Source organism: Lithobates pipiens, unplaced genomic scaffold, assembly GCF_037356315.1.
Source record: "Lithobates pipiens isolate NorthernLeopardFrog02 unplaced genomic scaffold, aLitPip1_a1.2 Scaffold_8, whole genome shotgun sequence".
Taxonomy (NCBI): domain Eukaryota; kingdom Metazoa; phylum Chordata; class Amphibia; order Anura; family Ranidae; genus Lithobates; species Lithobates pipiens.
In genome coordinates this window covers 91,731,384-91,995,257 of record NW_027507903.1, presented here as the reverse complement: position 1 = coordinate 91,995,257, position 263,874 = coordinate 91,731,384, and the positions used below count along the sequence as shown (strand labels likewise).

General features: G+C 42.7%; 1 protein-coding gene and 3 long non-coding RNA genes across 8 annotated transcripts; 3 read left to right on the top strand and 1 right to left on the bottom strand.

The window, feature by feature from the left end:
* Positions 1–26,803: 26,803 nt before the first annotated feature.
* On the top strand, positions 26,804–212,909 carry LRRC49 (leucine rich repeat containing 49). 2 transcript variants are annotated; one of them, XM_077472670.1, is made up of 17 exons: positions 26,804–26,993; positions 41,216–41,278; positions 47,750–47,837; positions 58,495–58,719; positions 58,821–58,929; positions 73,000–73,203; positions 78,070–78,136; positions 92,612–92,755; positions 105,388–105,449; positions 146,637–146,784; positions 156,613–156,696; positions 173,840–174,009; positions 191,549–191,786; positions 193,105–193,290; positions 196,012–196,121; positions 203,459–203,606; positions 212,369–212,909. In XM_077472670.1, exons 1-17 carry the CDS (start codon positions 26,955–26,957, stop codon positions 212,570–212,572), a joined length of 2,289 nt encoding a protein of 762 aa, XP_077328796.1. In that variant the 5' UTR covers positions 26,804–26,954; the 3' UTR covers positions 212,573–212,909. The 2 variants fall into 2 exon arrangements, with proteins under 2 accessions (XP_077328796.1, XP_077328797.1); XM_077472671.1 differs by lacking the exons at positions 26,804–26,993; positions 41,216–41,278; positions 58,495–58,719; positions 58,821–58,929 and having other exon boundaries at positions 47,751–47,837.
* LOC143960187 (uncharacterized) lies at positions 120,766–122,520 on the bottom strand. Of its 2 annotated transcripts, XR_013270277.1 has the most exons (4): positions 122,025–122,520; positions 121,776–121,922; positions 121,099–121,350; positions 120,766–120,946 (listed from the first exon to the last, which is right to left on the bottom strand). It is a non-coding gene; the product is annotated as an uncharacterized LOC143960187 (long non-coding RNA). The 2 variants fall into 2 exon arrangements; XR_013270276.1 differs by having other exon boundaries at positions 120,766–121,350.
* LOC143964541 (uncharacterized) lies at positions 122,923–124,913 on the top strand. 2 transcript variants are annotated; one of them, XR_013271161.1, is made up of 3 exons: positions 122,923–123,903; positions 124,329–124,580; positions 124,733–124,913. It is a non-coding gene; the product is annotated as an uncharacterized LOC143964541 (long non-coding RNA). The 2 variants fall into 2 exon arrangements; XR_013271160.1 differs by having other exon boundaries at positions 122,925–123,654; positions 123,757–123,903; positions 124,329–124,913.
* Positions 125,842–127,832, top strand: LOC143964405 (uncharacterized). 2 transcript variants are annotated; one of them, XR_013271132.1, is made up of 3 exons: positions 125,842–126,822; positions 127,248–127,499; positions 127,652–127,832. It is a non-coding gene; the product is annotated as an uncharacterized LOC143964405 (long non-coding RNA). The 2 variants fall into 2 exon arrangements; XR_013271131.1 differs by having other exon boundaries at positions 125,844–126,573; positions 126,676–126,822; positions 127,248–127,832.
* Positions 212,910–263,874: the final 50,965 nt, after the last annotated feature.

Below are 263,874 nucleotides of genomic sequence, written 5' to 3'. Positions count from 1 at the left end.
GGGGTCTGCGGGCAGGGGGCTTATCGGAATTCGGGTGCCCCCTTTAATAAGGGGGCCCCCGGATACCAGCCCCCCACCCCCACCCTATGTGAATGAGTATGGGGTACAATGTACCCCTACCCATTCACCTGTAAAAAAAAAGTAAAAAAAAAACACAACACACAAGGGTTAAAATAGTTTATTGCACAGCTCCAGGGGTCTTCCGTCTTCGGGGGTCTTCTCGCCGGACTCCTCCGCTATCTTCTGCTAGCTCTTTTACTAGCGGAGGAGTCCGGCTTTCTTCTTCGCTGCCGCCATCTTCTTCCGACTTCGGGGGTCTTGTTCCCCTCTTCGGGGTCCTGTCCCCCTCTTCAGTTCTTCTTGCCGGGCCACCGCGCCTTTTCTAGCTGTTTTACAGGCGGTGGCCTGGTCTTCTGTCGCCGCTGTCGCCGGGCGGATTGTCCGGCGGACTTGAGTTTGCCGTTCTTTTCCACCGGATTGTTTGATCATGTTTATGCGGCATCACTTTTCTCATGTTCTTACGTGTCCCGTGCTTCTTGCGTGTCCCATGTTTCTTGAGTGTTCCCTCACGTATACCGTGTTTCTCACGTGTCTCATGTTGCTTGCGTTTCTCATGTTTGCTCGCGGTTTTTCTCAGGTTGCTCGCGGTTCCCATGTTTGCGCACGGTTCCCATGTTGCTCATGTTTCGTGTCACATGCCTTTAGTTCGCTGCTTTTCCATTAGCTAGTGCTCATGTCCGGGATCTGTCACGTCTACAGTTCCATAGGGCTGAGGTGTCATTTTATATTGATAGTTGGCCCACTATCTTCTCGCTTGTGGTCCATACGTCATACATGCAATTTATGGCTTCTCGTGCAAGGTATGGTTTGTTTCTTAAGTTTTTCGATGTTTCTTACGTATTCTCCTGGTTTCTTACATATTCCCATGTTTCCTTACGTATTCTCATGTTTTCTGACGTATTCCCATGTTTTCTTACGTTTTTCCATGTTTCTTACGTATTCCCATGTTTCTTACGTATTCCCATGTTTTTTTTTTTACATATTCCCATGTTTTCTTACGTATTCCCATGTTTTCTTACGTATTCCCATGTTTTCTTACGTATTCCCATGTTGTCTTACGTATTTCCATGTTTTCTTTCGTATTTCCCATGTTTCCTTACGTATTCCCATGTTTCCTTACGTATTCCCATGTTTTCTTACGTTTTCCCATGTTTTCTTACGTTTTCAAAAGGTTTACTTACGTATTCCCATGTTTTCTTACGTTTTCCCATGTTTCTTTAGTTTTTTCCCATGTTTCTTATGTTTTCCCATGTCTAACACGTTGTTTATGTCATATGCCTTTCACGTGCTTGCCCTTCATTCGCTGCATTTTCATTAGTTGGTGCTTACATCCAGGATTTCGCGGTTTGGCTATTTGCGGTTCACTTTGATTTGCAGTTCTCATGCAGCTTGTGGTTTCATGTGGGTTGTGGTTTCTCATGCAGTTTTGTTTTTATTTTTTCTCGCTTCTCACGCCAATTCTTGTTTCTTACTTTTCTCATGTTCTTGCGTGTCCCGTGGTTCTTGCGTGTCCCGTGTTTCTTGAGTGTCCCCTCACGTATCCCGTGTTTTTCATGTGTCCCGTGTTTCTCACGTGTCTCATATTGCTTGCGTTTCTCATGTTTGCTCACGTTTTTTTCACATTGCTTGCAGTTCCCATGTTTGCTCACGGTTCCCATGTTGCTCATGTTTCGTGTCACATGCCTTTAGTTTGCTGCTTTTCCATTACCTAGTGCTCGTGTCTGCGATCTGTCACGTCTACAGTTCCATAGGGCTGAGGTTTTATATTGATAGTTGGCCCACTAGGGATGAGCTTCGAGTTCGAGTCGAACTCATGTTCTACTCGAACATTGCCTGTTCGCCTGTTCAGCGAACAGTGAACAATTTGGGCTGTTCGCAGCAAATTCGAAAAGCCGGAACACCCTATACAAGTCTATGGGAGAAATCTAAAGTGCTCATTTTAAAGAGTAATATGCAGGTTACTGTCCTAAAAAGTGTTTGGGGACCCGGGTCCTGCCCCAGGGGACATGGATCAATGCAAAAAAAAGTTTTAAAAACGGCCGTTTTTTCAGGAGCAGTGATTTTAATAATGATTAAAGTGAAACAATAAAAGTGTAATATTCCTTTAAATTTCGTAGCTGGGGGGTATCTATAGTATGCCTGTGAAGGGGCGCATGTTTCTGGTGCTTAGAACTGTCGCTGCACAAAGTGTCATTTGTGCAGGAAAAAAAGTCTTTTAAAATCACTTGCGGCTAAATTGTCGGGCCTCCGTAATACAGAGAACACTCAATGAGTGTTCTCTGTATTAGCCGACAATTCATTCATTCATTGATAAAAAAAAAAAAAAAAGCGTGGGGGTTCCCCTAAATTCAATCAAAAGGCCCTTCAGGTCTGACATGGATATTAAGGGGAACCCCGTGTCAAATTTAAAAAAAAAATTGACGTGGGGGTCCCCCCAAATATCCATACCAGACCCTTCAGGTCTGACATGGATATTAAGGGGAACCCCGCATCAAATTTAAAAAAAAAATTGACGTGGGGGTCCCCCTAAATATCCATACCAGACCCTTTATCCGAGCACGCAACCTGGCAGGCCGCAGGAAAAGAGGGGGGGACGAGAGAGCGGCCCCCCCTCCCTCCTGAACCGTACCAGGCCACATACCCTCAACATTGGGAGGATGCTTTGGGGGTCTGTGACCCCTCAAAGCACCTTGTCCCCATGTTGATAAGGACAAGGGCCTCATCCTCACAACCCTGGCCGTTGGTTGTGAGGGTCTGCGGGCGGGGGGCTTATCAGAATCTGGAAGCCCCCTTTAACAAGGGGACCCCCAGATCCCGGCCCCCCCCTGTTTGAAATGGTAAGGGGGTACAAAAGTACCCCTACCATTTCACAAAGAAAGTGTCAAAATGGTTAAATAAGACAAACACACTTTTGAAAAATTCCTTTATTAAAAATAAAAAAAATAAAAAAAAAATTCCAGCGGTGCTAATCCACTCTTGCTATCCAGCGACGGGTCTCCGGGGTCCAGCGATGGATGATCATATCCAGCGACGGGGGATCTCTCAGTCCAGCGCTGTCCATACCTCCTTCTTCTGTCTCCACTGCGGAGACACTGCAGAGAGCCGAGCGCTGACATTTCTTATATTGGGAGGGCGGGGCCACCCGTCACCTGACCCCGCCCCTCTGACGCAGGAGAGGGAAGCCAGGGGTTCCCCAGTGACGTGTGGGTGACCCCGCCCCCTCTGATGTAACGTTTCCGTTACATCAGAGGGGGCGGGGTCACCCACACGTCACTGGGGAACCCCTGGCTTCCCTCTCCTGCGTCAGAGGGGCGGGGTCAGGTGACGGGTGGCCCCGCCCTCCCAATATAAGAAATGTCAGCGCTCGGCTCTCTGCAGTGTCTCCGCAGTGGAGACAGAAGAAGGAGGTATGGACAGCGCTGGACTGAGAGATCCCCCGTCGCTGGATATGATCATCCATCGCTGGACCCCGGAGACCCGTTGCTGGATAGCAAGAGTGGATTAGCACCGCTGGAATTTTTTTTTTATTTTTTTTATTTTTAATAAAGGAATTTTTCAAAAGTGTGTTTGTCTTATTTAACCATTTTGACACTTTCTTTGTGAAATGGTAGGGGTACTTTTGTACCCCCTTACCATTTCAAACAGGGGGGGGGCCGGGATCTGGGGGTCCCCTTGTTAAAGGGGGCTTCCAGATTCTGATAAGCCCCCCGCCCGCAGACCCTCACAACCAACGGCCAGGGTTGTGAGGATGAGGCCCTTGTCCTTATCAACATGGGGACAAGGTGCTTTGAGGGGTCACAGACCCCCAAAGCATCCTCCCAATGTTGAGGGTATGTGGCCTGGTACGGTTCAGGAGGGAGGGGGGGCCGCTCTCTCGTCCCCCCCTCTTTTCCTGCGGCCTGCCAGGTTGCGTGCTCGGATAAAGGGTCTGGTATGGATATTTAGGGGGACCCCCACGTCAATTTTTTTTTAAATTTGATGCGGGGTTCCCCTTAATATCCATGTCAGACCTGAAGGGCCTTTTGATTGAATTTAGGGGAACCCCCACGCTTTTTTTTTTTTTTTTTTTTAATCAATGAATGAATGAATTGTCGGCTAATACAGAGAACACTCATTGAGTGTTCTCTGTATTACGGAGACCCGACAATTTAGCCGCAAGTGATTTTAAAAGACTTTTTTTCCTGCACAAATGACACTTTGTGCAGCGACAGTTCTAAGCACCAGAAACATGCGCCCCTTCACAGGCATACTATAGATACCCCCCAGCTACGAAATTTAAAGGAATATTACACTTTTATTGTTTCACTTTAATCATTATTAAAATCACTGCTCCTGAAAAAACGGCCGTTTTTGAAAACTTTTTTTTGCATTGATCCATGTCCCCTGGGGCAGGACCCAGGTCCCCAAACACTTTTTAGGACAGTAACTTTCATATTACCCTTTAAAATGAGCACTTTAGATTGTGAACGTTCGAGTCCCATAGACTTTAATAGGGTTCTAAAGTTCACACGAAGTTTAGGTCTGTTCGCAGGTTCTGGTGCGAACCGAACAGGGGGGTGTTCGGCTCATCCCTATGGCCCACTATCTTCTCACTTGTGGTCCATACGTCATACATGCAATTTATGGTTTCTCGCGCAAGGTATGGTTTGTTTCTTAAGTTTTTCCATGTTTCTTACGTATTCTCATGGTTTCTTACATATTCCCATGTTTTCTTACGTATTTTCGTGTTTTCTGACGTATTCCCATGTTTTCTTACGTTTTCCTATGTTTATTACGTTTTCCCGTTTCTTACGTATTTCCTTTTTTTTTTTACGTTTTCCCATGTTTTCTTACGTATACCCATGTTTTCTTATGTTTTCCCATGTTTTCTTACATTTTCCCATGTTTTCTAACATTTTCCCATGTTTCTTTAGTTTTTTCCCATGTTTCTTACGTTTTCCCATGTCTCACACGTTGTTTATGTCATATGCCTTTCACGTCCTTGCATTTCATTCGCTGCATTTTCATTAGTTGGTGCTTACATCCAGGATCTGTCACGTCTACAGGTCCATACGGGCTGAGGTTTTAGTTGGTAATTGATTGTCGTCCCACAATCTTCTCGCCTGTAGTCCATACTTCATACGTTCACAATCACCATTACAGCTTTACTACTGCCCACCATGGTCTGTGGGTTCCTTAGCGTTAGTTTTTAATTTCCTGTCTGGGCGCTGCAGGTTGCTCAGGCTCACTTCTGCGTACACTAGGGTGGTGTTGTCATTTGGTTCGCATTCATGCGCTATGTTGGTCTATCACATAAAATCCCAATAAAATTAATTTACGTTTTTGGTTGTAACATGACAAAACATGGAAAATTTTAAGGGTGATGAATACCTTTTCAAGGCACTGTACATAAAGATTTGTGAAAAAAGTATATATTCTCACAAATCCCTATGTATAGGCAAACTTCACATTGGTTATAAAGAATGTGCACATTGATGTACTCAGGGCTTTTTTTTTAGCAGGAACATGAGGGAATGCAGTTCTGGCACCTCTGGCACTGAATGCATGTAATGGAAAGGGGTGCTGGGGTGTGTTGGAGGGTCCATTTCTGGCTACTGGGGATATGTTATCTCTGGAGGGGATCTACTGTTGCAGGGGGATCTACTATTGAGGGAGGAGTCTATTGATGCTGGCTGGTGGGAGATCTATTTCTGATGGGGTGGATCTATTTTGCTGGGGGGAGGTATTGTTTTTGGAGGGGGGGTCTAATGTTGCTGGCTGCAGGCATCTATCTTACTGCTTTCCTTGTTGTCATTATCAAATTCCATACAAATTACGTATCACCATAAAATTATGCTTGGGTGATACCGGGAGGCGGGTAGGGGTGGAAACAAGGGACGGTTCTCAGAGGTGGGTAGGGGGTGGAGAAAAAGTCGAGATTTAGAAGGGAGGACTACCTGCTCCTATTCTCTGCAAAAAAAAGCCCTGGGTGTACTTAATAAATGTTGTCTTGTATGTAGGATTTTTTTGAATTTTAGTACATGAGCAAAGAGTTTTATGAATATGAATATATACCTTCATACTGTTTATGATTTTTTGGTATATTTCAAATGTAATTTTGTACATATTGAGTAGTGCTGCACTTTGTGAATTTTATTTTACTTATATCTGGTATCAAGATATGGTGTAGCTGCTACAGGCATTTAAATGTAGGCCTAAGCACAGATTTCTCCCTTATAACATTGAATACTATCAATTTCACTTACATCACATAATCCCTGGGCCACGCAGGAGGCGTTCAGATCCTTTGAATATGACCAGGCAGTTCAGGTGCCTGGTGTCTGTAGTTTGCTGCCCATTTGTCTGCCATGTAGCTGGTGATGCTTGTGTAGTTGCTCTGTAGACATGTAAGAATTACAGTACGTAGTAAAAACATTCTGAGATTTCCCAGTTTTGCAGTCTGACAGTTTTTTTTTAAGACTTCCGTTGAATCCCTCTATTTGCATTGGTGTAAAGTTCACCTAGTCTTTGCTTTGCTCTTACAACAAGGAAACAGCCGCTGTTGATCAGTGCAAAAGGCAGGAGAGGTCACCTGACTACTGTTCCCTGAAATACATTGTGGGATGCTTCATCATCATTGTAACAAATTGCATTAGGTAACAAATGTGATACAAAGTTATAGACCACAGGAGAGGAAACACTGTTTGAGGTTGAAGAGATGCTGTAATTATGCTTCCTAGCTCGTATGGAAACAGAGATGTATGCTCTTGAGTACTAGAAAACATAAGAAGAAAAAGAGAACATTGGCATAGGGCAGTAAATCCTGTTTATTAAAGGTAAAGGCTTTAAGGTAATGTGCTAGGTTATTATGCCCTCCTTTTTCTTTATGGTATTAGTTTCACAGTATATTAACCACTTCAGCCCCGGAAGGATTTACCCCCTTCCTGACCAGTGCACTTTTTGCGATTCAACGCGAACAGATGCACCCTCTGGATGTGCTGTATAAACTATAGGTAGGATCAGCTTTATATTATGAAGTGTGGTGTTCCAGCAATGGGATGAGAACTTCTCTTCCAACACCCACAACATAACTGAGTTTAGATGCGCAGCAATCAGCCATTCATAGGTAGCTTTGTATTCTCTGAATGCATAAAAAGCTTCCTCTGATAAGCTGAGGCAGAGAGGTGGGTGGATGACATCATAAGCTCTGATTTAGCTAATCAGAGGAATCTTTGTATGCATTCAGAGAAAATACAAAGGTGCCTATGAATGGCTGAGTGCTGCACATCCGGACTGTTTTGTTGTAGGTGTTGGAAGGGAAGTTCTCATCCTATTGGTGGAACACAGTGCTGTATACTCTATGTAGCTGATGATACAGACCAGCCTTTCTCAGTCTTTCTCAACCTTTTCAACCCAGAGGAACCCTGAAAATAATTTTCTGGTCTCAGGGAATCCATGCTAAAACATACTATATCTGCAACTCATGATACATGAATTATGGTTGGTGGGAAGATTGCTCCTTACACTTGCAGTCATTAACCACTTCAGCCCTGGAAGAATTTCCCCCCTTCCTGACCAGAGCACTTTTTGTGATTCGGATCTGTGTCACTTTTACTGACAATTGCGCAGACGTCTGACATTGTACCCAAACAAAATTGACATCCTTTTTTTCCCACAAATAGAGCTTTCTTTTGGTGCTATTTGATCACCTCTGCGGTTTTTATTTTTTGCGCTATAAACAAACAAAAGAGCGTCAATTTTGAAAAAAAAACGCACTATGTTTTACTTTTTGCTATAATAAATATCACCCAAAAATATATTAAAAAAATGGTTTTCCTCAGTTTAGGCTAATACGTATTCTTCTACATATTTTTAGTAAAACAAAAATCGCAATAAGCGTGTATTGATTGGTGTGCACAAATGTTATAGCGTCTACAAAATAGGGGATAGTTTTATGGCATTAATAATTTTTTTTAAACTAGTAATGGCGGTGGTCAGCAATTTTTATCATGACTGCGACATTATGGCGGACACATCAGACAATTTTGACACATTTTTAGGACCATTGGCATTAATACAGCGATCAATGCTGTAAAATTGCATTGATTACAGTAAAAATGTCACTGTCAGTGAAGGGGGATAACCACTAGGGGGCAGGGAGGGGTTAAATGTGTCCGATGACAGGGAGCAGACAATCAGTGTCCTGTCATTAGGCAGAACGGAGAGATGCTGTTTACATCTGCATTTCCCCATTCTTCAGCTCTGTGACACGATCGCGGGTATAAGAAATACACAGGAGAAAATGCATGTTGACAAGGGGAGTATAGAGGTGGGCGGGGACTCTACTGACATCTCGACTCCACCCACCGAGCTCCGGACAACAGATCCACCAACAGAATCTGCAATTTTTTGGGTCTCATAACAGACAGATGTATTTGGGGAGATATTTGATATTTGACAGGTAAGGATAAATGCAGGAGGCATGCTTATAGATAACCACTATGGCAGTAGTTTAGAAAGGATGAGAGTGGGTTTACATCCATGTTAACCCTCTGCTAGCTCTAAAAATCCAGGAACATGTGTCAGAGAAACGTATCCCCTTCATCAGCCTGCAACATGTTTGTCTCTGTGGCTTAATAAAGTGATATTGCAGGAAATTAATTAATGGAATGCAACACAATTAGAGGTAAATGCCAGCTAATGGCAGTTGCATCACTTTCTGTGACCTCAACAGATACATAGCTAAACAATGATATTATTCTTACAGTAGATACCTAATAAATTTACATTATTACTAATTTTACACATAACAACATTAAATAATCCAATACCAAAGGTGTAATTATGTGTTAATCCCATAATTTAAAAGCTGTTGACAGTTTTTTATGATCAAAGCATAAAAAAGAACATCATAGCAAGAACGAGAAATGTGTTTAAAATCAATAAGTTATATATAAAGAAAATAAATCTAATAAAAAATATTAGATATAAAATACCTTATGTTTAAAGGACAAAATCATTGGACCGCAGAAAGGAAAAAACTGTGACCCATTGATTGGAATCTCTGCTCTTGGGCCCTGTTATTACCACTTGTGCGAATAAATCCCTAAACAGAGGCAAGTATAAAACTGAAGATATTTGACAGGAATACAAATATGCTGTAAAGGTTTATAAATTTACTTAAATCCTCAGGGAATGACTTGAAATGAGTATCCTAGATTAAATTTATTGTATAAAAAATAAATAAAACAAGATTCCTAAAATGGCAGTAAGAAAGACATAAAGTTACTGATATAAAAAGATTGGATTGTAAGCCCTTAGTAAACCTACCCCAAATAACTATTTATCTCACTTTCCTCATTTACAGTTGAAATAAAAAGTATATGAACCCTTTTGAAATTATATGGATTTCTGCACAAATTGGTCATAAAATGTGATCTGATCTTCATCTAAGTCCCAACAATAGACAATCACAGTCTGCTTAAACTAATAACACACAAATATTTAAATGTTACCATGTTTTTATTGAACACACCATGTAAACATTCACAGTGCAGGTGGAAAAAGTATGTGGACCCCTAGACTAATGAGATCCCCAATAGCTAATTGGAGTGAGGTGTCAGCCAACTAGAGTCCAATCAATGAGATGAGATTGGAGGTGTTGGTTACAGCTGCCCTGCCTTATAAAAAAACACACACCAGTTCTGGGTTTGCTTTTCACAAAAAAAGCATTAAGAATGTTGACTTGCATAAAGCTGGAAAGGGTTATAAAAGTATCTCCAAAAGCCTTGCTGTTCATCGGTCCATGATAAGACAAATTGTCTCTAAATGGAGAAAGTTTAGCACTGCTGCTACTCTCCCTAGGAGTGGGTGTCCTGAAAAGATGACTGCAAGAGCACAGCGCAGACTGCTCAATGAGGTGAAGAAGAATCCCAGTGTCAGCTAAAGACTTACAAAAGTCTCTGGCATATGCTAACATCCCTGTTAGCGAATCTAAGATACGTAAAACACTAAACAAGAATGGATTTCATGGGAGGATACTACAGAGGAAGCCACTGCTGTCCAAAAAAAACATTGCTGCACGTTTACAGTTTGCACAAGAGCACCTGGATGTTCCACAGAAGTACTGGCAAAATATTCTGTGGACAGATGAAACCAAAGTTGAGTTGTTTGGAAGAAACACACAACACTATGGGGGTTATTTACTAAAGGAATATCCACTTTGCTCTGCAAGTGCACTGGGAATTGCAGTTGCTGTAGATCTGAGGGGGACATGCAAGGAAAATAAAAAACAGCATTTTAGCTTGCACATGATTTTATGATAAAATCAGCAGAGCTTCCACTCATTTCAGATCTACCACTTAGATTTAGAGCATCTGCACTTCCAAGTGCACTTTCAGTGCAAAGTAAATTTGCCTTTCGTAAATAACCCCCACGTGTGGAGAAAAAGAGGCACAGCACACCAACATCAAAACCTCATCCCAACTGTGAAGTATGGTGGTGGGGGCATCATAGTTTGGGCTGCGTTGCTGTGTCAGGCCCTGGACAGATTGCTATCATTGAAAGAAAAATGAATTCCCAAGTTTATCAAGACATTTTGCAGGAGAACTTAAGGCCATCTGTCCACCAGCTGAAGCTCAACAGAAGATGGGTGTTGCAATAGGACAGTGATGGCGAACCTTGGCACCCCAGATGTTTTGGAACTACATTTCCCATGATGCTCAACTACACTGCAGAGTGCATGAGCATCATGGGAAATGTAGTTCCAAAACACCTGGGGTGCCAAGGTTTGCCATCACTGCAATAGGACAACAACCCAAAGCAACAACAGAAGAAAATACGCCTTCTGGAGTGGCCCAGTCAGAGTCCTGACCTCAACCGATTGAGATGCTGTGGCATGACCTCAAGAAAGCAATTCACACCAGACATCCCAAGAACATTGCTGAACGGAAACAATTCTGTAAAGAGGAATGGTCAAGAATTACTCCTGACCGTTGTGCACGTCTGATCTGCAAATACAGGAAACGTTTGGTTGAAGTTATTGCTGCCAAAGGAGGTTCAACCAGTTATTAAATCAGGGGGTTCACATACTTTTTCCACCTGCACTGTGAAGATCAGATATCATTTTATGACCAATTTAAGCAGAAATCCATATCATTCCAAAAGGGTTCACATACTTTTTATTGCAACTGTATATTATCGAGTGCCAACGTACCTAGATTAAAAATCGAAAATGTTTCTTGGTGACAAAGCATTTCAAAACTTTTATTTTCAGGTAGTGCGAGTCGCATAGTTTCAGTTACATAGAAGAACTTCAGTCGTCCCCATTTCATTTGGCCCCACACCCCTCCAGTGCCTCAATTTTCATTATTATAGTGCGTGTGCAAATGTGCCCAATGGCTCTGCCAGCACCCAAAGGCCAGCCAGAACCCAGAACATCAGATGTGCCAAGGGCTTCTGCCTGGTTTCTGGGTGCTGGTAGGGCCAGTAGGCACATCTGTGCATTACAGGAATATTTAGAACTTCCATAACAGCAATCTTTGCACATGTGTAGGAAAAGCCTAGCTTGTATAGATGTGCAGGAAACAACCTGTGCATGGGCAGATGTACTGCAGGGCTCAGTTGGGACATGACGCCCTGTGGCACATCTGCACATGTGCGGGATCCGTGAAGGGGGGGTGGGGGTATGCAATTGTCATTTTCGCCTAGGCAAGAAATGCGGAAGTGCTACTTTGTAGCACAAAAAAATCTTTTAGATAAAAAATGTATAGAATCTATATCAAATATGTGACAGCGAAGGGGGGAGGGAAGGGCAAAATTAAAGCAAGTTTAGGGTAAAGGTGCGCTTTATGATCACTATGCTACCACCATGAGAAATCAATGATCACAATGTCTAGGGACAATATGATCTTTTTCTTTAATAAGTCATCTACACTCTCCTCTGTGGGCCCTTAATTTTCTTTTAGTTAAACCACATAGATTAGACCGCAGGGGCAACTCAGTGTAAGCATGTGGAGCATACATTTGAATGTTTTTAGCCATGGGTATTGAATTTGCAGGTGAGGCAACTCTTCTTTCTACATTGAAAGACACCCAAAAGGGGTTTAAATCCTGTTAGCCCTAAGTGGTCTTACACACAATTTTTAATCTACTAGAGCTATCAGGTTCTGGACACATTTATGCCGCGTACACATGACAGGACTTAAGTCCGGCAGACTTTCGACGGAGTTCTGAGGGAGTTCTGACAGAGTTCTGACGGACTTTCCGAAGGAACGGACTTGGCCACACACAATCACACCAAAGTCCGACGGATTCAAACGTGATGACGTATGACTGGACTAGAATAAGGAAGTTCATAGCCAGTAGCCAATAGCTGCCCTAGCGTCGGTTTTAGTCCGTCAGACTAGCACACACACGAGCGGATTTCTGGGTCCGGCTGAGTTCTGTCGGAAAAATTTGAAACATGTTCCATCTCTAAAGTCTGTCAGACTTTTGCAAATCAAAAGTCCGCTGCAGCCCACACACGTTCGAATAGTCTGCCGGAATCATTCCATCAGACTTTTGATGTTGAAAAGTCTGGTCGTGTGTACGGGGCATTAGACTTTCTAAATACAAGAGAAGGTTATGAAGGAAGGGAAGACCCTCACCATGCCAACATCCAAAATATATATATAAGGATTGAACACGTCAAAAAATTGGTGGACTTTGTGCGCACATGATGAGAGGGAAAATCAGTAAAAAGGTATACATTTTATTACAGCATAATTAAAAAACATATAAACAACATACAAACACCCTGTATGGACACAGTTACTAGTTACCCAATAATGCAGTTACAGAGGGCTGGATCTAAGGTACAAGGATTGCTTTGGTAATATATCAAAGTGAAAGACATTTTTAATCCAGCAATGCCTCCAAGAACTTGCTTGTTGAAGCGTTTCAGTAAAATATTAGCTTCCTCAGGACAGATACTGGGTAAGTGCTGATATATTTAAAAACAAAGAACTACGTGTATAAGTATTTAATGTAATATATATCTATATAGATATACCGAAAGTTATTGCAATATTTATCCAGGAAGAGTACATATCAACAAAAACCATACAAACACAGACATAACAACATATATGCTTGCCTGGTGAACTTGTGGCTCAGAGTATGGGGACACCTCACAAAACTAAACAGACACCCAGAAAGACAAAGTTTCAAATTTTATATAGCTTATATAGCTATAAGCTATAGGTGGTTATAGCTTGTTAGATTCTCAAGGATAAATAAGAAATTTCTTATGTAAGCATGAAGTGCTATATCAAGTAAATATAGTAAGCGATCCATGTAGAAGTGATCCACATAGTCAGGGAGATCAAAAGTGAGACTCTCTGTAAACACACAGGCCCATGTCCTGTCAGGGGAGAGGAGACCGATCGTGTGTTCCCAGCACAGAGGAACACCGATCGGTCTCCTCCCCTTGTGAGTCCCCTACCCCTACAGTTAGAATCCCTCCCTAGGTAACACAGTTAACCCCTTGATCGCCTCCTAGTGTTAACCCCTTCCCTGCAGTGACATTTAAATGTGAATGGTCTCAAAATAGTGTCAAAAATGTCTGATATGTCCACCACAATGTCACAGTCACGATAAAATCGCAGATCGCCGACCATTACTAGTAAAAAAAAAAAAAAAATGCCACAAATCTATCCCCTATTTTGTAGACGCTATAACTTTTGCACAAACCAATCAATAACAATTTTTTTTTTACCAAAAATATGTAGAAGAATGTGTATTGGCCTAAACTGAGGAAAAAATATATATATATTTTTTTTAAATTGGGATATTTATTATAGTAAAAAGTAAAAAATATTGTGTTTTTTTTTTTCAAACTTGTCACTCCTCTTTTGTTTACAGCGCAAGAAATAAAAACCGCAGAGGTGATCAAATACCAAATGAAAGTTCTATTTGTGGAGAAAAAAAGTGATAAAAATGATATGGATACAGTACTGCTTGACTGCGCAATTGTCATTCAAATTGCGACAGCGCTGAAAACTGAAAATTGGCCTGGGCAGGAAGGGGGTGAAAATGCCCTGTATTGAAATGGTTAATAATATATTAAAAAACAAAACAAACAAAAAAAGAGATATCCATAACTATTTACTTTCAAATGAAAGTGCAATTTGTCATGAAGAAAAAAAGGTATAAGCTACCTGGGTGCACAAAGTAGTTGTGATGATATGTACGGTTTTACTAATGTCAAAATGTCAAAATTGTGCTTAAAGCGGAATTTTACACAAAAATTGAACCTCCGCTTTTTGGAACCCTCCCCCCCTCCGATGTCACAGTTGGCACCTTTCAGGGGGGAGGGGGGTGCAGATCTTAGACAGGTATTTGTACCCACTTTTGGGCATAGACTCCCATGGTAGTCTATGCCTCTTCCTGTCCTGCCGCGCTGTCTGCTGGGACACACACGGGTCCCAGAGACAGGGCGGACCATTCTCATTGCGCTGTGCGACACGCGCAGTAGGGAACCGGGAAGTGAAGCCGTAAGGCTTAATTTCCTGATTCCCATACCGAAGATGGAGGCAGCTTTAGGAGCGGTGTATTCACCGCTCTAAAAGAGCTGCAAAGAAGCTGCTTGCAGGACTTTTTTTGACGCCCTGCCAGCGCAGCGCCTCAGTGTGAAAGCACTCTGGCTTTTACATTGGGATTGCAGTTGCGGCTTCTTTCAGGCGCTTTACATGCGCTTTTTTTTAAACTAAAACCCCTTAAAAAAACGCCCCAGTGTGAAAGGGATCTCAGTGTGAATGCAATCTGGCTTTCACATTGGGATTGCAGATGAGGCTTCTTTCAAGCGCTTTACAGGCACTTTTTTTAACGCTAAAGAGCCTGAAAAACGCCCCAGTGTGAAAGGGGTCTTAGGTATAAAGGGGTTAAACTTTGCCCATATTGCAAAAATGACATCAAAGGCATGTTTACAAAGGCTTAGTTATAACAATCTAAAAACAGATATTTATAGCAAATTGCAGTCTTTTTATTCTTTGTATACCATACTTGGAGGATGGAGGGGGATTGAGGGTCCAGCAATTTCTGTGCAGGGGTCTGCCATGGTTGCATTAGTAAGAGAAAGCAGGAACAACATTTTAAAATGAGGACTGCTGGTTTGTGTTACAGTGAGGGGAAAAAAGTATTTGATCCCCTGCTGATTTTGTACATTTGCCCACTGACAAGGAAATAATCAGTCTATAATTTGGTAGATTTATTTTAACAGTGAGAGACAGAACAACAAAAGAATACAGAAAAACTCAAAAAAGTTATAAATTGATTTGTATTTTAATGAGTGAAATAAGTATTTGACCCCTTTGCAAAACATGACTTGGTACTTGGTGGAAAAACCCTTGTTGGCAATCCCAGAGGTCAGATGTTTCTTGTAGTTGGCCACCAGGTTTGCACACATCTCAGGAGGGACTTTCTCCCACTCCTCTTTACAGATCCTCTCTAATGCCGCATACACACGAGCGGAATTCTCGTCGGAAAAAGCTCTGATGGTTTTCCCGTCAGAATAATTCCACTCAAACTGTCATGCCTACACACGGTCACACCAAATTCCGACCACCAAGAACGCGTTGACGTACAACACATATGACGGGACTAGAAAAAGGGAATTCAATACCTGGTAGCCATAGCTTCCATCTCGTAGTTGAATCTGAGCATGCGTGAGTTTTTGCACATTAGAATTGCATACACATGATCGGAATTTCCGATAAAAAATGTTTGCATCGGAAAAATTGAGAACATGCTATCAAATTTTTGCTGGCGAGGATTCAGCCAGCTAAATTCCGATGGAGCATACACACGGTCGCATTTTCCGATGAAAAGCTCTCATCGGTCTTTTGCTGGATGAAATTCCGATCGTGTGTACGCGGCATCAGTCATTAAGATTTTCAGGCTGATGTTTGGTAACTCGAATCTTCAGCTCCCTCCACATATTTCCTATGGGATTAAGGTCTGGAGGCTGGATAGGCCACTCCTTAATGTGTTTCTTCTTGAGACACTCCTTTGATGCCTTGGCCGTGTGTTTTCCGTCATTATAATGAATACCCATCCATGACCCATTTTCAATGCCCTGGCTGAGGGAAGGAGGTTCTCACCCCAAGATTTGAAGGTACATGGCCCTGTTCCATCGTTCCTTTGACGCAGTGAAGTTGTCCTGTCCCCTTGGGGTCATAGGCAGCATTTCTCCTCCTTCAAACACGGCGATTTGAGTTGATGCCAAAGAGCTTGATTTTGGTCTCATCTGACCACAACACTTTCACCCAGTTTTCCTCTGAATCATTCAGATGTTCATTAGCAAACTTCAGATGGGCCTGTACGTGTGCTTTCTTGAGCAGGGGGACCTTGCGGGCGCTGCAGGATTTCAGTCCTTCACGGCGTAGCGTGTTGCCAATTGTTTGCTTGGTGACTATGGTCCCAACTGCTTTGAGATCATTAACAAAATTCTCTAGTTCTGGGGTTATTCCTCACTGTTCTCATGATCATTGAAACTCCACAAGGTGAGATCTTGCATGGAGCCCCAGACCGAGAGTTTGACAGTTATTTTGTGTTTCTTCCATTTGTGAATAATTGCACCAACTGTTGTTACCCTCTCACCAAGCTGCTTGGCGATGGTCTTGTAGCCCATTCCATCCTTGTGTAGGTCTGCAATCTTGTCCCTGACATACTTGGACAGCTCTTTGGCCTTGGCCATGGTAGAGACATTGGACTTTGGTTGATTGCTTCTGTGGACAGGTGTCTTTTATACAGCTAACAAGCTGAGATTAGGAGCACTCCCTTTTAGGAGAGAGTGCTCCTAACTTTCAGCTCGTTACCTGTATAGAAGACACCAGGGAGCCAAAAATCTTGCTGATTGATAAGGGATCAAATACTTATTTCACTCATTGAAATGCATTTCAATTTATAACTTTTTGAAATGCGTTTTTCTGGATATTTTTGTTGTTGTTCTGTCTCTCATTGTTAAAATAAAACTACCATTAATATTATAGAGTGAATGATCATTTCTTTGTCAGTGGGCAAATATACAAAATCAGCAGGGGATCACATACATTTTTCCTCACTGTATTTAAGGGTCCTGGAATTGCATGGGGAGATTTACGTGATTTGAACTTACACTTTAAGACTACATATTTTTATATATATATATATATATATATATATATATATATATATATATATATATATATATATATATATGTATATATATATATTATATACAGTATATATATATATGTATTAAACTGGCATATGCATGCTCAGGAGAGACAGAGCTCAAAATAATAATCCTGAAAAAATTATATATATATATATATATATATATATATATATATATATATATATATATATATATATATATATCAGGATTACTATTTTGAGCTCTGTCTCTCTTGTGCACGCATATGCCAGTTTAATACAGAAGGAGATGTGAATGTATTAAAATCTGTGATATCTACAAAAGATTCATCATCTTTGAGCAAATCATATTTTAGTGCTGTTTCATCTCGCTCATTATGAAATGTTCTACAGAAAGTCTGCAAGGTCTAGACAACCTTTCACAGCTCAGGCTGACTATAACATGCTAAACTGAGACACAAAGTCCTGGGAGATTTTATTTGCTGGAAAGTGAGTGTTTTATGTTCAAAGGGGACGTTTTTTGACTGAGAAAACACAACATCATCTTGCTGCTTCTGAACTCCAGACTGCGATTTACAACGTTGTATGCCAACAGCTCCTTTTTATTATTGCTTTTTAAGCTCCAAAGACACAAACAATATTATACAAGTAATCATTGCAAAACGTTAAAGGGACACGAACAATGGATATTCTAGTAAAGCTGGCTATGCACTGATCGAAATTCAGGTGGTCCAGCATGGACTTGCCAAATATAGATTGGTGTGGCGGCCCCCCGGTCAACAAAAGTCATTTAGTTAACCACTTTCTTACTGGGCACTTAAACCCCCTCCTGTCCAGACCAATTTACAGTTTTCAGCGCTGATGCACTTTGAATGACAATTGTGCGCTTTTTATTTTTTGTTAAAATTGAAAAAGACCGAATTAAAAAAAAAAAAATTATATTTTTTTATATTTTGTTATAACATTTTGCAAACAGGTCATTTTTCTCCTTCATTGATGTATGCTGATGAGGCTGCACTGATGGGCACTGATGGGTGGCAGTGATGGGCACTGATCGGCACTGGTAGGTTACATTGATAGGCAGGACTGCTAGGTGGCACTGATTGGCACCACTGGTTGGCATTGATAAGTGGCACTCATGGGCATTGATAGGTGGCACTGTGGGCATGGACACTGGCAGGTGGCAATGGCAGGGGGCACTGGCAGGGGGTAATGGTGCGCACAGATTGGGGAGAATTGCCTTGACTTTTGGCAAAGAAACGTGTTGTAAAATGTTCCATGGATCAGCAGCTGCAGCCACTGATCAGTGTATTTTGATAGTGACGAGGACTGCTGTCAGAATAAAATGTGTTAGTGGAGGCTATTCCTCCATCTACCTCATTTGTATGGATCTGTTTTTTTTTTTTTTTTGTTAATCTTCAATCCCCTGGCTGAGAAAAATAAACGAACCGTATTAGGCCATCATAACAAGCATGGCTGGGTTTTACATCTCCTGCACCTATTATAACAAGCAGCTTCACTATGAAAAAAATAATGATTGGTGAGAGGTTCTCATTTCAAATGACCTTTACTATGTTTATTATTTAAATAAGTACTGAATTGGCCTTTTTCAACCAATTAAACGTGGAGGAACCCTTGAACTGTATACGATTTGGGTGCTGCTTCTGTATTTGAGCCAAGGGAATTGTAAAAGTAAAAATAATCAATGATGCATTCAAAATTTGTGATGCCAGAAAATGGTGGTGTTGATGCTGTCCATGAAAATAATGTACTATTCTGTAACACCATGTGCCGCAGAATGGTATCTTCAAGCATATCATTTAAAGGACTAGTGGTTTTTATCATGTCACCCTTGAAGCTCATTTAAAAGGACCCCACATCTCTGCTGTACAATATTTAAAAGGCTTGCTTTGTTACATGTCCCTGTGGCAGTGCCTATTTTAGACATGTGCGGTTTGTTTTGTACGAATCGAAAATTCGTACGAATTTCCAAAAATTCGTACATTCGGAAGCATTTGAAATATGAATTTCTATGCTTCCAATTTGTATACGAAATTTTGTTGACGAATTTCGGATCCAAATTCCATTACGGAAACGTAACTGGTGTTTTGTTGACCAATCAGAGGTTTTCTTCTGCCGCTGAGTGAAAGTTGGGAAAATAAAAAATTTTAATATGGGAGTGGGAGACTGGTAATGGGAGTCGATGGGAGATTCAGAATTGGACAAAATAAGAATGTTCGTTAATATCGTTTTATTATTGTCATAATAATTACGATTATTCGTTATGATGAAGTTAAAAACCCAGGAAGCCAGCACAGCGCAGGGATGGTGGGAGCCCCTCATAATGAGCACAGCACAGGGATGGTGGGAGCCCCTCATAATGAGTACCGCACAGGGATGGTGGGAGCCCCTCATTATGAGCACAGCACAGGGATGGTGGGAGCCCCTCATAATGAGCATAGCACAGGGATGGTGGGAGCCCCTCATAATGAGCACAGCACAGGGATGGTGGGAGCCTCTCATAATGAGCACAGCACAGGGATGGTGGGAGCCCCTCATAATGAGCACAGCAAGGGTACAGCCCCAGGAGGAAGTCAGCACAGCACAGGGATGGTGGGAGCCCCTCATTATGAGCACAGCACAGGGATGGTGGGAGCCCCTCATAATGAGCATAATGAGTCGATGACTGCCATATTGAGAAAGGTATCTTTTGCTTTTTAAATTCATCATAACGAACGTTCGTAATTGTTACAAAAAGAACCCAGCGAAAATTCGTATTCCGTACGGATCTAAATTGAATTTTGGACACGAATTACGAAATACGAATTAACAGCTAATACGAAAGGGAATGTAACGAAACCAAACTAATTTATTGACAGCACACACGTCTAGCCTATTTACCTGAGCCTTTTTGCCAAAAGTTTGCTTATTAGCCCAAGCTTATTGCTTCCTTCCTCCTGCACAAACATGGTTCACATGTGCAGCTCCTGTTGATCACTCCAGGGGAACTAACAGTCTTTAATGTTAATTCATACCAATAGCCAATAAAAAAATCCATAAAATTTTTTAAATTTCTCCAAAAATGTCGGCCAAAATGTATTCTGCTATGTGTCCAAATTCCAATGAGTGTATATTGATTGGTTTGCATGAAAGTTATAGCGTCTACAAACTATGGGATTTATACTGGAATTTTTATTTACGTGATTTTTTTTTATTCTAGTAATGGCAGCAAATGGCGACTTATAGCGGGACTGTGATAGTGCGGAGAGCAATCTGACACTAACTGACACTTTGTGGGAACTGACTAACTGCCACTGTCATCACCAGTGACACTAATACAGTTATAATATTACACACGATCACGGTACTAATGAGACTGGCTGGGAAGGGGTTAACATATTCTGATCAAAGAGTTAACTGTGTGCCTAACAGGTGTTAATATATATAATGTGTGTTTTTTTTTTACTAAGCAATGTGCCAGTTTTTGCTCTCTGCTTTGCACATCGCTGCTGCCTGTAGAGAGCCCTGTGTTGTTTACCAACACTGAGCTCTCTTCCGTCATTCGCTCAGCCGATTAGAGGGTGCCAGCCATAAATCATTGTCTGAGACCTGCTGATCGGCTGGTGCTGCAGCCAATGCCAGCTCAAACTTCCGGGTGCGTGCGGATCCGGAAGAAAGTTGCTACGTACGGGTACATTATTGTGCTTGTATGAAGTGACTTGCTGCAGTAAATATACTGCCGGCGGATCGGCAAGTGGTTAAAGGTAAAAGGGAGGCACCTATGAGCTGCACTGATTGGGCTGAAGATACAGACATCTGTATGATGATGATGTCACACTCTCCTTGGCATCACATGAGGGAAGGGGGTTCCTATTTCACATCAGTGTTCTCTCCTAACATCAGAGTCCCCCAATTACATTAGGGCCCCTCCTTAGCATAAGAGTCCACCCATCACACCATAGTCCCTCATTACATCACAGTATTTCCCCCTTCACATTGGAGTCAGAACATCACACCAGAGTAACCCATTCATATTAGAGTTCCCCCATCACACCAAAATCTCCCATTCACACCAGAATCCCTCCTTCACACAAAAGTCCTCCCTTCACATCAGAATCCCCCTTATAATAGAGTCCCCCCATTAATTCAGAATCCCCCTTTTTAATAAAATCCCCCATTACATCAGCATCCCTCTTCATATTAGAGCTCCCCCATTAAATCAGACTCCCCCATTTATAATAAAGCCTCCCCCCCGTTGCATCAAAACCTCCCTTCATATTAGAGTCCCCCCCATTAAATTAGAATCTCCCTTCATATTAGAGTCCCCCATTAAATCAGAATCCCCCCTTCATAATAAAGTCCCCCAATTACATCAGAATCCGCCCTTTATAATAAAGCCCCCCAATTACATCAGAATCCCCCTTCATATTAGAGTCCCCTATTACATCAGATTCCCCCTTCATATTAGAGTCCCCCATTACATCAGAATCCTCATTCATATTAGAGTCTAGAGGTCGACCGATATGGGTTTTTCTCTGACCGATATTTAGAAATCGCCGGGGCCGATAGCCGATATATGATGCCAATTTTTTTTGGGCCGATATGTTAGGCCGATTTTTATTTTTATTTATTTTTTCCCCTTCATTTCATAAAATCTAACAGTTAGACCCCTTTCACACTGGGGCGTTTTTCAGGTGCTTTTGTGCTAAAAATAGCACCTGTAAAGTGCCTGCAAAACGGCTCCCCTGCAGTCTGTGTGAAAGACAGAGTGCTTTCACACTGAGGGGATGCGCTGGCAGGACGTTAAAAAAAAGTCCTGCAAGCAGCATCTTTGGAGTGGTGTATACCGCTCCTTCACTACTCCTGCCCATTGAAATGAATGGGCACTGCTGCCAAAGCAACTGCAATGCAATTTAGCAGCGGCGCTTCACGGGCACATTTAACCCCTTCCTCGGCTGCTAGCTGGATTATAAGTGCCCCGCTAGCAGCCGAATAGTGCCGCTAAAATGATGGTAAAGCGTGGCTAAAACTGGCAGCGTTTTACTGTCAACGCCTGCCCGCTCCAGTGTGAAAGCAACCTTAAGTAATACAAAACATTTCTTACATTTAAACATGTATTAAACAAAACAAACATCCAATCAGTTCACTGGTATGTATAATTTAGATTAAAAAAAAAATATATATATATATATATGTATGTATATGTGTGTGTGTGTGTGTGTGTGTATATATATATATATATATATATATATATATATATATATATATATATATATATATATATATATATATATATATATATATTACACAAAAACAGGTAATTAAAACTTTTGGATGAAAAAAAAATGGGCTAATTTTACTGTTTTAGTTTTTTTTTTTTTAAATCATTAGTGTATTTTTTCCAAAAAAATTGTGTATCAAAGACCGCTGTGCAAATACCGTGTGACATAAAATATTGCAACAACCGCTATTTTATTTCCTAGGGTCTCTGCTAAAAAAATATATATATAATTTTTGGGGGTTCTAAGTTATTTTCTAGCAGAAAATACAGGATTTTTATTTGTAAGCATCAAGTGTCAGAAAAGATTTGGTCTTTAAATGGTTAAACTGAGAACTCTGCACACAGAGTTGAATTCATTCATCAGTGGAAACATTGTATCTCTTTGATCTTTTCTTGGCAGACTGTCCAGAGAGGAGGAAAGTCGCTTCAGAGCCAGTTCACACAGGGGCAACACGACTTTCAACACAACTTTTGGAGGCAACTTGAACACAACTTATCAACACTACTTGGGGCGACTTGCAACACGACTTTTAGTCGCCCTAGGCCAGGCGACTTTTGCCGTCGCCAATCAGAGAATGAGCTCTCCATGCCAAAAACAAAACAAAAAAAAAAAACGGTGTGGGTTCCACCTCCAGGAGCATACCAGGCCCTTAGGTCTGGTATGGATTTTAAGGGGAACCCCCTACGGCGAAAAAACGGCGTGGGGGTCCCCCCAGATCCATACCAGACCCTTATCCGAGCACGCTACCTGGCTGGCCAGGAAAGGGGTGGGGACGAGCAAGCGCCCCCCCCCCCTCCTGGGCCATACCAGGCCATGTGCCCTCAACATATGGGGTGCCTTGGGGAAGGGGGGCCGCGCGGCCCCCAACCCAAAGCACCTTGTCCCCATGTTGATGAGGACAAGGGCCTCTTCCCGACAACCCTGGCCGTTGGTTGTTGGGGTCTGCGGGCGAAGGGCTTATCGGAATCCGTGAGCCCCCTTTAATAAGGGGGCCCCCGGATCACGGTCCCCCAACCTATGTGAATGAGTATGGGGTACAATGTACCCCTACCCATTCACCTGTGAAAAAAATGTAAAAAAAAAAATCACAACACACAAGGGTTAAAATAGTTTATTGCACATCTCCGGGGGTCTTCTTCCATCTTCGGGGGTCTTCTTGCCGAACTCCTCCACTATCTTCTGCTAGCTCTTTTACTAGCGGAGGAGCCCGGCTTTCTTCTTCGCCGCCGCCCTCTTCTTCCGACTTCAGGACGTCACTTCCGGTGTCCTCACTCTCCAAACGCTATTGGAGAATGAGGACACCGGAAGTGACGTCCGGAGTACGAGCGCAGAGCTCGTTCGTTTTTTAAACTGTACATTTTATGGCTTTTAAATGTGAGTACCCAGGACTTTGCTTACTGAATAAATAGAAACTATAATTACTTCACTATTGGAGTGTTCCCCTTTATGATAACTGCATATGCATGGTGACTGAGTGTCCAGAGAAAACTACTTATTGAGCCTATACCAGCGGATAGCAAGAGTATGTTTATTGGAATGCTGTTTACCTTACAGCAGTAAGGTAATGTAGTTATTGCACCTAGTGTGTGAACACAAGATTCACAGGAGCACCGGTGGAACCAGTCCCTTTTTGTTTGGTCACGCAGCTTATTGATTTATTTGGCACTGGTTGCTTGATGTGATACTTTAGAGCACATTCTGGATGTGCGTTTGGATTTTGATCATCATTTTTTGCACCGTATGCACTTTGATTAAGATACACCGGATGTTACTGCACTGTACCATATTGTATTATTAAGTTTTTACAAGTCCTATCCTTTTGTATATTCTGTGTGTATTTCTTTATTTTTATTTTTTATTTTTATTCTAATATTTTATTATATTATATTATTTTTTATTTTATTTTTATTATTTTTTCCTACCTCTATCCATTCATTGATTTTGGATTACACTTTAGTCTGTTATTTTTATTTTTATTTTATTTAATTTAATTTTTATTTATGCCACACGCTGTTTTACTTCAATTGAATCTTTTTTGATTATTGATTCTGCACATAGCACTTGATTGAATACCGTTAGCACTGGGTTAGGTGCACAGCTTGATTTATTTCACCTGAGTTGATATACACACTGTCTGAGTCTATTAAGGCACGTAGTTTATTTATACACCATTTATTGACACCTAGGCACTGCAGCTAGTTTCTTTAGCTATATTGTTATTTTTTGTTCATTTGGAGCGCAACACCAACTAATAACCTATTATCACTTATTTTTGGGGAGGGTTATCACCCCTACCAGTGTTTTGCTGCAACCATAGCTTTTATTTTAATTTTATCTTTATTTTATTTTAGGGCACGTAGTTTGGCGCGAGAATACCTTATACCTTTACCCCCATAGATACGGCCCTGATGATCCAAGTGGTACTTTTGTTCAACAGGGATATATATATATATATATATATATATATATATATATATATATATATGCTGGTCCAATAAAGGCTGTCTGTGGGTGTATAAAAGAAAACAAGTCACCTCCAAGATTTTGGGGTGGTGACAGAGCAAACCAGGGCCATCTTTAAGGCAGGGCAAAAGGGGCAGCTGCCGTGGGCCCCATGATTGTTCTGGAGCCCAAAGCAGCTGCCTCATACTTGGCAACTATCCCAGTTTAAATTCCCTTGTCCCTTGAAGTTTTAGTCCCGTGCTGTGTCCCATTATCTCAGCGTGAGCTTCTGTTACTAATAGTGCCCAGCTCTGCCCTAATGCAGTGTAGAGATGACTCACCTGCAGACCCCGTGTTTACGTGAAAAAAATAACCTGCATTGACATGTAAATAGTGGCAGCATTAATATGTAAATAGCCACTGACCGGCTGCATTGATATGTAAATAGAGGCCACATTGATATGTATATCATACCCCCTGAGGTCATATCCACCATCACTTCTGCTGAATGTGCCCACTGCTCCCTCTACCCTTTTTAGAATTTAATGGTATCACAGAACCCTGCATTTTGGTGCATGTGAATACGCACTTCTCAGTAGATGCATGACGGTGTCATTAACAATTGATGGCATTGTTGTGTATCTGCTAAAGTGCAGTGTGTTTCTGTGGTGTCAGGAAAGTGATTTTGCATGCATTCCTGACACTCACAAATGTGAACGCAGGCTAAATGTCTCAGTTATATTGATGGTCAGTGTAAATCTTCTAATTACATTGGGGCTTGGTGGACAATTCTCTTATTCACACTAGTGGCCAGTGTGAAGGTCCTCCTTACATTGGTGGTCAGTGTAAATCCCCATTACATTGTTGGCCAGTGTAGACATTCCTCTTTATATTGGTAATTGGTAAAAGAAAATCCAAACTTGCATTTATGATCACTTTTGAATTCTCCCTTACATTGGTGGTCCGTGTAGAAGCCCCCTTTAAATTGGTGGTGAGTGTAAATCCCCCCTTACATTGGTGACCAGTGTAGAAATCCCCCTTTATTGGTTGTTGATGTAAATTCTTTATTAATTTGGGGATCAGTGTACATTTCCCTTTACATTGGTGGTAGGTGCAGAATTGCCCTCACACTGGTGGTTAGTGTAAATCTCCCTTTACATTGGTGGTCAGTGTAAATCCCCCCTAACATTGGTGGTTGGTATAGAAGTTCGTATAGAAATTCGACGTCCAATACACTGCAATGCAACCTTCGCCGTGTAAATCCTTTCTGAGCATGCGCGAAACTTAGTTTGTCGAACAAGCCTACACACGAGCGGACTGTCCGCTCAAACCAAGTTTCAGCGGACTGTCTTACGGGAATTCCGAAAAACTTTGTTCGTCAGACTGTCCGCTGAAACTGTCCGCTGAAGCCCACACACGAGCGGACTGTCCGCTGAAACACTGTTCAGCGGACAAAGTTGGGCGAACAGTCCGCCCGTGTGTACGCGGCCTTAGAGCATGTGGAGATCGAAACTGGAGGGGGGCCCCCCAAGAAAATGTTTGCCCAGGGTCCAATAAATATTAAAGATGGCTCTGCAGCAAAAAAATGATTGAACTTTGTCACTCTTCAACATAATTGTCATGTCTCCAATGTATTATACAATGATCGCCACCTGCAGATCAGACTGCCAATCACAGAGCTCTCCCAGGCAGCTAGTTACAGCAATCCCCTCTGCTCTGGAACACATGAGCAGCACAATCTCCATCTCTCCGTCAGAAAACATAACCGGAAGTAGCGAACATCTTTCCTCGCTGCAGCTGGGGAGTGTGACAGCTACCCGTCACCATGGAGACCGGCACGCGACATGATGGGGCGTGGCCCGAGGATTGGAAAGGGAGGCGGGCGGCTTCTATGGTGACAGCGATGTTGAGGACACCATCTTCTCATTGTGTGGGAGGCAGAGAGTGAGTGCCAGCGGGAGGGGGCGCCACCGCCGGAATATCCTCCTCTGACCCCATCACACCCCACTATGAGACATGCTGCCCGGGAAATACCGAGGGAGGGTCGTCTCCAATGTGAGTATCCGTGTGTGTGTCCCGATCAGATCGTCCATAACCGGGATCATTGTCATTTCCTATATATCATCTATACCCAGGACGCCTTCCACTATACTAGAATACATTGTATCACATTGTGTCATTCACCTACATGGATCATTTCCTGAGGAGCCCACATTGTTACATGACTGTGTATTATTACACGAATGTGCATTATTACATGACTGTGTATTATTACACGAATGTGCATTATTACATGACTGTGTATTATTACACGAATGTGCATTATTACATGACTGTGTATTATTACACGAATGTGCATTATTACATGACTGTGTATTATTACACGAATGTGCATTATTACATGACTGTGTATTATTACACGAATGTGCATTATTACATGACTGTGTATTATTACATGCCTGTGTATTATTACACAAATGTGCATTATTACATGACTATGTATTACATGCCTGTGTATTATTACACGACTGTGCATTATTACATGCCTGTGTATTATTACATGACTATGTATTATTACATGGCTGTGTATTGTTACAGATATCAGGATTTGCTGTCTATACACTGCAGTAGAGAATCTCCTCTTTATTATCATCACATGTCAGATGTCTGGGAATCTGGACTGATGTGCTGCTCACAGTACAGGATGATCACAACATGAGATGTGACGATAATATAAACACAAAGGAAGACAATTTGGTGTCTCTAGCAGGTGTGACACCTGGAGAGAATACAATACATGTTTGGACTCCCCTTACTTATGATAGGTTTTATTTTTTTCAGTAATAATCATGAAAGGAAAAATAATGATGACCAAAATAAGAAACACAGAGAGTGACACTATGATGTCATTGCTGGTCAGTGTATCGCCCCCCTTACATTGCTGGCAAGTGTAGTTCCTCCTCACACTGCTGGTCAGTATAGCACCCCTTTACATTGCTGGTCAGTGTAGCACCCTGCTCCCCCTCACACTGATGGCCAGTGTAGCTTCCCCTCACATTGCTGGTCAGTATAGCGCCCCTTTACATTGCTGGTCAGTATAGCGCCCCTTTACATTGCTGGTCAGTATAGCGCCCCTTTACATTGCTGGTCAGTATAGCGCCCCTTTACATTGCTGGTCAGTGTAGCTCCTCCTTACATTGCTGGTCAGTGTAGCTCCTCCTTACATTGCTGGTCAGTGTAGCTCCTAATTACATTGCTGGCCAGTGTATCGCCCCCCCCCCCCCCTACATTGCTAGACATCTCAAGTCTCCCGTGACTCGCGGGATACTCCTCCATTTGATGGCGGGCTCACAGGCACCCACGAATGCGGCACGTTCTCCCAGCTGAGCCTGCACTGCCACTCAGCCTGAAGCAGGGCCGGACTGGCCTACCAGGATACTGAGAAATTTCCCGGTTGGCCGCCTGCCCAGGGCTGATCCAAATACCGAATCCTCCTTCCCCCCCCCCCCTCCGTTTGCGTAATCACAAACAGTGGGTGTCTCCCGCTGTGTCATGCAGCTGCAGTGTTAACTGTTCGGCGGTCGTCCGCCTCCTCGTCCATGATAGACGGAACACTGATTCAATTTCCCAGCATTGTATCAGTGTTCAGTTGACGATGTATCACGGACGAGGAGGCGGGGCTTTGTTACAATGGACGTCCGTTGAACAGTTAAGACTGCAGCTGCATGACACAGCGGGAGAAACCATTGTTGGCACAGTGAGGCTGCATTGTTGGCACAGTGAGGCTGCATTGTTGGCACAGTGAGGCTACAGATGAGTACAGTGAGGCTGAATTGTTGGCACAGTAAGGCTGCATTGTTGACACTAATGAGGCTGCAGATGGGCTCAGTGAGGCTGCATTGATGGCTCAGTGAGGCTGCATTGATGGCTCAGTGAGGCTGCATTGATGGGCACTAACAAGGCTGCATTGTTGGCACAGTGAGACTGTAGTGTTGACACTGGTGAGGCTGCAGATTGGAACATTAAGGCTGCATTGTTGGCACTGATGAGGTTGCGTTGATGGGCACTGACAAGGCTGCATTGTTGGCACTGATGAGGCTGAAAATGGGCACAGTAAGGCTGCATTGTTTGCACTGATGAGGCTGCATTGATGGGCACAGTGAGACTGCAGATGGGTACAGCGAGGCTGCATTGATCTCTTGTACCATGTCCGCAGTCTCTGACCATCTCTTGTATCATGTCTGTAGTCTCTGACCATCTCCTGTATCATGTCTGCAGTCTCTGACCATCTTTTGTATCATGTCTGCAGTCTCTGACCATCTCCTGTATCATGTCTGCAGTCTCTGACCATCTCCTGTATCATGTCCGCAGTCTCTGACCATCTCCTGTATCATGTCCGCAGTCTCTGACCATCTCCTGTATCATGTCCGCAGTCTCTGACCATCTCCTGTATCATGTCCGCAGTCTCTGACCATCTCCTGTATCATGTCCGCAGTCTCTGACCATCTCCTGTATCATGTCTGCAGTCTCTGACCATCTCCTGTATCATGTCCGCAGTCTCTGATCATCTCCTGTATCATGTCCGCAGTCTCCGACAATCTCTTGTATCATGTCTGCAGTCTCTGAGAGAGTCTGGAGAAAAGTGAGAGTACCGCCGGGATGGGGGTCATGGGAGGAGTCAGATGTGTGTGTGTGTGTGTGTGTGGACTGTGGAGAGGAGACTATAGGATAAAACCAGAGCCACCAAGCTGAAGCCGTCTGACTGATCCCTGCACAGTGCACCTGAGAGGTTGTAAATAGGAAGTAGTGGTGCGCTATACTGTGACAGGGATGGTCTAGTCTCAAGGGGTGGTATACTATATAGGCACTTGAATTATAGATACCTTGACTGGGCAATTATTCAGATACTAATTTGACATAACATAAAAATACTGCTTATAAAGTATGTGAAACGTATATGTAAATATGTAAATCAGTGTAGTGTATGCTCTATAGGGGAAACAACGTAATTCCTCAAAAGGTTGTGCCATTCATTACAAATAAATAGCAAGAACTAATATATATATAAAATAAAATAAGAATAAAAATCAAAGTGTCCTTAAATCGTGCAAAATGAAACAGATGATTCCAAATGCAATTGTTAAAACTGCTGAAAATCGCATAAAGTCAGTGCTAAAACTTGTAATACAAGTGAATAAACTCTCTAAACCGTAATACAATATTGAAAATGAAAACGGAACCAAAATTAAAATGACAAATGTCCGTTGCACTGAAATCCACAAAATCCCATAAAGTGCCAGTGCTTAAATATAACAGGTGCAAATAATGGTGAACAAAATGCAGTAAACGGTGATACTGGTGATGGTGGGTATATCTCTCGTGATCCTGTGTGATCTGGTTATGGGTGTCCCCTTACCTTACAGCTGTGAGGTAGCAGCATGTGACAAGTATATCCTTAGGGTCCTTGATGCTCTTTCCCTTTAACCACTTGAGATCTGCGCTATAGCCGAATGACGGCTACAGCGCGGACCTCCTTTGCCGGGACTACGTCTATTGACGTCGTCCCGTGCACGAGCGGCCTGAGCGCCCCCTGAGGGGCGCGCACGGCGCACACTGTGATTGGCGAGTCTATGTGACTCGCCTGATCACTGATCCGAGCAAGGGGTTGATCCCGACCCCTTATCACGTGATCAGCTGTCAGCCAATGACAGCTGATCATGTGATGCAACGGAGCCGGTAATCGGCTATTATTCCTCCTCGCGCTGACAGCACGAGGAGAAAAAAAAAGAGCCGATCACCGGCGGCCGTGATCGGGACATCAGTCCCGATCACGGCCAGCCCTGCCAGTGCCCACCTGCCCCCTGCCAGTGCCACCTTAATAAAACATAAGTGCCCCCCGTCAGTGCCACCCAGCAGTGCCCACAGTGCCACCCAGCAGTGCCCACAGTGCAACCCAGCAGTGCCACCCACAGTGCCCACAATCTGCCTCAACAACGGTGCTGCACCCCAGTGCCACATATCCGTGCCCATCAGTGTCATCTACCAGTGCCCATCAGTGCCCATCAGTGCCGCCCATCAGTGCCCAGCAGTGCCACCTATCAGAGCTACCTATCAGTGCCCATCAGTCCCATCTATCAGTGGTACCTATCAGTGCCCCTTAGTGCCACCCATCCGTGCCACCCATCCGTGCCCATCACTGCCGCCTTATCTGTGCCCATCAGTACTGCCTTATCTGTGCCTATCGGTGCCACCTTATCTGTGCCTATTAGTGCCGCCTTAACTATGCCTATCAGTGCCCACCAGTGCAGCCTATCAGTGCCCACCAATGCAGCCTATCAGTGCCGCCTCATCAGCGCACTTCAATGAAGGAGAAAAATGACCTGTTTGCAAAATTTTATAACAAACTATTAAACAAGATTTTTTTTTTTTGCATCTTTTTTTGTTTGTTTAGCAAAAAATAAAACTCCGAGCTGTAATTAAATACCACCAAAAGAAAGCTCTATTTGTGGGAAAAAAATGATAACAATTTCATTTGGGTGCAGTGTTGTATGCCCGCGCAATTGTCATTCAAAGTGCATCAGCACTGAAAGCTGAAAATTGGTCTGGGACTGAGGGGGGTTTAAGTGCCCAATAAGCAAGTGGTTAAGGTCCCGCTGTGGTGTCCCCAAATCCTGGTGTTTGTGTCCTGCCTATTGCGCTGTATGGCCCCTTTAAATGGTAGCTCTGAGGTATTCAGCGTGGGGGTCCCTCAGCGGTTGGCATATGTGTAGGATTAGAGCGAAATAGAGGAAGGATGCCCCATAGTGTAGTAATTTTAAACAATTGACGTTTATTAAAAATAAGCAAAATAAAGTACTCACAAACATATATTTAAAAAGAGCACTGTACAAACGAGCAGCGAGCTCGGTATGCGTCACTTCCGGTAGCTCTCGTCCCCACGAGCATCACTGTGTGTCACTCTACCACCACACCTCACAGCTCACTAAGACCCCTTTCACACTGAGCCATCAGCGGTAAAGCATGCGCTGTTTTTAGCGCCGCTTTACCGTAGTTTTAGACACCTTTCACACTGTGCCGCCCATAGCGTCGGCGGTAATGCGCCGCTATTTTTAGTGGCGTTTTACCGTCGGATCTGCGGCGCATTTTGGCCGCTAGCCAGGCGTTTTAACCCCCGCTAGTAGGCGAAAAAGAGTTAAAACCGCCCGCAATGTGCCGCATTAGCTGTGCTGTCCCATTGATTTCAATGGGCAGGAGCGGCGGAGGAGCGGTAAACACACCGTTCCTTCACCGCTCCAAAGAAGCTGCTGGCATGACTTTTCCTGACGCCCTGCCAGCGCAACGTTCCAGTATGAAAGCCCTCAGGCTTTCACGCTGGAGACAATGGAGCAGCTATTTGAGGGTGGATATTTTTAACGCTATAGCGCCTGCAAAACACTCCAGTGTGAAAGGGGTCTTATCACGTGTCCGTCAGGATGATCCCACAGCAGTGAGTTACAGCACAAGTCTGAACAGGGGCCAGATTCTCTCCACAGGGGCCACTTTTATTCAGTAGGTGACGTCCACTGGGACCATACTTAGCAGGTGTCCACAGGGGCCATCAGCAATTTTTATTTTTTTATATATACTGTATTATCGGTGTATAGCAAGCACCTTGATTTTAAGAGGGAAGTTTCAGGAAAAAAACTTTCCACGGACCCCTCCTTTTGCCAGCACAGCACACTGACCCCTCATTTTGCCAGCACAGCACACGGACCCCTCCTTTGCGAGCACAGCACACGGACCCCTCATTTTGCCAGCACAGCACACGGACCCCTCCTTTGCCAGCACAGCACACGGACCCCTCCTTTGCCAGCACAGCACACGGACCCCTCCTTTGCCAGCACAGCACACGGACCCCTCCTTTGCCAGCACAGCACACGGACCCCTCCTTTGCCAGCACAGCACACGGACCCCTCCTTTGCCAGCACAGCACACGGACCCCTCCTTTGCCAGCACAGCACACGGACCCCTCCTTTGTCAGCACAGCACACGGACCCCTCATTTTGCCAGCACAGCACACGGACCCCTCCTTTGCCTGCACAGCACACGGACCCCTCCTTTGCCTGCACAGCACACGGACCCCTCCTTTGCCTGCACAGCACACGGACCCCTCCTTTGCTTGCACAGCACACGGACTCCTGTCATTATAAAGCCTCCTGGTACCAGAGACTTGTTGGAGATGTCAAGAGGATCGAGGCACATTGTTCCACATTTGGTGGACATGCCCACATATCCAAACCTTTTGGAAGGAAGTACACTGCATTACCTCACACGTTACATCCTTTGACCTGCAGCTGTCCCTGGCCCAGTTCCTCCTACAATACACACACCTACCTCACCCCATTTACCACAAATCTCTAGCGATGCACATGATCAATGCAGCAAAACAATGCATCCCCGTCCACTGGATGACCCAAACCATTCCATCACTCAAGGAATGGTTTGGAAGAATAAAAAAAACAGCTGAAATGGAGGAACTCATTCAAATTGCACGAGACATTCCTCAAAAATTTGGATCCAAGTGGGCCTGCTGGGCACATTTTCAAACGACGGAATTCTCACGGCTAAACTCACTGTCAATTTAAATACTAGGACAATAATGATTCTGAACAAATGGCCCAGAATAGACATAACCCCATCACCAAGAGAACCGACCCCCACCCACAAGTCCAACTTGCCGGACTAAATATTACAAATAGAACCAACTCCCTGGGGAGGGAAGCAAGAGCCGGGCACTAATGCCACCCACATAGGCTTTCACCCCCATCCTTCCCCACCCCTCTTCCCCCTTCTGTCTCCCCCTTCTTCAATACCCAGACACCCCCTCCATCTACTCATGTTCCCTTGCCGAACCCCCCCACCCCCCCAAATAATGTCCCTTTCTCCCTTGACTGACACTCCCTATATCATCAAACAAATGATGACATACGCACCCCGCATGCCTCACCTAAAAACTTCTCACGACGTATCACACTGATACCTAAAAGGCCACTAACTCGCTACCAAATTACCATGAGCATTCACATACAGATAATCCTTGACGAATGTCAAAATTCATAACTCTCCCCGAAGTACAACACTTCGCTGCACCCAAGGCAATGAAGTTGCTTTACTATGCATACCACCCACAGTCCCACATACTGCACATCGGTCTTTAAATGTTAGATCTGATCTCGTACAAGGAGGCCTATGCTAGGTTCTTCACACTAGATGTTGATGATTCCTTTCCTTTTCTTGAATGTTTTTAACCAGTGTTATTGTTCAGTTTATACAAGTAATCTGTACAATGTGTTTTACACCATGTTATTTTGTTTGAATTTATTAATAAAGAAACATAAAAAAAAAAAAAAAAAAAAAAGCCTCCTGGGACATAACTTTAGCGGTTGAGAAGGTGTTGCTGAGAGCCCTTTTTTGTTCACCGCTCCTCATGTGTCACGCTCATTGTGGATGGGGGGCTTCTCTATGCCTCAATCGATGCCGCTCTCTTGTGAACCCAGTCATGTGATTCTCCTTTGCTTTTTCATTGATAGTCACATGACCGCTCTTCTCCTCCAATCAAAAGCTACAATAGAGGGGGAGGCGGAGCAGGAGGAGAGTGGTCATGTGACCATCAATGAAACAGCCGGGTCCACAAGAGAGCAGTATCAATTGAGCCACACAGAAGCCTCCTCCTCCAATCAAAAGCTACAATCGAGGAGGAGGCGGAGTGGGAGGAGGAGAGCGGCATTGCTTGAGGTATAGGTTTGCATTGGGGGTGACGGGGGGCGGCGTGTGGGAGGGGGCTGGCAGTGTTATTTTCTTAACTTCTTGAAGTATGACAGTGCTGTCCCAGGGCCAGGAAGGGTGGGGCGACACCCTCCCAATGAGGCAGACCGCCCGATCCCCATCCCGCTCCCCCCACTGGTAAAAAAAAAAATAAATAAATATCGCGTATAACACGCAGGCAAGGTTTACCCCCTGTTTTCAGGGGAAAAAAGTGCGTGTTATACGACGATAAATACGGTATATAAACTATTTTATCACAATATTTTATTATGAATGGGGGGGTTGTCGACACGGAGCGGGACCTCCCTTAAATGAGCGGGACCTCCCTGAAATGAGCTTGCCACCTTCCCTGAAATGAGTTTTTGCAGATTGGGATGTCTGTATTGCTGGTCAGCATAGCTCCTTCTTACATTGCTGGTCAGAGGATTGTCTCTTTAAAAATGGGGGTCAGTGCGTAGTCCTGAGGCACATAGTGCTGTATAGTGCCGGGTCAATATCCCAGGGTCATATTTATAAGGGGGCAAACTTAGTTTGTTTTATTACCATTTATTTGGGGAAGCAATATTTTACCTGCAATCATTTGTAAAAGTTTTTACTCCGTACTTGCATATTGTATCAGTTTTAAATGTATTTTGATCACTCAAGTGAGCCACTTATAGTGCAATTACACCCTTAAAGAGGAAGTAAAGGCAAGGGGAAAAAAACACACCCTGTAAGGCAAAGGAGTAATGAGCTTTTATTATGAATAACTTATCTGAGATGGAAGCCCCCAAAGTGACCCTTGTTCTTCTCCTCCATCACCGCCATCTATCCCGGAGTGACTCCTGGGCATCGCAGCTCTGGCGCTGTGACTGGCGGGAGCTGCAATGACGTCACTCCCGCGCATGATCGCCGTTTGCGGTGGCATGCTCAGTGCGCCTGCACGCTGCTGTCTACGGTGCATGCGCCATAGACATTGGTGCCAGTCTTTTGCAAATATCTCCTAAACCATGTAGGTTTAGGAGATATTTGTTGCACCTACAGGTAAGCCTTAATCTAGGCTTACCTGTAGGTAAAAGTGGTCCCAGAGGGTTTACAACCACTTTAAGCATGGTGGCTCACAACTGCATTATGACTGTATGACTTCATAATCATGTCGTGTCACTTATCTTTTAAATGTGTCACTGTTATTGAGAAAGTAAACCAAATTCATAGTTATCTATACATTAGTTAAGAAGAACAGTCAGTTCTGAACAAATTTCATGTACAGGTAGATCTAGCCAGCACTGCCAGGGTAGACCAACCTCTATATTCTGTTATGTAAAATATCAGCAAATTGTTATCAGCCATTGTTATCTATGGAAACTAAAGTGTAAAAAGCAGCATAGCTGTGTTCTTTCTAATATGTTCTAACTACACGTATACATTATTATTATTATTATTCAGGATTTATATAGCGCTATCAGTTGCTTTACAATATAAAAGGGAGACAATGCAGTTACAATACAAGAGGATTAACGGGGCCCTGCTCAGAAGAGCCTACAATAAATAGGGAGGGGCAGGTGGTACAAAAGGTCGTAACTGTGGGAAATGAGCTGATGGAAGTGGTAAAAGATTAGCTGGAGGCATGATTGGCTGCCTTCAGGCAATCCCTGAAAACAAATCTCTTCAGGAAAGCCTGAGTAGGAGATAGCTGAACAGGTTGAGGTAGAGATTTCCAAAGGATGGGAGAGTCTCTGGAGAAGTCCTGGAGAGAAGGGAGCTTGAGAGTAGGAGGTCTTGAGAGGAGTGTAGAGGATGGTTCAGGTGATATTTGGAGACAAGTTTGGTGATGTAGCTTGGCACAGAGTTGTGAATGGCTTCGTATGTTGTGGTTAGTATTTTGAATTGAATTAGCAGGGAAATTAGGAACAAGTGTAGGGATTGGCCGAGAGGGGTGACAGACATTGAGCGGTTGGTAAGCGGGTAAGTCTGGCAGCAGCATTCATGATAGACTGAAGAGAGGATAGCCTATGGAGAGGTAGGCCAATGAGAAGGGAGTTGCAATGATCAAGGCAAGAGATAACAAGGGAGTGAATAGCTTGTAGCTTGATGGTTTCATTTGTTAAAAAGGGGCGTATTTTAGAGATGTTATGGAGGTGAATTATAAAAAACTTTTGACAATGATTGGATTTGGGGCTGAAAGGACAGGTCAGAGTCTAGGATTACACCCAGTATCCTGGCATAAGGTGAGGGATTGATGGTTTCATTATTTATTTTGATGAAAAAGTAATGGAAGGGTGCTTGGGCGGGTAATGCGAAAGGAGACTGAATGAGAAAGGCGAGGAGTAGACAGCTAGATTTGGGTGTCATTGGCTTTTAGATGGTATTGGAAGCTGTGGGCAGTTACCAAGTGACCAAGGGAGGAGGTGTAGATAGAGAAGAGAAGGGCCTAAGAAAAGAGCCTTGGGCGACCCCAGAAAGGGGCAATGGAGAGGAGGAGACAGTTCTAGGTAACACAGAAGGAGTGCTGTGATGGGTAGAAGGAGAACCAGGATATTGCAAATCTTGCAAGCTAATGGAACAGAGTTTATTAAGAAGGAGCGGGTGGTCAACAGTATCAAAGGGTGCAGAGAGGACAAGTGGTAGGAGTATGGAGTAGTGGCCATTGGATTTAGCAGTTAGTAAATCATTAGTGAGTTTTAGTAAGGCATTTTCTGTGGAGTGGTGCGAGCGAAAGCTTCACTGTAAGGGATCAAGGTTATTTTCACTGAGGTAGGAGCTAAGATGGTTGTAGACTAATGCCATGTACACACGGTTGGATTTTCCGACGGAAAATGTTCGATGGGATCTTTTTGTCAGAAATTCTGACCTTGTGTAGGCTCCATCGGACATTTTCCTTTTAGAATTTCAATTTCAATCTCAAATTTTCCGACAACAAAATCCGTTGTTGGAAATTCCGATCGTGTGTACACAATTCCGGCGCACAAAATTCTACTCATGCTCGGAATCGAGCAGAAGAGCAGCACTGGCTGTTGAACATCAATTTTCTTGGCTCTTTGTATGTTGTATTCAGAATTTATGACAACATTGTGTGACCGTGTTTATGCAAGACAAGTTTGAGCCAACATCCGTCGGAAAAAATTCCATGGATTTTGTTGTCGGAATGTCCGATCGTATGTACGCGGCATTAGTGTTCTATAAGTTTAGAGGTGAATGGGAGCAATGAGATGGGTCTTAAGTCGTTCAGGTTGGTGGGGTCCAGTGAGGGCTTTTTAAGTATTGGAGTGATCTACACATGTGTTAAAGGGGAGGGGAAGGTGCCACTATAGAGGAAGAGATTAAAGATGAAGAGCGAATAGGATAGAATAAGAGGGTGAATGTAGTAGTTGTGAGGGAACGGGATCCAGGGGACAATTGGTTAGATGGGCATCTGAGAAGTTTTGTAACCTCTTCAGTAGTGGCCAGTTTAAAAGAGGAGAGTGTTGACTGTGCTGATAGGTAAGGTATGTTGAGTGGGGAAGGTTTACGCACAGTGAAGGTGTCCTCACATATTGCATCAGTCTTGTCTTTGAAGTGATTGACAATTTCTTGGTGCAGTGAGTGAGTTAGTGGGTAAGGGGGTGGGGGAGGAAGTAGTAGTTAAAGGTTGCGAAGAGCTGACGGGGACTGGATGGCAAGGTATTAATAAGAGAGACAAAGTAGGCTTGTTTGGAAGCATGGAGGCAGGAATCGTATTTAAGAGGGCAGATTTATATAGGTGAAGTCCTGCAGGCATTTGGTTTTACGCCACAGTCGTTCAAGAGCATGGCAATGTCTCTTGATATTTTTAGTGTTCTCAGTTTGCCAGGATTGTAATGGTCGGGGCCTGATTCTGCGTGTAGTTAGAGGAGCAAGTACGTCCAGTGATGATGAGAGTGAACTGTTGTAGACAGAGGTGGCCAGGTCAGGACAGAACAGGGGAGAGGTTGTCATATAGGTGGTCAGTAGCAGAATAGAGAGGAGAAGGGTTACAGTGGCGAAGGTTCCTACAAGTAATCGTTTGCTGCTTGGAGGGTTGGGTGGTTGGAGGCAAGGATACAGTGAAAGCGAAAAGGTTGTGATCAGAGAGAGGAAAGGGGGTGTTGGTGAGGTTGCCAGGAGTGCAAGACGGGAGAATACAAGGTTGAGGGTATTACCATTGGAGTGAGTAGAAGTGCAGAGGCGGCTCTATATAATTAGGCAAATTAGGCGGTCGCCTAAGGCCTCTCACTCACGGGGGTCTCGCAGCCTCCTAATTTGCCTATTGCAGTGTTTAACAGTGGTTTCCCAGATGTTATGCCGTGAAGTCACCAGGAGCTCTGCAACAATCTACCTGTCAATCACAGAAAGCCGATGGGTAGATCAAGTATCAACCGACATGTAGAGTAGCATGGGAAGCGGCTGTAATAAGTCCTCACTGTCCTCTCTCATGTTGCTCTGCTCCCAAGCTGTGTGCCCCATGATGTGATCCATGTTCTGCTGTGTGCCCCATGATGTGCCCCATATTCTGATGTACCTAAGGTTCTGCTGTGTGCCCCATAATGTGCACTGGCGCCCCCCCCCCCCCCTTCATATTGTGTCCTGACCTCCTGAGCTCCGCCCTGCTGTCGCCTGTATACTGCTTATCTCAAGTTAAACCCAGAACTGAGCATCTGTGCACAAAAAAACACATAAAATATGTAAGTTGGTCAGTGGGAGAAGTGCCCCCTAGTTATAAGTGAAAACAAACCTGGTACATTGCTGTTCAGTGAGCATAGTGTTTCTTGCATTGGTAAAGAGGATAATGTCTCCAAATACTGCATTACATTGGAGTCCATTGGTTAGAATGCCTTATTCGTGGTCAGTAAAAAAAAAAAAAAAATACCACCCTTACTGACAGCTAAAAGGATACATGAAGGCTGATATACTAAGGCCTAATGTACATGGGACGCTCAGGCAACCTCTTCTGAACATTTTTCTTGACGGATTGAAACCAGCATTTAAAAATGTCAGTTTAGCAGAATTTTGCCGCGTTCCGGTCTAGGAGCGTTTGTTTAAGAAAACATCATTATGCCCTGTACACACAGTCGGAAATTCAGACAGAAAAGGTTTTCCAACAACATAATCCGATCGTGTGTGGGCTCTATCGGACTTTTTCCATCAGAAATTCCTATGGAAAAAGTTTGAGAGCTGGATCTAAACTTTTCCAACAACAAAATACGATCTGACTTTTTCTGATCGTTTGTAGAGAATTCCACCAAACAAAGTGCCATGCATGCTCAGATTGAATTACGAGACCAAAGCTATTGGCTACTAGCCTCTACGTAGTCCTGTCTTACGCAACGAACGTCACCTCGTTCCGAACGATCAGATTTTCCGACAACCTTGTCCAACACAAATTTCGGGCCAAAAACCGTCTGAAAAAATCAGACGGATTTTGTGCTTGGAATGTCCGACTGTGTGTACAGGGCACTAGACCCCCCAAATAAAATAGGGCACCTTGTAAAACACTTTTTAACGGAAACTCGCCTAAATGCCGGTACCGCGTTTATTCGTGTCTGAATCATCAGAAAAATTGGCGCCTGAACCCATTTTTTTTGCCTTCAAAGAAAACCTCTAAACGCAACGGCCTAAAAACAACATTCAATGACCCTGTGTACATGTACACATAAGCTAACATTGGATGAGTTCAGGGACAAGAGACAAGAGAAGAGACTTTGCAGGCTACTGCTGGTGTTGGAACTATGCAAGAACTGTCAGGTGGGAAATCAATCTGCCAATGGTCATTACACAAGGAACCCCTAGCAACCTCTGGACTGGTATTACTCAACTCTTTTACCCTACAGAAACCCTTAAAAGAAAATTTCAGGACCCGGGAACCCGTGCTAAAAAAGTAGAAAAAAAATCCCCCTTGGTGAGAATGCCAAAGTTATAGAGAGCTAACAAGTTAATTGGTGCCTTGCCGTTGGCTCTGCTAATTGGCATTGGCCCTAAAACCATGCAGGTACTATCAATGGGTCAATCAGCAGTGCCCGCTGCTATAAATTTATCCAATGAGTACCTGAGACAGCGGCTGGAGCTGCTGTGCTCATCCCATTGCTGGAACGATCAGGTTCAGGTATGCATTAAAGTGAAATACCGTGAGGGTTTATAACCCCTTTTTAAGATAAAAAAGTTCTGACTTTACAACTCCTTTAACCACTATCGTTATAACATAAGGAGTGCTAAATAACCTCTTTGAGAGACGCTGGAAGTGTGCAGAGGACACAGGACAGCTGTTGTGATTTCTTATTTTTTTGCAGATATGACAGAATTCTTCAAATTGTATATTGATCAGTCCATAGAAGGCGCAAATAATAGAAGTTCATTGTGAGGATTTACTGTACACTTTCAACAAAAAGTTAATTTGGGCTTTAAATGCATATTGTATAGAAACTAACCATCATCTATTAAATTGTCTAATATGAAGCTCTAATGGTCTAACATCTAACTAATATCAACTTTTCTTTCTTCAGGTTAACAACTGTGGCCTTCATCTGGTATTGCAGGCTACTCCTGTAACAGATAAAAGTAAACAGGTAATATTATCACCACAATGTGAATAGAATGTCTATATTATAGAATGATCATTGATTGCAGTTGTAGCACCTTAGTGTACTAGAGTAAAGCTTTATGTAGTAGGAAAATTGTTCAGGCTTGGCTGGCAGCCAAGCATGTGTTTTATCTGGGTCAGGGTTAGTAACTCGGGGAGGCAGTATGACTCACAGGCAGTGTCTCTAATACCTCCTCCCTACTTCTAGAAACATGCAGAAGATTCTAGAAGAATGGGAGTAGAGGTGAGGAGGAGCTACTTGGAATATTCATGAGAGTCCTGAGCAATCCCCAGCAGATGGGTTGGCAGGGGGCTGCCCCCTCAAATACTCAGGGTCAGCCCAGCTGGGGTGTGGCGTTTGGGTGGAAGCTGGAGATGGAGTGTTTGGCTGTCGGTGGCCCTTGAAGGTATCCCCCTAGTCTGGGGTGAGGGTGGGGGGTGACCTCAGGCCTGGGCTCAGGTGCAGAAGGGACCCTCTTGACAACACACAGAGGTGTCCTGACTGGAGGCACAGGAGCAGGAGGAGGACGGCAGGAGAACACTGCTGGGCAAATCTCCAGAGAAGACGACAGCCAGGTGGGCTGGTGAGTGTTACAGTTAGGGAGGACTGGGAGGCATGCCTGAGAGGACTGGGAGAGAGCAGTCTAGGATGGATGCAGAGTCAGTCTGGGAGGACTGTGGAAGTTTATCCAAGAGGGCTGGAGAAAGGGGCAGCTGTAGTCAGGTAGGCTGCCAGTGCCTGAAGAGGTGGTGCTGGGATCAGTAGCCACAGAAGGACATCTGGGCACTAAGATTTTGTTACACAAATAAGGGGCTTGTGGTTTCAAAAGCTTTTGCTGTCTATCCAACTGAGCCTTTTGTCAGATCATCCATCAGTGCCAGCTGGTCCTGGAAGTTGTAGTTCTGCAACCAAGCTTTGTGCAGGAGGCAGAGGAGAAGTGTATGTACGGACTGTATATAGTTTTGTCCCTGAAGAGTTCTACTGCTGAAGTCAAGTGGGCATCCCATAATATTCCTATCCAAGTTTATTCCCCTCAATAAAAAACAAAAACAAAGCTTTAAACCGTTTTTCTGACTTAAGTGTGCTGTGAAGATGCATTGTGCCTGGCTGTGCAGGGTGGGGGATCCCTTTCTACTTGTGGCTTCTAAGGGGGTGCTCTACACACTTATTTGGATAATATAGGCTCAGGTTGCTATATAATATTCTATAGTTACTAAAGCAAGCCCTTACTTTGTGCTGCATCAGGATAAGCATGGGCTGTAGTTAAAGCGGAACGAAATTCTCTAATCCACATGAACTATTTTTAATCCTTATGTTGCTAGCCTTAATAAATATATAGGAAGATATATTCTACTTTTATTTTTTTATTTTTTATTTTTTAATGATTTCAAATGTTTTTTTTATTAAAGGTGTAAAATACCATACATAGCAGGTAAAGGTTGTTGTACAGATTCAGCCATTAAAGTATTTAAAGCGGGAGTCCACCGGGACTCAGCGTTTTTTTTTTTTTTTTTTTAAAAGCCAGCAGCTACAAATACTGCAGCTGCTGACTTTTAAAATAGTGACACTTACCTGTCCAGCGCACCCGCGATGTCGGCACCCGAAGCCGATCTATAGATCGTATGTCGGGTGCTGCCGCCGCCATCTTCGGTATGGGAATCAGGAAATGGAGCCTTTCGGCTTCATTTCCCGGTTCCCTACTGCGCATGCGCGAGCCGCGCTGCGCAATGAGGACGGTCCCCGCTGCCTCTGGGATCTGTGTGTTTCCCAGCAGGCAGCGGGGTAATCTACGCCCCTTTCCGCAGAGAGCTAGCCCGGAAGTGGGTGCAGTTACCTGGATTATTCAGGTAACTGCACCCCCCTCCCCCCTGAAAGGTGCCAATTGTGGCGCCGGAGGGGGGGAGGATTCCGATGAGCGGAAGGTCCATTTTGGGGTGGACCTCCGCTTTAACAAATAAGTTTTGCTTTTTTTTTTATTGAGAGAGGAATTAGAACACCTATTGACTTTTTATTGTTGTCTGCGTCCCGTTAGAGCTGCACGATTCTGGCTAAAATGAGAATCCCAATTTTTTTGCTTAGAAGATAGATCACGATTCTCTCACAATTCTCAAGGCGTATCATCTTTCACATTAAAACAAAATGAAATTTTTCTAACTTTACTGTTTCTTTTTTATTTTATTTATTGAAGTGTATTTTTTCCCAAAAAATTGCATTTGAAAGACTGCTGGGCAAATACAGTGTGACATAAAATATTGCAGCAATTGCCATTTTATTCCCTAGGGTCTCTGATAATAAATCTCCCAAGTGATTCCCTTAATTTGCAGGAATTTCCTCACTTAAAAGGATTAGCCAGGTATTTCAGGTGATACAGGGGGCCAAATTACACAGCACAAGCACTGTGCTGTATAACATGCTTTAAAGCAGGGGTAGGCAACCTGGGGCTCGGATATAGTTTCGACAGATGGGTAGGAAGGAAGTACCACCTGGTTAGTACTGATACATTCAAAATGCCCTTGTAGGTCTGCTGGTGTTTTTAAATGATAAGTTCCCCTTTCGAAACAAAAATAAATGCATATTTTTGCAGGTATAAACGTGCATGTTTTACTTTTTTTTTTTTTCCAAGGAGACTGCAAAGTATTGCACATGTGAGCAGCAGATTGCAGGTGCAGTGTAAGGCTCCTGCAGAACGTAGCCACCCTGTCTTGCTCACTCCCAAGGACTATGAGCTGGTGAGATGTGGAGTGTGCATAGAGTAGTGCACATGACCGCAGGTCATGTGCACTGCTCATTCCAAATAAGTGGACGTGAGGGTGAAAAGGAGAAACCATTTAATGAAAAGTCGATTACAGGGCCAATAAATAGTGTATGTGAACAGATTATTTTTGGATATGTTTTAATGTCACTTTAATAAATGAAGTAATTAAGTATTGTGGATAGGAACAGCGAGACATCTGAGTGGTGCCATCATCCCTTATTGGTCAAAGTACTGGTAGAAGAATTTAAGGATGGGATTTTGTAGGTGCAAAACTTTTACTAGACATATTACTATTAAGATAGCAAGTTTTTATTTACAAAATGAAATAAAAACAGTGACACATTATTTTAATCACTTGTTAATGTATAAGAAGTAAAAATAGGATTGACACTTATTCTTCTACATGTTTCGCCGTCCTGGCTTCTTCAGGAAGTACATGTAAGTACTGCTAAACAAAGAAGAAAAAATGCACAAAAATTAAAAAAACTGAACTATACAAGAACGTTGTCGAACATAATCAAACATTGTTATGTACAATCAAACCCACCAGGTGAGCGCAGGTCCCATGTGTGCCATGGAAAGTGGAAAAAGGGGAAAAATACATTTATTCACTAAAGCCTCAAGGGGCCCCCAACAGGAAAGGTCAAGACCAACACTATACCATCTGTAGATAGGGGTGTGCAGACCATGGAGTACTATAGATAGAAACATAAACCATGAAATTACTTTCCATTAGAAACTTCTCATCAGCAAATTATCTATATATTAAAGAGTATCTTAGTTTACACCTTTACTTACTAAAACAGAAAAGTGTACTACCACCAGGGGGAGCCTGCTTAGTACACTTTTCTGTTTTATTAAAGAGGAACTGCAGTCTGCTCACATAATTTTGTCATAAAAACATCTTTGCCGTTCTGAAGCTTCCCTCCAACCACTTTGCATATTATTTTATATATACTGTGATTCTGTACTTGCCAAATATGCTGCAGAAATCTCTCTCCACTGAGTCTGGCTGCAACCATTTTAACTGTGGGCAGCTGAAGGTGCTGCCTGTTCACTTGCTGGATTTACACAGACACACAGATGCACACCTCCAGCTCTGCAGCTCTCATTGGCCCTCTTATGACTTATCCCCCCCTCCCTTCCTGGCAAACTCTCATGAGAGTGAGCGAGAGCTCTGTGCATGATGTCATAAGCCTAGGCTTTTTATCAGACAAGAAACACAGACAAGTAGGCTGTATAAGGTATTTACTGGCGGAAAAAAAAATGCTTTACTATCCAAAGTTAAAACAACAAGTGTAGAGGATTTATTAGATGGAAAATGAAAAAATTACCGAAGTTTCCGCTTTTAATAAAGATGTAAATTAAGATACTCTTTAATATTAAGATAATTTGTTGATGAGTAGTTTCTTATTGGGAGTAATTCCATGGTTTATGTTTCTATCCATAGTACTCTGTGGTCTGCACACCCTCCTCTATAGATGGTATAGTGTTGGTCTCGTCCAATCCTGTTTGGGACCCCCTGATGTGTTAGTGGGTGAACCTTTTTTCTTCTTTCCACACTTTGGCGCTCCTGACACACAGTTGGGGGTCAAGAACCCATGGGACCTGTGCTCATCTGGTGGGTTTGATTGTACATTTACAATGTGCATTGTACAATATGGTTCTTGTATATTTTTGTTCTTTTAAATTTTTGTGTATTTTTTTTTTCTTCTTTAGCATCCCTTACATATACTTCCTGAAGAAGCCAGGACAGTGAAACATGTAGAAGAATAAGTGTAAAGGGATCCTATTTTTACTTGTGCATTAACATATGGCTAAAATATTGTGTCACTGTTTTTAATGAATCATGTTAATAAAAAATCTGAAATTTTAACAGTACTATGTGTTGTAATCGTTTTGCACCTACAAAATCCCACCCTTAAATTCTTCTACCAGTACTTTAATAAATTAAGTCTCTTATTTCAATATTTTTGTCCGGACCCCAAGGGTTGCAAGTTAATTTATTAATCAATTAACGACCGTGCCATAGCCAAATGACAGCTGCAGCACCACTCGATAACCCTGGGAGGGAGTACATTGACGTTCTCCCAGAATCCTGTGCCCCCTGGGGTGTGCACCTGGTAATATCTGTGACTGCCAGGCCCGGAAGAGCTAGAGCATCATGGATCACGGTAAATGGACGCCAACAGTGGCCATTTACCAGGTGATTGCTCCATCAAATGACAGAGCAATCACTTGTAAACAAACCCGCCGGTCTTTCTCTCCCCTCTTTGTACCAATACTCCTCCATCCATACTCAGCAATACTCATCTATCCATGCTCAGCCATCCATCCATACTCAGCAATACTCATCCATCCATGCTCAGCCATCCCATCCAACCCCAGCCATGCTCGGCAATACCCAGCCATGCTTGGCAATACCCAGCCATACTCTGCAATACTCGGCAATGCCCAGCCATGCTCGGCAATACCCAGCCATGCTCGGCAATACCCAGCCATGCTCGGCAATACCCAGCCATGCTCGGCAATACCCAGCCATGCTTGGCAATACCCAGCCATGCTTGGCAATACCCAGCCATACTCGGCAATACTCAGCCATACTCGGCAATACCCAGCCATACCCGGCCATGCTCGGCAATAACCGGCCATGCTCGGCAATACCCAGCCATACTCTGCAATACCCAGCCATACTCGGCAATACCCAGCCATAGACAGCCGTACCAAGCTGAAAAAATTACAACTTCAAAAAACACACCATGCTTCTTACTAAATACCTTGGAATGTCTGCTTTCCAAAAAGGGGTAATTTGGGGGGTATTTGTACTTTCCTGGCTTGTTAGGGCTCAAGAAATGAGATAGGCTACCGGTACATCAGGTATGATCAATTTTCAGATATTGGCACCATAGCGTGTAGACTCTATAACTTCCACGAAGACCAAATAATATACACCGATTTGGCTTATTTTTACCAAAGATATGTAACAGTATAAATTTTGGCCATAATGTCTAAAAAAAAAAAAATTACTAATTTGCAAAATGTTATAACAGAAATAAAGAAAAATGCATTTTCTTACAGAATTTTCTGTCTTTTTCTTTTATTGTGCAGAAAAAAAAACAGTGGTGATTAAATACCACCAAAAGAAAGCTCTATTTGTGTGAAAAAAAGGACAAAAATTTCATATGGGTACAGTGTTGCATGACTGAGTAATTGTCATTCAAAATGTAAGAGCACCGAAAGCTGAAAATTGGTTAGGAAGGGAATTTAAGTGCCCAGTGGTCAAGTTGGTAAAGTCTGCAGCGCATACACATTTCATGAAGTTGAATAGGGACTACTGATTATTGTCCTTTTGTTTTTGTGTTTTTTTTTTTTTTTGTTTGTTTTTTTTTTTTCTATGACTACATACAAGTTACCTTGAATAGCTCCCAGTCAGCCATCATGCATTATGTATAAATGTTACTGTTGAAGGGAAAAATGTAAAAGAGTAATCCAGGGATCTGATATTGTCAAGGTGTGCAGTAAAGTCTCTAATGAGCATTTATGTCATTTTTACCTTTACAAAATGTCAGTTATAATAAGCAGCGTTATCTGACAAGCCCCAGAAATATTTCTAGAACGTAAGAAAGTGTTCTTTTGTAGAATAGAACACTAGGTAGAGTTTTGTGTCTGTTGTTTATTGAATGTGTTTTTCTATCTTTTAGTTTGATTTCAGGTTAAGTAAGGATACAGCATCTCTCAACAACAAGCTTTCCCAGCATGACCATGAAAGGAGCATTACTGGGAGGCCAGGTATGCGTTGGTTGCTGGTAATCGGAATGAACATTCTTTAGCATATTATTTATTTTCAGCAAGGCCTTGTTCACATTTGGTTTACTTAAAGAGGAACTGCAGTCTGCTCACATAATTTGCAATAAAAATATATTTGCCATTGTGAAGCTTCCCTCCAACCACTTTATATATTATTTTATATATACTGTGATTCGGTACTTTCCAAATATGCTGCAGAAATCTCCCTTCACTGAGTCTGGCTGCATCCATTTTAACTGTGGGCAGCTGAAGCTGCTGCCTGTTCACTTCCTGGATAGACACACACACACACACACACACACACACACACACACACACCTCCATCCCTGCAGCTCTCATTGGCCCTCTTATAACTCTTATGAAGTTAAAACAACAAGGGCAGAAGATTTAATAGATGGAAAGATGAAAAAATTACTGAAGGTCTGTTTTAAGCATAAACCCATGCAAAGGCCATATTTTGCCTACACGAGATCTACAGGGGTTCATATCATTCTATTCATGTCAAATTGTCAGCCAAGGCATCCCAGTTGATATCTGTGTGGGTGCGGTTGTCCATGCAGCATCTGCATCCCAATTGACATGCCTAGGTCTTCCTGCACTTTCATTTACAGTAGGGAGCGTTAACACTCCTGCCAAGTTATCTTTTTTGCTGTATGTGTTCCATTGAGGTAATTTCCATTTTTCCTTTCCTGGAGACACGACAGGAAGTTAAAAGAAATCTCCAAAAGTTCGAAAAATCCCCCTCTTAGGCCTGGAAAAAGTCTTCCCATTGGAAGATTTCCCCTTAAATCTTGTTCTGGGTACAACGCTAGCATTTTTGATTCCTGCTTGCTTCCTTGCTTTCTTACTGGTAATGGTCATTGATACAAACAGAGGAGTGAATCACACCAATGGATACACGGACAGCAGTAAAAACTTGGCAGAGGGTCTGACACTTTCCTACTCTAACCCAAACTAAAAACAAAAAAGTTTTGCTTAGAGATACTTTAAATAGGCTATAAAACTTTTTACGTAACTTCCATTTAATGTTGACGTAATTTTATTCTGAAGATTAATAACAATTAAAAGATACCTACTTCCATCTACGGCGTAATTTAATGTGTTGCTGTCTTCTGGTTCTGCATTGGTGGTATTTATTCTACATAGCAAGAGCAGAAATGAAATATTGATTCTTGGCAAAAAAATTCAGCTATGATAAGTGTGTGTTTCCACACGCTCGTATATTAAATTGAGTATGGCTTTCTTGTGGTTAAATTTATAGCTGAGCAAAAAAAGTACCCTTTTAAGGGATCAAGCTGACCTCTATAAATCAGAGCTTGTTGTTAACAGACCTGTTTAATATGAACCACTATTGCCAAGCTTGTATTTTAATAAAATCATGAAACTAAGATCTTTAATAGCATGGTACAGATAGCACTGAAATTCACTAACCATAGCAGTCAATCAGATTTTTATAGTTTGTAGGCTTTGTTGTTACAGGCAAATAAGATCCACTGCTCTTTCAATTATATCTTATAAAAACGTATTTTGTGAACAACAAATTTGTAAGAAAAACTTTTGCTACCCATGAAAGCCAGTAAGATGCACTATATTGGCAAGTATTGGGACACTGGCCTTTACACACACATGAACATTTCATGGCATCCCAGTCTTAGTCTGTAGGGTTCAATATTGAGTTGGCTCACCCTTTGCAGCTATTACAGCTTCAACTCTTCTGGGAAGGCTGTACACAAGGTTTAGGATTGTGTCTATGGGAATGTTTGACCATTCTTCCAGAAGCGCATTTGTGCAAGTTCATGTGTGTGTGTGTGTGTATAGGCAGGCGTCCCAATACTCTTGCCAATATAGTGTATGTTCATAGGCGTACGCACAGGGTGTTCCAGGTGTCCCTGGACACACCCTAATCACCCCACATGGCACACACTTGCATATGTAGGTGGAAAGGCAGCATGGCCAAGACAAGTAGCAGTACAGCCGGTTGGTCAGCTGTCCCTCCTACCTACTTGACTCTCGTCCTGGTCCAGATCTGTTTCATACACTGTCCAATCAAGCCCTCCAGCTTCCACAGAACCTACCAGCTACTGCACTCAAATCTGAAATAAGGGAGACAAAGTTCCTGGCGCTGTGTGTTTATGGGCAGGACAAGGGGCATTACATGCTGAGTTGCAGGTATGGAGATCCTTGCGCCTAATCCCTTGGCTGTCACTGGCAAGTGGAAAAACAAGTGACGGTACACGGCGTGTTTATAGGCAGCCATATTTTTTGTAAAAAGGTAAGCAAGGCAGTGGGGGGTGGTTATGCAAAGCTAAGGAGTTACAGAGGTCAGAAAGGTACAGAATTAAAGAGCTATGTAAGAGGGCTGCAGTGCAAAGCTTAGCTGTTTGGGGGGTTGCAGAGATAAGCTGTAGAAAGAGGTGCAGAGGGGAGTTGTGGACATTTGTTGGCTATGGCCAGGGGTGCAGAGTTGAGTTGTAAAATGTGGGATGAGGTGAGCTGTGGTCTGAAAGGGTGGGAAGTGCAGAGCTGAATTGCAAACATGAGGTGCAGATATAGGTTGTGGAATGGTGGGGGATGCAGAGGTGAATTGCAGGCAGGGTGCAGATGTAATTTGCGGAAGGTTGAGGGGTGCACAGGTGAGTTATGGACAGGGGGTGCAAAGGTGTGTTGTGGATGGGTGCCGGAGCAGAGGTGAGTTGCGAACAGGGGGTGCAGGGGTGATTTGCAGATGGGGTGTTGTGAGTTGCGGAAAGGGGGTGCAGAGGTGGGATGTAGATGGGTGGGGGTGTGTCAGGGCTGGGTTCAGCCCTTCCTTCTCAGAGCAGGCCGCTCAGCTGTTGGTTAATTGGCAGCTCTAATCTTTCCACAGTGACTCACCTGGTGATGATATCCTGCTCGTCAGTCCTGCTGGTTACTTAAGCTTTTCAGTCCAGTTTCTCTCTGCCTTCACCTTGGTCAACATATCAAGAGACTCACTCCTGTGTTCCTGTTAAGACTTGTTTGGCTGATGTCCCTTCTGATTCCTGATCCTGCTTGCTGTTCCACTACGCTTATTCTTGCTTTTCCTGATTTCCTGGCCTGTTCTGAAGTATGCCGATCTCTGGCTCCCCAGCGTCCTGGCTTGCCTGACTATCCATTGCGGTTACTGAACTCTGGCTAAGTTTTGACCACGTTTTCGCTGTTTACCTTTTACCATTATTATTATTAAACTGTTATTTTTACTGCACTTTTGTCTCAGCCCTTGTACACACGGTCGGAGTTTCCGACAACCAAATCAATCGGATTTTGTCCGTCAGATTTTGTCCGACGTACAAGGTCGGACAAAGTTGTCGGAAAATCCGATTTTCAGAACGTAATGAGGTAATTTCGTTACGATGGGACTACGTTCAGGCTAGTAGCCAATAGCTTTGATGTAGGAATTTGATCTGAACATGCGTGGCACTTTGTCCGATCGGAATTCTCTACACATGATCGGAGCATTTTGTCGGAAAATATTTCCGGCAAGTTGGAAAATTTGGTCAGATGGATATTCCAACGGAAACAGTCCGATGCAGACCACACACAGTTGGAATATCCGACAAAGCGCTCCGATCGGACACATTCCGTCGGAATCTCCGACCGTGTGTACAAGGGCTCAGTCTGATTCATGGTTCCTGACAGTAGGCGAAGGCCATGAATTCAGAAGATGCAGTCAATCCACTTGTTGGTAATATTTTTTCCAGATTGGATGAGCAGGATCACTGCATGGATCAGTTTTCCATAACTTTACAGAATCTCTTGAGTCGCATGGCTCACCTGGAATCTCCTCCTGTGTTGCAGGCCATCCCTGCTGCTGCTCCAGTCTCTGTACAGGCACCCGCCTCGAGTATTGCCTCTTTAAGAGGTATATCTGGTTCTGCTCTGCTTCCCCAGCTATTTGTGGGAGGTCCAGTTCAATGCAGAGGGTTTCTCAACCAGGTTGAGATGCTGCCCCAGGCATTTCCCATGGACAGAAGCAAAGTAGGTTTTTGTGATATTTTTGCTTTCTGATAGAGCCTTGGCCTGGGCAAACCCTCTATGGGAGTTGCAAAAATCCGTTGTCCTGGGTTACCCAGAATTTGTGGCTTCCTTCAAAAGGTTATTTGATGTTCCCGCATGCTCCGATTCTGCTGCCAAGAGCCTCATGTCTATCAGAGTACGAGAACTGTTGCCGATTACGCCATTAAATTTCATACTCTGGCAGCAGAGTTTGCTTCGAACAATGAGGCCCTCATGGCTGCTTTTTCTCATGGTCTCTCGGATACCATCAAAGATGAGATCACAGCCAGAGATATACTTACAGAACTGCAGAGGTTGATCACGCTTGCCATCCTTATTGACTCCAGACTCAGAGAAAGACTCTTTTAAGGAGCTATTGCGTAAGCCTCCTGTACATTTGTTTCTGAGCTTTGCAGTCCCACCCTTTACTCCCTCACCTCCCATGCCTCCTGGTACAGAGTCGGACAGTGAAGTGGAACCATTGCAGTTGGGCTTCACACGTCTCTCTGCGGATGAGAGAATCCTTAAGAGGAGGGAGAGAGTGTGCATTTAATGTGGCCAGGCAGGTCACTTTTTGAAGTCTTGTCCTACCCGTGTAGGGAATGCCCGAACCTTGAGGTCCTGTAGGGGACAGACCTTAGGTGGTGTTGTTTTGTCCCCAGCTATACAGAAGGATAAGCCCCTGGTTCCGGTTGCCCTTTTGTGGTCTGAGTCATCCATTAAGATACAGGCTCTAATCGACTCTGGGGAAGCAGGCCTGTTCATTGATGCTGCCTTTGTATTCAAGCACTTGAATCCACTGCAGCTTTGTGCCACTCCACTTGCCATTGAGGCTCTTGATGGTAGACCTCTACAGCCTGCCCATGTGACTCATGAGACTGCTCCGTTGTCCATGGCCATAGGGGCTCTTCACCATGAGATAATCCAATTCCAAGTTATTTCCTCACCTAAGTTTCCAGTGGTTATTGGTTATCCTTGGTTACAGAGGTACAACCCCTCTTTTGATTGGCTTTGTGCTGAGGTTCTTTCCTGGTTGCCACAATGCAGCAAGACATGTTTTCAGAATGTGGCTAAGGTCCTGTGCACCTCTTCATTTCCCTCCATGCCAGTGTCAGTCTCAGAGGACAAGGCCATGGAGGAGTATGTTGCAGACTCACTTTCTCAAGGTTTCATCCGCAAATCCTCATCACCTGCTGGTGCCGATTTCTTCTTTTTGAAGAAGAGTGGTGAACTGAGGCCTTGTATTGATCATAGGGGTCTCAATCGTTTCACGATTAAGAATGCTTATCCAATTCCGTTGATTACAGAGTTATTTGACCACCTCAAGGGATCAACGGTTTTCATAAAGCTTGATTTGAGAGGGGCATACAATCTCGTGAGGATCAAGGAGGGGGTGAAGAATGTAAAACTGCATTTTAATACCAGACCATTATGAGTACCTCGTAATGCCATTTGGCCTTTGCAAAGCTCCGGGCGTTTTCCAGCATTTATCAATGATATCCTTCGAGATTTGTTGCAGCTATGTGTGGTGGTTTATCTCGACGATATCCTCATATTTTACAAGTCCCTAGAGAGCCACCACACAGATGTCTGTCGTGTGCTTCAGAGGCTGAGAGAAAACAATCTGTATTGTAAATTGGAGAAGTGCAGGTTCCATCGTGAACAGGTTAAATTCCTGGGTTATGTCATGTCTACTTCTTTTTTTTCGATGGACCCAGAGAAAACTTTCTGCAGTCCTACAGTGGTCCCAACCCGTGGGTTTACTCCCTCTGCAACGCTTTCTTGGCTTTGCCAATTATTATCGGAAGTTTATTCATAACTTCTCATCTCTGGTCAAGCCCCTGACTGATATGACCAGAAGGGATGGTGGTGACAAATGCGGGTGTCAGATCCCTGCCCTCCTCACTAACTTGCGCCGAAGGATCGGCCAACCTCACACCACGCTGTCACTTACGTAACACTGCCACTCTCAGCTGCGCCCAGCACAAAGATTTTACAGCTTTCAGGACCACAATCTAGGTGCCAGCAGCCTGAGAGCAATTGTCACTGGGCTAATTTCACAATTAACCCTTTCACTGCCACCACCCCCCATTTTAAAAGACAGAGCCAGGGGAGACTTGTAATTTTAGCAATACCAATTATGATTTTATAATAAGCGTCTGCAACACACACTGCCACCACAGACAGGTCTGCTCAGAGGCCTTACTCTACAACAGTAGCGCTCTTCAAGAGGCAGGTTCGTTTATAGCTTGCATCAAGAGCTTTAGAGACAAGATTAACACTTTTCAACATAAGTGTTTTGATATGAAAAGGTAAAAGTTGGTGCACATAAAGTATTTACAGAAAGATGTTTCAAAAAGATAAAGACAATATACAATCACAAAGAAATAAGGTAGAATCGGGGAAGAAGAATAATTGCAATTAATGTCTGAGGATTGATCAGAGTTTGATCAATGAGCTGGGTAATCTGTTCTCTAACTTGGCAGATGTTCCTGCTTGGATGGTAAAAGGAGAACTGACCATTGTCTTGGCATCTCCTCTTTTCTGTCAGATCAAAGGGGAATTGACAGTGACCAATCGTCTGGTCATCTTGTTTAGGGGTTGGTTGCTGGGAGGTGTCTAAATTCAGGACCATGTCCCATGTACACTTTGTGATACATATTCATATCTCTGCATCGCTACTGTTTACAGACTGCAAATATCCACATTATTGTTCAACATGCAATTTCCTTCAAAACAGATATAAACATGCCATGTCTCCTATGTCTAGTTTACCTAGAAGGAATATGGGGAACCAGTGGTTTCCCATATGACCTGACATAGGGGTGTCTGGACTTGAAATGTTAAAAATCATCTGAGGAAACTAAATATGTCAATATTATGGCTGTGCTATTAATACTTTGGAAGTTATAAAACATGCTGAAATGTCATGCTTATTCCACTGTTTAAGCTTCATGTGCACTAAGGTATTTACGACTGGTATCTGCTGGTTCTCTGAATTGAGAGGGTGGCAGTTTTATGATAGGCTTGGACATCCTGCCAGGCCAACATTAGCTGTTTTTACAGACCTAGCCTGGTTCTGCTTTCTATGTTGAGATAACAGCTCTTTTGAAGTATAAAGCCCATGGATTCCTGAACATAAAGGAGGAGGGAGGGAGTTCAGATTTTTACTGTAATGTTAAACTGTTAACCAAGCTGTCATGGCTGCCCTAAGGTTCTCAAACAACATGGCCACTAGCTACAGCTTTTTGTGTGTCCAGTACATGATCTCATTACAACATGAAACCACGGAGTTGGTCTCCAGGATCCATTAAAGCCGTTGAGAGTCTCAAGGCTGCTCCTGTGTTGGCAAATCCTGATCCTATGTTGACCTTTATCCTTGAGGTTGATACTTCTGAGACTGGAGTCGGCACCCTTCTGTCTCAACGTCCTACCTCTGAGAGTGCTATGCATCCTTGTGGCTACTTTTCCAAGGAATTGTCACCTGCAGAATGCAATTACAAGATTGGTGACAGAGAGTTGGTAGCCATCATTTTAGCCCTTAAAGAAATGGAGCCATCTCCTCGAAGGTACCACCTGTTCCGGTTCTCATTCTGACTGACCATATGAATCTCACATTCTTGTCTGAGGCTAAACACCTATCTTCCAGAAGGGGCGCGATGGGCTCTCTTGTCAAGATTCAATTACATAGTCTCATTTTTACCTGGTACTAAGAATGTAAGGGCTGATGCTTTTGCTGCGGCAGTTTTCCTCCACTTCCAAGATGGAATCGGTTCCTGTTTCTGCGATTCCTCCTGATCTATTCTGGCTACAGTTCACACCAGTCTCACTTCTCCTTTAGGTGACAAAATTCTTGCAGCTCAGATCCATGCTCCTCCCAAGAAACATGGGGACCACTGCTTTGTCCCAGAGAGTCCCTGTACTGCTGTGCTCTAAACTTACCATTCTCCCAAGGCTGCTGGCCACCCAGGAAAGAATCAATTCTTTTGGGCCATTTCCCAACAATTCTGGTGGTATGTGCTGATGTAGCCGCCTTCATAACTGCTTGTTCGTGTGTGCTCAGAGTAAGACACCACGACACCTTCCAGTGGGCCCCCTACAACCCATACCCAATGGAGAAACCCCTTAGGACCCACTTGTATATGGATTTCATTGTGGAGTTACCCAACTCCTCAGGGCAACACAGTTCTTATGGTGGTTGACCGGTTCTCGAAAATGTCTCAATGTATTCCACTTAAGGAGTTGCCCACATCTAAGGAACTGGCTTCCATTTTTTTTCTCGGGAGATCTTTCACTTACATGGGCTACCCAAGGTGATCATCTCGGACAGGGGTAGTCCGGTTGTGTCCCGGTTCTGGAGAGCCTTTTGTGTACAGTTGGGAATTCAGCTTTCTTTATGCTCTGCATATCACCCATAGTCTAATGGGGCCGCAGAATGAGCTAACCAGTCCTTGGAGCAGTTTCTACATTGCTATATTTCTGACTATCATAACAACTGGTCAGACCTCTTACCTTGGGCAGAGTTTGCTCACAATAGGGCCATGAATTCTGCTACCAGATTGTCCCTGTTAATGACGAACTATGGTTTCCAACCATCCATGTTGCCTGACACATTTGCTCCTCAGAGCATTCCTGTGTTAGAAGAGCATCTCCGTGGTCTTCATTCCACTTAGATACAAGTCCAGGAGTCCTTGCGACATGTCAATGGTAGGTACAGACTCCATGCTGACCGCAGATGCCTGCCTGCACCTTCCTACCAGGTTGGGAACTGGGTCTGGCTGTCATCTCGCAACCTCCGACTCCGTGTTCCCTCACTGAAGTTGGCATATTTTGTTTATTGGGCCTTTCCGTATTCTCCGAAGGATTAACCCAGTGGCTTACGCTTTAGACCTTCCTTCGAATATGCGTATCTCAAATGTATTTCATACCTCTTTATTAAAGGAGCCACACCCTCACCCAGTACAGGTTGAGAACCATGAGGAGTATGAAGTATAGTGCATTATTGTCTCCCGTACGTTTTGTGGGCGCATACAGTACCTGGTTCATTGGAAAGGGCTGCGGTCCGGAAGAACGCTCTAGGGGTCTCATCCTTGGATGTACATGCCCCTGTCCTCCATGCTTTCCGTAGACATCTTCCCCTCAAACCTGGTGGTCCTCTGAGGGGGAGGGGTCATGGGGGGGTACCGAACTCGGCTATGTTTTGACCACGTTTGCTGTGTTTACCTTTTGACCATCATCATTATTATTATTATTATTATTATTATTATTATTATACTGTGTGTTTTTTTTTTTTTTTTTTTTTTTACTGCACTTCTGTCTGCCTGATTCATGGTTCCTGACAGGGTGCAAAGATGAACTGCGAACAGGGGGTGCAGAGGGGAATTGCAGACTGGATGATGTGAGTTGCCGAAGAGTGTAGGGGTAAAGAAGGGAAGTGCAGACGGGGTGCAGATGGGTGAGGGGGGGTGCAGAAGTGAGCTGTGGAAAGGAGGTGCAAAGATAGGTTGTGGATGGGTGGGGTTGCAGAGGTGAGTTGTGGGCAGGGGGTGCAGAGGTGAGTTGCGGGCAGGGGGTGCAGAGATATATTGAGGACAGAGGTGCAAAAACGAGTTGTGGATGAGGGTGCAGAGGTGAGTTGTGAGCAGGGGGGGCAGAGGTGAGTTGCGTGCAGGGGGTGCAGAGGTGAGTTGCGTGCAGGGGGTGCAGAGGTGAGTTGCGGGCAGGGGGTGCAGAGGTGATTTGCGAGCAGGGGGTGCAGAGGTGAGTTGCGGGCAGGGGGTGCAGAGGTGAGTTGCGGGCAGGGGGTGCAGAGGTGAGTTGCGGGCAGGGGGTGCAGAGGTGAGTTGCGGGCAGGGGGTGCAGAGGTGAGTTGCAGACAGGGGGTGCAGAGGTGAGTTGCAGGCAGGGGGTGCAGAGGAGAGTTGCGGACAGGGGGTGCAGAGGAGAGTTGCGGACAGGGGGTGCAGAGGTGAGTTGCGGACAGGGGGTGCAGAGGTGAGTTGCGGACAGTTTTGGACGAGGGTGCCGAATCGAGTAGTGGTTGGGGGTGCAGCGGTGAGTTGTGATTGGTGGGTGCAGAGATGAGTTGTGGTGGGGTTGCAGAGATGAGTTGTGGTGGGGTTGCAGAGATGAGTTGTGGTGGGGTTGCAGAGATGAGTTGTGGACAGGGGTGCAGAAGCCAGTTGTTGATCAGGGTGCAGACAGTTGTGGACGGGTTTTCAGAGGTGAGTTGTAGATGGTGAGGTACAGACGTGAGCTTAGTAATGGGGCAGAGGGTATAAAATGCCCCTTTAAAACCCACCCACTGTACAATTTGGCCACACCCACCCAATGATATGGTGCACCACATCAGGGCGGAGAGGGCATTAAGGGGTTCCTGCACCTATTCTCTGAAAAAAGAAAATTACACACACACACACACACACACACACACACACACACACACACACACACACACACACACTCTTGAGCTTTGCACACCCTAATGCAATAGGCTGTGCACACCTATGTGTATGTTCTTATATGCATCCACTTGTATATATGAATCCTTATGTGTTTTATTGTTATTTTAGTGTGTCGTGTATTTTCCCTTGTTTGATTGTTGTATATTTTACCTTACCTTCAGATGGAAGAGTCTCAAGTCCTATGGGCCGCAATAAGCAGCCATACATTCCGCTGACAGCAAATGTGACAGAGGTATTTGGCCCTGCTCCAAGATATGGAAGGGAGTCCATGTCACTGGGAGCCTTTGCAGATATTCCAGGTCATGGTCAAACAAAAAACAGGTCCAGGTCTGTCTCCCTCTGTGCCAGCCCAAACAACAATAATGAGGATGCACATCATTCAAAAGGTAGGCTAGGTATATTAGGAAAGGGAAGATTGCAAATAAATCTTTTATATTTTTTTCCAATATCCAACTGTTTTTCTTTTTCTTTTTCTTTTTATAAATAGACCATTTCAGTTTCATTAGAGGCCTGTCAAAATCAGATCCTGGATGTCCTATTGTGCGACGTACTGCTGAGGAGAAGGCAGCTAGTCCTGATAAGCTCAATTTAGAAAGGTAACCAACATTTTACTATCGGGTTTGTCGTGTTACATTATAAAGAGCAGAATAACCTCATCATTTTTTGGGACTTTCGGTGCTGAGAGTAATAGATGCAAAGATCAGTCCACTAAGCTACAGTGGATATAAAAAGTCTACACACCCCTGTTTAAAATGTCAGGTTTCTGTGATGTAAAAACATTTAGACAAATATAAATAATTTCAGAACTTTTTCCACTTTTAATGTAACCTATAAACTGTACAACTTAAATCTTTTAGGTAGAGGGAAGTAAAAATAAAATAATACGGTTGCAAAAGTGTGCACGCCCTTAAAGGAGTTGTAAAGGCAGAAGGTTTTTTTTATCTTAATGCATTCTTTGCATTAAGATAAAAAAAACCTTCTTTGTGTAGCAGCACCCCTCAAATTACCTATCTGAGCCCCTTCTCTCTCCAGTGATGTCCATGATCCCCTCATACATCCAGGATACTCCTGATTGGCTGAGACAGCAGCAGCACCATTGGCTCCTGTGGCTGTCAAAGTCAGCATGGCACATCTTCATTTGGCAATATTTTCCCACTCTTATTTTTGGAACTGTTCATAATTCCCTCTACCTTGACCAAGGCCCATGTTCCAGCTAAAGAAAAACAACCCCAAAGCATGATGCTGCCACCACCATGCTTCACTGTGGGTATGATGTTCCTTTGGTGATGTGCAGTGTTGTTTTTGCACCAAACATATCTTTTGGAATTACGGCCAAAAAGTTCAACCTTGGTTTCATCCGACCAGAACACACTTTCCCACATACTTTTGGGAGACTTCAAATGTGTTTGTGCAAAATTTAGCCAGGCTTGGATGTTCTTCTTCATAAGAAAATGCTTCCATCTTGCCACTCTACCCCATAGCCCAGACATATGAAGAATTCGGGAGACTGTTGTCACATGTCATTTCGTGACACCACACTTTTATAAATGTTGCATCGGCGTGATGCTTCGTCACTTAAAGCCAGGTGCAGTACACCATTTTGACCACATTTCTCTGGTGGCGCTATGGACACATCCAGCTTTGCACACTTAGCTTTTGCAGGCTGAATTAACCCCTTGCCCACTGGGTTACGCTTAGGGTTTTGGGGCTGCGCCCACACACTCTCGCTGTGTGACTCAGTCATGACAATACAGGAAACACATTTTTCAACGTCATCAACACCAATAACACATTGGCCAACACTATTGTCGACATGACCATTAATATTCTCATTACATGGAGACGTAGCTACTGCTTTTGTGGGTTGTCTATGAGCCACCACAACCTCTGAGTGACTCGTCACAGCACCCGCTCCCTGTAAAGGGGCACTCTTACCTACTTGGGCAGCTCCATAGCTGACCTGGGAAACTCTCGGCTCAGTCACTGCGGGCTTCTTGCATATTTCCCTGGTCAACTCTACATCACCTGTCACTAGGAAACATGGCACAAGGATAGTTTTGGTCACCCCTAGTTTAACTTGTCCACCACTCTGCTGGATTATAGCAGGCACATGCATAGTCCCCATGTCCTTTCCAGTCTTTTGCCCTGCGGCTAGTTGGGCTTTGCGCTGTGCCTCCCCACTGCTCTGGGTAGCACACTGCAGCAAGTCTATGTCCATTGGTACTGCAGATCTCCCCACTGGACATACTCCCACTTCACTGGGTTCAGTACCATAAACTGAAGTAGTCTTACCAGTTCCTGCAGTTGGTGTAATAACCTTCACTTGAGTGCGTTCTTTCACAGGTGTGGTGTCTCCACAGGCTGACTCCCCTATGTGGCCATGGAGAACCACTTCAGTCTTTCTGGACCCACTGACACCTGTAGGTAACTCAAGATCCCTGTTGCTAGGGGTAACAGCAGACTTGCAATCCAAATCTGGTTGGCTATACCTCATGCAGGATTCAGGGTGATGTACAGAAAGCCTTGCGTTTCTCTGGATTTTCAAAACCTAGGTCTTCCAGTGACACTTCTCCCATCCTGGAGCATTGCTGGCAGCCCATGATATGATGGAACTCTACTCTAAAGCCCCATACACACTATCAGGTTTTTCTGCTAAGTTTTTCCTTCAGGTTTACCAAAACCATGTAGTGCAAGGGCCTGCCTGATGCATACAAATTTAAACTCCTAAGGTTTGACCTCATATTATATGGTTTTGGGAAATCTCAAGGAAAAACTCAGCAGAAAAACTGATAGTGTGTATGAGGCTTAAGAAGGATTTCCTGTTTAAACTTGCGGTAGTCATCCTGGACCCCATCCATCAAATGGTAAACCGTCCGGAACTCTATCCGTAATAAAGTTTGCAACAATTTTGGCCACCGGTCCCTAGGCCATTTTCTCTTTACAGCAACTGTTTCAAATCTTACCAGGAAGTCCCCAACCTCCTCTGTAGGCAACATGGATTGCATATAGTTGGAGGCCAAGATCTCTGCCCCTTGCACTGCGCCCCACTCTTTGCGGTTCTGCTTGAACCATTCGTTCACTGTCTCACACATCACTAGGCCTTCCGGAGTGGCCCTCCTAGGTGGAGACATCGACTCGGGCCATGCTGAGCTCACTTCTTGGCATCTCCTCCATGACTGGCCCTCACTTTTTGCCATGGGATACCACTTCTGAAGACATCGCTGGTCACAATCATTAGGTGAATTCCAGAATTCATCAACTTCCCCTCCAGCTTGGATATTTCACGAAAATTACCGTGACAAGGGGCACTGGGCAACATCATGTCCCCACTCACTACAACGCATGCAGCGCAGAGGCCTCCTTGCCTCATGCTGTGGCACCTTTGGGCTCAGGCTGGCAGGGACAACGTCCTCTTTCACTTTCCCTTTAACTGGGGGTGACATGATCAATTTACCCCAGGTCACAGCGATGCCCCACTCAGACAAATTCTCTGGTGTGGCTGGGACATGTGGTGAAATACCCTCTAGCCACAATAGCTGTTCCCTGGCTTTAGCAAGGATTGCTTCTTTTTTCTGCTTTGACTGCCCCATCCTTGCAGTCTTGCACACAGAAACTTGTAACCGTTCTCAGCAGAGGAAAAAAAAAAAGTTTGATTCTTCTTTCACAGGTACACAGCCTGCATGCAACACAGTCCATCAAATAAACTTCTGCACAATGCTGTTCGCCTGGCTGCCACACAGAGCTAGCAGTAGTTCCTGATGCGACTCACCATGGAGCAAGGACCCTGATTCCACTGCCTACATGCCTGCATTCTCCACCACTTGTGGCATGGGGGATTGTTCAGCTCAGTGGTAGATGCATTTTCATATAGTGAGTCCACATCAGACAGGCGTTTTATAGTTAAGGGCTTGGTAGCCCAGGTTTATTAAATGATAAAATAAAACAAAAGTCCACTCAGGAATCCCACACAGGGGTTTAAATGTCATTCAGACACAACTGAAAATACAAGCCCACCTGGCTACTCTGTAACAGCACTGCTACTACAGGTACTGATCCTGCAAACCACCAGCTCTTCCAGTCCCACAGTCTTGGATGCACACAGCTTCGGGCTTCTTAAACGCACACAGGCTCAATGTACACAGCTTCTGTCTTCACACAGAGACACTCACTAGGAGTCACTGCTCTAACTCCACCTTCCTTTGACCTTCTGCTCTCACCAGCCCCTCGTTATAAGGGCTGTGTGCAGCTGGGCACACACCCTGCTTGCTAACCTCACTACCAGGACACGGGTTGGAGATCCCGTCCCACCCATGACTCTCAGGGATCTCTAAACTACAGAATTCCCATATGGAACTAGCAAAAACCTGAAGAAAACTGAAAAAGCAGTTTTCTCCATTTAAACTCGACACTCTGTAGTCTTGAAGTCCGCAGATATGCAAACTCTGTGTCTCTTTTACCTCCCAATTTCATAGGGACAGAGCCTCGCTCTGCCACGCTATTGTTAACCTTTAAAATCTATATTTCTGATTTATTAATCAGAAGATATGATATGGGTTTAAAAGAGAATTCTATTGACAAGGGAAAGAAAGGTTTAACATAACACCATTTATTAAAAGTAGTTGAAAGTCTAGCTAACACACAAATCTCTATCTATGGTCTTACATCAAGGAAGAAAATACTAGGTTGAACTATAATATTTACATGCAGGAATACAAAGTATATTCTCTAAGACAGTATATTTAGTCACAAGCATACAAGCATATTTAGTTACAAGCAACACCTTAACCATAATTACCCATCCTTACAGTGTTCCACTCTTGACCACTGGTTCCCAAGAAAGAGACTGTTCCCTCCCCTTGGCTTTGGGTAAATGCCTTCATGCTGATTCCCCATTGGCTGCCTTAGCTTGGATCATGATTGGAGGGCTCACTACATAAGTCGGCCCCCTTTCATGCAAATCCTTGTGACTAGGAAGAAGATTTAATTGGATTTCCCCAGGAACTTAGCAATTGATTATGGTTGCCTCCCTTCATTGCATACCCCAGCATGGGGTCCTTTGAAGTGAGTAGGTGTAGAACAATGGGAGTGGCTCTCCATATGGTGTATACAAGTCTCGGCCCCGCATTGTCTGCTCTTACCAAGCCCCTGGAGGGAGGCATTTTACCTGGCTTTCATAGATGAAAGCCAAATGAGATCTATTTCTAATTACAATATTTTACAGATATTAATGAAGATTTCACATAAACTCATAAGGCAACACTATCCACTTTTAGGCAATCCCTGAAAACGTTTCTCTTCAGAGAATCCCATGCTGCCCATGCTGCCTCCTTCATTAGATCATCCCCCACAGTTTTTTACTCTTTTGTTTTCTTTGACCCTCCCTCCTAGATTGTAAGCTCTAACAAGCAGGGCCCTCTGATTCCTCCTGTATTAAATTGTATTGTAATTGTACTGTCTGCCCTAACATTGTAAAGCGCTGTGCAAACTGTTGGCGCTATATAAATCCTGTATAATAATATTATCATGGTTCTGTATAAACACAGAGAATACAGTAATAAAAGAGGAACCCACAGACCTAATGACCAGAAGATCTTTTTAGTTTTTTAAACAGATTTTGGAACAGTTGGGAATCAACATTTATGATTGTGTCTACTGAATGCACACATTTACAGTATCTCGCAAAAGTGAGTACACCTCTCACATTTTTATAAATATTTTGTTATATCTTTTCATGTGACAACACTGAAGAAATTACACTTTGCTACAAAGTAAAGTAGTGAGTGTACAGCTTGTATAACAGTAAATTTGCTGCCCCCTCAAAATAACTCAACACACAGCCATTAATGTCTAAATCTGTGGCAACAAAAGTGAGTACACCCCTAATTGAAAATATCCAAATTGGGCCCAATTAGCCATTTTCCCCACCCCTGTCTCATGTGACTCGTTAGTGTTACAAGGTCTCAGGTGTGAATGGGGAGCAGGTGTGTTAAATTTGGTGTCATTGCTCTCACTCTCTCATACTGGTCACTAGAAGTTCAACATGGTACCTCATTGCAAAGAAGGATCTGAACAAAATAATTGTTGCTCTACATAAAGATGGCCTAGGCTATAAGAAGATTACCAAGACCCTGGAACTGAGCTGTAGCATGGTGAACAAAACCATACAGCAGTTTAACAGGACAGGTTCCACTCTGAACATTCCTTGCCAAGGTCAACCAAGGAAGTTGAGTGCATGTGCTCAGTGTCCTATCCAGAGGTTGTCTTTGGCAAATAGACATATGTCTGCCTGTCAGTGCTCAGACCATACGCAGCACACTGCATCAAATTGGTCTGCATGGCTGTCGTTCCAGAAGGAAGCCTCTTCTAAAGATGATGCACAAGAAAGCCTGAAAACAGTTTGCTGAAGACAAGCAGACTAAGGACATGGAGAGCTTGAGACTCACCATGACCAATAATTTATTTTGGTATGGGGGACAATTATTATAATCAAACAAAAGGTATCTCCATGGGGGCGCTAAATATGCCCCAAGTGTTGTGAACATTTTTCTCAATAAATGGAAAGAAGAGGTAATTTATGGCAATCTTTGGCCAGAAAAAACTGCACTCTATAGTAAATAATAAAGACCCAGCTGGTCTTTCATTTTATGCAATTGACACCATCAATAGACCCTGGAGGGGTACCAATATGACCCAGAAGATAGCCCAGAATGAAACTAAATGGATTTTTGAATTACAAACTTTGACACCATTAGGGTTAAATGTAGAATTAGACTTAATGTGTTTCATTACAGATTATTAATGGTGGAGGTCACTTCCATTTATTTTATCAGTATTAATTTCCCTCAGCATAATTTTTAATCTATTTTAGTAATTTTTTTACCTCAAACCATCATTGTTTTATTTTTTTTAAATTGGGATATTTATTATAGTAAAAATTAAAAAATATTGTTTTTTTTTTCAAACTTGTCGCTCTTCCTTTTGTTTATAGCGCAAAAAATAAAAACCACAGAGACAATCAAATATCATTTGTGGGGGAAAAAAATGATAAAAATTTCATTTGGGTACAGCGGTGTATGACCGCGCAATTGTCATTCAAAGTGTGACAGTGCTGAAAACTGAAAATTGGCCTGAGCAGAAAGGGGGTGAAAATGCCCAGTATTGAAGTGGTTAAATGTGCGAGTGTTCATATGGGTCACCTTATTCACTTTAGCTTATCCATCGAACACTATATAATATATTACGTTCTAATATTTAATTTTATACCACTGATTTTCACTTAGCAATTTGTCCCACAACATCTACCTCTTATTTCTTCACTTTATGTCCAATGTAATATCACATCACTCCACTAGATGGCCTCTTTAATGGGGCTGAGCAAGAGCTCATTTAATGTGGTTGAGCAAGAGCTCATTTACTGCCTATGACCAGCAGAGGGCCTTGTATTTTTTACCACTTCACTTGTCCTATTTTCATTTTCACCTTTTTTTTTTTTCATTTTCACTTGTTTCTCCATATGGACGTACATTTTTTTTAAAAAAATCTTCATTTGGTAGATATCAATGTCAGCCCATTCCTTATAGATATTGTTTAAACCAAGATTGTACGCTCCCGTATGCTGTAGATATTTGTATTGATTCCACCAATCAGACCTGTAATAAGGGTATAAATGCCCACAATAAATATGGCGGATTGACCACTTTCTGATGATGGCTTTGTGACAGGCCGAAACGTTGAAGGTTTCACTGTGTCATTGCGTTACTTCCGCCCATATGAAACTACCTGGGAATCGAGCTGAACGCCGCAAATGGCAGCTTTTCCTATCATGGTCGATTACCCTTAGTAATCACCTACTACACACGCCGGGTGCCAGGACTATAAGGCACTTTTAAATGTGAGTGTTCATATGGGTCACCTTATTCACTTTAGCTTATCCATCGAACACTATATAATATATCACATTCTATTATTAAATTTTATACCACTGATTTTCACTTAGCAATTTGTCCCACAACATCTACCTCTTATTTCTTCACTTTATGTCCAATGTAATATCACATCACTCCACTAGATGGCCTCTTTAATGGGGCTGAGCAAGAGCTCATTTAATGTGGTTGAGCAAGAGCTCATTTACTGCCTATGACCAGCAGAGGGCCTTGTATTTTTTACCACTTCACTTGTCCTATTTTCATTTTCACCTTTTTTTTTTTTTTTCATTTTCACTTGTTTCTCCATATGGACGTACATTTTAAAAAAAAATCTTTGGTAGATATCAATGTCAGCCCATTCCTTATATATATTGTTTAAACCAAGATTGTACGCTCCCGTATGCAGTAGATATTTGTATTGGTTCCACCAATCAGACCTGTAGTAAGGGTATAAATGCCCACAATAAATATGGCGGATTGACCACTTTCTGATGTTGGCTTTGTGACAGGCCGAAACGTTGAAGGTTTCACTGTGTCATCGCGTTACTTCCACTCCATATGAAACTACCTGGGAATCGAGCTGAACGCCGCAAATGGCAGCTTTTCCTATCATGGTCGATTACCCTTAGTAATCACCTACTACACACGCCGGGTGCCAGGACTATAAGGCACTTTTAAATGTGAGTGAATTATTTTAATTTGTGTATTTAACCACTTGACCACTGGGCACTTAAACACCCTTAATAACCAGACCAATTTTCAGCTTTCGGTGCTCTCACATTTTGAATGACAATTACTCAGGCATGCAACACTGGACCTATATGAAATTGTTGTCCTTTTTTCACACAAATAGAGCTTTCTTTTGGTGTTTAATCACCGCTGGGTTTTTTATTTTTTGTGCTATAAAGGAAAAAAGACCGAAAATTCTGTAAAAAAAATGAATTTTTCTTTGTTTCTGTTATAAAATTTAGCAGATTAGTAATTTTTCTTCATAAATTTTGCCCAAAATCTATACCACTACATATCTTTGGTAAAAAGAAGTACAAATTTGTGGATATTATTTGGTTTTTGTGAACGTTATAGAGTCTACAAGCTATGGTGCCAATATCTGAAAATTGATCACACCTCATTTCTTGAGACCCTAACATGCCAGAAAAGTACAAATACCCCCTAAATGACCCCTTTTTGGAAAGAAGACATTCCAAGGTATTTAGTAAAAGGCATGATGAGTTTTTTGAAGTTGTATTTTTTCCTACAATTCTTTGCAAAATCAAGATTTTTTTTTTTTTCACAAAATTGTCATATTATCAGGTTATTTATTACACACAGCATATGCATACCACAAATTACACCCCAAAACACATTCTGCTATTACTCCCGAGTATGGCGATATGACATGTGTGAGACTTTTACACAGCGTGGCCACATACAGAGGCATAACATGTAGGGAGCACCACCAGGCATTCTGGAGTACCCAGGACAATTCTGACATTTCTCTCCTACATGTAAAAATCATAATTTATATGCTAGAAAATTACACAGAACCACAAAACATTATATATTTTTTTTAACAAAGACCCTAGAGAATACAATGGTGTTCGTTGCAACTTTTTATCACACACAGTATTTGCGCAGCAATTTTTCGAATGCGTTTTTTTGGAAAAAAAAAAAACAGTTTTGTGTTTAAAAAAACAAAACAGTAAAGTTAGCCCAATGTTTTTGGATAATGTGAAAGATGAAGTTACGCCGAGTAAATAGATACCTAACATGCCACTCTTCAAAACTGCACTCACTCGTGGAATGGCGCCAAACGACGCTACTTAAAAATCCCCATAGGCGACGCTTTAAATTTTTTTTACTGGTTACATGTTTTAAGTTACAGAGGAGGTCTAGGGCCAAAATTATTGATCTCGCTCTAACATTCGCAGCGATACCTCACATGTGTGGTTTGAACACCATTTTCATATGTGGGCGGGACTTACGTATGTGTTCGCTTCTGCATGCGAGCACATGGGGACAGGGGCGCTTTAAATTTTAATTTTTTTTGTTAATTTTACTTTATTTTAGTTTGACATTTTTTTCCCCAAAAATTAATTTTTTGACCACTTTTCTTCCTATTACAAGGAATGTAAACATCCCTTGTAATAGGAATATGGCATGACAGGTCCTCTTTACAGTGAGATATGGGGTCAATAAGACCCCGCATCTCACTTCTATGCTGGGAAGCCTGAAATAAAAATAAAAAAATGGCAGGGTATTGGCAGGGCATTGCGGAGTATTGGCAGGGCATTGCAGAGTATTGGCAGGGCATTGCAGAGTATTGGCAGGGTATTGGCAGGGTATTGGTGGAGTATTGGCGAGTATTGGCGAGTATTGACAGGGTATTGCAGGGTATTGGCGGAGTATTGGCGAGTATTGGCAGGGTATTGCAGAGTATTGGCAGGGTATTGGGTATTGCAGATTATTGGCAGGGTATTGGGTATTGGCAGGGTATTGCAGAGTATTGGCAAGGTATTGGGTATTGCAGAGTATTTGCAGGGTATTGGGTATTGCAGAGTATTGGCAGGGTATTGCAGAGTATTGACAGGGTATTGGGTATTGCAGAGTATTGGCAGGGTATTGGGTATTGCAGAGTATTGGCAGGGTATTGGGTATTGCAGAGTATTGGCAGAGTATAGGGTATTGCAGGGTATTGACAGGGTATTGGCAGAGTATTGACAGGGTATTGGCAGGGTATTGGGTATGGCAGAGTATTGGCAGAGTATTGGCAGGGTATTGGGTATTGGCAGAGTATTGGCAGGGTACTGGCAGGGTATTGCAGAGTATTGGGTATTGGCAGGGTATTGGCAGAGTATTGGCAGGGTATTGCAGAGATTGGCAGGGTATTGCAGGGTATTGCAGAGTATTGGCAGGGTATTGCAGAGTATTGGGTATTGCAGAGTATTGGGTATTGCAGAGTATTGGGTATTGCAGAGTATTGGCAGGGTATTGCAGAGTATTGGCAGGGTATTGCAGAGTATTGGCAGGGTATTGGGTATTGCAGAGTATTGACAGGGTATTGGGTATTGCAATGTATTGGCAGGGTATTGGCAGGGTATTGCAGAGTATTGGCAGGGTATTGGGTATGGCAGGGTATTGTCAGGGTATTGCAGAGTAATTGGCAGGGTATTGCAGAGTAATTGGCAGGGTATTGCAGAATATTGGCAGGGTATTACAGAATATTGGCAGGGTATTGCATAGTATTGGCAGGGTATTGGGTATTGCAGAGTATTGGCAGGGTATTGCAGAGTATTGGCAGGGTATTGGGTATAGCAGAGTATTGGCAGGGTATTGCAGAGTATTGGCAGGGTATTGCAGAGTATCGGCAGGGTATTGCAGAGTATTGGCAGGGTATTGGGTATTGCAGAGTATTGGCAGGGTATTGGGTATTGCAATGTATTGGCAGGGTATTGGCAGGGTATTGCAGAGTATTGGCAGGGTATTGGGTATGGAAGGGTATTGGCAGGATATTGCAGAGTATTGGCAGGGTATTGCAGAATATTGGCAGGGTATTGCAGAGTATTGGCAGGGTATTACAGAATATTGGCAGGGTATTGCAGAGTATTGGCAGGGTATTGGGTATTGCAGAGTATTGGCAGGGTATTGGGTATTGGCAGGGTATTGGGTATTGGCAGGGATTTACAGAATATTGGCAGGGTATTGGGTATTGGCAGAGTGTTGGCAGGGTATTGCAGAGTATTGGCTGGGTATTGGGTATTGGCAGGGTATTGGGTATTGCAGAGTATTGGCAGGGTATTGGGTATTGCAGGGTATTGGGTATTGCAGAGTATTGGCAGGGTATTGGGTATTGCAGAGCATTGCTGGGTATGGGGTATTGCAGAGTATTGGCAGGGTATTGGGTATTGCAGAGCATTGCTGGGTATGGGGTATTGCAGAGTATTGGCAGGGTATTGGGTATTGCAGAGTATTGGCAGGGTATTGCAGGGAATGTTGTTATGACGCCGGTTTGTTTACAAGTGATCGCTCCATCATTTGACGGAGCGATCACGTGGTAAAGGGCCGCGGTCACGGATGCTTTCGAGTGCGCACCCCAGGGGGTGTGCGAGAGCGGAATTCTGGGAGTTAAACAACCACCCTGTAGCCATCATTCAGCTATGGGCCGGTTGTTAAGTGGTTAATAAACCTGGTCTTACGGCATTGCGCAATGAAGGTTCTCCCTAGGGGTATCCCCACATGCCAAAATGATCATACTAGCGATAGTTAATCAACATCCAGGGTTAGCGTACATTTATGTGGGGCACCCAGTCTGAACACCATTGCACATGAGATGTCAATTTAAGCATGAGCACTTTGTTTCATCACCTAATGGGATTAATTTTTTTGTGTGTTCTGCATGTTTACATGAATGTGATCAACCCTAAGCGTAGCAAACTGTTTTTATAAGGACATAGATTACTGAAACCATGTCCTGTGGTCTGATGAGATCAAGATAAACTTATTTGGTTCAGATGGTGTCAAGCGTGTGTGGTGGCAACCAGGTGAGGAGTACAAAGATAAGTGTGCCTTGCCTAAAGTCAAGCATAGTGGTGGGAGTATCATGGTCTGGGGCTGCATCAGTGTTGCCAGCACTGGGGAGCTACAGTTCATTTAGGGAACCATGAATGCCAACATGTCCTGTGACATACTGAACCAGAGCATGATCCCCTCCCTTCGGAGACTGGGCCGCAGGGAAATATTCCAACATGATAACGACTCCAAACACACCTCCAAGATGACCACTGCCTTGCTAAAGAAGCTGAGGGTGAAGGTGATGGACTGGCCAAGCATGTCTCCAGACCTAAACCCTATTGAGCAGCTGTGGGGCATCCTCAAACGGAAGGTGGAGGAACGCAAGGTCTCTAACATCCACCAGCTCTGCGATGTCCAATGGTAACCTGTGAAGCTTTGGTGAACTCCATGCCCAAGAGGGTTAATGCAGTGCTGGAAAATAATGGTGGCCACACAAAATATTGACACTTTGGGCCCAATTTGGACTTTTTCACTTGAGGTGTACTCACTTTTGTCAGCGATTTAGACGCTAATGGCTGTGTGCCATTTCTTCAGTGTTGTCACATGAAAATATATAATAAAAATTTACAAAAATGTGAGGGGTGTACTCACTTTTGTGAGAAAACTATGCATTGAAAAGAAACCTTTGTTTTTGGTCATATTCAAGGTAACAAAGTGAGGAACCACAGTAGACATTAATTGCCTTTCACATGGTAAAAATGTTGCGTTTTCATACTTGCCCTAAAGTTAAAGTGATACTGACCACACACTGTTTAATTTATATTGTCTCCTCTATTTCTGTATGTGGACGATGGCACTGTAATTACTGTAATAAAGAAAAAATCAAAATACCCTTTTTCTAATTGATATACAGCTGTCACATGACTGAGCTTTTTCTAAGCCTGTCTGCAGGGAAACCTAAGCAGGAGGAGCTTCTAGTCCTCTGCTGTTGGTTGAAAACAGAAAAAAAACTGCCTTTTTAATACAGAGAAAAAAAATAATGTATCAATAAACTGTTTTAAATTGTCATAAATATATATTTGAATTTAAATCTTTTATTATTTTTGTGGGAAAAAACATGGTGTGGGCGGATTTCTGTCAGTCACAGACTGTCACGCCCCTCCAGCCTGTGTCTTGGAATAAGGGGGAGATGAAGCCTCCATCAATCTACATGTAATATCCTACCCCCATAGTGTTTAACTGGTTATTGGGCATGGAGGAGAAGGGAGGGAGTGGGCTGCCATTTACCACTGTGTATACGCTTACGTGTGTGGCCCTATAGTTACATGGGCTGCTCAGATGTGATAGGGAGGAAATGTTCCTCATACAAACTCACTGAAAACTGAGCATGTGCAGAGCTGCCAACAATGAATCTCATAATGACTGAATATGAACAGCATTTAATACACCATTTATTGATATATTTTTTTTTTTATGATGTGGGTTTAATGATACTTTAATAGGAATAAGATCTAGAACTTCACTCTCTGTAGTTTTTATTTTGAGTTTTTTGTAGATTTGACACTACCTCATTTTTTCCTAACTAGATGGGAACAACTGTTAGCAAGTGAACCAAAAATAAAATTGAAAAACATAATTTTCAGTAAAATAAAAAAGGCAGAAATTTAAATAAAATAGAATATCAATAAAAGCTGCTAAAACTCAACAAGGAACATATCGGTGCATACTGTACATGTACATGCAAGTGTGACAGAATGAACAAGGGGCATCTACATCGTGCTTATGCGAAGATAAATTGCTATTTTTGGAAAATTTGAATATTTTTATTCCATAACAATAATAATTGTATGTGATATCGCCATGAGCTTTTAACCATTTGCAGCATCCAGTCTTTCTTTTCTGAAAACACCATTAATACAGAGAAATTAGGCTAGGTGCAAGTAAGTCTTCTGCTAAGCTATGATAAATATATTGAGAGGCTTGATTGACTCTCCTCAACCAAAAAAACTGGGGGTTTTACCCATAAGCAGACCCCCCCCCCCCAAGTCTAGATTAGAGCCCTAGTAATGATAAATGCTAATTGTATTGGCCAGGCTGTCTCCAAATATATAGAAATCTCTTCTGTTATTGTGGAAGATGCTGATTCAGGTTTACTTTGATTGTATTTGCTTTAGAAGTTTAATTGTACTCTACATGAAGTTTAACATCAATTACCTTTCTGTTTTCTTTCAGGTTACGACTGTCGGCTTTCCCTATAATTGAAGGCGAGGAGCAGTTACGGCTATTATATTTGCAACACAACTTTATAACAAGAGTCCAAAACCTTTCAAGTCTGCAGCGTCTCATAATTCTAGATCTGTATGATAACCTAATAGAAGAAATAAGCGGACTTTCCTCTATAAAATCTTTGCGTGTTCTTATGCTTGGAAAGAACAGGTATTGGTGTATTTTAATATACAATTTGCTGCACTGGAGACCAATATTTAGTTGCAGAGTTGGTACCTGGATTATTTTGTACACTTGAATAATCATTAAGTCACTTTAACTCACTTTTATTTTAACGGGGAAGAGTAATATTTTTTTCCGGGACTGGCGTGGTGTATTACCTGTGGGCATTTACCTCATGCTGACCATGAACAACTGATCCACTTGTAAGCAAGTCTTGAAAGTGCTTGGACGGCCCATGCACTTTCACTTTAAGCCCTGGCCTGGAGATGTCTGGGTATGCCTCGTGCAACAGATAGCTTCATAGGTAACTGGCACTAGGGCACCAGGGCATTTAATACCAGGACTATTTACTGTAGACTGCAGTTGTCAATTTTTTAAAGATATCTAGGAACATGTGCTTCAGCTGACAATGCAAGAGTAAACTCTGTAAGGCACCATGTACAATTTTGGAGTTCATTAGGTCTTTTGGACTGAACCATGACCATCTATTTAAGCTGAATACATAAGTGATGTTGATGCAAGGATCTCTCCCATGCTCTGCACTATTGTATTCTGACAGCGGGGACTCTTTCCACTGTCACAATACACTGATCAGCTGGCTGCAGCGGCTGATCAAATGCTGGTTTTCCAGCAGGCCCTTTTGACAGAAGCCAGTCTAACAATCGGCTTCTGTTGAACAGAGGGGTCTACACAGAGACCCACATTTGTACAGTTTCTGCTGAATTGGCCGAATTTTAATCAGTGCGTACTCAGCTTTAGGGGTGTTTCCTGGCATCTGAAACAAAGTGAAAAATAACTGGAGTCAAAGAGGCACCTACTCTTAAAAACATGATGTTATGAGGCTTCCAGTGCATACCAGGGACGTGTGGTGAGGTTAGTGGAAGCATATTACATGGGACAGGAGACATGACAGAGGACCTTACATAGGACAGGGCACATTACATGGGGCAGAGCACATTACATGGGACAGGGCACATGACAGGGGACATTACATGGGGCAAGGCACATGACAGGTGACATTACTTGTGGGAGGGCACATGACAGAGCACATTACATGGGGCAGAGCACATTACATGTGACAGGGCACATTACATGGGACAGAGCACATTACATGGGACAGGGCACATTACATGGGACAGAGCACATTACATGGGACAGAGCACATTACATGGGGCAGGGCACATTACATGGGGCAGGGCACACATTACACGGGGCAGAGCACATTACATGGGGCAGGGCACATGACAGGGCACATTACATGGGGCAGGGCACATGACGGGACATTACATGGGGCAGGACACATTACATGGGACAGGAGACATGAAAGAGGACCTTACATGGGACAGGGCACATTACATGGGGCAAGGCATATGGCGGGGGACATTACATGGGGCAAAGCACATGACATGGGACAGGGCACATGACAGGGGACATTACATGGGGCAGGGCACATGATAGGGCACATTACATGGGGCAAGGCACATGACAGGGGACATTACATGGGCCAGAGCACATTACATGGAACATGAGAAATGACAGAGGACCTTACATAGGACAGGGCACATTACATGGGGCAGAGCACATGACAAAGCACATTACATGGGACATGGCACATGACAGGGGACATTACATGGGGCAGGGCACATGACATGGGACATTACATGGGCCAGGGCACATGACAGGGGACATTACATGGGGCAGGGCATATGACAGAGCATATTACATGAGGCAGGGCACATTACATGGGACAGAGCACATTACACGGGGCAGGGCACATTACACGGGGCAGGGCACATTACACGGGGCAGGGCACATTACACGGGGCAGGGCACATTACACGGGGCAGGGCACATTACATGAGGCAGGGCACATGACGGGGGAAATTACATGGGGCAGGGCACATTACATGGGACAGGGCACATGACAGGGGACATTACATGGGACAGGGCACATGACAGGGGACATTACATGGGGCAGGGCACATGACGGGACATTACATGGGGCAGGGCACATGACAGGGGACATTACATGGGGCAGGGCACATTACATGGGACAGGGCACATTACATGCGGCAGAGCACATTACATGGGACAGGGAACATGACACGGGGCAGGGCACATGACACGGGGCAGGGCACATCACACGGGACATGACAGGGGACAAGCCACATTACATGGGGTGGGGGACATGACAGGGGACATTACATGTGGCAGACTGTTGGGCACATTGTGGGGGGGGGGGGCAGCTGGGCACAGTACCGGCTTTCTTCTACTGGCTTCACAGCACATTTCATATCTCCTCCAGTGGCGTGCTGTTCCCCCTCGGCCCTCCTCCTCCTATCCTGTCCTCCCCAGATGATGTCACGTACTCGGGAAGGACAAGAGGGGAGGAGGGGCCTGCCGGGAACAGTGCGCTACAGCCAATAGGATGCCAGCCGCTTCCCTGCCCATCTCTGCCTGTGTCTGTGCGATCCTCCTTTCAGCTGCCTGACTGACAGTCAGATCGCAGCGGAACCTTGGTTGAGAACCACTGTTTTTGACCATACACTGTCACACATAATTTTTTGTTTTTGTTTTTTTTCCTATCAGAGTAGGAAAAAACTAGAGCCAGCTTTTAATTGCTGCCTCTCTGTGTCCGTCTCTGCAGTTGATTTTCTCTTACTTCCTGTGTGGTGAAAAAATTGTCACTGACCTCCAAATGAGGGAAATATCGGGAGTCCCCTAAAGCAGTAAATTTTTAAAAAATTTTTTTTAATTCTTAAAAGGTTTACAGAGCTAATGTGCATGGCTGGTGCACCCTCTGTTCTTTTTGTAGTGCAATAAAAACCTGATGGGTATAAAACCTTCTCCGATCTATCCAACATAACGACATAAATATTTTGTGTGAATATATACTTTAGGGACACTAAACAGATGGGTGTGCCCAAACCCAGAAGGTAAAGTGGATGTAAACCACAGACATGAACAAAGCATACCCCTCTATAATGTGTACTTGTTTCAATCCAGAGTACTAAGGGGAAGAATTACTAACATTGGAGCACACAAAATCTGGTGCAGCTGTGCAAATTAACCAATCAGCTTCTAACTTAGTTACATAGTTGGTAAGGTTGAATAAAGACGCCAGACCATCCAGTTCAACCTGAGTGAGTGTGTAAAATTGTCTCTATCCCTGTACATTGTGCCTCATTATGATGCTCAACTATTATTATTATTATTTTATCTAAGGTACCCATATAGCACCGTCAATTTACGCAGTGCTCCACACATACATCACACACTCACATTGGTGCCTACCCTCAAGGAGCCCACAATCCAACTCACACCCATATATCAGGGCCAATTTTGGACAGAAGCCAATTAACCTACCAGCATGTCTTTGGAGTGTGGGAGGAAACCAGAGTACCCGGAGCAAACCCACACAGTCACAGGGGGAATATGCAAACTCCAGGCCAGGTAGTGTCGTGGTTGGGATTTGAACCAGCGACTTTTCTTTTTACTGCTAGGTGAGAGTGCTAACCACTACACCGCTGCGCCGCTTCATTGTTCAATGCAGCTTTTACAATAAAACCTAGAAGCTGGTTACTATGCACAGCTGTACGAGATTCTGGGTGCATCAGTCTTAGTAAATCTCCCCCTAAGTGTAATTTCCGTCTGCTGCCTCATTCCTCTGCTATCTAAATTAATCAGATTCTGACAGGTTTTGCTGACACCAGGAGGTAAAAAGGGGACAGGGGAAGGAGTACCAGCACACAGCCGGAGGGTGACAACCTAAGCTCTGTTCCTGTGGGCTGTGTGAAAGGGGGGAGTGTCCCTCCCCTCCAATCAGCTCTCACTGAGCTCTGCAGAGTGTAATGCCCACCCCCTGCTTTTTGAAAGCTCGGGCAAGCTGTATAAATTATGAACTTTGAATGGATGTAGAGAAGCCCGCAGATAAAGAGGTACAATTTATGTGGGAGGATTTCATCTCTATGTTTTACCTGAGGCTCATCGCCTCATTGGGTTTATGGAACAATTTACAAAAACTTTAAGGCCTTTTTTAGCAAAGTGAAATTAAACTAAAGCACAATCAATGGTTTTCTGATGAGTAAAGGTAATAACAGAAACATAGAGGTTACGGTTATCAGGCAGAACTTTTATATGTTTAAAATGACAGGTTCCATTTCATAATTGATTGCTCACAATTACGTTTTCTACAGTTATTTATGCACACAATTTTATGCTTCTTGAAAATAATCCTAGCATCAATTCTTAAGATGAAATTGTCATGCTGAAAGTGCTTCATAAATCTGTGTTTCTACAGGTTTTATATGCTGTGTAATTACTAATATTTGATAGCGTGTTTATGAGAATCGGGCGCCTTTTTGATCATTTAGCTGCTCTTAGCATATAAATTCCTTCGTCTTGGTTGCTGTCCAAAGGTATGTGTGATGAAGTTGAAAAGGAACAGCACATGCATGCAATTATCAGCATTAACAAAGCCAAGTAAAATAAATGTCTCAATGTAAGAAAATAATTTCAATGTAAATGTATATTTTAAAAGCTGCTTTTATGGACCGAAAACTGCAGTACATGCTTAGGAGCAGCTCACACTCTTGGCTGTCACATTATGGTAACTTGATGAACTTAAGCACTTGTTAAAGGTTTGGCTACTGAAAACTGTGTAGTGTCCTTCAGACATCCCCTGTCAATGTGAATTTAACAGTCCTGAATCTGATGTGTGATGTAAAGTAATGAGTATGCTGTACAGCTTACAGAGAAAGGAGACAATGAAAGCTTCTATATACAGTATCTGACAATGTTCAGGTTCTTTAATTTGATATCTTTACAATTCATTTGATAACTTTTTGTTTTTCAGAATTCAGAAAATAACAAATTTGGAATGCCTTAAAAATCTTGATGTCTTGGACTTACATGGAAATCAGGTATTGTTTCAACTGTCAGGACGTCTGCCAAATGCTAATACATCATACCGACCTACAAATGAATACAGTGTCTTCTCTGTGTACCACCAAAGAAATATGAAATTCTAGAGCCTGTAAACTGTTAATGAGTTTTAAGTCCCCATGCTTGGGGCAAGTTGAAGGTAAAGTAACCCAATAGAATACAATACCCAGGATTCACTCCGAATTGATCACTGCAGAAAGTTACTTGGGTTACAGATGAACGGAGCTTGTAGTACGACTCTACTTTGGCTGAGGAGAACAGTCCTATCCTGGTCATTTAGACATGCCAAACAGTACAACACATCCAAACCTAACCCCGGAGATTAATGAGCATTTAGTAAACCCAAATCGAAATGACTCGCTTTCAGGGTTGGCTGAGGCACACAAAATGTGTTTTGCAATGAAGCTTCTCCTCCATTAACTTGGTGATAGTATTGGAGAGTATTTACCCCATTTGCCTATATTGCTAAATTTGGGGATGCAGTTGAGTAAATTGCTAAGGCAACAACTCAATACTGTCAAAATATACTAAGCTTGCATGCCGTAGTACACTATATAATTTGACCCAGCCAACCTTAAAAGGTGAGCTATTTTCAGTTTGGGTTTACTGAGCATACATTGATGGAAGGTGATACAATTTAGATGTGTTTTCCTACTGTTATTATTATGTTTACCCATTGATGAATTAGGGAATGGACAAGCTGCTCCACCACCCATTCTTAAAAGGGAAATGTAGGAATCAAAAATAACAATCAATCATACTCCCCTACAGTAAATGTATGCAGCACTGATCCCAGCTGCATCTGTCCCTGCCGTCTCTACACTAAGAACTGGGCAATCAAAGTCTGCTGATCACTCAGCTCTCAATCTTCAGCGAGAAGAGAGCCGCTGAAAGGTTGAGCCAGTTACTGGTTGAGATCCTTGCAGAGCCTGGACCTACTCTGTGATGCCAGCTCACAGTGGGCTTTACCCTGCTGTTGCTGGAAACGGGCACAGGAGGTCAGAACTAAATACACTCCCGTGACCCACAGGAAAAGTGGGGTCAAAAGAGCTTTGGCTCTATTTCTCCTTTTTAAGGATCATTTGTGAAGAACCAATTCACTTGTAAAGAAACTTCCCTGCATAGAGATGGGATATGTTTGATAAATATAGGAGTACTATAGATATAGGAGTGCTGAGCTAGATGATAGTTCTTCTATAGTCACAAGTTTAGTGTTATAAGAGGAAATCTTCTGGGAAAAGCTGTCTACCAATAACAGAAGCAGAACATTACATTTTTGGGGGAGTTCTGTGCAAAGAATCCTCTGGTTACAGGGACCCAAATAAAGGGAACAAAACCTTGCAACAATAAACATTGCAAACTGTGCAGTCACATCGATCCATTAAAAAGTGACAGACACACATACCCTTTGTTTTTACAGGATCACACAGCTGCACCTCCAGTAATGTAATGTACCTTCAATGCAACAAGTATAACCAGGAATAGTGCAATAGTAAACGGAACATAAATTATAACAATGAATCTACACCAGTACACTATAAAACAGCCTTTATCAACCAGGATTCTGTGGAACACGTGTTTTTCCAGATGTTAAGGCTTTCTGGAACAATTTCTGATTCTCAGATAAGCAACCACGGACAACAATGATCTTTTTAGCTATGAGTAACAAGTGACTCTTCCCATTGACGACACATGCAAGGAGAATTCTTTTCAGTGGCCATCACATTAAAGGATAAGTTCACCTTTGAAACATGTTACATGTGACACCTGTATTTAGGATATTGTGATCTTCCTTTTTTCCATCTTTAGGGTAGCTACACTGCTTTGTAGTGTCCCCTGGAGCCCTGCTGTAGCCCCCTTTTACGTGTGTGCTTCAGCCTGTGAGCGTTTACTTTGTTATCGTGATACTTGAGATAAGGAACCATGTAATTCTGATATTGGCGGTCATGTCACCATTATGTGACCTCTACAGTGCACACTCTAGCCTGGGATGGGGCATGGCATTGGAGATGAGGATCCAAGTACTCCAAATGCGGGCGATCATGTGACCATTGTGTTACATCTACAGTGTGCAACCCCTAAAAAGAAGTCCAAGGAAGTGACGTTGAGCCATAGCGACTAGCTGTTGTGCCAACAAACTGAAAGACATTTAAAAAAAAAATACTTGATACTGTAGGTTTCCTTTTGTGGAAGTGAGCACTATAAATTAAAAAAAGAGTTTATTGCTACTTTAAAGCAGACATTCCCTACCCCCCTTTCTCCTTTTATATACAGTATCCCACAAAAGTGAGTACACCCCTCACATTTTTTGTAAATATTTTATTATATCTTTTCATGTGACAACACTGAAGAAACTGGCTATTATCAGAGCCAGATACACACAGGTTACATACGCCGCGATTGTTAGAGCGAGAGCAATAAATCTAGTACAAGACCTCCTCTGTAACTCTAAACATGTAACCTGTAAAAATGTTTAAAGCGTCTCCTATAGAGAACTGAAGTTTGGTACCATTCCACTAGTGTGCGCAATTTTAACCACTTGCCGACCGCCGCACGCCGATGTACGTCGGCAGAATGGCACGGGCAGGCATAAGCACATACATGTACGTCCTTTGCCTCCCGCGGGTCGGGGGCCCGATCGGGCCCCCGCCCGGTGCCTGCGGCGGTCGGTTTTCGTTCGGGAGCGATCCCGGACGAGGGGACGGCCATTCATTCATGGCCACCCCCTCGCGATCGCTCCCGACGAATGGAAATCCCCGGTGACATCACTTCCTCTCCTGTAATGTAAACACAGGAGAGGAAGTGATGTATTCTCTCCTCCGTGTCGGTATTTTTCGTTCCGACACGGAGGAGAGCGGATCAGTGAGTTGCACCAACACATCCCACACACAGTAGAACATGCCAGGCACACTCACACCCCCCCTTTACCCCCCGATCACCCCCCCAATTACCCCTGCCCCCCAGTCACAGTGACACCAATGTCATTTTTTTTTTTTTTTTTTTTTTTTTTGCATTGGTGTCATTTGTGACTGTAATAACTGTTAGGGCAGTTAGGGTTAGCCCCCTTTAGTTCTAATGTACCCCCCTAACCCCCCAATAAAGGTTTAACCCCGTGATCACCCCCCGTCGCCAGTGTCACTAAGGCTGGGTTCACATTGCAGCGGTTTATGAGAACGAATGTGATTCGCACCGCACTGCAGTGCAAATCACATCCGATCTCTGTGCGATTCGAGTTCAGCCATTCGCCGCACCCGCCGCACCCGCCACACCCGCCGCACCCGCCGCAAATTCGCACGGGACCCTTTTTTTGGCCCGCAGCAGAATCGGATCGCATGGGTGTTCACACCATGCGATCCGAGTTTGCAGATCGCACTGCGATATGCGAACTGATCTGGGGGTGTCAGTAACATTTCACTGACACTCCCAGCAGTTCGCATAGGGCAGTGTGAACTGCCGCCGGGAGGCATGCGATGCGGGAACCCGCCGCGGATTCGCGGCGTTTCCGCATCGCTCCAGTGTGAACCCAGCCTAATAAGCGATCATTTTTCTGATCGCCGTATTAGTGTCACAGGTGACGCTAGTTAGGCAGGTAGGTATTTAGGTTCGCCGCAGCTTTTTATAGCGCTAGGGACCCCCATATACTACCGCATAAAGCCCCCTGATTGCCCCCTAGTTAACCCTTTCACCAGTGATCACCATATAACTGTTACAGGTGACGCTGGTTGGTTAGTTATTTTTTTATAGTTTCAGGGCACCCGCCATTTATTACCTAATAAAGGTTTAACCCCCTGATCACCCGGCAGGTGTCATTTGTGACTAATAACTGTTAGGGCAGTTAGGGTTAGCCCCCTTTAGTTCTAAGGTACCCCCCTAACCCCCCCAATAAAGGTTTAACCCCGTGATCACCCCCCGTCGCCAGTGTCACTAAGGCTGGGTTCACATTGCAGCGGTTTATGAGAACGGATGTGATTCGCACCGCACTGCAGTGCAAATCACATCCGATCTCTGTGCGATTCGAGTTCAGCTATACAGATAGTATGGCTGAATTCGTGTCGCACCCGCCGCACCCGCCGCAAACTCGCACGGGACCCTTTTTTTGGTCCGCAGCAGAATCGGATCGCATGGGTGTTCACACCATGCGATCCAAGTTTGCAGATCGCACTGCGATATGCGAACTGATCTGGGGGTGTCATTAACATTTCACTGACACTCCCAGCAGTTCGCATAGGGCAGTGTGAACTGCCGCCGGGAGGCATGCGATGCGGGAACCCGCCGCGCATTCGTGGCGTTCCCGCATCGCTCCAGTGTGAACCCAGCCTAATAAGCGATCGTTTTTCTGATCGCTGTATTAGTGTCACAGGTGACGCTAGTTAGGCAGGTAGGTATTTAGGTTCGCCGCAGCTTTTTATAGCGCCAGGGACCCCCATATACTACCGCATAAAGCCCCCTGATTGCCCCCTAGTTAACCCTTTCACCAGTGATCACCATATAACTGTTACAGGTGACGCTGGTTGGTTAGTTATTTTTTTATAGTTTCAGGGCACCCGCCATTTATTACCTAGTCTCACTAGTGTACCCCTAAATTTAGGGGTGTCTACTTTCTAAAATGGGGTCATTTGGGGGGGGGGGGGTTTGTGCCATCTTGGCATTTTATGGCCTTCAAAACTGTAACGCCCTTAGAAAGCCTGAAGGCGGTGCTTGGTTTTTGGGGCCCCGTACGCGGCTAGGCTCCCAAAAAGTCCCACATATGTGGTATCCCCGTACTCAGGAGAAGCAGCAGAATTTATTTTGGGGTGTCATTTCACATATGCCCATGGCATGCGTGAGCAATATATCATTTAGTGACAACTTTGTGAAAAAAAAAAAAAGTTTGTAATTTTCCCGCAACTTGTGGCAAAATATAAAATATTCCATGGACTCAACATGCCTCTCAGCAAATAGCTTGGGGTGTCTACTTTCTAAAATGGGGTCATTTGTGGGGGTTTTGTGCCATCTTGGCATTTTATGGCCTTCAAAACTGTAATAGGTAGTGAGAAGTGAACTCAAAAAATTACGCCCTTAGAAAGCCTGAAGGCGGTGCTTGGTTTTCGGGGCCCCGTACGCGGCTAGGCTCCCAAAAAGTCCCACATATGTGGTATCCCCGTACTCAGGAGAAGCAGCAGAATTTATTTTGGGGTGTCATTTCACATATGCCCATGGCATGCATGAGCAATATATCATTTAGTGACAACTTTGTGAAAAAAAAAAAAAAAAAAAAAAGTTTGTAATTTTCCCGCAACTTGTGGCAAAATATAAAATATTCCATGGACTCAACATGCCTCTCAGCAAATAGCTTGGGGTGTCTACTTTCTAAAATGGGGTCATTTGTGGGGGTTTTGTGCCATCTTGGCATTTTATGGCCTTCAAAACTGTAATAGGTAGTGAGGCGTGAAATCAAAAATTTACGCCCTTAGAAAGCCTGAAGGCGGTGCTTGGTTTTCGGGGCCCTGTACGCGGCTAGGCTCCCAAAAAGTCCCACATATGTGGTATCCCCGTACTCAGGAGAAGCAGCAGAATTTATTTTGGGGTGTCATTTCACATACGCCCATAGCATGTGTGAGCAATATATCATTTAGTGACAACTTTGTGTAAAAAAAAAAAAAAATTTTTTTTTTGTCATTATTCAATCGCTTGAGGCAAAAAAATAAAATATTCAATGGGCTCAACATGCCTCTTATCAATTTCCTTAGGGGGTCTACTTTCCAAAATGGGGTCATTTGGGGGGGTTTTGTACTGCCCTGTCATTTTAGCACCTCAAGAAATGAGATAGGCAGTCGTAAACTAAAAGCTGCGTAAATTCCAGAAAACGTACCTTAGTTTGTAGATGTGACAACTTTTGCGCAAACCAATAAATATACAATTATTGACTTTTTTTTTACCAAAGACATGTGGCTGAATACATTTTGGCCTAAATGTATGACTAAAATTGAGTTTATTGGATTTTTCTAATAACAAAAAGTAGAAAATATCATTTTTTTTCAAAATTTGCGGTCTTTTTACGTTTATATCGCAAAAAATAAAAATCGCAGAGGCAATCAAATACCATCAAAAGAAAGCTCTATTTGTGGGAAGAAAAGGACGCAAATTTTGTTTGGGTACAACATTGCATGACCGCGCAATTACCAGTTAAAGCAGCGCAGTGCCAAAGTGTAAAAAGACCTCTGGTCATTTACCAGCAAAATGGTCCGGTCTGAAAGTGGTTAAAGTGTGACATGTTGGGTATATATTTACTCAGCTTAACCTCATCTTTCACATTATACATAAAAATCAGTTAACTAGTGTGTTTTTTTTTTTTTTATTCATAAAATCCCCCCCCCCCCCCAAAAAGCGATTAAAATAATTGCTGCGAATACCGTTTAACATACAAAGTTGCAACAACCACCATTTTATTCCATAGGGTGTCTGCTAAAACAATAGTGTTAGAATTGACCTGGGTGTCAGGAGGTTTATTACCATAAGTAATATACAAATAATTATTATATATTGTTTTTAAGGTAATTTACTATATTTGAAAAATCAAGCAGGTGGCTTAACGGACAAATTACTCAAGTTTGAAGTTATAACTTCCAAACAGTAATTTCACAGTAAATAGATAAAAAATAAATTATTATGTTATAACATATATAGCATATAAATATATGATTTAGCTTAAATATAACAGTACCTTTTCAGCAGGCAGAAGATTCTCATTCTCCCTCTTAACTGTGTGAGAAAAACATGGGATTGTGGGTAAATCTTTTACCCATAAACCCATGTTTTTTTTCTTGTAGTTAAGAGGGCTGGGCTGGAAGGGAGCATTTGTCTTTTAGACACATCCCCCTTTCTATGACACTTCAGTGAGAGGCATGCCTCCCCTGCAGCATTTTTATTGGACAGCTGGGACCAATGGTACTTTACCATTGGTCCAAGACTCCAAGCTGTTTATTGAGCTCAGAGCCTCTGACAAGAAGTGAGCAAAGTATATTGGCTTGTATTTAATCGCTTCAGACCCGGAAGATTCTACCCCCTTCCTAACCAGAGCACTTTTTGCGATTCAGCACTGCGTCACTTTAACTGACAATTGCACGGTCATGTAACGTTGCACCTAAACAAAATTGACGTCCTTTTTTTCCCACAAATGGTGCTTTCTTTTGGTGGTATTTGATCACCTCCTGTGGTTTTTATTTTTTGTGCTATAAACAAAAAGCAACAATTTAGAAAAAAACACATTTCTTACTTTTTTCTATAATAAATATCCCCCAAAAATATATAACATTTTTTTCCCTCACTTTAGGCCAATATGTATTCTTCTACATTAGTTTTGGTGAAAAAAATTGCAATAAGTGTATATTGATTGGTTTGCACAAAAGTTATAGTGTCTACAAAATAGGAGATATAGTTATAGCATTTTTAGCATGATTTTTTTTTTTTTTTACTAGTAATGGCAGCGATCTGCATTTTTTTTTTTATTGAGACTGCGACATTATAGCCGACACGTCGGACAATTTTGACACATTTTTGGGAGCATTGGCATTAATACAGTGATCAGTGCAATTAAAAATGCATTGGTTACTGTAAAGTGGCCACAGGGCGAAGCGATGTTGCATAACATTGTTTCGCCCAGCCGTACCATTCTGCCGCAGTACAACTGCGGTAGCTGGTCGGCATGTGGTTAAAGTGGCCGCTCTGTATTTAGTTTCTGACAGGCTGTGCAAGGAGCCACATATCTCTGGAACCATAGGTCGTAGGAGCCCCAAATGTTTACCAGTGGCGAGGTAGCACTTGGGCTACATTCCCCCTTATGACCCCAGGTCATCGAGCTACAACCCTTGAAGCACAATTTTATTTTTTATGGGGCGCTACAGTTCATTGAGGGAACCATGAATACCAACATGTACTGTGACCTACTGAAGCAATGCATGATCCCCTCCTTTCGAAGACTGGGTCGCAGGGTAGTATTCCAACATAACGACCCCAAGCACACCTCCAAGTCGACCACTGCCTTGCTAAAGAAGCTGAGGGTAAAGGTGATGGACTGCCTGAGCATGTCTCCAGATCTAAACCCTATTGAACATCTGTGGGACAGCCTCAAATGGAAGATAGAGGAGCGCAAGGTCTCTAACATCCACCAGCTCCGTGATGTCGTCATGGAGGAGTGGAAGAGGACACTGGTGAACTCCATGCCCAAAAGGGTTAAGACAGTCATGGAAAATAATGGTGGCCACACAAAATATTGGGACTTTGGGCCCAGTTTGGACATTTTCACTTAGGGGTGTACTCACTTTTGTTGCCAGCGGTTTATGCATTAATGGCTGTGTGTTGAGTTATTTTGAGGGGGACAGCAAATTGACACTGTTATACAAGCTGTACACTCACTACTTTACATTATAGTAAAGTGTAATTTCTTCAGTGTTGTCACATGAAAAGATATAATAAAATATTTACACAAATATGAGGGGTGTAGAAAACAATTGTCTGATCTAAATACATTTGAACTGTTATTGTTTGCCTCAGTCAATGCGCTCTTCTAACCTCCTGATGTTGCCTAGGGGCCCAATCTGGGAAAACTGCACTACCATATTCAAAGCTGCATTTTATGTTGTGCCGACCCATAGATGAAGTCACCGCCAGGTCTGGTACATGTCCAGTCATCAGAGGGGAAAAAATTTCCTTTCTTAGATCTCACAACGTATAGCCAATATCTCCCTGGAAGGCACTGGGGATGTAGCCCTCTAAGCAGGCTTCTGTCAACAGAGCCTGCCTTCTAAACCACAGAGGTGCTTAGAGGAGGAGTTTCAGGAGGCGGAGTCAGTAGAGAGTCACTGTTTGAAGGCAGCAAGGTACCATGGGATACATAGTCCTTAGAAATTAAAAGTACAGGCAGGGAATCCAGGTAGTTGAGGAAAGAGATTGCCAGCAAATAGGCAGAACCCTCATTTAAGTCCTCTGCATTTATATATAGTGTCTTTCTTTTGGTACAAATTCTCAGTTTTTGTATGGATGGGTTTCTACCATGATGATGATGGTTTTTAAAAAAAGCAACCTGAAAACTAAAATTACATTAACTCTAGGCCCAATAGGATGGTCTATGAATTAATAAAACACACATTTAAGGTGTCACTGCTAAATATAAAAAGTAGCTCTAAAAGTACTTGGTGCTTTTTCTTCAGTGGCACCTTTTTTGTTTCTAAAAGAATAATCCCTAATTTGGCACCATAGTAAATTTTATAGGTTCTGTTTCTGACTACATAGATGTTTCATGTGGTTTCACATAATAAAACAACAGGCAGTTGTGGCCATGTTATGCTCACTATGCATACATCGTGAAAACCCCAATCTTTGCATTTCCTTTAAGACAAGAGTATGTCTGCTACATATCCAACAAGAAAAGGGAAGTGGGGTGGGAAATGTGAAGCTCAGCAGACGCAGATACATGTGGATGAGAGGTGCTGACTGCCAAGGGGTGAATGAGCTCACCATCCATTCCTGTCTGTGACTGAAGTCTCCCCCCTTCTCTCTCCTGCCTCTGAGTGAGTACACTAATGTAGATTAGGGTTCTCAGAGCACCCCTTACATCAGAATTCTCCTTTACAGCAGATGTCACAGTATTCCCCCTTATATCAGAGTCCTCTCTGTACATCAGAGATCTCAGTGTTCCCCCTTAAATCAGGGTTCCCAAAGCATCCCTTATGTCAAAGTCACCAGAGTTTTCCCTTACATCAGTCTGCAGAGTCCCCCTTACAGTGTAAGGCCGCGTACACACGGGCGGACTGTTGGCTCAACTTTGTCCGCTGAACAGTGTTTCAGCGGACAGTCCGCTCGTGTGTGGGGCTTCAGCGGACAGTTTCAGCGGACAGTTTGACGAACAAAGTTTTTCGGAAATTCCGAAAAACTGTCCGCTGAAACTTGGTTTGAGCGAACAGTCCGCCCGTGTGTAGGCCACTTTCGAAATGAGCAAACTGTTCCCGCTCGGAGGGAAGTCTGCTCATTTAGAGCGCGTGTGCAGGTAGGCGGGGCCCGCGACGGAGACGTCGCGGGCTCCGCCGCCTGGAATGGACTTAAAGGGGAACCCCAACGCCGAAAAAAATCGGCGTGCGGGTCCCCCCAAAGTCCACAACAGACCCTTGTCCGAGCACGCTACCCGGCCGGCCAGGAAAGGGGGGCGAGCAAGTGCGCCCCCCCTCCTGAGCCGTACCAGGCCGCGTGCCCTCAACATGGGGGGTGCCTTGGGGAAGGGGGGGGCCGCGCGGCCCCCCCACCCCAAAGCACCTTGTCCCCATGTTGATGAGGACAAGGGCCTCTTCCCGACAACCCTGGCCGTTGGTTGTCGGGGTCTGCGGGCGGGGGGCTTATCGGAATCCGGGAGCCCCCTTTAATAAGGGGGCCCCCGGATACCGGCCCCCCACCCTATGTGAATGAGTATGGGGTACAATGTACCCCTACCCATTCACCTGTAAAATAAAAGTACCCAAAAAAAAAACACAACACACGAGATAAAATATTTTATTGCACAGCTCCGGGGGTCTTCCGTCTTCGGGGGTCTTCTCGCCGGACTCCTCCGCTATCTTCTTGTAGCTCTTTTGCTAGCGGAGGAGTCCGGCTTTCTTCCTCCCCGCCGCCGGCCTCTTCTCCCGACTTCGGGGGTCTTGTCCCCCTCTTCGGTTCTTCTGCCGGGCCACCGCGCCTTCTTATAGCTCTTTTGCAGGCGGTGGCCCGGTCTTCTGTCGCCGTTGTCGCCGCCGCCTTCCGTTATTGTTCTTCTTCTTGTTCTTCTTGTTCTTCTCCAGGAGATGTTGACACGTCGCTCTCTCCGGCCGGAATGCCAGAGCCGCGCTGTGCGGCCACTTATATAGTGACAATGGGGCGGTGTCACATGGTATATGTCACATGGGTTGGTCACATGGGTTGATGTCACATGGGGACTATGACATCGTAAGGGGGCGGGGTAACCATGTGACCAACCCATGTGACATATACCATGTGACACCGCCCCATTGTCACTATATAAGTGGCCGCTCAGCACGGCTCTGGCATTCCGGCCGGAGAGAGCGACGTGTCAACATCTCCTGGAGAAGAACAAGAAGAACAAGAAGAAGAACACGAACGGAAGGCGGCGGCGACAGCGGCGACAGAAGACCGGGCCACCGCCTCTAAAAGAGCTATAAGAAGGCGCGGTGGCCCGGCAGAAGAACGGAAGGCGGCGACAGAAGAACGGAAGGCGGCGACAGAAGACCGGGCCACCGCCTGCAAAAGAGCTATAAGAAGGCGCGGTGGCCCGGCAGAAGAACCGAAGAGGGGGACAAGACCCCCGAAGACGGAAGACCCCCGGAGCTGTGCAATAAAATATTTTATCTCGTGTGTTGTGTTTTTTTTTTTGGGTACTTTTATTTTACAGGTGAATGGGTAGGGGTACATTGTACCCCATACTCATTCACATAGGGTGGGGGGCCGGTATCCGGGGGCCCCCTTATTAAAGGGGGCTCCCGGATTCCGATAAGCCCCCCGCCCGCAGACCCCGACAACCAACGGCCAGGGTTGTCGGGAAGAGGCCCTTGTCCTCATCAACATGGGGACAAGGTGCTTTGGGGTGGGGGGGCCGCGCGGCCCCCCCCTTCCCCAAGGCACCCCCCATGTTGAGGGCACGCGGCCTGGTACGGCTCAGGAGGGGGGGCGCGCTCGCTCGCCCCCCTTTCCTGGCCGGCCGGGTAGCGTGCTCGGACAAGGGTCTGTTGTGGACTTTGGGCGGACCCCCACGCCGATTTTTTTCGGCGTTGGGGTTCCCCTTTAAGTCCATTCCAGGCGGCGGAGCCCGCGACGTCTCCGTCGCGGGCCCCGCCTACCTGCACACGCGCTCGAAATGAGCGGACTGTTGCCTCGTGTGTGGGCGAGTCCGCTCATTTCAATAGTTGCGCGGACTTAGTACGACGAACAAAGTTTGCCGTATTTGTCCGCTCAAAAAGTGCCGTGTGTGGGCGTGTTCGTTCATTCAAAAGTTTGAGCGGACTGTTTGACGAACTTAGTTTCGGCAGACAGTCCCCGCGTGTGTACGCCACCTTAGGGAACTCTGGAAGTTCAGATGTAAATGGAGAACTGCGGATTCAGGTTTAAAATGGGAACTCTGTGGACTCTGATGTAAGAGGGGACTCTTGTGATTAACTTCATATGATTACATATGTTTTGTGATTAAATAACAATAAAAAATTGCTGTGCGCCAGTAAAGTGTTCAGGTTTGACATGAAGAAAAGGTGACAACACTAGCTACATAGCATAACATTGTCAAACTGCCTCCTGTCTCATTATGTGAAACCATACTTGATGAAAACCCTGATCTTTAATTTTCTTAAAGACATGCCTAAAGTTTAAAAAAATAAATAATAAATAATGTGTAAAGAAACAAAAACATTTTTTTTTATTTTCTGCTGTTAACTGCTGTAAATGGTGTAGACTTGCCATCAGGGCAGGAGCAGATACAGGGATGTAGCAAATAAAATGAATGGCAAGTTTTAGATTGAACGTTTATTAGGTATTCGGACCTTTTGGTCAATAGGCTGGCTAGGCTCACACAGGCAGCAGATCAGAGGTAATAACAGGCAATTAAAGTGGTTGTAAACCCTTACAAACCACTTGACCTACAGGTAAGCCTAGATTAAGGCTTACCTGTAGGTCCAAGCAATATCTCCTAAACCTATATGGTTTAGGAGATATTTGCCCGAAAACGGGCACCGCTGTCTACGGCGCATGCGCCGTAGACAGCGGCGCGCAGGCGCACTGAGCGCGGCAGTTCCAAAAATGGAGCTGCCGCATTTGTCGACTCCCGTGCGCATGCGCGGGAGTGACGTAATCGCGGCTTCGTCGAATGACAGCGGCGGGGCTGCGAGACGCCACCAGCAAGATGGATGCGGTGGACTACAGGGGACAGCGGCGACTTCGCTGGCTCCTGTGTCAGGTAAGTGACACATAATGGGCTACTATGCGATGCATAGTAGTCCATTATGCTTTACCTTTGCAGGGAAAAAAAGAGGAAGTAAACTCATCAGGGTTTACTTCCTCTTTAATTTGCGTTTTTTGGCTCTACAAATGCTCACCTCCAAACGAACATGGCAGCTGCTTGGGTAAGTATATATGCCCCAGCCATGAGTCTTAGCTTTGCAGTGTGGCAGTTTGGATTGATTTACTAAAACTTGAAAAATTTGGTCCAGCTCAACATAGACCATGGGACCATGTTGCAACCACAAGCTAAATGCTTGGTTTGTGTTTGTGGTGTAGTATTTAAATGCAAATTCCCCCTTTTGGCTGGGTAAAAAAAGCCAGTGACCTATGGTCACTGATTGGTTAAAGTGATTGTAAATGATCACCTTATAAAACAACCCATTCAGTTTAAAATGGATATGAAAGGAAAACATATTTGTATAGATATAAAAGTACATTATAAATACATTTTTTCCTCTTTTTTTTTTTTTTTAATAAGTCATCACATTCCCTCTGTTCTCAGCTGCATAAGAGCTGAGGGAGGAGAATCAGCAGTACAAGGAGCTTCCCAGTGAATGGCTGTGCAGCGGGGGTGTCAGGACAAGTAGTTTGATCATTGGAGGAGAGCACACCCAGCATAGCTGGAGAACTGACCACAGTGTGTTCTCCTGTTAAGGCCTCATGCACACTGGAGCTTATAAGAACGCCAGCAGCGACAGCTGTAGAAAGCTGTAGCTGTAGAATGAGTTTTGCAGCGTTTCTGCAGTGGCATTTTTGTAGTAGCATTTTTCAGCATTTTTTAGCTTTAGTTTTGCAAAAAAAAAAAAAATACTCCCACAAATCCCTTTTGGCTCAAACACGCTGATAAATTTTTATTTTTTTTGTTTTTGTTTAGCTGTACTAAATTTAGATGCAACAGTCCAGTGCAAGCACTGTGGTGAAAAATTATGTCAATCTACAGCCACACCTTGGTGCATTAATTTACACACTGCCATTATTCTATATGGCAGTTCTTTTCCACACACTGGCACGTGCATTGGGTATAGCCTTTTAATTTAGATGGCTTTTCGGTTACTCTCTATAGGCTGTGCTGTTATGAGAAAATATTTCAAACCCTTTGGGATGTGTACTTGCAATACGTTAATTGTTGCAGAGGCCATGGGTAGGGTTTGGTATCTAAATAAGTAAACCTGTCCTTTGGATTTTCAAGCGATGGTTAAAGTGTAGTTTTAGTTAGTATTTATCCCTAACTAAAATACCATTTTCAGATGCATGGACCCTTTTAAAAGTTTGATTTGGCCAACCTAGCTGACTTTGATCTGTGACTGGCTATTTCTAACTTATTGCATGCTATTACTTCTACCATGTCCTAAATCAATCCACAGAGTTGAGAACAGATGGTAATATTGATGTGCTATGTCTCTTTAAATTGATCTAATTTGTATGATATTCTTATTTCTATACAGATATCTAAAATTGAGAATATTGGCCACCTGGGAGAGTTACGAGTATTAAACCTTGCCCGGAATCAGATAACAGAAGTGGAAAACTTGAACGGTCTAGACTCACTGACAGAGCTCAACCTGAGACATAATAACATCAGTCTTCTGGTAAGAGGTAGATGTATTTATAAACTGTACACCACATTTTCCACATTAGTGTTTTATGTTCTTATTACAGAAGGGCAAGCATTGATGTTATTACTGTTTTTCTGTCAGAAATCATGAAATCAGACCGAGACAGAAGTACAGTTAAATCACACTTGTTTAATAATAAAAGTAAATAGAACAAACTTAGTCAAAACATAGCCAGAGTTCAGGAAGCAGAATGAATAGTCAGACAAGCGAAACATCAGGGAGCCGGAGATGAGTGTAGTAAAACGGCAAGCAGGATCTGGAGCCAGAAGGGATGTCAACCAAGCAAGTCTTTTAACAGGGCCGCAGGAGATAGTCTCTGTGATATTGACCAGGCGAAGGCAGAGTCCAGTCCTCTGGGCTGGACAGCTTAAGTAGGGAGGACTGATGAGAAGGATATCAACAGCTGAGTAACTGTGGAGAGATTGGAGCTGGCAATTAGCCGACAGCTGAGGGGCCAGCTCAGAGAAGGAAGGGCTGAGCCCAGCCCTGACAGTTTCATAATGCTGTCCTTTATATGGCCAGTGCCTTCCTACATTGGGGTCTTAAAAAAAAACTCTATTGGAATCAGCTTAAAGTGCTTCTAAAATTAAAAATGGTATTCACTGCATTGAGGTGAAAAAATATTTCAACACTTGCCGTGTCACTCCATGTGTGTCTGTGGATGCATCGGAGTGGACAGGGTCAGCGGGGGACTCCAGAATAGGGAGGTATTGCGTTGTGCAATGGTATAAGTATATTCTTTTTTTATTTTATTTTTTTATTTTAACAAATTTGGCATTACAACCACTTTAAAAATGAAATAACAATGAGGAAGGATTTTGGGATTCTCTTAGCCCTTGTACACACGGTCGGAGATTCCGACGGAATGTGTCCTATCAGACCGTTTTGTCGGATATTTCGACTGTGTGTGGTCTCCATTGGACTGTTTCCGTCTGAATATCCGATGGACCAACTTTTCCAACTTGCCGGTAAAATTTTCCGACAAAATGCTCTGATTGGACATACTCCGATCATGTGTAGCCTACTCCGACGGACAAAGTTCCACGCATGCTCAGATCAAATTCCTAGACCAAAGCTATTGGCTACTAGCCTGAACGTAGTCCCGTCCTAACAAAATAATGTCATCACGTTATGTACAATCGGATTTTCCGACAACTTTGTCCGACTGTGTGTATGCAACAGTTTCGGACAAAATCCGTCGGACAAACTCCGTCGGATTTGGTTGCCTGGAATGTCCGACCGTGTGTACAAGGGCTAACAGGGTAACTCATCTCTATAACTTTAAAAAAAAAATGGTGTATATTGAATATGAAGTAATACCGTATTTGCCGGCGTATAAGACGACTGGGCGTATAAGACGACCCCCAACTTTTCCAGTTAAAATTTAGTGTTTGGGATATACTCTCCGTATAAGACTACCCCTCTGGTACTGTACTGTAGATACTGCTGTACTGTAGATACTGGTGCACTGTATGTACAGGTATACCGGTAGATATTTTACTGGTACTGTATGTGGTATAACAACCACCTTACCAGCGATTTGCTGGTTGCTTTAAACAAATGATAGTCTGGTAAGCTCTCCCTGCCTGCCCAGCCCTCCTTGTCTCCAAGACTAATGCAAAACACGCCCCTTTCACTTGTCTGGCCCGCCCTTGTATCCTATTACCGTACATCTGCCTCTCAGAACTAGCACATGCGCGCCTGCTCCTCTTCGCTACAGTCCTCAGGAGCGAAAGCTCGTCAGAGAAGAGGTATGGTAATAGGATAGAAGGGCGGGCCAGACGGGTGAAAGAGGCGTGTTTTGCCGCTGTATGTCTTTTTTTTTTTTTCGGCATCCCAGACGCCTGCAGCTTGTAGCTTGCATACAGGGCGGATGTCACGGCGGCCGCGGTATTTTGGAGCTCCCTCCACGGCGATCGCAGAAGTTTCCTATAAGACGACCCCCCGGCGTATAAGACGACCCCCGACTTTTGAGAAGATTTTAATGGGTTAAAAAGTCGTCTTATACGCCGGAAAATACGGTAGTTTTTTTCTTTACTGTATTTCTCAATCCTTTTTCCATCCTGGTGACCAGAGTTTTTAACAGTTTCAAATTGTTAATAAAGTGCTGTTGGCAGTACTACATTCAGTCTTTGAGCACTTTATTTGATTATTTACATTTGTTAACCAAGGATTGCCTGTTATTCATTTTTTTGCAAACTAATGACTTGACATGTCCAATTTCTACTTCTGTTTCTTCACAAACTTTAAAGGGAAACTCCACTGTTGTGAAAAAAGTAGACAAGAAAAAATATAGCATATACAATTGATACACAATCCATATTGTAAGGAAATGTTACAATTGTTAAAATTACCTTTACTTTTCAATCTGCAGTGCTGTAATGTTCTGTAAAATTCCATGCAATATAGCAAGCTTGAGGTCTTGTGTACACATTTGGTGTACAGCACTTCACAGAAATGTAATTTCTTCTTGTATGAGTGGCTCACTGATTTTCCCAGAAATCTTCTCTAACATAAAAGTCAAATTTTAGGCATCATCTGTGATAGGAATTGTATTTTTAGTAAGACCTAAAGGTCAATTACTTCTAAAGGGAAGCAAAAACTGCAGGTTTTCTCATTAGAACTTCGCAAGTGCACCAGCAGATTAGAATCAACACAGACACTCCCGTGTAGAAAGCCTTCCAAGGACATAGTTGAACATGCAGCTTTTGCTTAAGAAGAGAAACAAAATGCTACAAAATGTGTTACAATTCTTGCAATACACATAGATCACTTGACACATCTAAACATTAGTAGCAGAAATGCATTTCCGTGGGAAAATGGAATACATTAACGTTCAACCGCTTGAGGCGTCTAAAAACGTGTTCAATACACAGCTTTGGGCATGTTTTTTAGGCAGTTTTTCTGACTTTTAGAGGAGAAATGCCCTTTGTGCATGAGCCTTTAGACAGAGTGGAGAATGGATACAATCACTGCCAGGTTTTTTGTTTTACAGACGGTGTCCCCATTTAGGCTATTTACTCTCCCTATTAATTGTCTTTTTTTTATTTTTTATTTTTTTTAATCGGGTAGCATTTTTTTGAGATGTCACATTAATTCACAAACAAGCAGTACAGTCAAAGTAATAAATGTTCCATCAACCAAAAAACATTCCAGAGTAACATTTTACAGTACTGAAGCACATGGATCGCCATCCCACCATATAGAGACCCCCACTAATGTTTCACATAGACTTAATTAACAGAACCCTGAATGTACGAAAAGGAGAACCATTAAACAATGGGAAGAGTCCCCTCATTGTCCTTCTAAGTGCAAACCAAAGGAATACTGTGTTTAGGAGGCAGAGGGGGTTATTTACGAAAAACAAATCCACTTTGCACTGCAAGTGCACTTGAAAGTGCAGTCGCTCTAAATCTAAGGGGTAGATCTGAAATGAGTGGAAGCTCTGCTGATTTTATCATCCAATCATGTGCAAGCTAAAATGTTGTTTTTTATTTTCCTTGCATGTACCCCTCGGATCTACAGCGACTGCACTTTCAAATGCACTTGCAATGCAAAGTGGATTTTACTTTCGTAAATAACCCCCAATGTGTCAAAGCATTATGCTATCCATTATTAAATCAGTTGGGGATAACCCAGGGGTAGCTAACCACCCACCCCATTCCTTCTCAAATTTAGAGGAGCTACCTCTGTGCTGATATATTAGCTTTTCAAGTTGCAGCATTGTGCCTATTTGTGGCGTAGGGGGAGCTAGTGAGATCCAGTGAAGTAGTATAAGCCTCAGGGCCTGAAACAAAGCCCTAGCTGCTGCTTCTTTTACAAATGTATCCTGAATGACTGCATCAAGTATACCAAAGATACAGTGTTTGGGTTTCCCTGGAATAGAGACTTGCAATGCACTAGTCACCTTTGCAACTACCGTACTCCAGTAACTGTGAAGCTCTGGGCACTTCCAGAGTAGGTGTATTAGATCTCCTACATCCCTGCGACACCTATTATACACAGGGTATGGGCCTAATGCCATAGAGTGAAGCTTAGGCAGGGTACGTTGAGTTCTAAGTAATATACTGTATATAGCTGGGACAGTCGCTGTGAGACATTTACTGATTATAAATGGACAGTTTCTAGGGCCTCTTCCCATTGATCACCTGGTATGCCACCAATGTCCTCCTCCCACTTGTCAAGTGGGAGGAGGACATTGGTGGCATACCAGCTGAGCTAGGAAACTTTTCCAAGTATACTCCCAGAAGCTTAGCATAGTTAGAGATAAAGCCCTTGGTGGAGCCGGATTGCTGCATAAGATAAAAGACTAGAGTCGATGAAAATTCTAAGGCCTCCATAGACCTCTGAGCTTTGACAGCATGTATCAATTATACATAGTAAAATGGTATATTCGGAAGAGAAACCGAATCTAGACTGTAGTTAAGCAAATGATACCAGGGCACAATTTTCAATCCTTATTAATTTTCAAAGTTTAAAACAACGAATGGTTTGGATGAGGTTTAATAATAATATTATTATTATTATTATTATACAGGATTTATATAGCGGCAACAGTTTGCGCGGCCCTTTACAACACGAGGTTAGACAGTACAGTTACAACACAATTAAATATAGGATTACTGAAATCCTCTATTGTGCTGCATGTTGCAAGTGTATTTAGGAAGCTGACTGGCTACTGTGCACAAGGCAGCATTGTTTTTATATTTATAGATATTTACATATACAGTCAAGTGATTTGTGTTGTAAGAAATGTTTGGTCTGAATACAGTTCACGTAGTCTTGTAGACTGGTGTTTCCCACCCTTATTACTTAAGTAAACCCAACAGCCTTGCTTTGGGAATGTCTCTTAAGCCTCGTACACACGATCGGATTTTCAGACGGGAATTGTGTGGAGTCAGGCTGTTGGCGGAAAATCCGAATGTTTGTAGGCTCCATCGGACAATTGTTGTCGGATTTTCCGCGGACAAATGTTGGGTGGCAGGCTTTAAAATTTTCCGCAGAGAAATGTCTGTTGTCAAATTTTCCGAGTTTGTGTACACAAGTCTGTCAGACAAAAGTCCAAAGTACAAACACGCATGCTCGGAAGCAAGGACGAACCAGAATCAGTTGGTCTTGTAAACTAGCGTTCGTAATGAAGAATTAACATTCATGATTCGGCAAATTATTAAATCTTGAAATGCAGCGCACAGTCTCTTCTTCTTTAATGGGATAATAATGAAGCTGTTTTGCTGGTGATTTTTCAACGGCTTTTTTTTCTAGTGATATCAAGAATAATATTATTATGCTTGTTATTTTTTTCTTTTTTGGTGCAAGTTACCACAACACCATTATCCCGTAGTTTTTAAGATCAAAGATACAACTATGTTGGTGTCCCTTGTTAATTTTACATTGTATTTTTTAAAATGTAACTACCTACTCCCAAACCATCATTTTCTTCCTCCTGTTCCTGGACTGGACTTAGGTCAAAGCAATAACTCCAAGGCCAATAATAAATAACACGTTATCTCCTCCGTTGACCAACGGCCATTCAGAAACAAACTGAAAAGCGTGAAATGAAAAGCATGGATCAACACTCTCCAAACTTCTACTAACACGAAATTAGCAGAAGGAGCCCAAAGGGTGGCGCTAAAGAGCTGAAAAAAACACATAATACGTCACTACATTCATGTTTGTTGGCTGACAATTCCTTACCATTTGTATGCAAGACAAGTTCCTGGCCAACACCCTTTGGACAAAAGTCAGAGGTTTTGTCTGCGGAAAATCCAATCGTGTGTATGAGGCTTTAGATAAAATAGCTCTCATAAATACCAATCCATTGACATTGTTTTTAAAGAATTTGTGAAATGTAAATGAAATCCTGAAAACCTGATCTGTTGCTGTTGATGCTCGAGGTAATCGATCTTAACCAGAAGAAAATTTTCAGCTTGAAATCATTTTCTTCTTTAAAAAAAATAAAAATAAAATGCTCTTGTATGGTTAGTGTAGGAGCTATGATTGGATGGATAGATATGAATTGCCCGTTGGTTTACCACATCATAGGTTATGGTGCTGCATAGACAGTGCATAATATAGATTTAACCCAGCAAATCTATCGGGCCTCCTTGTGTTATCAAAAATGACTTTACTGTCCCGTCAAAAATGGGCAACCCCAGATTAATGCAACATTATAAATTGCAGAATACAGTTAATGTGGAAAACTTTTTAATTTTGGATAAGGTGGGGAAAGGGGGAACTTTGGCTTTTATTTCTACCTAGTGGAAAACTACCCCCTCACCTTCGTTTTTAGGGTTTTGCTAGAAATAAATTTAACATTTCACAAACGTTTTATATATCCAGTGCATAGGGATATGTGGTAGACTTTAACGTCAAGCATATTGCTTAAAGATGTCTGAGTCCTTTTTGAGAATTCTGTTTACCAATCACCATGGTTTTCCTGTTTTTTACTTCTTTAAAACCACGTGTAAAATCTTTACTTGCTTAAAGAGCAAACCATTGCTACTGACACTGTCCAGTGTGTCAGATACCTGGTCCCCTGCTGAGCTCTGTGGTTTCTCCTGAGGGCCACTATTTCATTACAGAACAAAGTAATGATGTAGCATCTGGAGGAAGGAACCATGGTGCCCATGGGGTTGGGGGCCCGGTCAAGTGCCTGTCATTCTCGCCTAGACAAGGATTGAAGAAGTGGGAGTGTGTGCCTGTAAAAAAACACAAAAAAAAACGAAACGACCCATTCCCTGAAAATGAGAACTTGAAATATGCTAGATGGTGGGAGGGTAGAAAGCGGATGATCTTCAAGTGCCCATAACTTTGTACATCCAGTAAATGTAACAATTTTCCTTGTTACTCCCAAACTTGAGGTAATACTAATACCTCTGAAATTGCTTCTGACCTGTTTAATTCCCCTCTGGTTTCTGGCAGGCCAGTGGTACGCAGTAGTCTGGTAGTCACAATGGCAGAATAAGCAAGGGGATAAGGAGTCCTTACATGGGGTGAATGTCGGCCAATTTCCTCCAGGCAGCCACACACTCAAGACCGTTCAATTGTAAAATTTAAGTCATTGAGAAAGAAAATTCTTGCCCTGAACAGATCCTGTATCCTACCAGGTGCCGGATGTCAGAAAACAATAGCCTGCAGGGGAGATTTTATTTTCCATGCTGTTTAGCGTGGATGAGGAAATTGATAGATTAGTCTCATTCAGCCCAGCGGAATCTTACAGTGTATGGCCAGTTTTCATGAGGCAAAAAGAACGGATTGGTTGCCTGTAACTGAGCATGCTTCAAAGAGCACTGCCCCCCTGGTGCCCAGAGGCAATATGAACCTGCTAAAACTAAAATCAAACTATATCAATGGCTACATAGCTAGTTATGTTGAGAAAAAACACATCATGTTCAGCCAAGTCCTTATTAATTTCCATTAGGGAGCAGCAAGGAGTTTGGGGGTGCTAAATATAACAGTAGAGCTCATTTTAGTACCTGGTAGTGAATTATTAAAAATCATAAATGCATGGCATCCAGGAAGCACAGTAGACTTTTATTGTCAGTGGGAGGTTCCTACTTGCACTTTTTGTCTAAGATGCTTCTTTACGTACTGTTTCAACATGTACTGTGGATCTGATCTTTATTCAGAATTACATTGAATTGCAAACATCAAGCACAGATCTGTCTTCAGAGTGTAACATTGCATGTTATTTGGCAGAGCATTCACATTTTTTACGCATTGATCTGATCCAGCACCTCCAGATTGCTTGGTCCTCTAATTCAACACATTTTAAAAGTTTTCAGCACAAATGACAGAAGAAATCAATCATACACTATATGCCTGGAGGTACAGAACATATTTTATTGTATGTGTTAAAAGAAAGGAATAAAACTATGTTTGCTCATAGATGTAACCCATTTGTTGTAAATTTGTGTGATTATTTTAATGGATTTATGTAGACCTGCTACAGTGTGTGATTATGGAAGAAAAGAAGTTAGTCATCCATTTTATATTTAAATTCAAAAGAAAATTTGCTTTATATAAGGTATACAAATATAATTTACAAATCTTTAAGAATAATGCGCCATTCACAATCCTATTAACACACTGGCTGCCCCAAAAGAGCTTACCATTAATGTCTGTAACATGGTCTTACAAACACTCATACACTGGGGCCTTTTTGGGTGAAACTTATGTTGCATTTCCACTGAGCGGTTTGGTTCGGTACGGTACGCTATTTTGAGTGTTTCCATTATGAAAGCAGCTCATGCAACCGAACCATACCGCGCCATTCAGGGTCCTGCTTCAGATGTGGGGGCCAAAGAAAATGGTACGGGTCAGTTAGGATGGAGCTACGAAACATTCCACCGATTGGCAGACAGAAAAACGTCTGCCAATCAGTGTGACGCCACACTAGGCTTTTTTTTTCGAAATACCATATGGCCGCTGGTGGTTCGACTTGCAGTGGAAACGCTCACCTGAATAGGCTGGACCATTCTAACCCTTCCAAACTGACCAACCCGAACCGATCCGCTTAGTAGAAACGAGGCGATAGTCTTTGCTGGGTATTCAAGGTGGATCTATAGCCACAACTTTTTTTTATATATATATAGAGCAGGGAAGGGGTAGAACCTCTTTAATGTTTTTACCGCTGTCTATGCCACTGCTGTTAAGATTCGGCTTCTAGATTGGTCCTGGTTACTGTTTTTACTGTGGTATAAGTAATGGAAAACCAAAAATGGTATAGTTGTCACTGGAACAAGAAGTGGGATAGCTGTCATAGTGGTAATTGTCTAACAGGGGAACTCTCCTCATTTCAAAGAGATTTTTACTCACTTCTGTTGTGTCTCCAGAAAATGAAAGAATATCTTCCCAATGAGACGGGGATAAAAAAAAAAAGGAATATTCTCACCCTATGCAGAACAATAAAAAGTGTTGGCTATAGATATACTATAATTAAAGCGTAAGTAAAAACTAATGTAACCCATATACTACTTCATGTGAATACTAAGCTCCAGCTGCTCTGTGCCAATGAGTAGCTCAACGTTTAGGCTGAATTCACAGACCTGTGGCATCACCCGCCAGCTTCCATTACTCCCTCAGTGTCGGCATGCCTCCCATCAACTGCAGCAGCCGCCCACTGACACAGCGGAGCCTGAGCTTAGCGATCACATGACTGTACCAAGGGAGATTTAAAGAGGTTTCCACATGAGAGCTTTTAAAAAACGGTATACAGTATGGGTATGAGCAGGAGAGAGGCAGTGTTTTAAACTTGGGTTATATTAGCCTTCCCTTCTTCTTTAAGAGTTATTGAACATGATGCAGAGGGGCGTTTGTATTTATTTTTTATTAACTTTTCAAATTCAAGAAATTGTTGGACGTGTCTCTTACCAACCATTGGTAAATATATACAGAAAAATTAAGGACTGATGAATACACAAGAATTATTCGAATTTTAACAATTTTTTTTATTTCATATCAATTAAAATCTCTTATTAAAGCCATGAATCTAATTATACTATAAATCAACATAGTTCACATAATTCAAATTTGCAATAGATGTGTCAACCTTGACATGTTTCATCAAAATATTTTGGCTTCTTCAGAAGTATTGGGCATTAATTAAAGTTGTATCCAAACTTGTCTGTTGAATCAAGGATAGAAGTGATCATTATTAATATCAATATCAACTGGAGCCCAAATTTTGGATATCAGGGAAGCTGAATAGATGGTCATAGGAAAGACAAAAAGTCCTGGCTACATAAAGAGTACATTCAACTAATTAGATGTTACATGCTGATTAGTATTGATACTAATTATTATTATTTTTCTTATTATGTTACTTACAGAGTGGCCACTATTATGTTTGTATCATTTACAGGCGACTTCCAATTCTGCTTAACTGATAATGTAACCACGTTGAATGGATTTATATGCAGATAAGGTTATGTTTAGTGTTCACCATAGTAGCTCCCTTATGGCTTCACCAGCACCTTAATAGTCCCTTATTTTTCTGTATATAGTGCATATATATATATTTTTTTCTAATTTAAAAGCTAAGCTAAAGCGGTTCTGCACCTTTAAAAAAAAAAATTAAAAGCCAGCAGCTACAAATATTGCAGCTGCTGACTTTTAATAAATGGACACTCACCTGTCCCAGGGTCCAGCGATGTCGGCGGCAGATGACGAGCGATCACTCGTCTCTCTGCTGCCCCTGCCGCCATCCTCTGTCAGGGAATCGGGAAGTCAAGCGTTGCGGTTTCACTGCCCGGTTCCCTACTGCGCATTCATGAGTCGCGCTGCGCGTCTCTGCTGGTCCCCGCTGTGTCCTGGGAACTGTGTGTTTCCGAGAACACAACGGGGGGGGGGGGGGGCACCTTTAAAAAGAAGAGGCAGATTTTTGCCACATAGTCTGGTCCTGCCCCAATCTGCAATGGTACTGGTAACCTAGTTTATAACCTCCCTGACAATGATCCCAATCCCCCTGACCATACCAATCTGTTTGTTGGGTTTTAGTAAATACCTTAGCACATCACCGAGCAACCAAAACCCTATTGGTTTATTATTATTCTAGGCTCGGAAAGTACTATTAAAATGGAATCAACCAGAGATGCCCTCCTTAAATCTCTGGAAGATGTTGGTCAACGCCGCTAGTCTACTTTACAAACTTGCATATCATTCTCGAGGTTGCCCAACTAAATTTGACAAAATATGGAATATTTTGCTAGAATCTCCTACGACTAATGCCATCCAATAAGTAATATAATTCGATTATCTTCGCTCTAATTATGCTATTATCTCGCCTGGTTCCTATTATTGTCTTTCCATTACCACATCTGAAATACTAGGTCTGGTACACATACCCACCCTTTCTTCAATATCCTATGTATAACTGGTATTATTGCACAGGACATGCTATCTAGAAGTATTATGCTTTAGGAGAGCACAAGTAGTGTTGTGTTTCTAGGTTTAGATTTTTTAATCAGTTTTTTTTAACCTTATGTTCTATGTTTTTGTACCTTTTTATGCTTCTGTACCTTTGTATTCTCTGACCCGGGAATGCCCAGAGGCTCTGTCATGTAACCTTTTTCTACTTAAAAAAATTCCCCCCAAAAAATGCATATTTTGGGAGGTAAATTATTTTTTAGGAGCCTGCAGAGCATAGCACCTGTGATCGGGGGATCACATGCGCAATGTCAGGCTCCTGCACAGTCTTCCTACAGCCCTGTGCCCATACCTCTTTTCAGGCTGTAAGTTTCAAGCAGCAGGAAGACTCAATGGTCTAAAAGCATGCACATCAGTGCCCTCGCAGTTGTTTGAAACTACAAGTCTGCTGCGGTGGCAGATGGAGCTTGTCGTTTTCTCATTCATAGACTTTTGTGAATGAATGATGCAATTGTGCGGGACTGCATCGTAACATGTTGTACCCTAAATACAGGTGAACTTATTCTTTAATGGTTAAAAAAAATAAATTTTTTCAATCTGCAGCCGCTGTAATTTTCTGTAAAATTCAATGTATCATGGCAACCCACAGACCTTCTATTTGCAAATGGTGTACACAACTTCTCAAATGTCATTTCCTGTCATGTGATTGGCTCACTGATTTTCCCAGAAGTGTGCACTAAGATGCAAGTCAGATTTTAGACATCCTCTGGCAACAAAATTCTATTTTTTTTATTAAATGCACCCAAATGGTTAATTGCTTCTAAAGGGATTCAGTCACTGCAGCTTTCCTCATTTAAAAAACACTGCTAGTGCGTCAGCTGATAATGAAAAAGTCACTCCCATTCAGATTCACTCTGCACAAGAGCTATTCCTTCAGAGCAGAAATGGGTAGGAATCTGCAACAAGGTTTGTTAAAATTGTTGCAATGTACTTAGATCACCCAGTGATGTTTTTTTTTTCTGAACAAAAGTGGAGTTACTCTTTAAAGTGTGATTAGTGCAGAATTTTCTATACTGGGAATTTACAGGATTGGCCATTGCTGAAAATCTTTTAATTATGTATATGTTTTTATATTATAAAATGTTATTTGATTTCTTCATGTGCACCTGATGACCAGCATTACACTGTCAGTTGCAAAAAGTGAGTTGTGAGTCTGTGTATTAAATTATTTACATGATAGTGACTCACCGCATGAAATATTGAATGCTTCAGCATACTGCAAATGTTCAAACTAAATTTAGAAACTGCAATCTGTAAGCCATGGCTGTAACTACAATTATCAAGCTAGATGCTATTATCCATGAACTCCCATTGAAATTGGCAGAGGCTTTGTTTTGTTGGCATCTCAGAGCACTGTCTTGTTTCTGCTCTGCAGATGATCAGCAGCCTCGCCACTATGCGGTTAAAATGCTGATTGTGCATGTTGGCTACTGAAAGCAAGGACTTCTCTCTCTCCATCTCTCTGACCCCTCCCATTGCCGATCACCTTGTATGTGCAGCTGCTTCTGCAGAACGGCTTCCTGCACAGAAACACTCCCAGCTATCCCCATCCGCTCCACAATAATCAATGCTGCATCAGGACCACAGCAATTACAAGAGTGTACTGTATCAGCTGAGTAGATGTTTCTGTGCTACGTCACATAATCTCGCTGATGTAGTGAATCTCTGCTTCCTTCTAGAGAGATGTGGATACTTTGCCCAGCCTCCAGCTCCTTTATCTCAGCTTTAATAATATAGCAAGGTAAGCACGTTCTGCATTTTCTATTTTAAGGTATACTACTTTGTATATTCATTTGAATACTGCTAGTCCTGTGTTATGTGCTGTATAATGTGATGCATTTGTAAGAGGGGCACAATGTCCTTGCAGCAATGTAGGAGATACCCTCAGTAAATTGTGATTGATAGGTCTCCTTAACATATCAAGCAGCTGCCACACCCTCCTGTCTACAGAGCAACTGCAGCTCGGAGTTGGAGAACATAAGAGCGAGGAAACTGCTGCTGTAGTTTCTTGGGTCTGATATTCTTGATCCACTGTCGTAAGTGTTAGATGGTCACATGGTTGTCTTTGTGTTCTAAGGAATGTAGGATGTCAGTCAGTTATCTGCAGTATATTCTATGATAAAACGACATTCTGTTTTCTTCCTGTAGGCCCTAGAGGTCTTTGCAAGTCACTTAAGCAGCTGGGCTGCAGCAAGCACATTGCACTGCACATTTAGAAAAAAGCATACTTGTAAATTTTATATAGACTGAGCTTTGCAATATGTTCTTTTTAAAAGAAGGATTCTTAACCAGGTGTTTTAGCTTTGTGAATTGCACCTATATTATCTATATATATATATAGGCGCAATTCACAGAGCTAAAACACCTGGTTAAGAATCCTTCTTTTTTTTTAAAGTGACAGTTCTTTTCAGTTGAGCCCAATGCGATTTCAAAATGTACAGTCAGGCGGTTGAAAATAAAAAATCCTTATTGTAAAGCTTCTTGAATTGAATCCATAAATCCAAAATGCAAAGTTAGGTCAGGCATCGGCAGTAAAGCGGTGCTATCTCTAGCGCCGCTATACTGTCTTTATTCGGCCGCTAGTGGGGCGGTCTTAAAACCACCCACAAAGCACCGCTGCAGTGGCTGTTTAGTGGCGCTGCCCCATTGTTTTCAATGGACAGGGGAGCTTTAGGAGCGGTGTATACAACGCTCCTATGGTGCTGCAAAGATGTGGCTTACAGGACTTCTTTTAGTGTCCTGCCAGTGCACCGCTACAGTGTGAAAGCGCTCGGTCTTTCACACTGGAGAGACAGGAGAGGCTGTTTACAGGCGCTATGCAGGCGCTATTTTTAGCGCTGTAGCGCCTTTAAAGCGCCTCAGCGTGAAAGCAGCCTTACTGACCGTAGCTAATACAATTTAAGCTTTAAAAAGTTAAGAATAATAGAACAAGGGTTTTTTTCTGAGCTGAGTAATTTCTCTGCTTACTTTGCTATACAGTATTAAATAATAGCTTTGGTGCAACATGTGGTATTTAAAATCTGTTAATATAAATTAGTCCATTGATCTCTTTCTTTTTTCCTTTGCTTTGCCTTTCTTTTTTTTACTTTCCTCTTCCTTTTCTTTTGCTCTTCTTTTCCTCCCCTTTCCCATGCTCTCCTCTGCTTTTTCCTCTCCTCTCCTTTTTTTCTTCTCCTTTTTCCCTCTGCTCTCCTCTCCTTCTTTTTCTTCCCTTTCCTTTTTTCCTCCCACCTCCTTTTTTCCCTCTCCCCTTCTATTTGGTTTTTATCCACACCCTTCCTTTTTCCTCTTTTCCTTTTTCCGTCCTCCCCTCTCCTTTTTCCCTATCCTCTCCTCTTCTTTTTGTCTCCTCTCCCCTTCTTTTTTTCTCTCCTCTGCTTTCCTATCCTTTTTCCTTTGCTCTCCTTTTTCCCTCTCCTATTTCCCTATTTTTTTCTCTTCTTCTTTTTCTTTCCACTTCTCTCCTCTTCTTCTTTGTCTCCTTTCTTTTTTCCTATACCTTTTCCCTTTTTTCCTCTCCCCTCCCTTTTTTCCTCTCCTCTTCTTTTTCATCTCTTCTTTTTTCTCTCCACTCCCCTCATTTTTCTTCTCTTCTTTTTTTCTTTCCACTCCTCTCCTCTTCTTCCTTTTTTTTTTGTCGCCTCTCTCCTTTTCTCCTCTCCCTTTTCCTCTCCTGTCCTATTTCCTCTCCTCTCCTATTCCCCTCTCATTTTCCTTTTTTCTCTCTCCTCTTCTTTTTCCCTCTCCTCTATCTATATATAACGCTATAAAAAGGAACTGTATATTATACGTTTTTTTTGTATTATCTGTATTATTCATGGAGGGGTTGATATACTTTATACTATGTATGAAAGTGTCTGCCCTGCCCTGTTCTTGCAGATGATGCATACAAGCTCTCTCCCCAGTTATGACAGTGACATAATCCTGCAGCAGCTAACCACTTTCCTTCCTATCAGCCACCTGCCAAATTACCACTTGCTGGTCTCTAGAGCATGCTGTACAATTGCATTGCATGGTAGATGAGAAGCACGCCTTGTATTCTTTTTTTTTTTTTTTGCTAATGCAGAACTGCTGGTTTTATAGGTCTTTAGCACTGTACTGTTTACACATTATTTCCTTAGGATTCTATGTAATGGAGTTTAGCACATTTGTGAGTCCAAAAAAAAGTTTTACATACACATTAAGATTTATTGCCTAGTTAGTTAAGGTGCCATTCTAGGGTGTTTCCTGTTTGTGAGCCCCATTCCTCTCTTATGGAAGGATTAATATAAAAGACCTTCAGTAAACTGTGGTAAAGCAAGCCTACGAGACTAGAAAGATATTAGCTCCATTACTAACTTGTTTTCAAAAACAAAAAGTATAGGCTCCAGGGCTTGCTTTACCAAGTGAGCAACAGATCAAAATTGACCAGGCAGTCAAGTCTTAAGTCCTGCATACTTCTTTCTGGTCAGTGGTTTATTAGGTAGTAAAGCAAGGATGAATATGATGGCTCTAGTGGCTGCACCTTTTAAAAGAATGAATCGAAGAAAAGACTGGACAGCCGCACTCTGTTGACACCTTTATTGAAGACGGTTAAAAAATTCTTCTGGTACAAAGACATCAGAGGCACAGGATCAGTAAAAAGCTGACATGTTTCACACCACTATGGGTTGCTTATTCATAGCTGACTAAGCACCCCATAGTGGTGTGAAACATGTCAGCTTTTCATTGATCCTGTGCCTCTGATGTCTTTGTACCAGAAGAATTTTTAAACCATCTTCAATAAAGATCTCTACAGAGTGCGGCTGTCCAGTCTTTTCTTCGATTCATTCCTACATGCAGAGCCAACACCTGTTTCATTAGCAGGTGGGATGCATCATGAGATGTCTGGCTAGAACGGTATTCTTTTGTTGTTTTTACATTTTTAAAAGAAGTTGTTAGTGGCAGCTCCCATATTTTTCCCTCACAGGTCCTCTTTTTGCCAACCTGGATTCTTGGTTCACATACAGAATATCTCCTAGTTATAAACATCCGACTTACAAACGACTCCTACTTACAAATGGAGGAAGACAACAGGAAGTGAGAGAAAATCTACCCCTAGGAAGGGTAATTCACTCCTGTGCAGCGGGCGAGCACCTATTATCTTGACCCCACGAGCCAACGTATAGCTACGACGGCTCATGCAGGAGAGCCAACCTACTGCAGTATAACTGCGGCGGTTGGTCGGGAAGTGGTTAAATGAGCTAAATACACTCACCAGCCACTTTATTAGAAACAACTGTACAATTGCTTGGTTTAGAAACAGCTGATCTACTGGGATTTTAACGCACAACCATCTCTAGGGTTTACAGAGAATGGTCCAAAAAAGAGAAAATATCCAGTTAGTGGCAGTTGTGTGGAGGAAAATGCTTTGTTGATATCAGAGGTAAGAGGAGAATGGGCAGACTAGTTTGAGATGAAAGAAAGGCAACAGTAACTCAAATAACCACTCGTTACAACAAGGTATGCAATATACCATCTCTGAACACACAACACAGCGAACGCTAAACAGATGGGCTACAGCAGCAGAAGACCACACTGTGGGCCACTCCTGTCAGCTAAGAACAGGAAACTGAGGCTGCAATTCGCACAAGCTCACCAAAATTGGATGATTGACGATTGAAAAAATTTTGTTTACTCTGATGAATTTCGATTCCAGCTGCGACATTCAGATGGTAGGGTCAGAATTTGGTGTAAACAACATGAAAGCATGGATCTATCCTGCCTTGTATCAACAGTTCAGGCTGCTGGTGGTGGTGTAATGGTGTGGGGAATATTTTCTTGGCTTACTTTGGATCCCTTAGTACCAATTGAGCATTGTTTAAACGCCACGGCCTACCTGAGAATTGTTGCTGACCATGTCCATCCCTTTATGACTACAGTGTACCCATCTTCAGATAGCTACTTCCAACAGGATAATGCACCATGTCATAAAGCTCAAATCATCTCACCACTAGTTTCTTGAACATGACAATGAGTTCACTGTATTCCAACGGCCTCCTCAGTCACCAGATCTCAATGCAATAGAGCACATTTGGGATGTGGTGGAATGGCGAGATTCACATCATGGATGTGCAGCTGACAAATCTGCAGCAACTGCGTGATGCTATTATGCCAACATGGACCAAATTCTCTGAGGAATTTTTCCAACACCTTATTGAATCTATGAATATAAAGGGGTGGGTCCTGCGCAAATCGTGCCACTCAAATAAAATACACAAATTCAAAATAATATAAATATGTGCATACATACAATGCCGTGAAAAAAAATATAGTCCAAAAAACAGCACGCATAAAAATATATAAAAAATATATAAAAAAATGGAAAAAAGGTTTAATGATAGAACAATAATAAAATGTCCGCTACTGAAGGCTCCCAGAACTCTCACCTTTAAACGAAGTGAATAAGCAAATCAAACAAACTCCAGGATTCTCTTATTTCATTCATAAATAATAAATAATAGCCATCAGGAAATCCAAAGGAGGGATGCAATGATACAATTCCGCCACTAGAGGGCCAGTCCCAGCTTCCAGAACAGGTGAAATGGATCTTCACTTCTATTTCACAGTGTATGGCTCAAAATAAGAGAGAGGAGGGGGAGAGAGAGAAACAGGAGACTTCCATAGTGTAGTAGTTTAAAAAACGGCAGGTAGATTTATTAAAAAGCAGTAAAGACTCTCACATTTTAATTGCAAAAACAAGCACAATCAGGAAGAGGGTATAATGACAACTTCCTCCTGCCTTACTCTACTTCCCGTTCGTCCTCTGGCCAATCCCAAATCTATATTGAATCTATGCCATAAAAATTAAGGCAGTTCTGAAGGCAAAAAAGGGTTCAAGCAAGTACTAGTAACAACCCTAATAAAGTGTCCGGTGATTGTTCATTTCAGTTGAATCAAAACGAAAGATCTTTAAAGCCTAGTACACATGCCTAGTTTTTTTTCATTCAACCAAATGAGCTGAACCAAAAAAAAGAAGAGGTTGCAGTTTACCCTTACCCGCAATTGCAGGTAAGGTTATTCAGCAGTGTAGCCTCACGGCTTCACGCCGGGAACTCAACTGCACATGTGCGAGGCCCCGCTCCTCTCTCCTACTGGCTCGGCGACAGGTAGAGGAGGAGGAGGGAGCTCCGCAGTGATGTCACAGGCCGTGGCCCGGCCTCCCAGAAGTGGGAACAGGATACCTGTCAAAGACGTTGAAAGGTGCCAATTGTGGCACCGAAGGGGGAGAGGAGACAAATGAGCATAAGTTCCACTTTTGGGTGGAACTCCGCTTTAATTGAACAAGTTAGAAGCTGTACAGCTACCATACAGAACTCTACCAGATTTTGCACTCTCTAGTTTTAGTAAATCAACCCATTGGGGGGTTATTTATGAAAGGAAAATCCACTTTGCACTGCAGGTGCATTTGAAAGTCCAGTCACTCTAAATCTAAGGGGTAGATCTGAAATGAGGGGAAGCTCTGGTGATTTTATCATCCAATCATGTGCAAGCTAAAATGCTGTTTTTTATTTTCCTTGCATGTCCCCCTCGGATCTACAGCAACTTTACTTCCAAGTGCACTTGCATTGCAAAGTGGATTTTCCTTTAGTAAATAACCCCCATTGTGTTTCTTCTCTCTAAGGCTGGGTTCACACTGGCGCGGCTAGGAGAACTGGATGTGATTCGCACCGCACTGCAGTGCAAATCACATCCGATCTCTGTGCGATGCGAGTTCAGCCATACAGATAGTATGGCTGAATTCGTATCGCACCCGCTCCAAACTCGCACAGGACCCTTTTTTTGGTCCGCAGCAGAATCGGATCGCATGGGTGTTCACACCATGCGATCCGATTCCTGTCCGAGTTTGCAGATCGCACTGCGATATGCGAACTGATCTGGGGGTGTCATTAAGGTTTCACTGACACTCCCAGCAGTCCGCATAGGGCAGTGTGAACTGCCGGCGGGAGGCATGCGATGCGGGAACCCGCCGCGGATTCGTGGCGTTCCCGCATCGCTTCAGTGGGAACCCAGCCTAAATACAAATTGTCTGCTAACAAAAAAAAGTTTTCTTCATTTTGTATTCCTAACATTCAATGAACAGGCACTATTTTGCTAGTTGTTATTTCAACGGCTTGTATGTTTCGTTTTTCATGTCTTTTGGTCTGCTTTCATCAGTAATTAGAAATGTCTAATTTGGGACAGTGAGAATAATGGTGAAGTGTAGCAGAGATCAACTTCCTCCTGAGGCCATTAATGTACAAACTACTTTCAGAAATCTTTAAAGTCCAGCTATCTGTACTAGATTCAAAGTGGCAGATAATTGGGTTAGTTGTTAGCTGTGATTTATCACACTGTGTGGGCCTACAGATTAACAACGGCCTTTGCGTTGATGACTATAAAGTCATTTTGGGGAAGCTTTTAAAGATGGACGGTTGTAATTTCTTCAATTTTAGTGATCAGACCCAACAGTGACATAGGGCCAAATGTATAATGAAATAAACGAGGAGCATTAGACTTATTTAATAAGGTGATATAAAGAGCCCTGGTAATGAACAAGGTTATAGCGGCTTGACTTTACAAAAGAGATCTACTTTCGCTTTTACGTTAAATAGTGTAGTTTTGTTAATCATTGTGGAAAAAATAATTATAACCACTTTCAATTAAATGTCTCCAAAGTAAACATGAAAATATATTAGGGGAAAATATTTTTTATAGGGACTAAATATTTTGTTGTCTGCTATAGTTTAATTAAAATTACCCCAAAATTGATTAAAAGAAAACGAATTTTTAGCGAACGTCACTGGAGACTCTTTTTTTTTTTTTCCTGCCTCTCTTCTGTCGATACTGAGATAGACCACAGTAGTGAACTTCTTAAGAGTAAGTGAAAGGGTCTACCTACTATATTCACCTGAGTGTTGTAATAAGTATTGCAGTACCTGGCTTTCTTCCTTTTGTCATGTACATCTATCTCGCCAAAAAATTCACTGCAATTAACATGAGAATATTGTTAGATGTGCATCAAAGTTTGCCTCAAAACTGATTTTTTGAAAAGCAGTGAGCAGGTTAAATGAACAGTAGGGAACAGAATTCTGAGAAGTTTGGTCAACAAAGTTCTGTTGTCATAGTTGCATGGAATGGGCATGGGAATTTATCATCAGTCTTGGAAAGACATGGCAGGCTGCAGATTAACATGGAAAGGTCACTTTAATAAAGCCTTGTGTAACACCCTGTAAACTTTTTTTTTTTTTTTTTAAGCTGTTGACCTAAGCCACCCAATGATTTCTTACATTTCTCAGGGACTCCTTTAGGGAGATCTCTGTATTTAAGTTCCTGGGTCTAGTCGGTCTACCAGTCTAAAAAGTGAACAAATGAGTGCAAAAAACATGTGAATAACCCAACATACGTGAGTTGATGTTATTACATCAATATAAAAAGTGTCAGAACAGTCCAGGACATTATATATATATATATATATATATATACACACACACACACACACACACACACACACACACACACATATATATATATATATATATACATAAACTAATATGGTGATTAGAATCTTCTATACAATATTTCTCCATCACCGTGCATTTGAAAGTGCTTAACCACTTGCTTACTGGGCACTTAACCTCCCTGGCGGTACGATTATTTCGGATTTTAGGTGCTAAAAGCGGTACCATTATTTTGCATGAAAATTTGGCGTTTTATATTGTAGTCCTGCAATTCTTAGGAATAACTCACTTAAATCTGTCCAAACCAGAGTCTAGCAGACATCCCGGGTATAATAAAGTTTGAAAAATGAAATCATAAATTATAATATAATAAATAATTATAAATAATTGTACCAAATAATAATATAACAATAATAAAAATTATTCAATAATGTAATCAAATCAAAAACACTGAAATTTGCTCAGTTGCAGAAATGTCACTGTCATTACTTTTCAGTATTTGAGGACGGATCTCCCCACAAATCGATATCGCTCAATTCTGCGAGTGATTCTAATTTATTATCGCTGTTTTCTAGCTGGTCTAAAACCATTTTTGATGTAAAATGACAGTTTGGTTGCTATGGACAATCTCCAGTTTCCAGGCATAAAGAACAGTTTTTATTACATAAAACTGCATGCAGGACACTGGGCAGACCACTAGGGACAACGGGGAGGTGAAATATTTACATACAGCAATGTAATCTGTAAGATTACATTATACTGTATGTTTACTGTTTGTTTCACTTTTTGAATTTGGCGCCGATCTCCGCCCCCGTGCGTCGCAATGCTCGCAGGGCACGGAGATCGGCGATGTGATGCATCGAGCGAGACACGGCTCGCTCGTACAGCGGGGAGACAACGCTGGATCCGAGGGAGAAGGTAAGTAAACCTCCTCCTGGATCCAGCGATGCAGTCCCGAGTCTGGCTCGGGGATACCGCTTTTGGTATGAAAATTCCACCCCGAGCCAGACTCGGGAATACCGCCAGGGGGGTTAAACCCCCCTCAGTCCCAGACCAATTTTCAGCTTTCAGCGCTGATGCACTTTGAATGACAATTGCGCGGGCATACAACACTGTACCCAAATGAAATTTTTATCATTTTTTTCCCACAAATAGAGCTTTCTTTTGGTGGTATTTAGTTACAGCTGGGAGTTTTATTTTTTGCTAAACAAACAAAAAAAGATGCAAAAAAAAAAAAAAAAATCATGTTTAATAGTTTGTTATAAAATTTTGCAAACAGGTCATTTTTCTCCTTCATTGAAGTGCGCTGATGAGGCGGCACTGATAGGCTGCACTGGTGGGCACTGATGGGCTGCATTGGTGGGCACTGATAGGCTGCATTGGTGGGCACTGATAGGCATAGTTAAGGCGGCACTAATAGGCACAGATAAGGCGGCACCGATGGGCACAGATAATGCGGCACTTATGGGCAAAGATGGGCACAGATAAGGTGGCATGGATGGGTGGCACAGATGGGTGGCACGGATGGGTGGCACGGATGGGCACTGATAGGTACCACTGATAGATGGGACTGATGGGCACTGATAGGTGGCACTGATAGGTGGCTCTGATAGGTGGCACTGCTGGGCACTGATGGGCGGCACTGCTGGGCACTGGTAGATGACACTGATGGGCACGGATATGTGGCACTGGGGTGTAGCTCCTTTGTTGAGGCAGATTGTGGGCACTGCTGGGTGGCACTGTGGGCACTGCTGGGTGGCACTGCTGGGTGGCACTGTGGGCACTGCTGGGTGGCACTGTGGGCACTGCTGGGTGGCACTTACTTTTTTTAATGTGGCACTGGCAGGGGGCAGGTGGGCACTAGCAGGGCTGGCCATGATCGGGACTGATGTCCCGATCACGGCCGCCGGTGATCGGCTTTTTTTTCTTCTCCTCGCGCTGACAGCGCGAGGAGGAATAATAGCCAATTACCGGCTCCGTTATATCACATGATCAGCTGTCATTGGCTGACAGCTGATCACGTGATAAGGGGTCGGGATCGGCCCTCAGGGGGCGCGCAGGGCGCTCGTGCACGGGACTACGTCTATTGACGTCGTCCTGGAAAAGGAGATCCGCGCTGTAGCCGTCATTTGGCTATAGCGCGGATCTCAAGTGGTTAAATCTTGAAGGGACAAGACAGGTGCTTCACCCAAAGTAACAAAGAAATGTGCTCACCAGATATCTCTGCCCAACAAAGTGACCACCAGGCATATAATGGGGAGAATCCTTTCTCATTTATCTCAAACCTTCCAAGCCAAGCAATTCCAATTGTCTGTTTCCAAAAATCAATCGGATCCTATCTTTCAGTCAAGCCAGGCACCATAGCTGTTCTCTTCAGGCTGAAGTTCCAGGCTGTGGGTAGTCCCTCTGTGTTTTCATGTACAGTGCAAGGCTAATAACCCTGGATTGTACCTGGAGGGCACAAGCATGTAACCAAAGCTCTTAGCTGGTAGCGCTGAATCGGTTGCATGGATACCAGTCTACCTAGGGCAGTGATAGCGAACCTTGGCACCGCAGATGTTTTAGAACTCCATTTCCCATGATGCTCAACTACATTGCAAAGTGCATGAGCATCATTGGAAATGTAGGTCCAGAACATCTGGAGTGCCAAGGTTCGCCATCACTGACCTAGGGTCTAACCAGTCTACCCGCCTTTTTTTCTATTTTTTTCATTAGGTGTAATTACAGATCATGGCACCCCATAGCATAAATGTTGTTGGGGCCCCTTGGCAAGCTCTTTATGTGAAGATCAATAACAATAAAGTAGGTCTATCTTGGGGAGATAGAGCAGAGGAGCTGTCAGTACAGTAAGTACATTACTAGGACACAAGTTGCACTTTAGAAACGGTCATTGAAAAGTATTAAAATGTATCTCCATCTTTGCAGCCAGATTTGAGAACACCACTATACGTTTATGTGTTTCTAGTCACACAGTATACCTAAAAGTAATTGAAAAAATATTTGTCACCTTTTCTAGTTTTTTTTCTTTAGCACTATACATAGGACTCTTTAGGCTGCTTAAATTGTTCAGAATCACAATACACTGTAGGGACACTTTAGAGAATTTTTTTGTGCATTACTATACAATGTACCACTCAGGCCTTGATATCTTTAGCCCTTTGTTAGTACAGACAGTGAACACATCTAGTTTAAAACTGACAATGAAAATCTGCCAGCACAGTACAGATTTGGCGGCACAGTGGTATAGTGGTTAGCACTCTCGCCTAGCAGTAAAAATGGTCACTGGTTCAAATCCCAACCACAACACTACCTGCCTGGAGTTTGCGTGTTCTCTCTGTGCCTGTGTGGGTTTCCTCCGGGTACTCCGATTTCCTCCAACACTCCAAAGACATGCATGTAGGTTAATTGGCTTCTGTCCAAAATTGTCCCTAGTATATGAATGGGGACCTTGGATTGTGGGCTCCTTGAGGGTAGGGACCGATGTCAGCGTGCAATGTACAGGGATAGGGACAGTTGTAGACACTCACTCAGGTTGAACTGGATGGACTGGTGTCTTTATTCAACCTTACTAACTATGTAACTATGTAGATGGGGTATAAAAAAAAATAATTCACATATATTTGCAGTAACAAAATTTGTATTCATGTTTTGGTGATCAGTGCAAGTCCAATGCAGGGTCCTGCAAGACTCCCCCAGCTCCCTGTTAGTACCAAGATACTGACTTTCAGTCAAAGAGCTGGAGGAAGTGTCGATTGGCTATGAGCGATAATCGTATTCCTCAAGAATCATCTGCGGTAGAAGATGAGACTTGTAATTAATTAATTCACAGATCTCTATGAATGAATGAATGAATGATATGGCTATGTGGGGGGAACCCCACACAGCTGCACAAATTTCAAAAGTGACAATGGCCCTGGGGACAGTTTGGGGATGGGGTCCCATAGATCCAAGTGTCACTTGGTGCAAAAGTTTAGGCCCCTTCCTTAACATTACATGGAAGGGGAACACTAAGTAAGATTTGTATAAGTTATTTGCTAAAAAAAAAAAAATGTAAACGGCAATTTTTTTTTCTTTAACGTTCTGCTTTATAAATGGGAGTGTTGGAGTTGAGTATGCAGTCTTCTGTTATGCACCATATGGATGTAGCACTAACCCCTGAAGGAGCTGCTAGTTTTATTCGGGCTTACAGTTACCTCTTCTGCTCGGCCCTTCATCTTCGGAGGGTCCCATGGAAAGTAGCCCAAATGAAGATATATCAGACACGTAGTCCTTTTTGAAGATTTATTTAGGGGTAATACCAAAGAAAGACACAAGACACAGTCCTTCAATAGAGGGTTAGATGATAAGGGGGAGTTCAGGCACCTGGTAATTGCGGGTTAAAGGTATTCGTCAGATCCAGAGGACAAACAGCTCCACAGACTGGGTCCAGCAGTCACCGGATAGGCCCCTCTCACTTGTCCTAGCAGCCAATGATATGCCAAAGTCTCTGCCACAAACTTGTTAATTAAACTCGGTGGTTCTTGAAATTAGATGCGCAACAAAGTCTCTGCCACAGACTTGCTAATTGAACTTAGAGATTCTTGAGAGTTTTTAGGAAGAGACACCTCCAGAGACACCAGCCTTGCGCTCAATTCTCCACTGGAAAAGTCCTCCCCTGGATCCTTCAGCTTTCCTTGGCTTCTTCCCACAGGCGAGACAGCACAGGACCACCCCTGGATCAGTAGGCCCCAAGACATTCCTGGGCCTACAATCTCAGTGGGCAGCAGGCCCCGAGGTGCAAGACCATGTGACACAGCCCAGGGCAAGGAGGGCCCTGGGCTCGGGATCACGGACCACGGAAAACAAACCCAGAAAAATGGCGTTGGTACCTTAAATACCCTCTCCCAGAATGCACAGCAGGGAGACGACACCCACTGAACCATTTCTGAGCAAGAGGAGATATTCAATGCATCCAGCCTGCTGCTGTTTCACACCCACTGACGGTGACAGCGACACCTACGGTCAGGTGGGAATCAGTACAGAAACCATAACTTTTAGAGAAATTATTCTGAGCCAAACTACAGCTTCAGATAATTCAATTTGAAAAAAACAATAGCGTCTGCTCATCAGGAGCAGGGCGCTACATACTCCCCCCTCCGCATTAGACGATGTCCCCATCGTCTGGGAATAGAAAAACAAAGACTTTCAGTCCTGAAAGTCTGGTAGCTGAACTCAAAACTTGGACAGGAAAGGGAAAAAGGAAAGGTAAATCAAACACAACACATTAGAATAATTTTACATGCAAACAAGTTACATAACACATAACTCCCATTTCTAAACCACCCACTCTCCAGTAGGTTGATAGAAGATTTCGTTGTTCTCCTGAAACGAGATACATAAAAAAAGAAACACAAACATACAAAATGTGCTATGGAAGCAAAGCCTCACTTCAAATTAAAATGAAATGACACTTTCTTTCCAGTATATTTACTGCGTGTCTAAGTGCAATTATCTAACCTGTTATGCAAACCTTCACCACCTAGTGGCGAAAACATTGAAGAACAAGTCCTTTATACAAGTGTGGTGACCGGTAGGTAATCTTGATCTTTTATGAGACCTAACAATGTCTAGCTCAGTGAAGGCGAACCTTGGCACCCCAAATGTTTTGGAACTACATTTCCCATGATGCTCATGTACTATGTAGAGTAGGTGAGCATCATGGGAAATGTAGTTCCAAAACATCTGGGGTGCCAAGGTTCGCCATCACTGGTCTAGCTAGTCCCCACAGTCCATGTATGTTGAGACAAAAGAAGTTCTCTTTAAGAACTGACAGGAAAAGAAAGAAAGTCAATGCGAGGCATCACAAATAAAACCAGAGATCTGGCAACTTTATGGCTTTCCCCTTGACATCCACAGTATTGATGAAGTAAACAATGTTGTCCTTTCTAGGCCAGCAAATAACTATTTTTTCCACATGGATGTCTCTCCCATAACTCCAGTGTTGAAGACACCCAGTAAAACGATCATCCATAGTAGAAGAACATCCTGGTTTCCTAAAAGGTTTTGGCACTTTCAAATAGTCCCAAACATCATCTGCATACCAACGTTCTCTATGCTGTTCAATCTCCTGCATTATTTCCTTAGGTACGTAGGGAAATTCCAGCCCATACTCGGTAGCTACCCGTTTGTTCAGCACCCGCTGTGATCGAGTGAGTCTAGGCAAAGATCAAGCACTTCCCAATCCAGGAGGCACACATGAGTTAGGTGATTTCTGTACCATGGCATAAGCAGGCAATTCTTTTGACCCGACTAAAGTATTGTCTTTGGACAGTCTCAGCAATGGTCACTGGGGTTCCTGCCCGAGGCGATGCACTCCCCGAATTCAAGGTTAGCCAACCTGACCGTTACATGTTGTGGCCACATCATCAGTGGTAAATATCTAAAAACAGTCCCACTAGGTAAATTTTCCCCAGAGTTCTCAACCGTTCCTTTAGTGGATTCCTCTGGAGCAATCACTTTCTCCGGATCTGGTCCAGGTAACTTCTGAGGTAGGCCTCAACTGCGGCTGCGGGAGGCTTTTACATATCCCACCTTCCTCTGAGTAGATGCAGGAAGGTGAGTGGTGGTGGAAGGAACAGCTTCCACAATGTCTACGGTTGTTCCTCTGAGGGCAGTCACAGTACCACCTGCCTCAGGAACACTGATTGTAGCGGTAGGTTTAGCAAATGTAGGCCCGGCCACAGGAGCAAATGTAGCGGTCTCCTCGGTGGCGATGCCCATAGCCCAGTCCATTCTATAGTCATGAGGCAGCATGGTAGGCTGCTCCACTGCGAACAGGTACTCCCCGCAATGCAGACATCAAACAAATGGCAGGGGTTTGCGACCAGTCCCGTGCACCTATTGCACAGCATGCCCAAGGCCTCAACATCTCCCGTAGTATACAGGATGAAATGCTCCTGTGGTCTCAGGCGAATCCCTGTATCAGTCAGCAGAGTTCCAGGCAGTCTGATACTCATAGTGGTACCCCCAGAAGGCATCCTGGGTCCCATAACAGAGGGTAACCCTGGTACTCATTTTCTCAGCAAATATGGACTCTTCTCTTCAGCGTCCAACACAGACACATGGTGCCTCGTGCAGCAAGTAGACAGAGAAGCTCCTCCTGTTGGCTCCTCTGGTCACGTAATTCGCAGGCTTTTCTTGACTCAGCTCAGATGCCAGTTATTAACCCGCAATTAGCCCCTTATGAAATAAAACATGGCACAGTCCAGAACCCTCTATAGTGTAGACTTCAAACAGTTTCATTGAATTGCGGGGGCAATGGCAAATCCCAGACACACGAACCCCCACATGTAGCACTAACCCCCGAAGGAAAGTAGCCCAAAAGAAGATATATCAGACACATGAAAAAATGGACGGTAACACCCCTATGCAGGGTCAGAGGGCGCTGATCACCCCTGGTATGTTGAAAACAAAAAACGAAAGTATCCCCAAAGTGGGGTTTTTTAACAGCGTAAATTACCTGTGGAGGCTAGTTTATGTATATATGGAAATAAATACTGACATGTGGCAAAAAACTAATAATACAAATGTTTATTAGTAAAAAAGAGGATTGAACAGGTGACACAGTAGTCAGGGACTGAGCTCCACTATGTGAATAAAAATATATGATATTACATGGATAGACAGAATACAATTATAATGCCTAGACCATAATGCCACTGTAAATACAGTAAAAAAATAGATAATGTGGACCCTTTACGCGTTTCGACCCTCTCGGGGGTCTTCTTCAGAAGGTTTTTATCTATTGTAAAAGAAGGAAGACAAACATAAATACATATCCATATATGGTGCACTGTACTTTACTAGAAATAATCTGCTGTGGGCAGAATATACACCAAACATTGCATGGTTACATAATTAACAGTCAGTTGGTATACATTGCATGATAGCTACCTATATCATTCACGTAGGAGATCCTCTTTGAAAGACAGAAATAAGCTCCGCCATTTCTCCCATATCCTTCACAGATGCGCCAAACCTGCATAGTTGAAGTTGGTCGCTATGCTCTACCGAAAAGGGAGAGCAAGGGAACGGAGTTCAAGGGATAAATTACTTACAGGGGATCACATCGCTATTGCTACCTCCAATATAAAATAGTGGAGGAGGGTATAGGTATGGGTAGACAGAAGTCGGGAGGGGGACAACCTACAATAAAAACAAAAGAAAATATAAGGATGTATATATATATGAAAAATCCCTATTCAGGGGCTGTCCCCCCTGTATAGGGGGACAGAAAATATACCTACATATAGTATGTCGGGTATATAGATACAGAGGTAAGCCACACTACTTGAGTGTAGCATACCATACACGATTAGAGTTTAAGCAGATGATAATAAAAGCTAAAGATCATTGTAAGTGCCCAGTAATGAGTCAGCAACGACAGACAACGCCAGATGACAAAGAAGAAAATAAGTGAAATAAAGACACAGCATGTGCAAAATCTAATACCCCAGCGTGACTGGTGGTGAAAGTAAGATGGTGAAAAGTAAAATAAGAATACACCATGTTCTGGTGTCCAACGTGCCCCAGCGTAACAAAAGTAAGTGTGGAAAAGGTGGTATATATACCTGTGGTTAATATCAAGTAAGTGCACGTTATGTAGCAGAGCCAAAAAGGGGCAATATAATGGAGATAGTAGTTGATTAGAAATAATGGGCTTTACAATCAAACCCCTCAGATACTTATACTGTCATGGGACAGAAAAGACCTTTCATCTGCAAATAAACAAGAGATAGTATTAAACTCCTGCAAGCAGAGCTATATATAAGCGGTGAGGAGAGTAGTAAAGCATTCAGTAGAGTAATCCAGTGACTTACCCTGCACCTAAAGTCAGTGCTAATGCTATCCTGTAGTAAGCAGAGTGAATTGCCAGTGTGAGGAGGTGGGATATAAATCATGTGTCGTTCAATTAGCTGAATCAAATTAGGAACTCCACCTGTCTAGCCATAGCCTCATTTGGTCGCCATATTGGTTGATTAGAAATAATGAACTTTCCAATCAAACCCCTCAGATGCTTATACTGTCATGGGACAGAAAAGACCTTTTATCTGCAAATAAACAAGAGATAGTATTAAGCTCCTGCAAGCAGAGCTATATATAGGCAGTAAGGAGAGTAGTAGAGCATTCAGTAAAATAATCCAGTGACTTGCCCTGCACCTAAAGTCAGTGTTGGTGCTATCCTGTAGTAAGCAGAGTGAATTGCCAGTGTGAAGAGGTGGGATATAAATATCCCATGTGTCGTTCAATTAGCTGAATCAAATTAGAAACTCCACCTGTCTAACCATATCCTCATTTTGTCGCCATATAGGCCGACCGGATGTGGTCCCCTCGGAGTATATGTGCATATATGTGATACAGTAACGTAGTATGTATATATGGCCTCACCATCCGATAACCAGCTTGCCATATTTTGTACATTAACCAGTAGATGATTTTCTTATGTATACCCAGTTTACCTGTGAATGATATATTCATTATGAAATGTTTTTGTGCTATTTTTATATTTATTTTTACTCCTGACATGTTGCTATTAAATATATTAATATGTCCTTTCACATATTTTTCTATACACTTTATGACGGATAAGCTCGTGTGCATTTCCCCTCTTTCTCCATCAGATGGTGCCATTTGAGCATACTTGTTCGTTTCGCTGCACATAGGGCGGACTGCTTGGGTATGACTTCCCGACCAGAAGAGGGGAGCGGCATTGGTGCACACATGCCTCTCCCCGTTCGTCCCGGGGCTTGTGCGGGTAGGCGCCACCCGTCCCCCCGGGACAATGCATCTGGTCGGCGGCATTCCGGAACAGTACCGGACGCGGCACCTCACTGCGCATGCGTTTTGTACGCGTGCGACGCGACGTGCCGACGTCACGCCGGTGCGACGCTACTGCGTACCTTCCCGCCATGTTGGGAAGGTCACTTCCGGAACGCCGAGGGGACCACATCCGGTCGGCCTATATGGCGACAAAATGAGGATATGGTTAGACAGGTGGAGTTTCTAATTTGATTCAGCTAATTGAACGACACATGGGATATTTATATCCCACCTCTTCACACTGGCAATTCACTCTGCTTACTACAGGATAGCACCAACACTGACTTTAGGTGCAGGGCAAGTCACTGGATTATTTTACTGAATGCTCTACTACTCTCCTTACTGCCTATATATAGCTCTGCTTGCAGGAGCTTAATACTATCTCTTGTTTATTTGCAGATAAAAGGTCTTTTCTGTCCCATGACAGTATAAGCATCTGAGGGGTTTGATTGGAAAGTTCATTATTTCTAATCAACCAATATGGCGACCAAATGAGGCTATGGCTAGACAGGTGGAGTTCCTAATTTGATTCAGCTAATTGAACGACACATGATTTATATCCCACCTCCTCACACTGGCAATTCACTCTGCTTACTACAGGATAGCATTAGCACTGACTTTAGGTGCAGGGTAAGTCACTGGATTACTCTACTGAATGCTTTACTACTCTCCTCACCGCTTATATATAGCTCTGCTTGCAGGAGTTTAATACTATCTCTTGTTTATTTGCAGATGAAAGGTCTTTTCTGTCCCATGACAGTATAAGTATCTGAGGGGTTTGATTGTAAAGCCCATTATTTCTAATCAACTACTATCTCCATTATATTGCCCCTTTTTGGCTCTGCTACATAACGTGCACTTACTTGATATTAACCACAGGTATATATACCACCTTTTCCACACTTACTTTTGTTACGCTGGGGCACGTTGGACACCAGAACATGGTGTATTCTTATTTTACTTTTCACCATCTTACTTTCACCACCAGTCACGCTGGGGTATTAGATTTTGCACATGCTGTGTCTTTATTTCACTTATTTTCTTCTTTGTCATCTGGCGTTGTCTGTCGTTGCTGACTCATTACTGGGCACTTACAATGATCTTTAGCTTTTATTATCATCTGCTTAAACTCTAATCGTGTATGGTATGCTACACTCAAGTAGTGTGGCTTACCTCTGTATCTATATACCCGACATACTATATGTAGGTATATTTTCTGTCCCCCTATACAGGGGGGACAGCCCCTGAATAGGGATTTTTCATATATATATACATCCTTATATTTTCTTTTGTTTTTATTGTAGGTTGTCCCCCTCCCGACTTCTGTCTACCCATACCTATACCCTCCTCCACTATTTTATATTGGAGGTAGCAATAGCGATGTGATCCCCTGTAAGTAATTTATCCCTTGAACTCCGTTCCCTTGCTCTCCCTTTTCGGTAGAGCATAGCGACCAACTTCAACTATGCAGGTTTGGCGCATCTGTGAAGGATATGGGAGAAATGGCGGAGCTTATTTCTGTCTTTCAAAGAGGATCTCCTACGTGAATGATATAGGTAGCTATCATGCAATGTATACCAACTGACTGTTAATTATGTAACCATGCAATGTTTGGTGTATATTCTGCCCACAGCAGATTATTTCTAGTAAAGTACAGTGCACCATATATGGATATGTATTTATGTTTGTCTTCCTTCTTTTACAATAGATAAAAACCTTCTGAAGAAGACCCCCGAGAGGGTCGAAACGCGTAAAGGGTCCACATTATCTATTTTTTTACTGTATTTACAGTGGCATTATGGTCTAGGCATTATAATTGTATTCTGTCTATCCATGTAATATCATATATTTTTATTCACATAGTGGAGCTCAGTCCCTGACTACTGTGTCACCTGTTCAATCCTCTTTTTTACTAATAAACATTTGTATTATTAGTTTTTTGCCACATGTCAGTATTTATTTCCATATATACATAAACTAGCCTCCACAGGTAATTTACGCTGTTAAAAAACCCCACTTTGGGGATACTTTCGTTTTTTGTTTTCAACATACCAGGGGTGATCAGCGCCCTCTGACCCTGCATAGGGGTGTTACCGTCCATTTTTTCTAGTCTTCTAAAACCCGGGTGGTTAAACACCCTTCCCCATTCGGTAACATACAGAGGTCTGGGCCATGAGCTCTACTTGGTTTAGTACTATTTGAATTTGGCATTTTTCGGCTATTGTCGATTGTCTTTTGTTGTCAACATGAATAGCTTCCAAGGCGATAATTGGAACAATTTTGGTTTGGGCCTCAGATATAGCCCCTCAAGGCACCTATAAAGTTAACATACCACACATGTGCAAATGTTCACATTTTTATAGGTGCTCCACTAATTTTCTAATAGGATGATTATATTGATTATCCTTATTTGCTCCTCTTTGCACCTGATGGGAGTATATGTGCATATATGTGATACAGTAACGTAGTATGTATATATGGCCTCACCATCCGATAACCAGCTTGCCATATTTTGTACATTAACCAGTAGATGATTTTCTTATGTATACCCAGTTTACCTGTGAATGATATATTCATTATGAAATGTTTTTGTGCTATTTTTATATTTATTTTTACTCCTGACATGTTGCTATTAAATATATTAATATGTCCTTTCACATATTTTTCTATACACTTTATGACGGATAAGCTCGTGTGCATTTCCCCTCTTTCTCCATCAGATGGTGCCATTTGAGCATACTTGTTCGTTTCGCTGCACATAGGGCGGACTGCTTGGGTATGACTTCCCGACCAGAAGAGGGGAGCGGCATTGGTGCACACATGCCTCTCCCCGTTCGTCCCGGGGCTTGTGCGGGTAGGCGCCACCCGTCCCCCCGGGACAATGCATCTGGTCGGCGGCATTCCGGAACAGTACCGGACGCGGCACCTCACTGCGCATGCGTTTTGTACGCGTGCGACGCGACGTGCCGACGTCACGCCGGTGCGACGCTACTGCGTACCTTCCCGCCATGTTGGGAAGGTCACTTCCGGAACGCCGAGGGGACCACATCCGGTCGGCCTATATGGCGACAAAATGAGGATATGGTTAGACAGGTGGAGTTTCTAATTTGATTCAGCTAATTGAACGACACATGGGATATTTATATCCCACCTCTTCACACTGGCAATTCACTCTGCTTACTACAGGATAGCACCAACACTGACTTTAGGTGCAGGGCAAGTCACTGGATTATTTTACTGAATGCTCTACTACTCTCCTTACTGCCTATATATAGCTCTGCTTGCAGGAGCTTAATACTATCTCTTGTTTATTTGCAGATAAAAGGTCTTTTCTGTCCCATGACAGTATAAGCATCTGAGGGGTTTGATTGGAAAGTTCATTATTTCTAATCAACCAATATGGCGACCAAATGAGGCTATGGCTAGACAGGTGGAGTTCCTAATTTGATTCAGCTAATTGAACGACACATGATTTATATCCCACCTCCTCACACTGGCAATTCACTCTGCTTACTACAGGATAGCATTAGCACTGACTTTAGGTGCAGGGTAAGTCACTGGATTACTCTACTGAATGCTTTACTACTCTCCTCACCGCTTATATATAGCTCTGCTTGCAGGAGTTTAATACTATCTCTTGTTTATTTGCAGATGAAAGGTCTTTTCTGTCCCATGACAGTATAAGTATCTGAGGGGTTTGATTGTAAAGCCCATTATTTCTAATCAACTACTATCTCCATTATATTGCCCCTTTTTGGCTCTGCTACATAACGTGCACTTACTTGATATTAACCACAGGTATATATACCACCTTTTCCACACTTACTTTTGTTACGCTGGGGCACGTTGGACACCAGAACATGGTGTATTCTTATTTTACTTTTCACCATCTTACTTTCACCACCAGTCACGCTGGGGTATTAGATTTTGCACATGCTGTGTCTTTATTTCACTTATTTTCTTCTTTGTCATCTGGCGTTGTCTGTCGTTGCTGACTCATTACTGGGCACTTACAATGATCTTTAGCTTTTATTATCATCTGCTTAAACTCTAATCGTGTATGGTATGCTACACTCAAGTAGTGTGGCTTACCTCTGTATCTATATACCCGACATACTATATGTAGGTATATTTTCTGTCCCCCTATACAGGGGGGACAGCCCCTGAATAGGGATTTTTCATATATATATACATCCTTATATTTTCTTTTGTTTTTATTGTAGGTTGTCCCCCTCCCGACTTCTGTCTACCCATACCTATACCCTCCTCCACTATTTTATATTGGAGGTAGCAATAGCGATGTGATCCCCTGTAAGTAATTTATCCCTTGAACTCCGTTCCCTTGCTCTCCCTTTTCGGTAGAGCATAGCGACCAACTTCAACTATGCAGGTTTGGCGCATCTGTGAAGGATATGGGAGAAATGGCGGAGCTTATTTCTGTCTTTCAAAGAGGATCTCCTACGTGAATGATATAGGTAGCTATCATGCAATGTATACCAACTGACTGTTAATTATGTAACCATGCAATGTTTGGTGTATATTCTGCCCACAGCAGATTATTTCTAGTAAAGTACAGTGCACCATATATGGATATGTATTTATGTTTGTCTTCCTTCTTTTACAATAGATAAAAACCTTCTGAAGAAGACCCCCGAGAGGGTCGAAACGCGTAAAGGGTCCACATTATCTATTTTTTTACTGTATTTACAGTGGCATTATGGTCTAGGCATTATAATTGTATTCTGTCTATCCATGTAATATCATATATTTTTATTCACATAGTGGAGCTCAGTCCCTGACTACTGTGTCACCTGTTCAATCCTCTTTTTTACTAATAAACATTTGTATTATTAGTTTTTTGCCACATGTCAGTATTTATTTCCATATATACATAAACTAGCCTCCACAGGTAATTTACGCTGTTAAAAAACCCCACTTTGGGGATACTTTCGTTTTTTGATATCAGACACATGTTCCTTTTTGAAGATATATTTAGGGGTAATACCAAAGAAAGACACAAGACACAGTCCTTCAATAGAGGGTTAGAGGATAAGGGGAGTTCAGGCACCTAGTAATTGCGGGTTAGAGGTATAAGTCAGATCCAGAGGACAAACAGCGCCACAACTGGATCCATCAGTCACCGGATAGGCCCCTCTTACTTGACCTAGCAGGTGATATGCCAAACAAAGTCTCTGCCACCGACTTGTTAATTAAACTTGGTGGTTCTTGAAATTAGATGCGCAACAAAGTCTCTGCCACAGACTTATTAACCAAAATTAGAGATTCTTGAGAGTTTTTCAGAAGAACTACCATACAGTACCAGATTCTTTCAGCCGACCCGGTGATACTGTAAAGATATTGATCTGGGATGCCTCCTCAAACTGAGTTTCCAGGCTCCTCCAGCCATGCGCTTGGTCCTCCACTGGAAAAGTCCTCCCCTGGATCCTTCAGCTTTCCTTGGCTTCTCCTCGCAGGTGAGACAGCACAGGACCACCCCTGGATCACTAGGCCCCAAGACATTCCTGGGCCTACACTCTCAGTTGCGAAGCCTCAGGCCAGCAGGCCCGAGGCGCAAGACCAGACGACACAGCCCCAGGCCAGGAGGGCCCTGGGGTCGGGATCATGGACCCTGGAAAACGAACCCAGAAAAATGGCGTTGGTACCTTAAATACCCTCTCTCAGAATGCACAGCAGGGAAACCACACCCACCGAACCATTTCTGAGCAAGAGGCAATATTCAATGCATCCAGCCTGCTGCTGTTCCATACCCACTGACGGTGACAGCGACACCTATGGTCAGGTGGGAATCAGTGCAACTCAACTGAACTGGTACGGAAACCAGAACTTTTAGAGAAATTATTCTGAGCCAAACTACAGCTTCAGATAATTAAATTTGAAAAAACAATAGCATCTGCTTATCAGGAGCAGGGCGCTACCTGGACTTCTAGGTGGACTGAACCCTAATGAAAGTGATGTTTTTATTTAATGGTGACATGCAATTTTATTTTAAATGTTATCATGTTTATTATTTCACAGTACTCATCCAGAGTACTGTGAAATAGCAGCATTCCCGGTCCCCACCTTGAGTCTATGTATTTTAGCTGCCCAATATAAAAACTAAGTATATGTAGGTAATGCCTCATGCAATGTTACTTAATATAGCAGTAATAATCCACAGATTATATATATATATATACTCACAAAGTATGGATTGCTATTCCCAGGCACAATGTTTGAACATGTCCTCTGGAAGATAACTATTCAGGCTGCTAGACTGTTCTGTTGTCGCTACACACTGTATTAACCTCTGGCCTATGTTCAGCTTGATATGCAGCTAAATACATAAAATAAAACAATAGACAATAGGGCTAATTCAGTAAAGTATTTTCTACAAATTTCTGGCACTATTGATCCATTAAAGTCATGCACTTAATTAATGAAAGCCTTGTGACAGTCCTGTTAACAGGTCTGAAACATACAACAGATTCAGGTAGTTCTTATATGTGCCACTTTCACAATTTGTCACTATGACTGCAACAAATTCAAAAAGAATCACCGTCAGTGCGTAGATAACAAGAGAAGCCAGAGTGTTCAGAGTGGGGCTGTTGTGTATAAAGAACAGGGTATTTTTGCATTAACCACTAGCCTCCAACCCACCTGTCACTGGTTGCTGAGGTGCTGTCGGCTGTATAGCTCCATTGATTGCTAGGATTCAGTCCACCAGCATCCTAGCAACCAGTGATATGAGCTGTGTATTGACTTAAAGGCAGTTTAGCCTGATGGAGATTCAGAGAGACTAGTTTCCAAATCAGAGGATGGCAATGGCCAGATTATAAAGCCTCTATTGAGCTGTCTTGCAGCTGTGAAATCCACCCACTGATGTTTGCTGTCATGTACAATAGAGATGGACCTTAATGTGATAAACTAGAATTCCCATCAGGCTTTGCCCACTGTAAATATAAGTGGAGACGGACTTGATGGGTAACTCGTACCTCTACATTAGGTTTTGCCCACACTGCAACTCAACTTCTCAGCATAGTAAGGAGCTCAATAACGTTGAGTCTTTGATTTTATCAAGCTCATTGTATTATGTTTCACTGAAGATGAAGTGCCCATTATAGCCACTCCAACCTCAGTGCTGGCCTCCATGCTTCAATTCATGTACCTGTTTCTTACACATCGATGTTTGCTGTGCAGAGGAGAACCCCTTTGTGAAATCCAGGGAATGTCTCTGAGCTGCTAAAAGGTATGGTATGTATGTGGGGGTTGGCGTAGACGTAGAGTCACAGATACTCCTGCAGAGGCACCATCCCCTAAGAATATGCAACTATGTTTAAAAAAAAAAGGGGGGTTTAGAACAGGGTGGGACTTTGATTGTGTCTCAGAGGAGTATAATAAAATATGTACACATACTTCAAGTTATGGAAAAATATACAAACTCTATTCATCTGCCATGCGGCAGTATCTTCTGAAAATAAACAGGTTAAAATAAGTTACAGTTTTGGCATTTTGGAGTCAGGGTGTGCCAGTCCCAAACAGCATAGAGAAGATATGGCCTACGTGTTTTGCAAACAGTTCCGCTTCACCAGGGCCTTAAGAGTAGCAGCACAGTGGATATCACATGAATTCTAGAAATGTCAATGAACAATGTGTAAGTGACATGATTTAGCATTGGGAATTACAAATAAATAGAAAAGAAAAGAAGAAAAAAAGGATATGATGATACACTCCATTTCACATAAAAAGTATTATATCGTATAGAACATATGTTGATATACCTTATATTTTATATATTACAAAAAATCCAACAGTGTATATACACAGTTACATTGCATAGAAATTCATGAACAGCTGCGTTCTCACGTGCATGGAGTATTCAAATTCAAGTGCTCATATAGATACCAATTGAAGAACAGAGAATACAGTAATACAGTCATTGAAAGTCATTGATAAAAAAAAAAAATGCGTGGGGGTCCCCCCCAAATTATGGATAATAAGGGGAACCCTGCATCAAATAAAAAAAAAATGATGCGGGGTTCCCCCCAAATATCCATACCAGACCCTTCAGGTCTGGTATTGATTTTAAGGGGAACTCCACAACAAATAAAAAAAATGGTATGGAGTCCCCCCCAAAAATCCATACCAGACCCTTTATCCGAGCACGCAACCTGGCAGGCCGCAGGAAAAGAGAAAAGAACCATACCAGGCCACAAGCCCTCAACATGGTGAGGATGCTTTGGGGGTCTGTGACCCCTCAAAGCACCATGTCCCCATGTTGATGGAGATAAGGGCCTCATTCCCACTACCCTTACCCTTGGCGACTGAGGACAAAGAGAAGGCAAATGTGTTAAATACTTTCTTCAGCTCTGTGTATACAAAGGAGCATGGGGGAGCTCATGTCCATAATGATGATGGTATTGACACAGGCCCAAATGATCCACAATGGCTCAAAAGTGATATGGTCCAGAAATATTTAGACAGAGTAAAGGTAGATAAAGCAACTGGACCAGATGGCATACACTCACCAATCCTAAAAGAATTGAGCTCTGTCATTTCAAAGCCATTGTTTCAAATTTATAGGGACTCCTTAACCACTTCAGCCCCGGACCAATAAATACCTTAAGGACCAGAGGTCTTTTTCCAATTTCGCACTGTGCTGCTTTAACTGGTAATTGCGCGGTCATGCAATATTGCACCCAAACGAAATTTGCGTCCTTTTCTTCCCACAAATAGAGCTTTCTTTTGATGGTATTTGATTGCCTCTGCGATTTTTATTTTTTGCGATATAAATGGAAAAAGAGCGAAAATTTTGAAAAAAAATGATATTTTCTTCTTTTTGTTATAAGAAAAATCGAATAAACTAAATTTTAGTCATACATTGAGGGCAAAATTTATTCAGCCACATGTCTTTAGTAAAAAAAATGTCAATAAGCGTATATTTTTTGGTTTGCGCAAAAGTTATAGCGTCTACAAACTAGAGTACATTTTCTGGAATTTACACAGCTTTTAATTTATGACTGCCTATCTCATTTCTTGAGGTGCTAAAATGGCAGGGCAGTACAAACCCCCCCCAAATGACCCCATTTTGGAAAGTAGACACCCCAAGGAAACTGCTAATGGGTATGTTGAGCCCCATGAATATTTATTTTTTTTGTCCTAAGGGATTGAATAATGACAAAAAAAAAAATAAAAAAAAAAAATGTACAAAAAGTTGTCACTAAATGATATATTGCTCACACATGCCATGGTTATATGTGGAATTGCACCCCAAAATATATTCCGCTACTTCTCCCGAGTACGGGGATACCACATGTGTGGGACTTTTTGGGAGTCTAGTCGCGCACGGCATCCCGAAAACCAATCACCACCTTCAGGATTTCTAAGGGTGCAAATTTTTGATTTCACCCCTCACTACCTATCACAGTTTCGAAGGCCATAAAAAGCCAAAATAGCACAAAACCCCCCAAAATGACCCCATTTTGGAAAGTAGACACCCCAAGCTATTTACTGAGAGGCATGTTGAGTCCATGGAATATTTTATATTTTGCCACAAGTTGCGGGAATATTACAAACTTTTTTTTTTTTGCACAAAGTTGTCACTAAATGATATATTGCTCACACATGCTATGGGCATATGTGAAATGACACCCCAAAATACATTCTGCTGCTTCTCCTGAGTACAGGGATACCACATGTGTGGGACTTTTTGGGAGCCTAGCCGTGTACGGGACCCCGAAATCCAAGCACCGCCTTCAGGATTTCTAAGGGCATAATTTTTTTATTTTACTCCTCACTACCTATCACAGTTTTGACGGCCATAAAATGCCAAGATGGCACAAAACCCCCCCAAATGACCCCATTTTGAAAAGTAGACACCCCAAGGAAACTGCTGATGGGTATATTGAGCCCATTGAATATTTATTTTTTTTGTCCTAAGGGATTGAATAATGACTAAAAAAAAAAAAAAAAAAAAAGAAAATGTACAAAAAGTTGTCACTAAATGATATATTGCTCACACATGCCATGGATATATGTGGAATTGCACCCCAAAATATATTCCGCTACTTCTCCCGAGTGCGGGGATACCACATGTGTGGGACTTTTTGGGAGTCTAGTCGCGCACGGCATCCCGAAAACCAATCACCACCTTCAGGATTTCTAAGGGTGCAAATTTTTGATTTCACCCCTCACTACCTAATCACAGTTTCGAAGGCCATAAAAAGCCAAAATAGCACAAAACCCCCCCAAATGACCCCATTTTGGAAAGTAGACACCCCAAGCTATTTGCCGAGGGCCATCTTGACACTATTGAATATATTTTTTTTTTGTCCCAAGGGATTGAATAATGACAAAAAAAAAAAAAAATGTACAAAAAGTTGTCACTAAATGATATATTGCTCACACATGCCATGGTTATATGTGGAATTGCACCCCAAAATATATTCAGCTACTTCTCCCGAGTATGGGGATACCACATGTGTGGGACTTTTTGGGAGTCTAGTCGCGTACGGCACCCCGAAAACCAATCACCACCTTCAGGATTTCTAATTACCCCATTTTGGAAAGTAGACACCCCAAGCTATTTACTGAGAGTCATGTTGTCTGAACGAAAAAAAAGAGATTGATCGGTGGGTATGCCCACCATTAGATACCTCCCTTCATCCACCCACTTCTAATGATGGACATACATGCACCATTTATATATGCCGAAGCATGGGGGCATCCTCCCGCAAAAAAGTTATGCTGCGTACATACGTTCAAACTTTTCCACGGGCAAGCCCTCCGTCGGAATTTTGACCGTATGTACGCGGCATTAGGAGCAAAATCGCTCCTCCACCCCTTATGCCCCCATGCTTCGGCATATATGCTGTAATATTTGGGGGTTATTTTAGCTTAAAGGTAGAGCTTACCAGTGAGCTGGATCCACACCAGATGTCGTTTAAGGGCTCGTAGGCCCACTTTTATTAAAGAAAGAAAAGTCAGATAACAAAATAGTTGCCCACACAGGGGTTTCAGCTTTCCACAGCAGTAATGTATGTAGAACCAAAAATACCAAGCCACCTGGCTCTCTTTAGCAGCACTGCTGCTCAGACTTCTGCTGCAGCCCTCTTGGCTCTTTAACAGAGTTCCTGTACACCCAGTACCTCAGCACTCTTTAACAGCTTCTCTTTCAGCCCACAAGCTTGGACCCTCTGTCTGCTCTGACAGACCGACCTGTGCAGACATGCACACTTCTTCTCCCTTACACGCCTGGACTCCTCGGGAGGGTGGAGCCCAGAACCATGGTGTTGGCTTTGTTTTAAGCCCAAGACCCACCTGTGCAATCATCCAGCCAGACTGCTGGCTGTTCCCAAAACCCGGTCCCAGGATTGGAGATTCTGTACTACCACATATCCCCCCCCTTTGTTTCGACCCAGAGGGCGGAACACCCAAGTTACTTTTGGCACCTCTGTGCCAGATACCATTTACAGAAGTACCCTCCTGTCCAACCTCGCTTCTCCTAACGGGGAACTCCACCCAATGCCTCCTTTGGTGTCTCCCTCTAAGCCTTACTGTCACTCTGCTATGAGCTTTGATGCAACCTTCCCAACTTTTCTTCCGAGTGCATTTCCATAAGCACTTCCTCTCCTGAAATCTTAATGGGTTCCCGTTGGTCTTCCTACCAACCCTTCTGCCTCCACGCTTCAGGTTCCCAGGTTTCCCCAAAACTCTCTCAGCAGTACTGTTCTGAGACTGTAGGGGGCCTATTTCTATAGTGTTTAGAACGGAAACCCACCTCTTATTTCTGGTACCTGACTCAGCAGTCACTAATTGATTACCAGGTTTACCTGTACCTTTGGACACCACATTATCATGTACCATTAACACATTTGGTTCATCATTGACAGACATATTCAAACCAACATTAGACCTCTCAATGTTGCACATGTCACCAATGCCTTTTTTTTCAAAATTTGCTAGGGCAGAGTCCGCAGAGGGCACACATACCAGAGGGCCGCCATCACCCACAGGAACCTCACAGGACGCCACCTCCCCTGGGTTCACCCACTCTGCAGGCAGCTGTCCTACCACTTGACCCATTCTGATGCCATCTGTATTTTTATCCACGCTCCTTGCCCATTCCCCTGTCCCGGGGACCTTATTAGGTTTGTCACCTAGACCAAGCACTGGACTGGGGACCCCAGTCTCTTTAACCACCTTTGTTTGAGCCCTGGTCAGGCTCTCTGTTGCTTTCAGGTCCACACATGGCCCTTCCACCTCATGTGGTTTTTCTACTGGTGCAGTATACACGCCCTTCACCAACTGACCAGCACCACACTGGACCATAGCAGCAGAAATGCTTCCCATCTGGCTGTTAGGAGGTGTAACCACAGGCAATTTAGGCTTATTTTCAACTTCTCCAACGTCTGTCTCAAATATTTCTTCTGGATCTAATCTAGCAGCATACGTAGCGGCAACTTTTAACAAAAGTAGCAAATTTAGGAATAAACCATTCCTGTCCTGTTTTGCTTTGCTCTGTACAGCCTGCCATAAAGTGCTCCACCTAGTGGTACTGCGCAGTACCAGCCCATCAGACTGTGGAGGAGACACACTAGTATAGATTGGCTGTACATCCCAAAGTTCAAGCATCTCTTTTAATGCTTTGGTAAATAACCAGGCCCTTGATTCCAGACCTAAGTCCTTCCTGGGGATTTTCATGACACTGGGGATGCAGAGAGACTCACTTGCTGAGACTTGAAAAGTTGCAATGGTTAACGGAACCTCCTCCCGGCTGGAGGTAAACACAGCCTGGTGCTCCACCAGAGCGCTGCCAATTGCTGGACTCATACCCAACTTCTCAGGCTCAGCATCAGTGAACCGCTCCAGAACATTACCAGTGACGTCACGTTGACACTCCATGTCAACCTCAGTTTTGTGGGTCACGGACAATGTCTCTGCTGTGCCCTTATTTGGTTCATCCTGCTCACCAGGGTTAACCCCTGCAGCAGCCACCGCGCCCTCAGGTACAGGCTGTTCTGCAGCCCCTCTTGCTGGCCCAGCAGAAACCGTGTCCACCTTATCTTTGTGCATAAAAGCCTTATCTATCAGGGAGATAAGATTTTTGCTCCAACTATCCCAATCTGTTGTATGTGCACTCCCTTCTGCGGTACTCCTCAGCACCGATCCATCTGCCCAAGGAGACACATAAGAACAGACTGGCTTAGTTGCAGACTCATAACACCAGTCATTGTAAATCACGTCAGACTGTGGTAGCACAGGTTGCAATACACCATATTCACCACCTTTCTCAGCTTGCATTTCATAAGCCTCACACACCTTTGCATTTTTCACAGGTTGTGTTAATCCACCATTTACCTGCACATTTTTAGTACTAGCAGCTTGCACTAACACATTACCATTACACGGTACAGTTCCATTCTGTCCCACCAGAGTGACATCGCAGTTGTCCAGGGCAACCTCTGACTCTAATACATGAAGTTCCCTGGAGATTCCTGTGGACAACTGTGCTGTCTTACCACCAGTTGCTACAGGCAACGGCCCATTTTTGATAACCCCAGGTTCTTTCAGAGCAAAAGTTTTCCCAACAGCATTAAACTTTTCATTAACAGTAACACTTATAGCATTTTTTGCATTTGTAGGCTGTCCTAGCCCATGGTCAACTTGAGCCTGATAGTCATTAGACACAACACTTTTAGACATCAACACAGGTTCTATTTGGATTTTAACCCTTGCATTTCCACTATATAGGGAAAAGTCATTCTCAAGTGCACATTCAGTGGCCCCACTAACTGGGGTCACTCTCACATCGTCATGGACAGTCTCGTAACCAGTCCTTTTATACATGAAATCAGCAGTTCCAGCCATAATTTCATTAAAGACCGTCTTACCCACCGCAGTAGTTGGGGTCACCATCTTCATTTGAGTACGTCGTCTTATGCACCAGTCCTCTGCTGCACTTTTACTGGCCAATTCCTCCTGGTGGCCATGGGATGAAACTACAGCAGGCATCTCCCACCGTTTAGCACCCCCTGCAGGCACAACAGGAAACTTCTTGTTGCTAGGGGTGACTGCAAACATATTTTCACCGGAATCTGAGCCTACAGACAAAACTTTCTCAGCAACATTATCTCCAGTCGTATTCGACAACCTAGGGCAAGAAAACATGCCATGCCCCAGCTGGCCACATTCCAGGCATGGTACTGGACGATTTTTTCCCAAAGCGATTCTCTCTTGGTGATTCCCAGCTGGCCGGAATGCACAGGCCTCTTTGTGGGGACGCTGAACCAAACCTCTACTGCAGCTCCTTTCAGGCATAAATTTCACTCCGGTTGCCATGGGAGACCGCACTCTCCCAGCAGAACTTTGCTGGCTCTCTCCAACATGATAAACTGGCTCCTCCTTAAGCCACTTTCCACGATCCTTATTAGACATAGCCCATGGTACAGAGACAGCCCGACTGGCTTCCTCTGCGTTGCTATGGGCAACCACTCTCATCCTCAGCCTTTGATCAGCCTCTCTCCTTGCATATAGCATGGGCTTCTCTCTGCTGGATCCCGTCTCATGCTGTGACACATTCACAATAGCTGTTTTAACTGCATCAGCTTTGCCAGGGGCAACAACAGCCCTCTTCCAGTTATGGACATCCAGCGGCTTTCCCCTTGCACTGAGGGTCGGCTTCCTTTCCTCTGTAGCTTGGTCCAGTGCTGCTAAATGCCGCTTGCACCAATCCACTGCAGATTCAAATGCTGGTGGACTCTCCATAACAGCAGTCACCTGTGCACTCATTGCACCAGGGTTGCTAGGGACAACCCCAGCCCTTTTTCTCCTTGATAAACTCTGATCAGGTATGTATGGGGCTCGTTCAGGCGGTAACATCCCCTCCAACCACAGAGCTCTGTCTCTCATTTCAGAAAACCTGGCTTCTTTTAAGAGCTTTGACCGACCCATACTTAGAGATTCCAGAGCAACTTTAAACAGTCCAGGAAAATGAAAGTGTCTCTTTTAAAGCAAGTTGCTTTTCTCTTCATGCAAGCTTTCCTCACCTGCACATTGCACACACTGATTGTGCTGTCTCATGCACACAAACACAGTTCATAGCAAGAGAAAAAATAAATAAAAAATTTGACTTTTCATTCACAGGTACACCACCTGCAACATGCAATGCCTTTTGCCTGGCTGCACTTCCACACACAGCCAATAGTTCCTGACTTGAACTTACTGTAGAGCAAGGACCCGGATTCCACCGTCTTGTGCCCGCATTCAAACACCACTTGTAATATTTGGGGGTTATTTTAGCTTAAAGGTAGAGCTTACCAGTGAGCTGGATCCACACCAGATGTCGTTTAAGGGCTCGTAGGCCCACTTTTATTAAAGAAAGAAAAGTCAGATAACAAAATAGTTGCCCACACAGGGGTTTCAGCTTTCCACAGCAGTAATGTATGTAGAACCAAAAATACCAAGCCACCTGGCTCTCTTTAGCAGCACTGCTGCTCAGACTTCTGCTGCAGCCCTCTTGGCTCTTTAACAGAGTTCCTGTACACCCAGTACCTCAGCACTCTTTAACAGCTTCTCTTTCAGCCCACAAGCTTGGACCCTCTGTCTGCTCTGACAGACCGACCTGTGCAGACATGCACACTTCTTCTCCCTTACACGCCTGGACTCCTCGGGAGGGTGGAGCCCAGAACCATGGTGTTGGCTTTGTTTTAAGCCCAAGACCCACCTGTGTAATCATCCAGCCAGACTGCTGGCTGTTCCCAAAACCCGGTCCCAGGATTGGAGATTCCGTACTACCACAATGCTCTTTTTTAACTGTGGTGGTGAAATCACCTCCTACAGCACTGGAGTCGCGGCTTTATGTATCGTGGGAGCAAACGCTGTTGCTGTCAAGATAAATAAATCCACGCTGCAGCTGAATGGCGTACCTGAAAACATGAAAAATGGTTAACAATAACACAGTAAACAGTAAAGTATAAAAAATTTGAGAGAAGAGAGAGAGAGAGAGAGAACAATAAAACGACAACTATTTTTGGTTTTTATATTTTATATTTTTTTTGGTTTTTTTATTTTACTTTTTTTTTTTTTTTTTTTTTTATACACTTTTTTTTGAACTGTAAACTGTAACTGTAACGGTTCGGGTCTCTCAAAATGCGATGGCATCTTGGGAGACCCTGTGTAAGTGTGCCTAGCCTGTGAAATGCTGTACCCTACGCTAATACTTCACTAGTTCATGGTAGCGTTCAAAACACTCACCCTGACAAAGACCAGGATTGCCAGGACAGCGTGGACAATAAGAACGGGTGTCACGCCTATATCCGCGCTTGCTACAGACACGACATCTTTTTTGGGGGGCTCGTTGGGTAGGGGTACTCGGGAGGACATAAGAATAATGCCTCTCATGCAGCCGGCTTACTGCATTTGGTTGGGAATGGTGAGGTACAGAACCCTCTGGAAACAGAAGCTCTGTGACAACCTCTCTTTGGAAGAAAAGAAAGGTTAATGTTCCGCCTGAAGTTTTGTATAGCACAAAAGCATTCAGCAAAGCCAATTGAAATAAGTAAGCAGACACTTTTTTGTACCAGCGTCTGGTCTTACGGGAAGTTAGATACGGCGCCAACATCTGGTCATTGAGGTCCACCCCTCCCATATTTTTGTTATATTCGTGGACACAGAGGGGTTTCTCCATAATACCAGTCGCCGTAGAAATTTGGACCGTCGTGTCTGCATGAAGGGAGGTAAGAACGAAAACATTCTTATTATGCCTCCACTTCATAGCGAGCAAATTATTACACCGATAGCAGGCTCTCTCCCCCAGCCTAAGACGGGAATCTACAAGCCGCTGGGGAAAGCCCCGGCGATTAGGTCGCACGGTGCCACATGCTCCAATCTGATTATCAAATAAATGACTAAACAGTGGCACGCTGGTGTAATAGTTGTCCACGTACAAGTGGTACCCCTTTCCGAATAAGGGTGACACCAATTTCCACACTATCTTGCCAGCGCTTCCTATGTAATCAGGGCAGTTCTCCGGCTCTACGTAACTATCTTTACCCTCATAAACCATAAAGCTCCATGCATAGCCTGTGGCCCTGTCACAGCACTTATAGAGCTTGACCCCGTATCTGGTACGCTTGTTGGGAATGTACTGTTTGAATGACAAGCGACCAGTAAACTTAACCAGGGACTCATCAACGCAGACAACTTTTTGGGGAGTAAACAAGTCTGCAAAACGTTGGTTGAAGTGGTTTATGAGGGGCCGAATTTTGTAGAGCCGATCGTATTCAGGGTCTCCACGTGGACGACAAAGTTCATTGTCACTGAAGTGCAAGAACCGCAAGATCTGCTCGTATCGTTTCCTGGACATGGAGTTAGAGAACACGGGCATGTGGTCAGCCGGATGCGTGGACCAATAAGCCCGCATCCGCATAAATTTATGTGTGCCCATGTTGAGGGAAAGGCCCAAAAACGTCTTAAATTCGGAAACCGTAACTGGTTTCCAATCTCTGGCAAGAGACGGCAACTGGGGATTAGCGGCGATGCGTTGACCAGCATATAAATTGGTTTGGTCCACAATAGATCTATAGAGATCTTCCGTGAGATACAGAGAATAAAAATCGAGTGGCGTAAAATCATCTGTATCCACCTGAATACCGGGTTGGGCAGTGAATGGGGGAAGTACGGGTTCTGCAGAAGTGGTGGGCACCCAATTGGGATAGGCAAATTCTGCAGGAAGGGCACTATGGGTACGACGGGCCTGTCTTTGTCTTCTTCTTGGTGGCAGCGGGACACTACTTGTGCTTGCCACCTCGCCAGCTTGAACTGCACTTATGGGACTCGCCACGTCACCACGTGATACTGCAGTGCTGGATGTACGTCCAGGGTGTACTAGGCCGCTGGTGCTTGCCAGTTCACCAAAAGGATGAGCGGCGCTAGTACTGGCTCTATACTCCATACGAGGGACTTGCGGTTCCTGCACCTCAACAACATCAGAAAATCGGGGTCGGGTACGCCTGACAATAGCAGGGACCTCTTCTTCGTCGTCAGAGCTATCTGACATGGAGGCGCTGTCCTCTACAGGTTCGTATTCTGAGCCTGAATCTGACAGATCAGTGTCTTCCTCTTCACTATCTGTCATGCTCAGAAACGTGTAGGCCTCTTCACTAGTGTACCTTCGCTTTGCCATTTTGGGCTCTAAATTTAGGGGTACAGTAGTGAGACTCACAGGTAAAAAAGCACCTAGCCTGTCAGCGACTGTATAAAACGCTACAAAAAAAAACTGTTAGCGATCGCAGGGATCAGGCCTGACTCTGCGAACACTGCAGTTATGTGTGTTGTGTTTTGTAAGTGACAGTGATCGATCGATACTGCACTTGGGTGGGCTGGGCTGGGCTGGGCAGAGGGACAAAACGCAGGTGCTAGCAGGTTTCTGGATTGATCCTGCTAACAATGCGTTTTTTTAGAACCCTAAATTGCTGGGCACGCTAGTATAGATCTGATCAGATCAGATATTGATCTGTTCGGATACTATACCACTAAGGGAGGTGTATGCTTTGCGCGTGGGTGTTAGCGGTGCTGGCACTAACCTAGCACTGCCTGGGGCGACGCAGACCCTTTCTGACCCTAAAACCAAATTTATATCACCCGCCGGGTGATCAGGGGGTTAAACCTTTATTAGGTAATAAATGGCGGGTGCCCTGATGCTATAAAAAGCGAACTACCTAACCAGCGTCACCCGTAACACTTATACGGTGATCACTGGTGAAAGGGTTAACTAAGGGCAATCAGGGGTTAAAACCTTTATTGGGTATTTATATGGGGGTACCTGAAGCTTTATAAAAACCTGACGGGGAACCTAAATAACTAACTGGCTAACCAGCGTCACCAGTGACACTTATGCAGCGATCGCTGGTGAAAGGGTTAACTCTAGGGGCAATCAAAGGGTTAAAACCTTTATTAGGTTATATATCGGGGTACCTAACGGTATAAAAACCTGGCGTTGAACCTAAAAAAAAACTAGCTTCCTAGCGGGACCAGTGACACTATTGCAGCGATCAGAAAAAGATCGCTTAGTGATACTGGTAAAAGAGGGTGAAAGGGTTAACTGGGAGGGCAATCAAGGGGTTAAACCTTTATTAGGGGGGGGTAGGGGGCTACCCTGGACCTAAAGGGGCCTAACACTAGCTGCCCTGACACTTTTTACAGTCACAACTGACACTAAATGTAGTGATCAATAAATAAATGAACACTGCATTAGTGACACTGTGACTGGGGGGGGGTGGGGGGCCGATCGGGGGGGTGATCGGGGGGTGACTGGGGTGAAATGTGTGCCTGTGTGTACCTATGTGTCAGTGGACTGTTGGTGCACTTACTTGGACGTCTTCACTCCTCGCTGTCCGGTTCAAAAAGACCGCCACAAGGAGTGTGACATCACTTCCTCCTCCTGTGTTTACATTTTCACAGGGGAGGAAGTTCGTCACTGGCCAGGAGCGATCGAGAGGGGATGGCCAGAAACCAACGGCCATCCCCTCATCGCGGGTCGCTCCGGCACCGAAAGGGACCGCCGTATCTAGCGGGAGGGGGTCCGATCGGACCCCCCACCCGCTAGAAGGCATTCACGTACATTTACGTGATTGTGCCTGCCTGTGCCATTGTGTTGACGTACATTGGCAATACGGCGGTCCTGAAGTGGTTAATGACTGGAATAGTACCACTTAGGGGTGCAACGGATCATTACTGATCCGTGTTCCGAACGGGTCAACCCACTCGGATTGGCACACGCCGTGATCCGCGGAGCACTCCACGGTCTCGGCCTTAGGAAAGGCCGCGTCTTCGGCCTAGCTCCGAAGCGGCGCCCATCTTTCTACACCTAATGTGATCGCTCCGTCAAATGACAGAGTGATCACTTGTAAACAAACCAGCATCGTCATGTCGCTGGTTCCTCTCTCCCCTCCGTGTACAGATCTGTACAGTGGAGTGGAGAGATCAGATGGAAGCGGCGCTGTGGGCTGCATCTGTAGTGCCCAAAGCGTTGCTTTGTGACAATTGCAGTCACAGCCATCCCTCAGTACTCTGCCAATACTCTGCAATACTCTGCCTATACCCTGCCAATACCCTGCCAATACTCTGCAATACACTGCCAATACTCAGTCTGCAATACTCTGCCTATACCCTGACAATACCCTGCCAATACTCTGCAATACTCTGTCAATACTCTGCAAATAGTCTGCCAACATGGTAACAGTAGGGGCGCTTGTAATTTACCTTACTTAAAAAAATGGAAATGCTAACATAACAATCATCCGTGATTAGGGTGATATAACAACCTGTCACCACACAGTAATAACCAAATAACAATGAAACAATTGCAAAACTTAATTAATTAAATAGTCCCAATTAGACAATGAAGAACAGCATAAAACCAAAGTCCATGCAGTGATTGAGCTCTTCAAAAAAATTGTGATAAACTTTGTCTATATTAATTTGCCAGACTATAATGAGATCTTCTGAAATGGCTGGTACCTGGTCATGTTCGTATACGCAATTTCCGGTCCTCTTGGTTGTCGGTCGCATTCGGTGGAATGCACGCTATACACAGCGAGGAACCATGAGCATACCACGAAACGATTCGATAAGCGAGCAGCCCCAGTGCCAGGCGGGCACTGAGCAATGTAAGCAGCCATTTGGCTCTATGTTTTTAAATTTTTGTTTTAATTAAACAGTATTATGCTATGGATTTTGTTTGCTCTTTCTTTATGCCCCGTCTGAGCCTATGAGGAGGAAGGTGGTTTCCATAGGGATCTATCATATTCCATGTGAGCAGGCATATACCTGCACAAGCTTGGCTGACTATCTTTTTAATTAAAGTAGTCAATACAATCTGGTAAGAAGACCTCTGTATCTTCACGGTTGGGTGTTTTTCGTGTCCAAATCTTGGTGAAGGGATTTCTCACTAATTTCAGAAGATCTCATTATATTCTGGCAAATGAATATAGACAAAGTTTATCACAATTTTTTTGAAGAGCTCAATCACTGCATGGACTTGGGTTTTATGCTGTTCTTCATTATCTAATTGGGACTATTTAATTAATTAAGTTTTGCAATTGTTTCATTGTTATTTGGTTATTACTGTGTGGTGACAGGTTGTTATATCACCCTAATCATGGATGATTGTTATGTTAGCATTTCCATTTTTTTAATAAGGTAAATTACAAGCGCCCCTACTGTTACCATATCTCAGCCAATAAGTTTCTTACTATAGATCCTTTCCAGGGAGCAGCTTTAAAAAAAAAAATGATCACATTATTAGTTTGGTAATTAGATTATTTGTATCACAAATTATTGTAGTAATTGGCGCAGAGTTTATTTGTAGCTGGTATCAGCTGCTTGTACACAATACTCTGCCAAAACTCAGTCTGCAATACCCTGCCAATACCCTGCCAATACGCTGCCAATACGCTGCAAATACTCTGCAATACCCTGCCAATACTCTGCAGTACCCAGCCAAACCCCGCCAATACTCTGCCATAACCCGCCAATACTCTGCCATACCCAGCCAATACTCTGCCATACCCTGCTAATACTCTGCCATACTCAGCCAATACTCTGCCATACTCTGCCATACCCAGTCATACTCTGCCATACCCTGCCATACCCAGCCATACTCTGTAATACTCTGCGATACCCAGCCATACTCTGCGATACCCAGCCATACTCTGTGATACCCAGCCATACTCTGGGATACCCAGCCATACTCTGCGATACCCAGCCATACTCTGGGATACGATACTCAGCCATACTCTGGGATACCCAGCCATACTCTGCGATACCCAGCCATACTCTGGGATACCCAGCCATACTCTGCGATACTTAGCCATGCTCAGCCGTACCCAGCCATGCTCAGCCAATATTACAGTGGGGGAGATTGTGGATATTACAGTGGGGACTATATGGTGGTGGAATTTTCACAGGTTTTTGCAAATTCAATTATTTGCTGATCCGAAAAATGATCCGATCCGTGACTCTGATCCGAGGAACGATCCGATCCGTGAGCTTTTTGATCCTTTGCACCCCTAGTACCACTGGATCGGAGTAGAACCAATGTAGTGCCTATATTTAAAAAGGGAATAAAGTCTTTAACAAGTAACTATAGACCTGTTAGTTTAACTTCTAAAGTCGGGAAGATACTGGAGCATTTAATAAAAGATCATATAGATGAGCAAAAGACAAAATTCAGAGAGTAGTGGTTAATGATTCTTACTCTGAATGGTCTAAGGTTATCAGTGGTATCCCCCAAGGTTCAGTGTTGGGACCCTCACTTTTTGATAACTTTTATAAATGATATTGGGTTCGTGATTAAAAGTACCATTTCAGTCTTTGCAGATGGCACTAAGCTATGCAGTGGAATAACATCTTTACAGGATGTCTCCAACTTACAAGCCGACCTCAATGCACTGTTTAATTGGGCGATTGTTGAAAATGAGGTTTAATGTTGATAAATGTAAAGTTATACACTTGGGGGCTAAGAATATGCATGCATCGTACATACTAGAGTGAGTACAACTGGGGGAATCCATAGTGGAGAAGGATCTGGGGGTTTTGGTAGATCATAAGCTTAATAATTACATGCAATGCCAAGCTGCGGTTTCCAAAGTGAGCAAAGTCCTTTCTTTTATTAAAAGAGGTATGGACTCCAGAGAGAAATATAATTTTGCCCTGTACAAATAATTACAAAGACCTCATGTGGAATGTGCAGTTCAGTTTTGGGCACCAGTTCTCAGAAAGGATATCAGGAAAAAGTGCAGAGAAGGGCAACCAACCTGATAAGAGGCATGAAGGAGCTCAGCTATGAGGGAAGATTAGAGGAACTGAATTTATTTTATCTTGAGAAGAGTGGATATGATCAACATGTACAAATACATAAGGGTCCGTTTAGTGAACTTGAGTTATTCACTTTAAGGTCATCACAGAGGACAAGGGGGCACTCTAGATGTAATTCTGGCCAGCTCAGTAGAGCTTTAAAAAGACCTAGATTCCTAAATGTACATACTGTAATATAACTGGGTACTAACATTTATAGGTAAAGTTGATCCAGGGAATATCCAGTTTCCTCTCTGGTGATCAGGAAGGAATTTTCCCCCTGCTGCAACAATTTGGATCATGCTTTGTGGGGGTTTTTTCGCCTTCCTTTGGATCAACTGTGGGTATAGAATTATGTATATGGGATTGTATAGTTGTTTTTTTTTTTTTTTTATTGGTTGAACTAGATGGACTTGTGTCTTTTTTCAATCTGACTATGACTATAACTATGAAATCCCAGAAACAGTTGCATGGAATCTGGGATAGTTGGGTGTTATGCTACAACTGAGATATTGTCAGTGTGTTCAGACTCATGTATTCACTACCGAGAAGCATCATTCTGGTGGTCACTTTCACACAGTGTGCCTAGGGATGCAAAGTGCAGATATGTTTAAACAGCCTCAAGTGCATTGTCTGATAATTAAGTACAGGCCTAAAGAAAAACATTGATCTTCTTCTGTGTGGCATAACACTATGAAAAATAAAAACAATCTTTGCCTTCAGTTTCTGCTAACTTATATTGTACTTTATCTTTGCAGAATCAGTGACATCTTGTGCCTTGCTGACTCCACATCGCTTTCAGAAGTCACACTTGATGGCAACCCTATAGCTCAAGAGTCATGGTACAGACAAACCATTCTGGGGCACATGCTGCAGCTGAGACAGCTGGACATGAAGAAAATCACGGTAAAGGGAAAGCCTTAAAGTGATAGTGTTGCTAATAAAAGTAGTCTGTAAAAAAAAAACACAATAATAATAATTACCTGTTCCACCAGCTAAATCTCTGACCTTGTAGAGCTGAACCTTTAGCGCTACCTATTTTACTAAAGTAGGGAAGGTGTTTAGCAGTTTATATTTTCTAAAATAATTGCATATCCATGTTCTGTGTACTGTGGGAGTCCAGATATAGTGAATTCAAGGTCCTGGGTTTATTAACTCTTTAATCTAGGGGGCGATCTGGTCTGCTCTAGTGACCTTCCCAGCAGCCTGCTTCGGGGAGAGGAGCGAGCACCGGCGATGACTGCCGAACCTGGGCGATGACGTTACCCATAGGCTTACTATGGGGCAACCACTGCCCTTCCTCTCCGCTGGTAGTTGATCGGGTGACTGGATGGGAGTGCCCTGAGAATAGGTGGTTATAGGTATTATTATACAGGATTTACACAGCGCTTTACAGCGTTAGGGCCGACAGTACAATTACAATACAATTCAACACAGGAGGAATCAGAGGGCCCTTCTCATTAAAGCTTACAATCTCAAGTGGTACAAAAGGGTAATAACTGTGGGGATGAGCTGATGAAGAGAATGAAACTACAGTTGTTAGATGGAGGCAGAATAGGCTTCTCTGAAGAGAAAAGTTTTCAGAGATCACCCAAAAGTGAATAGATTTGGAGATAGTCTAACTGATTGGGGTAGGGAATTCCAGAGGATGGGAGAAGTTTGGGAGAAGTCCTGGAGGAGAGTATGGGAGGAGGGGATGGGGGAGATGGAGAGCAGGAGGTCTTGGGAGGAACGAAGGGGATGATTAGGATGGTAGAGTTGTGGATGGCTTTGTAAGTTGTTAGTATTTTTACTTTCATTTTTTGGGCAAATGATAGCCAATGGAGGGACTGGCAGAGAGGGGTAACAGACGCTGAGCGGTTTGTAAGGTGGATGATTCTGGCAGCAGCATTCATGATGAACTGAAGGGGGATAGTCTAATTAAAGGTAAGCCAATGAGGAGGAAGTTGCAGTAGTCGAGGCGAGAGATAACCAGGGAGTGAATCAGGAGATTTGTGGTTTCATTGGTTAGGAAGGGACATCGTTTGGAGATGTTATGGAGGTTGAGGTGGCAAACTTTGGAAAGTGATTGGCTGTGAGGCCAAAAGGGGATTCAGAGTCCAGGATAACACCTAGCATCCTGGCATGTGGGGATGGGTGGATGGTTGTGCCATTGCACTTGACAGAGAAGTCAGGAGAAGATGCATGTGGGAGGGAATATTATGAGCATCTCTTATAGGTTAGTTAGCATAGGGCTTAGAATGGGATGAAAGCAGACTAAAGGAAGATAACAACCAGCGCTAACAGACCATGAGCCATATCAGTCCCATAACAAGAATGACATTCACCCAGAGGATTTCTTGTTTTAACATCCCAGGAGCAATTCCTCCTATAATTGCACAGGTAATGAGTGGACCTTGCTGCCCTCTTCAGAGGAAATCATTGACAATGTCTATAATAAGAGAAAAGAGAAGGTGCACCAGTCGCATGTATTACCACTGATGACTCTGATGACGAGGGCTCTGTCCTTGAAATGAGCAAGTCTCACCCCCAGGTTATGGGCGTTCTGTTTATATTGCCATTGGATCAGATACTGGATAGTGTTGATGTGCAGGATTATACTTACCTCTGTCAGTATATTCAAATTCTTTTTATCCAATAAATAGTGTAGCGGCGGGCTCCTGAAGAGCACGCGCTATGTGTTTTCAAAATTTAACTTTACCCAAACTACAGTTTGGTTTGGGTCTATTTGCCTAAATTTGACTTCTGTGTCAGTCTGACTGGGCTGTGAGATGTTCAGCCTGGCCACCGGGGGGTGCTGTCTCTGGTGGCAGGCGTGGAACTATGGCCTGGTTGGGCGTTTAATTTACTCTCTCTCGGAGTCAGGTCAGTGGGAGTGGCCCTCTCGCTGTGCCCTCTGGGAGAGGATATTTAAGATGCGGACGTCACGTGGTTCGGGGTTCCGGTCCACTATGATGTGCTGATTACATGGTCCTGGTCCTCCTGACTAGCCCCCAGGAAGGCTATGGCCTGGGGTCCGGATCCACCTGACTTTAATGCCTCGGGGCTAGCTAGCCTAAGACAAGGGAACTAAGGAAGGATTCCAAGGTGGATGGGTGCTGTCTCCGGTTCGGGAGAGACCCATTGAACTTTGAGCATTCCAGGGGAGGACTCTTTAGAAAAACACCACGTGTGGGTTGGTTTTCTTAACAAGAGCCTGGAAGGGCTGAAGTAACCGAGAGAATCCGGTCTTGTGGATATCGCCAAGCAGGCTGAAAGATCCAGGTATCCTACAAGTGTTCTACAGCTTAGTTTCCCTACGTGTTCTGCAACAACTTCGGTGATAAAGACTTTGTTCCTGAGTAAACACCTGGTTGGCTGCTAGGCCTTGTGAGAGAGGGACTGTCCAATCTGAGTGTTCGTTCAGCTGCGAATGGCTATTCTCTGGATGCAGTCAAGGTAAGCAAGTTCTTTAACATTTTTGGACTTTGACATTGAGAGTACCTGAACTTTCCTTTCCAATCCTCTGATCCCAAGTTGAAAGACTGTTCAATGGTTTGAGTTTTTGCAAATAAAATCCATTCAAGTGGATCTATTGTCAGTCTCAAGTTACTGGGCCATCTACCATGGGACATCCCCTAGACGTGAAACAAGGAGAATGAAAGGTAGCCGTAAGCCCAAAAATAACCAGCAGCTCTTTCGGGGGTTAGTGCTACAATAGTTTTTATGGTAATGCACACAGCTGGTGAGCCTTCTCTTTTCTTGTGTTATAACTATTGCCGGGAGTGAAAGCAGGTTTAAGCTTAGCAGCAAACAGTAGGCTCTGAGGAAGAAGGTATCCCTTCGAAACATGTCAGTAGCAGTGACCCTCATGTCCTCTCCTTCATCACCTGGAGACTGTTGTTTGCCACCATTCAAATGCTTTTACATTGTGGTTTTCTTTCACATGCTTGTGAGTCGTTTTTAATTCATTCTTTTAATAAAGGAATCAAAGGATAAAGCACAAGGCTGGTGCACCCTCTTCTCTTTATTCTTCTTAAGCTTTGTTAGGTTTTGACTAGACTTCCACTTTAAGCTTTCAGTGATCACCAGCAATGGCAGCAATCACTAATACGGAATCGAGAGTTATCACTTGGCAGGGAGGTGGCATGAAGGTACACACTTGTATGCACATTAATATGTAAATTCCCATGTACCCTTGTGATTATGTGTCCACCTCCTGATATCTGTGAATAATTTTCCCCTACTGTTTCATTGGAGACTGATATGCATTCTGTGTAAGAATTTCTGGTATGAATTAAACAGGAAACATACGGTAATCTGTTCAAAAGCCAGAGTTTGCTGGCAAGTCTGTAGAATGTTGAACTTTTACTATATTTACATCCTTTATCCAGTTGAAATAACAGTACTTCCAGAATGTATACTTGTTTTGATTATGCAGGTTCTGATATAATAGGTTACCCCGACATTCTTGGCATGCCATGCCTTTTGTAATTGAGCTATTAAAGTGTTTTTCTGTTTTTTTTTTTTTTTTTTTTTGTAGCAGTCTAGTTTTTTTTGTATGACTGAAAGATGAGCACTAGATGGCAGAAGAGTGCTAATGTAAAAACTTGGAGAATGCTGAGTCGTAGAAAAAAATAGAACTGATTCTGAAAGAACCAGAGTATGCGTAAAAATAAGATATTGGGTAAAAAGTGAGAGAGTACTGCATTCAAATTCATAAGAAATTGTGTCTAGCTATAAAATATGGACTTTTGAGCTACTCTAGGATCACCGCAATACAATGCATAGCATTTGAGATTTATTAGTGATATGTGTATGCAAGTACTGTGTGTGTGTGTGTGTGTGTGTGTATAAATACATATACCATATTTATCAGCGTATAACACACACCTTAACTTTAAGAAGGACGTTTCAGGACAAAAAAAATTCCACAGCCCCCTGCATGGTACACAGACCCCCGCATAGTACACAGACCCCTTTCATTATAAAGCCCCCCTCCTCCTCTGCACTCCCAGTCTCCTGAGACATCATTGCCAGCATGCTCTGCAGTATAGCGGGCATCGCTGCTGGCCCCTTCTCATGTGCCACTCCTCCTGTGTCACTCATTGTGGATCAGAGCTATTGAATACCTCCATTGGTGCCATGGACCCGGTCATGTGACTGCTTTCCTCTCTCTCATTCACATACACATGACCGCTCTCCTCCTCCAATTAAAAGCTACACTTGAGGAAGGGGTGGAGCGGGAGGAGGGGATTGGCCAGAACGAGCAAGGTCGGTGGCTTGGATTTGCATTGATAGTGGCACGGGGGGGAGCTGTGTGGGGGGAGGGGGCTGACAGCACTGTGACTGGTCCAGCAGAGGCGGGTGGCCCGCCTGACACCCTCCCAACCTGGGACAGACTGCCCAATTCCCCCCCCCCCCCCCAGTTAAAAAAACAATTATCAGCATAGAACACACAGGCACAGTTTACCCTCTGTCTTCAGGTTTAAAAAAAAGTGTGTGTTATACGCCAATAAATACAGTATATACATATGCAGTAAAATTTTGGATTGGGAGCATAATTTGTTCCAGAAACATGCTTCTAATCCAAAGCACTCGTATAGCAAAGCAAAATTTCCCCATAAGAAATAACGGAAACTCAAATAATTCATTCCACAACCATTTATTCATTGGTCCTTCCACTTATAGTCCATATAAAAAGATTATAGCAATGTGATAGGTTGTGTAACCATAAAATGTCCATCCACAATGGCAGCCTTCACAGGGGAATTCAAAATCCAGCAGGAGCTACAGAGTATAAAAGAGAAGAGAGGCAACATGGTTACATTTAGCAACTCACATGGTTGATGATTAACCACTTGCTTACTGGGCACCTAAACCCCCAATTCGCTTAGACCAAGTTATACTCTCAATTCAAGGTTTTATTGTGTGTGTGTATATGCGTAAATATAAATTATATATACACACACACACACTGGATAAAAAAAGTCTACACGCCCCTGTTAAAATTTCAGGTTTCTGTGATTTAACAAAATAAGACAAAGTAATAATTTCAAAACTTTTCCCACCTTTTAATGTGACCTATAACCTGTACAACTCAATTGAAAAACTGAACTCTTTTGGGGGGGGGGGGGGGGAATAAAAAACGTGCTCATCCTATTATAACTGGGGCTGTAGCTGCATTCAGAATTAAGCAATCACATTCAAACTCATGTTAAATAGGAGTTATTAACCCCTAATAAAGTTCAGCTCTTCTAGTAGGTCTTTCCTGATGTTTTCTTAGTTGCAACCTACAGCAAAAACCATGGTCTGCAGAGAGCTTCCAAAGCATCAGCGGGATCTCATTGTTAAAAGGTATCAGTCAGGAGAAGGGTATAAAAGAATTCCCAAGGCATTAGATATACCATGAAACGCAGTGAAGTCATCAAGTGGAGAAAATATGGCACAACAGTGACATTACTAAGAACTGGACGTCCCTCCAAAATTGAGGAAAAGAAGAAAACTGGTCAGGGAGGCTGCTAAGAGGCCTACAGCAACAATAAAGGAGCTGCAGGAATATCTAGCAAGTACTGTGGCTGTGGTACATGTGACAACAAACTCCTGTATTCTTTATATGTCTGGGCTATGGGATAGAGTGGACGGAAGCATTTTCCTATGAAGAAAAACCATCTAAACCTGGGTAAATTTATCAAAAACACATCCGAAGTCTCCCAAAAGCATGTGTTATGATCTGATGAAACCATGGTTGAACTTTTTGGCCATAATTGCAAAAGATATGTTTGGCGCAAAAACAACACTGCACATCACCAGCAGAACACTATCCCCACAGTGAAGCATGGTGGAGGCAACATCATGCTTTGGGACTGTTTTTCTTCAGCTGGAACAGAGGCCTTAGTCAAGGTAGAGGGAATTATGAACAGTTCCAAATACCAGTCATTATTGGCACAAGACCTTCAGGCTTCTGCTAGAAAGCTGAACATGAAGGGGAACTACATCTTTCAGCATGACAACAAACCAAAGCATACATCTAAATCAACAAAGGAATGGCTTCACCAGAAGAAGATTAAAGTTTTCCAATGGCCCAGCCAGAGCCCAGACCTGAATCTGATTGAAAATCTGTGGGGGGATCTGAAGAGGGCAGTCCACAGGAGATCCCCTCGTCATCTGACAGGTTTGGAGTGTTTTTGCAAAGAAGAGTGGGCAAATATTGCCAAGTCAAGATGTGCCATGCCGATAGACTCATACCCAAAAAGTGCTGTAATAAAATCAAAAGGGGCTTTAACAAAGTATTAGTTTAAGGGTGTGCACACTTATGCAACCATATTACTTTAGTTTTTTATTTTTAGTTTCCTCCACCTAAAAGATTTAGCTTGTTGTTCAACTGAGTTGTACAGTTTATAGGTCACATTAAAAGGTGGAAAAAGTTCTGAAATGGTCTGTGTCAAATTTTTTGACAGAAACCTGACATTCTAACAGGGATATATGTCCACTGTGTATATAGCCAAGGGTATAAGGATCATTAAATCACCTTAGGATTATTGCAGGATCGAATGAGAACATGGGTCCTCAGAGTTGCAGCACTTTCACAAAAGGAAGTACTTTCTGCATGAGGTATGCAGAAATTAAAGGGGTTGTAAACCCTCGTGTTTTTTCACCTTAAGGCATCCTATGTATAAAGGTGAAAAAACTTCTGACAGTGACGACTCAGAAGCCCCCCCCCCCCCCCATTTTACTCACCTGAGCCCTTTCTTCCCTCAGCGGAGACGTGCTCTTCCTCTCTTTACGGGGATCTCGGCTATTGATAGCAGTGCAGCTATTGGCTCCTGCTGCTGTCAATCAAATGCAATGATGCGGGCGCTGGGGAGCGGGGCCAAGTCTGGCATTCTGTGTCTATAGACTTAAATGCTGGACTTGAAAGGGCACCCAAAAGGTAACCATATGCGAGAAGGAGCCGTGAGAGTCATCGAGGGAGCCCAGAAGAGGATGATCGGGGGCCTCACTGTGCAAAACGAACTGCACAGTGAAAGTAATGTGATATGTTTGTTATTTAAAAAAAAAAATGAGAGTTTTAATACCACAACTTATGACATCCCTATTAGAACGAAAACCCTCTTCCCCATTGTCTCTTGTTTAAGTGTCATGTATAGACCTGTCTAAATAAATGTGCCATTTAATTATTAAAGCTGAACCCCAGTAATGATCTTTATTGCATAATTACATTGGTCTGGCTTAGCACTATGTAAGAATGTATATCTCATTCCCGATGGACTGCTGGGGAAGCAGACAATCATAGTAGTAGTTGGTGCTAATACAGTGACAGCTGAGATCTTCCAGGTCCTGTGTGAGCTTCTTTTCCTCTGTACACTGACAACAGGGGGTCACTCGCTCGGCACTATGGCCATTCATGGGACATTTTGTTCTGTTTTTTCGATGAATGCAAGGTGTTCCCTGATTAGACACAGTGGAGAGGAGGGGCAGTGATGTCATGATCTCCACCTCATCCAATTAGAGTATGCTGAAACAGTGGGGCTAGGTGTCACTTGCCAGCGGGGATGAGCTTAAGATTTGAGCCAAACATAAATTCAGACAGAACCTTGGCTGTTTGGACATTTTGTCCGAATGCCTGAACAGCCAAGGTTTGCTGTGAAGATTTACCCATTTGGCCAAACATCATGTATAATAGTGATATTACTTCAGCTATTATATATGACAGCTTCCTGCTTCCAGTGGTTGTTAAGGATGTTGGTGGGTGCAGGCTTCACTGAGTCCTTAACTAGTGAAATCACCTGGTCCCTCTCACTTACATGACTGGGAATCCCAGGCATAGCCAGGGGGGGGGGGGGGGGTGGCGGGGTGTACAGTACCTCTCCATGCTGAGGGGATATTGCCTGGTTTGCTTTGTGAGGGGCATATGGTTGCCCCGCCTATTTCCTGACCTACCAGGCTGCATGCTCGGAAATGTAATAGTATAGAAAGGGACACCGCACTTTTTTTTTTCTCTTGACTTGTGCGTGGGGGTCCCTCTTGAATCCATACCAAACCCTTTGGATCCAGTATGGAATTTGACAGGGACCCTATTCCTTTTTTGTTTTACTTTTGCGTGAGGTCATCCTCAAAATTCATACCAGACCTGAAGTGCCTATGGGAGTCCCCCATTACTGTCTATCCCAGAGGCTCATTTAGGATAAGGCGCTGGTATAGATGAATGGAACCCCTGGCTAGTTTGTTTACAACATTGCAGCTGGGAGTTGTCATTTTGGTGGCAGTTGATGTAGTAGGTTTTTCGCATCACAGAAATATGGGACTTCACAGGCCGGATCAGGGTATTCCCCAATCATGCTGTTTCAGGCTCCATTCACACCTTTCCGTTTTGCGGGTGGAATCGCTGTGATTCTGCCCATGATTTGCAGTGTTTCCACAGTGGACGTCCTTGCGATGCCCGCTATTTTGAATGCCACCAAATTGTAGAGCTATTTGGCTGCGATTGTCACCCGGCGAATCTTGGTAAAATCACTGGAAAAACGTGCAAACAGAATCGTGATTCTGTTTGCATGATTTGCACTGTGATTTGGTGCCATTCAAAATAGCTTAGATAGCAAGGGCGCCCTGCAGTTTGTGGCATTTATGAATCGCAGACATAAGCCCGCAAAACGGAACACCAAGGTGTGAAATGGAGCCTAAAGGAATTTTTACATTTTTAATGTTTCACTTTAACCATTACCAAAATCACTGCTCCCTGCCAAACTGATTTTTTATTTTTTTTTACAAATTTCCTTTGATTTGATTCATGTTCTTCATGGAAGTGCCCAGCCTCCTATGCCATTTTTTTTGACAATCCCGTTCTAGAAAATAGTCCAAACTGATTTTTTACATTTGGCTCTTATTTGTCTTATTTGCCTTCAGTGGGGTTCAGGTTCAGCACCTGAACTTTACTCATGTTACTCAAACCTTTCTCGGTGAACTTAAAGCATTTGATACCCCAAAACATCATATTCCTGATATGTGGCTGCTGTACCATATACTTGTATGAGAAAGTATCCTGCTCTCCTTGTATTGCTTTCTTTATGTGAAATCCCTGCCAGGCTCTCTTTTTTCCTATTAAAAACTGACCACACTAAGCAGGAGAACACACCATGGTCCATTCTCTAGCTATGCTGATGCTGAGTGCACTCTCCCCCAATTATCAGACTTGTCCTAACATGCCCCTGCTGCACAGCCATCCACTGGAAATTTCAGTGTACTGCTGTTTCTCCCCCCCCCCCCCCCCACATCTCTTATGCAGTTGAGAACAGAGGGAATGTAATCACTTATACAGAAGAAAAGGGTATTTATAGAGTATTTTTATATCTATACAAAAATGTTTTTTGCTTTTTATTTCTATTTTAAACTGAATGGGTTGTTTTACAAGGTGATCTTTACAATTGCTTTAAGTGATTGTATTATTCGGCTCATCACTACTTGCTAGCAAAGAGCCCTGCCTCCTCCACTACAAACTGAACAGGATCAAAAAACAGTTTGCATGCATGTCTGTGTTTTATTGCTGATTGATATAAAACAAATGTTTTTTTCAATGTGTACATAGAACAGTATTGCCCTCTTTCAATCAAAACGGCAGTCCCTTATTATTAGGAAAATCAGTTCAATAAACGTCTGCTTTTCTTTTGTATGACATTCTTTATGCAGATATCTGACTTTTGTACGATCTATTAAGTTTTCCATTATAAAAAGATAAAAAGCATATTTTTGTTTTAGGAAGAAGAAAGACGTACTGCATCTGTTCTGGCAAGAAAAGAGGAAGAGCGGAAGCGTGAAAGCCATAAGCAAGCCTTACTAAAGGTAAACTCTGTCATGTAAGAATTTCAGGGCAAATTGAAAATTTCACTCATCGGGTGTTGACATTTCAGCCCACCCGTAAACTGGTATGATGAAAAAATGAACATCTACAAAAGCTGTACCCTTCCGTCTTTTCCCGGGACAAATATGAAGTATTTTAAAGCCTGAGACAGCGCAAACACTGAATGCTGATATTGTTTGTTTTAAGACTTTAGCTAATCACGGCAATGTCCTTGTATGTACCGTAGTAGGACAACAAGATTGATTATGCATTGCTCTGTGTCATTGTACATACTGGGGTGAATTCAATACAGCATTTGCTACACATTTCAGGTTGTATGGTCTTCAATACAGCATTTGCTACACATTTCAGGTTGTATGGTCTTCAATACAGCATTTGCTACACATTTCAGGTTGTATGGTCTTCAATACAGCATTTGCTACACATTTCAGGTTGTATGGTCTTCAATACAGCATTTGCTACATATTTCAGATGGTATGTTCTTCTTAAAATATCCTATGCCAAATTCATGAAACCGTTGAGATGTTTGATGGTTCCTTATTTGTATTCCTTTAAGAACCTGTTGCTATAACAAAACTGGAGGTAATTTAACCACTTGACCTCTGGAAGATTTACCCCCTTAATAACCAGACAATTTTGCGGTCATGCAACCTTCTATCCAAATAAAATTTATGTCATTTTTTTCCCCACAAAAAGAACTTTCTTTTGATGGTATTTGATCACCTCTGCATTTTTCTTTTTTGTTACAAATTTCCTTTGATTTGATTCATGTTCTTCATGGAAGAAACAAAAAGGGCTGACAATTTTTTAAAAAAAATACTTTGTTTTCTGCTATAAAACATATCCCATTAAAAAAAAAAACAATTTCTTCATAAATTTAGGCCAATATGTATTCTGCTACATATTTTTGTTGATAAAAAAAATCCCAATAAGCGTATCTTGATTAGTTTGCGCAAAAGTTATAGCGTCTAAAATCCCAATAAGCGTATCTTGATTAGTTTGCGTAAAAGTTATAGTGTCTACAAGTATGGGATATTTTTATTTATTTATTAGTAATGGTGTCGATCAGTGACATATAGTATGCCTGCGATATTGCGACAGACTGCCACTAACTGACACTTTTTGGGGACCAGTGACACTAATACAGTGATCACTGCTAAAAATATACACTGCCACTGTACTAATGACACTGGCTGGGAAGGGATTAACATCGGTGATTATCAAAGGGTTAACTCTGTGCCTAGCCAGTGTTTTACTATACTGGGGTGAGGTGCATTTACTAGGGGAAGTAATTTATTCCCTTCTTTGCAGAGACTCAAACCTCATTCCTTCCCTCCTGTCAGAAAGCTGATCTGCCTTTGGAAAGTGGTAATTTGGGTGGGTGGCAATGTCAGATAGAAGGCACCAACATCCCTGTATGTAAATGTAAAAAGGGAAATCATTTGGTGGGATTTTTAGAGGTGCCAGCAAGGAAAGAAAGTCATTATAATGCTCCACAGTAGGTATGTAAAATTACAAGAATTTTTATTGTTACTTACAAAACATAATTAAAAAATTCAATATAAATTATGTACACATGTTCAAGGATACATCTAGGAATTTAAAACAGATGATAAAATATAATCACTCAATAGTAGCTTTGGAGTGATTGTCCCGACATGTTTCGCCACTCTGGGCTCATCAGGGGATGTTTTAAAAACAATTAAATGTAACACTGCATAGAACGGAACAAAGTAAAAAGCATTATATTGACTTGAAATATATTGACTTGAAATATAAAACAAAATAATATAATAATAAAGTAAAAGTACAATAGGGTATACTGTCGACCGCTCTATAAATAGGAAGATCGCAGTTATATCAGGTGCCGGAGGACATGCATGCCCCCTCCCCAGAAGTGTCAGATCATGTGTGTGTATTATGTGTGTGTGTGTGTGTGTGTGTGTGTGTGTGTGTGTGTGTGTGTGTGTATATATATATATATATATATATATATATATATATATATATATATATATATATATATGTATGTATGTATGTATATGTGATCCGCCGCACAGGTGCCGCTCTGTAACGGTAGAACTGCTATAGGGTGGACCTTAAGTAGTTAACTGTACACCAGAAGAAGAATTGCAGGTATGGCATTTTTTGCATAGTTACATTTGGAAATAGTATATGTACATACCATACCTGGCCTATGCCTCTGGACATTGGAAATCACTGTAGTAGGCAACGCCATTCCAGTGATCTCTGCTACCTTCCAGATCATATACTGTACCAAATGGCTGCCCTGCTGCATTGTTGACCACTCAGAGAATGCTTTGCATTTTCTCCATAAACGCAAAGCTTCTCTGATTGGATAAGGTGGGCAGTGACGTCACACTTTCCACCTCATCCAGACAAAGAAGTCTTTGGACTAATGTAACTGTGTAAAAAAAATGCCATACCTGGAACTCTTCCTTAAAGTTGGTGCACCGGAGGAGTGGGAGGAGGGTTTGTTGTTATTACACTATTAATTTGATTTAATGTGTTTTGCATTTACCTTATTGGTTGCTAGGATGCAGACTGCCAGTGTTCCACCAACCAGTGAAGCAGGGAGCACTGACAGCCTAATGGGGAATTCTGAGAGACTAGTTCCCCATCATGTATGCCTTCCATTAGAGTGACAGCGGACTGCACTGGGCAGGTTTCATAGTCTTAATTCAGCCCAATAGCGGATTGAAACCCACCCACTGCTGGCCACTGGCAATCACTAGCAAAGTGGACTTGATGGTGAACTAGACTCTGAATTCCCTATCAGACTTTGCCTACCCAACTGTTGCCATGGACAGGAAATTGAGTTGTTTGGAAAGCAAAACCTGATGAGGATGATGAGTTCCCTATCAGGCCTCCTGTGTGATTGACAGCGAATTGCATTATAAAGATTCGATAGTTGCTATTGGACTAAAGAGCTGCTATGGATTCTGCCCACTGTTTCTTCTGTTAATCAGGAGGGAATTGGACCTAATAGGGAACTCTGAGAATAGTTACCTATCTTGCACTGCCCATCCAACAGCAAAACTCCTTGGCCTGTCTATGTGATAGGTGCAGTGGCCAGGCAGGGGGCTCAGTGTTACTGAGCTGCACTATATGGACCTTTCAACTCCTGTTCCCGACAGGTACATTAATTTATCGCAAACAAACAATTTCCCAGCACACTTACATGCCAGCCTGCACAACAACCAAATTGTCCCTGTCTAACAAACAAAGGGTTTTGTTTGCACACATTCGCAAATATATGCATTAGCCGCAGTGCCCACGCCAAGGGACCTCTGTATATACTGTGTTCCTAACCCTAAATTTCCAGAGCCTCCATAGTAGGAATACGTATAAGAATAGATAGATAATGGGCAGGCATACCTGGAGGGAGCCCACTCCTCCTTAAAAGGCACAGGGATGCATCTTGCTGGGCGTCAGGGCACAGTGACAGTGACGGCAGCCATTGCATCCCTGAATCGAATTCGTCCAACTGTACAAAAAAAGTGGCAACCACCCCAACCTCGAACTGGCCTTTGCAGCAAGGTGCACATGAAAGGGCTTTCCACATTACAAACAAATGATTTGCCAGCCTGCATAACAACCAAATGTCCAACAGTTTACGTTAAAAACAGAGGGTTTTGTTTGCATACATGAATATGTTGGAAGCACCAACATTTTGTATGTGAAAGTGCACAGAAATTCTAAAGGGACACTATTTATGGATTCCAGGGTCTATATCCTTGTGTTTATCCATTGCTAATTTACATGCAGCTTCCTTCAACTGCCGATTTGCTGCAGCTGGAAGAAACCAGAGATACGTTGGGTTTGATTTACTAATTGCACTCTGCAAGGGCAGTTGCTTCAGAGCTTAGTAAATTAGGTAAAGTTTCACTTTGCAAAGAATACCTAATCACATGCAAGGAAAAATGCATTAAGGTCAGCAGAGCTTCTGCTCATTTACTAAGCTGTGGAACAACTGCTCTTGCAGTGTGCAACTGCACTTTGCAAAGTGCACAGTCTTTTTGCCTTTAGTAAATTAACCCTATTGTGTGACTCACCAAGCTAACTCGTCCATCTTGTTTGTTTTATAGCTAAATATTTTGTTTATCTATGTTTATAAAGCAGAAAATGATGGAAAGGACTTTGTATTTCTTTGTAGAAAAGCACATATGGCACTAATTGGTACTAATTCAGGCAAGTTTGGCTCCATTTACTAAACTGTGTGTTTGTCTTAAGAAATCAATTAAGTCCGTTAAATACTTCCTGAGGTTTTCCATATCTAAAATGGAAAACTGTGCAAATCGTTTTATATAAAAAAAAAAGTAGACCTTTTCTTTTAATCTAGGTTTCCTACTACAAGCTCCTGCATTGTACTCATACATCTCTGATTAATTGAAGTCAGAGAAAGAAAAGAGGGACTGCATGTGTTACCCAAAATAGACACCCATTTTCCCTAATCGTTGTTTAAAACTGTAAAAATGGCAAAACCATCTGGCTGCTGTAGGCAGCAGCTAGTTCTTTTATTCAAATGCTGTTCATAAATAGGTATATGTAAACTTAAAGCGTATCTAAACCCAAAAACAAAAATGTAATACACTGCAGCTTAAAACCCGCAAATTTTGACAGACAGCTTGGCTTTTTAAAGAGTGTTACCTGTAGACTATATATGAGGTTTAATATCTCTCAGATATGATTTGGGTTAAAATGAGAGTTCTTTGACCATGAGTAAAAGCTTTAACGCAATAACAACATTAATCTACAAACAGTAAGACAAAAAATACATAAGACCAACATATTCGGATACACGTACAAGGGAAATTTCCCACATTTACCATTCCCATAGAGATTCCATTCACGTGACTGCACTGTCATAGAGTGTGTTTCCCTAACATCTAGTCTTTGTATATCATTACAGGTTGATGCCTCATTCGTTGGTATAGTGTGGCTCTGATTGGTGGGCTTCCATATTCCTGGTTAAGGACTGCTATATCTCCAATCCCTAGAGTTTGCATAAGTCAGCCCCCTTTAATGCAAATCCTTGTCCCAGACTAGTTTGAGCAGGAAACTTAACTTGTAAATAGATTACACTTTCAGGGAAATTAAGTATACATGATGGACTAGCCACAGCCCCTCATTGCATATTCAAACATGGGATCCTTTGAAGTGAGTATGTGTAGAACAATGAGGTTTGGATCCCATTGTTTGTAAACACAAGCTTAGGCACCGAATTGTCTGTTTAACAGACACTTCTGTGAAGCTATGTTGCAGGCTCTCCATAGATACAAGCTAAATTATATATTATTATTATATATTATATTATATATTATATTTCACATAAACTCATAAGACAACAAGAGGAAGTAAAGTGGTTCCCTTTTTTTCCCCTGACCTGCAAAGTAAAGGCATAATGTACTAGTATGCATTGCATACTAACACATTATGTGAAACTTGCCTGCAAACGAAGCCCTCGTTATCACCACCGGAGACCGCATTCATCTTCACTCATCTTCTTTTTGCGTGGCCGTTCCTTCAGAGCGAATGCGGCGATGATGTCATCGGTTGCATATGCAGTAAGTATCTCCTAAATGGGGTGCACATTTGGGAGATATTGTTTGTACCTATAGGTAAGCCTATAAGCCTATAGGTAAGCCTATATAAGGTGGCTTACCTATAGGTACTGTAAATCGATGGAAGTTTATGTCCACTTTAAAGAAAGTTAAAGTGGTTAAATAGCATTTCTGTCCATAGCCTACCATAGAAAAACCACTAAACAAGCATGGTGTCCATGGAAGGGTATGGCAGATGAAACGACTGCTTTGCAAGAAAGAAAAAATTGCTGCCCATCTTAGACTTGCTGAATACAACCTGATTGTTCCACAGCACTACTATAATGCTGCTATATAGTAATCACTTATACAAATAAGAAAAATTTTTGCTAAGGGGAAACAAAATACAGCATACCAAAACGAAAACCTGAAGAACAATGAGAAAATATAATGGCAGGGTACTATTTTGTTGCCTCCAAGCCTAAACAGCTTATCATTGAGAGACTAATATATATATATATATATATATATATATATATATATATATATATATATATATATATATATATATATATATATTTATATATTGCCATTGTAGAGGTAAGATGCACTGAACGATCCTTGAAGTGCAAGCAATCTAGTCCTTCCTACGGACAAATATGTAGAAACAATGATGCGGATTGCTGCACAAAATTATTTTATTTCCAAAAAGGATTACATCAGATAGAAATATCAAAAAAGTACCAGGTACAACTGGCAGTCGACGTTTCGGGCTATGAAGCTAGCACCCTTTCTCACAGTCTAACACACTTCACATAACATTTATCAGAATCACAGACTCCTTAATCTCAATAATAGATTCAGTTGGAATCAGTCAAACCACATTTAACTCTATATTTCTTAATCCTACTATCAATCACTTTCAAGTGGTATCGGAGCGATTTTATAGGTCATGGGTACACCTGATTTCTCACTAGATAAAAAAGAATACATTTATTAATCGATCAAATGCTCGATCACAATCATAAATCAGTAAAATAAGCAATCAATTAACCACCATAGATATCGGCACCATCTTAACAAATACTAACTATTCATTTTGACATGCACTCATTAAAAGAAAGAGGTACAGGTCAAAATATATTATTATTTTTTTGTGGAGAAAAACACACTGTATCTCAATTAAGATATATGGTTATTGATGGAGTATCCGTAAATAGACAAGGAGGAGACAGGGAATTGATTTTAAAAAAAACGAGAAGTTTATTGGATCGATAGTTTGGACACGCTTCAGCCGAAAGGGTTAACACTGACCTGTACTTGTTTCTTTAATGAGTGCATGTCAAAATGAATAGTTAGTATATGTTAAAATGGTGCTGATATCTATGGTGGTTAATTGATTGCTTATTTTACTGGCTTATGATTGTGATTGAGCATTCGATCGATTAATAATGTATTCTTTTTTATCTAGTGAGAAATCGGGTGTACCCATGACCTATAAAATCTCTCCAATACCACTTGAAAGTGATTGATAGTAGGATTAAGAAATATAGAGTTAAATGTGGTTTGACTGATTCCAGCTGAATCTATTATTGTGATTAAGGAGTCTGTGATTCTGATAAATGTTATGTGAAGTGTGTTACCAGTTGCAGACATGAGATTGTGAGAAAAGGCGCTAGCTTCATAGCCCAAAATGTCGACTGCCAGTTGCACCTGGTACTTTTTTTGATATTTCTATCTGATGTAATCCTTTTTGGAAATAAACGAATTTTGTGCAGCAATCCGCATCATTGTTTGTATATATATATATATATATATATATATATATATATATATATATATATATATATATTTAAAGCTGTATTGTATTTACCTAAGTTTACTGATGGACAAAAGCTTGTGGCTCACACGCAATAACTAGTGGGGCGCCCCTATACAGTATAGGCAATAAGCTCAGGCAAACTGTTGATAAGCCTTGGCATCTAAAACATAGAAGTAGACAGCAGAGTGACCCAAATGGAAAAAATTCCATATTTACGATTTGAAGACCTGAAGCAAGCAGTTCAAGTATGATGTCCCAATATATACAGGGCTCGAGTCCTGCGGGAATGCATGGGAACATGTTCCTGTACTTTTTCCATAGCAGGGTCGCAGTTCCCTTTAGCAGGACTGGCCTTTGAACAGGGACGGGCAGTCTGTTGCACTGCATTCCGGGAGTTGTAGTCCGGACCACGCTCAAGTTGCTGGTGGTGGTGGGTGGAGACTGGAGAGAACTGAGCAGCGCAGTAGGAAACTACAACTCCCGAGTCCCAAACACCGGCTGTGAGTGTCCTGGTGTAATGGCAAACCTCGTAGAATTGGCATGTCTGGTGTGTGATGTCACAGGTGTGCCCCATTTCAGTCTCCTTCCCAATTCCTCCTCATTCACCCCACTGCTGCACACATCTCCACTACTAGCAATACCACCAAGCCTCCGCTCTATGGGGCCACCGCTGCCACCTCATGGTCAATTAAGCAACAGCACCACACCACTGACAGCTCACCACCTCACTGACAGGTCAGTTGAGATCTCACCAGCCCCCACTCTTCCAGGAACTGGAAATTACTGGGGCGGGGGTGGGGGTGAAGGGGCAGAGGACATTACTGGGGGGAGGTGAAGGGGGCAGAGGACATTACTGGGGAGGTGAAGTGGGCAAAGGACATAACTGGGAGGGGGAGGGAAGGGGGGCAGAGGATGTTACTGGGGGGGTGAAGGGGACAGAGGACATTACTGGGGGTGGGGAGTGAAGGGGACAGAGGACATTACTAGGGGGGTGAAGGGGACAGAGGACATTTCTGGGGGGGGGGGGGTGAAGGGGACAAAGGACATTACTTGGGGGGTAAAGGGAGCAGAGGACATGACTGGGGGGGAGGTGAAGGAGACAGAGGACATTTCTGGGGGGGAGTGAAGGGGGGCAGAGCATGTTACTGGGGGGTGAAGGGGACAGAGGACATTACTGGGGGGTGAAGGGGACAGAGGACATTACTGGGGGGAGTGAAGGGGACAGAGGACATTACTGGGGGGGTTGAAGGTGACAGAGGACATTACTGGGGGTGGGGAGTGAAGGGGACAGAGGACATTACTAGGGGGGTGAAGGAGACAGAGGACATTTCTGAGGGGCGGGGTAAAGGGGACAGAGGGCATTTCTGGGGGGGGGGTGAAGGAGACAGAGGACATTACTGGGGGGGTGAAGGGGACAGAGAACACTAGGGGGGGAAGAGTGAAGGAGGCAGAATTCCCAGAATTCCCCTTTACATCAGAGTCTGCAGGATTCCCCCTTACACTGCAAGGGGGAACTCTGCGGACCCTGATGTAAAGGCGATATACACACATTTGTATTTTTGGGGTGGGGGATCTTGGGTGAGTTCCCATATTTTTTTTTTCCCAGGACTTGACCCCTGAATATATACATACATTTAGCAGAAATGATCCAAATGCCTTCTAACCAAGGTTTATCAAAAGTTTGCCTGAGCTTATTGCCTATACTGTATAGGGGCGCCCCACTAGTTATTGCGGGTGAGTCACAAGCTTTTGTCCATCAGTAAACTTAGGTCCAAAAGAAATTGCAATAGAAGCACTTTTAAAAGTAATATGAGAAGGGGTTTGAATATGTGTCAAGGTTTATTGTCCTCTGTGTTGGGAAGATTTTGTGTCCCAGTGACCACAAGGCAATGATGGGAAATCATCGTGACAGGAATGGACATTAGTAAATCTCTTAGAGAGACCCTCATATCTGGTTCTGGAGACAACCCAAAATTGTGACTTGTAGACTATATGAAGCAGTTAAGAAGCTTGTAGCAATCTGTCTACAAGTTAGTTATAACAAATTTACCCATACAACTATGGGCAAAATCCCACTCTTATTTCTTTATACTAGCTATGTCTTTCTTTATGCCTACAATATATATAAGAAGGAAGCAGACAGAATGAAGTGTAATCTCTATGCAGAGAGTATCTGGTTACTATATGTACTCTAACTGCTGCTGAGTGAACTTCCTCAGCGGTGGCAGTCTATAATGGAAAATGACTTTCTCCGTCTTACTTAATACTCACAAGGTTTCTTATAAAGGTGTACTTGTTAAAAGTCCATGTAGCCTCAGAGAACATCATTCACTTCCTTTGGAGATAAAGCCTTTCAGGTGAAGCCCACATTCAAATAGAATTCCTGACTTGCTTGAAAGCATTTGAAATGTATGCAGGAAACTTCAGGGCTTGGAATAAGGGCATGTTTTGTTGGAAAATAACTGTCTTTTATTGAATGTTAATGTACCTTGAATGTAAAAGATGTAAATAATACTAACAAATATTTTAGTGTTTGTCACCCTTCTGGCAATACAATCCATTCTTTCTTTCTTTCTTTTTTTTTTTTTTTTGCCTAATATTCTTCTAATGCCTCAAGTATAGGTCCACTCAAGTACAAGTCAAGCTTTTGTGGTTATATGGTTTCAGGATAGTTTATTGTGCATGCCTTTTACACCTTTCATTCTCTTGTAAAAATGTCCTCTCTGAATTCCATTATGTAAGAGAGAAAGTCATGAGAGAGTGTTTTCTATATACTTAAGAGAAAGCTAAATTGAGGTTTTGGCCCCAGCAACCAGTCATGGAGCAAAACTACATTTTCTTAGTTAAGTATTGGGAAAAAAAAAAGTAACAGTTGCTATAGCCTACCTGATCAATATAGGATATATCAGTAGGTTGTTAGAAGACTAGAGACTGGTGTCTGGTATCCTATTTAACACTGTCCATATAAGTCGTATGCATTGTTTGATTGAGGAATTGCAACTGAATAATATTCTACATACTCTATCCCCCCTTCTACTTCTACATACTCTATTCCCCCTTCAATCCATCATGAATGCTGCTGCCAGACTCATCCACCTTACCAATTGCTCTGTGTCTGCTACTTCATTCTGTCAATCCCTCCACTGGCTTCCGCTCACCCAACAAATTCAATTCAAAATACTAACAACTACCTCCAAAGCCATCCACAACTCTGCCCCCAGCTACATCACTGACCTAGTCTCAAAATACCAACCTAATCTTTCTCATCACCTCCTCCCATGCTCACCTCCAGGACTTTTTCAGAGCCTCTCCAAGCCTATGGAACTCCTTACTCCAATCTGTCCATTTATCTCCTACTCTATTAGCTTTTGGATAATTCCTGAAAACCCTCCTCTTCAGAGAAGCCTATCCTACTCACACCTAACAACTGTATTTTCATTTTGTCTATCTGATCATCCCCCACAGCTACTACCCTTTGGTCCACTTGAACCTCCCTTTTAGAATGTAAGCTCTAACAAGCAGGGCCCTCTGAGCCCTCCTGTATTGAATTGTATTGTAATTGCACTGTCTTCCCCAATATTGTAAAGCACTGTGCAAACTGTTGGGGCTATATAAATCCTGTATAATAATAATAATAATGAACAATTTTATGTGATGTGATTATGTTGCTATATGGACCAGGCATGGTTCAGGAGCTGTGGCATGCTTCACTACGTTATTGTGTAAGCCAGTCTCTCTTGTGGCAGCAGGAATTCAAATATAATTAGTAAATTGTTGTTAATACTTGTAAAACTTGATTCTCCTATTGTATTTAGAAAATATCACTATGAACGTACTCATTTATGTGTCCCCATAAAAAACAATGTTCTAGCACATTTGCCTCTAGCGAATTTACTAGACTATGTTTGGCATATTTGCTTAATTTTAAGTTTCTAATATTTTGGTAAAAAGCAAAAAAGATAATGTACTGTTAGCCGCAATTAATTAGAGGTAGAGAAAACAAAGAAATTGTCAAAGTGACAAGCTATATTTTTAAACAAATTTTTTTAGTTGGTCTCCAAAAGTTACCACTTCTACAATGTTTTTCTTTCTTCTCTACAGTACATTTGTAAAAAAATAAATAAAAAACTATTTTATTATCGGATATTAAAATTTGTCTTTTTTTTTTTTAACTACTTTTTCCTTTAAGTACTTCAGGCATAAAACTTTTTTTTTTTTTTCTTAAAATGAATTTACAAGATATTAGTCTTTCTTGATCCAAAAAGATATTTCAGAAGAGTGAATGATTTGTAAAGAACTGAAGTTACAGTTCACTGTCATGGTATGTTGAAGCAATTCAAGTAATTCTTATATATCTTTATCACATAATCCTTCAGTGGGTCTCACTGGCAGTGAGGTCTTAAAGAGCCGTGAATAGCACATTGTGTGGACGTCACTTTTCTGTGTCTGCATCTTCTACTCTTTCAGATTAAACGTTTAATTTACTGCTGAGTACATTTAATTTATTTAATTGCTGTTTTCAATCCACTGAGATCAGTTCGACCATAGCCACTTGGCAGAGCTCACCCTCCCCTCCTGTACAATGTTTTTAATTTGAAATCTCTTGCGTTCCAAACTTCTGTCAGTCGCCAGCTAAGAAGCAGCATTTTAATACCATGTTAATATGGGGTATAAATAACCTTGAAACACCTTTAAAGTACAGCACGCATTTTCATTTTCCTTACTTTTTGTTCCATATTGTTTTTGGTTAGGTGGGCTTGGCAGTTATACAGCAAGAAAAAAGTCATAAATGAATAAGAGTTATTAAAACTTTGTTGACTGTTCTTTGTGACTTAGGACTGTTGAAATAATATTATTGTAGCACATCATTCAGCATCTGTGTTACTTCTGCAAAGTAATTACAGTAAAGCACATATATTGAACTATCTTCTGTACACAGAAACCTTTTACAGTGCATGTGTGGCAATCACATTATTTTAACAGAAATCATTTTTACTCTATGGCAACCAAACAGACCAGTAACATTCTTGTGTATGTACACTATGTACCCATACAGGATGATTATATTTTCCATTTGACCTGCACATCTATAGAACAGTACACCTCAGATGAGCATTGCATAGAAAAAGTACCTTATCTCCATTTTACCTTTTATTGCCCTGGAGCCATTGAAGCCTAAATGCCCATGCCAAATGTAGCAGAGTCAGAACAACCAAAATAATACGATAAAAATGAATGCTGATTTAAAAATTAAATAGAAAAACTACCTACAATCCAAAGATTTCCCACATGTACTTGTTTTGCCAGTAGATGTCTCAAGTCTGGTGGCTAGCATCATAAACACACTTCCTCTGAACCCAGGTTGTCCTGGACCTGAATTGGACAGTGAAGACAGAAGCAGCACAGTGATAAGCTGGCCATAGACAGTTCAGCAGGAACCAGCCAAGATTCAAACCCTGTATGGACTGGCTGAATGTATCCAAGTTGATTGATCAACTTGGGTACAACCCGCCTGCTGTCATAGCCGCTAGCAATAATTACTGTCTTCTCTCGGCATGGACAGCTGCCCCCCCCCCCCTAGGCACAAGGAGAACACAATGGCTCGGCAGGTGGGATTCCCACATCATCGCTGTCTGTGTTGATGGGGAAATCAAGCAACCATTTCTGCAACCATAAAGAAATTTGCCTCATCTATGGCTGGCTATAAGCTTATCCATTAATCAGTCTGTTTTCTCTTCCTGTGAGCATGCTTCTTCTCAGCACATGAACTGATTCATTCCCTGTACTGTTTCTTCCTCTCCCCTGCAGCCCCTAAGGACTAGCATTTGCTGCTCTTTCAGATGCCCAACCTCAGCTGATGAAGCAGCAAATGCTAGAACATGTGATCTCCTCCAGCTCCTAAAAACCCTAACAGTGTCAAACGCCGGGCCATGTAGCTGTTTACATTCCTCTTAACAATGAGATTAGGTAATCATTTTACGCACATTCAGAAGACCTGCATCTGTTATTAAAGGAGTGAAGGGGTGACTCCGAAAAGTTGCTATTTTCTGTAACGATGTGATCCAGAAAATATAGTGTTGATCTCCATTTTGGAGATCTTGGTGTGCTGGTGACATCTTTCTCTGACTATCCATGGTTTCCAGTGGCTGCTTCAGCACTTGCTTACATATACTGCCATCTCTACAAGAACGTGTGCATTGGGAATAGTGTATTGGAATAGTTCCTGTTTAAAAATGGTCACACTTCAGGTAAACTATTACTTGTGACTCTCAGGGACAAGGGCTTTCCATAAATTGAAAGTGTAAACCCTCCTTTGTCACTTTTACCTATAGATAAGGTGCCTTGTGAAAGTATTCGGCCCCCTTGAACTTTTCAACCTTTTGCCACATTTCAGGCTTCAAACATAAAGATATAAAAATTTAATTTTTTGTGAAGAATCACCAACAAGTGGGAGACAATTGTGAAGGGGAACGAAATCTATTGGATATTTTAAACTTTTTTAGCAAATAAAAAACTGAAAAGTGGTGCGTGCAAAATTATTCGGCCCCTTTACTTTCAGTGCAGCAAACTCACTCCAGAAGTTCAGCGAGGATCTCTGAATGATCCAATGTTGTCCTAAATGACTGATGGTGATAAATAGAATCCACCTGTGTGTAATCAAGTCTCTGTATAAATGCACCTGCTCTGTGATAGTCTCAGGGTTCTGTTGAAAGCGCAGAGAGCATCATGAAGACCAAGGAACACACCAGGCAGGTCCGTAATACTGTTGTGGAGAAGTTTAAAGCCGGATTTGGATACAAAAAGATTTCCCAAGCTTTAAACATCCCAAGGAGCACTGTGAAAGCGATCATTTTGAAATGGAAGGAGTATCAGACAACTGAAAATCTACCAAGACCTGGTCTCTCTAAACTTTCAGCTCAGACAAGGAGAAGACTGATCAGAGATGCAGCCAAGAGGCCCATGATCACTCTGGATGAACTGCAGAGAACTACAGCTGAGGTGGGAGAGTCTGTCCATAGGACAACAATCAGTCGTACACTGCACAAATCTGGCCTTTATGGAAGAGTGGCAAGAAGAAAGCCATTTCTCAAAGATATCCATAAAAAGTCTTGTCTAAAGTTTGCCACGAGCCACCTGGGAGACACACCAAATATGTGGAAGAAGGTGCTCTGGTCAGATGAAACCAATATCGAACTTTTTGCCCACAATGCAAAACGATATGTTTGGCGTAAAAGCAACACAGCTCATCACCCTCAACACACCATCCCCACTGTCAAACATGGTGGTGGCAGCATCATGGTTTGGGCCTGCTTTTCTTCAGCAGGGACAGGGAAGATGATTAAAATTGAGGGGAAGATGGATGCAGCCAAATACAGGACCATTCTGGATGAAAACCTGTTGGAGTCTGCAAAAGACCTGAAACTGGGATGGAGATTTATCTTTCAACAAGACAATGATCCCAAACATACAGCAAAATCTACAAAGGAATGGTTCACAAATAAACGTATCCAGGTGTTAGAATGGCCAAGTCAAAGTCCAGACCTGAATCCAATCGAGAATCTGTGGAAAGAGCTGAAAACTGCTGTTCACAAACGCTCTCCATCCAACCTCACTGAGCTCGAGCTGTTTTGCAAGGAAGAATGGGCAAGAATTTCAGTCTCTCGATGTGCAAAACTGATAGAGACATACCCCAAGCGACTTGCAGCTGTAATCGCAGCAAAAGGTGGCTCTACAAAGTATTAACGCAAGGGGGCCAAACAATTTTGCACGCCCCACTTTTCATTTTTTTATTAGTTAAAAAAGTTTCAAAAATCCAATAGATTTCGTTCCACTTCACAATTGTGTCCCACTTGTTGGTGATTCTTCACAAAAAATAAAAATGTTATATCTTTATGTTTGAAGCCTGAAATGTGGCAAAAGGTTGCAAAGTTCAAGGGGGCCGAATACTTTTGCAAGGCACTGTAAGCCTAGAATAAGGCTGACCTATAGGTAGTAGAAATATCTCCTAAACGTGCGCCATTTAGGAGATACTTACCTTGTAGTGTGCCGATGATGTAATCTGCACCTGCGCTGTGAAGAAACGGACCTCTGTGCTGTTTCTTTACTAGTATGTGCCATGACTGATGGATCCCGTGCACATGTGCAGGAGGGACGTCACACGGCTCCTGCCAGTCACAGAGCTGGAGTCCGCGGCTCCGGAAAGAAGAGGGCAGAAGATGGATCCTTCCACCAGCGGGGACAGCGTGGGCTCCAATTGCGGTTAAGTGCCACATAATGGGCTAGTGTGCTTTTACTTTACAGGGAATGACAGAGGAAGTAAAACCCATCAAGGTTTACTTTTTAAGAGTAAATTTAGCAAACATAAAAATCTCACAGGTTAGACTGCACATCCATGTCAATGTAAAACTAAACATATTTAACTGTATGAACCTTATGGTCAGTTTTCAACCCAACAGACATCCCAGCAGGAACTAGTTTGTTGCAATTGCTCTAATGTTTGATTCAGCATTACAGGTAATACAGTTAATCCCTTCTGATAGGTACCTTTTTAAAGGGCGTAAATTCGATGTTTATTTTCATTTTGTGGTACACACAGTGTTTAAAACGCCAGAGTGGGTGAAACTTTTGGTTGGCTAAATTGTGTAATTTATTCAGATTATGTATATTGTTGAGTAATATTGTGAGAGTACTAAAGTGCCTAAGCAATCCTAGGATTGGATGAATACATGGAAACAGCTCCATATTTATTCTGATGTTTCCTGTTCCATTTTCATGTATCAGCCTCATTGTTTGCTATCAGATTCCTAACCTCTGATCTATAGCATAGGTCTATATGTTGTTCAGGAGCTCAGTCTGGCCAAGATTTTATTTTTAAGTCCTCCATATTATCATATATCTCACATTCATTTTAATGAGTGCTCCTAAAAACTCTAGTTTATTTGGATTCAACAAGATTCAACAGACGGGATCCTGTCTGGGAATTAAAGGCATCTAACGTACAATATTCTATAGTGCTTTTCTTTTCTGTGGTTGTGGAAGTAATGTAAATATACAGAAATTGTGATGATTTTAATATGTTCAATTAATGTGAGAGAGAATTCATCCACCTACTTTTTCTGGGAAAGGGGATAGAAAACCTTAATGACTAGATGACACTATTTCCCAAAATAAAGCCAAGAAGAATTTGTAATTGCTGTGGTGTAGGCTAGAGCCAGAATCTTAGTACAGTGTTTGAAGCGCCAGAGATGTACACTCAGAATTTTGTTTAGTTTTTTAATAAATGTTTAGTGGATTTGGCCCTGGTTCACATTGAAGCTGCTTTGAAATCATCCTACTTCACTTGAAAAGTTGCAGGTCAGAGTGATTTTAGGTGCTACTTAAAAGACATCTGTGTGGCTTCCTGCACAGATGTTTATTGAAGTTGCGCCTGAAATTGGCAAAAGTAGTGCAGGAACTACTTCCGCAAAGTCAGCATTGCACCAATTTGGAACGGTGCCATTGCCAGAAATAGGCTGCGACTTGTCATGCAACAACATGTGAACGAGGGCTTATACATGAACTGGTCATTTGTGGTAGTTTGTGGCAATAATTCTATTCAATTACAGTACTCACTACTACCCTCTTTAATGCCTATCTTTTTTTTTTTTTTAAATCAAACACTTTGTTCATATGATTAGGCAATTTATTGTAACTTTATAGCTTGGTAAAAAAATAGTTAACATCTATTTCTTACTCTAGGAAAAAAAACGAATTGCAATTTGCAATGCTGCTCGACAGTGGGACATTCAGCAGAACAGAGTAGTACCTGGGACAAATCCGGATCAAGAAAGCAATGCTTGTGTAAGCCCTTCACATAAGGCATGCCCACTGAATGGGTCTACGGCATATGAATTTAGTGAAGAAAAAAGGTATTTCTTACCATTGTACTATACTTTTTTTTGTATGTCAGCCTTTTATTTGATGCATTGAAATGAAACAAAATGTTAACATTTTTTCTTTTTGGTAGGAAATAGATAAAGCCCATGTCCAAAAGGAAGACTGTTATCTCCTGAAACGTGAATCTTTTCTTCTTCCTATTCCTGTTGCAAGGACAACTATTTTAGATTTCTCATAACTTTTCATTTATTGTTTGGACCCTATCAAAACTAATTGAACTCTAGTGTTGTTTGTGCTTTTTTTGAACAACCAGCACGGTACTTATTGAACGCCCATGTGTGCCAAAAGGGCATGCATGACAAGCTACTGTGGAATATTCCAACCCAAGCTGTTGTATGAAAATTGACCCAAACCGTATAAAAGTTTGGTATATACATTTCTGCATTTCATATTTATTGTAGTCAAGTAGCTAGTACATCCACCCTCATCACAATGTGCTGGCTAACACAGGCTTTTATGTCAGTATTACAACTGGCAAACTCAAACTACTTTAGAAGGGTGAAGTAATATGCCGCGTGCACACAACCGGACTTTCTGGCAGGATAGGTCCGATGGAATCAATCCAATCATGTGTGGGCTAATCTGATCGTTTTTCATTTAAAAAAATCAGACAGACCTAGAAATAGAACACTTTTCAAATCTGTACGATGGATTCAATTCCTATCGGGAAAACCGTTCGTCTGTATGCTGATCCGGCGGACCAAATACGACGCAAGGGAAGCTATTGGCTACTGGCTATTGAACTTCCTTTTTTAGTCCCGTCTTATGTCATCACGTTCAAAACTAATGGACTTTCGAATGGACTTAGTCCGTTGGTGTGTGGCCAGGTCCGTTTGTTCGGAAAGTCCGCCGAAACTCCGCTGAAAGTCCGTCGGGAAGACCGTTGGACCTACTCTGCTGGAAAGTACAGTCGTGTGTACACGGCAATAGAAACAAGAACTATTTAAATAATTAAAACAACAATATTCACAACAGTAAGACAAGTAAATTTGTTGAGGGGTGTTTCAATCAGATGTCCCACACTTTTTGCAATTTTTTTGGGCAACCCCAAATGAGCTAGACTGCATAGAATATGAAAAAGGTAGCGTTTTTAGGAATCATCCTTTTTAAAATCTTCCATTGGAAAGGTGGCATTCCATGTAAGAATGGATTTTCTAGAGAAACAGAGTAGCAAGCCAAAGTTCTAGCAGCATTAGGAGAACACCCTTCCGTAAAATAACAGACTGAATTGGGAAGAACAGGTAATTGTTGGTCAAGGTACATTTCTATGTAGGAAATTAAGGTGGTCTGCAATTTGAGACAATTTAGTATACCTACAAGTGCAAAATGTAATATTATACTGTGCACTACCTATCTGCCCTGCATCACTGCTTCACCTGTAGTAGATATCACTGCTCAGTCCTTCCCTTTCCCCTCTCCTTATTAGGAGTTCTTAGAATTCATATTAAGCCGCGTACACACGGGCGGACTGTCTGGCCAACTTAGTCCGTCGAAACACATTTCAGCGGACAGTCCGCTCGTGTGTGGGCTTCAGCTGACTTTTTCAGCGTGCAGTCTGGCGGACTAAGTATTTCGGAATTTCCGTAATATTGTCCGTCGTACTTTGGTTTCAGCGGACAATCCGCTCGTGAGTAGGCTAGTTCGACGGACTAAGTATGGCGCATGCTCAGAAAGGATTTACACGGCGAAAGGTTGCATTGCTGTGTATTGGACTTCCTATTTCTAGTCCCGTCGTACGTGCTGTACACGTCATCGCGCAAACTTTCGACGGACTGTTTGTGCATCCGTGTGTGGTCAAGTCCGTTCATTCGAAAGTAGGACGGACTGTCCGTCGGATTGTCTGACGGACTAAGTTGGCCATACAGTCCGCCCGTGTGTACGCGGCTTAACTCTTATCCCAACAGTCTCCCCAAAATGTTTTTGCAAGAATGGTGATATCTGTTCAAGGGTTCAAGCAACATGATCCATAGAGTCTCTGCCACTAACAGCTGGCATTTCAATGGGCATATTGTCCCACAAGCCCCATACATAAATGCAAATATAGCAGTGAGATCATCATAGCACCTCACTGTCACATGCTGGTATTGTTTAAAAAAAAACGATTGTCAATACAGTGAGTTCCGGCAATGTGGACGCCCTAAATCCTATCTTCAACAATATTGTTAAATCAATTGCACATACACCCATGACTTAATTGCCAAGCATGCAGAGCACTCACTGCATCTTGTGTATAAGTAACTCAGTTGGTCCTGTTCTGGTATGGGACTAGTTGCCCATCCTGTAGTCTGTATAATGTGATCATTAAGGTGAGCTTGGGTGTTTTTGAATCTCTACCTCACCTGAGCAAGCCCCCCAGGAAGCTGTCACTGTACCAGGCCAATCATAAGTGGCCAAGGCATTCCCCACCCTGCAGCCAAAATTATACACATTCCCCATGTATACATGTGGATGGGGAATGCCCGAGTCCAGTACAGGTGACAGGTGAGTTCAGACCAGGCTCTGAACGTGCCAAGCTTATCCCCATCGATCACCATGCAATTTATGGTGATCATTTGTAAAGAGCGTACTATCCACTTGTTGCATGTAATGTTATATAGTAACATTTAATATCTACCTGAATAAAAAAAATCTAGTTCTAATCATAATGCATAAAGTGATCTATGTTATAAAACACAGTAGATTCCCATTGAATTGTCCAGAAAAGGATGGCGACTTTGTAGCCACAGATATCCTAACCATATAGGAAGCATGTGGGCCTTAAGGACTTTGAATTTTCCAGAAACTCAACAAGGCACTTGATATATGTACACCTGAGAACTGAATGTCTTTTTACTGGTATTCATTAAGAGCCCCTGGGCAACCGCCATGACTGGAACATGCACTGACATTTTATAAGTGAGCTTAATGGGTGTTATTCATCACTTGTATGTACACGGCCATGCAAAACCATTTAGCACAATGTGCTACTGCTGTAGCATATCATGGCGATTTTCTGCAACCCTTCAGTATCAAGAGCCTGGTACAGCCTTTTACACACTCTAATTTTAGGTACAAGTAACAGACTATTTAAGCATTTAATTTACGTCAGTGTAATAGACCTAACATTTCACTAGTTTTGTTGGAGAAACCATAATTTTCTCTTAGGTTTATTTAGACCCCAGTAGAAGATCATTACATTTTGGAATCTTCTGGTGCTGGAGTAATGGTTGAAGGGTCACAGAAATCAATGATGTGGACACCCGGTATTTGTGTTGAATAGATGCATCAGTCCATTTACCATTATGACTCTTTTACCCTTTACAGGGATGTATTATGTATGGGGTAATATAAGACAGTTTAATACAAATGACATCTGTGTTATAATATCTTGATCAGTTTTGTCATTAGAGGCTGAATTATTGAGTTCTAAAACTTTTGATTTTAGAGGCAAACATACTTTGTCCTTCTGGCTAGTCAAGGTATTTACATGGCCTTTTAGAGCCATGCATCATAAATTATTAACACTGAAACACATGCAATAAAATGCTTTTATTTCTTGCCTTAAAGCACATTTGAAATTGTTGTTAGAACTTAGTAAATCACACCGATATCTTGAACATTTTAATCAATACCTGACAAAGTGGTTGCTTTGCGTGGTAAGATAAGCAGGTGTGCCTGTTCTCAGTAAAGCAGTTTCAGAATTCTTGAAATAGAATCTGGGGTTAGATTAGAATTTATACTAGATCAGAATGCGCTTAAAAGGCCTGGATCACTTAACATGTTTTAATACTTGATACTAACCTCTTTTTCAATAGTAATATAACATTAAATTTGACAATAAAACATACAGTATGTATTACATTTTGCAATCATTTGTGTTTCTAGATCTACTTTTTGTGTTTGCATTAGAAATAATAAAAAAAAAAAAGATATAGTGGTGGAAAAAAAGAGCAAGCACGTGTAAGGCGCAGTGGTAAAGTGCAGAATACAGAAAATATTACTGTAGAAAACAGAAAATTATTTATTCAATTTTCCACTTTAATCCAAATAAGAAACTCTAGTTCAAGCCCTTGAAATACAAAGGTCCAATCTGAGCAGTTTTCTGCAGTATGTTACTGTTTTTTATGTTTGCCATGAGCATGGTTCTTTCCAAATGTGCTAAGCAGCCGCTCGATCACTTCTGAGGGTGGGCGGAATGTCAGTGGCCAGGAAAGCAGCCGATCAGACAGATCTGTGTTTGATCGGCTGCATTGGAGGCCAGAGGAGGGATTTGGGGTCTAATAGACCCCAGATCTCTCCCTATAAAGGACCTGTCACGGCCCATGCTGTCACAAGGGATGCTGTTCATCCTTTGTGATAGCAATAAAGTTAGTACAAAAAAAAAATGAAGTAACTGTAAAAAAAAATAGTTTAGGATAAAATAAATAATACAAATTAACCCCCCCCCCCCACGCCTATGTAATCAGTGATTGCACCACACATTTGAAGTATGATCACGAACATCAGAGTGAGAGCAATAATTCTAGCAGCAGATCTCCTCTGAGACTCTAAACTGGTAACCTGCAAACATTTTTAAAGCGTCCCCTATTGAGATTTTTAAGTACCATAGTTTGGCACTATTCCACAGCCATATGCAATTTTAAAACAGGACAAATCTGGTTTCTATGTACTTGGTGTAATATCATCTTTTACATTTTACCCAAAAAATTAGGTAAATTGTGTTCGTGTGCAATAAGATACAGTTTTAGTTGCTGTGTATTCTTCCCCCCCAAAAAACACTGCCAAATAATATGTATGTGTGTGTATATATATATATGTGTGTGTGTATGTGTATATATATATATATATATATATATATATATATATATCATTTAAGTGTGAGAAATATGAAAAAAAATCAAAAATCAGGAACGGGCAAATATACTTTTTCACACAACTGTACATATGCATTATATTTGTAAACTCCATGTAGATATTTGTGGAAGTTATTTGTGTATCTGAAATTCAGGCCATGTATTTTTGTTGGTACTGCATATAAGCTATTCCAAATTATATAAACATTGAAAAACAGAAACCTGAGTATTGAAGAGAAAATCTATCCAGCCCCTTCTATAGCATTACAGCATAAAATACTTTACTGGAAAATTTGTCATGTTAAATTTATGGTCAGTTACAGCCAGACCACATTTTACTAATCTTCTAAACCACAAGTTGCCACATCATTTGGAAAACACCCTTTTCTTTGAGAAAAACTAGTGACTATGGTTTGTCATTTTGAAAAATTAATATTGAAACATTATTTTAACTCCTCATTAGAACAGTGACAATCTGATGAATTCTCAGGATGAACATGTCACAGGTGAAGAATATCTTTCCATTATCGAGGATGTGTATATCATAGATGGCGTAGTATAGCCGAAGCCTGCAATTATATTACACTGTGTAATAAATTTTTCTGAATCATCAACTACCTGGGCGTGAACCTTCCTCGAGGCTTCCCATATATTTTTATAATGTATTGGAGGGAAAATATTTTTCTGCAATATGTATAGTAAATATGTCTAGTTTTCCTGCACAATCATAGCTGTGGGTAATCATGCTGTACCCTAATCCGCTGATTTTTATCTTACTTCAGTTTCATTAGTAATGGGTTCATAAGAAAATGCCTTATGTTTTTGAAATGTTTTTTTCTGGTTCCGTTTAGCTTCTTGGCTGCTTAAATGTGACCTATTTTCAATGGTTTTAGCCCCTACAATTGTGGAACTCAGTCACAGCTTCTATGGCACACTTTTTTTAAATGGCAGTATATCTTTGTCTCAGACACAAACCTGTGGAATTTTTTTTTCCAATTTAGAGGGGTTTCTGACTACTCTTCATACATCTTGGCAAAACAAAAGAAAAAGCTCTACCTCCAAAAATACCAATGGCTTTCCTTATAGTGATTGTAAATAATTGCCTTGTAAACAACCTATTCAGTTTAAAATAGAAATGAAATGCAAAACATTTTTGTATAGATATAAAAAAAACATTATAAATACCTTTTTCCCTTTTTTATAAGTGATCCCTCTGTTCTCAGATGCATAGGAGCGGGGAGAGGAGAAGTAGCAGCACACTGAGCTCCCAGAGAATGGTTGTGCAGCAGGGGCGTGTCAGGACAAGTCTGATCATTGGAGGAGAGTACACCGAGATCCCAGCATAGCTAGAGATCTGAGCAGAATGTGCTCTCCTGCTTAGTGTGGTCAGTTTTTTATTAGGAAAGCAAGGGAACCTCATAGAAACACCAGGGATTTCACATCAAGGAAGCAATACAGAGAGGACAGGATACTTTCTCATACAAGTATATGGTGCAACAGGCACATATCAGGCATATGAAGTGTTGGGGTAACAAACGCTTTAAGAGAAGATCACAGGCACAGCTCTCATTGTCTCCTAGCATTCAATAGAAGCACAGCGGACAATGGTGGAGGGGGGGACCAGAGGTAGCCAGGCATCTGACACACCCATAAAGTGTCTTCAGTGCTGAAGATTCCTAAACGGAGCGACGTTAGAACCTGCCAGAGACGTATTAAGAGGGTAGATTTTGGGAAAACTTTTCAGAGAAGTGTCACTTTAACTGAGACAATTTCTGTTTATGTAAGTAGATCTAAACCGTTCTTCCGCTTCTCTGTTGTTTTATATGGGCCCTTCAGTACTCACGCCTACTCTTCTCTTTCTCGAGCTTTCTTTCTCTTGTTTCCTGCGCCCACATTGTGGTCTCTTTCTCTCGCTCTCTTTTTCTTGTCTTCCTTTCACATCATTCTCTAACATTTCATTGTGTCAAGTAGTGTCCTGGAATATTTTGTTGGGTAATCTAACAGAACATACGGTGGACCCCTATATCCCCACCTGACCCTTTATTTTTCCCACCAACCTCATTAGTGCTGTCTTATGGGTTCAGGCCCTTTATGCTGACAATCCTTGGTTGTGATATAGTCTGATGCTTCTACCTCCATTTTATTGCACCCTTTCTCTAGACACTGTTCTGTCCCAGTTTACTACTTGGTTGCTTGACTTGTTTACTTTGTTACAAACTTTTTCTTGTATACTTTCAATATGTAATAAGAAGACATTTTTGCCTCTAAACAGCTCTGCCATTAAAGACCTATAGAAAACTTTTTTTTTTTAGATTGATTGTTACAAACAAGAACATAATTTTCCCCCCAAATTGTGCGATTCCCAAACAGAAACCCTTTGTTTGTACCTTTTTCCTAATTGTTATTCCTGGTCATTCATTTGCATACACAAGGAAATTATGAGAGAAACCTGAGAGGTGTTTATATCCCACAGTAATACCTGCCTGGAGCCTTGGAGTCTGCCACGTATTTTGAGATTCGTTCATATACATTAAGTTTGCAGGATTACCTCATACGTCAGCTTTCCATGTGCACCTCTAAGGCTCAACGTCCAAATCCTGTTCTAAAATAGCACACATTCCTCCTGAACAAAGTGTGATTTATGCAATACATTACTACACTTAATTATACTGTCAGTGTGATTGCATGGCTCCCAAGAGCAAGATCTGTGTCACAAAAGAAACACTGTTCAAGGTGCTATAATCAGATAATGTAAGCCCCCAATATTTAATTATGGCAATTAAAGGAACACTGTCAGCCATCATGCCACTGTTTGATAGCTGTCATGTTATAAGTCTGTAAGGACTCTGATATACAGAACAGGATTAAAAAATATTTTACAAGCTTTATGTATTATCATAACACGCAAGTATTTTTTTTTTATAAGTTAGATTTTGTATTGCAGAGTTTGCTTTTGGCTGTGCAGCATATGCTGTAACATGTGTATCCTTTACACATTCCAAGTCAAGCTATATAATGTACTTGTCACACATAGAATAGTACTAACGTAGAGTCTATTTTTCAGTGTTTTCACACAGGATTCGCCTAACTTTTGCCATTATTTGTGCAAGATTTAGTTAGCAAAATTTGTGAAGTTGGGTGCATCTTGGGTCAAAACTTTGATAATTAGACCCCAACGTTTTTTTTTATTTACCACTTTGTATGAGTATTATTTAAAGCAGATTTTAAGGCCAGCAGTTTAATACACACTCAAATCACATGTCATCATATGTGAACTGTCTTACCTGCCAAAGCCTTTATAATCGATGTTTCAAATCTCTACATCAATTCACACCTTTCCCATTGAGTGAACAGAAAGAGCAAGGGGGCAACTCGGGAAACTGTAACATTGAACTAGAAAGTATGACAGTGATCTTCCTGGTAGTGCAGTGCTGAATCGATATGTAAATCACAAATATAGCTGAACACAATTGCAGATCTATTGGCAGGCAGAGCAGCAAACCTATTGGTAATTCAGCCGGGTATTTAGCAGCTTGCCTAGAGTTTATGTGAAAACAAAAAAGGTTTGAAGAATGTTCTCTTTAAAAAGACATGATCAAAAAAATAAGTTTGTGTGACAATAATTTCAACTGGATAGATTAAGTAAATTGTGGGGGAGCCTTAGCACACACTGGGAGTCATGAAGATAATATACCAGGAGGTCACCAACCCAAGTAAATGGCGAAAGTAATATGAAGAAAAACAAAGCTGGTGTTTTAAGGGTGGCCTGCTGGTATTTTTAATGCCCTGTACACACGACTGGACTTTCCGGCAGAAAAGGTCAGACAGAATAATTCTATCAGTCAAACATTCCGATCGTGTGTGGGCTTCATCTGACTTTTTCTTTCTAAAATTCTGACGGACCTAGAAATAGAACATGTTTCAAATCTTTCCGCCGGAACCAGTTCCTATGGAGAAAACCGCTTGTCTGTATTCTGTTCCAACGGACCAAAAACAACTCAAGGGCAGCTATTGGCTACTGGCTATTGAATTTATTTTTCTAGTCCCGTCGTACGTCATCGCGTTCTAAACGATCAGACTTTGGTGTGATCATGTATAGGCAAATCCGTTTCAGCGGAACTCCATCAAAAGTCCTTCGGAATTCAGTCCATCGAGAAGTCCGTGTGTATGCGGCATAAGTGATTGCCCAATTACACACACAAAAAAACCTTATATATAAAAACAGTAATAAGTAAATAAAAGTTATGTATTTTTGTATACAAGTTTTTTTGTGTGTGTAATTGGACAATCACTTAAAGTAAATACCAGCAGGCCACCCTTAGAACACCTGCTTTGTTTTTCTTCATATTATTTTTCAATAATTTCAATTGTTTGGTGTTAAACTGCCATTTTTGGATTTTATTTAAAGTGATTCTAAATGTAATAAAAAAAAACTAGTTATACTTACCTGCTCTGTGGAATGGCTTTGCATTCGAGCAGCAGGCTCAGCCCCACCCCCACTTTCTCCTAATTGGCTCAGTGAGCCAGTGAGCCAATGGCCAATGGCTCCCACTGCTGTGTAAGCCAATGAGGAGAGGGAGATCCAGGAGAGCTGCTTCTCTCATGCACATCTGTGATTCGATGTGGGGCTCGGGTAAGTATAAGCGGAGGCTTGGGGGGGACAGCACGCGGGTGTTTTTTTTTACCTTGCTGCATAGAATGCATTAAGGTAAAACACCTTCTGCCTTTAGAACTACTTTAATGTTTGTGAGTTCGGAATGCTGGCTCTGTTTATTCAGTCTTTTAAGTGGCTGCTATATCATAGTGCAGGATTGATTATCAGGATAACGGCTTAGCTTAGAGTTACTTGGTTAGATGTATTGTAAAATCATTTCTGACTTGCAAATATGTCAAAGGTTCACACATTTAAAGAAAAAAAAAAAAAAACAAGAACATAATTTGTTATCAGAATACTAGAACACCTTGTCTTTTAATATATTTGAACTAGATGCTAAGCATTGAATTAATTATAGAAGGTATATGTTTTCTAAAACATATCAGTCATTTTCACAGCGTATGTTTTGAGTTCTTATTTAATGAGCAACTTTATCAGCTCTGCGTATGAAAACACCGCCTTTAGAATTCCCATATGTATTAATGATGTCAGTATGCTGCATTGTTCTTCTTATCTGCCCTACGTGGGATATATGTTCATACGATTTATATAGATTTTTTAGAAATTTTAAAGTGGAACACCAGTCAAAATGTGTGTTTTATTTTTTTGGACAGTATGCAAAATTACATTTTTTTTTTTTATTTAAGATTTTTCTTTTATAAACAGTCTCAACAAGGGACATTTCTTTAACATAGAGACCACATATAAAACCTGAGAACCAATTTGACCTTACCCCATTTTATGAGGAGGCTCTAGTAAGAACAGTTTTAGCACACCAGCTATCATGGTATAATTCCAACCCTGCCATGACGAGACTCAATGGCAGATCACCACTTTTCTAACCAGGCAGAATCATTGTGGCCTGTGACAAAACCTATACAAGTTTAGTTGACATTGTAGCAGTTTGTGAAGACTAAATGCTTTGTGAAACAAATGTTATACTCTTCAGGTTGATTCACAATTCTCTTTGACATATTTATCAAACATCAACCAGTGAGATGTTTGCATTCATTTTTGAACTTGTAGTATGAAGATGACCATGATGATCTGACACTACATCAGGGCTCGACAAAACCCGGGCGCCAGGTCGCATTTGCGACTAGAATTAGCGACCTGGCGCCTGGGGCAGCACAGCTGGGGGTATCCTGTCTCCGTGGACCCCCCCGGGCGTAATCGCATCGGGCCGCGCCGCCGGTGGCCGGTAATTGAGCCCCCCGGCTTTGAGGCCTTCTGCGATCCTATGGTTCCTTCTGGAATCTGGCACCCTCTTGTGGTGGCCGTTGGAATGACAACCAGCAATGCTAATGGAGCTTCCCCTGCCTGCCAGCCTATCTCCTTCCCTTTACTTAGAACCCCTAAACATTATATATATATATATATATATATATATATATATATATATATATATATATATATATATATATATATTTTTTTTTATTATTCTAACACCCTAGAGAATAAAATGGGGGTCATTGCAATACTTTCTGTCACACCGTATTTGCACAGCGGACTTACAAGCGCACTTTTTTGGGGAAAAATAATTTATTTAATAAAAAAAAATAAGACAACAGTAAAGTTAGCCCAATTTTTTTTATATTGTGAATGATAATGTTACGCTGAGTAAATCGATACCCAACATGTCACGCTTCAAAATTGCGCCCGCTCATGGAATGGCGACAAACTTTTACCCTTTAAAATCTCCATAGGCGACGTTTACATTTTTTTACAGGTTGCACATTTTAAGTTACAGAGGTCTAGGGCTAGAATTATTGCTCTCACTCTACCGATTGCAGCGATACCTCACATGTGTAGTTTGAACACCACTTTCATATGCGTTCACTTCTGCACGCAAGCTTGGTGGGACAGGGCACGTTTAAAACATTTTTTTTTCTTTAACTTTTATTTTTATTTTTTTCACTGTTCTTTTAAAAAAAACGTGTGTCACTTTTATTCCTATTACAAGGAATGTAAAAATCCCTTATACTAGAAAAAAGCATGACAGGTCCTCTTCTATATGAGATCTGGGGGGTCAGAGAGACCTCAGATCTCATATTTACACTAAAATGCAATTTTAAAAAAATTTGTCATTTGAAAAAAATAAAATAAATAAAATGTCCCTCTAAGAGCTATGGGCAATGACTTGGAGACAGGTGGGGGGCTGGGGGCTAGCTTCCCCTCACTCGTCTCCATGTCAGGCCAGGGACAGGTCCAGATCGCCGTCACGGACCTGGCTCCTAACTTTTTTAGCTGGCTCCTAGATTCCAAGCAAATTTGTCAATCCCTGCACTACATATTATTACACACAGTAACATCTCAGCCTGTCATACAGAAAATAGGCAGTGCAGAGACAAATGACTGAATCACACCTATTACACAAACCCAACAAGTTGGAACTTTAGTCTTTGTAGTGGATAGCCTTTCCTGATACATATTTAGATTATGCTTCCTAGTTGTGCCTTTTATCTCCCTTTGAGTCAACTAGACAAGGTCTGTCTCTTTGGAAAGCACTGACTGCAGTTTTCATGACTTGAAAAATCTATGATGCTCTTGGTAGCCAGACGGAATATAATCTTTGCCAATCCTTCTGGTTGTACAAGGGTACTTTGAAGCAATGTTTTTTTTTATGGATAACGAGGCATTTTTCCCCTTACTATGGTGATTTGATTTAGTCATCCTAACACGTATCCTTCTCAGTTTATGTGTAATCTTTAATGATATGTCTACTTTATAATATACTTTAGATGCATCTCCACATTTTTGGCATCTCAATTTTAGAAGAAAAGCAAATGACTAGCCCACGATGGGGATTGGGAAAAAACTGAAATGTGTACTCTACTATATGCACCTCTTGTTAAATCTTACAGAGTAAGCCTGGTTTAGGAAACGTCTGTATGTTTTTGCCAAATAGTATTTTTTAAGTAGACTGTATGGGCCAACAGGAGGTAAATTAAGTCAATACGCATTTCACATTAGCTTAAAGGGCTACAAGTAAGCCCTGTACAACAAAATGACTTGAAAGCTGAAGATCTGGGGCAAAAAACTAAAGTGACATTGGTATAACCATATTTAAGTTCTTCTGAAGAATTTCAGTTTTATTTTAAATAGGCTTTTTTCTCTTTTTTTTTTTTTAAATGTGTTGCCAGTTTGTTCAGAGAATAACTGGCAAGTACGAGTTTCAGTTTTATTTTTCCATTGTTATTTTCTGCTTTACTATCACAGGAACATTTTTACCTGACATCATAATGTTTATTGTTACAACAGTTACACTCAAGGCTTGCAATACGTTTTCATTAACAGCTTTCCTGTCCAGTGGAGCTTAAAATACAAATAATCTTTTCCTGTCCATTGGAGCTTAAAATTCAAATACTGTGAGAACTGAAAAATTAATAATGGCTTTAATACAGCAAAATAATACTTTACAGTTTCATTGTTATAAGATAAGTGAAGTGGAAAAGATGTGTATTTTGAATAAAGCATTTAAAGGTATTGAGTTCTGAAAATTGGACAGTTGACCAAATGTGGACAAAGATGTATAAGTAGAGGAACCAGTATAAAGTATTTCAGGGAATTTACAGATATGTATTTATTATAGCTGAGTCTTTAATTAAAAGTCATAATTATTTTTTTGAGTATACTGTTTCAATTCTTTGGCATGTCCACACAAGGATGCCCCTCTTACCCATATATATCACTATCCCCAGGCATGTTAATTGCAGTGCACACTGAGTAATTCAGACCCACCTTACTACTTCCATGTCTCAGGCACTGTACTGTCACCTTGTCCTTTATTTACTTCTGAAAACACAGACAACCCTGCAGTTGCATAATGATCACCCAGTACAGGAGCGCAGTCAGTATTTTCCACCCTAGTTGCTCATATTTAAATAAATAGAGAACAAAAACTGGATTAGCCAAAAGCAACAGGGCCGACTCAAAATTAAGGCCCCTTTCACATGTGCAGACCGTTTAGATCCACCTGTCAGTTTTTTAGGCGGATCTGAACGATTGCTCCATACAGCTCCGCTGACATACGATCCCCCCTGATCTGATCCGCTCCTCAAAATCCAGACAGATGGAAACCCTATTTTCCATCTGTCTGGTGGATCAGATCGGAAGAAAATGGACAGTCAGTCCGTAATCAACCGATCCCCCTATAGGGGAGATCAGAATCTCTGACAGGTCCATCCCTACTTGTCACCTGCCGGCTCAGCGGGGATCAACGAAGCGATCCCCGCTGAGCAAGCGGATGCTAAATACAGACAGCCCAGTGTAAAAGGGGCCTAGTAAGACTTCCCATGGTGATCTTTGATGCCAGTTTACTGACGTCATCTGATCCTATCAAAATGCAGTTACCATAAAATGGATATGTAAGGCCTTTGGGTAACTGAGCTAAAGCCAATGCTAACTTCTAATTCTAAAAATGCTAGCTGCTTAACTGTCTTGTTAATACAGTGGCATTGGTACTTTATGTGTAACTGTCCCAGGACAAGTATAAAGATTAGGAACTTTGATTTTACTCTGCATACATGTTCTATGTCCATGTTAGAGAAAACATTGAAGCCAGAGACAGCAATCCAACTAGCATTTTAAGAAAAATGCCTATAGGGTTCTACACATTTAGAATGTGAATCCTATGCATTTCTGTCAGTACAGGCTTTGACTATAGACCCCTTACAGTTGCCAACCAAGATAGCAGAGGGCAGTAGAGCAGATTCTACAGATATCCCCTCTTGCTACTGTCCCGAGCATTGCTGCTATTGATGGCAAGGGCTTGTCTGCAGCAAAGCAGACAATTAACTGATCTTTAGTGTATATATATATATATATATATATATATATATATATATATATATATATATATATATATATATATATGCCCCCCACAAGCAGTCATGAATGGCTTGTATTCATGACAGATCGTGACAAATCGTGACAAAAAATTACAACTTCAGAAAACTCACCATGTCTCTTACTACTACCTCTGACTTTCTATTTTCCAAAAAGGGGTCATTTGGTGGGGGTATTTTTACTGTCCTTGCACTTTAGGACCCCAATAAATGATAGGCAGTCAGTACATCAGGATTGCTAAATCTTCAAATATACCGTATACACCATAATTTGTAGTCTCTAACTTTAACACAAACTAAATATCATACACTGATTTGGGTTATTTTTAACAAAGAAATGTACCAGAATACATTTTGGCCTACATTTATGAAGAAAGAGTATTTGTTTGAAAACCTGATAGTGTGTGCCAGGCTTAAAGCGGAGGTCCTCCCACCCCACTAAAAATTGAAAGTCAGCAGCTACAAATACTGCAGCTGCTGACTTATAATATATGGACATTTACCTGTTCAGGAAGTCCACAATATCGGCACTGCAGCTGATCTGCAAATCGGCTATCGGGGCAGCCACTGCCATTGCTGGTAAGGGACAGCTGGTCCCCTACTGTGCATGCGCGAAGCTTGCTGCGCTTTCTAATTGGCCCAGTGGCGCAAGAAGGAGGAGGGGTCCAAGCTTTGCGTGCCGCCGTCTCCAGAAGTGGGGAAGGGGACCTGTCAAAAACAGGTACCCCCCCCCCCCCCCGATAAGTGCCAATGTGGAGGTGGGATGAGATGAATTACCTCTAAAGGCATAAGCAGCTTAGTGCTACAGACCTGCAATTAGGTTACTACCCAATCTTTCAAATGCATATTTTAGGCAGTTGGAGCATTGTTGTAGTAAAATAGAGCCTTTGTTAGTAGTGTCTGGGAAAATGGAAATTTGCATCACTGTGTATACCATGAGTTTCTGATGGTAGCTTACGTTCCAGTGTGCCATCCTTTTAGGATCTTGGCTGCAATGTTTTGCACAATAAAGATATTTGACCTGCACATCACTATTCTGCTGCACAGCTTTTTCAACAACTTTAATCATCCCAATGCTATCCCATTCCAGAGCCCGGATTTTTTAGGTTCTGCTGTTGTATGGCCCTTTTGAACCTACCCAGGTGTAAGGTCTACATCTGTTTTCGTATTCTCCTACAAAAAAATGTTCAAGTGAATCCTACAGCATAATGGCCTATCCTATCTCTTTCCAATTTTGTTTCTGTTTTTACCTTTCCATTTCATATTGATTACACATGTTGGATTCTTATTATAACCCAAATTAAGACTAGATATATCTAGTAATACTAAAATCTCAGGTAGTGCTTGTGTTGTCTTGGCCATAACACAGACATCTGGTGTACAATCATCATGGAGTGTGGCAGTAAGGAATCCTGTTACAAGTGTCTGCTGTCTTATTTAGAATCGCACATAGTCTTTGCTGGGTTCTGCAAAACAGAAGGGGATCTATGACTTTAACATGTTAATGAATTGTACAGGTTGAAAGTGGAATTCCAATGAAGACTTTTTTCAGTATTGGATAAATTGGCGTTAGATTCTCTGTCAGGTTTTTATTGTTGCATATGGTTCTGATGGAAATATTCCTCTCACTTACTGGTGGCAATGTTGTCACCTTGACAGCAAGTGAGAGAAGATCTCCAATTGGGACACAGCAAAAATAAAAGAATGAAGGACTCCTTCCAGTGTAGTAAAAAAAAATGTTTATTGCTTTGTTTTCTGGTTGCAAAGATCTCTTTTCATTTAACGCACTACTGCCACCAGAAAAGATCTCACCAGCCTTTGACACAAAGCAAAAAACAGTTATGGGCTGCAACCTCTGCATAAATACATAGATAACAATATATAAATTAAAATAAATTGGAAGGTAAATAGGGATTTTAACGGTGCTGACTATCAAGAAAATTGGACAATATACAGTTTAAAATTATCCAAATTTTTATTCAAAACATAATATTAGAGAAATGGTTGGTATGGGAGTGCTGGGATAGCCGCTAATGCGAGCCCTTTAAGCAGTCTCAAACCAAAATGGTGAAAATTGGACTATATGTTTATTCAAAACATGATTAAAATAAATTATACAGTTGTTGTTTGACTGATCAAAATAATTGATTGAATGAAGATGGATTATTGCACATTATCCCAACATGTTTCGCAGATATGCTTCCTTAGGGGATGTGCGTATTAGTTAATCGATAAAAACTCAAAGTTTTAAAAATACACAAAATTAGTTGACAGCCAAGTATAATATATAAAAAGACACGTTGGAAGAAAAGTACCACTTAGAAGGTGAACACTGCTTACCCAGGCCAGGTAAACCACTCCAAGCCACTGCCAGATAGTAAACAACCACTGGTAACCCCACAGATCTATAAACACCAAAGACCGTAGAGGGCAAAAGATCCAACTAAAAAATTAAGTAAATATTGTTTACCAATAAAATAAAAATTAATGGTAATATTGTTGCAAATATTTGCAACAATAGGGATAAACATCCTCTAATATTAAGGTATTAATAATTTACTCACTTAAAATCATATAATTTGGGGATGTGGTGCCTACCTATAAGCCCCTGTACACACGGTCGGAGATTTCCACAACCAAATCCGTCGGATTTTGTCCGTCGGATCTTGTCCGAAACTGTTGCATACACACGGTCGGACAAAGTTGGCAAAAAATCCGATCTTTCAGAACGTGATGACGTAATTTCGTTACGATGGGACTACATTCAGGCTAGTAGCCAATAGCTTTGATGTAGGAATTTGATCTGAGCATGCGTGGCACTTGGTCCGATCAAAATTCTCTACACATGATCGGAGTATGTCCGTTCGGCCCAGTTGGTCAGGAAATATTTCCAACATGTTGGAAAATTGGGTCCGACGGAATCAGTCCGATGCATACCACACACAGTCGGATTATCCGACGACACGGTCCGATAGGACACATTTCGACTGATTCTCCGACCGTGTGTACAAGGGCTAAGGGTGCTTGTATTTTTATGATTGAGCCAATTGTACATTTTGTTAATGAATAAATTATAATTTCTTCAAGATTCCCCAAAATACAGTTCATGTTTGTAAGATCATGATCAGAGACCTATCACCTGTTGCTTAAAATGTTTGGTTGTAATCTTTTACTCCAGATCACTTGACACTGTGCTGAGCAGTGCTGTGCAAGCCCTTTCTGTGGTGGATTCCCATCTTGTGGAATTGGAAGGAGATACCTTATGTCTGTATGGATTGGGAGCTCTTGAATCTTTGGACAGGACATGGAGTGTTCAAACGTCAGGCTCTCTCAACACAATCTCCTTCACTTTCATAGATTTTGAGGATATAGTACAAGTTCTACCAAAAATAAGACTCAAACTTCCAAATATTATGGTAAGAGCAAACCTAACAGAAATCTGACAGTTGTGTCCGGATTGTTTACTTTTTTCTTTAGAGGAAGTTATTACCATTTATAATAAAAGGGCTGTACCAAAAGCAATGCAACAGTGGGCATAACCTTTCTATTAACTTACACAAGTCATTCAAATTTCACATGTTGGTAGAGTAAATTTCTCTTTATAGTAAAACCTCTTTTTTTTCAATGCAGGTAAAGGATTCCAAGCAGAAGCAATGTGATCTCAATGAATTCCTGATGAAGGAGGGTGCAGGCTGTCCTAACATCCACAGAAGGCTACAGAATGTTTACAGAGATGACACTTTTAACAAGAGTCACCAAACAAGACAAGATGGCACATTGCTTCTGTTTGCAATCTATTTCCCTGCGGGATGGGGTGAGGGGGTCCCAGTGTAAGGTCACCCTACAGATTTGCTGTAAAGGTGAATTTACACTTTAAATATAAGATTTTTCTGAACACCGTATTGTATTTTTAGCTACTGTATGTTGGGACTGTGCATGGTTTCTTTTAGATGTGATATTTGCTTAATGCACTCTATTGTGTATACCGGTAGTATATTGAATATTACCAGCCCATCTTTTGCTTAATCTGGTTCTATTGTAAACCAAGTAATGTTTACATTTTGGACAAGTCATTTTCAACATTCAACATTAGAGCCATGCAGGGGTCCCTTTGTTAGGCAATGTCACTGTTTGACGGGGACCCTGCTTGGCCTCAAAGTGTCAAATGGTGCTTTCACTGGTGACTTTATTATAAAGTCAGAGTAAAGCTGAACTCTGGGGAAAAATGAAAAACAAATCTTGCAAAGGGCCACAGTGCAAGGGTTAAATGCTTGTTTTTGTATAGGGTACCTTTTTTAAATGCAGTTTTACATAGCATATTCCTCACTCTCATAGGCTTTCACCTCTCCGGCTCCCTGAAGTCTCTTCCCTTTCGTCTTCTGTCCATCGGTCACGCTGAGGTCTTAACATACAATGCAGGACCAGTAATTCTGCATTGTATGTTAGGATGTAAAGGAGAAGGGTGCTGGCTGATGATATACATTCTGCAGTTTAAAAACTGATGGAGCCATCTTCCTGATCCCTAAAGAACCCTTGTTGGTAAACATAGGACATTTTGTGTTTTTTAATGTGCAGGTGGATCTTCTATTTCCCTTTATTGTATTTTTTCTATATTAAAGTGGGCTAAAATCATTTATAGTATGATCATACCAGATTAGAAGTAATGTCTTTGTTTATTATTGAATAACTGTAGCTATGGTTGTATTAATTAGTAATTTGAATCTTCATTTTCAGCACCTTAAATTTAAAGAAACAAATCTAACCACCTTGAATCAATTCAATGCATTAGCTCAGCTGCGTCGACTTGATCAGTTGACTGTGGATCCTCAGGGAAACCCTGTAGTTAACTTTACTCTGTGGAAGTATTATGCCCTTTTTAGACTGAACCACTTCAACATCCAGAAAATCAATGATAATGAGGTAAGGAGGCTCATACAATTGGATTTATGATTGAAAAAAAGTGTATAAAGTATTACATTTTAAATACAAATAAAGTGCTACTTATTCACTAGAACTGACGTTTTTAGAACAGGAGGTAAAGGGGAATCTCACAGAGGGAAAACACAGAGGGAAAACTTTTGACAACTGTCAAAAGTGGGCTTCAGACTTACTGTGGACATTTTTACACACTGAGACTGGTGTCTCGTTAAATAGAACCTGTCATTGTATTTTTGTCCCCTATGCGATGAGAAAAAAAAAAGTTAAGTAAAACAATTGTAAAAAGTTAAAGTTACATCCAAGCACATAATATCCCCCAGCTCCCAAATATTTGAGACCCACCAATTATACACATACGTACAAGCATAAATGCACATGCCGGGGGCGCCTACACACAAAAATGTTGATTGCGCTATACGTGTTACATGTCGAGGTGCATGCTACAGCGAGAGAAACATTTTTATCACCAGATCTCCTAGGTAACTCTAAACTGATGACCTGTAGGGGCTTTTAAAGTGTTGACTGTAAAACATATATTGTTATATTGTTCTGAAGTTTGTCGCCATTTCACGGCCACACACAATTTTAAGGTTTGACATATTGGGTATCTATTTGGTGCAACCTTATATTTTACCAAAAAATTGGGTAATATATTGCATTTGTGTGCCCTAAAATGAACTTTAGTGTATTTCTTACAGAAATGTTGTGTTTTCTAGACCTTTGCGCTAATATCATGTAACTTTAACCACTTCCTACTCTGCCCATAGTCCAATGACATTCGCAGGAGGGATCTCACATCCTGGGCTGGCGTCCTATGACGTCCTGGGCTTCCCGGCCATCTAGGGTGCATGCATGCGTGAGTGGTGCATCACTTAGGAGCCGGTGTGCGCGCCCAGTGGCCAAGATGTCCACCGGGCACCTGCGATTGCCGGTAACAGAGCTGGGACATGAATCTGTGGGTGTCACGTCCTATCAGGGGAGAGGAGACCGATCGTGTGTTCCCAGTACAGAGGAACACTGATTGGTCTCCTTCCCTTGTAAGTCCCCTCCTGCTACAGTTAGAATCACTCCCTAGGTAACACAATTAACCCCTTGATCGCCCCTTAGTGTTAACCCCTTCCATGCCAGTGACATTTATACAGTAATCATTGCATTTTTATAGCAATGATCGCTGTATAAATGAGAATGGTATAAAAATAGTGTCAAAAGTGTCTGATGTGTCCACCGCAATGTCACAGTCATAATAAAAATAGCAGATCGCCGCCATTGCTAGTAAAAAAAGAAAAAGACATAAATCTATCCCCTATTTGTAGACGCTATAACTTTTGTGGAAACCAATAATATTGCGTTTTTTTTTTTTAACACAAATATGTAGGAGAATACATATCGGCCTAAACTGAGGAAATTTTTTTTTTTTAATTGGGATATTTATTATAGTAAAAAGTATAAAATATTGTGTTTTTTTTCAAACATGTCACTCTTATTTTGTTTATAGTGCAAGAAATAAAAACCGAAAACTGAGATGATCAAATACCATCAAAAGAAAGCTCTATTTGTGGGGAAAAAACATAATAAAAATTTAATTTGGGTACAGTGTTGCATGACCGCGCAATTGTCATTCAAAATGTGACAGCGTTGAAAACTGAAAATTGGCCTGGGCAGGAAGGCGGGGAAAATGTCCTGTATTGAAGTGGTTAACTAAATTATTTTTATCTAATTATCTAATTATTTTATTTAACTATTTTATTCTCTAGGGTGTCTGCTTTCAGAAAATATATAATATTTTGGGGGCTTTATGCAGTCCTCAGGGCTAAAATTACTTTTTAAATGTGTGCAAAAAGAAACACAAAAACTGCTCTGGGTAAGTTCACCTTTTCACAAAAAATGAAAAAGTGAACTAACCCCAATTATCCTTGCCATCCTTCCAGACCCCATTCCACATGCTGGCCATGATGTCACGTGCTTCTGATGTAGCATCTGTACACCACAATACCTAGCTCTGGAGTGAGTATCCATCATTATGCAACGGCAAGTGCTCATTGGTCAGCACAGCCACATATCTGAGCTGACCAATGAGAAGCACATCTGTGGCTTCTTCTTCCAGCAAGGTCTTCCAGAAGAAAAAAGTGCTTCTTGTTGGTCAGCACAGCCATGTGACCATGCTAACCAATGAGAATCACATCTGAGGCTTCTTCCTCCGCTATGGTGTGCTAGAAAAAAGAAGCACTTCTCGTTGGTCAGTGTGGTCACATGGTCCCACTAGCCAATGAGCGATTGCTATTGTGAGCATTACGATTGATACTCACTCTGTGTATTGTGGCGTACAGACTGATACATTGGCAGTATGGGGCTCTATGTGAAGCAGCGTCTGGAGGGATGGCCAAGATGTTTGGAGTTAGTTCACATTTTAATTTATGGCAAAAAGGTGAACTTCAACTTTAAGCCTAATTTTTTTTTTTTGTTAAACCTACTTGAAATTGCAAAGCTAAAACGTGACTTTAATTTATCTCATTCCTAATAATTTATTTATACATTGGTGAAAAAAAAAAAATCTATCATCTTCATGAAATGTCACTTTTCCACTGTTCAAACTTTGTTGTGTTGATGAGATGGTTATCGCTTATTTTTCAAAAGGTAGTAATGATTTACTTTTAATTATTACTCTGTTTTCAACTGCAAAGTGTTTATTGTGTTCTTTAACAGGTCACTCAGAATGATGTCATTATGTCTGAAAGGCTCTTTGGAATTCTTGCCTGCATTGCATCATCAGAGCTACCGCAGTATAGGCTCACTGCACTGCTTGGAGATACCAGGTATATGCTGTATTAATTAACCATGCATATTGGAAGCATTTGCAAAGATTTCAGTAAGTTTAAACTTTCTTGATTTAAGAAGTTACCAATCAAGTACCACATCTGTAACGTTAAAGGTTCCATAAGGGGACATAAATCAAATGTTAACATAGATACATAGCTACTCGTCAAACTGTTATAGCATAGATACATAGCTACTTATCAAACTGTCCGTTCCAATGGCGGCTGGTGCGGACAGGGGTTTGCTGCCCCCAACTTTTTTTGGGGCGGCAAACCCCCCAATTCCCGCACTCACCCCATCCATGGCATGGTCCCCCTGCACTCACCCCTCCACGGCATGGTCCCCCCGTACTCAGGCTCTAATCATGTGGCCTGAAAAAGAAAAACTCATACAAACGTATGAGTCTGGCGCCCTGCATGCATCCCTGCATGCAAATTAGGGGGGAGGTTCCCCTGCGCCCCTGATAGACTGGCCGCCTCTGGTTTGTTCCCAAAGGGAGGAATGCTTAGCCTCAACAACACTCTAATGCAGTTTCACAATTTTTATTTCCAGTATATGTTTGAGGTATAAGTAATGGAGTCATAGCCTATGGTGGAGCTGCATCAATGGATCAAGTCCGCTTCTTCAAGATGGAACAGCAACAAACTAAATATAGTAAAATATCCTCCAGTAGAAACACAATGTTTATCATAGATATGTAATTTTAACATAATCAGGGTTACCGGAATTCATGTTTACGTCGAGTACGTTGATAGGTTAACATGCAGCTCATCTGAAAATATGCAGCAACCAAATGGATGGCGCTAGCTCCTGGGCAGACAGTAGCAAAAATCGAGGTTGCATCCTCTATTTGTAATATACTGTAATTTTTTTATATACTGGAAGTAAAAATTGTAAAACTGCATTATTTAATAAAAGCAGTTATGCACAGTGTCTAGTCGCAGAGCATTGCATCCACATCCCTACTTGGTTAAAAAACAAAAACAAAGGACAGATCAAAGACCTGTCCCTAATGGCTAATTGGGACTTTACAAGATGCTTTAGTCTGTTAAGAGGTAAGCATATCAACACACATAGTTTAGAAAGACATTCATTTTATTACAAAGAGATTAATAGATTAAAAACAACATTTATGGTACATCAAATGACCCAAATTAATAAAAGCAGAACAATTGATGCTAGGATATATTATACAGCCTACGCGTTTCACAGTTGTAGTCACTGCTTCCTCAGGGATATATCCTAAGCATCCATGTATCTTAATACTGACACCCAAGTAGCAAATGGTGGAGACAGACAGCATTCTATGTCAACACAGGCGATGCCAGAGTCACCTCTGGTTTCATGGATGTTGAACCGTGTGAATGAATAAAACGATCTTGTAAAATTAATTTGTCCAAATTGGTCAAGCAGCGGTTCGTCAGGCGATGAAAGGAATTCGAAATTCCAGCTGGTAATTGAAGCCCGGGGAAAAACCCCTCCTGAAGTCAAAACAACAAGGGTCGCCAGGTACATCCATATGTGTCCAGCCACATCACCGCGATATGAATCACCTGAGTAAAACCGCATTAGGAGAGTGTTGGCAACAAGCATTCTTCCCTTTGGGAATGGACAGTTTGATGAGTAGCTATGTATCTATGTTATAACATTGTGTGATATTTTAGGATTATTTTAGGAACCATGTATTTTTAATGATGTATTTAATTATTTTAAGTAAATGGTTTTTCTTGCCTCTAATGGTACTAATGATAATGGTAAAGTCTACAATTTGTATCTTTTTTTTTTTTATTTCAACCTTCTTGAAACATTCGAAGTCCAGTTCAATGTTTTGAACACATACAGTATCTTAATTGCTATCAATTTAAATTGGGTTTTGTTTGGCTTCAGCATTCTTTAGTAGGCTTTAACCACTTAAGGACCGCCGCATGCCAATGTACGTCATCACAATGGCATGTACAGGCACAAGCACGTACGTGTGCGTGCTTGCCTTCCAGTGGGTGGGGGGTCCGATCGGACACCCTCCCGCTGGATGCGGCAGTCCGTTTCGCTTCAGGAGTGATCTGGGATGAGGGGATGGTCGTTGGTTTCTGGCCATCCCCTCTCGATCGCTCCTGGCGAATGAGAAGCTTCCTCCCACTGTGTATAGTAAACACAGGCAGGGAGGAAGTTATGTCATTCTCCTCGGGGCGGACTACGAGGAGAAGTGAAAGTAAGTGTGCACCAACACTACACTAACACATAGGCACGCACAGGCACACAAACCCCCCCCATCACCCCCCCCAATCGCCCCCCGATCCTCCGCCCCCCCTCCCCCCCAGTCACAGTGTCACTGATTGCAGTGATCATTTATTTACTGATCACTGCATTCAGTGCCAGTTGTGACAGTAAAAAAGGGCAGTTAGTGTTAGGTCCAGGGTAGCCCCCTACCACCCCCCAATAAAGGTTTAACCCCCTGATTGCCCCTAGAGTTAACCCTTTCACCCCCTTTTGCCAGTGTCACTAAGCGATCATTTTTCTGATCGCTGCATTAGTGTCGCTAGTGTCGCTAGGTAGCTAGTTATTTTTTTAGGTTTACCGCCAGGTTTTTATAGCGCTAGGTACCCCGATATACTACCCAATAATGGTTTTAACCCCCTGATTGCCCCTAGTTAACCCTTTCACCCCCTTTTGCCAGTGTCACTAAGCGATCATTTTTCTGATCGCTGCATTAGTGTTGCTAGTGTCGATAGGTAGCTAGTTATTTTTTAGGTTCACCGCCTGGTTTTTATAGCGCTAGGTACCCCAATATACTACCCAATAATGGTTTTAACCCCCTGATTGCCCCTAGTTAAGCCTTTCACCCCCTTTTGCCAGTGTCACTAAGCGATCGTTTTTCTGATCGCTGCATTAGTGTTACTGGTGCCGCTAAGTAGCTAGTTATTTTTTTAGGTTCACCGCCAGGTTTACTACCCAATAACGGTTTTAACCCCCTGATTTCCCCTAGTTAACCCTTTCACCCCCTTTTGCCAGTATCACTAAGCAATCATTTTTCTGATCGCTGCATTAGTGTCACTAGTGTCGCTAGGTAGCTAGTTATTTTTTTAGGTTCACCGCCAGGTTTTTATAGCGCTAGGTGCCCCCATATACTACCCAATGGTTTTAACCCCCTGATTGCCCCTAGTTAACCCTTTCACCAGCGATCACAGTATAAGTGTCACTGGTGACGCTGGTTAGCCAGTTAGTTATTTAGGTTCCCCGTCAGGTTTTTATATAGCGCCAGGGACCCCTATATACTACCTAATAAAAATTTGAACCCCCTGATTGCCCCTAGTTAACCCTTACACCAGTGATCACCGTATAAGTGTTACGGGTGACTCTGGTTAGTTTGCTTTTTATAGCATCAGGGCACCCACCATTTATTACCCAATAAAGGTTTAACCCCCTGATCACCCGGCGGGTGATATCAATTAGGTTTTAGGGTCAGGGTCTGCGTCGCCCTAGGCAGCACTAGGGTAGTGCCAGTACCGCTAACACCCACGCACAAAGCATAAACCTCCCGTAGTGGTATAGTATCTGAACAGATCAATATCTGGTCTGATCAGATCTATACTAGCGTCCCCAGCAGTTTAGGGTTCCAAAAGATACCTGCTAGCACCTGCGTTTTGCCCCTCCGTCCAGCCCACCCAAGTGCAGTATCGATCGAACACTGTCACTTACAAAACACTAAACACATAACTGCAGCGATTGCAGAGTCAGGCCTGATCCCTGCGATCGCTAACAGTTTTTTTTGGTAGCGTTTTATATTTAAATCCGGAAGGCAGTGCTTGGTTTTCGGGGTCCCGTACGTGGCTAGGCTCCCAAAAAGTCCCACACATGTGGTATCCCCGTACTCGGGAGAAGCAGCAGAATTTATTTTGGGGTGTAATTTGACTTATGCCCATAGCATGTGTGAGCAATATATCATTTAGTGACAACTTTGTGCATAAAATGTAATATTCCTGCAACTTGTGGCAAAATATAAAATATTTCATGGACTCAACATTCCTCTCAGTAAATAGCTTGGGGTGTCTATTTTCCAAAATGGGGTCATTTGGGGGGGGGGGGGGGTTGTGCTATTTTGGCATTTTATGGCCTTCGAAACTGTGATAGGTAGTGAGGAGTGAAATCAAAAATTTGCACCCTTAGAAACCCTGAAGGCAGTGATTGGTTTTCGGGGTGCCGTATGCTGCTAGACTCCCAAAAAGTCCCACATATGTGGTATCCTCGTAGTCAGGAGAAACAGCACAATATATATTTGGGGTGCAATTCCACATATAACTATGGCATGTGTGAGCAATATATCATTTAGTGACAACTTTTTGTAAACTTCTTTTTTTTTTGTGTCATTATTCAATCACTTGGGACAAAAAAAAATATTCAATGGGCTCAACATGCCCCTCAGCAATTTCCTTGGGGTGTCTACTTTCCAAAATGGGGTCATTTGGGGGGGGGGGGGGGTTTGTGTTATTTTGGCATTTTATGGCCTTCGAAACTGTGATAGGTAGTGAGGAGTGAAATCAAAAATTTGCACCCTTAGAAATCCTGAAGGCAGTGATTGGTTTTCGGGGTGCCGTACGCGGCTAGACTCCCAAAAAGTCCCACATATGTGGTATCCCCGTACTCAGGAGAAGCAGCAGAATATATTTTGGGATGCAATTCCACATATAACTATGGCATGTGTGAGCAATATATCATTTAGTGACAACTTTTTGTAAACCAATAAATATACACTTATTGACATTTTTTTTACTAAAGACATGTGGCTGAATAAATTTTGCCCTAAATGTATGACTAAAATTGAGTTTATTCGAATTTTCTTATAACAAAAAGTAGAAGATATCTTTTTTTCTCAAAATTTTCGGTCTTTTTCCATTTTTATAGCAAAAAAAAAAAATCGCAGAGGCAATCAAATACCATCAAAAGAAAGCTCTGTTTGTGGGAAGAAAAGGTCGCAAATTTCGTTTGGGTACAACATTGCATGACCGCGCAATTACCAGTTAAAGCAGTGCAGTGCGAAATTGTAAAAAGACCTCTGGTCCTTAGGCTGAAAATTGGTCCGGGGCTGAAGTCGTTAAGCAGCTTCTAAGTTTGCTGAAGCCTCCTAATAGTTTGTATTAAGCAACAGCCATTAAGATCTGACACAGCTCTCCCAGACTGGAGCTAAAGGATGCTTTAAGGGATTCAGGCATACTAATGGAAGCTTTGGAAGGGGTTTGTAAATGCTTGCTGTAGCTCAGGGTTTTTTTTTCTTTTTTTCTTTTAACTAAAAACTCTTATTTGTCACAGATGGCAAGCAGGTCTTAAAAAAAAAAAACTATCTGGTTATTTTTCTTGAAACAAGTGAAAATGAGGCACTGGATTAAAACCATCAGTAGATCAATCAAATTGCGATAAGGCATAGTGTTTCTGGCAGCCCAGGTTTGAACATTCACATAGAAAAATACTAAGAGTGCCCCAAACAAAAGGTTGGAGAGTCCCGACTCTTTTATTATTGACATTTGCTCACAAGGAGACAACACAGAACAACCAACATGTTTAGGGGTCTGAAAGAAACCCGCCCTCCCTCTGGGTTATAAAAGAGGCATAAAAACATATATGAAATCTTAAACTGAATTCCTGGTACCAACATGTTAATTCTAAATTTATTCCTCAAATATATTCCTCTTGCTCTTGCATTTAGACAATATTTGCTTATCCCAGGGTTCAGCTTTACATTTTGTTGGTACATATGGGGTTATTTTTCCCTGTCTGTGTTCTGCTTAGATTTCCCTTCACTTTCTGTATTGGAGATTCTGTAACTGAGAGGAAAACCTAGCATGTTGTCTAACCCTTCTATACTCTACTCTAGTCAAAAGTTTTAAAACAAGTTTTGCCTTTAAAGAACTTTAATCTTAAGTGAGATGGGCTTTAATCCTTTTTTTCACACACCAAAGACTATAAAACATATACATTTTCTGAAAGCAGAGAACCCATAGAATAAAATAATGGAAGTTGCAATTTTTATGTTCCACGATATTAGTGCAAATGTTTATCAAATCTAAATTTTCAGTAATCATACATTCAAATTAATGCACACAAATCTACAAATATATATCCACACTTTCTGTAGTGTATAACAGATGAGATTGAGTCAAGTAAATAGATACCAAAGATGTCAAGACTTAAAGTGTTACTAAACCCAGGAGCCCTAATATTTATTATGAAATAATTTTTTTACCTATGCATGTGTGTGTTGGTGTTCATGAAGTGGGAGGTGGGGGCTGAAGGTTTTCATAACACTTTAAAAAAAAAAGTTCTCACTTAAAGTGGTTGTTAACCCGCCAATGTACCTTTACATTTTCCTCTCAGTTTTTTACAGTAATGGACCCCTGTGACTGTACTTTATAATAATAATGCGTATATATCTTGTTTACAGATCGCTGATCTGCGCTCATTAACCCACTGTCTATCTCCTCTCTCAGCCAGACAGATGCAGCAGGCGGGGGAATCCCCCCACTGATGTTTGTCAGGAGGGGAGGAGGAGAGAGGCTGCCCTGCCCGTTGCATCTGTCAGGCTCAGAGAGGAGATAGTCAGCGGGTTAATGAGTGCAGATCAGCAATCTGTAAACAAGGTATATACAGCATTATTTTTATACAACACAGTCACAGGGGGCCATTACAGTAAAAAACTGAGATTCTTATAAATAAACAGTAATTTGAGCAGCAGGACTGGAGGGGGCGGCGTGGACACAGAGCTGACAGGCAGAGAGGGGAGGGGGGAGAGGATGGAGGAGAGGACACAGAAAACATAGACCAGGCTGTGGCTGACGGAGGCACGTACGCTGACAACGGTGTTGGGGCTCAGCAGCCCTGATATATCTGTGGTCAGCGTACAGGGGGAAGGATAGCAACTGGCAGGATCATCCAGGGGTTTCAGGTAATACTGGGGGCCAAATTAAACAGCACAAGCACTGTGCTGTATAACATGCTTTATAGGAACAGGATATTTATTTTTATTATTTTTTGGGTTAACAAACGCTTTAATGTTATTACTATCACAAGGGGGCTGACCTTTTTCTGAAAATGATAATTGCTTGGCAGTCTCTGGGGTCTTTGACGTTGAACAAAAGTGACAGTTTGATCTGGGTAACTAAGAAAGCAAAGGATTAGCTTGATATCCATTCATGACAGAATTCCTTTAACTCTTACATGTCCTAAGTATGCTAAGATTAATGCATAGCTGACCATGTTAACCACTTTTTATTTTAAAGATACATGTCAGTATCCCTAAATGATCCCCTGTATATTTTGTTTTACAATATTTATACAACTTATTTAGGAAAAAAACATTTCACCAACTTGGAGAAGGAAAGACAAAGAAGAGTCCGCTTGTTAATGAAGAAAGTAATGACAGCAAGAGAGTGGAGACGCCAAGCAGAGCAACATTACAATACATTCCACAGGATCTGCTAAGTGAGAAGTTGGAGGTAATTCGTTGAATTAATATATCTTAAAGTGATTGTAAAGGCTTGTTTAAAAAAAAACATAAAAAAATAACAAACATGTTATACTTACCTCATTTGTGCAGTTGGTTTTGTCAGAGCAGCCTGGATTCTCCTCTTCCCGGGTCCCTCTTAGCTGCTCCTGACCCCTCCCTCCTGTCGAGTGCCTCCACAGCAAGCAGCTTGCTATGCTTGGCACCCAAACAAAGCTGCAGCTGAGTGTGTCCATTCAGACGTGGAGCTGCCTTTCAGTCTTACCCCCTCTCTCCCCTGATTGGCTAACTGACTTTGATTGGCCCCCACAGCTGTCAATCAGGGGGGTGAGTGATGGACATCGCTAGACAGAGATGGGGCTCAGGTAAGTCATTAGGGAGTTATGGGGAGCTGCTACACACAGAAGGCTTTTTATCTTAATGCATAGAATGCATTAAGATAAAAAACCTTCTGCCTTTACAACTGCTTTAATTAAAAAAAAATACCAGTGCTGAAAAAATGTTTAACCCTGTAAAGAGATAGGATGCCCTGCTTTGCATCACACCTGCTGAAGAACATGTGACCTTAAAGTGTAATTCAAGCCTAACACTCATTTAAAAATGTTTGCCCCCCTCCCCTTCATCCTACCTATCCTGCCTACCTGGGTATATAAAAAAAAGAAAAAAAAAAGGTTTGTATACTTATGTAGCTTTACCCCCGCAGGAAGCCACTTGGTGAATTGGGTTCTCTGTTTCAATTCTGAGAACAACCTCAGCCCCACTGACACGCAAGGTTAAGCAAATTGATACTGCACTGCTACTGGGAGCACAAATGTAGATAACCTGCACACAACTAAAGCAGGATGGAAGGAAAGGTTATTGCTCAATTCCCTCCTGCAGTGCTCTTGTGTTCTGCTGGCAGGGCACACAGGCAGGGAACACCTGCAGAATACAATGATCACTGCCAGCAGTTAAACTATATACATTTCTAGTGCAACCAATGCTTTTTCCAGATTTGTATAAATACATTGCAGAATTATATTTCAATACTATGCTTTTTATGTTATTTTTTTTTTAAGGGGAAATAATACTACAGTGTATTAAAATTTGCATTTTTTAAAATCAGGGCCTATTGTTGCACTTTAGCTAAGATTATTTTATATGTGGAAATCTTAGCACTTCAATTCAGGGGTTAGAAACAAGTATACCAAATAGACCACCACCTACAGTGTCATTACCTGACCCATTTGTCAGCTGGAAGATTGTAAAACACCAAATCTTCCTAGGTATGGAGAAGCAGGTTGCCCTCTCCTGTTCATGACACTATGCAGTCCTCTATCTGAACAGCCAGTGGCCAATCCTAACCACTGTCATATGGGGGCAGGGGTACGGTCCAAAGACCTGTGTAGGCTTTAACACTGAGCTTATATGGTGCTTTTTACTCAGAGTTCCAGTGGGTGAACATAGCAGTGGGAAGCTAGCAGTGCGCTTTCAAGAAAACCTGTTATTTTAATGTAGACCTATTGGCAAAACTTTTTTTTTTTTTTTTTTTTTTTTAAAAGAGCAAGGGAGGGGTTATAACCCCTATTAGATTTTTTTTTTTGTGCTGCCATCTGTATCCTATTGAGGAGTGCTACCATTACTTCCTGTCCCATAACCAAAACAGGAAGAGAAAAGAAATCCCTGAAAATGATGGGAATCCCTTGGCTCCCCCCTCTCTCAGGTCAATAGAACTAGTGTCCCTATTAGCACATTTTGCCTCTATTACTTTTCTGAAAACCCCCAATTTTAGATTTTCTTTTATTTCCACTGCACAAAAAAGAGGGGGAATCTCCATAATGGGCATGCAACAAAATAAAAACATGGGAATACCTGGCTGACCTAACCCCCCGACCCCCCCCCCCCCCCCCGGAAGCTGGAAATCACTGCAGTAAACGCCACTCCAGTGATCTCCACCAGCTTACGGCTCCCATGCTGAGTGGCTGGCCTGATGCATTCTGAACACAGGAGGTTGGCCACTTGGCATAAGCCCCATTTAGAGAACAATCACATTTTCTGAATGAATGCAATGCTTTATCTGATTGGAAAATTGGATATTTTCCATTCTCTTTACTGTATAAAAAAAATCAATATACATTTTGTGTAATGTAAATGGGCTATTCAAAATACCAAAATTTGTAGTCGATAAATAAGGCATGGGATAAAGTAAGATCAACTTATTATAAAAGCAAGATCTGCAAACCTTTTGAACTAGGTGGTCTGGTTGTCTGTTATAAAACCTAGTCGACATTCTCAAAGAATATTGTTTTAAGGAATGAATAAAGAGGCATGATCAGGGTTAAGCGAGGATAGAGAATGCATACAGAAAGGAAAAGGGACTGGAAAGAAAAGGGATAAACACTCAACACAAAGGTAAATTATATACAAATAACTCTATGAAGGCACAGGAACATTGTGTATTTGTCTGCATTGTGTCAGAGAGAACTTGATACAGTGTAATAATACTAAAAGGTACATGCTAACATCAACCACATAACCATGTGTAAACAGTCTCTTCTGAATAAGGAAACCTGAACAATGTCTAGTTCTATAGAAATTAATTCTTCATTGAGGGAAATTTTTGCACACTGTTGACTTCCTGACTAATAATATCTTTGAAAGGGCACTGCAGTCTATTTTCCCTAAACAGAAACAGCTGATGAGCTAAAATAATATAAAATATGTTTGAAATAGCTTTAGCACTTTCTGTGAATGTATATTAGAATATTGTGATACTATTAGGTCAAAATTAGGCTTATGTCAGATGACTTGATGCTTGGTTTAGGTCATGTACCCTGGGATCGGAGCCCCACAATATTTGCCCATTTCAGCTGAAGATATGTTTAGGCTTGATTGGGTTTATAAAGTATATGTAAACCCAAACACTAAAATCTCATATAAGCTTTAAAAATAAGTGCACTTTTCAGACAAGATGTCCACAGATGTATAGTTACTGAGGCCCAATAGGCATGGCTGCCTTTGTTTACAATAGGTGGTGAAAGGCTCCTCTCTCCTTGCCGAGCCTGTACAGGGCAGCCCTATAAACATCTATAATGCCATCTCCCACCTAGGAGACAAATGTAGACAAGACTCATAGAATACTCTAGGGCTGCGTTGAGCAGATATGGCCAGGAGAGGGAACCTTGCACCACTGGATATAAACAGACAATGAAGGGTGCAGATGTCCGATCTTGGTGAGTATACGTCTGTGAAGGAGGAGGGGTGGGATCGACTAGGTCAAGGCAAAGGGGCAAAAATAATATGTGCACCTTATCTGGCACGTATCTGTCAAATATTCTTTAGCATGCTAATCTAACATTGTTTTTAGATTAGCGTTTTTTACTAAGACAATACTTGGATGTCCTACAATGAAGGTCCTTGTTTAGGCTTTCCCTGTTTCCCGTGCTCTGTCCCTGCCTCCTAACTATGCTCCTGTGTTGTCACCCTGTAATGTCAGATGAAGACTACAAGTGGCAGTTTCAACACAAATTAAACAGAAAAGGGCCACTGTTGTCACTATAAAGAAAACAAGCCCTAAAAATGCCATACAGTCTTCGCTGAAGTGTAGGTAGACATAAAGTGGCTTGAAATCTGGCTGCAGGAGTTTTTAGAACTGAGATGCAACAATGGATGAAAACACGTAATCTATAACCAAGCCACTTGTTTAAGATGCACATTTAAACAAAACAAGGAACGCAAAGGCCTAGTGCACTACCCTTTTTTGTTTATTGGATAAAAATAAATGCGTGTATACACACAAATGCCAAGATATTAAAACATTGCACAACACCCTTGGGGGACAAAAGTGGTAACACTCAAGATCCTCACGTGCATAACAAACTACCACTAATACATTTTGAGGGACATGCCTCTTCCTCCATTTGCTCTGAGGAAGAGGTCAAGTCTGTTGAAATGCATCAGAGCTAGTTTGTCATATGTAAGGATCCTAAATTTGATCACACTTGGCTCTTGAATTTTATACAATGCTTTTTTATCTTGGCTTTTGTGAGTATGCATGCATTTGTTTTTATCCAATAAATAAGGATGGTAATGCACTAGGCTTTTGCATCCTTTGTTTTGTTTATTTCTTTCAAGATTCCCTGGTCTCACTGGGCAGCATTGGCAGAATGATCTCATCTTATAAGAGACCTGATGATATCATCCTACGTTATATATTTGGCTTCTCAAGTACCCCTAAGCGCTATGGTGTCAGAGTGTGAATTTTCTTGTGTTAAGATGCACACTGCTTTAACAAACGAGAGTTCACTCAGTTGGGGGTTTACATCTCGTTTTTTTACCCTTGCCCATGCTCCTCCACCCACCTAAATGTCTAATTGTTTAAAATGGAACTAAACTTATAAAGCAGGGGTGTCCAACCTGTGGCCCAGAGGTCCCATACAGTCCAAGACGGCTATGAATGCGGCCCAGCACAAAATTGTAAACTTTCTTAAAAATTTAGATTTTTTTTTGAATTTTTTGAAAAAAAATTGTTTACACTTGGCGAACACATGCAGCTGAAGTAAAATTTGATAGTGGGGGTTACTTACTAAAGGCAAATACACTTTGTACTTTACTGGATTTTTATAAGCTTTATCTTCTGAAAGAAAAATATCCCAGTCTTCGCAATCACACTTTATTCATGTCATCAGTTTTTCAACAGCACCTATATTTGTTAGCAACTGAAGCACAAGAAGGGCAAAATTAGCACTAAAATATCTGATGAGCAGCTTAAGAGTTCATTGAGAATTTCTACTACATTCATCAAACCAGATATTGATGCGTTAGTTTATCAAAAACAGTGTCAAATGCTGCACTCATTTTATGTTGCCCTCTTTTACTTTTATAATAAATATTACAAAAAAAAAAGAAGTTTTATTACTCAGATAGGTATATTATCTATATCAGTGAACGTTAACTGAGCTCCACGACTTTTTCTGCTCATCAGCTATCCTTATTGTTAGTGTATTTTATGTGTGGCCCAAGGCAATTCCACTTCGTCCAATATGGCCCAGGAAGGTCAAAATGGTGGACACCCCTGGTCTAAATTGTAAGTTCAACTTTTCATAAAAAGTAAAAAGGCAATCCAACATTCTACGCCCCACACCCCCAGTCTCTGTTGCACTTACCTTCGTTGGGGATTAGTTGTCGGTCCCCACTCTTTTCCCCTTTCTTTCTGTATAGCTTCTGAGATGAATCAGAACGCTTCTGATTGGTCAAAGTGGTCACATGCAAGCACTGGCCAATAAGAATTGCTTTAATTCAAGCCTTACAGACAGAAGGAGGAAAAGAGCAGGGATTTTAAATCCCCGGGATGCTACATTGGCTGCGTAGACTCTGACTTCTGATCACCTAAAAAAAGAACCTTTGGGGCTCGGGGTGGCGTAGAGTAATTACCTTTTAATTTTTTCTGAAAAGGTGAACTAACCCTTTTAGGGAATTTAGAACACATCAGCTTATCCCTGCTTTAGGTTCACATCTCCTATTTTATTTCTTTGCTAGAGTATATCATAGTTGGCTATGCAACTTATTTCATAGAATTTTCAAGGACTTGTAAAAATCTGCTAAGTCCTGTTTCATATCATCAATAAAACAGCAAAGTAAATATGATTTGCCACAAAAAGCCCAGTTAATGAGGATCCCCAGTTGAGTTTATTTGTGAAAGGAAAAAAAAACCTTTTCCCATAATAATTTGTTGGAAAGGATTTTGTGTATTTTTCATCGTAATTCTCACGCTCACTATGGATGATCCAAGCTATGATCTAATGCTCTTAGGCAGGAACAAAACAAATCCTCCATTTACTTTTCTTCACTGTCTAATGGTTTTTTATTTAGTATAAAATAACTGCCCATTATCAGATTGTTAAATTTGAGGAATGTTTAGGGAAACATATTCCAGGTGATTTTTGAAATGTGTATTATTTGTTCTAATATTAAACTGTCAAGAAGTGAAATTACACTTAGTTTTAAAACATTCAAATGGCTAAAAGTTTAAACAAAGAGTCTTGTTTAAAAGCAGGCACTATAACCTGAAAACCCTTGTTTGTAAACTCTTCCAATCCTGGGGGAGCTCTATAACTAGGGGCTTGACTACTTTGAGTTTGAAGATTAGCCTGCGTTCCTGGAGATAAGTCCACCCACTCTACAAAAAAAGAATGAGCGCTGTTATTGCTGGTGTGGCTCTCCTCCGAGGTCTCCAGTACTAAAACTTGTCTTCCTACCAGGGCTTTTTTTCAGCTGGAACTTGGTGGAAGTCGTTTTCGCTACCTCTGGCTCAGGCCCTCTGCTACCTGCTCGCCATTATCATTTGAAAACACAGAAGTCCAGCTTCTGTGTTTACCAGTGATAGCTTGTCTCCCACAGATATGATCTCCTGAGTGGATCCCACAGAGTGCATGGAGATTCAGATGCCTGGGGTGCATTGTGGATGCCGACACCCCCACTGGATGATATCCCTGCAAGTAAGAGAGGAGGAGCTGGGAAGTAGTAAAGTCGACTGGATGCTTCAGTTTAAAACTGAAACAAAAGTAAGACATGTTGAAGATGGTGGAGCTTTTATGGTGGAGGGGAGGTTGCATGCAGAGGTCAGAGCTGAAGAGGGGTGAAAGTGAGATGTAGAGGTAAGCAGCTGTGGAAGAAGGTTGAACTCTGCAATCTGAGTGTAGTGCACCCCTGAACTCTGTGAGGAACCCCCCCCCCCCCAACTCTGCACTCTGTATGTAATGCACTCCTAGTATTTAATGCCCCTTTAGGACCCTCCCACTGTTAGCGAAATTTGACCATGCCCACTATTTGATGCAGTTTGAAGGGTGTGTGTGTTTTGTGGGTGAAGGGTTTTGGGGGGTTGCAGTTGAGTTCCTGCACTTATTTTCTAAGAAAAAAAAGCCCGGCTGCCTACTATTCTGTTTTCCAACAAGGGCACTGTTACTGGCCATTAGCTAGTGAGACAGAGGGTGAGTAGAGAAGTTGAAGTAAAGAATTCCATATTGACAGCATACATCTCATCTAGGACTAAAACTGCACACAAAAGTGGTTAATATAAAAGCAGATGCCTTGTGGTGCCTTGTGGTGCCTTGTTTTAGGCAGGACTGTGGTCTTTAAAAAAGGGCTTTAAAAAATTACTTAAAAATACGTCTGGAAGGTTTATTTAAAAAATAAAAAAGACTACAATATAATTTCTTAATAATTATTCTAAGATTACATTAAAAATGTATTTAAAAGTATTTTGACCTGTCATTTATTTTAGCTTTGCTGGTTATATTTTCACTACAGTATTTCATAGACAGTTTTGTCACTACTAGAGGACACACCCATCAGTATCAGTATACCAGTATACACTGCAGTACTTACTGGAGGACATTGAAAAGGAATTTGCTGCGCCTAAAGCACTTTTTTGTAAAGCAATTAATATGTGTGCTCCATAACTATATACTGTATATGTTTCCCAAAATAAAACTTGAATACCTTTTTCTTTCTATTTTATCCAGCAGTCACATAAAACCATAGTCTCCTCTATATTCCATTGCTGGTCTTAGGGAGGCGTGTCAGTGTTGGAAAGAGGCAGGCTGTTGGTGACTTGTAGCACAGGTGGTTAATTACTAAAGGAAAATCCACTTTGCACTACAAGTGCACTTGGAAGTGCGGTCGCTGTACATCTGAGGGGGACTTACAAGGAAAATAAAAAACTGCATTTTAGCTTACACATGATTGGCTGATAAAATCAGCAGAGCTTCCCCTCATTTTAGATCTTCCCTTCAGATCTACAGCGACTGCGCTTCCAAGTGCACTTGTGGTGCAGCGTGGATTTGCCTTTAGTAGATCAACCCCACAGTGCGGAGACCAAAAGTCTTCTTAATACTCAATGAATGCATATAGCTTTACAGGCAATTACATTTTCTATGTGCAAAGACAGACACAGGCTGAATGCCCAGCAAACAATTTAGGCACTTCTACTGGGACAAATGTGCACTGCAGAAAATTTTGGTGCAGTGCTGTGGAGTGACCAGCAGATGGTAAAGGCGATTTTTACATTTGAGAACTCTACTTGTCAGCAGTGAATTTTATAGCATATTTTAGCACATATATCACACCCAAAAAATATTTATTACACCTGAAAATTATTCAGTAGGTAACTGACCCTAATGCCTCATGTACATGGTCGGATTTTCCGACGGAAAATGTGCGATCGGATCATGTTGTCGGAAAATCTGACCGTGTGTGGGTTCCATCTGACTTTTTCCGTCGGATTTTTAGACACACAATGTTTGAGAGCAGGATCTAAAATTTTCCGACAACAAAATCCGATAGCATAAATTCTGATCGTATATAGAAAATTCCAATGGACAAAGTGCCACACATGCTCAGAATAAACTAAGAGACGAAAGCTAGTGGCCCGTTTATAGTCCCGACGTACGTGTTCTATGTCACCTTGTTCAAAACGATCGGATTTTCCGATAACTTTGTGCGACTGTGTGTATGCAACACAAGTTTCGGCCAAAATCCGTTGGAAAAAATCAGATGGATTTTGTGGTCGGAATGTCAGACTGTCTGTATGGGGCATTACACTCAATCTAAACTTTAAACTCAACCATTAATGTACACCTTTCCCTAAATAAATATGGGAGGTGCCGTTGCTGACCTAGTTATAATAATACTAGTTGACTAGCTATTATGTTGATCCACTGGCTTCCATTTTCTCTCCATTCTTTCACTTACGGTATCTTAATGTTTCTCTTACAGGAAACTACAGAGAAGAAAGCCTTCTGCAATTCCTATGTAAAGGACCTTGTGAATGAAGCAAATGACATCAATTTGAAAAATGAATCTTTACAAAAGTTGTGGCCACAAATGTTCATTGAGATTGTCAGAGATGCAGTGATTGAGATCCGTGATAAGAACTCTTATATGAAACAGTGCTTGCAGAGGATCTCTGAGCAAAAATAGCCACCAATCAATATTTCATACAAAACAGTAATATTGACTGTTCCTATGTAGATCTGCTTGTTCTCCTGTTCATGTCCTGAATTGTCTACCTCCCTCTTTTTGGCAGTATGGAAGACCACATTTGTTAAATCAAGCCCTGTATTTGGGACTTTAAGCGGTTAATTGCAAGCAGAATTGTATACCACAAAGAAGCCATGATCTTCAAATGTCTTCCACCACTAAATATGTGGGAGGATACATTGCTACAACACTATGGCCAATCTGTTAAACGAAAAGTCACTTTTCAGTGTAATTTGCTTTTCTGAAGAGTTTGTTTAAAATAAAATTGCTTTTGTAATTGGGGTTCTAAATAATTTTGGGCATTTAGAATGGAACCCCTCGGGGTCACCTACATACATTGCAAGGATATTAGCAAGTCTTATTGCATATACTTGACTGCTTCTGTTCTGTAAATATTGCAAGAGATCCTGTTGGCATACTTACTGAAATCTTACAAATCAGTGCTTAGAGAGAAGATCTGCGTTTACTTATACTTTTTCAGGTGCAACACTTTTTGCAGTTATCTCATCAAGTGAAACTTCCAATTTAGTAAACTTAAAAAATAAATAGCCACCCATCGATAGCCCAATAACTTAGAACACCCCGCCTTTCCCCAGTGTGCTTACTGGTTGGTTTGGCATCCCCAGTTGTTTACATGCTTCTCAACAGCATTGCTTGTGCAGTATCTTCCCATAGACTTGAATGGGTCATTGATTTATCTACTGGAGTATACAGCCTTGTTAAGCTTATGGGTAGTTACTGCACCAGCATGGACAAAGAATGTTTTGTGATTGCAGTAAGTAAAAACTCAGGGGTGCTGTCACTGTTACAGAGAAGTCAGTAAGCATCAATGGGGAAAGCAAGGGGGTAATTCCAGTTTAGCTCAGGTTGAGGGCTGAATTTTTTTTTTGTCCTCTAGAAATTTTGTTTTTAAAACAATAATGTTGGGTATGCCTGCAATGTTACCCCTAAAGTGTAACTTTCCTGGAATGCATTCATGAAAATTGTATGGGGCTGTATGGAATGCCAACAGGGTAAGTAATGTATGTTTTATATTTTTAATTTTTGCACCATTTAACATAAACTTTATAGATTGCACAGTCCGATTGCAATTTTTGTAGTTGGTTCAAGAAATATTAACATCCCACTCTACAACAGATGTGTGTACTGTGACAGTCACATTTTCATGGCATTTTCATGACACAACTCTCTCCCCCCGCCATGACATTCAGTTCCAATACTATACCACACCTCACTATCTTGCCTGACAGCCACATTTCAATCTCTTAATTGACAGCCATACCTCACTCTGTGGGATTACAGCTACACCTCAATCTCTGAAATGACCACCTGATTCCATCCTCTGAACTCTGTAAAAAAAAAAAAAAAAATAGCTAAACTAATAATTTTTCATAGTACAGCAGCATCCACACATGGGACGCCCAACGCTAGAGATTTATTCTTACAAAGCAAATACACTTTGGCACACTGGCACTGACTAGTATTCCAGCACTTCATCTCCCTCATGTTCTCTCCCCTTCCCCATCTTATGTAGTCCCAATGCCTACTGTGAGGGAGGTGAACAAGGATGCTGTGCAGCTGCCCAATTTCCTCGCTATCAACCAATGACTTCATTGGTGGTTAGGATGCTGCAGCTGGCCCACGATGCCCAAGGATATAATTGTGTACAATGAAAACCTGTGATTTTCGGTAAAAAAAAAAAAAAGGCAGGCAATTTTTAGGCATTTTGTCAAGGCACCCCTTAAATACCCAGAGGGCACCCCAGCACTCTGGTTGAAAAGGCTGCTCTGGATCTTGATCCTCTTGATTTCCACCATCTCCTTTTACCAAACTGATAGTAACAGACACCTACACAAAGGAATTTAATATTTGAAGCATTGTATTCAGTATACCAGTTCATTAATCTATTTAATTTTATTTTTCTACATAATAAAGTGGTACACTCGGCAGGACTTGCCTCTGTGGCGTCTCTTCTATCTTTGTCAATCTACAACATACTCTGTTCAGTGTTCAAAACATGCACATTTTTTTTAAAGGTGTTTAAATTTTGTAAGAGATGCATAGAAAAGACAGTGAAGTTCAATTCAACTCAGTTGAGCAATAACATACATACATAAAGAAATGCACCACATAACAGTCACACAGCACCCAGTAATCATAAGGCAGAAGTTATTACAGCTTAACCTTAATACAAGACACAAATAGAACCTGTCATATGACATTCACACTTGTTCTCTCTTTTCCCCTGTGTCCACAACAGAGAACATTGGGCAGTAAGAATATATGAAAGATCAGGAATCAACATCCAGAATTGGCACTTTTGGTTAGCATGTCATATGGGATTCCAGACATAAATTTTAGATTTTGTGAAGTTTTTCAACCTGCATATTTTTACTAATGTGTGATTAGAGCTGGTTCACATCAGACACTTTCCAGTGTGTTTTTTTTTTTTTTTTTTTTTTTACTTTTATAATTGTATTTATATTGAAATGCTTCAATATTTCAAGATAAGAACATAACAGGTGCATGAAGAAAATTTATTGAAAACCAGAGAATGTTCAATATTCACTATAAGATAGAAATTAAAGGCATATCAAGGTGAACAAAATCTCAGAAAAAATACATAGGGGGTTATTTACAAAAAAGGCAAATCCACTTTGCACTACAAGTGAACTTGGAAGTGCAGTTGCTGTAAATCTGAGGGGAAGCTCTGCTGATTTTATCATCCAATCATGCGCAAACTAAAAATGCTGCTTTTTATTTTCCTTGCATGTCCCCCTCGGATTTACAGCAACTGCACTTCCAAGTGCACTTGTAGTGCAAAGTGGATTTGCCTTTGGTAAATAACCCCCATAGTTTCACTCAGATAACAATTTTAAAATCACATCATAGATATACTAGAACATACTACAAAAATACAAAGCAGATCATGAAAGTGTCAAATATATAAACAAATCATTCAGTGAGTAGTGGTGAATAGGAAAAAAAACTAAAGATATGATAAAGTGTGAAAAGGTCTACAGTTGGAAAAATCACTATATGAAGGAACAGGACCTTACGGGGTAAAGGACCACGCAAAGCCGCAGATGGACTCTGGTGGCAAGAAAGCGCCCTGAGGCGATTCAGTTCACATAGGTAGTGCTATACAAGTCACTCATTCATTCAGCAAAACTATGGAGAGCACACCAGGATGTAAGAAATACATTTTTCTGTAATAAATGAGATGAAGTGGTACCATCAGAAAGTCCAAAGGGTGAACAATCCCACAAGTGCCAAATTTGATTAAAAGAGTATATTCTATCTTGGCTGTGGGGGATTCCAGTGTCTTCAATTCTAATACCGTATTAAGGAGTTGTGTCTGTGACAGAATTATATAAGACCTCCAATGAGTCCATATTAGTCTTATAATGGCAGTTTTTTTTAAAGTTATAGAAATGCCTGAGAAATTCAAACCAAGAAGGCAGTGAATAGGATCTAGAGGCTAAGCTACCCCCAAAATGTGGCCCAATATTTGTAGTACGTTTTCCCCAAAAAGGTCTTACAAGAGGGCATTGTCAAAAATATGGTTTAAAGTTCAGTATCCTATCGCCAGCAATGTTTGGACAATTGTGGGTTGTAGGCATATAAAACTTCAGGGGTCTTCTACCAGAATATCAAGATCTTATAGATATTTTCTTTATGTATCACACAAAGATTTACCAGCCACTGACCATATTTTTAACCTACAATGGAGGGGGTATGGGGCGTTGAATCATATTTAATCGTAAATAGATGAGATTCTCCAGCTGTTAGCTGGGTTTTGTGCAGTGGTTTGTTAAAAGAAGAAATCAAATGAGTCCAATGCATTTTTAAACCACATCCAGAGTGCATGCTTAGTGTTTGCTAAGTATTCAGATGGCCCTAGTTCACACCAGCATGGTCAATTCCAGTGCTTTCAACAAAAGTACAACCTGTACTGCATTTTTTTTTCATCCAGAAATGCATGTAAATGCACATTGTACTAATGAAAATAAAGATTTATCAGATGTCAAAATTAAGAAAAAACACAACACACTAGAACATATTGGAAAAGCATCAATGCTTATACAAAAATAATTCCAGAACACTGAAACTGAGGCGTGAACAAGGTCTTCATGTAGATCTAGAGGACAACAGACAAAAAAAAAAACACTTGGACCAAATCTGTTTCAGAATGGGGGCAAATATATTCTTGATCTTATGTATGGCATTCTCAATCTCCATTCATTTTAATTTTCTTAAATTTACATTGTAGTAAATCAAGTATTTGTGTTGAATAAGAACTGAATGAAGCATTACTTACATCTGCACCATAAGCCTGCCTGTGGCAGTGTTAAAAAAGCAACTGGGAAAAAAATAGAATCCATGTCTGTAACAGTCAAGCAAACATGGGAGAAAAATAAATATGGTCTGTATGATGACGCCTACAACAGCATGTCATAACTAGCAGGATTCATTTAGAATTTCAGAAAATGCTCTCGTCATTCGTTAGCATTCCCTACTCTGCTCTGTGTGAGTTGCTGTCAGCCATCATCCTGCTGCAGTGGAGGGAGTGAACGCAGTGTTTTCAAGGATATCAGTTACTACCAAGAAGTTGTAGCTTTCATTGTACAGACGTGGGATAGGGAAACAGATTATAGTGATTTTAACAAATCATTATTTTACAAAAATGTTTTCTGCTGCATGACTGTAGATAAATTTATCACAGATATTTACCTTTCAAATTCACCAAAAGGTGCTGGAATCGAATTGTCTAAAATCACGATTCTTTGTCTTAACCGCTTCCTGACCGATACATGCCGATGTACATCGGCAGAATGGCACGGCTGGGCAAATGGGCGTACCTGTACGTCCCTTTAAATTTGCCGCAAACCATTGCATGCGCGCCTGTCGGGACCTCCGTGAGTCGGGTCGCGGGTCCTGCAGACTCGATCGCCACGGGGAGCCCCCCACTGTTAGAAACACTCCCCAGGACACACTTACCCTGCCCCCTAGTGGTTAACTGGTTAATCCCTTCACTACCAGTGTCATTTACACAGGATTGCTGTATAAATGACAGTGGTCCCAAAAATGTCCAATGTGTCCACCATAATGTTGCAGTCACAATAAAAATTGCTGATCACCTCCATTACTAGTAAACAAAAAAAAAATTATTAACACAAATGCCATAAAACTATCCCCTATTTTGTAAACGGTATAACTTTTGCGCAAACGAATCAATACACGCTTATTGTGATTTTTTTGTTTACCAAAAATATGTAGAAGAATACGCATTGGCCTAAACAGGAAAAAAAATGTTTTTTTATATATTTTTGGGGGATATTTATTATAGCAAAAAATAATGTGTTTTTTTCAAAATTGTCGCTCTTTTTTTGTTTATAGCGCAAAAAATAAAAACCGCAGCGGTAATCAAATACCACCAAAAGAAAGCTCTATTTGTGGGAAAAAAAGGATGAAGTTGTTTGGGAGCCGCATCGCACGACCGCACAATTGTTAGTTAAACAACGCAGTGCCAAATTGCAAAAAGTGCTCTGGTCAGGAAGGGGGTAAAATCACAATTTTTTGTCTTAATATTACAATTTGCTTTGGTTCTCATGGCAGCACTTTTACTGTACTTGGGTCATTTGATGCTATTTTACTATGCTCTAACCCAGGTGTTTCTAAAATTTTTAAACAAAGTGGCAGTTTTACGGTCCTTCAAACTTTGAGGGGCTGTACTGTGGCTAGTGTGAGTAGAAAATGCCCTGGCATCAATGGGAGTAAACAGTTGCCCATCATTGTTATTAGTGAGAAGAATTATGCCCTTTTAACAGTATCATGAAAAGAAATAGTGCCCCATCATTGGTGTCAGTGGGAGGAATAGTGCCCCATTGCTGGTATCGGGAGGAATAGTGCCCCATTATTTGTAACAGTGAGAGGAAGAGTGCCCCAAGGACCAGATCAAGGCAAACAAAGGGCCACAGTTTATAGACCAATGCTCTAACCAATGTGTCATTTGGTTTGTTCAACTGGCCAAAGTGAAACTTGGTTTTTAATTTTAAGACAGCTCTTGCCTTGAAGCAATGTTTACCATGGTGTTCTCAGAAATTTTAGGTAAAAATAAAGTTGCCAGAGGGTGCCTGCAGTAGTCTTCTAAAAAAAAGAAGATGAGAAGTCTGCTGTGGGTAGAGAGCCAAAACATAAAATTAGTGCAGGCATTATCCCGGTATAAACAAAGAAAAAAAAAGGCAGACAAGAACAGTCTACCAAAAAAGAACCATAAATATAAGCATCCTGGGTATTAAAGACCACTTTCAAAAAGAAAGACTAGTAAATACAAAAAATGTAAATGTTTTATTAGGTCACAAAAATAAACACCATAAAAGTAAAAAACAAACCACCGTAAAAAGACAATGTTGACTTGGTACCAAAAAATACATGTAGATGTCATAGGCACATCCATACAGTCAAAGTGAATAAATATATAGTGATGGCCGAACGGTTCGCCCGGCGGTCGTTTCGCGGCGAATTTCCGACTTTCGCCGTCCGCGGGTTCGAACGCCTTTTTCCGTCGTTCGCCCCGGCGGACTTACGTGTTTAATGTATACAAGAACTTTAACCTTTCGTGACACGTTTATCATGTGTTACAGGACAACCAATTGAGACATGACAGCTCATGGACACTTGGACATTCCCCCTAACCTATAAATACACCCGATCCGGTGGCCATTTTACATTCTTTCTTCTGTCACTGTAGGGAAAGGATCCTGTGTGGAGTAGGGACAGAGAAAACGCTAGCTATTTGGTACACAAAAGTTCTTTTCAGGACTGGTATAGGTGTTAGGTCAGCAGCCTGAGTTTCTTTTGTCAGTTTAGATAAAGGGACAGAGCGCTGTATGCTGCTATTTTAGGGACAGCTCAGCCAGATTAGTCTTTCTTCATCATCATCATCATCATCATCATTAGCTGTTACTATCAGGTCCACAAAAGAGCTGTTCCAGCTAATCGTTCCAGCCTACTCTTTTTTGCCAATTTGTATAGGGACAGGCAGGAAGCAGTGTGTCAGGCAGTGAGGATAATTTTAAAGACTTGCTGTTACTATTAGTTCCACAAAGGTTCTTTTCAGGACTGGTATCAGTGGTACGGTAATAGGCTTGTACACGTATAATATTCTTTCTTCCAAATATAGAAAGAATATTATACTTGACTGCTGCCCTTCTGCTGCAGTCTGCTAATCATTCACAACTCACTTGTTCCACAAAGCTCTTTATCAGGACTGGTAACTTGGTCTGTCTAGGGTGCTACGGTACATAGGCTTGGGTGCGGTACAGTCTGCTGTTCTGTAAGGACCGCTATCGGTCCACAATACATAGGGTTGCCGTGCACTACTGCTGACCGCTGCCCTATACTGCAGCAGTCCTTCATTGGTATAGGGACTGACGTACAGTCTGCTAATCACTAACACACAACCTGCTTGGTCCACAAAAGTTCTTATAAGGACTGGTAACTTGGTATAGGGTGCTACGGTACATAGGCTTGAGTGCGGTACAGTCTGCTGTTCTGTAAGGACCGCTATCGGTCCACAATACATAGGGTTGCCGTGCACTACTGCTGACCGCTGCCCTATACTGCAGCAGTCCTTCATTGGTATAGGGACTGACGTACAGTCTGCTAATCACTAACACACAACCTGCTTGTTCCACAAAAGTTCTTATAAGGACTGGTAACTTGGTATAGGGTGCTACGGTACATAGGCTTGAGTGCGGTACAGTCTGCTGTTCTGTAAGGACCGCTATCGGTCCACAATAGATAGGGTTGACGTGCACCACTGCTGACCGCTGCCCTATACTGCAGCAGTCCTTCAGCGGTATAGGGACTGACGCACAGTCTGCTAAACACTAACACACAACCTGCTTGGTCCACAAAAGTTTTTATAAGGACTGGTAACTTGGTATAGGGTGCTACGGTACATAGGCCTGAGTGCGTTACAGTCTGCTGTTCTGTAAGGACCGCTATCGGTCCACAATACATAGGGTTGCCGTGCACTACTGCTGACCGCTGCCCTATACTGCAGCAGTCCTTCATTGGTATAGGGACTGACGTACAGTCTGCTAATCACTAACACACAACCTGCTTGGTCCACAAAAGTTCTTATAAGGACTGGTAACTTGGTATAGGGTGCTACGGTACATAGGCCTGAGTGCGTTACAGTCTGCTGTTCTGTAAGGACCGCTATCGGTCCACAATACATAGGGTTGACGTGCACCACTGCTGACCGCTGCCCTATACTGCAGCAGTCCTTCAGCGGTATAGGGACTGACGTACAGTCTGCTAAACACTAATACACAACCTGCTTGGTCCACAAAAGTTCTTATAAGGACTGGTAACTTGGTATAGGGTGCTACGGTACATAGGCTTGAGTGCGGTACAGTCTGCTGTTCTGTAAGGACCGCTATCGGTCCACAATACATAGGGTTGCCGTGCACTACTGCTGACCGCTGCCCTATACTGCAGCAGTCCTTCATTGGTATAGGGACTGACGTACAGTCTGCTAATCACTAACACACAACCTGCTTGTTCCACAAAAGTTCTTATAAGGACTGGTAACTTGGTATAGGGTGCTACGGTACATAGGCTTGAGTGCGGTACAGTCTGCTGTTCTGTAAGGACCGCTATCGGTCCACAATAGATAGGGTTGACGTGCACCACTGCTGACCGCTGCCCTATACTGCAGCAGTCCTTCAGCGGTATAGGGACTGACGTACAGTCTGCTAAACACTAATACACAACCTGCTTGGTCCACAAAAGTTCTTATAAGGACTGGTAACTTGGTATAGGGTGCTACGGTACATAGGCTTGAGTGCGGTACAGTCTGCTGTTCTGTAAGGACCGCTATCGGTCCACAATAGATAGGGTTGACGTGCACCACTGCTGACCGCTGCCCTATACTGCAGCAGTCCTTCAGCGGTATAGGGACTGACGTACAGTCTGCTAAACACTAATACACAACCTGCTTGGTCCACAAAAGTTCTTATAAGGACTGGTAACTTGGTATAGGGTGCTACGGTACATAGGCTTGAGTGCGGTACAGTCTGCTGTTCTGTAAGGACCGCTATCGGTCCACAATAGATAGGGTTGACGTGCACCACTGCTGACCGCTCACCTATACTGCAGCAGTCCTTCAGCGGTATAGGGACTAAGAGTTTTGTCACAGGGTCATTTAAAAAATGACATGCAGAGGAAGAGGCAGGCCCTTCCGCAGGGGTGGTAGGGGTAGGGCAGGAGCAACAGGCTTGAGCCAAAGTGGGAAGTTGCAGAAGGTGCGTTCAATTACTTTAAAGGATGCACCAGACTTGGTTGAGTGGCTCGCTCAGCCTTACTCTTCTGCACCCTCCTCATCCTCTCGATCTGCACCCTCTTCTTCACTCTCTGCTATGTGCACCCCCAAAGACACTACCACCAACAACACGACCACCACCACCACCACCACATACCTTCCGCTTGAGTCACTGGAATTATTTTCCGATCCATATCAAGAGGACATTTCTGATGCGCAGCCACTCTTGGTATTGGATCAGGAAGAGGAGGTAGCAACAAGCGCTACTCAGCAGTCTGACGCCAGTACCCAGATCAGCCCAAGGAGGAGGTTGGTCCCCGGTGTTGCTGCCTACTCTACTTATAGCGGTGGGGAAGGTGACGTTGATGATGACGTGTCTAGTGATGTCACGTGGGTGCCCACAAGAGAGGAAGAGGAGGGGAGTTCAGAGGGAGATATGGACCAGCAGATAGGGAGGAGAAGCAGCAATGACTTACATTGCACAGCAGGGACAAAGCAGACTGCAAATGTATCAGGAGCGAGTCATCGACCATGTACGGTCACATCTGGCGCTCCCAGGACACCGGCACATGGCTCCGCAGTGTGGGCTTTTTTTAACGTGTCCGCTGCTGACAATAGCGTTGCCATCTGCAATCTTTGCAGTCAACGCGTTAGTCGCGGTAAGCCCAATACTCACCTAGGGACGACCGCCTTAAGAAGGCACATGAGCAGCCATCACCGAGCCCAGTGGGAGCAACGGAACACACAAAGCCACACTGCAGGCTCTCACCGTCCAGCCTCGTCTTCTACTTCTCCTTCTCCTCTCTCCTCACAATTGTCCTCCACTCCACCTTCCATCACGCCAAGCTCACATTTTTCTGCAAAAAGGCAGGCTTCCGTGGGCCTAATGTTTGAGCGTAAAAAAATGATGACGCCGGATAACCCTCTTGCCCAACGGTTGGCGGCTGGCTTGTCAGAACTCATAGCCCGCCAACTACTGCCATATAAACTGGTGGACTCGGAGGCCTTTCGCAAATTTGTGGCCATTGGAACACCACAATGGAAGGTCCCAGGAAGGAAGTATTTCTCAGAGAAGGGCATCCCAGAGCTATATGGCCATGTTCAGCGGCAAGTGAATGTATCTCTGGCACACAGTGTCGGTGCCAAGATACATCTGACCACAGACACGTGGTCTAGCAAACACGGGCAGGGAAGGTATATCAGTTTTACTGCCCACTGGGTGAACCTTCTGACGGCCGTCAAGCATGTAACCCGTGGCACCCGTGTAGATTTGGTTTTACCGCCACGGATTGCATGCAGGCCTGACTCTTCTTCTCCTCCTCCTACTCCATCCTCCTCCCTCTCCTCCTCAGCTGCCTCCTCCTTTTCCGCTGCTAGCGTCTCTTCCACTGCACCGCCCAAGCTCCCCAGAACCTATTCCACATGCCAGGTGAGACGTTGCCATGCCGTGCTGCGTCTGTTGTGCCTGGAAGCAAAGAGCCACACTGGCCCGGCACTCCTTTCAGCTTTGCGTTCACAGGCAGATGAGTGGCTAACACCGCTCAATTTGACAGTTGGTAAAGTGGTGTGTGACAACGGTGCCAATCTGCTTAGCGCATTGAAACAGGGCAAAATCACGCACGTGCCGTGCATGGCACACGTCTTAAACTTGGTCGTGCAGCGATTCCTTGTCAAATACCCTGGGGTCCAGGACATCTTGCGGCAGGCAAGGAAAATCTCGGCCCATTTCAGAAGATCTTACACGGCCATGGCTCGCCTTGCTGACATTCAGCGGCGACACCATCTGCCGGTCAGACGTCTTATTTGCGATTGCCCGACGCGATGGAACTCAACCTTCTATATGCTTGATAGGCTGCTCCAGCAGAAACGTGCAGTTAACGTCTACCTGTATGAACTCTGCGAAAGAAACGGTTCTGGGGAGCTGGGTTTTTTTTCACCGCGCCAGTGGCTGCTCATGCGCGACACATGCAGACTTCTGCGGCCATTTGAGGAGATCACCAAACTGGTCAGTCGCAGCCATGGCGCCATCAGTGACATGGTACCTTATGCCTTCTTTCTGGAGCGTGCATTGCGTCGTGTCATTGATCAGGCTGTGGAGGAGCAGGAGCGGGAAGATGAGGAAGTCGCAATGCTGGATGAATTCCCAGGGGGGGCTACTCTATCTGAGACAAGTCAACAACAGGAGTCTGATGAGGAGTCAGAGGAGGATGGTGCCGGGGCGGATGAGCAGGAGCAAGAAGAGCATGCTTTAAACCTTTCTGGGATCCCTGTTGTGCGAGGATGGGGAGAGGAGAATGAAGAGGACGACATTATCCTGGATGATGAGCAGGAGCCAGGCCACCACACCGCTTCCACTTTAGTGCAAATGGGGGCCTTCATGCTCCAGTGTTTTAATAGGGACCCCCGTATAAAAAGCATGAGGGTCAAGGACCAGTACTGGGTGGCAACGTACTTAGACCCCCGGTACAAACACAAAATGGCGGAAATGTTACCGCCGTCGCAGAGGGCTGTCAGAATGCAGCACTTCCAGGCCTTGCTTCGAGAAATGCTGCATTCTGCTTTTGCGTGCGCTGGCAGAGGAGCAATTCCCACTCCCAGAGAAGGATTTGCGGGTACCAATCCAACAGCGCCTGCAAGAAGAGGCCGGTTTGAAGATGTGTTGGTGACTTCGGATATGAGGTCATTCTTTCAGCCGACCCATCGACAGGTGTCATCCGGATCCAGCATCAGGGAACGCCTAGACCGTCAGGTGTCCGACTACATTGGGTTAACGGCCGATGTGGACGCTCTGAGGAGTGATGAACCCCTAGACTACTGGGTGGGCAGGCTTGACCTCTGGCCAGAGCTTGCCCAATTTGCAATCGAACTGTTGGCTTGCCCCTCATCCAGTGTCCTGTCCGAAAGGACGTTCAGCGCAGCAGGGGGGATTGTGACCGATAAGCGTACTCGCCTAGCTCACCACAGTGTTAACTACCTCACATTTCTAAAAATGAATGAGGCATGGATCTCGGAGGAATTCAACACATGTGATCAGTAGACCATGTATATGTCTATAAACAATTTTTGGAATCAAGCACACAGACCTTCTTAATTCATTTGGCTCACTTCCCTGACCCAAAAAAGCACACCGTACTATATGCCCCTACCCTCCTCTTTGAAGAGGTTGAGCGGTGTCATATTTCTACTGGGGCTGCTTATTATGAGGGGTTCCCACCATCCCTGTGCTGTGCTGACTTCCTCCTGGGTGTTCTTATTATGAGGGGCTCCCACCATCCCTGTGCTGTGCTGACTTCCTCCTGGGGGTTCTTATTATGAGGGGATCACACCATCCCTGTGCTGTGCTGACTTCCTCCTGGGGCTGCTTACGGTGCTGCTGTCAGCGCTGTATGTCACGGAGCTGCTGTCAGCGCTGTATGTCACGGAGCTGCTGTCAGCGCTGTATGTCACGGAGCTGCTGTCAGCGCTGTATGTCACGGAGCTGCTGTCAGCGCTGTATGTCACGGAGCTGCTGTCAGCGCTGTATGTCACGGAGCTGCTGTCAGCGCTGTATGTCACGGAGCTGCTGTCAGCGCTGTATGTCACGGAGCTGCTGTCAGCGCTGTATGTCACGGAGCTGCTGTCAGCGCTGTATGTCACGGAGCTGCTGTCAGCGCTGTATGTCACGGAGCTGCTGTCAGCGCTGTATGTCACGGAGCTGCTGTCAGCGCTGTATGTCACGGAGCTGCTGTCAGCGCTGTATGTCACGGAGCTGCTGTCAGCGCTGTATGTCACGGTGCTGCTGTCAGCGCTGTATGTCACGGAGCTGCTGTCAGCGCTGTATGTCACGGAGCTGCTGTCAGCGCTGTATGTCACGGTGCTGCTGTCAGCGCTGTATGTCACGGAGCTGCTGTCAGCGCTGTATGTCACGGAGCTGCTGTCAGCGCTGTATGTCACGGAGCTGCTGTCAGCGCTGTATGTCACGGAGCTGCTGTCAGCGCTGTATGTCACGGAGCTGCTGTCAGCGCTGTATGTCACGGAGCTGCTGTCAGCGCTGTATGTCACGGAGCTGCTGTCAGCGCTGTATGTCACGGTGCTGCTGTCAGCGCTGTATGTCACGGAGCTGCTGTCAGCGCTGTATGTCACGGAGCTGCTGTCAGTGCTGTATGTCACGGAGCTGCTGTCAGCGCTGTATGTCACGGAGCTGCTGTCAGCGCTGTATGTCACGGTGCTGCTGTCAGCGCTGTATGTCACGGAGCTGCTGTCAGCGCTGTATGTCACGGAGCTGCTGTCAGTGCTGTATGTCACGGAGCTGCTGTCAGCGCTGTATGTCACGGAGCTGCTGTCAGCGCTGTATGTCACGGAGCTGCTGTCAGCGCTGTATGTCACGGTGCTGCTGTCAGCGCTGTATGTCACGGAGCTGCTGTCAGCGCTGTATGTCACGGAGCTGCTGTCAGCGCTGTATGTCACGGAGATGCTGTCAGCGCTGTATGTCACGGAGCTGCTGTCAGCGCTGTATGTCACGGAGCTGCTGTCAGCGCTGTATGTCACGGTGCTGATGTCAGTGCTCTGTATTACGGTGCTGCTGTCAGTGCTCTGTATCTCCTGCACCCTCTTGTTTGCCTACCCTGGTCCCTGACCTTCCCTCTCCTCCATTGCCTTCATTAGCTCCATAGTCCTGAATTGTCAGAACAATTTCCCAAATAAAAAAAAAATGCTTGTAGTTATCGATCCCAAATTCACCTCATACATGTATTATGCTATTGTCCAGGTGGTGGGACTACGTGCTACCCCCTAATAATTACCCCGTGGCCGCAAATTCGACCTAAAGGTTTGCGAAATTCGCCTCCCATTGAAGTCAATGGAGCCCGCGGCGAACGGTCGTTTTCGCGAACGTTTGTGTCCGTTCGCGTTTCGCGTTCGCGAAACGTCCCGTCGGAAGTTCGTCCATCACTATAAATATAGCAAAATATTACATATATGTAGCATAAGTATGCAAGACTGTATGTATAATTCAAATTGAGAAAGTCTCAAACTTGAGACATAGATTCAGGGTAACCCCAATATATATATTTTTTGTTTTGTTTCACAATCCCAAATATTAACCAGTTCAATACTGGACACTTTCCCCCCTTACTGCCCAGACTAATTTTCATCTTTCAGCACTGTCGCACTGTTGTACCCAAACCAAATTTTTAGCATTTTGTTCACCAATGAGGCGACACTGATGGGCATTGATAGGCGGCACTGATGGGCACTCATTGGTAGCACTGATGAGGAGGCACTGACAAGCTTTACTGCTGGACACTGATTTGCATCTAGAATAGGCACTGGCACCTTTAAAGTTAATACCTGGTGGTCCTGGGTGGTATCCCTGGTGGCCATGGGTGGACATCCGTGGTCAGCAACCCTGGTGATCATGGGTGGCATCCCTGGTGGTCCTGGGTGGGCATCCTCAGGGGGCTGCCCTCTGTCAGGAGAGCAGCCGATCGGCTCTCCTCTACTCGCGTCTGTCAGAAGTGAGTGGAGGAAAAGAAAAATGATAAACGGCTATGCCTGCTTACACTGGAATCAGCTGTGATTGGACACAGCTGATCTCTTGGTAAAGAGTCTCTGTCAGAGGCTCTTTACCCAGATCGGAGATAGATGCGGTGTATCAAACTGACCACATCAACAATTGCTGAGCTGCAGAGCCCCCCCCCCCCGGGTGCATGATTGCGGGTTATCCTGATCACGTCAAATGACGTCCGATCGGGATAACAGAATCACTTTGCGAATTTCATATTACTATATAGCGGGCAGGAAGTGGTTCTAAAGCTCAAAGGGACCCCTAAAAAAAAGGCGTACTAAGCTCAAAGCAGAGCAAAATGGGACAAGTGGGTGTAGGAAAAACATAAATGTCAAATAAATCAAAAGAGGAGTCTAATCAAAGTGACAGATATACATTGAGGCTACAGGTAGTGCAGCGGCATGGTCTGGAATGCAAAAAGAGCTAAAACTTATCCCATATTGGAAGGGAAAGAAAGCAAGATGTTAAATACATAAACTACTCTCAGAACCTCCTAAGCTAGAGAGTGCATAATGACTCTAGCACAGGCAGCATGACATAGCAGAGTAGAACTCACAACTTGTGCAGAAAAAAATAAATAAATACTGCAGTGACATAATCTATGGTGCACTCTCAACCAATAGGTATCCCACGAGGGAGAGAATATATGTTCTAATGTGTTAAATACTCTCAAAACCTCCTTAGCCAATCGTGGAGCAGTAACATGCAGCTGGGATTAAACACTGTTAACTCCTCATGGCAATAGAATTCCTGCAGCTCAGTGTCAGTGATGTTGCAACTTGCTCCCAATGGTGCATGAGAGGCTGTAGATAGTGGTTAAGAGGAAAAAGCCAAAGGCATAAGAGTTCAGCAAGACCACATCGCAGTATAACCACTTTAACCCAAGAACATCATATGATGTCATATGGACAGGAAGTGGATAGATAGTGCACATGTGTATTTGTGCTCTGGTAATTCTCTAGCTCCTAGTATAGTAAGTTTGAAAAAGACACAAGTCCATCTAGTTCAGCCAATCAAAAAAATATACAAATAACTACTTACATTTATATGGATTTGTCAGCACTCTGGTATTTATCACTGATCAGGAATATTAAGACATCTTCCAGAGTGAGGATGGAACTTGGAGCAGCTGCTGGCCTTCATATAACCCTTCTAATAACCATAGAGCCCAAATGTGATATCAGTATGTGAGTTCAGCAGTGTAGCCTTCATGTTTCTCTTTATAAACATGATAATATGCACTACAATAAATACAGCATTATTTGAAGAGGTGATTATCTACTGTACAAATTTACTAATTTACTTTTCTCTATAATAAATATTGTGTCATTACCTTAGTAATGAGGAATCAGAACCAAAGCCTTAAAGAGGAAGTAAACCCTGATGGGTTTACTTCCTCTTTCATTCCCTGCAAAGGCAAAGCATAATGGACTACTATGCATCGAATAGTAGTAGCCCATTATGTGTCACTTACCTGACACAGGAGCCAGCGATGTCACCGCTGTCCCCTGTAGTCCGGCGCATCCATCTTTTCGTGGGGTCTCGCAGCTCCGCCGCTGTCATTCGGCGGAGCCGCGATTACGTCACTCCCGCGCATGCGCACGGGAGCCGACACGTGCGGCAGCTCCGTTGTTGGAAATGCCGCACTCAGTGCGCCTGCGCGCCGCTGTCTACGGCGCATGCGCCGTAGACAGCGGTGCCTGTCTTCAGGCAAATATCTCCTAAACCGTGTAGGTTTAGGAGATATTTCTTGGACCTACAGGTAAGCCTCAATCTAGGCTTACCTGTAGGTCAAAGTGGTTTGTAAGGGTTTACAACCACTTTAAAGAAATATCGCTCTCGGCACAGCTCCACAGTGCTAAATTATTCTTTATCTTTGTAAATAAACAGTGGCCTCTGTCAGGGCTGTGAGACCTATTGCTGGCATTGTGTCTGTTTACTGGTTCCACAGATAGTTGACAAAGCCCAAAGTACTGAATGACCTTTTATGAGTGCTATTGTATTGAAAGGAGCTTACCCCCGCCCCCTCCTGTCCTAAAAGGTGGTGCTTATCTTCAGCATGCACCTGCTGTCAGAGATGGGTACTGCCAATCAGGCCAAGTTGTCTCCTTGCTAGCAGTGTAATTGAAAAGCAGTGGAGAAAGTGGCAAGCTGTTGACCACAGTAGCCCAGCAATGGGGCCATGATTAAAGCAGTAGTAAAACGCTGAAAAAATACAATAGCATAATGTGCTAGTGACAGGTGAATACCTGTAATGGGTGGAGACCAATGGCCGAGCAACGTCAGACAAGCTCAGTTTTCAGGTCTGCGAGAGATATGAAAGTCTGAATAGCTAGACCCATGGGGTCACAAGCCAAATTCGGTGCAGGAGAATGTTTCGTAGTCGAGGTCACAAGTAGTGATGGACGAACTTCCGACGGGACGTTTCGCGAACGCGAAATGCGAACGGACCCAAACGTTCGCGAAACCGACCGTTCGCCGCGGGCCCCATTGACTTCAATGGGAGGCGAACTTTGCAAACCTTCATGTCGAATTTGCGGCCACGTGGTAATTATTAGGGGGTAAAACGTAGTCCCACCATCTGGACAATGACATAATACATGTATGAGGTGAATTTGGGATCGATAACTACAAGCATTTTTATTTTATTTGGGAAATTGTTCTAACAATTCAGGACTATGGAGTTAATGAAGGCAATGGAGGAGAGGGAAGGTCAGGGACCAGGGTAGGCAAAGAAGAGGGTGCAGGAGATGATCACCAGCAGCGTGACATACCGGAATGACACATGCACCGTGATAGAGGCATCTGACAGCAGCACCGTAATACAGAGCACTGACAGCAGCACCGTGACATACAGCGCTGACAGCAGCACCGTGACATACAGCGCTGACAGCAGCACCGTGACATACAGCGCTGACAGCAGCACCGTGACATACAGCGCTGACAGCAGCACCGTGACATACAGCGCTGACAGCAGCACCGTGACATACAGCGCTGACAGCAGCACCGTGACATACAGCGCTGACAGCAGCACCGTGACATACAGCGCTGACAGCAGCACCGTGACATACAGCGCTGACAGCAGCACCGTGACATACAGCACTGACAGCAGCACCGTAAGCAGCCCCAGGAGGAAGTCAGCACAGCACAGGGATGGTGTGATCCCCTCATAATAAGAACCCCCAGGAGGAAGTCAGCACAGCACAGGGATAGTGTGATCCCTTCATAATAAGAACCCCCAGGAGGAAGTCAGCACAGCACAGGGATATCATAAGCAGCCCCAGTAGAAATATGACACCGCTCAACCTCTTCAAAGAGGAGGGTAGGGGCATATAGTACGGTGTGCTTTTTTGGGTCAAGGAAGTGAGCCAAATGAATTAAGAAGGTCTGTGTGCTTGATTAAAAAAATAGTTTATAGACATATACATGGTCTACTGGTCACATGTGTTGAATTCCTCCGAGATCCATGCCTCATTCATTTTTAGAAATGTGAGGTAGTTAACACTGTGGTGAGCTAGGCGAGTACGCTTATCGGTCACAATCCCCCCTGCTGCGCTGAACGTCCTTTCGGACAGGACACTGGATGAGGGGCAAGCCAACAGTTCGATTGCAAATTGGGCAAGCTCTGGCCAGAGGTCAAGCCTGCCCACCCAGTAGTCTAGGGGTTCATCACTCCTCAGAGCGTCCACATCGGCCGTTAACCCAATGTAGTCGGACACCTGACGGTCTAGGCGTTCCCTGATGCTGGATCCGGATGACACCTGTCGATGGGTCGGCTGAAAGAATGACCTCATATCCGAAGTCACCAACACATCTTCAAACCGGCCTCTTCTTGCAGGCGCTGTTGGATTGGTACCCGCAAATCCTTCTCTGGGAGTGGGAATTGCTCCTCTGCCAGCGCACGCAAAAGCAGAATGCAGCATTTCTCGAAGCAAGGCCTGGAAGTGCTGCATTCTGACAGCCCTCTGCGACGGCGGTAACATTTCCGCCATTTTGTGTTTGTACCGGGGGTCTAAGTACGTTGCCACCCAGTACTGGTCCTTGACCCTCATGCTTTTTATACGGGGGTCCCTATTAAAACACTGGAGCATGAAGGCCCCCATTTGCACTAAAGTGGAAGCGGTGTGGTGGCCTGGCTCCTGCTCATCATCCAGGATAATGTCGTCCTCTTCATTCTCCTCTCCCCATCCTCGCACAACAGGGATCCCAGAAAGGTTTAAAGCATGCTCTTCTTGCTCCTGCTCATCCGCCCCGGCACCATCCTCCTCTGACTCCTCATCAGACTCCTGTTGTTGACTTGTCTCAGATAGAGTAGCCCCCCCTGGGAATTCATCCAGCATTGCGACTTCCTCATCTTCCCGCTCCTGCTCCTCCACAGCCTGATCAATGACACGACGCAATGCACGCTCCAGAAAGAAGGCATAAGGTACCATGTCACTGATGGCGCCATGGCTGCGACTGACCAGTTTGGTGATCTCCTCAAATGGCCGCAGAAGTCTGCATGTGTCGCGCATGAGCAGCCACTGGCGCGGTGAAAAAAAACCCAGCTCCCCAGAACCGTTTCTTTCGCAGAGTTCATACAGGTAGACGTTAACTGCACGTTTCTGCTGGAGCAGCCTATCAAGCATATAGAAGGTTGAGTTCCATCGCGTCGGGCAATCGCAAATAAGACGTCTGACCGGCAGATGGTGTCGCCGCTGAATGTCAGCAAGGCGAGCCATGGCCGTGTAAGATCTTCTGAAATGGGCCGAGATTTTCCTTGCCTGCCGCAAGATGTCCTGGACCCCAGGGTATTTGACAAGGAATCGCTGCACGACCAAGTTTAAGACGTGTGCCATGCACGGCACGTGCGTGATTTTGCCCTGTTTCAATGCGCTAAGCAGATTGGCACCGTTGTCACACACCACTTTACCAACTGTCAAATTGAGCGGTGTTAGCCACTCATCTGCCTGTGAACGCAAAGCTGAAAGGAGTGCCGGGCCAGTGTGGCTCTTTGCTTCCAGGCACAACAGACGCAGCACGGCATGGCAACGTCTCACCTGGCATGTGGAATAGGTTCTGGGGAGCTTGGGCGGTGCAGTGGAAGAGACGCTAGCAGCGGAAAAGGAGGAGGCAGCTGAGGAGGAGAGGGAGGAGGATGGAGTAGGAGGAGGAGAAGAAGAGTCAGGCCTGCATGCAATCCGTGGCGGTAAAACCAAATCTACACGGGTGCCACGGGTTACATGCTTGACGGCCGTCAGAAGGTTCACCCAGTGGGCAGTAAAACTGATATACCTTCCCTGCCCGTGTTTGCTAGACCACGTGTCTGTGGTCAGATGTATCTTGGCACCGACACTGTGTGCCAGAGATACATTCACTTGCCGCTGAACATGGCCATATAGCTCTGGGATGCCCTTCTCTGAGAAATACTTCCTTCCTGGGACCTTCCATTGTGGTGTTCCAATGGCCACAAATTTGCGAAAGGCCTCCGAGTCCACCAGTTTATATGGCAGTAGTTGGCGGGCTATGAGTTCTGACAAGCCAGCCGCCAACCGTTGGGCAAGAGGGTTATCCGGCATCATCATTTTTTTACGCTCAAACATTAGGCCCACGGAAGCCTGCCTTTTTGCAGAAAAATGTGAGCTTGGCGTGATGGAAGGTGGAGTGGAGGACAATTGTGAGGAGAGAGGAGAAGGAGAAGTAGAAGACGAGGCTGGACGGTGAGAGCCTGCAGTGTGGCTTTGTGTGTTCCGTTGCTCCCACTGGGCTCGGTGATGGCTGCTCATGTGCCTTCTTAAGGCGGTCGTCCCTAGGTGAGTATTGGGCTTACCGCGACTAACGCGTTGACTGCAAAGATTGCAGATGGCAACGCTATTGTCAGCAGCGGACACGTTAAAAAAAGCCCACACTGCGGAGCCATGTGCCGGTGTCCTGGGAGCGCCAGATGTGACCGTACATGGTCGATGACTCGCTCCTGATACATTTGCAGTCTGCTTTGTCCCTGCTGTGCAATGTAAGTCATTGCTGCTTCTCCTCCCTATCTGCTGGTCCATATCTCCCTCTGAACTCCCCTCCTCTTCCTCTCTTGTGGGCACCCACGTGACATCACTAGACACGTCATCATCAACGTCACCTTCCCCACCGCTATAAGTAGAGATCTCGGAGTAGGCAGCAACACCGGGGACCAACCTCCTCCTTGGGCTGATCTGGGTACTGGCGTCAGACTGCTGAGTAGCGCTTGTTGCTACCTCCTCTTCCTGATCCAATACCAAGAGTGGCTGCGCATCAGAAATGTCCTCTTGATATGGATCGGAATATAATTCCAGTGACTCAAGCGGAAGGTATGTGGTGGTGGTGGTGGTGGTCGTGTTGTTGGTGGTAGTGTCTTTGGGGGTGCACATAGCAGAGAGTGAAGAAGAGGGTGCAGATCGAGAGGATGAGGAGGGTGCAGAAGAGTAAGGCTGAGCGAGCCACTCAACCAAGTCTGGTGCATCCTTTAAAGTAATTGAACGCACCTTCTGCAACTTCCCACTTTGGCTCAAGCCTGTTGCTCCTGCCCTACCCCTACCACCCCTGCGGAAGGGCCTGCCTCTTCCTCTGCATGTCATTTTTTAAATGACCCTGTGACAAAACTCTTAGTCCCTATACCGCTGAAGGACTGCTGCAGTATAGGTGAGCGGTCAGCAGTGGTGCACGTCAACCCTATCTATTGTGGACCTATAGCGGTCCTTACAGAACAGCAGACTGTACCGCACTCAAGCCTATGTACCGTAGCACCCTATACCAAGTTACCAGTCCTTATAAGAACTTTTGTGGACCAAGCAGGTTGTGTATTAGTGTTTAGCAGACTGTACGTCAGTCCCTATACCGCTGAAGGACTGCTGCAGTATAGGTGAGCGGTCAGCAGTGGTGCACGTCAACCCTATCTATTGTGGACCGATAGCGGTCCTTACAGAACAGCAGACTGTATCGCACTCAAGCCTATGTACCGTAGCACCCTATACCAAGTTACCAGTCCTTATAAGAACTTTTGTGGACCAAGCAGGTTGTGTATTAGTGTTTAGCAGACTGTACGTCAGTCCCTATACCGCTGAAGGACTGCTGCAGTATAGGGCAGCGGTCAGCAGTGGTGCACGTCAACCCTATCTATTGTGGACCGATAGCGGTCCTTACAGAACAGCAGACTGTACCGCACTCAAGCCTATGTACCGTAGCACCCTATACCAAGTTACCAGTCCTTATAAGAACTTTTGTGGACCAAGCAGGTTGTGTATTAGTGTTTAGCAGACTGTACGTCAGTCCCTATACCGCTGAAGGACTGCTGCAGTATAGGGCAGCGGTCAGCAGTGGTGCACGTCAACCCTATCTATTGTGGACCGATAGCGGTCCTTACAGAACAGCAGACTGTACCGCACTCAAGCCTATGTACCGTAGCACCCTATACCAAGTTACCAGTCCTTATAAGAACTTTTGTGGAACAAGCAGGTTGTGTGTTAGTGATTAGCAGACTGTACGTCAGTCCCTATACCGCTGAAGGACTGCTGCAGTATAGGTGAGCGGTCAGCAGTGGTGCACGTCAACCCTATCTATTGTGGACCGATAGCGGTCCTTACAGAACAGCAGACTGTACCGCACTCAAGCCTATGTACCGTAGCACCCTATACCAAGTTACTAGTCCTTATAAGAACTTTTGTGGACCAAGCAGGTTGTGTATTAGTGTTTAGCAGACTGTACGTCAGTCCCTATACCGCTGAAGGACTGCTGCAGTATAGGGCAGCGGTCAGCAGTGGTGCACGTCAACCCTATCTATTGTGGACCGATAGCGGTCCTTACAGAACAGCAGACTGTACCGCACTCAAGCCTATGTACCGTAGCACCCTATACCAAGTTACCAGTCCTTATAAGAACTTTTGTGGACCAAGCAGGTTGTGTATTAGTGTTTAGCAGACTGTACGTCAGTCCCTATACCGCTGAAGGACTGCTGCAGTATAGGGCAGCGGTCAGCAGTGGTGCACGTCAACCCTATCTATTGTGGACCGATAGCGGTCCTTACAGAACAGCAGACTGTACCGCACTCAAGCCTATGTACCGTAGCACCCTATACCAAGTTACCAGTCCTTATAAGAACTTTTGTGGAACAAGCAGGTTGTGTGTTAGTGATTAGCAGACTGTACGTCAGTCCCTATACCGCTGAAGGACTGCTGCAGTATAGGGCAGCGGTCAGCAGTGGTGCACGTCAACCCTATCTATTGTGGACCGATAGCGGTCCTTACAGAACAGCAGACTGTACCGCACTCAAGCCTATGTACCGTAGCACCCTATACCAAGTTACCAGTCCTTATAAGAACTTTTGTGGAACAAGTGAGTTGTGAATGTTTAGCAGACTGCAGCAGAAGGGCAGCAGTCAAGTATAATATCCTTTCTATATTTGGAAGAAAGAATATTATACATGTACAAGCCTATTACTGTACCACTGATACCAGTCCTGAAAAGAACCTTTGTGGAACTAATAATAACAGCAAGTCTTTAAAATTACCCTCACTGCCTGACAACACTGCTTCCTTCCTGTCCCTATACAAATTGGCAAAAAAAGAGAACGATTAGTGGTTACTGGAACAGCTCTTTTGTGGACCTTGATAGTAACAGCTAATGATGATGATGATGATGATGATGATGAAAGACTAATCTGGCTGTCCCTGTAGCATACACCGTCCTTTCCCTTTCTCTAAACTAACAAAAGACACTCAGGCTGCTGCAAGAATCAGCAGCACAGCAAACCTATCAACACCTAACACCTATACCAGTCCTGAAAAGAACTTTTGTGTACCAAATAGCTAGTGGTTTATCTCTCCCTACTCCACACAGGAACCTGTCCCTATCTTAACAGAAGAAAGAATGTAAAATGGCCACCGGATCGGGTGTATTTATAGGTTAGGGGGAATGTACAAGTGTCCATGTGCTGTCATGTCTCAATTGGCTGTCCTGTATCACATGATAAACGTGTCACCAAAGGTTAAAGCTCTTGTATACATTAAACACGTAAGTCCGCCGCGGCGAACGACGGAAAAAGGCGTTCGAACGTGCGGACCGCGAATGTCGGAAATTCGCCGCGAAACGACCGCCGGGCGAACCGTTCGGCCATCACTAGTCACAAGCCAAGGTCAATGCAGGAGGAGAGTTTCTTGGTCGGGGTCACAAGCCAAAGTAGTTTCCAAACAGCAACAGACGTAGCTCAAGTAGTAAACAGGATCAAACCACAATAATCTGACAACAGGAAGTGCAAAGGCAAGGCTTATATAGAAAATTCATAGGAGGAGCAAGAAGTTCAAGGTTCAACAGCAATCAAGATACATGGCAGTGTTTTCCAATGGATCAGGCAGGATTGTCCAATAGATCAGACTGGGAGCTGTCCAGCACCCCAGATAACTCAGCGAGAAGAATCAACAACAGACACAGAAGTGGTCCTAGGTTCGAGCCCAGGTCCTGATAGTACTCCCATCCTTCCAGGACATCCTCTGGATATCTTAGGGCCAGGTTTTTGAGGAAATCGCTGGTAAAATTCTCTTATTAATATAGGGGCATGAATGTGATCCTCAGGCTCTCAAGAATCCTCCTGTGGTCCATAGCCTTTCCATCTTAATAGGTATTGTAGTTTACTAAAATGTATACGGAGGTCAAGAATCATATCCAATATGAATTATTTTTCCCCTTGCACACGGACAGGGTCTGGTGGGGGATGGGCATGACCAGAAAAAGGATTATTTCTGAAAGGTTCTAAAAGAGCCGTATAAAAAACAGGATGGATCTTCATAGAAGGTGGTAGTTTAAGTTTATAGGCCACAGGATTAATTATGCAATTACTTTGAAGGGTCCAATGAACTTAGGACCAAGTTTCTGAGAAGGAAGTTTGAATTGTAAGTGTTTAGTGGATAGCCAGATCTTATCACCTAATGAATAAGGAGGAATGGTTTGTCTGTGTCTACTTGCAATTGATAGGAATCTTGAACTTCATGTAAAGTCTTCTTCAGTAATTCCTGCTTATTTTGGAAGGCAGACACCCTTGCATTTACAGTTGATAAATATAACTCTACAGGAATTCCAGGGATAAACGATGGATGACATCCATAATTGGTGAAGAATGGGCTTTGAGAGATGGAGCTATGGCAGTTGTAAGCAAATTCTGCTAAGGGGAAGATATTCAGTCCAGTCACACTGAAGATGGCAGATTAAACAACAAAGATATTGCTCTAAAGTTTGATTCCCAGTCTGCCAATTTGATTGTGGATGAAAGGTAGTTGATAGGTTAACTTTCAATTCGTAGCGTAGAACAGAATGTTTTCCATAGTCGTGATGTGAACTGGACTCCTCGATCTGATATTATTTCATCTGGGGGCCCATGCATTCGGTAAATTTCTCATATTAATATTTCAGCAGTGTCTTCAGCTGTAGGAATGCTAGTGATGGGCACAAAATGAGCCATCTTAGTTAAATGATCCACCACCAACATGACAGTTGTACATTCCTTTGGAAGGGGGTAGGTCCACAATAATTTCCATGGAAATGGATCCCCATGGTCGTGATGGCACAGAGAGAGGTGGTGGCAAACCTAGCGGAAGGTTTCACAGGTCGGGCACAGGTTTCAAATGAGAGAACATACTCCTTTGCAGCTAAAAGTTATAACTGATCAGTGTAAAGTGCACATATAAAGTGCAATAACCCATATCAATCTACCAGATTTGTTCTTTCTCAGTTTAAATTGCAGAATATTTTAATCTTATAGGATATAAGGTGATGTACGGTCATTATTATTGCGTTTTGTACTGTTGTTTGCTGCAATTGTCAGATGGTGTACAATACCCATAAAGGAGTCCTAGTCTGTGCCTAGCAATACCAAGTAATTGCAGATGTCACCTGTTACTTGAGCAATAATGTATACATAAAAGTACTTGACCCCAAAGAAAAATGACTAACCACCTTAGTTTTAATCAAGAGCTTTCTATGAAACCATGACAACCCAGTACAAAGCGGGGCTCTAATAATTCATTCTGGCATAACTGGAAGGCATTCCCTACTTGTGAAATGATTACAGCGTAGAGAAATGCAGCCCATGGGGAGTTTTTTTAAAACCTTTTAATGCTTACCCTGTGAAGGAAATGTTTTCATTTCATTCCATGAGATCAAGTTTATTTACAACTATGAAAATATTTGTTTTCAGTCTGCGCTCATTATAAAAAAAAAATTGCTTTTAATGAGGCTTTTCTTTTCCTATTCTTGGTGTTTAATGGCTGTCACATTGTTTTAAGCCAACCTTGAATAGTTCTGTATTTACAATTTGACCTTTTGTTTTTACTTTACTAGTAAATGTAGAGTGAACGTGGGAAAATAGCTTATTGAGTGTGTCAAATACTCTGCTAGAGTGTCTCCGGAGGATTATTTGACATGGGGGTATGTATAGTAAGGTTTCTTCCATCTCTGAAATGCCACACTTATCATGTGATACCAGGGTTATCTGCATACCTTACAAGTCCGTGTATACAGTAAATGTTTGCTGAGATTCTTTATTTTGTTTTACTTTACCTGGTCATGTCTTATCATGAGATTGCGTGGTTCTCACTGGTGTGAAAAGAGGTTCAGCTGGTTACCCTTTGCTTTCACACTTCAAACAAGCATGCTGGGAAAAAAACTGAAGTTGTAACTCCTCATTAACAATTATTCATATTCTCCAAAAGAGATAAGGAGTGCTGAGTGATTGTCTAAAGTTGATCCTGAGGTCAGGAAATTATCTGAACATAGAAGCGATCTTATTGCAGGAGTGCCAACACGTGGCAGTTGAACCCTCACCCAGAGAGCATAGTTGAAAGATGGGAAAAAGCAACACAACTTTACTATTCCTTTGACATCTTCTGGAGTGTGAGCAGAGCTGTACTCACCATAAGGTTCTTATGGGCCAATGCCTAGGGCAGCACTCAGTTGTGATTTGTATATATAATCATTGTTATTTTTTTAGGTCATTTCCAATTAACAATAGTGATTAAGACAAATAGAGAGGGGAATTTCCCCAACAGGGACATATCGGAGGAGGCTGCAATAAAAATTTCACAGAGGGTCTAACCCATCCCTATTCCACCACTAAAACATTTTACATATACACTATATTGTCAAAAGCATTGGGACTTCTTCCTTTACACGCACATGAACTTTAATGGCATCCCAGTCTTAGTCAGTAGGGTTCAATATTGAGTTGGCCCACCCGTTGCAGCTATAACTACTTCAACTCTTCTGGGGAAGGCTGTCCACAAGGTTAAGGAGTATGTCTATGGGAATGTTTGACCATTCTTTCAGAAGTGAATTTGTGAGGCCAGGCTAACGGATGTTGGACAAGAAGGCCTGGCTTGCAATCTCCGCTCTAATTCATTTTTTGAAGCATTACAATTAAATGCAAATGAACTAATACACTGCCCAACAAGAATTCTCTTGCCTTTGGTGTGGTAAAGAGTCTAAGAATGAGCTTGGGCATGTTATTTTGGTATACCGTATTAATCGGCGTATAACATGCACCTGCACTTTAACAGGGAAGTTTCAGAAAAAAACTTAAATTTTAAATAAAGAACTGTGAAGCAAAATAAGGGGCAGTGCCCATCAATGCAGCCTAATCGGTGTCCATCTGCAGCCTCACCATTGACATGAACGCAGCCTCACCATTGACATGAACGTAGCCTCACCATTGACATGAATGTAGCCTCACCGTTGCCATGAACACAGCCTCACCATTGCCATGAATTTAGCTTCTGAATGCAGCTTCACTATTGCCATGAATGCAGCCACTGAATGCAGCTTCACCAGTGCCATGAGTGCAGCCTGATCCATGCCCATCTGCAGCCTCGGAGGGGACAGGGAAGGGGTGGGACGAGCGCCAACAGATTACATAGAGAAGAATCTCCTGTTTACTCGGTGGCCTCTTTAATACAACGCCCCCCCCTCCTATTATAGACAGAACAGTCATCCAATGCCAGCCCAGGAGATGGGACTTCCTATTACAGAGGCCGCAGAATAAACAGTAGATTCTCCTTTATGTAATCTGACAGCACTCGTCACGCCTCCTCCCTGTCCCCTCTGAGGAAATACAGTATATAGCTTTTGAGGCTGCACGATTCTCAGGGATTCGTTGGGGGGCCACAAAATATATATATCTAAAATTACCTGTGGGGCTGTATGAAACCGGACCATGGGCTGAAATTGGCCCATGGGCCAGACTTTGGACATGCCTGCCTTAAGGCATCAGCATACCAAGACATTTTGGACAATTTCATGCTCCCTACTTTGTGGGAACAGTTTGGGGGTGACCCCTTCCTCTTTCATCATGACTGCGCACCAGTGCACAAACCACGGTCCATAAACACATGGATGATTCTGGGGTGGAGGAACTTGACTGGCCTGCACAGAGTCCTGACCTCAACCCAATCAAACACCTTTGGGATGAATTAGAGCAGAAACTGTGAGCCAGGCCTTTTCATCCAACATCAGTTCTCTGGCCATCTTCCATGTGGGGACAGTACAATTACAATACAGACAGGACAGGAGGGCCCTGCTTATGGAGCTTACAATCTAAAGGGAGGGGGAGGTGGTACAAAAGGTAATAGCTGCGGGGGGGGGGGGTGATTTGATGGAGGTGGCTTGGGTACAGTTCTTAGGTGGAGGTAGGGTAGGCTTCCCTAAATAAGTGAGTTTTCAGGGATTGCCTACAGTCTGACAGGGTAGTACAGGGTAGACCAGACATACTGGGGCAGGGAGTTCCAGAGGATGGGAGAGGCTTTTGAGAAGTCCTGGAGGCGAGCATGAGAGGAGGGAACAAGGAAGCTAGAGGGCAGGAGGTCTTGGGAGGAGCGGAGAGGATGATTTGGGCGATATCTGCAGATGAGGTTGGTGATGTAGCTGGGGGTGATGTTGTGGATGGCCTTGTATGTTGGGGTTAGTATTTAGAATTTTATACATATATACATTATATATGAGGTAGGGGGAGCCAGTGAAGGGACTGACAGAGAGGAGCAGCAGTCACAGATCGGTTAGTAAGGGGTATTAGTCTAGCAGCAGCATTCATAATACACTAAAGGGGGGGGGGGTAGCCTGTGTAAAGGTAGGCCAATGAAGAAAGAGTTGCAGTAGTTGAGGTGAGAAATATTCAAGGAGTAAATCAATTGTTTTGTGGTGTCGTTAGCCAAAAACGGGAGAATTATGGAAATGTTGCAGAGGTTAAGCGGCAAGCTGTAGCCAGTGATTGGATGTGGGGGCTGAAGGAGAGGTCAGAGTCTAGAATTACACCCAGCTACTCTGGCACGTGTGGGGAGACCAATAGTTGTGCCATTGATCTTGAGGGTAAAGTCATGGGGAGGGGACTGGGGAGGAGTATATATTACAAGCTCAATTTTAGAAAGATTGAGCTTGAGGCGGAAGGGATTGATCCTGAGTGGTGGCCAGTAGCTTTCCCTTGTTGTTTCCCCGTTGTCAATAAGCACCCAAGTAGCACTCTGTGAAGACTCAATGGGGGTTATTTACTAAAGAAAAATCCACTTTGCACTGCAAGTGCACTTGGAAGTAAAGTCGCTGTAGATCCGAGGGGGACATGCAAGGAAAATAAAAAACAGCATTTTAGCTTGCACATGATTGGATGATAAAATCAGCAGAGCTTCCCCTCATTTCAGATCTACCCCTTAGATTTAGAGGGACTGCACTTCCAAGTGCACTTTCAGTGCAAAGTGGATTTACCTTTTGTAAATAACCCCCAGTGTATTGCTACTTTTCATCTGGAACTTCTGCCCATGTCTAGAACTGTTCGAGGAAGCTGAACTATGTTGGTTGAGTGGGGCGGATCTTGGCCCTATAATTCTACTGGCCCCTGAGACTTGAGAACTGGCTTAACCACTATATTCTTTAGGAGCTATTACTTGACAACTTTTAATTCTGATGCTAACCAGTTAATCTCCATCTTACATTTATCACGATATAAAAAAAAAAAAAGAAGTCTATGAAACTTTCATGTGGCTACAGAAGCTGTGAGTTGGCTAAAAATAACTCTGGTTCATTCTTGCGCTTGAAGATGTTTGCCAAGGAAGGACTTCATTACTCTCTGTCTCTGCATTCCTCACTTTTTATTAAGAGCATAAGCTCTGTTTCATTACTACTCAGCATCTACTCCTTAATGGCATATTAAGGCAGCTGGCAAAGGAAGTGCAGTCACTCCAAGCTAAGATGTTTTTACTTAATCATTAATTACACATCTATTCAGATTGTAAGGAAAGGGGCACCGTGTTCACAAAATGGAATAAGAAATACATAAACTGATCCAAAATAAACTGCAAATAAATACATTTAAAGTCTCACTTCCTTTTCATGATTTGGCGTACTGGCCAAGGCAGCTGTCTGAGCCATTTTATTTAACACCACAATCATCTATAGAACGTGAGAGTAATGAAGTCACTCTTCATTTGAAACCATGGAAAGAGGCGCATGATTTTGCATTGGGCTAAATCTAGCAGAGTGATACAAAGAACAAAATGTATGGGGGCACAGTCCGTGTTGGGTGTTTATAAAAATATACAGTATGCTCATTTTAGAAACCTTGGAATGATAAAATAGCCACCCCAGGTGTGTTCATTGCCCTCAGTTATATTATCAATAACTCGGTGGGAGGTAAACTCCATTAACTGCTTAAGAAAAGCAAGAGCCTTCATGTGTTATGTGCATTAGAATTATTATGATCACCAAAAGCCTAGAGAAATTGGAGAAACAAAGTATGGAGACTCTTGGATTATTGGTGCATGTCAGGTACCATTTAGTCTCATGGCTATACTAAAATTCCCTGAAAAGATGGCATTTCTAACAATGTTCAAAATACTTATAAATATAGAGAAATGTATTTTGTAGCCAGGGCTTTTTTGTTCAGCCGGAACCGAGTTCCAGCACCTCTGGCAGCCCTCTCCTCTCCAACCTGTCATTTAACACAGAAGCCAGTAGAGGAAGTTTTCTGGGAGAACTGGGGCAAATTTGTGCAGAGAGGAGAGCTGGGGCAAATTTGTGCAGAGAGGACAGCTGGGGGAAATATGCACAGAGAGGCGAGCTGGGGGGAATTTGTACAGGAAGGAGAGCTGGGAAAGTAGGGAGATTTGTGAAGAGAGGAGATTTTAGTAAGGAGGAGAGCTGGGAAAGTGGGGGGTTGATTTATGCAGAGAGGAGAGCTGGGGGGAATTTGTACAGAGAGAAGAGCTGGGGCAAATTTGTGCAGAGAAGAGAGCTGGGGGGAATTTGTACAGAGAGAAGAGCTGGGGCAAATTTGTTCAGAGAGCAGAGCTGGGGGGAATTTGTACAGAGAGGAGAACTGTAAAAGGGGGGTATTTTAGCAGAAAAAAAAGCTGGGGATGGGGAGATTTGTGCAGAGAGAACTGGGGGGATTTTTCACAAGGATAACTGGAAAAGCGTATGTGTGTGTGGGAATTTATGCAGAGAGAAGAGCTGGGAAAGCTGGGGGATTTGTACAGAGGGGAGAGCTTGGAAAGGGGGAGGGGTGGGGTTAGTGCAGAGAGGAAAACTGGGGGATTTTGTAGAGAGGAGACCTGGGAAAGCGTATGAGTTGGGGGGAGGTTTATGCATAGAGGCGATCTGGGTGGAAATTTTAGCAGAGAGGAGAGCTGGGAAAGTGTGGGGATTTGTGCAGAGACGAGAGCTGGGGGGATTTGTGCAGAGAGGAGAGCTGGGGCGAATTTGTGCAGAGAGGAGAGCTAGCACAAATTTGTGCAGAGAGGAAAACTGTCAGGTCACATGAGGCCAGATGACAGATGTACACCATTGGGGTCAGGAGTGCACCGCTAAGGTAGTGGACCCTATGGCTGACTGCTGCGGATGGAGCTCTGGGTGGTTCAGGAAAGCAGGTCCACTGGAGCACCAACACAGATCATACTAGGAGCTAGAGCATAATATTCCCCAGGGTGCGCAATCTAAGAACCAGCAGATGTTCACCAAGGCCCCTGATGGTGCGGATGGACTTCGCTGCAACTGGCTCCAGGTTGCGGTCCCCAGGGTCTCCAACTCACGCTCACAATAGGTTGCTGGAGGATAGAGAGGAAGCAGCAGACCGGGACAACAAGGGATAGTCAGGAGATAAGCCAAAAGGTTGGGGCAACAAGCAGACAGGGAAAGTCAAAGAACGCGCCAATGGTCAGGGTATGAAGCAGACAAGGATAGTCAGGAACAAGCCAAGGTCGGTAAATAGAATCAGACATAGAGAACACGGCAAGAAGCACACAGGAAGCCAAACACATAATATTGATCAGCGAGGCTTGCAGTGCACAGGTTAATATAGTGTTCCCAGTTAGAGTCTGGGGTGGAGCCATGTTTGTGGGAAGCTTACTTAAGCAGACAGGTGAACAGGCAGCCAGTCTCTAAGCTGAACACACAGAGAGTTAAGCAGACAGACATGAACATTACTGTAGATCCATGACAAAAGCAGGGGCACATTTTTGTAGAGAGGAGAGCTGGGGGGAATATTTACAGAGAGGAGAGCTGGGGGGAATTTGTACAGGAGGAGAGTTGGGGCAATTTTGTGCACCGGAACAAATTTGGGGCACCGGAACATCAAGCTCGGCGGCGGGTAAAGACGCATCAAGCTGTGCAGTAGGTACCGGAAACATCAAGCTGGTCAGTGGGCAAAAACACATCAAGCTGTGCAGTAGGCACCGAAACATCAAGCTGGGCAGCGGGCACCGGAACATCAAGCTGGGAAGCGGGCACCAGAACATCAGGCTTTGCAGCAGGCACTGGAACAGGCTGGGCAGCAGGCACCAGAACATCAGGCTGGGCAGCGGGCACTGGAACATCAAGCTGGGCAGCGGGCACGTTCATGTTCAGATATGACAGGCGAAGGCCAAACCCCATTGGCAATTGTGGAGGTAGATTGGAACAGATTGGCTAGTGTGGAAGCAGACTGAAGCAGATCGGCTGGTGTGAAAGCAGGATTGGATAGTGACAGGATTGTGTGGGTTGGGAAAAACTTCAATTTCTTTTTAGGTTTAACCACTAAAGTTCTGTAAGTGACTGTAGGGCTGTAAGTAGGGGGTGCAGCTGAGGAAAAAGAAGAGCTGTTGGATGGTAAATAAGAGGGAACAGTTGCTAAGCAAGATTTTTGTGAGATTGCAGACTGCAGAGAAGAGGTAAATGGGTTAAAGGCAGGGTATATTGGGCTGCAACTGTGGTTGCTGTGGGTGATGGAGAAAGAGATAGTTGAGCAGGCAGGTGTCTGGCAGCAGGAATGGGTTGTTGCAAGCTGACGGAGGCTGGATGCAATATATATAACCATGTCTGTAGTAAAGGTTGAACAAAATTCAGTTTACACGCTGCTTGTCTGACAAGAGACTGCACTGCGTTAATACACTCCACTAACACCTGTTGGGAAAGTATGAATTTAACTGATTGTGTGTTTGAAGGGCCATTTATTTATATTTTTGAAGTCACTCTGAGCTGCATGCAACCCCGATAGCAAGGATAACTTGCCAAAAATTTGTGGCAGTGTTGAATTGTAACTCTGTTAACTTGCTGCACATTTTCACTGGCAAGTTGTACACTTGCAGAGCATTTGAAGCCCAAGTTCTAGTTGACACTTTTCCAATTTGTAGCAAATTTGTGTGTCCAGTCGCTAGCAAGAGCAAAGTTGCAGTGGTGAGTCTACATCAAGAGGTCTGCAAGTCACAGTGACCCTGGTGGTGGGATGATTATTGCACAACATAACTGAACCAGAACTTGCAGCAGACTTGCAAAATGTTTGCAAATAAAGTTGATCTGGAGTAATGCAATGCAGACTTGTTGCAATTGTGCAACAAACTTGTGAAGCATGGCAAGTCTAGCAATAGTTTAGCAAGTCATTTTAAAAACTTGCAGCTCAATTGCTTGCTATCTGGGAAGTAACCTATGTAAGGGAAAGAGGCACTGCGGCTGTTCGCACTCACCCACACAGTCAAATGGGACAAGTATGCAGGCATGGGGGCATGGTCCTGTATGGGGGCTTAACACCCGCGTGAATGAAGCTTTAATGGTTGTTAATGTATAGGTAATCTGTTCCTGTTATGATTTTCGCTTTTCTCGCTGTTATAGTAAAAACTGGCCTCTGGGCTACAGGTTATCATGTCTAATGCTAAATATAGGCTTTTGAATTTATGTGAAGCAACAATAATAATGTTACTAAATTTTATTAATCCTTTTACTATGGTTAATAACAGTTCATTACAGTATTATAGGAAATAAATACATTAGTTGGTAATATTATTTATCATCATGCCTATTTATGAATGAAACAAAAAACATGCAATGGAATCGTGATAAGGCCTTCTGCTCTCCTCTGCATTTCTATGAGAAATCTGAACCAGGAATTTAAAATTCTTTGTGTTTAACTGCCCAGTCTTATTTTTGTTTAATTGATGTCATAACATCCCCCATAGCAATTCTTTATGTCTCCAAGAGAATATGCTTCACCTGCCTGCCCACACTAACATGGAACAAACAGAACTTTGCTTTCTGCTCAGCACATGCATACCTGGATGGGGCCAGACGTCAAAGTATGTTTCCGTGACTCGCCTTAGGGAACTTAGCTGCTATTTTGCTTGAATTTAATTTAACCTTTTTGTGGTTTATGAGCTAAAGTTTATGCTAGTAGTTTATTTAACTACAAATACTATTAAACAGAGCAAATAAATCTAGAACCAATTGATTTTCTTTGCACCTAAATATCCTGGTCACTGATATTAACGTGGAGCTCAACTCTAAAAATGTATATATGCTATGTTATAGGGAATATTGATACTTGTTAATTGTGCTTAAGCATTATCCTGAAAACTGTACCTTTTTGTCTTGAATTCCTATTGAAAAATGATAGCCCTTTCCATTGTTTGTTTGGACTACTGTTGATTTGCTTGAGCATTAGACGCTCAGGGTCCCAGAACTGGTCACTTAGGGAAGACCCACCAAGCAACCCAGCCTGGCCTAACCAGCACTGCCCAGGATGCTCTCACACCCTTCCTAAACTTTCTGGAACGAGCCAGAAAATGCTTTTGAATAGTTTACTTGAATTAATAAGGTGTAAAACAGATCTGTGTCCCACAAGGGGCAACTGCACACAGTTTCAAGGTTACTACCAAATCATGGCAAAGATTAGTGAGAGTAGAGAAGAGAGTCCGGTATCCCTAAACAGGGGGATATGAAGAGTCCCAAATTGTAAAGTCTTCTTGCACGACATGCCCCCCCCCCCCCCCCCAGGAAGAAGCACCATGGTAAAAGCCTTACAACTACTCCCTGAGCCTTGATGGTCCAAGTTCAGGAAATGCAGGAGTCCACTTCTTCCAGTAATTACTTACAGCCAAATATCTTCCCCCAAGTTTAATATCTCACCAACTTTTCATGGTTCCCCTCTATCAGGGCAGGGCTTCCTCTTAACCCTAATGAATCCTAAAGTTACAGCTCACACTCCACATATGGGGGCATCTAGTGGCCAACCAGAGAACCCAGATAGCAAGAATAACTTGCCCCACATTTGTGGCAGTATTGTCAATTTGCTGCACATCTTCCCTGACAAGTTGTACACTTGCAGAGCACTTGAAGCACAAGTTCTAGTTGACATGTTTCCAATTTGCAGCAAATTTGCGTGGCAAGTCTCTAGCATGAGTGAAGTTGCAGTGGTAAGTCTACAGCAAGAGCCCCACAAGTCTCTGTTTTTGGCAAGAAAAAAGAAGCAAGCAGTGCAAATCTATAATACCACAATCATATATAAACCTTGTGTCAGGGCACAAAATAATTCATCTATCATACAAAAATTATAAATTTCTATGAAACAATCCTAGATAGCAAGTAATTGTGCTGCAGCAAGTCCACATTGCATGACTCCAGATCAACTTTCTTTGCAAACATTCTGCAAGTTCTGGTGCAGTTATTTTGTAAAAGTTATCCCACCACAGGAGTCCCTGTGGCTGTATTTTCGTCATTGCTCCCTGCTGTGTGTAAGGTTTTTCTTGAATTGGTGCTGGGGCAGCCATAGAATCCCTTTGGGAGTGGTGTACAGAGAGTTGAGTGGTAACCATGAGATCTGATATGCAGGGCTGGTGCAAGGCTTTTTGACACCCTAGGCAAAAACTAATTTTGCCACACCCATTGGTTTCACCCCTGACTCCACCCCTTCGCCCTGCCCATGTGACAGGAGGTGGCGCTATACAGGAAGCATCGGCTCTGCTTCTTCTAGCGCTGGCTCTAGTGCTGCATTGCACCTCTAATTACATTACCAGTCGGGCGTAGCAGCTGCCCTAGAGTTAGTTACATGCTGCAGCCTGCAGACAAGGAGGGAAACCAGTGGCCGGGCATCCCTAGGCAGCTGTTCACCCTAGGCGGTTGCCTAGTTTGCCTAGTGGTAGCACCAGCCCTGCTGATATGGATCTGATATGGAGTTCATGGAGGTGAGTAACCCTAATATCCCATTGGTGTAGCAAACTTTGGAATGTTTTATTTTTCCTTGTTTATATGCTGAGATTTAGCAGAAAATGTGTGTATTTAATGAGAGGTGGAAATAGAAACCTCAAAGAGCACTACAAATCCCAGCAATATAGTAACAATGCAGAATACCACCAATTATAGGGGGTGTATATAGACAGCAGTGTTGCCCACCCCCCCCAAAGTAAAATTTACTGTCAGGACGCCAAAATGTACAAACAGCATCAATTTTTTACTGGCATTTTTTTTTTACATTTACTGAAAAACATTTTTTACTGACACTGCAAAAAAATTACAGTTTTCTGTGCTAAACAGTGCAAATATCAATATTTAGCAATGTGTTTAAGTTAAACAAAAGTCAAAAACCATATTTCTCTGTTTACACGAAGGTCAGATTACCATAACCCAACCAGCACAGAGTTCCCCCTCCCTTACATCAGAGTCTACAGGATTCCCCCTTACAGTGAAAGTGAACTCTTATGTAAAGGGGAACACTGCAGATCATGATGTAAAGGGGGAACTCTGATGTGGGGGGGGGGGGGGCTCTGGTAACTAGAGATCACCTTCCGCAGAGTGTATACACTAAGCTAGGGGGGTTACTAATATAGGGGGGAACCTTTATATCTGATGCATCTTCTTTGGGAGTCTTCTTTGGGAGAAATCTGAGTTGTGATGACCTGTTTGCTATTCGCATACTCCTAATATGTATCTTTCGATCCTGCGTCTATCTGTAGTATAACTCTGGAAAAAACTAAAGAATAAAAAAATAAAAAAATAGTATATTTTGCCTGTAGTAACCAGCTATATTCTGTGTTTCGCAGTCTGAGAAAAGAAATAGGACATTGATTTAGCAGGTGGTGGCTCCAATTTGTTCCATTTCCATGTTCGCTTTTATCTACTTTTTTTTTTTTTATAGAAAAAAACATTTACAAAACCTGGATTGCAGTTATGCTTTGTTTACTAACATGACATTCGATGTTTTCTTCTTTGATTCAGAATGGAACATGGAAGTCAGTGCAATGGCCAGACAGTTATTTCACAAGGTTGATAAAATGTAGGTGGCCGGTTATAAACTTCATATGTCAATCTGATTTTTGCCAAGACCACCCAAAGTTCTACCAAGAGGCTGTGAAGTTACACTTCCAAAAATGATCTGAAAAATGTCAACTGTTTTGTTTTCTAACTGTAAAAACTGATGTTCACAATAGAAAATAAATAAATAAATGACTTGCATATCTATATGTATGAATAAATGAATAAGTAGTACCCAGATCTTAGGGTTTCTAGCTTGAGCCCAATCCTGGCCACACAGTCGTTTTTAAACTGTTTCAACCAACTTTTGAAGAATTGTCCAAAACAGTTTAATGCAATCTACCAACACCATGAATTGTCCTAAAGTCTTTAGGACTCAGTTGTCTGTATCTGTTAAATAGTTTTGCTAAGGAAAGCTGGTTGAAAGTTGCAAAAGTACTACTGGTATGACGCAGACCTCTTGTATCCAGGGCCGGTGCTACCGCTAGGAGAACTAGGCAACCATTATTGTAGTTTATTGTACTGTATGTATTTTATAACAGCAATTTGTTTTGGAAAAGTCCATTTATTTTGTCACATGTTTTTAAACCTTTGTTATTTTAATAAAAAAAGTAAAAAAACAAACATGTCTAAACTTACCTGCTTTGTGCAAACATGTCTATACTTACTTCCTTGTCTGGGGTCCCCCGCTGGTGCTCCGCGTCCCTCTTCTTTGGCAGGTGAACCCCATGGAAAGCCACTTTCCCACTCATACATGCTTAATCCCGAGTCCCGCTGCTGTGTCCATTGACACAGACAGCCAGACTAAGCCCCTCCCCCTTCTCCCGTGTCACAGCATTTGATTGACAGCAGTGAGAGCCAATAGCTTCGCCTGCTATCAAGCTGCACAATAAGGAGAGAGACAGTGGCGGGAGCCTCTGCTGTCATGCACACCGCTGGCTCAGGAAGCTGCAGAAGAGAATGGTTTTTCACTTTAATGCATAGACTGCATTAAGGTGAAAAACCTTAAGGCTTTAGAACCTCTTTAAAGCAGAACTAAAACAAGCTAGGTGGGCTCTTGTTCCAATATGCAAATATGCACAGCTTATTTTCAATTACTGCATACTTTCTTACCAGCCAAAACACTTATGCCCTGTACACACGGTCTGACTTTTCGACGGAAAATGTGTGATTGGACTGTGTCGTCGGAAATTACGATCGTGTGTGGGCTCCATCTGACTTTTTCCGTCGGAATTTCTGACACACAAAAGTTTGAGATCTTGTTCTAAAATTTTCCGACAGCAAAATCCGATCGTTTAAATTTCGATCGTGTGTAGACAATTCTGATGCACAAAGTGCCACGCAGGCTCAGAATAAATTATGTGACGAAATCTATTAGCTACTGGCCTCTTTATAGTCCCGTCGTACATGTTGTATGTCACCTCATTCTGAACGATCAGATTTTCCGACAACTTTGTGCGACTGTGTGTATGCAAGGCAAGTTTGAGCCAAAATCCGTTGGAAAAAATCCAATGGATTTTGTCGCCGGAATGTCTGACCGTGTGTACAGGGCATTAGGCTACTTTCACATTGATAAAAAGTAAAGGGGATTGGGACTTTATATGAGGCATCGAACATTCATCCCTATTACACTGAAAAATGTGGGGAAGGTTTGAGACTTTATATGAAGCAAGCAACCAGGGAGATAACACAACAAAGTGTGACTGGTGGGTAGTAGGTAAATTAGAACCACATAAAACATAATGCTTAGCAAAGATGTAAAATACATATTATTAGTTCATACGGGATATATGGTAACATGATAATATAGTAAAATAGTAACATATCAGTTCATATTGTAAACATTGGTAAAAACACCAAACTCATTGTTGTGTGGCTCCACAATAAAACATAGATTGAACTGGTACACTCCAGTAAAGTGTAGCAAGTATAATATTAGGAACAATGATTGATGGATTGAATGGGGGGGGGGGGGGGTAGCTATTAGCTTGACACGTTTTGTGGCTATTGCCACTCTTCAGGAGAAGATGTAAACTAGGAGTCTATAAATATAATAATATTGTTGGAGATTACTATAAAGTAGAAGTATTAAAATGGGTCGGTGTTAAATAGGAGAAGAAACACAGGGGATTGAAAAATAAATAAATAAACAAACACCCAATCGTATTTACAGACCAACTATGAATCTGGGTATAAGCATGGCAAGCCAGGGACCGGCCGGACAGGTCATCAGCCCTGGGAGCTAAGGTGGTTCCAAGGCACAACAATGGAAGTAGGCAGCAAGGAACAGCAGTCCCTGGGAATGAACCCCCATATATAAATCGTGTCAACATACCCATCTATAAAAAAAACTATAATAATAATGGGAAATATTGCATGAGGGCAGAGGATGAGGTGACTAATAACTAGGGGGGAGTGTGATAGTGCTGTGACCCGAAAAAGGGGTGAAAAATGGGTAGAACTATACCAAGATAAGAGATAGTTTTGGATGTTGAAAGATAATATGCTAGACCCCAATAGAGGGGATACATAGTAAGTAGAATGGAACCAACCACCAAAAACAATATATAGAAAAAGAAACATGAAAGGTGAAAAGAGAAAAAGAGGAAAGACTGCCACAAGTGTACCTGGAATTCCCATGTAAATAAATTAAAGACCAAATGGTGCAGTGTTTGCAGGAACATTAACTGTAGGAAGTGTCTCGTTCAGCTGGCAGGAGTATATATACACCAGAGTGGCCAGGGGTAACCACCAACGACACTCTGGCAACCAATTGGAGGAGAGGTGCCCACAGCTGAGCAGTGTATCACAGCTCACCAGCTGGTGCCAACCATCCACGTGCAGGACGCCACGTGGATGACGTTGATGCGCAGTGGGATGCCTGCCAAAACCCCCATGTCACCAGAAGGAGAGAGGGAAGGGGAGGGCCCCTGGAGTGCATGGCAGCTCCTGGGACTGGGCAAAACAACCGGACTAACCAGCCTGAGGCGCACCGCAGTCCAGAACATGTGATCTGCATATGATAAGGTGTGACTGGAAACCAGTAGTATAAAATAGTTGAAAAACCACACTCCTCTGTACCTATCTACGATCAGGGCCCATAAACTAAAAAGTAGGAGGTAAAGGGCTAATGATATATAGATGCCTAAACTGGTGCTGACAAAGGATAGTACCAAAAATAAACTGAAGATAGGCACATGCTTCCATCCCTATGGAACTAATAAAAAGGAAGGGGGATTAGGACTTTATGAGGCCTTTAACATAGTAGAACAATTGCCTTCATCACTATTACATTGAAAAATGTGGGGAAGGTTTGGGACTTTATATGAAGCAAGCAACCAGGGAGATAAAACAACAAATTGTGTCTGGTGGGTAGTGTGTAAATTTGAACCACATAGTTACATAAAGTATCATTCATAGCAAAAAAATACCCAAAATGTATTTCATACAGAATATATGGTAACATGATAATATAGTAACATAGTAACATATACGTTCATATTGTAAACATTAGTAAAAACACCAAACTCACTGCACAATAAACAATAAAACATAGATTGAATTGGTACACTCCAGTAAAGCGTAGTAAAAATAACATTAGTAACAATGATGAATTGAACAGGGGGGTATCTTTTAGCTCAACTCGTTTAGTGTCTATGCCACTCTTCAGGAGCACACTGAGGCAGTTTTCAGGCATTTTAGCACTAAAAAATAGCGCCTGTAAAGCACCTGATAACTGCCTCTCTTGTCTCCCCAGTGTAAAAGTCTGAGTGCTTTCATACTGGGGCGGTGCGCTTGCGGGACGGGAAAAAAGTCCTGCAATCAGCATCTTTGGAGAGGTTCGCACACTCCATGTGCAGAGCCCGCCAGGAAGTCGGCGCAGCGCTGTGCTAATCACAGGCAGTGAGACATTGCCCGATCTCTGCAGCCGCTCATCGGGGCAATGTCTCACTGCCTGTGATTAGCGCAACACTGCGCCGACTTCCTGGCGGGCTCTACACGTGGAGTGTGCGAACACGCCGGAGCTCATCCTTACTGTGCAGCACTAAAGTGCATATGCATGGTGTCAATGTATGGGTATTCTGATGATACCACAGATATCACTCCATTTGTAAAACCAAAAACAACATGCAGTGTGTAAACCAGTGATTCTCAACCAGGGTTCCGTGGGGTTCCTTCAGCATTGGGCAATTTCTGCCTCTCAGATAAGTTCCTACTCACACCATTGATCTTTTTAGCTATTTGTAAGGAGGTAATTCTTCCCAATGACCACACGTGTAAGGACCATTCTTCCCACTGACTATCACATTATTGTATCATGAGTTGTAGAGCTCTAATTTTTAGCAGGGGTTCCTCCGAGACCGGAGAACTATTTCAAGGGTTTCTCTGTGTTGAAAAGATTGAGAAAGGCTGGCGTAAACACTTAAAAATGTATTAAACGATTGAGAAAACAGTGTTCATATAGATTAATAAATTGGATATAAAAATAAAATATTCCCCACAATGAAATTGCAATAGGTGCTTAAAATGAACCCACTCCTCTGTGCTCAAAAAAAGATCTATGATTTGTATCACCACAGGTGCTCCCCCCTCCAGGAGTATTCTCACCTGGATCTCAGATGAGTAGGAAACAGCTTTCTAGCCTCAACTAAGGATGAGCTCAGGTGTGTTCGCATTCTCCATGTGCAGAGCCCGCCAGGAAGTCAGTGCAGTGCTGCGATGCGCTAATCACAGGCAATGAGACATTGCACCGATGCGCGGCTGCAGAGATTGGGCAATGTCTCACTGCCTGTGATTAGCACAGTTCTGCGCCGACTTCCTGGTGGGCTCTGCACGTGGAGCATGCGAACACGCCTGAGCTCATCCTTAGCCTCAACCAAGAGCTATAACAAGGCAACTCCCTAGCTCCTCTACACTCCTTGCTTCCAGGTAGCCAGTGATGGCCAATGATGAATAGTAGAGAAAAAGACTGAGTGCTTATATTGTTTTTAAAAAACATTTATTTGCATAAAAACGATGACTAGGTACTCAAATTTTTCTGGTGCTACAGGCGCACCAGTCTGTAGACAGCAAAGAAGCAAAGACAAAATCCGTAGTTGGCAATCAGAATATACCTTTTTTATTTCACATTACGTCTGTCATTAAGTACTTCATTTTTCATTTCTCCCTGACACATAGAAAATACAAGTTGCCAAGAGCAACAGGATGTCCTAAAACGCTGCAGTTTCCAGTCTCTGACAGTTGGAGGATTAAATGGCAACACCCTGTGTGAAGTCATCAATCGTTCACGGCATAGCCATGGCACAGTAATGAGAAAGTCTGATTGCCACACATACTGCTTATGGAAAACGAGTAGCAGATTCATCAAGGCAGCCCAATTAAGTGTGTGTAACAAACTATATATTATATGAGGGTATTTTTTTTTTTTTGCAGCTTTATAGCTATTTCAGACCTTTTAATATTACATGTTTTTATGACTTCATATATGAGTAACTTCCAAATATCCAAATCTTTTTCCTATACCTTTTACAGTTGTCATAGTTTGAATTTGAAAAAGAATATAAATGTTCCTGGAATTAACTCAAGATGATTATTAATAGGAATTTTAATGTTCATAGTAATTAATTTAAAGCAGAATTTCAGCCAAAACTTTTTTCTAGTTTATGATGAGGTGGGGAAGGGTGAGAATCTCTAAGCCCTTATACACACGGTCGGATATTCCGACCACAAAATCCGTCGGATTTTTTCCGACGGATTTTGTCCGAAACTGGTGTTGCATACACATGGTCGGACAAAGTTGTCGGAAAATCCGAACGTTTGGAACGTGATGACGTACGTTCGTTAGCTTTGGTTTCATAATTTGATCTGAGCATGCGCGGTCCAATCGGAATCCTCTACAAACGATCGGACAAAGTCCGATCGGATCATCTTGTCAGAAAATTTTATATCCAGCTCTCAAACTTTGTTGGTCGGACATTCCGATGGAAAAAGTCCGATGGAGCCCACACACGGTCGGATTATCTCACAACATCCAACATTTTCCGTCAGATTTTCCGACCGTGTGTACAAGGGCTTAGACTGCTGTCTGTATTACTGTTGGAGGATGTTTTTTTTCCTTACACCTTGTCATGGTGATTCCCTGGCACCAGGACATGAAAAGAGAGAAAATACCCCCAAAAGGGACACAAAAAGCAACAAAAACCTGAAAGATCAAATCTTCTCTATGTGGTTAGAGAAAACAATGCAAAACTGGAGCTCTAACCTTTCCCCACTCTATCCAAAATAAAATATTGTTGTAGTTCCACTTAAAAATAGTATAAAATGCAAAATTATTAGATTAATGATTTATAAAAGGTTATCCAAACTAAACCTCAAAACATTTAGTTTGATCTTCTGGAATTCCTTTTTCCTGACGCATCATGGCAGCACACACTGGGTTGTGACTCTGTCCCCACAACCTGACAGGATTGGTTAACTAGAAATTTGAAGGAGAGGTACCCCCCATTCGTTCTCTTTTTTATCCTCACCTGACAAGATTGAAACAGGATTCCGCACCCTTACTTCATTCGCCCTACCAAGATAAGCCTCTCCTAGTTGAAAATCTCTCCTGTCCAAAGGAGCTTTTACGATGAGAAAATCAATCTGGTGGTCTCGGGGGCAAGAAATTTCTGGCATTTGTACAAGTTTTAAAGACGCTTTGATTTCCACAGTGGCCTCCTACATTTCTTCTCCTTCACTAAGGTATTTCATTTTTTTCTCCTTTTCTTATCATGGCAGCCGCGCCCTCCCCGGCTCTCTGCGCATGCGCCGGGGAAGTGAGGTAACTCGGCATGTCTCTCTCTGCTCTTCTCAAAGATGGCAATCGGGATGACAACTCGCTTCTGCGCATGTGCAGTGATGTCATTTCCACCGTAACGGCAGCAAATTTAAAAAGACCTGTGACCTATCAGTAGTTGCTGATGTTTGCAGGCATATTACAGGGGATTCCTTTTGCATTCCTTACTGCCCCCAGTCTCAGGTAAATTCCATATCTCTTTTTATGGCTAATTTAGTGAGGTAAGAGGTGCCCAGCATGTATGGTAGGTATGGAAGAGGAAAAAGAGTGCATATCCTATAATGCTGCGACTTTCTGACAGCCCTTCCGGGTCAAAATCTACAAACTCCAGGCAGGTCACTCAAGCCATACCTAAAGCCATGGGAGATCTAGGAGAAGTTGCTCAAAATCTTCATCTCGCCATCGTCACTTTGGCTGCAGCCACTCACATTACAGTCGCTCACGCCATAGCCGCATACACAGAAGGTCACCTTCTCACAAGAGGAGCTATCACACCCGCCCTGCAGCAAATGCTTGCTGCTGATAATTTAAAGAGGGAACCAGAGTCCTTCCCCTTCATTGAGGAACTGGAAGACCTCATTAAGGATGAGTGGAAGAGATCAGATAAAAGATCTACCCTGAATAATAGACTAGCCAAACTACATCAACTGAAGGTGAAATCACTGACCCACCAGCCGGTGGTTGACGCTTTCTTAATGCGACTCGCAAGACATGTTACTTTACCAATAGAGGATGCAGTAACCTTCTGGGATGTGTTGGATCGGAAGATTGATCTGGACATGAAAAAAGCATACTGCACAGCAGGTGGTTCATGTAGACCTGCAATATTGGTCTGCTAATATAGAAAGATCCATTTGCCAGGGGGCTGACCAGGAGAAAATAATCAGTTCTCTTCAGGAATTGAAGCTGGCAGGTGACTTTGTGGCAAATTCGTGTAATTTGCTCTTTTTAGAAGAGCCTTGTGGCTCAAGCCATGGGTGGCAGATGCAGCATCAAAGACCAATTGGTGCAAGATCCCTTATGATGGGGTTAATCTTTTTGGTTCAAAACTGAACCCGGGAATCTCCAAAGTAACAGGAGGAAAATCGGGACTGATCCTCTTTGACAGAAGACCTAAGCCTCAGAAGGGTCCTTCTTTCAAACGCAACCTCCTGGAGAGGTACAGAGAGGCAAAAACATATAGACCAGGAAGAGAATGTAAAAGAAATTGGAAGAATCCAATACAGTCATCTTTTTTGAGGCTTCAGAAGTCTAAGACCACCTTGTCAGGGGAAAAAGAGAAGTCTTTTTGAGGCTACACCTGTCCTACCTGGGAGAGTGGGAGTCAGGCAAAAAAAATTCTAACAGGTCTGAACGGAACACATAGAGCAGTGATAGCGAGCCTTGGCACCCAGATGTTTTGGAACTAAATTTCCCATGATGCTTAACTACACTGCAGAGTGCATGAGCATCATCGGAAATGTAGTTCCAAAACATCTGGGGTGCCAAGGTTCACCATCACTGACATAGAGGATGCATGAACATTGTCCACAATAAAACATGGACACAAATGGAGATTTATAGACAAAGTACCAGAAAGTCATTTTCAGTCAACCAGATTGCCATCATCACCAGTCAAGAGAAGGCTGCTTTTCAAGTTTGTGGCACAGCTAGAAAAGAAGGGGGCAATTTTGGAGGTTCCAACCCCCCAAAGAGGAAAGGGGTATTACTCCCCTCTATTCTTAGTGAGGAAAAAGACAGTAGACCTAAGTACAGCAATGGACCTAAAGGGGCTCAACAGAAGGATTCAAGTAGAAGTCTTCAAAATAGAGAGCCTCCAATCAATTCTATTAGTTGTAAACTCAGGAGACTGGATGCTTTCCATAGATTTATTAGACGCCTATCTACATGTGCCTATACACCCCACATTTCAAAAGGTATCTGCGATTCTCAGTCAACCACCAACATTTCCAGTTTCAGTGTCTTCCATTCGGCATCTCCTCCACTCCCAGGACATTTACCAAGACTCTCCTTCCTGTGATCGCGTTTCTAAGGGAGAAAGGCCCGAGGCTCCATCCCTATTTGGATGACATTCTTCTCCTAGCAGGCAATCAGGAAATGCTGATTCACCATTGTGCTATTCTGATTAACACACTTCAGAGCTTTGGGTGGTTAATCAACTGGAAAAAGAGCAGCCTTCAGCCCACACAACGTATGACCTTTCTAGCGGCAGAACTCGATACTCTATCAAACAGCGTCAGTCTACCTCAAGAAAAGATAGGTCCCTTAATACAAAAGTTAAAGAGACCAATGTCAGTGAAATTTCTTCCTGAAAAAGTCTGTCTGAGCATCTTAGGTTCGATGTCGGCCAGTCTACTGATGATTCAGTGGGCGCAATGGCACATGAGGATAATGCAGTACTCATTTCTTACTCAGTGGAATGAAACATCAATGCTACAGTCAATCACTATTCACCACAACGTGAAATAGTCAATTTGGTGGTGGGTGCATATAAACAATCTCAGGAGACACAGACCTATAGTTCGCCCAGAACCAGAGGTATTCACTTTGGATACCAGCCAGACAGCCCACTATTGGAACCAGGCGGCTCAGGGTCAATAGCAATTTCATGCGGAAGATCTAGCATCGAATATTCTCGAGCTCAGAGCAGCCTTCCAGGCCCTCCTAGCCTTTGGCCATCCTTGAGGAGGAAGAGTGTCTTAATCTGGATGGACAAGAGGGTGGCAGTAACATACATTCAGAGACAGGGGGGTACCAGAAGCAGTAATCTGTTAAAGGAAGTCCATCCGATCCTAGAATGGGCTCAGTTATTTCTAGCAGATCTACGAACGGTGTATGTTTCGGCAGCTCAGAACTTACTAGCCGATTGTTTGAGCAGAGAGTTCCTGTTGAACAATGAGTGGTCCCTGAACCATAAAGTCTTCAGTCTCCTGACCCGAAAGATCAATCTGGCCATGACACCCACAAACACCACATGCCAGAGGTTCCTATCGAGAGCAGCATTTCCATCTGCGAAGGAGGTGAACTGCCTTCTTCATCCTTGGAACTTTCGACTGGAGTACATATTCCCATCAACACCTCTAATTGCGAGGTTCCTATCCAGGCTCAGGAGGTCTTCAGTCTCGGTAATAGCGGTGATTCCTTTCTGGCCCAGGAGGCCGACCCTACTGCAGCTCAGCCTAAAAGATCCACTACCTCTTCCACTGTCTCAGGATCTACTTCACCAGGGCAGCTCCAGAGAGGCTCCATCTACTGGCCTGGATGTTGAGAGAAATAGGCTCCTAGAGCAAGGCTGTTCCCAGGAGGTCGTTTCAACATTGCACCAGGCTAGGAAATGCACAACTAACGTTACTTATGACAGAATATGGGATAGATTTATGATCATGGCCCAGCAGAATGGTTGGGACCCACTATCTCCAGAAGTTCCGCAAATCCTGGAGTTTCTTCAAGCAGGCTTATCCAGAGGATTCAGTTCAAGTACCCTTAAAGTACAGGTTTCGACTCTATCAGCAAAAATCGGCTTCAAATGGGCCACACACCCTCTTCTAATCCATTTTATAAGAGCATGTGTAAAGACCAGGACTCCAAGAAGACCGACATTCCCAGCATGGGATTTATAAATAGTCCTGAATACACTATCAGATTAACTTTTTCACCCAGCTAACTCGATTACATTGTGGAACCTAACTCTGAAATTAACATTTATTATCGCCATAACTTCAGCTAAAAGAGTCTCGGAGATACAGGCGTAAATGATTTCAGAACCATACATGGTCTTTTTCCTTTCCTGACGCATCTCCATGGCAGCACACACTGGGTTGTGACTCTGCCCCCACAACCTGACAGCATTGGTTAACTGTAAATTTGAAGGAGAGGTACCCCCCTTCATTCTCTGTAACTATCATCTAAAGAAGGGTTGGATGCTGTGTGCTGCCATGGAGATGCGCCAGGAAAGGAAAATTACGGAAAGGTGAGTATACAATTTTCTGTTTTCCTGACGCATCATGGCAGCATACACTGGCAAAATAACTTGTCAGTCTGGTGGGTGCAAGTAAAGTAGTAGTATTTATTTATTATATAGCTGTAGAATTGGCTCAAACAATGGCTCTTCCAAAATCTACTGTTGATAACTGAGCACATTCCACTCTGTATTGGGACATGAATATATGCCTGGAGGACCAGGGTGCTGCCCTGCAGATTATCTCAGGAGACACCCTGCAATATGCTGCCCAGGAAGCTGCCACTGCCCTTGTTGAGTGAGCCCTAATGCTACCAGGTACCGGCAGAGTCTGAATGTCATAGTCGTTCTTGATGGTTTTAACCAGCCACAATGAGATGGTGAGAGATGATGCCATGTGGCCTCTTCTCCCTCCGTGAGGAATCACCAATAGATTATCGGTCTTCCTGAAAGAGACTGTAGCTGACAGATAATTCCTAATAGTGGTCTTAATGTCCAAAGCATGAGGTTGCCCTTGATCATCTGTAAATGATGGAAGGTTGATATCCTTATTATAGTGAAAGGATGATGTCCCAGGTTCTCTCCTTTCAGTTCTTGCAGCTCTCCACACTGACTTTGTCCCATTTAATTGCTGATACCTTTGCATTCAATGTTTGGATATATAGCACTGATGATGTCATATGTGATGAAATGCATAGGACGGAGGCACACACACATGCTGCCATGTATTACGCAGCTGTTTATTAGCCATTTTGACTTCTGGAGGAAGTTTGTTCCTTGGTGTTTTACATGCTTGCGTACCTGCTAATCTATGTGAGTGCTTTTTTAATGATAAAAATAGTTTGGGATTAGCCTGTTGATCATGTTTTGTAATAAAGATTTTGGCATTTACCTTTTATACAGTTGCACTATTGACTTTGATTCAAAGTCCCATGGGGGTCATGTTGCTTCCTTTCTATCTGTTATCAACAATGTGTGTTGCAATGTCTTCACTGCACAGAGGTGAGAACAGGAGGTGTGTTCTGGGTAGCCAGCTGCACAAAAACAAGAAAGTAAATGGGCACCGGCTTCGGATGCCCACACTAGCAATGGCCGCCGCCAGAAAAGTGTGAGGAGAATTCCTTTTAGATTAGGCAAGTGAAAATATTACAGATATTGAACAGTAGCCAAAGTAGATGCAGCTATCTGTAAAAGGCTAGAATTTTTTTCAATTTAAATTTATGATCAGATACTGTAGCTCCTCTTTAAGCCTAACTTCTACATGCTGCCCTTTTCCAGCAGGATAAGGCAATTCCTGCTTTCTACAGATTCTTATCTGTCATTATTCAGGATTTGTATGTAGGATTTTTCTTTTTCTAAATTTCCGATTCCATTCCACTATGAGGTATTAGAGCAATTATTGCAGAACTTCAAAATGTGAAATTTCTAAATTCTTAGCTAGATAATGTTGTTTTAAAGCCATATGTTGAAAAACAGAGGACACATAAAAGAAAAATAACTAAAAAATAAAAACAGCGATTTTTAGCCATATATTAAATAGTGGTCAATAGTTGTTTTGACCCCTGCTCTTCATTCTTCCTTCCTATAAAGTGTCATGTGGTTTTCTACAGTACAGGTCTATGTATTAATGCAGGCTGGTTGTACAGGAAATATAAATCCTAGGTTCCTGTGCTTTCCCCAGTGTGATCACACATATGATGGCTTTTAGAGGTATGGAATGGTCAACAAGCACAACTCTAGTCCCCTTTCACATGGGCATTCTGCTTTCTTAGGACCTTTGGGTCTGGTATGGATTTTAAGGGGAACCCCACGCCAATTTTGTTTTAAAAGACAGCGTTTTTTAACAGGGGGCTCCCAAATCCCAGCTCCCCTATGTGAATGAGTAGGAGTACATGGTACTCATTCACCAAAAAAAAGCGTAGTGTAAAAAAAAAAGACAATAAGCTGTTTTGACAAGTCTTTTAATTAAAAAATAAATAAATAAATGTCCCCCATACTATGTACCCCATACTCATTCACATGGGGGGGATCTGGGACCCCCTTGTTAAAGGGGGCTTCCCCTAATTCTGATAAGCCCCCAGCCCACAGACCCCCACAACCACCGGCCAGGGTTGCCCTTGTCCCCATCAACATGGGGACAAGGTGCCTGGGGGGGCAGAGCACCCTCCCCCAATGTTGAGGATATGTGGCCTGGTATGGTTCGGGGGTGGCGCTCGCCCCCCCTCCTGATCTACTGGGCTGCATGCTCGGATAAGGGTCTGTTATGGATTTTGGGGGGACCCCACACCATTTCTATTTAAATTTTGGCATGGGGTTTACCTTAAAGTGGTGTTGCACAGAAAAAAAGAAATCATTAAAATTCCCCAAAAAAACAAAAAATAAATATTTGGATTTTTTTTTAACTCACCTCTAAATGCCTGTTGCTAGGGGGCCCCTAGCAGTCTGCCTTTTTCAGTGCCTGGGCTGGTGACATCACTTCCTCTCGGTGCAGGAAGGGCTCAGATCTGCCTCCTCCCTCGTGTCAGTCATCTGGGATACGTGACAGGTCCCAGATGACTGCACAGCCCATCACGGCACGTGGCGCCGCTCACGCATGTGCAGTGGGTGCCCAGCTGTGAAGTCACAGCCAGGTGCCCACAGTTGCAATGCCGCCGGCTCCGTGCGAAGGGGGGACGAGCGGGGCTTCGATCCCCTGCATTGCTGGACCCTGGAACAGGTAAGTGTCCGATTATTAAAAGTCAGCAGCTGCAGTATTTGTAGCTGCTGACTTTTAATTTTTTTATTTTTTCAATGGAAACTCCTCTTTAAAATCCATACCAGACCCGAACCCCACTGACAGCTGATGAGTCATTGGTTGTTAAGACGTCGGCAGTTGGGGATGTTAGCAAATGTCAATGTTAATCATCAGCTAACATTCGCTTGCCCATAGGAATAAATGGGTGTCCATGTTTCATCTGTCAACAGACAGAGGAAAAATGGACAAATGGAACTCCCGTGTGAAAGGGGCCTTAATTTGTTTTCTACTGCAATGTATCTGATATTT

Excerpts from the sequence above, each read along its gene's own strand:
- LRRC49 (XM_077472670.1), top strand. The coding sequence starts at position 26,955 with ATGCTGCCCGGGAAATACCGAGGGAGGGTCGTCTCCAAT. Across the intron at positions 58,720-58,820 it reads GGATGCACATCATTCAAAAG|ACCATTTCAGTTTCATTAGA; the intron begins GTAGGCTAGGTA and ends TTTTATAAATAG. Across the intron at positions 105,450-146,636 it reads AGCTTTAATAATATAGCAAG|AATCAGTGACATCTTGTGCC; the intron begins GTAAGCACGTTC and ends TTATCTTTGCAG.